The sequence below is a fragment of the Schistocerca americana genome, chromosome 1, assembly GCF_021461395.2.
Source record: "Schistocerca americana isolate TAMUIC-IGC-003095 chromosome 1, iqSchAmer2.1, whole genome shotgun sequence".
NCBI classification, from domain to species: Eukaryota; Metazoa; Arthropoda; class Insecta; order Orthoptera; family Acrididae; genus Schistocerca; species Schistocerca americana.
In genome coordinates, this window is record NC_060119.1 from 596,364,929 (window position 1) to 596,653,286 (window position 288,358).

The following is a 288,358-nucleotide window of genomic DNA, read 5'->3' on the forward strand; positions in this document are numbered from 1 at the left end:
GACAGAGCACTTCATCACTGGCCTCCAAGAAGCCCTGATCTTACCCCTGAGATTTTTTCTTATGGGGGTATGTTAAGGATATGGTGTTTCAGACACCTCTCCCAGCCACCATTGATGATTTGAAATGAGAAATAACAGCAGCTATCCAAACTGTTACACCTGATATGCTACAGAGAGTGTGGAACGAGTTGGAGTATCGGGTTGATATTGCTCGAGTGTCTGGAGGGGGCCATATTGAACATCTTTGAACATGTTTTTGAGTGAAAAAAAAACCTTTTAAATACTCTTTGTAATGATGTATAACAGAAGGTTATAGTATGTTTCTTTCACTAAATACACATTTTTAAAGTTGTAGTATTCTTTTTGAATCACACTGTATTATTACCTGTCCATGGAACACTTTAGTCATGAGGCTCTGCTGTGGCTACCAGTGGCCAAACAGTGTCAGATGTGCAGTTCTGCTGTGGCCGCATGTGGCTTCTTGGCAATCACTGTGTTAAACTAGTAGACATCATAGAATGGGCTTACAAGCCAATGGAGCAAGGTACTGGTACATGTAGTGGAGTGTGAATTCTCCGATCAAGTCAGGTTGCTGTTAATATATGAATGTACCCATATCAGTATGAAACAGTAAGAAAACTGACAAGTGGAGATACAGTGATAAACAGTAACATAGATAACACAGTCACTACAGTGTTAGGGCTCAGTGAGAGTCCGGACTGCCCATGTGGGTAGATTGCCTTATGCACACCACGGTCGGCTATGGACACAGCCCAGGCAGAACACAGCAATCCAGGTGTCAACTGGCACTCGTTGCGAGTGAGTGAGCTGGTGTGCAGTAAACATTGTAGTGTTTCGAGAATTTTGGAGTAAATTCTAGAACCAATCGGCCTTCCACCATTTTGAACACTGATATTTTAGAGGTGAGTGGGAGAAACGAATGTGCCCTACTGCGCGTCACCTATTTGCATGTGCAGGTCAAAAAACAGTTACGAGAAAAAGATGGACATGGCGGCAGATAAGTACATGCTGTATGATCCACAGAGTTTCCGTGTACAGGTAGAGAAGAACAAGAAAAGTTTATGTAGTATTCTGTGCTCTTTATTGTCTGTGCTGATTGTAAAAAGACTAATGAACAATTGAATATAGATTTCTGTGTACATTCACATATTGGACTCGCTTGAGACTAGAGACTTTTAACTTACTTCATGTCTAGGCTGTGAACGAAGCAAGACACATGTATGATGTTCATAAATTATTTGGCTATCAAACCAGTGATATTTGAATACGTGTACATGAGTCTAATGTTTAAGGACTAAGTTAGCTTGCAGAAATTGTTGTCTGTGGAAGTTGAAAATATAAAGTGATTGAACTGAAAAGTATTCTACGAGTACCCAAATTATTTCAAGGATAGAGAAATAGTTTAATAAATTCCTTTCACTAGCTATAGTCTTCGGAGAAGAAGCTTTTGTGAGATCTACATAGTTGATTACCCAGAGAAGAGTATCGGCTACACACAACGGGCAAGTTAACTGACTTCAGAGACATGTGGGCCTTGCAACCCAATACCACACTGTCCCTTGTCATCCGAAAAACATTTGAACGTGGCGACCCAAGTGACAGGACCCGAAGAAAACGGGAATTTTAAGACAAAAATGGGGAGAAGATATTATGAGTTTCCATAGCAACCAGGCCTAACAGGATACAAGAACTGTTTCCAGTAATTGTATTTAGTCCAATAAACCAATGGAAGAAAGTCTTCGTCATCTGTGGAGCTAGTTGGCATATAAACTTCTACTACTGTGGTAGGCATGGGCTTCGTGTCTATCTTGGCCACAATAATGCGTTAACTATGCTGTTTGTAGTAGCTTACCCGCACTCCTGTTTTTTTATACATTATTAAACGAATGGCGGCAGATAAGTACCTGCTGTACGGTCCACCTAGTTTCCGTGTACAGGTAGAGAAGAACAAGAAAAGTTTATGTAGTATTCTGTGCTCTTTAGTATCTGTGCTGATTGTAAAAAGACTAATGAACAATTGAATATAGTTTTCTATGTACATTCACATATTGCACTCGCTTGAGACTAGAGACTTTTAACTTACTTCATGTCTAGGCTGTAAACGTGTCTATCTTGGCCACAATAATGCGTTCACTATGCTGTTTGTAGTAGCTTACCTGCACTCCTGTTTTTTTATTCATTATTAAACCTACTCCTGCATTACCCCTATTTGATTTTGTATTTATAACCCTGTATTCACCTGACCAGAAGTCTTGTTCCTCCTGCCACCGAACATCACTAATTCCCACTATATCTAACTTCAACCTATCTGTTTCCCTTTTTAAATTTTCTAACCTACCTGCCCGATTAAGGGATCTGGCATTCCATGCTCTGACCTGTAGAACACCAGTTTTCTTTCTCCTGATAACACCATCCTCCTGAGTAGTCCCCCCCGGAGATCCGAATGGGGGATATTTTACCTCCTGAATATTTTACCCAAGAGGTTGCCATCATCATTTAACCATACAGTAAAAGCTGCATGCCCTCGGGAAAAATTATGGCTGTAGTTTCCCCTTGCTTTCAGCCGTTCGCAGTACCAGCACAGCAAGGCTGTTTTGGTTAGTGTTACAAGGCCAGATCAGTCAATCATCCAGACTGTTGCCCCAGCAACTACTGAAAAGGCTGCTGCCCCTCTTCAGGAACCACATGTTTGCTGGCCTCTCAACAGATACCCCTCTGTTGTGGTTGCGCCTACAGTACGGCTATCTGTATTGCTGAAGTATGCAAGCCTCCCACCAACGGCAAGGTCCATGGTTCATGAGGAGGCACATATAGTTAGGTCTTATTTTTGTCTAGCCAGCCAGTCTCTCATGCCATTCATGTATAGTTAGGTCTATTTTTGCCTAAGCTACTCTTTGAAAGTAATCTCTTATCCTGTTAGTCTACGCAAACCTGGGTGCAGATTAATAAACTGCAAAGAATGTTAGATTAATAGAAAATATGATTTTGTATGAATCATTACATAATTGTGATAATATGATACATAATTTTACACATAATGCAGAACGTTTTTTTACCCTTTTATGAGATGTGATGTATAGGGGAGAGTTTATATTTGTTTTGGAAGGGGTGGGTAGTGTAAGTACAAGCATGACTAATACTAAACACACACCACACCTTTCAGACAACCCTTGCAGACAAGTGTGACTGGTTCTTCACCATTTGCTGTTCCACAGGGGTTGCTAAGATTTTTCATCATGACTTCAAAGGTGTAGGTGAGAATGTCTGTTCTGTAGGAGATGTTTAACATCATACCTCCTCCAGCTTCTCACTCAAGTACCGGTGAAGTAGGGATCCTGGGGAATGGGGATGGGATGGTTTTCCTGTCGTTGGGGCTATCTTCTTTCTCTTCTTCAATCTTAGCAACCATTTCTACTTTTTCCTTTCTTACTGCCCATCTGAGTACCGGTCTATCTTTCCCTCTTTCCATATGCATATACTTCTATCGCTGAAGTCCTTCTTATTTTCCATGGTCTCCAATAACCTGCAATTTATTTCATATAAGTAGGTAGAAGAATCAGGCTACACAAACACACTTCTGCATACACACACCATAACATGAAGACACAAACAACGAAAGTCCAGATTAAAAGGATGTGAGAACCGTCAAGTGTTGTAGGGGGAAAGAACGTGCACATAAAGAAATTGCACTTATGGTTGTTCAATCGCCTAGGTACTTGAAAAAAAGCTATCATGTTGATAAGGAGCATAACTAATGAGTATAAGTCAGGGAGGAACTAATTGTGATAATTATCCAGGAATGTCAGTCTAACAAATATCCTGATGACTTGTAGGATAGTGGTACTCTTATAACCCAAGTAAGCGTATTATATATTGAACAGTGTATGTATGCATGAAATAGATGCTGGAAACGTAGAACTTGATAAGTAAAGGAGGACTCTAGGGTATAAAAGAGAAGTATGAAAAAGCGAGCATGAGGGGTGAAGTAGGTTTTAGTTTTACCAGATGGAAATGAGCGTTTGGCGTCATTGGCCGGGAGGCCCCTCGCGGGGCAGGTCCGGCCGCCATATCGCAGGTCTTATTACATTCGGCGCCACATTGGGCGACCTGCACGCCGGATGGGGATGAAATGATGATGAACACAACACAACACCCAGTCCCTGAGCGGAGAAAATCTCCGACCCAGCCGGGAATCGAACCCGGGCCCAGAGGACGGCAATCCGTCACGCTGACCACTCAGCTACTGGGGCGGACATAGTTTTACCAGATAATATTTAGTTATAGTGTACATAAAGATGTTTACTAGGGCAGTGAACCGAGGCCTATTCAAGAAGGATAAGAGGGACGCACCCAGTGTGGTGTCACCGCCAGACACCACACTAGCTAGGTGGTAGCCTTTAAATCGGCCGCGGTCCGTTAGTATACGTCGGACCTGCGTGTCGCCACTGTCAATGATTGCAGACCGAGCGCCGCCACACGGCAGGTCTAGAGAGACTTCCTAGCACTCGCCCCAGTTGTACAGCCGACTTTGCTAGCGATGGTTCACTGACAAATTACGCTCTCATTTGCCGAGACAATAGTTAGCATAGCCTTCAGCTACGTCATTTGCTATGACTTAGCAATGCGCCATTATCATTTGCTATTTATCTTGTGATGCATGTACCGTCAGACCGATGTTCACCAATTATGGATTAAAGTTAAGTATTCAAGCAGCTACGTACTTTTCTTGCTAGTATAACTCCTTTAACTGTTCCAGACCTCACGCCAGCCTGCGTGAGCTTAAACGCATGCCTTTCGGCTACCCGTCACTGTGGATTGGCTGCCTTGCCAGTCCAAAACACCCAGCATGTATTGGATGAAAAGGACAGATAGGCAGACCTAAGAAAGGCTGACCTATACTGTGTGGACAGGGGCACCAAGAAGGGGATTGACCTGTACCATAGGAATACAGGAATTAAAAAAGGGGCGCACTTACCAAAACAGGAGAAAGGGTACTCATAGGATCAACTCGTATGTGAGGTATTGGTACTGTTTCTAGAGGAGAATGGACAGTATCGTGACAAAAGTCACAAAATTCTGTACATATTATTCTGGTAGCATTATTATGTTTCATGAGTGTCAATAGGAACACTTTTATTTTGCCCAGAGTTCCTCCGGACTACAAAAAGTTTATAAATGATAAGACCATTGCGTACTAAAGAAGTAGTGCAAAGAATTGGAATAAAGAATAAAGTACTCAAATGTCATGAACACCTGGAGTTTGCGATTGGAAATTGAGACAGAGTCCTAACGAATCCTAACTAATGGGAAAACTTACCAGATCACGATGGAATATTGGGGGTTGATGTCAAAATAGAGTGAGAGTAGAATAAATTAAAGATTAACTAAAATTTATTCTAAATGAGTACAAAGATCTATGTTGGAATGTATATTGTTAGAATTGTATATGATATAAATTTACATAATGATTGTACAAAATATCGCGTGTTCAATTTAAGGGGGAGAATATGTAGTGCTTCAAGAATTTCAGAGTAAATTCTGGAACCACTCGGCCTTCCACTGTTTTGAACACCCAATATTTTAGAGGTGAATGGGAGAAACAAATATGCCCTACTGCACATCACCTATTTGTATGTGCAGGTCAAAAAACAGTCACGAGAAAAAGATGGACCTGGCAGTCGAACGGCAGCAGACAAGTACCTGCTGTATGGTCCACAAAGTTTCCGTGTACAGATAGAGAAGAACAAGAAAAGTTTATGTAGTATGCTCTTTAGTGTCTGCGTTGATTTTAAAAAGACTAATGAACAATTGAATATAGATTTCTATGTATATTCACGTATTGGACTCGCTTGAGACTAGAGACTTTTAACTTACTTCATGTCTAGGTTGTGAATGAAGCAAGACACAAGTATGATGTTCATAAATTATTTGGTTAGCAAACTAATGATATTTGAATATGTGTAAATGAGTCTAATGTTTAAGGACTAAGTTAGCTTGCAGAAGTTGTTGTGTGTGGAAGTTGAAAATATAAGCCGGCCGGAGTGGCCAAGCGGTTCTAGGTGCTACAGTCTGGAACCACGCGACCGCTACGGTCGCAGGTTCGAATCCTGCCTCGGGCATGGATGTGTGTGATGTCCTTAGGTTAGTTAGGTTTAAGTAGTTCTAAGTTCTACGGGACTGATGACCTCAGAAGTTAAGTCCCATAGTGCTCAGAGCCATTTGAACTATTTTTTGAAAATATAAAGTGATTGAACTGAAAAGTATTCTACAAGTATCCAAATTATTTCAAGGATAGAGAAGAAGCTTTTGGGAGATCGACATAGCTGATTACCCAAAGAAGAGTATTGGCTACACACAACGGTCAAGTTAACTGACTTGAGAGCCGGCCGCCGTGGCCAAGCAGTTCTAGGCACTACAGTCTGGAACTGCACGACCTTGCAGGTTGAAATCTTGCCTCGGGCATGAATGTGTGTGATGTCCTTAGGTTAGTTAGGTTTAAGTAGTTCTAAGTTCTAGGGGGCTGATGACCTCAGAAGTTAAGTCCCATAGTGCTCAGAGCCATTTGAACCATTTAAATGACTTGAGAGATGCGTGAGCCTTGCAACCCAACACCGCACCGTCTCTTGTCGTCCGAAAAACATTAGAACATGAGTAACAGCTCTGATGACCATCAACGGTTACTTTTATTAGCACTCACTTCCAGGAAGCGAAGAAAGTGTGTGTATGAAAGTAACACTAAACAACAAGATTATGGTCAATTTCACTTTCTTTGCAAGGAACTATGATCTTGTGAAGACTGTTTCTTCAGTTATTTTTGAATGTCTCATGATCAATATGAAATGTTACACAAGCTCATTCAACCAAAAATTTTCAAAATTGAAATGATCTGGAGGAAGCCAGTAATGTCATAGGCTAGTTAGTAAGTCAGTTAGTTTCATGTTCTATGTATCATGTAGCATGGTAAATCATAATGATATGGAATGGGTCATTTTACATTCATAGCGCAAATTAATTTCTAAACATGACTACATGTTGAACATATGAAAGTGAAAAAAATGCAAATATGTGTTAGGAATTCCTACCCATCTCCATTTACACATTACAATAACAGAAATTACTCTATGGAATAGAAGGAGTTGTCAAGGAGGGATTTTATCAGTTTGTTTTCAAATTTTACATTGCTGTCTGTCAGACAGTTTATATCACTAGATAAGTGATCAAAAATTTTTGTTGCAGCACTGTGCACCCTATTTTGTGCTAAAGACAATGTCATTTTTTTCCTTCTGGTATTGTAATTATGTACATTATTGTTTCTTTTGAACTGTAGTGGATTATTTACAACAAACTTCATGAGTGAATAAATATACTTTGAAATAGTAGTCATAACGCCCAATGCCTTAAACAGATGTCTACAAGAAGATCATGGGTGTGCACCACATATTATTCTTACAGTACTTCTTTCAGTAATAAAGACTTCCTGTCTTAAAGATGAGTTAACCCACAACATCATTCTACATGCGTTATTGAATGAAAATATATCAACTTACTGATTTGTCTCTTCCCCACATTTGCAGTGATTTTAAGTGCAAATGTGGCTGAACTAATTGTTTTAGGAGTTCCAAAATGTGCTTTTTGCAGTTTAAATTCTCATCAATTTGGATACTTAAGGATTTTGAAATTCTACCCTATTTATTATTTCCTTGTCATGTGTTTCACTTATCATTGAGTTATTACCACTAGATGTGGAGAACTGAATACGTTGTCTCTTTTTAAAATGGAGGGTGAGACCATTCGCAGAAAACAAGTCAGTGATACTTTTGAGAACATTGTTTACCACTTCTTCTGTATTTAAGTTTGGATTGATCACAATACTAATGTCATCCGCAAAGAGAACTAATTCTGTTTGTTGTATGTTAGAAGGAAGGTCATTTACACATACGAAGAATAATAGTGGACCTAAGATTGAGTCTTGAGGAGCCCCCTACCTGATATCTCCTCAGACAGAATTATGTCCCTAAACTGTAATGATTGAATTACTAAGTACAACTTGCTGCATTCTGTTGATTAGCTATGGCATTATCCATTGGTTGGTTATACCATTAACCCTAGAAAAGTTCAGTTTATTTAGGAGAATACTGTGATTCACACAGTTAAATGCCTTAGATAGGTCGCAGGAAACATCAACTGGTGCTGTTTTATTCTTTATTGCTTGCAAAATTTGTTGAGTGAACATGTAAATGGCATTCGTAGTAGAGCAACTCCTCCGATACCCAAACTGCAATTTGCTGAGAATGTTATTGTTACTAAGGTGAGATACTATTCTAGAATACATCACCTCCTCTAAGAATTTGGAAAATGATGTCAACATGAAACAGGTCAGTAGTTATTGATGTCTCTCTTATAACTTTTCTTAAAGAGTTTAATAATATCATATTTCAGTCTCTGTAGAAAAATGCCTTGGGTAGTGATGCACTATATTTCATATTATTATATCGGATGGATTGTCGGTTTGTTTGAGGTATGCACATTATTTATGGTGTTAATAGATTTTTCCTTCGCTGCTTGATAGAACATTATTTATGATAGACATCATTTACTTTATTCTACTATTTACCATGACTATATATTGTCAGTGTTGTGTACAAACAAATGTGAGCATAATTTCTGCCTTCTCGTACATATCTTTTACAGAAGAAAAGTCACTGGAAGATTCCCTTAGTTCCAGAATAGTAATGGTGATTTCATTTGATGATTCATTATCAGCACCACTTTGTGGCATCACCAAGATGTGTGATGTAGGGACCGCAGGGGATAGTTGCAGTGGTGTTTCATCATTTAATACCGCAAGTTCAGCCTTTCCAAACAAGTGTGCAAGTTTTATTTTAGTTTATGTTCAAGCAAGGAATGTCTTGAATGAGTGTGCATAACGCAAAAATAAATTTTCTATAGTGTCGAACTCACAGTTCTCTCTCCTTTACAACAGATGTCATGAAGATAATTTATGACTGCAGATACATCATCATTTTTTTTCATTTTGGCTTTTTCAGTGGAGGAGCTGATATTGCAGATTCATTTAAAGCTGCTTCTTCTCAGTCCCCATCATCAGCCATTCATTCCACTGACTCTTCAACATTTAATAATGTAAGATGGGATGACAGTGTGTCTGAAAGAAACCCCAAATGACCTGCCCATGGGCAGTTCTGATACTTCTTGGCTGAATCCATGCCTTTCATAATGAATTTTAGGTAGTCGCAGTAGGAGTCTCTAGGTTCTTCCATTTTGATTGTACAGCCTCACCTGTCAATTGGACAACACACAAATCACTTATTTCATTTATTACTAAGATGTCGTATAGTACATTTTGTTCCATATATTTGACTACTGGTAACTCACAGCACACCATTGCTTTTTCATCCTGCATGGAAAGAATAACTGTTTTCATCATAAACAAATGTGTGTGGCAAGAACTGTTCAACATTTTACAATCATCATATTTACCTGAATCGTTGGAAATGTGTACAAAATTGAGATGGGCTTTGTGGAATGATGGCCATTTCATAAGTGCATTGGCAGCATAGATGGGAAGCATTTGAGAATAAAGTGCCCTAAAAATTGTGGGTAAAAATATTTTTGGTCACAGGAACTTTTTCAATTGTCCTGCTTGCAACTGTTGATCATGATTACAATTTCATGTTTGTTGACATGGGTAGCTATGGCAGACACTCTGACTGCATGGTTTTTTAAAATAGTGTTTTTCCAAGAATTCATACAAGGCAAATGTATTATGCCTTTCAAACCATTGCCAGCAACAAACATGCTCATCCCTCGTGTGGGTTAAATCGTGTTCAGGGCAATCGATGTCTCCTCTGCTCCGATTCTCTTAGTGCCTTACAATCATTTCAGAATCTGTACCCAACTGAGGAGATGGTCCAGCTAATATATGACCAACTGTACTTGCTCCAACGGTGGGGTAAGGAGGTGTCCTTCTGCTGGGTGCCTGGTCATGTAAGAATATGGGGCAATGAACAGGCCGATCGAGCTGCCAAGGAAGCCTGCAGAGAGCAGGATGTGATCCAGTGTCCTATTCCCTTACAGTCTGTGATTTCTGCACTCCACAAGAAGCGCATGGAGTTGTGGGAGGAAGAATGGCTGGCAGTGATGGCCAATAAACTGCGTTTGGTGAAGTCAACAACTCGACCGTGACGTTCCTCCTGCCGGTTGCTCAGGCGGAAAGAAGTGCCCCTCATGCGTCTTCGGATTGGGCAATGTCCTCTCACACATAGCTTTCTATTACGGCAGGAGGATCCACCGTTTTGTGATGCTTGTGGTGTGCACATCTCTATCCGTCACATACATAGCGGGGTGTATACGACCCGGGACAACTGGGAGATCCGAGAAAAACCTGGGAATTTTTCCATCCAGGAGAAAACCGGGAAAAACCCGGGAATTTTTTAGAATTCCGGGAATTTTTCATTGTTTTAGTTTTCCGTTAAATTTTTTTTACTTTGGGTGGTAAGAACCAATACTCTGAGAAAGAATATTACTGTATCTCACTACTGCAGAATAATACTGCAGCAATAAAACATGAATGAGAGAAAAAAAGACGAAAATAAAACTTAAGTTGCAAGGCTGGTTCAAATGGCTCTGAGCACTAAGGTTGCAAGGGAAATGCACCACATACAAGAACAAAACACAGTGCTCATACATGCGTCTGCCAACAGCAAAATGTGTCAGAGGCTTTAGGAAGACTGCAATGTTTTATAACAACAAATTGCCTCCACTGAGCGTGATGTCACAACTGTTTACATTAAATTCGTATGAGTGGTTGCAAGCGAGCTTATGCGCGTGTGGAGTTGAGTCGTGTATGAGTAGTACCTTCTCCGCTTCTGGCTACAGAAGGGTGGCAGTTAGCTGTATAAGCAATAGCAACAAGCAGCCAGATGCCATCTGGCAAAATTTTACTGATGCACCTAAGCTGCCAGATCCACGTATGCGTAACAAGCCCGGAACTAGGGGGCGGGGACAAACCAGGGTATCTGTGCAGGTGGCAGTTTCGGGTTTGGTGGGGGGGCAAACTCATATTTTTCTTCAGAAGCTAGAGAGTGTGAATGAAATGTGAAATTATTTTCTAACATCAAACTTTTTGCATGTAGTAGGCCTAATAGGCATTTGATATTGGCACTACGTTCATTAAATTCTGTCGTGTCGTTATAAAAATGACCATTTGTGCCAAAACAGTCCCGTTTATTTGGTGTGTGTAACAATTGCTGCAATATTAGGCCGGCCTATTTCGTTTTATCTAGCAGACAGTGGCAAAATACACACAAACAGATCGAGAAACCACACCAGTCTTGGGTACTACTTGTATTAACAGCTTTTCTAGTAGTAGAAAATGACATTTCGTTTTTTCATGTAGCAAAATGTTGACGAACTTTGATGAGGTAATAGATTCTTTTCCAGAAAGGAAAGTACGCCTGTGGCAAGATTAGAGAGAGAAAAAAAAAGCAAGAACTTGAGGATTCAAGAAATGTGTACCATCTTGCTTGTCTCATGTCTTTACTTGTTTTGTGTATCCTATATTTAATTTTATGTCACACAAAACAGCAAGTTATTAGCTAATAGGCAGTAAAGACTGCAAATTTTCTTAAAGAGTTCTTGTTCTGCCGGTTACAGATAATCCTATCCAGTGTTAATTGCGAGATTTTTTTAAAGTGGGGCAGGATGTCAAACCGGCTGGCTAGTAGCAGGAGAGGCACCACAGGACATTTTAATTTTCACTAGCCTGAATATAGTTTGATGGCACCCATTACAAAATATCATACATATGAATTCCACAGAGAGACGTGCAAAGGAAGAATGCTATGTGAAGAGGCGTGGCACTGATCTTCGGCAAACAGACCAAATAACATGTCTTACATTCCCTCAAACATATATGTTTTATCTATCGTACTCTTCAGAGAGATGTGCGCTACAAAATGAAGATATTTTTGAAAAGTCGATTTTTAAAATTTGTGGCATCCTACCTCAAACGCTTGAGGGAGGGGGAGCGCCACTATCAAATATTGCCCTGGTTCAGAAACATCGTAGATCTGGACTTGACGCACAGAGCAGTCTGAGTTGTAGTGGAGAGGTGGTAGTCTCCACGTGACTTGTTTTTATGTTTAAGTGATTTTGCTGTTTCCTCTTCGTTAATTGCTCTCACATCAAATGGAAACAAAATGGATTTCTGTGGCCGGGAGCTATCAAGTGAATTAAAATACGCTCACATAATTACAGAAGGCTAAAATATGTTATTAGTTTCAGATTGTATTTTGTTTCCGCCTTTCTGATAGTCAAGCATTAATCGCCGTGCAGAAAAAATGATTCAAATGGCTCTGAGCACTATGGGACTTAACTTCAGAGGTCATCAGTCCCCGAGAACTTAAAACTACTTAAACCTAACTAACTCAAGAACATCACACACATCCATGCCCAAGGCAGGATTCAAACCTGCGACCATAGCTGTTGCGCAGTTCTAGACTGTAGCGCCTAGAACCGCTCGGCCATCCCGGCCGGCCCTTTCAGAACAATGAAGTTATTTTTGTCAGAAAGAAACATACGGTGTTTGGTGGAATTCGAATTATACTTTCCTAATATGAAAATATGCGGTGTACATGTTGCTGCACATCAGACATCTTTCCAAAATGTCTTTTTTCCCCTGAGTTTCGTTTTCTAGAGTGCCGGGAAATTCTACACCGGTGTATAAAACCACAACCATTGAAAGGACTGATAAGTTTTACAGTTCCGAGGAAAAGTATACTGTTACTTAACATGGAAAAGTGTATTTTCATCCGGGAGAAAGTGTATTTTTAACCGGGAAACCCGGGAAAAATCCGGGAATTTTTTTCCTCGTCCACGTATACACTCTGAACAAACTGCGTTTTATACCATGATGCAAGGGCAGAAGCACAAGTTGATGGGGATCTGCCCTGTGTCTTAGCTAATGGTGAGACATGTGAGTCTAGGGTTTTAAAGTTTTGTGATGTGTCTAGACTCTGGCCTAAACTTTTAGGCTGGAGGTTTTAGTGTATTGCAGAGTGGCTGGCTCCTCCCTTTTTTCCTTTCAGTCAGCCAGCCATTTCCATCTGCTATATTGTTTTAGTTCCCTCTACCACTTTCTTCCTGGGTTGTCCATGTTTTACTTCTGGCGGCATGCTTCGTCCCACGCTTTGGTGTGGGTAGGCACATATTTTTCCAAGCTTTTTTCCTGTGTCTTACGTTCTGTTTTATCTTATTGTTCTGAGTCTTTTCTTGACACCCGTCTCAATCTGTTACTGAACGGGCGCTGAAGACCTTGCTGTCGTGTGCCCTTAAAAACCTCTCCATCCATCATGCGTGGGTGGTGATGAAGGTTTTGTGGCGATCTAGCAGTGATCATGTGATACAGCATGAGGAAACTCTTTGACCAGGGCTATGGCTCTGCTACAGGACAGTCTTTGAGTTAGTGTATTCCGGTCTTCTGTGGTGTACACTAAGTGTATTCCGGTCTTCTGTGGTGTACACATGTTCTTTGATGTATCTCACCTAGCAATGAAGTGTAGATCCACAGTATTCATGAGCACTATTATTTAACTTTGAGCATCCTCAGCTATGTCTACTCTACATTGGCGACCCCACATTAGATGTCTTTATTAGCTGCGGATTATTCTATGTTCTGTGACTCATCTTGCTTGCAATAACTATGGAGCCACCTCACAACCTTTGTGCTGGAGACAAGAAAATTCAAGACAGTGATTTATATGGTGTTCAGTCCAGTTCTTTGCATCAGCAGTCAGAACCCTTGCCTTGGGTTTAACATGTAAGTGACATTTTCTAGGACAGTTCCTGTGTTGTCAACAATGAACCATATGAACCTGAACAATGTGTACCAATTACTGATCTTCTGCTTGAGTTTAGTGATGATGCAACTCATTGGCATACCAGCAAGACGCTTTTCAGCAAACTGACATGGACAGACATGGAATAATGTTGATCGACTGTGTCAAGCCTACCACATCACATACAATTATGCCACATTCACTAGCATCACCAAGTGGATTCCACTCGGTCAAGCCATGCACGAATACTTTACCAGGATTTCCTTCCACATCCTGGCAAACACAAGAAATTTCACCTGCCATCTGTCCAGATATGGCGCCACAGGCATACCAAAATTTTGACTCATTACACAAGCTGTCACCTTCCCAGCCAAAAAAATCTGCTATGTCGTTCACTATTTCAAGTGCATTCTCCATAATAATGGATTCGTGATGCCGGCCGAAGTGGCCGAGCGGTTAAAGGCGCTACAGTCTGGAACCGCACGACCGCGACGGTCGCAAGTTCGAATCCTGCCTCGGGCATGGATGTGTGTGATGTCCTTAGGTTAGTTAGGTTTAAGTAGTTCTAAGTTCTAGGGGACTTATGACCACAGCAGTTGAGTCCCATAGTGCTCAGAGCCATTTGAACCATTTTTTTGGATTCGTGATGACAGCTCTGTGTTCATCACATTACTGTGCCACATTGTCGAGAATGATGACCTAGTTAGTGACATTATTTTGTCACCCCCAGCTACGAACAAATATGATATGGCAAAGACAACCATTATCCAGCATCTCGCCTGAATGCTGGAACAATTGTTGCATCAGGTTGTTTGTAATGAAGGCTTAGACACGAAGACACCTTTGCAACTCTGGAGGCAACTGTGAGCACTCATCAACTCAACACTCATTTCAGATCACACCCAATGGACACTGAAGACCATAAAGTTACCTGCCCAGTTGCAGTTAACAATTACCTTGCATGAAAATGAGCCATTAAAGATGAAATTAATTATGCAGGACAGACTTGTAGCTCTGTTACAACAGCAACAATGTGTTAATTCAACAGCCAACAATTACCAGCCCTGCCTTATTCAGGAATCATGCCACAATGTGTGGCAGCAGGCAGCTGAATTATTCTGAGCACACACAGATGCTGTGGAGGATGACGTCACCTGCACCTGTTCTGGCTGTAATCACAACCAGCAAATAAATACATGGCTGGCTAACAATGACACACCACCCATCGACAAGAAGACACGACTACACCTATGTCGGTTCCGTGGCCATTTCGGCGATCAAGCACGTAATCATGTGGTGACTTGCGAGCACCCACATGAGATAAATGATCAATATCACTGCACAAATTCAAGCTGCCTACTGCTTCGTCAAGTGAGGCAATCTCATTGCACACGATCCTCCTATGGTAGGACTCTACATCTTGTATCAGGCATGTATCCACTATTTCCTCATTTTCACTGGGTCTGAGGTGAGCATCACCCCACACAGACTACCAGAAAAACTGTACCTCGATTTCAATTCCATGCAGTGAATGATTCACACATTGCAGTTGATGTTAACACATCTTGAACCTTGGACTTTCGCGTAGATGACATATTCTCTTGGTAGTTTTTCATCCGTGACATCAGTGACTCAGTATTTTGGGCTGACTGAGAAATTTCCATCTCTCCCCCCAAAGTGCCAGTGGAACTCTTCTATATCACAGCAGCGGACGTTCTGTGACTGGAATCACTGGTGCCCCACCATTTCTCATACAAGCACTGACATTGACCCCAGCACACAGACTATAAACACTATCAACAGATTCTGTGAGACTGCATGTCGTCAACATTGGGATTGCAACAAATTGCTCAGCAATACTTCAACATACAGGAGAAAATGCTTTGTCTTTGCAAAAAGAATCACACTATATACGACAAAGTTGTGTATCTACAGACAAGCTCACCGCCACAAGTCTGTACTCAGAACAGCTCGCTCAAGAGCAGCCACAAAGCAATTAGGCTTCCCATCGTTAAGTTGGTTATAGAGGAGTTATTGCAAGCTGGTAATTGTTAGATACAATAGATCTTAGGCCTTGCCCATTTGACTCATATCAAAGGATGGCACCTATAGACTGAGTGGTGACTATCAGGCTCTTAACTCCTGTATGATACTGGATGGTTATTCTGTTCTGAATATCCAGGACTTTGCACATTATTTTATTTCCTCAGCATTCAGTGTGTCAAATTGTAAGAAAGCATATTTTTAGATCCCTGTAAACACAGATTACATTCTGACGAGAGCTATTATCACCCCTTTTGGACTTTATCGACCCCTGTATATGCTATACAGAGATAAAATCCAGCACAGACTTGGCAAAGATTCGTAGACAAATGCTCTTTTCAAATTTCCCTTCAACTATGCTTACTTCGATGATATTTTAGTCTTCTGTGCTTCCCAAAGGTAATATGATGAGCATCACAAACTAGTTTTTGATGCTTCACGCAAACATGGGGTCATGATCAGTGATCATAAAAGTCATCTGAGACAATCTCAGGTACCTTCCTCAGCCATTTGCTTTCCCATGGTGGAATACAGCCTACACAACAGTGTGTCAAACTGATTCTTTAACTACTGTGGCCACATACCTTTCATGAATTACACTGATTTCTCAGCATGATAAATTATTATTGTACACACACCAATTTCTCAACATGATAAACTTTTATTTTAAACATCTGCCTTATGCACTGTCATCCAGGTACTTCTTAGGAATGTGTTAACAGGCAAGCACAAATGGTTCAAATGGCTCTGAGCACTATGGGACTTAACATCTGAGGTCATCAGTCCCCTAGAACTTAGAACTACTTAAACCTAGCTAACCTAAGGACATCACACACATCCATACTTGAGGCAGGATTCAAACCTGTGACCGTAGCGGTCGCATGGTTCCAGACTGAAGCGCCTAGAACCGCTCGGCCACAACGGCCAGCCAGGCAAGCACACCTCAGGCAAAAAGTGTATTAACTGGACCCTGCAGATGCAAAAATCATTTAAAAATTGAAGACTGCTGTTTTCAGGCTACAGAGCTGGCATACTCACCTGGCGATCAACTCTGATGTGAGCAATTTTGCAGTGGGTGGTGTTCTCCAACAGTCGGTAGCCGGCATGCGACAGCCACTGCATACCTTTTCCAAAAAGCTGACAGACTCCCAGTGTAAGTATTTGGTCTTTGACAAGGAACTGGTGATAGTATACAAAGCAGTATGATTTTTAAAGATGACTTTGAGGGCAGATCTTTGACATTGTATACGAATCATTGCCACCTATTGGATTCTATTCGCAGCCCAGTAAAAAGATTGTTGCCCATGGTGCTTCCACCATTTGGACTGCATCACACAAGGTAACAACAGATGGTGAACATCTTCATGGTGTGAACAATGTTGTCACTGATTTCCTTTCATGGATCAATGATCTCTTAGTACGTATTGATATCAACAAATTTGCAACTGTGCAACTAAAGGATTCACAGTTACACAAACTCCTACATGAAAAGGTAACAATATTGTGCATTGAACACTGCATTGTACCTGGCTCTTCAAGACAAGTACTGTGTGATGTCTCACAAAGCTGCCTTCATCCGCTAGTACCAGTCGCTATGAGGCGAACCATTTTCGATAACTTACTCTCACTGTGGGAGCTGACATACAGCAAAGCTTCTCACAGACCACTTCATATGACCAAATGTCAAGGAAGACCAGAAATCTCAGCTCAAGCGTGTACTGCTTGCCAAGGCTCTAAAACAGGATGGCATGCACAATCACAACATGACTGTTGTTCTATCCCTAAGGACTGTTTTCAGTGAATCTGCTTAGACTTTGTTGGACCCTTCCTTGATTCAAATGGTTACTGACATATTTCTCAGTGATCGACAGAGTGACATTCTGGGTCAAGGCTATACAAATTTCTAACATCACTACCAAACTACTACTTAAGTTTTTTCAGTCTGTGGATTTCTCATTTTGGCTGACCCACTGCAGTAACAATAGATCAAGGTAGACAATTCAAGTCAGTACATTTTACCGAACTCTCACTTATGTCGTGTTCAGTTCTTCTGAACAACAGCTTACGGTCCACAAATTAATGGACTGGTAGACTGCTAGTTCTGCAGACTTAAAACAGCTCTCTTGCTTCATGGAAAGGAATTGATAGGTGCCCTGTGTTGGGCTCTTTTGGGTGTACATTTGGCTTGTAAAGAGGATCACCGCTTGTCTTGGGAGAAACTCTTGTATAGAGAATCACTTACACTTTGTGTAGACTTCACAGTGTCCTCCCAACTGCCTACCGACAAAGAACTGCTGCATTTTGTTTGCAGAGTCATGTAACAGATTGCACATCTAAAGATGCCACACGCACAGTTGAAAGATTCTCAGAAAATCTTCTTCCATAAATCTGTGCAGCACTTTCATCACATTATACTGAGAGATAGTACTATCTGACCAGCATTACACCTGTTCTACTAGGGCTCACATAAGGTGATAAGATGGGGCAACAACACCTTTGCCATTTTTCTGCATGAGAAATTGACTACTATTACAGTTAACAGACTTGGAGTCTGTTGGGTTGCCTGGGAATAGCATAAACCACATAGATGACACTCTGCGCAAAGACCTGGATGACAACAAAATTATAGCCCGAGTTGACTTGAACCAGTTCCAACCTGAAGATATCTCAGTCAAACTAATCTACAACATCCTTGTCATGGAAACACAACAATGTGAGCAATGTGTCCGTGATAACACACTTCCAGGGATAGTCTCTTAACAATACAGACTCTCATTGGATGTTGATCTGGATTCCATTATTTCCACATTTTCAGCAGATGGAGGTTCTCATGGTCACAGCTGCTGAAAAACATGGTCAGCTCCAGCTTTCACCACCGGAACTAGAAACATGCACTTTTTTGGCATCATCGCCTTCCTTACTTCAGCCTCCACCACTCAGCTACCGTGACCTCCAGTCCCATTCTGGACAACCTCACTGGCTACCATGTCACCTTGCATAATACTGTCTGTTTTGACAGCTACCAGTTGTGCACACTCCACTTACTCAACACAGCAAGAAAGAGTCCAACCAAGTCCCTGTATAAGCAATGGTCATGTGCACATGCACAAAGACAAGGTCTACAGCAGCAAGCCCCCCAAGCCATGCTCCACACTCCCAGGATAGGGGGCTATGTGGCAACACAGCGGTGATTTGCATGATGCAGCATGAGGAAACTCTTCCGCCAATGCTGCAGCTCCACCTCGGGACAATCCTTGAACTAGTCTATTTTAGTCTTTTGTGGTATATCCACATTTTCTGATGTATCTCACCCAGCAGTAAAGTGCTGCTTCACAGTATTCAGGATCTCCATTATTTAACATGGACCACCCTCACATAGGTTTACTCTACAGGTTTAAATTACAAACATTGCAGAAGTGCTTTTTCCCCAAATCAGCATCCGTGGAGGGTCTTTCAAAGGCAGTTTTAAATAAATGAATATGCAGGGCCCATCATGTGTTGGAAAATGTTCAAGAGTGGCGAGTCTTTTTAAGGCCTGTACACTTACAAGTCCATACAGCAGAAGTTGTCATCTACTGATTGAGAGGAATAGCCTGACAACAGACCAGCTGAAACTTCACAAACATGCAAAGGTTACAGGAAAGATTCTGCGGTTCTGCTTACGCTGTATGAGACAAATTTTTGACATGTTTTGTTAACATATGCTCATTTATTGTAAATCGTCTGTGTGCAGCTTAAATCATATTACATTGCTACCACTAGTTTGTACAAGCATATTATTACTTCAACTGAACTGTATTTTTTAAACTGCATAGTCATCTGGCACTATATAGATGGCAACTATGCATTTTTTTATAAATAAAGAAAATATCTGTTTGATTTAGAGCTGCACCTGTATCCTTCCATGTTGTAGCCCTTTTTTATCACATTTTTATAATCAGTGTGTTGTGTATTGTACAAAAATTCATTTTCATGCAACAAGTCAGTCAGTTTTTCTGTTTCTTCTGCCATCTTGCCAGCACTAGTACACTTTGGTCTCTGTAGAAAATCACAACATGCCAGTTACCCGCTGTGGGCAAGGTTGGACTAGCATGGGCACCTGCATCCTGTTTGACTAAGCGTGTATGGTTAGAAAAAATGTGCTTGTCCGGCGAGTAATTACCCTGGAAATCTCAGTGAGGTAGATAGTGAAAGTAGTGTGATAGGTAAGCTTTATCTAAAATCAGTGACTACATGAATTAAAAAAGTGAATTAGGAACCAAAATTCAAGGTTATAGTGAATATTGAAACAAACTTGAAGATCCATAAGGTGGGGCATAGTGCGTGTAACATACAATACAATAAGTTGCTACTCACCATATAGCAGAGATGCTGAGCCGCAATAGGCACAATAAAAAGATTCACACAATCATAGCTTTCGGCCATTAAGGCCTTTGTCAGCAGGAGACATACATACACACACGCACACACACACACACTCATGCAAGCGCAACTTACACACACATCTCCAGTCTCAGAGAGCTGAAACTACACCCTGCTCTCTGAGACTGGAGATGTGTGTGTAAGTTGCACTTGTGTGAGTGTGTGTGTGTATGTGTGTCTACTGCTGACGAAGGCCTTAATCACCAAAAGCTATGATTATGTGAATCTTTTTATTGTGCCTATCGTGGCTCAGCATCTCCGCTATATGGTGAGTAGCAAATTTCCTTCTCTCATATTGTTACATTCCATCCTGGATTTTCCATTGTTTGATTTAACATACAACACCATAAGATACAGAAGAAAGTAATTTTATTGTTCAACAGTTCATAATAGCAAAGCACATTTACACAATTGAAGACCACAGAGCATACTGACTATACGCACAGAGCGCGATCGATTGTGAGCGGTATTACAGAATGTGGTATCACCACAGAGAGAGCCCTCCCTTCCCCCCTCCCCCCCCCACCTACCCCCCATTGAGGAGCACTAGGGGAGGGTGATCACCATGGGCCAATGATGGTGTGGTAAGGTGGCACCTGTGCAACAGTGCAATGGGGGGCGATATCTGGTGGGTATTGAGCAGGACGGCATCCAAGCTAGATGTGTCAGAGATACTGTGGTCACCCTCCCATTTCAGAGCATCAGCATGGTAAACTTGTAATCTTGTGGATATATGGATGGGCACCAAGTCTGGCTGTAATGAAACTGTTGTGGAATACTGGTTTTTGGGGGCAATTCAACATGGTCAGTCGGCTGAGAGGTGACCTCATTATCCTCAATTGCGGTGGCGGAGGGGTGTGATGTTTTGGAGACAGTGATTGTGATCAAACCTTTGGGGAATGCTCATAATGTCATGGCTGCAGTGTCCACATTGCTGGGCAGTTCATAGAAATGTGTGAACGCCAGTTAATGAAACCAGTCCCAGCACTGTGTTCGGAGTGGTGACCTTCAACAACCAGGAATTGGTTGAGCAGTTTGATGCTAAGGTCATTGAGTCAAGTTGTATTATAAAGTTGTTGATGGTCACGGTATGCAGTTGAGCTGCCGTGATGTGTGGTGGAGGTCCATGTGTCATTGGTCAATGGATCTTCGTGAAGTGTCCACGTGGATTTTACTCAGTTGATAGATACTTTGCTGGGTCTTCCTTTCAACAGTATTTTGAATGTATATGTGCCATGTTTTAAAACTTTGTGTGGCTCTGGATAAAGAGGCCACTAATGTCAGTTCATCCACCTGTCCTTATATATTTTGGGTATGATCAGATTCCAGTGCTCGTCTTCTACCGTACAGTATATAAATTTGGACAAAGTGAAGAATGTGTCGCTGAATTGATTTCTGCTGAGCTTTTTGGTGTTGTTGAACTTTTGGGTGATTTCTCCCAGGCTGATGCTGCTGCTGCTGCTGCATCTTGTGCAAGTTTATAAAAATAGGCTCTGGTAAGACATTTAACATTTGTCTAGAAAAAAGATCTTGGACATGATTTAATTTTCCACCAGATGATTTACTTCCAAATTCTGATTAAATTTTCGCCACTGGTTACAATATTCACATGTTTTAATGATGACAACGGTTTCTAGAGTGGCCCTCAAAACACATCCTACTCCTACCATCATTGACAACCAAGCACGTCATATGCCTCAAGATGTCAAAGACCTCGTAAAACCTCCAGGTTCAGGCTGTAGTAGTTATTCTGGATTTTGTTCACAGTTTTCTGACACAGGTTAATGCTACCACAAAAACTAGAAAAACATGAAACTTACAGGTTGACAATAATGCTTACAGTAACTATTGGTAATTATTTACAAGAATATGATGTTTATATTCTGTTGTAATGGTATACTCAATTTGGCTTCGGTGTGTTTTCCACTCTGATTGTCAGAGAGGTGCTTTGCAGTTTTCTGTTTTTCTACGAATAGGTTACATCTGTTTTATGTTCCACTTCAGGATTTACAAACAATAAAAGTAATTTTGGTGTGAACAGTTTTCCAAATCAATAACACTTTTTAATTCAAAATTATGATGCAATTTTCATATTTCAAATTTAGCTATTTCTATTTGGTTAGAACTGACAAAAACTAGGAAGCATTTCAGTGTCTTTGTCTCCTAAGTTTTTGGGTGAGACATAAAGTTCCAAAAGGAGATTTCATTAATAATTTAACAGTATAGCACACTTTGTAATTTTTGTCTTTTGGTTTGTTATTGAAATTAACATGACTATCTCTATGATGTCAGTGCTCAGAGGTTTGTTAGTATGTAATATGCATTTTCTTGATAACTGTGTGGTTGCAAATTTGGTTCTAAGTCTACATTGTACATAATTTTCAATAAGCTATAAAATCCATCCTATATTTCTTCTCAACTGAACTAATAGGGTGTCTACAAATGTTATCTGTTGAAATATTGTGTGAACAGTTTGAACAGATTGTAAAGATCAAACAGAAAGTTCTGCTGTATCTACTGGTAACATGTCCATAATGTTACAGGCTGTATGGTGGGCCAAATCATTTCACGAAGCATGACATGGCTGCAGTCCACAATTGCTTTATGAATGAAAACTTAAATGGTACTGTGAGATTGTGGAGGTGGTATCTTGAGACTTACAATACGTTCTTTCACCCTGTTGATGGGGTGGAATGTTTAGTGGTTTCTGCCGACGGCACCTGTAGCACAAAGTTGGTGGCAACGATGTGCATCTTGCCATAGAGAATTTCAATGAGGGAGCTATGTGGGCTGTGTTTGCGAGTGGTGCATATGCCTAATAGCACCCATAGTAAAGCTCCTGTCCAGTGACTGCTGCAGCACACCAGGGGGCATTTAGTGTGTAATCTCTTCACTCCACAATGCTGTTGCTTTGAGGGTGGTAAGCTGCAGTTTGATAGAAATGAGTACCACAGAGGTTACATAGTTTACTGGAAAGGGCAGATTCAAATTTTCAACCTTGGTCATTGGTTATGGACACCTCCAGTGTCAATAAAAGCTGTGGCTGTTGACTTTGCCGACATGTGTCAGAGAGGGATGGCCCCTACCAACCATGATATATAGTCAATGATTAAAAGGATGTTTTGATAATCCTTGGATTCAGGGAGGGACCCCACCAGCTCAAGGTGCATATGTTGTAACAGACCTTTCAGTATTGTAAACTCTCCAAAGGGTGTTTGTGCTTGGTGTCCTGCTTTGTATTCTTGATAAGCTATACACCTGCATGTCCTCTCCTTGCACCCTTTCTTGGTGTTTGGCCATATGAAATGATCTGTAGTGAAGCATTTCATCAGTCAATTGCTGGGATGTGACAACTTGTGCAGCTGGTTGAAGATGAACTTCCGAAATGGTTGAGACACAAAGGAGGAGTTGAGTTCCATGACATATCAAACAAGATCAGTCTTGTTGAGCCCAATATTGGACAATGTTCGAGTTTAAGATAAGTATTTGTATCACTGAGGATGTTTTGGAGCTGTTTGTTCTCTTGTTGAATCTCTGTAAAATTTATCATAGCCGATCGGTGCAGGGATGATATTGATCTGATGGCTTAGCAATGAGATATTGAACAATGACATTGTCGACACCTTCAAGTGACTATGTCAGCTATAAATTGTGCAATGTAATCTAGGTGTTGGAAACGTATGGGGCACAAGTCTTTTGACGGGTTATGAAATCGCTTGCATTCGATGCTATGGTTAAATGATTAAGTGGGTGTGTCAGGGTCATCGCACGAGAGAGAGACAGTCTCTGAGCTCACCAATGGCTTTCTGCATATTGGAGTTCCACATTATCTTCCATTTACTTTTAGTGTGTTTTTCCTTTGAAGGCTTCTGTGAGTGGATCTTGAATAGTGACTGCCTGCAGGAGATGGCGCTAGTAGAAGTTGAGCATCCCTAGAAACTTACATAATTTGTGGTAGCCTTGTCGGGCGGTAGTTAGTGGATGGGTACCATTTATTATATTGTAGGGTGGATGCCTGTAGCACTGACAACATGATAGAGGAAAATAACCTCTGGCTGTTGGAGGTGGCTTTTTTCATCATTAATTATTAAACAAGATACTGCCCAAAAACCGTTGCCAGATTTGGACAGCACTTTTGAGGCCATATGGTGTAAAAAGGTACTTGAATAGTTCAAAAGGTGTGATGATAGCTATCTTCTGCATTTCTTTCACACTCATTGGCATCTGATGATAAGCTCGTTTGCAGTCCAGGATGCTGAAGAATACTTTCAAGGTAGTGAGTAACATCCTCTATATTCAAAATCGAGTAACTGAGAGATAGGGCATGTGCATTAAGAGATCTGTAGTAACCATATTAACATAAAGTACCACCATGCTTTGGTGCTAGTTTAATAGGCAGTTCCCATGAACTGACCAAAAGTCTGATCATTTCAGCTTTTAAAAGATCATTGACCACTACCTTGGCCATGCAAAGTTTGTTTGGCAGAAGACAGCACAGTCTGTGTAAGACAACAGGGTGGGGATCTTGTGTCCCATTTCATTTGTGAAGTCACACTGAGTGAACAATGCTCAAGAAGAATTCATGGGTGCAGGATAAGAGCAGGGACCACTTGTGCAGGAGATGCATTACTAACGTTGTTGTTATGTGAAGGCTGTGTAGATGATGGTGCATCCTCTGAGGCTTTTATAGGCACATCGGAAGTGTTTCTCACCTGAACAACAGAATCATTAACATGTAAGATTGGTCAAAAGTTTCTTAAGCAATGTTGTAGTGTGGTGAGCTCTTCATGTTTTTTGAATTGCCAGTTGTACTGTTTCATCCTCCTGTTGGAGGTGTAGACACTCCAGGTGGGTTTCGAAGTAAAGAAACTGATTTTGTTGAGTTTTAGCGAATGAATTGACTCAGTAAAATAGATGACAATAATGGCTATCTGTTTGGGTGTGGTGCTGCTTGTCTGTGGAGGAGATGAAGTAAGGATCTCCCAGAGGGTGTGGAGAGTACTGGTTCGCTGACATCTGCTATTAGAAAGTTCTGTGTGACCATCATGATAAACACCCAGTCTAATATGCTGGGTCCAGAAGCATAAACAGTGATTGTCGAGTTTTTCGCTGTTGTCATGTGCTGTAGCAGGAAAGCTCAGAGTGCTACACTTACGTCAGAACTGGGATCAACTAAACAGTCTTGCTGTCTGAGATGAGACAGGATGCAGAGCCTGCATTATCCCACATCTGAGAAATGTCTGGCTTGAGATGAGGCACCTTGAATGATAATTGCAGTCCAGAGCATCTATTGTGCGCCATGCAGCATTTTTAGGTGGTTGAAGGGCAGACACTGTTATGTGTGATGTCGCCGAATTATGTGTCACACCAACAGACATGCAGGGTGGCAGTTCCCCCTCATTGGTGATCATGATGACTGCGCTGAGATGGGAGTTTAGCTATGCACAATGTCCACAGCATGTGATCAGGCATCAATTTAAAGTTGATTAATGTTTGTAATTGTCACCTTAGTTGTGATGGAGTCTTGATTGTTAATTATTCATTGTGCATCACTTGTTGCAGTTGCTCTTCTGGTGTCTGGGAAATGTGTTGCAGAAGAGCTGATTTGACTGCAGAATATTTGTCGTCCACCGGTAGTGCAAGGATGATGTTGCTTATCATGTCTGCATGTTCATCTGAGTGGCTCATTAGTGTGACAAATTTTGTAGCATCACTTGTGACATCATGGGTAATGAGCATGCTGTCCACTATGGTGAATCATACGGAGGGCTCAGTGTACGAAATGGTGGTAGCTTGGGGTGAACACTAAGTCAGTTGGTGGTGGCCTCTGTGGATGATTGTTCCAATTGCCACAGAAGAATTGGAGCAGTAACATAGGCAAATGTCCCATTTCCAAACATGGCACTGTTGAAAGGATGGGCAGGCAATGCGTCTGCCTTGGTGGCTGAGTCAGCACTAGGTCAAAAATTAGCTTACACTATGCAGAAGAGTCATCATTCACTACTGACAACCTTGGGTACAATCAGCCGGCTACTAGTGATTCAGACTGAGCCACTTGCAAAGTTTGAGCAGTGGCAAAGTCACACAATAAGTCAGTTATATGACATCATTGTTCAACATTATTGACAATTGTTGATGCACTGCACTGGTGAGTGTTACTGTCGCTTTGGAAAAAGACACTTTGTCAGAGAGTTCGTTGCAAGGCACTATGTCTTCTAGCACTGCAAATGTTTGCATAATTCATGAATTACAATGCCATGCAATGGCAAGATTGCGGATGCATAGAATCCAGTTTGGTGTGTATTTGCTGTAACTCAGTTGTTGTGAGTAACAGTGTAGGTCCGTAAAGTGGGTTATGGCGTGGATAACATATGACATGATATGATGCAGAGGAATGTCGAGCTAGATCATTTAGCAGCAGTATTACACAATGTTGTGTCCTATCAAACATTACTGGGCACTGTGTGCTGATTATAGTGCATCAAAGCCCCTATCAAATACAAAGTAGGTGATTCAGAATATGTACTACAATTTTTGAATAAAAATTTCAGCAGTGTTATCTTTGTTCAGATAATCTTTCCCTCAGTTTCAATTCTGAGAATTTTTGGAAGTTTGTGAGTGTTGTGAATAATGTATTTCATAGTAAGTTGTGAGATTCAGTTTTACATTATCCTAACGTAGGCAGAAATATATTTTCAGAAAATTGCTTTCCGCTATTGCAGTGTAGGTAGAAAAAACTGATACTTATAATAAAATTTTCCACTTTGTTCTGCTCATTAATTTCTTTCTTCTAAATTAGTGTGGAATTATATGATTGTGATGAAAGTTCGAGAAACAAAGTTGTCTTCAAGGAATCTGAAATTTTATCTCACACATTTCAACCATTATTGATAGACGCTTGCTTCAAAAGACTAAAATGAACATAAGGAAAATCCAGAATGGAATTTAGCTTTTGGCCAATATGGCTATGTCAAACATAGACAATACACACACACACACACACACACACACACACACACACACACACACACACACACACACACACACACACATGCAAACACAACTTACACACACACATCATTGCAGTCTCTGGAAACTGAAGCCACACTGCCACGACAACAAAACTCATATACAAAGCGAGTTTATAGATTGTCTTGCACATATGTAGCTTGTGCAAGATCAAGATGAGAAGTATATTTTCCATAAGCTAATTCAACTGTCATTTTTCAGTGTCCATTGTAGCCATGACCTTTCCTCCTTCTCTCCTTGTCTTCTAAACACCTTCAAAGCCAGCTGCCAAGGAAAAAGCAGCCCTACACAGCAGGTGGAGACGCTCACTCGATGTCTCGCATTGTAGAATGATGGTTCAAGCCATTCACCCATCAATAAATATCATAATAATATCTTCTGCAGTGGGATGTCCCAGCACTTGCTTATTTTTAAATGTCAAGAACATCTTTCGTCACCACGGAAACTTCGAAGTGCGACACACGATACTGAAAATGTCATGTCACGCTTCACATGGTACTACACAAGCTACTGTCAGGAGTTTTGCAGCTCCAGATCTTAAAGGGAACTTGCAATCCTAGTAGCGTAATAGTCCCTGAAATGAAAACAATCTGAGAGATTAATTTAAATTTATTTGTTTAGTGTTCAAATAAAAGTTGCATCCATCAGAAGACCGTTGCTCTCAGGTACAGGATGAGTTATCTGCTGTTCATAAGCAGTTGGAACTCGCTCTGACTGCCATCAAGCAATTGGAAGCTACTGTGAATGGATGTATTGGACAAACTACCTATAGTCATGCACCAGAGATACCACAGGTACCTCAAGTACGTTCTTCTCTTGAGGATACTATCTCCTCTCCCTGATATGCAAGATCTATCACTTCTCAATAACCAGACCCAATATTTATTGTGGGGAAGTGGTGGGGCAAAAGAATCCCAGGCTCGCTTGTTTTAGGCCTGTGTGCTGGAGGACCTTTGCAAACCTACAGGATTGTTTTAAAAAATGTATATGCATATGCAACTAGTAGTTAAATTAATGCAAGACACTGCAGAGAATAAAATATTATTATTACATATGTGCAAGTGTTGTAATACTTATGAACACATTTTAATTTCCATCAGTTGATACCAGATTTTAATGGAAGTATAATTTTTTTAAAAAAAATCAAAGTAAGGATAATGCTTTAATTACCAAATAAGTACAGGGCTATTACAAATGATTGAAGCGATTTCATAAATTCACTGTAGCTCCATTCATTGACATATGGTCACGACACGCTACAGATACGTAGAAAAACTCATAAAGTTTTGTTCGGCTGAAGCCGCACTTCAGGATTCTGCCGCCAGAGCACTCGAGAGCGCAGTGAGACAAAATGGCGACAGGAGCCGAGAAAGCGTATGTCGTGCTTGAAATGCACTCACATCAGTCAGTCATAACAGTGCAACGACACTTCAGGACGAAGTTCAACAAAGATCCACCAACTGCTAACTCCATTCGGCGATGGTATGCGCAGTTTAAAGCTTCTGGATGCCTCTGTAAGGGGAAATCAACGGGTCGGCCTGCAGTGAGCGAAGAAACGGTTGAATGCGTGCGGGCAAGTTTCACGCGTAGCCGCGGAAGTCGACGAATAAAGCAAGCAGGGAGCTAAACGTACCACAGCTGACGGTTTGGAAAATCTTACGGAAAAGGCTAAAGCAGAAGCATTTCTTAAACAGGAGATTGGAAAACCGATGGATCGGTCGTGGTGGAGATCATGATCAACAATTCATGTCATGGCCTCCACACTCTCCTGACTTAACCCCATGCGATTTCTTTCTGTGGGGTTATGTGAAAGATTCAGTGTTTAAACCTCCTCTACCAAGAAACGTGCCAGAACTGCGAGCTCGCATCAACGATGCTTTCGAACTCATTGACGGGGACATGCTGTGCCGAGTGTGGGAGGAACTTGATTATCGGCTTGATGTCTGCCGAATCACTAAAGGGGCACATATCGAACATTTGTGAATGCCTAAAAAAACTTTTTGAGTTTTTGTATGTGTGTGCAAAGCATTGTGAAAATATCTCAAATAATAAAGTTATTGTAGAGCTGTGAAATTGCTTCAATCATTTGTAATAACCCTGTATATTCCTAACCATATGGAACATGTAGGTTAAGTAATATGTATGAGTATGCATATACAAATTTTAAGCTTCACACCCTTCATCAAGTTCTGGTTTTGCATACTGGCTCACCTGTGGTATTTGTTCTGACAAGCTTACACCATTTTTACTAGTTTCTGAGCCATGTCGGCTCGTATTGATTTCTCTTCTGGGCGACTTCCTTTGCTAGGTTTCTCCTCTGGTCATCCAGTGGCGCTGCCACCACGCCATAGCCAGTGGGTGGAATTTTCATGGTGGATGAGTCTCGTTTGGAGAGTGCTAGGAGGAAGCTGGGGCTCCAAGCTGAAGCAGTTGGGATGATGGTTGGCTGATTGTGTGGGAAATGACCAAAGGCTCCATTTTTCAAGAGGCTGATGGCTATAGGTTTTCCATTGAAAGTATGTTGCCACAGCTGTCCATTGTGTTTCCATCTGTTGAAGTGACCTCTTGGTAACAACCTGTCAGTTGGCGATTTACTTGCAACCTTTTTCCCTTGCCTGCGATTTAATCAGGAATGTCCATTGGTTGCTAGGTTAGTCGCATTGGTTTCTGTGGGCTCCTGATTACTTGCAATGCATCTCTATTGCTGCACAGTGATGGGTCTTAGTATTGTTTGAGTACCTTGTGGTATTGTTTTTTTGTGAAGGGCTCCAACTAATGGGAGTCGTGCTGGGATAGACAGGACAATTATTGAGCCTAGTTGTTAAACTCCTTTTTTTGGTGGTGTTTTACATGCACATTGGCCATCCAGTTGGATGTCCTTGAGCCCTAACTGCACAGGGAGACACCTGTCATGTAGCAGATACTGTGGACTGTTGATAATGTGCTATATTGGTAAGGTACAATACTTGTATCTAGTGAAATTTTTGAATGAGCAGTCAGTCTTAAAGTATTACTCTCTTGTTTAAATGTTTTCAGTGTATATGAACATATTTTTTGAGTTCTGGGGACAAATAATAGTTTCACTGCATTTACCTTGGATTATTATATATACAGGGTGAAGCGAAATTCGCACACTTGGGCTTCGCAGCGCGACTCCTCACATGCCAGCAATAAAAAAATGTCTGTCGCAAAATTTTGGCTGGCGAGTACATCCGGCAGAAAAAGGACATTAAAGAGTGGCAATCTGGCATCACTGTAACCACATGTATGGTGACTACCTCTGTCAGCACACATTAGTTGTATTTTGCAGTTGGTGCAGTGTATAAAGTTTTGGGTTAGCATGCAGGAGGTCGAGGGTTCAATCCTGGGTTGGGATGCATTTTTTTTATTTGCTAATTTCATTCCGACATATTATTCTGTAACATACACCATTTCTTAGGTCACGCATATCATAAATTTACAACATTTTGTAATGCTGAACATAACAAATATGTGGTTAGACAAATAAGAAATAGACAGTTGAAACAAATGACCTGTCATAGGATAGAATAACTACAAAAACAATATCAGTTTCAAAATGCTAAAGATGACAGCACAGTACAATAACACAACATCTACTTGTCATTTACGAGGGCTGGAACTTAAATAGTGGCAACTATTTATTCACAACCGATACAAAAAGAGTTACATGTTTGCACCTGTTACTGTCCTTCAAAGTAGCCACTGACATTGTGTAGAACCCATTGCCGGTGATGTGGAAGGCGTATTATACCATTAGCAGAGCCTGTTCTGTTGATGGTGCGAATGGAGCTGTCTAAGGTTATGGTGATTCTCGTGTATGACTGTGATGGTGTTATCCTAACGCGTTACATTCCTCCACAGCAGACCATTAATGCACAGTATTACTGTTCATTTTTGGAGCATCAGCTGCGACCAGCTTTGCAAAATAAGTGGCGACACTTTCTGTGCAGCCCACCTATCATTTTGCTCGACAATGCGCAGGTGCACTCAGTGCAAGCAGTGGTTGCTCTGATCGCTCGATGGGACTGGGAAGTACTGTGTCATCCACCATACTCCACAGACTTAAGTCCTTGTGACTGATTTGATTGTGAAGATGAAGGAACCATTTCATGGCATGCGCTTCAGAACTGTTCTAGAGATTCGACTGGCAGTAGACTGCTTCATTCGCACCATCAACAGAACAAGCTCTGCTAACGGTATACTACACCTTCCACATCACTGGCAACAGGTTTTATACAACGCTGGTGACTACTTTGAAGGAAAGTAACAGCTACAAACATGTAACTCTTTTGTATTGGTTGTGAATAAATAGCTGCCACTATTTAAATTCCAACCCTTGTAAAATACATGTAATATGATCGTTCAGACGTCGCATACTACCAACCAGTGACAATAATAATGTCCATATTAATAACCGTATGACCTTGACACTCTGCAGCAGAGCGTGTGCTCATATCAAACTTCCTGGTAGATTAAAACTGTGTGCCGGACCAAGACTCGAACTTGGGACATTTGACTTTCACAGGCACTTGCCTCCGCAATATCCTTTCTTCCAGGAGTGCTAGTTCTGAAAGGTTCGCACAAGAGCTTCTGTGAAGATTGGAACGTAGGAGATGAGCTACTGGCAGAATTGAAGCTGTGACGAAGGGTTGTGAGTCTTGCTTGGGTAGCTCAGATGGTAGAACACTTGCCTGCGAAAGGCAAAGGTCCCGAGTTCGAGTCTTGGTCCGGCACACAGTTTTAAGTTTCATATCTGCGCACACTCCACTGCAGAGTGAAAATCTCATTCTGGATATATAATCTTATTTAAGTGTTATTTCTATTTCTTTTTTAAAAAAGAAAAGGAAAAGAAAAAAAAGGAAAAAGAAAGAAAGAAGGAAGGAAAAGAGAGAGAGGAGGAACAAATTTGCAGAAGGTTCAAGTGGTGAATTATTCTTGTGTTTTATGTGGTTACTGTCTAGGTTTATCTAACACTAATATCAGTTGTCAGTTTTGCAGGCTGGGCTAGTTAGCCACATTCTATGCTGACCCAGCTCCTGGTTGTCTGAATGGCCAACCAACTTTTCCGATGTGCCTCACTAGCTGGTTGACTTGATGGCAGGAGATAAAGCAGGCATTTTCCTGGGCGGAGACCGGTACTAGGACCTCATTAGGACTGCTATTCTGTGTTGAGTTGTGGTTATGGGTCGTCTGTCACTTAAGTTGAGTTCTTATGCTCACTGCAATGCTCTGTCCCGCGGATCTTTTTAATTTTCCATTCCTCATTATATGTGCCCTCGCCTGCCTTCCCCTCCCAGAATCAAGCTTCAGAATTGTGCAAACAGGAAGATTAGCCCTAGGACAATTACTAAATTTCACCAAGTTAATCTCTATTGCAAGTTTAGTTAACTGCAGATATATATATGTATTTCACACACTGGAAAATCCAGGATGGAATGTAACAGTGTTATGAAAAGGAAAGTTGCTACTCACCATATAGCAGAGATGCTGAGTCGCAGATAGGCACAACAAAAAGACTCACAAATTAGCTTCGGACAGCATGGCCTTGATCAAAAAATGACAACATACACATACACACAAACAAATGCAACTCACACACACACACACACACACACACACACACAACTACATTCTCTGGCAACTGAAGCCACACTGTGAGTAGCAGTACCAGTGCATGATGGGAGTGATGACTGGATGGGGGTGAGGAGGAGGCTGCAGCGGGGAGTGGAGGGATAGTAGGGTGGTGGTGTGGGACGCTGAAGAGCTGCTGGGGAGTGTGCAGGGACAAGGTGGAGAGAGGGTGGGGCAGCTATGTGCAGTCGGGAGGTTGAAAGGAGGGCAGGGAGGATAGATTAGGAGAGAAGTAAAAACACTGGGTGTGATGATTGAATGAGGGCTGTGCAGCACTGGAATGGGAACAGGAAAGGGGTTGGATGGGTGACAAAAATGACTAATGAAGGTTGAGGCCAGGAGGGTTATGGGAACATAGGATATTTGCAGCGAAAGTTCCCACCTGCGCAGTTCAGAAAATCTGATGTTGGTGGGAAGGATCCATAAGGCACAGGCTGTGAAGCAGTCACTGAAATGAAGGATTTCATGTTGGACAGCATGCTCAGGAACAGAGCGGTCCACTTGTTTATTGACCATAGTTTGTCAGTGGCCATTCATGCAGGCACACAGCTTGTTGGTTGTCATGTCCACAAAGAATGCAGCACAGTGGTTGCAGCTGAGCTTGTAGATCACATGACTCGTTTCACAGGTAGCCTTGTCTTTGATGGGGTAGATGAAGTTTGTGACCGGACTGGAGTAGGTGATAGTGGGGGGATGTATGAGACAGGTCGTGCATATTTAACTTTCCAGAATTTCTTAACCTTGAACCTTGCCTCACCATCGTTCCCCAAATCCCTCAACATGCAAACTAACATTACATCCACAGAAAGAACCGCAGTCCTCCATCAAAACTGATCCTAACCTTATAATCCTACCTGCAGACAGAGGCTCTACCACAATTGTTTTGAACTAAAAGGATTACTTGGCAGAAAGACTCCACCAGCTGTCAGATACATCCACTTACAAACCTTGCCACAGTGACCCCATTCCAGGAATCCAGTAGACTCTCCAGTCACTTCTCAAATCCTTAAGTCCATTTGAGAACCTCTCCCTTCGAGTCCATCTGTCTGCTCAACCCTACCCCTCCCCGCACTTCTACCATCTACATGCTTCCTAAAGTCCACATAAAGTCCACCCAGGACACCCCATTGTGGCCAGTTACTGTGCTCCCAATGTAAGATCTTTGCTCTCATAGACCAACACCTTCAATCTATTACCCGGAACCTACCCTCTATATGAAGGTACCAACCATTTCCTCCACTGACTCTCCACAGTTCCTGCCTGTTTAGCACACAATGCCCTGTTAGTCACTGGTGATGCCACCTCCCTTTACACTAACATCACTAATGCCCATGGCCTTACTGCTATTGAACACTACCTTTCTCAATACCCTATGGATTCCAAACCAACAATCTCCTTCCTAATCGCCATGAGTAATTATACCCTGTCCCACAATTACTTCTCCTTTGAAGGCATTACCTACAAAAAGACAAGGGTATGGTTATGGCCATCCACATGGCACCATCCTATGCCAACCTATTCAATGGGCCATCTAGGGGAATCCTTCCTAACACCGAGAATCCTAAACCCCTCACTTGGTTCAGATTCATTGATGACATTTTTGCAATCTGGATCAAGGGCGAGCGCATCCTATCCACATTCCTCCAGAATCTCAACAGCTTCTCCCCATTTGCTTCACCTGGTCCTACTCAACAGATTTTGACCTCCACCTCAAAGATGGCTACATCAGTACCGCTGTCCTTATCAAACAAACTAACCACCGACAGTAGCTCCACTTCGACAGCTGCCACTCATCTCATACAAAGAAGTTCCTTCCATGCAGCCTAGCCATGCATGGTCGTCTCACCGGCAGTGACGAGCGGTCCCTCTCAAAATATACAATGGGTCACACTGAAGCCTTCACAGACCGTAATTATCCCCCACCCTTGTACAAAACCAAATCTACTGTGTCTTATCTTTCCACTATCCCACCATCTCCCAAACCCTCATCATTGGCTGCAGAGCAGCATTCCCCTTGTAACTCAGTACCACCCAGGAATGGGGCAACTGAATTACATTCTCCGCCAGGATTTCAGCTACCTCTCGTCGTGCTCTGAATGAGAAATGTCCAACCCACTATCCTACCCACCCCTTCCATAGTTGTATTCTGCCATCCACCCAACCTAAACAATATACTCGTCCATGCCTACACAAACCCTGCTCCCAACCCCTTACCTCATGGGTCATACCGCTGTAATAGACCAAAAAGCAAGACCTGTCCCATGCATCCTCTCACCGCCATCTACTCCAGTCCGGCCAGAAATATCATCTGTCCCATCAAAGGTAAGGCTACCTGTGAAATGACTTATGTGATCTGCAAGCGTAACTGCAACTATTGTGCTGCATTCTATGTTGGCATGACAGCCAACAAGCTGGTTGTCTACATGAATGGCCACTTACAAACTGTGGCCAAGAAGCAAGTGGACAACCATGTTGCTGAGCATGCCGCCCAACATGACATCCTACATTTCAGTGACTGCTTCACAGCCTGTGCCATATGGATCCTACTCACCAACACCAGCTTTTCTGAACTGCGCAGATGGGAACTTTCCCAGCAATATATCCTACGTTCCCGTAACCCTCCTAGCCCCAACCTTCATTAGTCATTGTTGTCACCCATCCACCCCTTTCCTGTTCCCATTCCAGCACTACACAGCCTTCATTCCACCATCACACCCAGTGTTTTACTTCTCTTCTAATCTACCCTCCCTGACCTCCGTTTAACCTCCCGACTGCACATAGCTGCCCCACCCTCTCTGACCTTGTCCCTGCATGCTCCCCAGCAGCACTTCATTGTCCCACATCCCCACCCTACTATCCCTCCCCATCGCAGCCTTCTCCGTACCCATACCCAGCCACCACTCCCATCATGCACTGGTGCTGCCAATCGCAGTGTGGCTCCAGTTGCCAGAGACTGCAGTTGTGTGTGTGTGTGTGTGTGTGTGTGTTTGTGTGTGTGTGTGTGTGTGTGTGTGTGTGTGTGTGTGTGTGAGTTGTGTTTGCTTGAGTGTGTTTGTGTTTGTGTGTGTCTGTTGTCTATATATATATTTAGAATTGTTGTCAATTTATAAAACTTTTAATCCCCTACAGGTCTGCTTGCTGTTTTTTTGTTTTCACATTTGTTGTATTTCTCGTAGCCACCACTGTGACCTAGTTGTTTTGAAGTGGGCATTTACGCAGCTAAACGTTTTTTGGAATAATTGTAAAATATCTTGATCCATTTCTCTTGAAGTGTTTTTTTTTTTTTTTTTTTAATTTTTTGAAGGGAGTATTTTTAAGCCATCTAGGGCTCTGTATTGATCTTGACCTTGTTGTAATAGTTAAAAATTTGAACACAATTTCTAAGCCTTCTGGCACTTGATGATTATTGATTTTGATCTTGTTGTAAATTTTTTAAGAGATCATTTTAAAGAAAATTCTATGCTTTCTGACACCCTGTGATTATTGATGTTGATCTAGTTGTAATTTTTTCAAAAAATAGATAGGATTCATTTCAAAGCAAATTTTTAAGTCCTTCTGGCGCTCTGTGATTATTGGTTATTGTTAACAGGCTTTTCTCTTTATTCCAGTGTAAAGGAAAATTTCAAATGTTTTCACCAAATAAATGTAGATTTTGTCAACCACAAATGATGTTGAACCTGGGGTTTGGCCCATCCATGAATTCCTGCCTAGACCTTTTGAACGGTAGCTGCAGAGCAGGGCTGTTCCATTGTGTGAAAGGGGGGCAGTGAGGGAGGAGTTCGTCTTCCCCTTGTTTGACATCACTTGTGTTTTCATAATTGAATTGTATTCCTGATTAAGATTCTTGTGTAATATTTGTTGTGGTTTTGTAGGGACGTATTACAAGAAATGGAGCCCAGAAGCTGCCTTGGCCTGCCCTATTTTAAAAGGGACCAGCTAGAATATGAGCTTAAGTTACAGTCGCGACCAATATATGGTGGCATCGCTGAATTAGCAGCAAGGCTGCACATGATCTTGTACAGCCTGATTCATATTTCTTCTGACCTGATTGGCAAGGTAGGTGCACTGCTTTCGACTTGTTCTAGTGTTCTCAGTGAGCTTAGTCGCAATATTCAATTTCTTGAAGGGGATCAGCTAAGTCACAAGCAGTTAATGAGAGTTCAGGCTCAACTTTTCATTGGAGGGGGACCATATCTCTGACTGAGGCACCCCCCTCTTACTAAAGAGCTAGATGACATAGTTAGTCAATCGTTTACTGACATGTGTGATGACATTAGAAGGAGAGGCTAGTGGCACAGAGAGGGGTGGCGCCACCCAAGACTTGTCAGGTGAGCCAGTCCAGGATACTAACGCTTATCTTCCTGGTAGTTCGAGTGTAGAATCACTTGCTAAGTTGCCTAACCCAATTATGCATTTGTTTCGGGGTGTTTCCAATATAGCCACTGACCAACTGCACCAGGTTGAAGAGTTGTTATGACTGATTGTCCATTTTGAGATTTGTGCTGATTCCTTGCAGGTTCCCCACTCAGTTACATTATGTTTATTATAGCCTTTGACCTGAGGTTCACTGAGTAGTGTACTTTCGGAAATACTAAAGGGGCACTCTAAGAGATCTGAGGAGTCACATAATACAGTTAAAGTTATCACCCCATGTCTGTAATGAATTAGATCATGACCATTATTGCTCAAATACACAGAGAGTGTGTGCACGACAGTTGCCACTTTAAATATGATGGTCACGGAACACGACAGGATGCTCAACATTCTCCAGAGCATGAGTCCAGCAGATTGGTCATAGGTTGCATTTGCCCAGAAGCCCACTAAGTTTTCTAAATTAAATGAATTGGTGCCTTCCATGGAGGCTTTGAGTTTCATAGGTGAGCAGCACAACCTGCAAAAGGGGTTGGAATCGTATTCCAAGTGCAAGGCAGCAAGCCCATCAGTTACCACTTAAACCTTCTGGTCATAAAGCATGTTTCCTGTGTGGAAAAGAGTGTCATCTGGTGTGTGACTGTCCAATCCAGTGTGTGTTGAGACCCAATAGGTGACACCATACACACCAAACGGAGACTAGTCAACGCTAACCTCATAGCCGAAGCGCTCATGTCTGCGACATCAATCATTGTTCCTTGCCATATAATTCTGCTCAACTTAACCAGGAACTAGTTTATGGCAGATCAGTTTCTTTGCTAGATTACCATTTGTATTTGGAATGTGGTGGGTTATGTTGAATGTCTCCTTTGTTTAGCACTCTTCAGAGATGTTGAGCAGTTAATGGTCAATTATTGTCTCTCATAGGTGGGTGCGGGGGAAACTATCGATTTGTTATTTTTCATGGCCATTTAAATAGGCCATAATTAAGAATTAGACCATTCCCTTACTGCTTTTGACTTTATTCATCAAACTGGGTTGGTGCTTGATTTCACCAGTAAGACCTTTTCATTTAAGTTTTTTCCTTTGAAAAAAATAGCCCTTTGTTATTGTCATTGCAGTTGCACACTCAGACTACTTAACTCATTTCAATCTGAGTTTATCATTAAACATCTTGATCAAGGTCAGGCTCACCAGCTGTTGAAGATCTGGGGAGACTATCCCGAAGTCCCCACTAACCGTTTAGGCATAATGGACAAAAATCAAAATTTGTTTATCAGATGATGTCCCTTTGGGGCAAGCTCCAGTTGTTTGTCACCCGCCAAAATGTGGATATTGCAACAGAAAGTGAACCAAATGTTGAAGGATGTGGTTAACAGGCCTTCCACACCACTTTATGCATCGCCCTTTTTTCTCATTCCCAAGGGACAAGCCAAGGATTTTAGGCTGGCACTCAATTATAGGGCCCTTAACCAAAAGGTCATCCTTGAATCTGTGCCGTTGCCTGATGTACACAATTGTTTCACGTGGTTCTCTGAGGCCAGCTGTTTTATGCGCTTGATCTTAATCGAGCCTATTATGAGATACCACTTACTGAGGATTCTACACAGGTGACCACATTTTGTACTGACTGGAACATGTATGAGTTTAGTTGAGTTGTTTTTGGCTAATCTATGTGGGCAGTGGTCTTCTCTCATGTGTCGGACCATGTGTTGGGCGATCTCCAGTTTAGCTGTATATATAACTATCTTGACGACACTCACATCTGTAGCAGTTCTTTTGACCAGCATCTGTGTCATATTCAGGTGGTGTTATTGCAGCTTTGGGTAGCTGGTTTAATGGTTAAACCATCTAAAGTCAGCCTACCTAGATTTCAGATATCCTTCGTGGGGCATCTTTTTCAGAGGGCAGGATAAAGATTTACCAAGAGTGCATCTCCGCCTTGTGATGGTTTATTGGCATGGCTAATTATTTCCATAAATTTGTTTCAGATTTCGCCTTGCTTGCCACCCCTCTTAATAGTTTATGTGAAAAAGGGGAGGCCTTCATTTGGGAAGAGATACAGCAGAGACCTTTGAGGCCATAAAAACTACCTTGAGTAATCCTTCAGTCTCGGCTTTCGCAAACTTTCAAAAGGCCTTTCTCATCTAGACCAATGGATCCAATGCTGGTATTGTCAGTGTTCTGGGGAGGGCCGACCTGTCACCTACACTTATAGGAGCTCGACACCGGCTGAATTAAAATACTCTGTTTATGAGTGTGAGTCTTTGGCCACGCTCTTTGCACTCAAAAAATTTAAATTCTACCTCAAGCATAGAGAGTTTGATGTCAAAACTGACAAACAGGCATTACTCTGGGTCCTTCCGCATCCCAGGAAAACTGGCAGAATTGCTAGGTGGGCAGTGTTCATAATCACGTTCCGCTCTCAGGTGTGGCGTATAAAAGGGGCTGACAACCAGGAGGCTGACGCATTTACCCGGACTAATAAGGAGGTAACTGAGTGTGACAAAGTGTCTGAGGAATTGGCTGGTGCCATCTTAATCAAGATGCTGGAGCTCTTTGCTGATCGTGGTGTTAAGCAGGACCAGGACCCCAAGCTGGGGACAATTAGAAAGCATCTGCTTGCTGGGAAGCAGGTCCCGGGATATCTTTTGATTAAGGGAATTTTGTGTAGTGAGGTTGAATTGTCCCGTTCATTTTTTGCTTGGGGGCCATTTGGGGGTTAACAAGACCATCACTAACGTGAAACAATATGTAATTTGGCCATCATTGAGTATGCATGTCTGACAGTTAGTGAGGCAGTGCGAGCTATGTAATCTGGGAAAGCCTCACAACTCACCCAGGGGCCTCTTTCAATCAGAGAGAGAACAACACTCTATGGACAAATTATTCATTGATTACGTGGGCCCCCTTCCCCAAAGTAAGGCAGTATATCATTACATCAATGTTGTCACGGATGGCTTTTTGCGGTTCGGCTGACTTATTCCAATTAGGAGAGTTACAGCTGCAATTACTACCTACCGTATTTCTAAGGTGTTTTCTATATTTGATCCACCTGGGGCCTTAGTGACAATACCCCAGCCTTTGTTTCAAAAGAATTTAAACAATTTTGTTTTTCAGAATGCCATTACACATATTACAATGACACCCTTCTATCCCCAGGCCTCATTAGCCGAGGGTGTACATAGGAACCTTATGGCTGCTCTCATCATCTGTCATACTGAGACCCATACAAAGTGGGATGTCTTGCTCCCACAGATCAACCTTGCCTTTAATTCCGCCCAACATGAGGCTTTGAAAGCCACTTCTGCTCTGGTAATCTTTGCTTACTCGCACTCAATTCTCCCTTGTCCTATTTGTGGAATATTATGACCTTTCGCCACAAAAAGGTCACCGCAGAGGCTATTCTGCTGAATCGGCACAGGGATAGGCAAAATATCCATCTGGATTATGACTGACAAGCCAAGCGTTATAATCAGGAGAGGCAGCCTGCTCATGTGAAAGTTGGGGATTGAACTTTTGATTGTAATTTCAGCTCTGGGGCCAGTAGCGAAGTCTGTATTTCTAGAAAGCTAGGGCCACATTTTCTAGAACCTTATCGGGTTCTCTGAGTGCTTGGTCCTGTTAACAGTTTAATCCATAATCTAGCTAGCAGTAGGACCTCCTAAGTACACATCAGTCAGCTTAAACAAGCTCTGTGGAGCCCCTCTGTTCTGTCACTCTTCTGTCAGGAATAAACTGTGGGACCGGGGTTATCGTCTCAGTGGAGGTAGAGCAGCATTGTCTCATACTGATTTTCTTCCAGACAACTTCCTCTGCTTGCCTTCCCCGTCCAGCAACAATGCAGCTGCATTGCTGCCAGTGGGCTTAACTTTTGCAGCGGATGAGTCTCATTTGGACAGTGCTGGGTGGAAATTGGGCCTCCGAGTTGAAGCAGTTAGTTGGCTGATTGTGCGGGAAGTGACTAAAGGCTCCATTCTGCGAGAGGCTGATGGCTATCAGTTTTCTATCAAGAGTTTGTTGCCGCAGCCATCCATTGTGTTTCCGTCTGTTGAAGTGACCTTTTGGTAACAAGCTGTCAGTTGGCAATTCACTTGCGTCCTTTTCTCATGCCTGTGATTTAATCAAGAATGACCGTTGGTTGGTCGGTCAGTCCTCTCAGAAAATTATGTGTATTGGGTCTTTGGGGCTGCTTCTGGGCTCTGTGTGCCCCTGATTACTTGCAGTTTGTCCCTGTTGCTGCACAGTGACTGGTTTTGGTAATGCTTGAGTTGCTTGTGGTATGGTTTTTTGGTGGATCTGTGAAGGGATCCAATTAATAGGAGTCCTGCTGGTATAGACAGGGAAATTATTGTACCTAGTTGTTAAACTCCTTTTTTTATTGTGTTTTAGAATTACTTTGACCATCCAGTAGGGTGTCCATTAGCAGAAGCCGCACAGGGATACGACTGTCATGTAGAGAATACTGTGGACTGTTTTGTATCTAGTCAAATTTTTAAATGTGCACTGAGTCTTAAGGCTGTCTGAGTACTGGATCTGAAGAGACAACTTGTTGTAATTACCTGTAATTACATTGGATTAATCTTGTGTTTAAATGTTACCCTGTTGTTTAAATGTTTGTCAGTATATTTGTATATATTTTCAGAGTTCTGGGGACAGATAATAGTTTCATTGCAGTTATCTTTGATTATTTTGCGGGCTTAAGTGTTATAATCTTATTTAAGTGTTTGTCATTTTGTTTCTAAAGAAAGGGGAACAAATTTGCAGAAGATCCAAGGGTGAATTGTCCTTGTGTTTTATGTGTTTACTGTCTAGGACAATCTAACGCAAATGTCAGGTTGTCAGTTTTGCAGGCTGGACTATTTAGCCACGTTGTATGCCGACCCAGCTCCTGGTTGTCCGAATGGCCAACGAACTGTTTTGATGTACTCCATCAGCTGGCCGACTTGATGATGGGAGAGGACGTGGGCATGGTTCTGGGTAGAGGCCAGTACTAGGACCTCATTAGGACTGCTATTCTGTGCCAAGTTGTGGTTGTGGAGCATGTGTCACTTAAGTTTAGGTTTTATGCTTGGTGCAATGCTCTGTCCCAGGGATCTTCTTAATTTTCTGTTCCTCATTAAATGTGCCCTTGCCTGCCTTCCTCTCCCAGAAAATATGTATATGGAATCGCTGCCAATTATGAACTTTTAAGTCCCTACAGGCCTGCTTGCTGTCATTGCTTTTTGCATTTGCTGTATCCCTGGTAGCCACCACTGTACTTAGTTGTCTTGAAGTGGAGCATTTACTCTCTTAAATTGTTTTGGAAGAATTGTGAAATACCTTGATCTATTTCTGTTAAAGGTTTTTTTTTTAAATTTTTTAAGGGAGTATTTCTAAGTCTTTTGGGGCTCTGTATTGATCTTGACCTTGTTGTAATATTTAAAAATGTCAAGGCAATTTGTAAGCCTTCTGGCACTTGGTGATTATTTATTTTGATCTTGTTGTAAATTTTTTTTTAAAGAGAGAATTTTAAACGAAATTCTGTACCTTCTGGCACTGTGATTATTGATGCTGATCTTGTAATTTTTTTATTTTTATTTACTTATTTTTTACACTCTGTGATTATTGGTTGTTGTTAACTGGCTTTTCTCTACATTTCATTGTAAAGGAAAGTTTTAAATGTTTTCACAAAATAAATCTAGATGTTGTCAACCACAAGTTTTGTTGAACATGGGGCTTGATCCTGCTGTGAAAGACCATTTCAGTTTCATATGATAATAATAGAATTATTTAAAGCATATTCATTATTGAAAGAATTAAATGTCTTTAAACGATTTTTTTGTTGGGTAGCTTTTCATTTACCCTCCAGATAAAAGATTAAATACAAAAAATTTTATTAACTAATGTCTACAACTTTTGTATTTGATACTTGCTTCTTTTCATTTCTCACCTTTTAGTGCACTAGACCAAAATTGTAGACAAAAATGTTTACATTTCAGTCATTTTAAAACAGTTTACACTTTCAGCTCCATTTACTGGAAAAGGCATCTTGTCAGCTGAACTACTCCATCAGCCTCTACTGTAAGCTGTTGTAAGGCCCAACAATCAAAAGTAATTTTGACAGACTGAGATCACACCAATTAGTTTCCCAAATCAGTGCAAATGTCAACATGTAGGTGTTTGCATTGTTGTTTATTTTGTATTGTTGCTTGGCATTGCAGTATTTAGAAGTACTGTATCATTTCATTACACGGTTCTAAGAATTTTGTTCTAACGGAAAGGAATTATCTGAGTGGAAAAAAGTGTTACGATACTTTATCAGGTTATCAAAAATGAAAGTATAATGGTGAAAAAGGAAATTCTGCAAGAAGGGGAACAAGAGACATTGTTACCTTTTGGGCCACTCACTAAATCAACAATGGTCAGGGAGTAATAAGGATGTGGAGATGAAGTTGAGGATTTCTTAAATGATAGTGAGCAGGATCAGGATTCTTAGAGACAAGGTAAGTCATTAGTAAGACAGTTCCACGTGTAACTGATTAAGGGTGTTGTGGTACAGGTGCTTAAGAATGACCATCTTGAACAAACATTATGGCAATTTTTCAACATTTTGTATATGTTGATATGCAAGAAAGACATTGTTTAAAAGCAAGTGGTACTGGCGGCGCAGAAATGGGAACACTTCAATCAAGAGAGAGGTGACAGTATAGGAGGCATTTGTGTTGAGGTGGTGTGCACATAAAGAAGTTACTATGGTAGCGTTAGAGCAAGCAGCAGTGACAGTGACAAAATCATTCCATAAACTGAATATATTAACTGCTGGATTAATAGGGAATGAGAAGCTTTTATATTTCAGGGGGGAAAAAAATGCTTCAGCAATTTAGAGGTAGAAGACACTTTCAGGTGAGGACCTGAGCAAACTCTGAAAAGGCTGGCATGGGCCCAAAAAAGTACTCAACCTTTTCCTTCAAATGTGTGGGCACATTTTCAAAAATGGAGACTTTTCAGAACGGGTCGAGCTTATTCTAAGCAAAACAAAAGCAAAGATTGTGTTGCCTTGCTTGCCGCTTGTTTTTGCCAACACAGCTCTCTAAGTCTGATTTGGCTGTAGGCCATGGTCAAGGATTATCAAAAGTCTGGAAAAAGCTAAAACAAAAAGAGAGTGAAAATGAAAGCAGCACTGACCACAGAATGTTGTACTTCGAATGGAGCAAATTAGAAAATGCATTAAATAGTAGTTCAGCCATAGAAAATCTTTTAGATCGAAACATAAGAAGTATTTCAGTGCATAATCAAAGCAACTCTTTTCCTCGCTGAGAGAGGTTTAGCTTTGAGGGCTAATTTAGTCAGAGATTGTCAAAATAGTAAATTTTTTGAGAGTCTTAGAGTTTTTGGTGAAGTTTGATCCAGTTATGAAAGAGCATTTAAGAAAAGTTGGAGCATCACAACAAGGAGGAAAACACATGATTCATTATTTTCACAGGGTGTTCAGAACAAGTTTATTAAAATAGCTGGAGACTTAGTTTGCCCCACTATTTTAACAGAGGTAAAATGTAGTAAATACTTTTCTGTTATGGTAGGGCAACTCCCAATGAAGCCCAGACACAGTAAAATGTTTTTATGCTGCAATACATTGCCCTCAAAGAAGAAAATTAATACAGAATTAGAGAGCATTTTCTAGACTTTATTGACTGTGACCAGAAGACACGTCAGTCAGTCACTAAAATAATATGCGATGAAATGAATTGAGAAAGTAATTGATCTTTTGCCACAACGTGTTTGTGCATATCTTAAAAAAATGGGACAATTTCAGAAAGCAATTGGCCCATTGGCAGCAAACAAAAGCAAACATTGCACTGTTTTGCCTGCCGATTGTTTTTGAGATGCACAGATGTCTCTAAGTCCGATTTGGTTCTAGGCTATGGCTGGGGAGTATCGAAAGGCCAGAAAAAGCTAAAACAAAAAGTAAACAAACGTAAAAGCAGCTGTTATGGGCAGGATTGAGACAACAGGAATTATATGTGTGGCCTCTATCATTAGCTGAAGCACATATGTTAAAAAAGTCCATTGTCAGTTTTTTTTCTCGTTGCAGTGCTCATTCATTAAATCTTTGTGGTATCCATGCTGTGGGGAGTTGCTTAGATGTTGTCACTGTTTTGGAATTTTTTTGAATCCTTTTTTTCATTTTAATCCCCAAAGATGAATAGTTTTAAGAGAAAGTATTGGGCTATTCCTTCAAACACCATCAGAAATGAGACAGCCTGCACGGATAGATGACTGGCAACCATTTGATAAGCACTTTGCCAGAATCACAAAGGCACTGAACTTGCTTTTAATTTTAATTTGACTGGTAACACACATAGATCTTAGGGGCATTCAAAATGATAACTTGATAAGAAACGCATCTAACAAAATGAGATCCACATGGAGAGTAATAAAGAAAGAAACTTGTAGTTCAGCTCTAAAGAAAAAGAATGTATCATTAACACTAGAAGGCTCAAAAGTCACAGACCAAAATTCAGTTGTGGAAAAATTCAATTAATACTTTACTTCACTAGCTGAAGACCTCATTATACTTTACTTCACTAGCTGAAGACCTCATTCAAGTACATTGTCAAGGACCAGTCCCAAGTTTTTCCAGCAAGTCAGTGATCTCGACTGCTTCTGTGTCTGTTTATGAAACAAACCCCAATGAAATTATAAGTAAAATTAAATCATTAAGCAATAAAATGTCACGTGGTCTTGATGAAGTACCTGATTTCATATTAAAAGCATGTGCTCACCACATAGCCAACCCCTTGGCAAAAATTTTCAACCTCTCTTTAAAAACTGGTGTATTTCCAGATATTTTTAAAATAGCAAAAGTTTCACCACTGCTAAAAAAATAGTTCTTCTGAAAAAAATATCAAACTACCGACCTGTGTCACAGTTAAGTTCCTTCTCAAAAACTCCATAAAAACTCTTCTATGACAGGCTTTTAAGTTTCATAAATAAATATGCACCCCTTACAGTACAACAACATGGTTTTAGAAAGTCTAAATCAAAATAGAAAGCAATTTTCGAATTCTTAGACTGCATTTTAAAATCCCTTGATCAACATAAATTAGCTGCAGGTATTTTTCTAGATCTATCAAAAGTCTTTGATGCCCTGGACCATAACATTCTGCTCGAAAAATTAGAAAGATGAGGAGTAAGAGGTGTAGCACATAGCTGGTTGTGTTCAGACCTAAAAAACCGCAGGCAGAAAGTATCACTTCAGTATGAGTTCAACAAAATGAATAAAACAAGAAAGAACTCCTTTCTTTCTAGCAAATTACCAACAAAAATATGGTGTACCGCAGGGCTCAATCTTAGGTCCACTACTCTTCTTGATTTATGTGGACGACTTAGTTGAATATATGAGTCCCACAAAACTATCCTGTTTACCAATGACACCAGCATATTGCTCGCTGGATCCAGTCCAGAAACTTTGCAGTCCACAGTAGAAAGTTCTATGAAAAGACTTTCTGAGTGGTTCACAAAAAACAAGCTCATTATAAATACTGAAAAAACTGTGTGTGTTTATTTTCATTTAATTGCTCCAACTAATCAAATGTCTATTCAAGCACAATTAAAAAATGATCCCCTAGAAAATGTAAGCGTCACAAAATTTTTGGGTCTATGGGTTCAGCAAGACTTAAAGTGGGACACACATATAAATAACTTGTCTAGAAAACTATCATCTGTGTGCTATGGCCTAAGAATTTGAAAGGCTACAACAAGCAAAACAACAGTACTGCAGTTCCACTCACTAATCCGATATGGGATTGTTTTCTGGGGATACTCAACTCACAGTGTGAAGGTTTTTAGAATGCAGAAAAGAGCTCTAAGAATAATTTGTGACCTTAAAAAGATGGAGTCCTGTAAATCCCATTTTACTGAGCTTGGTGTTCTAAATGTTCCAAGGTTATTCATTTATGAAACTATCTTGTTCAATAGGGACTACCTCCTGCAAACAGGCAAACTGCTACAGAACAAAAATGTACACAACTATAGTACCAGAGGGAAATCAAATATACAATAAAAATATCACAGAACAACCACCTATCAGAGGAGCATAATTAACATTGGTGTAATACTACACAATAAGATACCAGAGGAAATAAAAAATGCTACTCATCCAATATTTACAGCTAAACTAAAGGCATTTCTAATAAAGCACTGTTGCTATTCTGTCGGAGAATTTCTGAATACGTAACAAAATTAATTGTAATAGGTACCTATTTTTAATTTGCCTACTATTTTGCTAATACTATGTATTATTGTAACTTATCTTTGACCTGTTCAGTATCAATTGTACAGTTTGTGCTGTATGATAAAACTGGACCAATAAAAAATCAAATCAAATATAATCAAAAAATTTGAATCATTTTTCTGTGTCTTGATTTTTTCAATATGGTACAAATGTGGGGATACTGCTGGTGGTGCTCACCACACAGCGCACATTGCCACACACTCTACAGTCTCAGCATCTGTAGCCACACTGCGAGCACCAGCACCTTTGCATGATGGGAGTGGCTACTGGGAGGTGGTAAGGAGGAGGCTAGGGTGGGGAGGGGGAGGGATAGTAGGGTAGGGGTGGCAGACAGTGCAGTGCTTCTGTGGAGCACGCAAGGACAAGACAGCGAGGATGGGGCAGCTATGTGCAGTCAGGAGGCTAGATGGTGGGCACGGGGTAGGTGGGGAGTGGGAAGGGGGTGGCAGGAAACAACAGAAGTAAAAAGACTGAGTGTGATAATGGAATGAGGGCTGTATAGTGCTGGAATGGGAACAGGTAGGCTGGGTGGGTGAGCACAACAACTAACGAAGGTTGAGGCCAGGAGGGTTATCTGAACATAGGATATACTGCAGGGAAAGTTGCCACCTGCTCAGTTCGGAAAAGCTGGTGTTGGTGGAAAGGATCCATATGGTACAAGCTGTGAAGCAGTCATTAAAATGAAGGATGTCCTGTTTGGCAGCGTGCTCAGCAACCGGGTGGTCCACTTCATTGTTGGCCACAGTTTGTCGGTGGCCATTGATGCGGACAGACAGCTTGTTGATTGTCATACCCAGTCGTTGCACCTTAGCTCGTAGATCACGTGACTGGTTTCACAGCTAGCTCTGCCTTTGATGGGAGAGGCGATGTTTGTACCGGACTGGTGTAGCTGGTGGTGGGTGCATGTATGGGACAGGTCTTGCATCTAGGTCTCTTACACAGGTATGAGCCATGAGGAAAGGGGTTGGGAGCAGGGTTTCTGTAGCGATGGAAGAGTATATTGTGTAGGTTGGGTGGACGGCGGAATACCACTGTGGGAGGCATGGGAAGGATAGTAGACAGGACATTTCTCATTTAAGTGCACGATGAGAGGTAGTCAAAACTGCGGCAGAGAATGTGATTCAGTTGCTCCAGTCCTGGTTGGTACTTAGTTACGAGGGGAATGCTCTTCTGTCGCCAAATGGTGGGGCTTTGGGAGGTGGTGGGAGACTGGAAAGATAAAGCACGAGAGATTTGTTTTTCTAGAAGGTTGGGAGGATAATCACAGTATGTGAATGTTTCAGTGGCCCCCTCAATATATTTTGAGAGGGACTGCTCGTCACTGCAACTGTGATGACTACGGGTGGCTAGGATGTACGGAAGTGACTTCTGGGTATGGAAGGGGTGGCAGCCGTCGAAGTGGAGGTATTGCTTGGTGGTTAGTGGGTTTGATATGGATGGAGGAACTGATGGAGCCATCTTTGAGGTGGAGATCAACATCTAGGAAGGAGGCTTTTTGGGTTGAGTAGGACCAGGTGAAGCAAGTGGGGGAGAAATTGTTGAGGTTCTGGAGGTATGTGGATAGCATGTTCTCACCCTCGATACAGTTCGCAAAGATGTCGCCAATGAAACTGAACCACATGAGGGGTTTAGGACTCTAGGAGTATAGAAAGGATTCCTGTAGATGGCCCATGAATAGGTTGGCATAGGATGGTGCCATGAGCATGCTCATAGCCGAACACTGGATTTGTTTTAGGTGATGCCTTCAAAGGAGAAGTAATTGTGGGTGAGGATATAGTTTGTCATGGTGACTAGGAAAGAGGTTGTTGGTTTGGAATCCGTCAGATGTTGAGAAAGGTAGTATTCAATAGTGGTAAGGCCCTGGGCATTAGGGATGTTAGTGTAAAGGGAGTTGGCATCAACAGTTATGAGCAGGGCACCATGTGGTACAGGGGCAACAACTGTGGAGAGTCGCTGGAGGAAATGGTTGGTACCTTTTATATGGGAGAATAGGTTCTGGGCAATAGGTTGAAGGTATTGGTTTTCTGAGAGCAAAGATTTTCTCAGAAGGGGCACAGTAACCAGCCACAATGGAGTGTCATGGGTGGTTGGCTTTATGGGCTTTAGGAAGCATGTAGATGGTAGGACTGCGGGGAGTTGTAGGGGTGAGCAGAGAGATGGACTCTGGGTAGAGGTTCTGGGATGAGTCTAAGGATTTGAATGGTGACTGGGGATCCTGCTGGATTTCTGGAATGGAGTCACTGTTCCTGCATTGTTGCTTGGCTCTTGGAGTCCCCCAAATGGCTTTACCATCAAATTACCCATCCTCGGCTGCCACTCCCCCTTCCACAATGACCTCCACCTTTTCAGACTCCACCAGCCCTTAGCCCTCACCAACATAGTCCTGCACAACCATATCAACTAATCAAAACCTCCTTGCAGTACTTTTTCTCCATCCGCGAAATTCTCCTGCAATGCATATACGCATAGACCAACACCATCAATCTATTACCCAGAACCTACCCTCCCATACAAAAGATACCAAACGTATCCTCCACCGACTCTCCACAATTCCTGTCCCTTTACCATACAGTGCCCTGCTCATCACTATTGATGACTATTGATGCCACATTCCTTTACACTAACATCCCTAATGCCCATGTCCTTACCGCTATTGAACACTACCTTTCCAAATGCCCGAGGATTCCAAACCAACAATCTCCTTCCTTGTTGCCATGACAAACTATCCCATCACCCACAATTACTTCTCCTTTGAAGGCACTACCTATGAAAGAATGTGAGGTATAGCTATGGCACCTGCATGGCACCAACCTATGCCAACCTATTCATGGGCCATCTAGAGGAATCCTTTCTATACACCCAGTGTCCTAAACCCTTCACCTGGTTCAGGTTCATTGATGACATCTTTGCAATCTGTGTTGAGGGTGAGGACATCGTATCTACATGCCTCCAGAACCTCAACAACCTCTCCCCCATTTTCTTCACCTGGTCCTACTCAACCAAAGAAGTCACCTTCCTAGATGTTGACCTCCACCTCAAAGATGACTACATCAGGACCTCCATCCATATCAAACCTGTTAACCAGCAGCAATACCTCCACTTTGACAGCTGCCAGCCATTCCACACCATGAAGTCCCTTCCATACAGCCTAGCCACCCATGCTCATTGCATCTGCAGTGAAGAGCAGTCCCTCTCAAAATATACTGAGGGTCTCATGGAAGCCTTCACAGACCTTAATTATCCTCCCAACCATGTACAAAAACAAATTTCCTGTGCCTTATCTTTCCAGTCTCCCACCACCTCCCAAAGTACCACCATCCAGCCACAGAGGAGCATACCACTCGTAACTCAGTACCACCCAGGACTGGAGCAACTGAATTACATTCTCCGCCAGGGTTGCGACTACCTCTTGTCATGCCTTGAAATGGGAAATGTCCTGCCCACTATACTTCCCATGCCTCCCACAGTGGTATTCCACTGTCCACCAAACTTACAAAATATATTTGTCCATCCCTACACAACCCCTGCTCCAAACCCTCAACTCATGGCTCATACCCGTGTAAGAGACCTAGGTAGAAGACCTGTCCCATACATCCACCCACCACCAGCTACACCAGTCCGGTCACAAACATCACCTCTCCCATCAAAGGCAGGTCTACCTATGAAACCAGTCATGTGATCTACAAGCTAAGGTGCAACCACTGTGCCCCATTCTATGTGGGCAGGACAACCAATCAGCTGTCTGTCCGCATGAATGGCCACTGACAAACTGTGGCCAAGAAACAACTGGACCATACTGTTGCTGAGCATGCTAGCAAACATGACATCCTTCATTTCAATAACTGCTTCACAGCTTGTGTCACATGGATCCTTTCCACCAACATCAACTTTTCTGAATTGCACAAGTGGGAGCTTTCCCTAAAGTGTATCCTGCATTCCCGTATCCCTCCTGACCTCAACTGTTGTTAGTCATTGTCATCACCCATCCAGCCTCCCTGTTCCCATTTGAACACTGTACAGTCCTCATTCCACCATTGCACTCAGTCTTTTTACTTCTCTTCTTTTCCGCCACCCCCCACACCCCAATCTGCACCTCTCCCCTTTCCTCCATCTAACCTCCCAACTACACATAGCTGCCCTATCCTCTCTCTACCTCATCCCTGCATGCTCCCCAGCAGCTCTACACTGTCTGCCACCCCTACTCAACTATCCCTCCCTCCTTCCCCAGCCTTCTCCTTACCACCTTCCATCATGCAAAGGTACTGGTGCTCGCATTGTGGCTACAGTTGCTGAGATTGCAGTCATGTGTGTGCACATTGTGTGGGTGAGAGAGAGAGAGAGAGAGAGAGAGAGAGAGAGAGTTGTCTATTTTTGACGAAGGCCTTACAGGCTGAAAGCTTTATATGTGACAATCTTTTTGTTGTGCCTACCTGTGCCTTTGCATCTCTGCTATATGTGAAGGTATCTTTTCACATAAAGTTACATTAATGGTTAAATCATCTTATTAACCATAGTTTTATATAAATGAAAAAGTATAAACCAAATTTGACATATCTCCTGTACTCTAATCAAATGATCAGCTTATGTATGTTATGAAATGAATAAATCACATTTCCCAATTATTGCATACCAGATGGATGATGTTTGTCACGGCTGGGTCTCCCAAGGCTATCAGTAGTGCTGACGGAATATCATCTACTTCCATGGCCTTTTTCAACTTAGATATTACAGAACTCTGTCAAATTCTTTTCAGTATCATATCTCCCATCTCATCTTCAATCTAATTGACTTCCCTTCCTAAAATATTGCCTTCAAGTTTATGTCCCCTGTATAGGCCCTCCTTCCACCTTCTACCTTCAGCTTTCCCTTCTTTGCTTAGGACTTTTTTTGTATTTGAGCTCTTGATATTAATATAGCTGCTTCTCTTTTTCCCAAATACCTCTTTAATTTTCCCGTAGGTGGTACCTATCTTTCCGCTAGTAAAATATGCTTCTAAGTCCTTACATTTGTCCTCTAGCCATTCCTGCTTAGTTATTTTGCACTTTCTGTCAATTAAATTTTTTAAACGTTTGTGTTCCCCTTCACCTGCTTCATTTTAATATCAGCAACTAAAACCATTAAGGAGCAAATATGTTGTGAAGTGCGTGTAACAGTTCCGAGATCCTTAAAAGGTGGATGGTTATCTACTTCATAAAATATTTTTATTGCTCACTTGAGCAGAACAAATGCTTTATTTACAGCCCTAGAAGATTATTTCACAAGACAAAAGGGAGTGAAAATATTGAAAATCTGCCAACAGTCTTGTCTTTAAGTCAACACAATTAAGAGATGTTTTTAAAGGAACAAACATTGAACTGAACTCCGTGATCAGTTTATTCATATGTTGCCTCCATTTTAACCGTTATCTGTCTGGAGCCCAAGACAATTTACACACTGTAGTCAGTTCTGTGTATCATAATTAATGTCTCCTTCTGGTGTTAGAACGTAGTTTGAAATCGCATAATACACTGCTGGCCACCGTAAATGCAACATCCTGAAGGAAGCATCCGAATCTAGTGAAATTTACACCATGGGTTTGCAGCGACGAGATATGCAACTGATTAGAATTTCAGCGCAGACACACATCACTCGCGCCTGTGGCGCCACCTCATAGCGCCATTTAAGGCTTGACGATTTCGACGAGTGTACGTTCGGCACGTGTGTTTACCTTGTGGTTGTTTCACAAGACGATCAGTTATGCCTCGTAGACAACAGCGAACAACTTTTGATCAAGTATCCGAGTTCGACAGAGGAAGGATAGTGGCTTACCGAGATTGTGGATTATCATACAGAGAAATCGCTAGTCGTGTTGGACGAAACCAAACAACTGTAATGCGGATACGTGACTGCTGGATGCAGGAGGGTACGATGGACCGACGTGGTCGATCGCATTCACCTCGGTGCACCACTGCACATGCTGATAGGCAAATTGTGCGCATGGCAGTGACGGATCGCTCAGTGACATCCCGAACCATAGCACAGCACATTGCGTCTGTAACGCATCATCCAGTGTCTGCGCGTACCATTCGACGCCGTTTACAGCAGAGTGGTCTGTCCGCAAGACGTCCATTGCTTCGTCTACCATTGACGCAGAACCACAGACGTCTCCGTCGCCAATGGTGTGATGACAGACGGATGTGGACGGCAGAATGGAATGACGTTGTCTTTACTGACGAGGCACGCTTCTGTCTGCAGCACCACGATGGTCGGATTCGAGTGTGGAGACACCGTGGAGAGAGGATGCTGGACAGCTGCATTATGCACCGCCACACTGGTCTTGCAACGGGTATTATGGTATGGGGCGGTATTGGATATTACTCTCGCACGCCTCTAGTACGCATTGCCGGTACTTTAAATAGCCGGCGCTACATATCCGAGGTGCTGGAGCCAGTTGTCCTTCCTTACCTTCAGGGCTCGGCCACAGCCATATTTCAACAGGATAATGCGCGACCACACGTGGCACGCATTGTCCAAAGGTTCTTCGTCAGTAACCAGATTGAATTGCTTCCCTGGCCGGCTCGCTCTCCGGATCTTTCGCCGATAGAAAACATGTGGTCCATGGTTGCTCAACGAGTGACCCAGATTACATCCCCAGCTGCCACACCAGATGATCGATCTTTGGCAACTTGTGGGAGTTGCTTGGGCTGCTGTACCCCAGGAACAGATCCAACGTCTCTTTGACTCAATGCCGAGACGTGTGGCAGCGGTGATCTCCAACAATGGCGGCTACTCTGGCTACTGATTCTGGCAGGAACCATATGTCACAGACGTCTGTAAACGTAATCATTTGATACTTGGTCAACATGTTATCTACAAAATAAATCTTGTTGTGCTACCTCCTGTCTTTCTTGGTGTTGCATTTACGGTGGCCAGCAGTGTATGATGCTTTGTGAAGTTATGACGTGAACTGTTAGTAGTGAACCACTTGTAGGCCTGCTATGCTTTCAGCAGAGCTGTGTCTACTATGGTTCAGTTTTACCCCTCTTTAGTATACTTGTGTCATCAGCAAACATATCAGTTTTTGAACTGCCCTTTTAAAGTGACTGGAAACTCATTTATGTAATTTAGAAACAAGAGCGAGCTCTCTCTGTGAAGAATCTTTTACAAAGGCCAAACTATGATGAGGTCAACACATTCTGTTCAGTTAAATGAGTTAATACTCTATCATTATCCATTTTCTAGAACACTTTTGGAAACACTGAAAGGTGTGATGTTCTTGTGGTCTTCAGTCCAGAGATTGGTTTGATGCAGCTCTCTATGCTACTCCATCCTGTGCAAGCTTCTTCATCACCAGGTACCTACTGCAACCTACATCCTTCTGAGTCTGCTTAGTGTATTCATCTCTTGGTCTCCCTCTACAATTACTACACTCCACACTGGCCTCCAATACTAAATTGGTGATCCCTTGATGCCTCATAACATGTCCTATCACCCAATCCCTTCTTCTAGTCAAGTTGTACCACAAATTTCTCTTCTCCTCAGTTTTATTCAGTACTTCCTCATTAGTTAAGTGATCTACCCATCTAATCTTCAGCATTCTTCTGTAACACCACATTTTTAAAGCTTCTATTCTCTTCTTGTCTAAAATATTTATTGTCCATGTTTCACTTCCATACAGGGCTACACTCCACACAAATACTTTCAGAAAGGACTTTGTGACACATAAATCTACACTCGATGTTAACACATTTCCGTTCTTCCGAAATGCTTTCCTTGCCATTGCCAGTCTACATTTTAAATCATCAGTTATTTTGCTCCCCATATAGCAAAAGTCATCTACTATTTTAAGTGTCTCATTTCCTATCTAATTCCCATGGAATTACCTGATTTAATTCAACTACATTCCATTATCCTCATTTTGCTTTTGTTGATGTTCGTATTATGTCCTTCTTTCAAGACACTGTTCATCCCATTCAGCTGTTCCTCCTGGTCCTTTGCTGTCTCTGACAGCATTACAATGTTATCAGCAAACCACAAAGTTTTTATTTTTTCTCCTTGGATTTTAATTCCTACTTCAAATTTTTCTTTTGTTTCCCTTACTGCTTGCTCAGTATACAGATTGAATAACATCAGGGATAGGCTACAACCCTGTCGCACTCCCTTCCCAACTACTGCTTCTCTTTCATGCCCCTCGACTCATAACTGCCGTCTGGTTTCCGTACAAACTGTAAATAGCCTTTTGCTCCCTGTATTTCACCCCTGCCACCTTCAGAATTTGAAAGAGAGTATTCCAGTCTACATTGTCAAAAGCTTTCTCTGAGTCTACAAATGCTAGAAACAGAGGTTTGCCATTCTTTAATCTATCTTCTAAGAGAAGTCATAGGGCCAGTATTGCCTCACGTGTTCCAACATTTCTATGGAATCCAAACTGATCTTACCCGAGGTCGGCTTCTACCAGTTTTTCTATTCATCTGTACAGAATTCATGTTAGTATATTGCAGCCGTGACTTATTAAACTGACAGTTTGGTAATTTTCCCACCTATCAACACCTGCTTTCGTTGGGATTGGAATTATTATAACCTTCTTGAAGTCGGAAGGTATTTCGCCTGTCTCATACATCTTGCTCACCAGATGGTAGAGTTTTGTCAGGACTGGCTCTCCCAAGGCTATCAGAAGCTCTAACGGAATGTTGTCTACTCCTGGGGACTTGTTTCCACTTAGGTCTTTCAGTGCTCTGTCAATCTCTTCACACAATATCATATCTCCCATTTCATCTTCATCTACGTCCTCCACCATTTCAATGATATTGCTCTCAAGTACATCGCCCTTCTATAAACTCTCTATATACTCCTTCCACCTTTCTGCTTTCCCTTCTTTGCTTAGAACTGGTTTTCCATCTGAGCTCTTGATATTCATACAAGTGGTTCTCTTTTCTTCTAAAGGTCTCTTTAATTTTCCTGTAAGCAGTATCTATCTTATCCCTAGTGATATAGGCCTCAACATCCTTACATTTGTCCTCTAGCCATCCCTGCTTAGTCATTTTGCACTACCTGTCAATCTCATTTTTGAGACATTTGTACTCCTTTCTGCCTGTTTCATTTACTTGCATTTTTATATTTTCTCCTTTCATCATTTGAATTCAATATCTCTTCTGTTACCCAAGGGCTTCTACTAGCCATCATCTTTTACCTACTGGATCCTCTGCTGCCTTCATTATTTCATCTCTCAAAGCTACCCATTCTTCTTCTACTGTATTACTTTCCCCCATATTTGTCCACTGTTCCCTAATTCTCTCTCTTAAACTCACCACAATCTCTGGTTCTTTCAGTTTATCTAGGTTCCATCTCCTTAAATTCACACCTTTTTCAGTTTCTTCAGTTTTAATCTACAGCTCATAACCAACAGTCCACATCTGCCCCTGTAAATGACTTACAATTTAAAACTTGGTTCCTAAATCTCTGTCTTATATGTGATATAGGTCTGAAATTAGAGGTACTTTGCTGATATCCAGTTTTGTAATTGGACATCAATTCACTTTACCACCTAGTACCTGGTCAACTATCATTAAATCACTTTGTAAACAATATTCAAGTTAGTGAGGAGGAATAAAAAATATTGTATGCTGATGACATGCCATTACTAAATGATGGGAAAAAAAATCTGGGTACACTTGAAAGAAGCACATCTACTTCTGCAAGTGACACAGTGATCTACTTCTGCTAGTGACACAGTGGAGTGAGCCAGGTATCAAATAGACATAATAAAACAATAGAGTAAACACTCTTGAGCAGCACTACAAGATAATTCTCTGCCACTGATGTTGCAGTTTGTTCTGAGAGTCTTGTAGAAATTGCTCAGTAAGGAGTGGCCAATGATTTCCAACTCCAGTGTCTGCTTCGCTGTACTGATATTTTTACTGGACAGAGTATTACCCAAATAATGTCTGGCACTCAGCAAAGCAAAATGGATACATCACAGTGAACTGCCTTTGTATGAAAATTGGCACAGTATCCAGGAATAGGTGGATCTCATTATAAACATAAGTAACCATAATACTGATGATTTTGGTTAGAATTCTCCAGAACAGCTACAAACACCCTGTGTTCACTGATTGAGTGAGGAGTGTCACTCTGCAATTAGAGACCAGCAAACAGCTCTGTAACATTTTTCATGCTGGCCAGTTGCAGGGAATTTTCTGCCATTTCAGGTTGAAAAGGTAGTATTGATACGTGCAAGTGGAGATTGTGGTGAAATTTCCTGAGCACAATAAACCATTCCAGCAGGCCCACGTGGAGTGAGAAACCATAATAAGTATTTTTGAACCAAAAGTGAGGAGGTTAATTACAGTTTTAATGTAAAATGGGAGTCTCCATATTAGCATGAGACACACAGATCACATACTGATGGAGTGTTTCACCACAGCTACAATCGCTGTGACAAGTTCAATTCACTTAATACCACATATTTATAAGTTATAGTTGCCACTGAGAAAGAAGTTACGATTTATATTCCAGCAAAGATTAAACTTGCGACAGGTCATTCTCTATGTAGGCATTCCTGATAATCTTCTTTCAGCTATGGAGCATGATAGTCACATCATGGTTTCTAGTTGGTCCCATAGTCACACTGAAATAAAAGTAACTGATATAATTTTGAAACAATTTTCAATGAGTGAAATGGCATCATAGTTAAGTTGTTGGACTCCCTTTCAGGACGAACAGCAATCAAACTCCTGTCCAGGCATCAAGATTGAGATTTTCCATGGTTTTCCTAAATTGTTTAAGGAAAATACCAGGATGGTTCCTTTGCAAAGGACACTGTTACTTTCCTTTGCAAAGGACACTGTTACTTTCCTTCCCCAACCATATTTAGTTTCATCCCGTGCTCTTTCTCTAAAGATCTGATCCACAATGAGATATTAGATATGAACCTTCCTTTGTATTTAAAAGTATTTTGGATAACAATGTCCAGTCACTGATGCAGGCATTTTTACTGGCAGTGAATAGCAGTTCTAAGACAATTACAACACTGTAGCTCTCTTGCATGACAGTTATGTAGCAGTTAAGCAGTCACACTCCTACTCTACAGTGACTTTTATTCTCTCTAATAAATAAATTAAAACTGTAAATAGTAACAAACAAAGAGTAGCCAATAACTGGTCTGATGATTTTCCTGAATGCACAGAACTCATATGATCTGACAACAGTTTTCTTTAGTTTGCCATTAAAAGCTGCCGTTTCTCCCAAACTGTTATATAAGACAGTGTTTGATGCACCAACATCAAACAAGTTTGGTGCATTACAGATACCAAACAAATATGATTAACATGTTTTGACCATTGAATTATTTCATGAATGTTGTACTCAAGTTATTGTATCAAAGATTATAACTATTTTACATTAAATGAGGTAGCATTGTGTAAGGCTTATCACTGTAGCTGAAGAGTTTCTCCTGCTTCTGTTCTACATCTACATCGATACTCTGCAAATCACATTTAAGTGCCTGGCAGAGGGTTCATCGAACCACGTTCACAATTCTCTATTATTCCAATCTCATATAGCCCGTGGAAAGAATGAACACCTATATCTTTTCGTATGAGCTCTGATTTCCCTTATATTATCGTGGTGATCATTCCTCCCTATGTAGGTCGGTGTCAACAAAATATTTCCGCATTCGGAAGAGAAAGTTGGTGATTGGAATTTCGTGAGAAGATTCCGTCGCAACGAAAAACGCCTTTCTTTTAATGATTTCCAGCCCAAATCCTGTATCATTTCTGTGACACTCTCTCCCGTATGTCGCGGTAATACAAAACGTGTTGCCTTTCTTTGAACTTTTTCGATACACTCCATCAGTCCTATCTGGTAAGGATCCCACACTGTGCAGCAGTATTCTAAAAGAGGATGGACAAGTGTATTGTAGGCAGTCTCCTTAGTAATCTGTTACATTTTCTAAGTGTCCTGCCAATAAAACGCAGTCTTTGGTTAGCCTCCCCCACAACATTTTCTATAAGTTCCTTCCAATTTAAGTTGTTCGTAATTGTAATACCTAGGTATTTATTTGAATTTACGGCTTTTACATGCCTGTTCAATGGATCCCAGTTATGGACTATGTTAAAGAACAAGAATATGTTGTTTCGCAGAATGTTCTAGCTCTTACACCTAGTGGCAGTTTTCCAATATGGCTTGTCAGAGAAACAATTCATTGCGCACTCTGACCACAGTGAATGCAGCCAGGAAATATCTCCAAGAAATGAAATAATCTACCGTAACATCATTTTTGGCAATAGTCCTTCATGAATAAGAAAAATACTTAACAGACACATCAGGAATATCTGTCATATAACTGCTAAATTGAAGAATCCCCTAGCTCTGGTAAAAAGACAGTCTTAGCTAGGAAATTATTCTGTGTCAATATGGACTAGGATACATTAGCTACATGTGTCACACAAACAAGACCAATGCGATGGATGTAAACAACATACATAGCCAAACATTGTCAAAGTGCAGAACATCAAATGATTTACAAGATGACAAAAATTATTTTCTCTGTTTCCTCCTCCTGGGACTTCAGTGTAACAGACATGATACATACTGCCCTGTCAGACAACCTCATCAACAGGGACTCAAGATTCCACATCTTGGAAATCCACCCTTTGACCTAAAAGGTCACACTGAGCAACATCAAAATTTCCAACAGAAGCCCCATTGCAGCATAACAAAGGGCCCAAAAACCTACCAAGTGTCTAATTTTTGCTGGACATCTGGCTGCAGCAATGCACAGCTGCAGGATTAGTATTCTTGTGCACATTTAGTAGTTCAAATTTCAATCCCTGAACGGAGACTCTTAACCTGGTGTGGTCACCAGCAGTTGCTACTTAGTAGTAATCAATTTTTGAAATATTGCTTTCCTTTAGCAGATGTGAGAGTCCTATATGCAACAGATTCACCAGTAAAGCCTGATATTTTACTTTTTTGCTACACTAATAAATAAGAAGTGACTATTCCATTTGCTGTTTTATAAAATGTTACACTTACATTACGGATTAAAAATATCTGTCTGTCCCTTCAAAAATAAGGGAGATAATCCATACTGAAATTTAAATAAAATTTCTCAGTAGGTGTTATTTTCTTCAGTCCCTATGTGAAATGTGGGAAAATCAACAGACGTGGGGTGGGTTCTCACGTCAGAAAATGTTGACTTGTAATAAATTAAATAAGGTTTCTGACAGAGCTGCATGTAACATTTTTATTAGTTACCAGTTTCCAACATTTTCACTCATTCTCAAACCATGCATTTGCAATATTTGACTGTACATAACAGATTTGTTTCTACACCATGTGAATAAAACAAATGTTATTTGACCATATACTCATTGCCTTGGTAAAATGCAAATTTGATAGGCATCTTTAATTGTTTGTACATTAAAATTTGACATGTGCCTCCAGCTGTTTGTGTGTTTATGTACTCTCTCTCCAGAGAGAGAGACATCACATGAACACACAATAAACTGAAAGAGCCTGTCAAATTTTAATGTACAAACAGCTGAAGATGTATATCAAGTTTTGATTGTACAAAGAGAATTATAAAACATTCAAATAACATTTGTTATATTGATCTGATGTAAACACAAATCTATCACGTATAGTCAAACTTCACAAATGCAAGTAATAGTGTGACAATGAACAAAAATGTTTGGAACTAGTCACTTATAACAGTATGATATGCAATCCTGATGCAAACTTCAATTAATAAATTACAAGCACACTGAGTTGCTGATCTTCATACCAACACAATGTTGGAATTACAAAAAATGTTGATTTAATATTTGCTTCAGTTTGTGTACCTATGGATATATAAGCGATCCTGTTGTAATTACGCGCAACTACCTACACAGTATTCTTCCAGCACTAGCTGTTTTTGTGGTGGAATATTAAACGTGAATTTTAATGGATCTGTTTGTAACAAGATGATAAACTAAATGAAGTTGATATTTACATATATACAGCATATGTCTCCTTATTAAAAACTATAAATGAAATACACAATTTGTCCAAGAAATAACTCCAGATAGTTAACATTCTTTTATTTACATATAAAACTTACATATAAATCCTTTTACTTACAATCCTCAGTCACTTTCAACATATTGTAAATAAATTCATTTTGTAACTTAAAAAATATAGTAACAATAGAATCTTTAGTCTTTTCAACAAAAAATATTTTTCTCTTCCATTCAATCACATCTCAATTAGTTACACAGTCACTATTTCATCACAGCCTCAAATGATCAGTTTTATATTTACCATTACACAGCAGTGTGTATCATGTCCACACCACATTTTTTTAAAAAAAGTCATGCAGACATAATAAATAACACACATCAGACCTTGCAGTGTGCAATGTTGTTATAATTTGGTACAGTAATGTATGTTGACAGAAATTTAATGGACACTGTTTGAAAGTCTGGTTAGCCCTGAGTAATGCATGTTACCTTCGAATGTCTGGATATGCTATTTATGCACATTATATATTCAGAAAGAAGTTAAATAAAGTGCTAATTCTGTTGAGAAATTATCAGAAATTGAACTGACTGACACTGTTAGCTGCCAATATATAAAATCCATTAACATATTTGTAAGATGTTGTATGTCAGTAATCTGTCATTAGGTGCAATGTTAATTTTTTTCAGTAAGCTACATGAGAAGAAATCAGAAGATGGACAAAATCATAAAGTGTTATGGAAGGCTGTCACAAATTGTTATAAAAGTCTGAAGATTACCCACAAGAAGTTACATCAGTCTCACCCTATGTAAAACATATACACTGCTGACATACAATCCACGTTGTGAAAGGAATGTCGGTCACTGACTATGTTATTTAATAATTCTAAATATCAGTAACAATATTATATAAAATTTCTTTTCACATCAACACAATAAACAGTTTAAATTGCAATATGGAGGCTGAATTTCCTCTCTTAATTTATTGTGTTAAGTTTCAAATCTGCTCACAAAACCAAAGCTATTGCTGCTTCACATTTATTGTTATTTAGCATAATTTTTGAAATACTGAGAGAAAACAACCAAGACATCAAGCTCTGTCTCGTACTTCAGGTTTCCTACTTCCCAGCTAGGCAGAAATGAACAGATGCTGGGCACACAAGAGCAGTGAGGTAAATCTCCCACAACTAATGACCAGTAAACATTTTGCAATGGTGTGGACCAATCCAAAGCATGCAAAACTATGATTTATTGTCCCAAGTATGAATTCAGGTACCAATACACATAGAATAGCAATTTGTTCATACCAAATTTTCATGGAAATGCCTTTCATTTTCTACAACTACCACTTTTTTCTGAGCTAAACCCAAAAAGAATGTGATTCCACAAACATGAGACTGCCAGCAATAGTTATGTGAGATTCAAAAGACCTTGGACTGCAGGTACCAGAATCTCTTTTTCATCATAAATACATTTGGAAAAGACCATGTTTCTATAGCCTTAATTAGCGTGAAAAATTTAGAAGGTGTTGCAATTTGTGAACTAAATAAAATAAAGCTATTTAGCACCCACCAAACAAATCGGCTTTATCAGAATTGCATAGAAAACGAAATGGACATTTTTCAGTGGAGTAAGTATATGTCTAAAAAATTACTTTCATCGTAATTACTATACAAACTAATCTTTACTGATGATAAAATAGATACCACATTTAACTGGGATTCCTTGTACTGGATTATCCGTTTGAGATGAGAGATTTCAGTACCGGCTGAAGACCATAGAACCACTCATCCAATTTGTCTCTTCCTTTTTTTTAAACTTGTTCTATGAAACTGAATTGAACCCACTGGAATATGTTAATTATCCAAAGACTGGCAGCCATTAATGGGTCACTTACTCTTGTATAGTGTACACATTTACACATGAACAACATGTGTATCAACATAAAAATTTGGTTATACATATTATAAAAAAATCTATGCAGTCAATATAGTTTACAAGAGTGAAGCAGCAGGCACTAAGCTGGTCAAATATAGTTAAACATAAACTTATATTGTGGAGTTTTCAAACTGTCATTGTGTCAGCTACATTCTATGTCAAACAGAAGAAAGAGTTACCTTCTTGCAGAATTGAAAATAGTTTATGTAAAGTTTCTACCACTAATAAATGAAAGATTTTATCTAAAAAACTGTAAAATGTGCAAACTGAATAGTATAAATATTACACTACAACAGTTTGCCTGATGTAACATAACAACTTCCTTTGTAAAAAAAACATTTGTAGGTGTGAAACAAACCATTTACCATTTAAATTACTGTGTGGAGAGTTAATTGAATTATCGACTTCAACCTTCATGTAAATCAGGTAGTGACTGGATCCTGACAAAAACTTGTCATGTGACAACTCCAAACCATTCATCAGTACACGAAAATTTTATTCTATTACTCACTCCTTACTAATACCTGACACATAGTGCAAATTCATTTCATAAAGTACACAGAAATACTTTGTATTAAGGCATATCACTGGTATACTCACTTTAGTTCAACTAGAAATATCAGTCTGTAGAAATCTTGAGGTGTCTGAGACCGTAAGAATTAATACAAGTTTATACTTTATATTTCCTACCAAATTAGTCCCTCCAACTGCAGTGAGGCATATACCAACATGCTCTGATAAATATTGTAAAAAACATTTCACACACAACACAGAATTCAGTCGCCACATTGTTCTGGCTTAATAAATTATGAGAGCATCCATTCTGAAACTTTTCACTGCACCGTTTTCAATAGTCTAACCTCTGTCTTGAACACAAACAGGCCACTTGGACACAGTACTGGAAAATCCGTTAGAATCAATCTTCCAAGGTATGGAAGAGGAACAAGAGTTCATGTGATGCATTTTTATATTGTTCTGTGCCTGCTGGAAATTGACTGATATAGTTACAGGATGAAGCACAACAGACTTCAAAGGTATGTCATGACTGTTCTCCATATCAGTGTCAACACCTATTGCAGCTAAATATGGTGCCAAAACCTCTGCTTCCAAAGTCAGAGGTATATAGAAAGAACCTTTCGAATGTAGGGCAAATATAGGAATTCCCCGACTGTGTGGAATGTGAGACTTGTGCCGAGGTTGTGAAGGCTGAGGTGGCGAAGGAGGTGTAACACGAGATGCCAAGTCTGTCACTGGAGACATCGGAGGGTTGTATTTCGGTGACGGAGGAGAAGACGGAACTGAACACGTTTCACTATCACGACGTTTCGCATCTACTGTCAAAATAGGCAGTCCTAGGATGTTACTTGCACTTCCACCTGTTTCTTCACTCATCTCTGACATGTACCGTGCTCTCTTGGCACTGCTGCCATTACACACTTCTGACAGAGGTATCACTGATGAAGCATCGTGTTCTGCTGTGAAGCGTTGCTTGATATTGTTCTTGAACTTATAAAGTGGGGGAGCTGAACTCTGATCAACTGATGGCATACTTGCTGAAGAGGAGACAGTGGCAGATGGATGTTGCTGCAGCATGTCCCGTAACTGACTGCATCGGACTGCTTCTCTGTCTTCCACAGTGATCCCGGGAACTGGAGCAACTGTCTGCCTCTGTGTAAGCATTTCTGATGGAGTATCCTTGTTGCCTGAATCAGAGCTGCAACCAGATCCTGAACCTGGTGAAGAGCTCGATCCGAGGCCGGAACTTGCACCGATGGGTCGCGAATGGTGCCCGTAACCACCAGAACTGCCAGAAGAAGTGCTTGTTGTCTCTGCCACATTTGTTCGTGGGAAGTTGATCCTGTCACCTGGAGAGCGTGGAAAATAAAAGTAAATAGGTGATCTGGTCAATTGAATACTAAATTGTACACATTGTCAATGGCAGCTCAGTATATACAATGAAACGTTTCAAACGAGTTTTTGATATGTTGCTTCAAAATGATTCAGTACATGGTTTGTAGTTATTAACAATGTAACTAGTGGGCTTATAATATTAAAAGGACTGAGTTGGCCTTACCTTTGAGTATTTTGTCACAGTGCTTCTGTAAGTGGTTAATAAGTTGGACACACAAAGGATCCCCAGCAAAGTATCCTTCTACTTCAACCATGAAATGCATAGTTTCAGACAGACATTCCTGATAACCAAGCCGATAATGTTCCAGTACAATTGGACCTGGCTGAGTATGTTCCGGCACTAGGTCACAGTTCTCTGCAATGGTAAATCTGATATAAGACAACAGAATCAGAAAAACTAAACTTTTTACTTTTATGACATTTCCCTTTCCATTTATTTTCCTACAAGACAATCCAAAGTGAGCATCTTGCAATGCAAGCAAAGTTAATAAGAAATGACAAGAGATTTATTGTGATTGTAACAGTTACACTCTTGTTAACATTGTGTTTGTTATAGTCCTTATTGTAGGGCTTGGTGCCTCAGTGGTCACATTCAGACTATAAATCATCACTGAAACACAGCAGTGTCTCTTGGACCATTGTTATTCCACCTGTTGCCATGGCACTACCACAGCCAAAAATAAATACTGCAAGTCTGATCACTTGATTTGCAACTTTCTTCAGGTATTCCTGCACTTTATTTTATTTTAATTAATATATTGCAGACAACTTTATATGCAACTAGGCATTATTCACGGTGTTATGAAAGGTCTGTAATGATAATAATTTTTAAATAGCTTGGCAATTGTAACTTAATGCATATGTACATGTATGATTACAAGACTATTGACATGACTGCATTTTCCAAGTGTTTTGAGAATACCTTTCATACATACTACTGTTAATAATTCTGTACTTTACTGTTGTAGACTGCCATTGAGGGTAAAATATCTATGTGAAATTTATGTTAAATACTGTACATAAGGTAACACTGATCAATGAGATAGAAATGCTGATTTACACATCTAGATTACTATCCACAGTGAAGATTCCTCTGAGAATAGGACATAGTGCAACAGTCACTGACAGTTTGTGTTTAGATCCAATTGTCTTTACCGATTTAGATGCAAAAGCAATAATCAGTCATATCTAACCATGATGGTAAAATATTATGCTGCTTACTTTTTAAAGAACATCATATTTGTCTTTTAAAAAATTTTACATGACTATGAACCCTGACCATGAGAAGTTAATCATACGCTCAGAATCATGAACAGTGACTTTATCGTAGAATATAGAGAAAAATTATGTGAAGAATTATGAGAAAATATTTGTGAAGCAGAGAGTGTAGATGGAAAACTTAACTCTTTCTTAACCTTATTCATACAGCACTTAAAAGCTTTTTTTCTCTTAACACAAACAAGGCTAAAATTTTGAGATTCATTGTGTCTCGCACCTTGTGTGAAATTAAAGAAAGACATTTTACGTATATGCTTAGACAACGCTGCTTGTTTGTGGATTATTTTTATTTTGGCCAGACTAGTATTGGGCTGTATGCTCATTTTCAATGGTTGTGTAATATACTATCATGGCCTCATAGTTTCTGGGATTTTTTTCCTCAGAAATTTTAGTTTAACTTTTAATTGATTTTTAGGACATTTTCATCGTGCAATAGATTGGGCAGCATGCTTTAGAGTATGGTGCTTCTAGAAGAGTATTAAATTCTTGTGCTGGTTTCACAGGACTCCCCTTAAGCAATCTCCATAATATGCATATGCATAAAATGCCATTCATCAAGAGAGAAATTGTGCTCACAAAAAATAAATGGCAAAAATGATGACACACTGAAATCATTAGCTTCCAGATTTGGTGATTATATGCTAATAGTGGCACCAAATAAATAATGAATTACAGATACATTATATTTGCTTCAGCAGACAGTTTCAAAAATACAATCCCTAAAGAGATTACTAAATACACCGTGTCACTAAAAAGTAGAAACTGCACATTATTATGCGCTAGGAAATACTACAACTAGTCACAAGTTTCTTTGAAATGATTTTATTGTACTATTACAAGTTTTAGGCATTACCCATCGTTAGATGGTAGCATTGACTTCTTTGCAAGTTTTACATTTGTGTCCTACAATATAAAAAAAATTGTGATTACACAGTTTTACACTTATTTAGGCTATACACATTGCACTTACTTCCTGAAAAGCCCTCCTTTAAGTGTTATAAGACAAAGGATTGATTTTCTATTTATAATCCATACTGCTGCTGTTGTTTCTAGTTCAGTCCATTGATTAGTATGGCTTGTACGAGAAAATTAAACCTCTGTCTTAATATGCAGGAAGTAAATGCAATGTATAGAGCTTATATAATTGTAAGGGTCTTAGAATCTTACACTGATTCCCCAGTCCATTAACTTCTTGTTTTTGTTGCTGAAAATTATTATCAATTCCAGCTAAACTATGATTTCCATTATCATAAAACAATAAATGGTATAATTTTCATGAAGTCTTTGTATCTTTGTCTAGAATTCAGAGTAGTGTTATGTGCTCCTGTACAAAGGCATTCAACAAACTCTCGTTAAACATAAAACAAGAAACTGACATTCCTAATTTCTTCATTGATACTTATATTTATATTCATATCTCCCTACTGCTGTCTACTGTTAATTTACTGAAATTTGTGGTATAGGAGAAAAATGTGTATTATGAACCAAAAGAATTTATGGAATAGGGTGACTATTTAACTAATTAACAACAAATTTCTTACCATAAATGAAATGGAAAATTACTATTATTTTATTACACATGTTACACTTGATACATATTCTAGAAGAAGATAATCATGTCTTCGAGGGGCCTGAAACCTGTATCATCATCAACACAACCACCACCACCACCACCACCACCACTAAAGCATGATATTAGAAGCTACAATGATAAGTAACACAGAGGATTGTTTTATTAAGCACATGAATCACAAGATAGAGGAAAGAAAATTTCAACATAAGCAGCAAAGAATCACCATAAGCCATTCGGAAACATTCCTCCAGTCCATAAATGAAGCCAGTTATTTGTAGATAACAAAATAATTTTATAAATTTATAAAATAAATAGACTCCCAATGAACAGCAGATTGTTACATATTTAAAATTATGTACCAAATAAGGACTTAAGTTCCAACTTCAAGGCTTTCTATGGCAAGTGAGCTCTCTGAATGCTCCTCATGGGTTAACGAATCTTAATCTGCCATTGTCTCACAAAAGTTCTAAACGATAACAACTAAAAAGTAACAGCAATCATGTTAATTCTCCATAAGAAGTATGGGGAGAGGGGCAGGGGTGATGGCTTAGGCAAAATAATTATTTCTTCAGTGTTCCCAATCACTCCAGAGGTTTATTAGGGAGAATTGTGTCATTGGCCAGCCACATCACTCTTGAATGCTCAAGTACCGTGGTAACGAGATTTTTTTCTTACCTAGCTGAGGACACGCCAGAGACTGAAGATGCTTCATATGTTTGATAGCCATCTCAATTATCTCTGTCTTTTCAATGCGACCACGGCCCTTCTTCAGGTAATCCGCTGGTATTAATCGTGATAAGTCAGCCAGGCAATTGTTCATACGATCCCGTCGCCGCTTCTCTATTATGCGATGTGACATTGGATCCTGCAACAGAACATAACACTTTACAATTGAAAATTAATATAGAATTTATTGCTGTCACAGTAAAAATGCCGCGAAAAACTGTGACGAAATTGGTAGATAATATAGTACCACCACCCATACACAAACTAGACTTCTTGCTTCAGTAAGGGAATTGTTCCCATGCGTTCCTGAAGTACTGTACAGTATTTCACTGGATCCTTACAACCGTAGAATAATAAGCTATACTTCTGCAATATAATTATATTACAATGAAAAGTCTTTCGTAGCTCAAATCCAAAAGTGTTTTAAATGTTGGGATACAAATGTATAATAATTTACCCAATGAAATCAAAACAACAAAGAACCCAAGAGCCTTCACACATAAGTTAAAAAAATATCTCTTGGACCATTGCTTTTATGCAGTTGATCATTTTTTTGAAAGGGGTTAAAAATGTAAAAAATATGATAAATGTTCAATTAGGTCTGAAAATTATATACTGTGCATGTCTATGAAATACACTGGACTACTTTACTATTACATTTGTATTGGCTGTTTGTATTTTACCATACAACATTTGTATTTACTGTTTTGTTAAAGATAGCTAACTTCCTCATTGCAAAACAATGTAAAATCAATTTATTAAATATTACCTGCAAATATGTTCCCTTGACCTATCCAATATCGTATGAACAACCTTACATTTCTATGATTTGTATTAACGGTTTTGTTTAAGATAGATAATTTCCTTGCTACAAAATAATGTAAAAATCAATTTGTAAAAATTACTTGTAAATAGCTCCCTTGACCTATCCAATATCATATGTACAGCTGTACAATACTATGATTGCCTGGATCAATAAAAATACAATACAATACAATTCCTCACAACGTGTTGCACCCATCTCCTTCATCTCATGTGCGCTCTAATGATCACTACTGTCCAATATTACAAATAATGAACACGGCTTATCAAAACATAAATATTCCGTATACACATGACACTGTTGTAAAACCGGCACTTTTTGGTCCTCAGACCTTTCCCCGTACAATAATATCGTCACTCATATTAACATTTCATCACACTGCCACCCTGATAACTATCTTACTCGCACATGCTCAGAATATTTTTGTTCTGTGACGATGTAATGTTTCGCTTTACTCTATTCTTTCGCTTCCGTTACAAGTTTTTACGAAAATTCAGACAGGTAAATCACCATATTCGACGACGATAGAGCGAAACTCTTGCGCTGTTGCTACGAAGTAATGGGAACACGCACTCATCACCAGGCATTCCGCCGAAGGCTTCCGTCACGTGCACGTGCACGTGAGCAGAACGCAGTACAGTGCAAATCGAAACAACACCTTAGGTGCACTCCACATGAGCTTTTACCTCTTTATTGAGAAAACGCCGTCTATTTCGCTGAATCGCATTCAGAGGAGATTCTCCAGCTACAAGTAAATGCTGCTCCAGCATCGTGGCATTGTGCGTAACCATTATCCAAGATTTCCGCGACTGACACCACAAGTTCTCATCAGAGTCTGGTTGCAACTGTAGCACTGGCCCCCTGGTAGTCATGTTTTATGTGGCGGTGGTGGGGGCAGGCAACGTCACGTTGCAGGTTACGCCTCTCGCTCGCGCTCACGGGTTCGCTCACGTTGTGGCAGCGAGGAAGGGAGCGGCGATCGCAAACATCGCCGGTGCGAGGCTGAAACGCGCTACAGCTATTTTTGGCCTCCTGATGGCAGTACACGAAAATTGCAAACAGGAGCAAAAAATAACTTACAAATGCTACAGTTCGGCTTTGTATTACCCAATGGTGGGTTCTTCGAATACTGGCACTCGTGCGTGAGCTGAAAAGGTACGACAATTGAAGGTGTGGGAGTCGCCGGAAGAACACCTCTGAATGCACAAGAAACGCAGCATTATCCTGCGGCGACGAGCGTACGGACGATCTGCTTTACTCTTTGATTTTTATTAGTATTCTTCATATTGACTTGTGTTTTGGGTTGATTGATGTTCGACCTTGAGAAAAAATAGAAGTTATTGCTTGACTACTACATTGCATCCGGCCGGTTCTAGGCGCTACAGTCTGGAACCGCCGAGCGGTTCTAGGCGCTACAGTCTGGAGCCGCGCGACCGCTACGGTCGCAAGTTCGAATCCTGCCTCGGGCATGGATGTGTGTGATGCCCTTGGTTTAGTTAGGTTTAAGTAGTTCTAAGTTATAGGGGACTAATGACCTTAGTTCTAAGTCCCATAGTGCTCAGAGCCATTTGAAGCCACTACATTGCATCTCTGCAGCAGACGGAGATAAGCTGTAATTGATCAAAAAGGGAAGACTACAAGTGTTACGGACAAAAACTAATATAAAATAAAAATACATTGAAAACAGAATATTTCACTGCACCTGAGACTGTGCGATATTGAGAGTTAACTGTTGAAGACATTCGATTCAGTGGGCCTTTGCGGTGCTAGAGTCGTGTAGAGCCCTAGCCGTAAAATAAAATCATATGAGACTTAGAGCTCACGTTGCCCCCGATGTAAACTTGCGTCATACCTAGTCCAGTCCTTCTCCCACAAAAATCAGTCGGACGGAAAGACTGGCAACTAGTTCGGAAAGTACAAAAACGGAAAGTTGCAGTTTTAAGGAAACCTGAAGCCTGTGACTACACAACGAAAGACAGAAATCTAACAATACGGTAGGAAACAAAGTCTATTCGATACGCTTTACAATCATTATGAGGGTCACCTTTTAAGCTTTAACAAACGACCATGCTATTCAGATGGATTTATTTGGTACTGTTTTAAAATTTGTCTTATATTAATGTTAAAACAATGGCAGTTCAGAAACAAGTCGTGTAGTTTGTTTACAGTAAGCACTTAAGGAAGGAGTGTTACGCAAAAATGGAAATTCTGCACAAAAGTTTTTGTGAGAGGACTTTTTTTTCTTTTTTCATAATGGCCCGACTCTATTACAACTCCTCGATCGCTTCGTTTAACTTTGGTAATCAATTACCCACAGAAAAGGTTCGTTAGAATTGGTTGTCAGAATTTCGTCAGGGTCTTTTACACCCGTTAACGACGAATTTTGTGAATCAAATCACCCATGTTGTTCCAAAACATATCCGTATCGTGCCCAAGGGAAATTAATTCATGTCGCAGTACGTTCGATTTTGCATGAACACTTTGTTAGCTATGAAGAAGTTATGTTCCCTACTGACTCTGCACAATTTGACCAAAGCTCATTAGCAAGCTCTTATCAATTGGCGTAAGGTAATGCTCCAAAAACGGGACGGGGGAAATGCAAAATCCGAAATTATGCAGGTGTTCCAAGACGAACTGAAACCAATATAAGAGAGCTGTTCGCAAAGTACTTTCCGTGGAAAAAAAAAAATCGCTTGCTTCTTTGGTTACATTTGATGCATTGCAATCACTGTTTTATAGGACCGAAGAACAGGAGGGTCTGAATCGTATACAACAATTTGTTTGCCCCAAGTCTTTGACGAAACTGGGACAATCGCAAACCAAGGCACACAGTCTATAGAAACCTTATGCACCGATTCAACTGCCGTTTCCCAGCGCATCAACATGGCTGCAGCAGGCCTATATGGGCCAGTCTTCCGCCTGGGGTTGGGTAGCATTCATCTCACGCTAGGTGAGGAGAGCCCTACGTCATAGTGACGTAGGCACGCGTCATCATGAGTTTCACGAGTTGTCCTATCGACTGTTGTGTGCATTCTGTGAATATCGACTGTTGTGTGTGTCTTGAATCTGCATTGTTATTTGTTTATGTGCTTTCATTGTCCTATGCCCGGTGTTGCTAGGGTGTACGTCGTTTTGAACATGGGCCCTAACGGAGATGAGAGAACTTTCGAGCAGATCCATGAAGATAGTCTGAAAGATTTCACTATCTTTCTTAGCTGATTTACAACACTAAGGCAAAATTAAATGGAACTAGATGGTTTAATGTTTCTAGCAACATTCGGAATTATCTTCAGAACCACTTCAATTTCTCAGTTTAACGTTTCTGCCCACATGAATTATGTACAATTCATTGGATTTTATAAAAATACGAAACACTTTAATTTCTTCCTATTTCACGTTTCTATCCACATGATTTATTCAATATTAATCGGACTGAAAACATGACTAGACACTTTCTAAACTTTCGTTATGGTTATGATTCCTTCATTCAGATATTCGTTACGTTCACGAAACACACAATAACATCCCACATTCTTTGGATTGCAGCTTAATAATTAATTACTTCACTTTTCTGTCCACACGATTTATGCACGATTCATCGGATTTAAAAAGAATGACAAGCTTTTTTTTATTTCGTTGTGGCTCCTTCGCTCAGACATTAATTATGTTCATGAAATACACAATAACATCGCAAATTGTTGGGATTACATTTAACAATTCATTCAGCTGGGATGAGCATATCACACAACTCCTGCCACTTCGTTTGTACACATGTATTTACATTTAGCTTTGACGTTATCGATACAACTGCAAAGATCGATATACGTACTCATTTAGCCGATTTAGGTTATTTACGTCACGATGACGTAGCGTTACATCATTATGACGTAGGGTTCTCCTCACCTATGAATGCTAGCCCCTCCTGTTACCACCAGGGCACCTCCTCCAATCGGCACACAACGTAATCACAACAGTTTGTCATTTTTCCGCGAAAAAGAAAACCTGTGATGTCTTACTGATGCTGCATTCAGTTTTACACTCGGAAGAACACTGCCGTGCTGTTATAGATGTGTATCTCTATGCTTAATCTCAAATCGGTAGAAAGGGAAAAGAAATGCATAGTGCTGCGGAACATCGAAAAATTAGTCAGAAATTATCAGCGTCTAACACAGAAAAACAACGATGTGCTAGCAGACGGCATTTCCCGATGTAAGTGAGAAATCAGACGAAAAATCACCATAAGTACAAATCAACCTATTCTTAATGAAATGTTTTTCGATCTAAAAGCAAATCAAAAGGTAAATAACTTAATTACAGGCCACTGATGATTCTTTGCCCCAATAAAGCGAAACGCGTCTGGTGAAAAAAAAATCACGAATTTTTGTAGTTGCAACGACAGAACAAAAATACCCTCAAGAATTATAATGCAACTACGGACACTACGGCCACACAAATGAAGAATTTAAACGGAAAAAGGTATGACATTTCGTGGATGAAAAGATGTGCTCTCCAGAAATGGTTCTTTCTTAATGTCTATGGGAGCAAATGCAGTCACAGAGATACGAATTCTGCATTCCAGTCGTCATACTAATAATATGACAATCTGGAGACACAAGAATTATTTTGTTGCAGTCTGATGCTGCTAAAAGTTGTTTCTATTGGCCAATTTAAGGATTGTTTCGGGAGATTTCCCACATTCATCTAGTCGTATACTGGCCCTACGCTACACTTTACCTAACCAACTCCAAAAAAATGTAGCTTTGAAACACATTTCATTCCACTTCAATTATGCCAGTTGACGCTAAAAAAAAGAAATCATGTAAGTAATACAATAAATCCATTAATGTGAACAGTTGTGAAGTTTTACATACAACTTGTTGTAGATAAGCCTTTTTAAATGATTATTCCCTGTTTCTTAATTTCGAGGGGTATTAATATGGTATTTTTTGTTGATATCCAGCAGCATTTTCTACAGTCATTCCACTTTTTTCCCCTATTCCAGATTTTTAATTTTCAGTTTCAACTTAACATTAGGAAGCGCGAATAAATCAGTCAAAAATGTGGCCCCCATGTTCATGTTGATAACATAAAAATATACTTTGCACGTACTAATGAAAAGGGCTTGTCGTTTGGCTGCCAGAGTAATCTTCCTTAAAATACTAAGTAGGTAAGTACCTGTCTTTTGGGGTACAATAAGTTTTGGTGTACTTCGTATCAGATGTAGTTCTTGGGGCCTACACGTTTCCATAGTCACCGAATCAGTTATATAAAATCTGGTAAGTTTTGAATCTTTCCCCATTTGGCGAAAAATTTTTCGGCCGCCCGTGTATACGAAGGGAAACATGGGCTATCAAGAGCTTGAAATTGTCTATCGCGAATATTACCAGTCTTTCTACTTATCCATGAGCGTACACGAATGCTTCAAAACTGTTGTTCTTTGACGTCTAATTAGTAATCAAGTAATCCTGAAAAGCTGTGAAATAGCCTACATTACAATTTTCGAAGATCAGATAATCCAGCCGACCACACGCACGGAGAATATAGTTTCGTAAGTTGTCAAGAAGACCTGAAGGGCAGTATTTGTTTGGACCGACTCTAGTTACACACTGCAAAAACGAAATTGCAAATTGCTGCAGAAACTCCAGATAAAATGTGCCTGACGAGTCTTAGGAGAGACACAATAGACTGTAAGTAAAGCACTTCACCACAGAATTTATGAGGCACCTCAGGTAATAGCTGCATCTTAGAAGAATTGAGAAGCAATAGTAAAATCGCCGGCCGAAGTGGCCGCGCGGTTCTGGCGCTGCAGTCTGGAACCGCGAGACCGCTACGGTCGCAGGTTCGAATCCTGCCTCGGGCATGGATGTGTGTGATGTCCTTAGGTTAGTTAGGTTTAACTAGTTCTAAGTTCTAGGGGACTAATGACCTCAGCAGTTGAGTCCTATAGTGCTCAGAGCCAATAGTAAAATCGATATTAACCTTAATGATAGTTCTGCGCAAATATAAATGGAAAACGACCCTTTTAAGAAAGTTATGAAATCTAATATCGATGGTCGGTTGGTTGATTGGCTTGTGTTTAGGACGCCAAACTTGGAGGTTACGAGCGCTTAACAACAATTTAACATCTGGATCTGTGGTAAGAGAGACACTTGAAGCTCAACAGTTTGGCCAGTTTATGAATTTGATGAACAATTTTAGTCGGCAAAGTTCTAAAATCTAATACACTGCCGACAGAACCTGTCCAATGGAGGAGTATGAAAATTCTCGTTAATCATTATCACGCTACTCGAGAGTATCCGGCGTAAAAACTTTAACTTCCACATGCAATCATTACTTCGTCAGGTTGCAGAGGATCGACATTTCATGCAAGGATTTGCCGTTGGCCCTCACCATGACAAATGCAACGCAATAAACGGAATGACATATTATGTAATTTGAGTACACGACTGGCGATCAGTCGCAGGAATAAGTGATAACCCTTACATATCTAGAAGTCCGCGACCAGTATATTACCCTCATTCGACTGCTATTTGAGAATTCTCACAACAGCTGAAGGCTGAAGTATTAGATACATCACAAGAAAGGATACGGAACATTCTGTATGAATAATTAACTATGAGAAACCTTAATGCAACGTCAGCATTACATCAGCTGAAAGACAACCAAAAAGCAGACGAAAAATCAATTTTTATGGCATGCCGAGACTTGAATGGTTTCTGCTACACGTAGAACACCATATTTGTTACGAAAATTCCCAAATACTGTTAGATAATTTTAGTGTACTACAAAATAATGGGTATATAATTTCAGTGTACTATAAAATAATGGGTATATATTCCTAGTTGTGAGCAAGGAACCAGTTACATGATATAATCTGCTGTAAGCTGAAAGCGGATATTTTTAAGAAAATATGTACTTCTTCTCTATGAGTTTAAACTTTACTACACGGCACACACACATTGTACAGATACAGCATTTCAGCTTTACATAGTAAATTAATAAACCACGGTGTGCGTAGTGTTGTGACCGTAGAAAATTTTAATTTTTATTCTTGCTTTTGTGACCATAATAAAGAGTCCAGGCTCCATAGGCAAACAGCCAGCCGACATTAAGAAATAGTCCACCAGGACGTAGGGACAAGATAAGCGGCGGAGGCAGCCAAGTATGGCTTGTTGATCAAATAACTTAGTGTTTGAATCCCTGCCAGAGGAAGCAGCATGAATGAAACTTGCGCAAACACCAGGGCGATAATACAGCAAGAGAGAGTGTCAGTCACGTGCGGAAAAGACTCGTGTGGAACCAAATTAAGTTGTGTGCAGCTAGAAACGAAAGTGTCGTGTGGAACCGAAGGCATTCTTGCGCAAGCCGACCAATTAGAAACGAGAGTGTCATGTGGAACCATAGGCATTCTTGTGCAATCAAGGGTCGTGTGAAACAAATTAACTCGCTTGCACCCAAGTACATGAGAAACGAAATAAAAGGCCAGGCAGTGGAATAGCTAGAGGCAGAGATTCAGATGCAGATTCAGAGCCAGTGCCGGCAGTTTGGAGATTCCGCAGCGAGACGCCAGCGGGGCCGAGTAGGCCCGTAGCAGCCGACACAGCTGATAAAGACTTCAACTACGAGAAGACGGTGATAGACTCTGGTGGACACTCAGGAACTGCAGGTCAAGTAGGACTTTTAGAGTTTCATTGGAATAGTGTCGAACAGAGGCTGTCAGTCTTTGTCTCAATTACTTAGAGAGATTTCAGTGCTAACCAAGAACAAGTGATTGCTTTGTACTTGTTTCTTATATGTACCAGCAATTAGCTTTGAAGTAGCAAGTCCGAATAAATAAACTGAATCTTACTAAGGGGTTTATGGTCCAACAGCTCACATAAGTATATGTGAGAATAAAATTGATAGAAACTAATCAGTATTTTGTGCCTATTGCAATTCTGTAACCAATTTTCAAGAAACTTATTTGCTTCAAACCAAGGAGATTCTCTCCCTCTCATCTGCGATATAAAGGTTGACAGCAATTTATAACTAACCCATTGTCGTTAACGTCCCGATTGCACTACGCAGTTCGCACTTACTTCATTCTGGTATAGTGAGGCTGTGCCGGGACGCGACATTAAATGATGAATACTGTTGCGTAACCCAGAACCTACCATTTAGAAAGCTTCAATGCGGATAAAACGAACACCACGAATCTATGATTTCAAGGGAACTCGCGACGGAGTTTCGCCATTCTGATAGCTCCGAGTAAACATTCCAAGAGGTGCAGCAGAGAATGGGGATCGGAATGAATAACACAGCACGCGGAGATTTCTGGAACGATGTCTGGGGAAGAGTGTAAAATATGTTGTGATTTGTTGGGGTACCTAGCATCTCGGGTTGAACGACAGAACCGAGGAAAGCAGCGCTGCTCAAATGTGAGATTAACCGCGAGAAAAACGCAATAATGGTTAGTAATTCGAAGGAAACACAGCTACAAAACGGTGACATATCTTGCACAAAAAGTATCTAAAGGCAATGACAAGGGCTTTACGTTTCTTTCGCGTAGAAAAAAGTAAAAAAAAAATATTACGGATAATTAAGCTATTGAGTACGGCGACAACGTTTCCTATCAGACGGAAAGGCAAAACAAGTGTCAATGTTTTTGGGTGGAAAATGGTTGCTTTCAGTTAAACACTTACAAATCTTTCATGAAACTTTAAATATGGCAAGTAAGTTTATTTATAACTTACTTGCCATATAGATAAACACGTAAAGCAATATAAAAATTAGCGGTTTTAACTGCTCGTCGTCTACTAAAAAGAAACAAGGAAGAACGTAACAAATGCTAATTTTTCGGTAACTGGAGAATACAGTTCAGCACTATGTATTACACCTGCTTCACGATGCGCAAATAATATATTCTTCGTGAACACAGGAAAGGTGCGGAAGCGACATCTGATTTATGCCAGTATTGGGGTTTTGTGGGACGTGAGAGTGACGCTACCGTATCAGCCGCTTCATGCCGTAAAAAAGAGATTACTGTCTGCAGTTTCGCAAAAGAAGCATCTCCCTTCAAGGCACCAATTGTTCCACTTCTCCCACAGTGGTTGTGCTTGTTCTAATGTTCTTCCTAGGAAGCAGATTTTCATTATCACTTCGGTGAAATCAATTGACACCAGTAAAGAGTCAGTTTAACCATGCAATTCTAGGCCCAAGTTTATTTTTACAGCAAGATTGCTGATTTCTTTGCATCACAGCATTTTTATTGTAATTTCACATCGTTAGAATGTGACTACATACATCATTCGCCTTTGATAAGAAAACAGTGCACAAAGATGCAAAGGAACAGTTAATCTTCACGGAAATGAACTTTCGTGCATAGTCTGATGCGCAATAAACTGCTTGCAATAATACAGGGTGGAGCAGAGGAAACATGTTTTTTGAACCGCTAGTACGCGGCGACGAGAGGGGGTATTTACCTTGAATGAATGTTGGCAGACTGCCCATACAATGCAGTTTCAGTCGGTATGGAGCGTTGGAGCGTAGAGCATCGTACTTTAGAAACAATGATTCCGTAGTCACAGTGCAACGTCTTTTCCGTCAAAATTTTAGAGTTTGACGTCGAGGTGCAGCGCCTTATCGAAATACTGTACTCCGATGGGTTGCAGCATTTAGAAGTATAGGATCTGTGATTAAAAAGAAACCACCTGGTCTTCCCCGTTCAGTTCGTACTCTGGAAAATAGGAAAATATAGACCGAGTGAGAACGGCAGCACTTGGTAGACCGAAACGATCGGCTCGACGACAAGCCGTAGCGCTGGGTAAGTTTCACCCGTACAAAATAATGATCGTCCAGCAGCTTAGTGAAGGGGATTTTGTGCAGCGCAGAGAGTTTTGTCGCGTAATGAACGACATTTTTACGGAAGATGCAGATTCTACAGTCTTCATGAGTGAGATGCTACAGTCTTCATGTGTGATAAAGCACATTTTCATGTTGGTGGTTACGTCAATGTTCAAAATTGTCGGTACTGGGCGACGGAGAACCCACATGAATTACACCGGAGACCTCTCCACAGTTTAAAAGTAACAGTGTGGTGATAAATTTCAAAGATGAGGATTGTTGGACCCTATTTTTTGAAGAGGAAGGAACTGCAGTTACTGTGACATCAGTGAGCTATGTTGAAATGTTAAACAACTTTCTTCGTCCAGAATTTGAAACGCGTCAAGTGAACATGAGAGAAATATGGTTTCAGCAAGACGGTGCCACAGCTCACACGACGAGAGCATCCATGGAAGTGGTTCGACAAATGTTTCCAGGACATGCTATTTCGAGATATGGTAATGTTTATTGGCCCCCTCGCTCACCCGATTTGTCGATAAGCGACTTCTTTTTGTGGGGATGTTTAAAATCAAAAGTGTACATGAACAAACCTCGCACAATCGATGACCTTAAGAATTCCATTCGTCAGGAAATTGAAGCCATGCTGAATGAAATGTTGGAGAGAGCCATGCATAACTTTCGGGAGAGGATCCAAATTTGTATCCAGCAAGGACGTCATCAAATGGTTCAAATGTCTCTGAGCACTATGGGACTTAACTTCTGAGGTCATCAGTCCCCTAGAACTTAGAACTACTTAAACCTAACTAATCTAAGGCCATCACACACATCCATGCCCGAGGCAGGATTCGAACCTGCGACCGTAGCAGTAGCGCGGTTCCGGACTGAAGCGCCTAGAACCGCTCGACCACCGCGGCCGGCAGGACGTCATCTCCAAGACATTATTTTTCGAACCTAATTCAAGTATGTCTATTTCAAAACTGCATTAAAAAATCTATCACTTAATGGTTGTTTTTACTGTTTTTATCAAACCGTGTCCCAGTCATTCAATAGTGAAAACTATGCGTTTCCTCTGCTCCACCCTGTATAAACGTCTTGTTTCAGCGTATAAATGAGAATATTCAGGTCGTTAGATTTCTCGTGGTTGTAGGTTAAATTTGACTGCTTTAATATTAGTCTCAATGCTTTTTGTGGTCAAACGGAAGGTTCCTGGTATGTCGTTCTGTTATTCGTGTTAATAATGTGGCAAACGCTGTCTCAGTGGCTAGACGCAAAAATTGTATCTTCTACATGGTATATTTTTCTGATATTGTTTATTAAGAACTGAAGTTTGTTCTTCTATCACAAACCAAAAAGCGCATGAGCCATGTGAGCCACGACCCTTCCTGCTCTCTTGCTTGGTGCACGGACGTGGTTGGAATTTCGGTGCTATCACTGTGCTGTTATCTATTCTGCTCTGTACAGTTCTTTTATCAGACTGAGCACTGATTTTGCAGTCTCCGCCCCCGCTACATACCCTTGGCACCTAATTCAGTATTCCAGTGTCACTCTAGTGTGACGTAAGAGATATAAAACATTGAATTTGTCAATAGTTCGTATCCTGCGAGTAATCAATTATATAAAGGAAAAATATTCAGGCACATTCACTGACATCATCGCCCAGCCCACACCGCTAGGATAGAAAACTGAAATTTGCAGAGGGTGTTGATCTTATACTGTAGGTTTCGTTTAAAAGGGGATTTTTCGAAATTTCACCCTTAACTGAGTGGAATAGGTGATGAAATTTTTTTTTAATGTCACAACTAAAGCAATTTGGAAGTTAAAACTACGAAAATTGGTGTTTGGTTTTTCGGTCAGAAATAAAGAAATACGTCTCTGAATGTCCATCTTTTTAGAGATGGTTGCGAGACTCAGCTGTTCGATACAGGATTTCAAATTAAACACCTTTCAGTCTTCTAGTTTCCAAACTTATTTTATTTGGCTACCAGTTTCAGCATTTTTCTACACCATCTTCAGGCCTCGGTTCTGATCAAAACAGGGGCAGCAATACTGGTATTAGTAGACTTCTACTTGCTATAGCGATCACTTCAACCATCACTGCCGACAGATGATAGGAGGAAATGCAATGTAATACACGTCGCGGTGATTTTCCATTTAAAATACGAGTATTTCGCTTCGAACCTGTTTGTTGCTGAACGTCGTCTCCATTAATAAGATAATCTCTTCTCTGTTCTGGTTTGTAAGTGATTTTTTCTTTAGGAACATAACTCTGCGTGAGAAACCACACTGATCACTGGATCAGGTAGAGATCATGGGTGGGATTTCAGATTGTGACTGTACTTTTGTAGTAGTGATAGCTAGGACAAAATTTATTATGTCCTGTTGTGGAAAATTTTCAGTGAAAGAGTAGCGCTGCACATTTTGAAAATACATCAGTTATCCCAAGTTCTCATTCCTGTGAACTGAATGTGTACGCAGCATAAATTAACTGTAACATTTCGTCGGCACGCTAGCTAACACATCAGTTGTGTAATCATTCCATCTTTCTCCTTCGTGACGATAAAAAACTGTGCCCCGCACCACGCTTTTGATAGCAAACATTTATATGTCAATTTGACTTCTATATTCGTGTTAAATTACTTATGGCATGTATGTTTTCCGTTATCCCAATCGAGCTTAATGTTAAATACAGTTTTCACGGTTTCACAAGCAGATACATTCTAGTTATTCTATACTGATATTCTATTCTGTGCTGTTTTTTTTCCTTTTTTTTCGTAGCGAGTTTCTGTGATAGTGGATCTAAGACAATTACAAAGAGTTTGGCCAATCTATTTATCTTGTGATGGGTTGCCTATGTTACTCGTTTAACCACACACGACTGAGAACTCATAACAGATTATTTACTGTGTTGGTGAATTTAACAAATCGTTCAAATGGCTCTGAGCACTATGGGACTTAACTGCTGAGGTCATCAGGCCCCTAGAACTTAGAACTACTTAAACCTAACTAACCTAAGGACATCACACACATCCATGCCCGAGGCAGGATTCGAACCTGCGACCGTAGCGGTCGCGCGGTTCCAGACTGTAGCGCTTAGAACCGCTCGGCCACCGGCCGGCTTGAATTTAACACCAACTATGAATTTTGTCATCATCCATTTCAAACACTCATAGTCCAGTCTGACGGACGCTCTCTTTGAAGCTAATGAAAGGACATCTAGTAGAGTTTATGCACAAGCTATGCAGTTACAATAAACAAGCACAACATAAAAAATGGATGTACCAAAAAAGGTACAAAATTGATTCTAGCTAATTACTTCGTCCATCATCTTTTTCTTAAGTTGTGACAATACAATGAACTTACAGTCTATATTCCGAAAAAAAACAGGCATGAAATATACACTGACGAGCCAAAACATTGCGACCACTGGCCACCACCACGTTGGAGGCTGTCTGGTGACGGTGAGAGAACGTGACGCGGTAACAAAAGTACCTAAGCGGAGCAGACACGGACGGGGGATCACCCGAGCGAAGATATGGGCTGCAAATTGGGAAATGCATTGAGATAAGCGACTTTGACAAAGGCCAGATTATTATCAAGTAGAGCCTGTGAACGAGTATCTCGGAAACGGCGAAGCTGGTCGAATATTCACCTGCTACTGTCGTGAGCATCTGCGGAAAGAGGTAGGACAGTGAAACTACCACTAGGCGCTAAGTGGTTCGAAGTCCACGACTCTTCGCAGAACGTGGAGTTCAGAGGCTTGCCTGCTCTGTAAAACAGGATAGATGGTGATATATGGCACCTCTGCCGAAAGAGCACAATACTAGTGCACAGAGAAGTATTTCAGAGCATACCGTTCATCGTACATTGTCGAACATGGAGCTCCACAGCAGACCACCCCTACGTATTCACATGTTGACCCAACGACATCGTCAATTACGATTGCCGTGGGTACGGGACCGTCGGGATTCGACCGTCGATCTATGGAAACGTGTCAACTCTTCGGATGAAGCACATTTTTGTTACACTAGGCCGATGGTCGTTTCCACAAAAGCCGTCATCGAAGTGAACGGCGGCTCGAAACGTGCAGCGCGTCAAGGACTCAGGCTGATCGGAGCAGTATTAAGCTATGGGAGACATTCTCCTGCGCTTGTATGGGATCCGTGGTACTAATCGAAGACACGCTGACAGCTGCGAACAACTGTATCTATTTATGCTTGACTTCTTCCACGATGGTGATGCCGCCATCCTTCTGCAGAATAACTGTTCGTGTCTCGGAACCAGAACCGTGACACAATGGTTTGAGGGGCATTATAGTGTCTCGGCGCCCAAATTCGCTTGACGTAAATCCTATGGAACCCATCTGTTTCGCTATCGTGTGCCATTACCGCGTACGCGAGTCAGCGGCCCGTTATTTACGGGAGTTTCATGACCTATGCGTAGACATCTAATGCTACATACCTCCACAAATTTATCAACAAACTGTCGGATTCCTGATATGCAGAATCATTGATGTATTTCGTCCCAAAGACGGACAAACAAGCTATTAAGTAGGTGGTCATACTGTTTGGATTCATCAGTGTATATTATATACGTTACATTTTTTGGTATCGTGAGAGTTGTTGGCATTTTAATACCCTTCATCGCTTCACACTAAAGCTCTGCAAGCACCTGTGTTAGAGTACCTAAAGATCTTGTGTCCTGGTAGTCGCCGCTACCAGGTTCGAATCCTGCCTCGGGCATGGGTGTGTGTGATGTCCTTAGGTTAGGTTTAAGTAGTTCTAAGTTCTAGGGGACTGGTGACCTCAGATGTTAGGTCCCATAGTGCTCAGTGCCATTTGAACCATTTTCGCTAGTCGCTTTTCTATATTATCCGGGTCAGCGAAAAGTTTATTATTCGAGTGACTTCGATGATCAGGGCAGAAATGAGGCTTTAGTCCAATGATGAAAGCCAATTCCATGACTTTCAGAGGCCTGGCGCAATGTCTGAATCTTAATGCAAACCTGAGCCGATGTGACACATGATTAACATTTCTTTATGATTCGAGGAGTAAGACGGAGGGTAACCGTTAATCGTTGAGAGGTCCAAGATCAGATACAAGAGCTGCCCCATACTCAGGGCGTGTCAAGGCCTGGAAACACCCAATACCTTAGTGTGTCTACATACCTGGGTATCATATCGCCAAATACGGTAACCACTGAAATATCAGGTGCTGCCAGTTGTAGAACCTGTGTAATGCCATATTTTTTGCCTCCTTGGTTAATCATTCCGTCAACTACGAGAACCGACAACGTGAACTGGGCTAGAAGCGTCCGACACTCTAAGGCAGAGATATAACTTACTTGATTTGACATAGCTGGTTATAATTTTATCAGATGCGCAACGGCATGGCGACAGTGCAGGTTCTTCGCTAATAAAACGCACACTCGAGTTCCATATCTCTGCTGTATTCCCGAGCATATTAAGTCAGCTGTGGCAATGAAGCATTTGCAGCTTTCTTCGTATAGAAAAACAAAATGTAGACAAGAATATCAAGATACTATTAGCCAGAGCATTAGTACATGGATATTATAAATTGTGTCATTCCCCCATAGCAGACCAGATATTTTGTATTGAAAAATTTCGATGCACACCTGTAACACTCATTCGAAAGCTGGATGGGAATTTCAATTCCGATCCTAAAAACTATCTGTGCATTTGTATTAGATGAGGGAAAAACTGGCAAATCGAACAGACTACTGATCCTTAGATAAGATTGCATAACCTTACAATAACATTATCACTGGGTTTACTTCATGTTACGTGGCATTTATCCCCCTTCTAAATTGTCTTCCCACTTTAAGCTTATCTGTAGCTACAAGGAAGCGAGGTCGCGATTTTAATTTAACAAGATATTTGGGTTACTCGCCTTAAAATCTGATCGGAACAACACTAACATATTTCGGAAAAGCGAGTTTCCATCTTCACACACCAAAGCAAGAATCAGACAAAAAAAACACTAATCAATTCATAAATAAGAAATAAAAATGAAATTCGTTTATTGTATACATTTAGGACCTGACCTGTAGTTTCTTTACGATGAATTATTCTGATTCTTTTCATAACGAATGTAGGTGGGAGCTATCTCTTTCGAAACCAGTCAATTTTAATTTTAAGATGGTTAAGCGTGGTTGGACAGAAATATTTTCTTAAATTGTTTTGATTCTTGTTTATGGAACCGGACTGGTAATTCTGGCTCTGAAAAGTAATATTTATTTCCCCATAACGCATGACTGAGAAGTTCAAAAAGCAGCGAGGGATTGGAGGGGAAAAACAGGGACTAGGCGGTAGGCGCGGGCGGAGGAGGGGGGGGGGGGGGCACGACACACAGGCGGGAGGGCGGGGGCCGAGGCACGTGGTCGCCTCGCGTGAGTCCACCGGCCGCACGTGCCGGCCCGCACGTCGCACAGCCGTCCGTTCGGCCGCGAGCCGAATCGCGACGGAACTGACCGACAAGCGTCATACGTATTTAGCGCGGTCAACAATGGGCGGGGGCCAATGGCCAAGAATAATGTCGTCTTCCAAGTTCTGGGCCACGTTTACACTGCGCGGGCGCGGCAGACGTCGGGAGCTGGTCACGGCCCACACCCTCCTGGTACAGACGCGTCTTCTAAATTATGCTTCGACTGCCGGAGAACACTATACAGGACGATTCCGTAATGATGTAACACACTTTCAGTGATGTCGAAGACGGATAAATAACGAATTTTTGTTACGGGACCACATCCGGAGACAGCCGAGCCGAAAGTTCTAAGCGAAAACTGTTCTGATACCTACAATCTCTTTGCTTTCCTTTCTTCGGAAGGGCGTAGCATGGACCAAAACAGGAAAGAAATTCCGGTAAACAAATACTCTAAAATGCTTACCTGAAGAGCTATGACCTCGTCTTCAGTAGAAGAGATGTGTTTCATGCTAGTACAGCTGAAAGACTTTCGCTTGTAACTTTCGCCCCGGTCGGTCACCACAAACTGACACATTTACCCTTCTCCGTCATCCCTGAAACTGTAACATTATCATGGAATCACTCAGTACAGCGTAAGAAATATTTTACCTCGCCTTTACACTTGTTGTAGTCTGAATTCTAGTTTGAAGCAACTCTCCACTCTTGCTTATCCTGTGCAAGACTCTCCATCTTCCCCTAACTGCGTACTTCAACCTGCTCACCCAGCCCCCCCCCCCTCCTTCCCCTCCAAATCAACAAACATAAACACTTCCATCCGTTACGAAACTATGACTCGATGCCTCGTCCTATCACCCAGTTCTTCTTTTAGTTATTTTTTCCCCTACTAGTATCAGTACCTCTTCATTAATTACCCACCTGCCCACCTAATCTTCAGCAGCAGCACATTTCAAAAGCTTGTATTCTCGGTTCTTCTTTGTACTCTTAATCGTCCATGTTTCAAGCTCATATAAGGCTACAGTCAGACAAATATTTCCAGAAAACCCTTTCGAAAGCTTAAACTTATCTACATGACACGATTTTCGCCATTTCACTATAATTATTTTTATTATGTTACTACCCTAACTTTCTCAGCATCACCCCACTTATCATACCAACTATCCTTTGCGCCTCTAGCAGAATTGAAGACCTTAAAGTTTTTATTTCTTCTCCCTAAACTTCAATTTATTTTCCACATTACTGCTTGCTCTAAGTAGTACATCATATCTCTCGATTCCAGTCCCATTCGGATAATTCCTTCGTGGTGCGTCGTTTTTATGTCTTAAGAGTGTAAATCGTAATGTCAGTATCGTCTTGCGTGGATAGTCATGGTAGTTATTCCGACGTATCTTAATACTCCTGAGGGAATATCGTCTACTGAAGGTGTCCTGCTCTATCAGTACTCTGTCCAGTTTTCTCGCTGTTCCCAATCTTCCACTTCATCTTCACCCACCTTCTTTCCCAGTTCCATATACACAGACAAAATGAAAAGGCAAGATCACTTTTAACACTAAGCAGTGACCCACGCAGAATACAACCGAATTCCGCTCGTTAAGCGTCATATTCACACACTTCTTGACAAAAACTGCCGAGAAATGGTTCTCTTTTACATTTCCATAATTTCGTATGATAGAACAGTATAGAAATACACGATCGATGACTGAATGAATCGAGCTGCATTCGAACTCTCGTATTTACATCTCGGGCGTCATGCTGCAACGGGCGTGGTATTGGCAGCCTAAATGTCGTGGCATGTCATGAGGACGTTACTCAAGAAGATAAACGCGTCACACATTGACCAGCGAACTTATTTAACGACCGATTCGGCACATGACTCAATGGTTATTTTCAAATTGATTTGTTCGCAATTTCAACCTCAGTCAAATAAGTGCAGTACACCGCATCTGAGCGCTTACTTGGTTTTTAACTAGCCACCAAGGATGACATCATAGTCTCCAAGTTGATTGTACCAGTGATCAAGATTAACGTTCATATTGTTACCCTGATTGTATCCCACAATTAATCTCAAAGTCATATTTTTACAAATATATATTTTTTTTTCCTGGTGCTTGCCCGCATCTCGTGGTCGTGCGGTAGCGTTCTCGCTTCCCACGCCCGGGTTCCCGGGTTCGATTCCCGGCGGGGTCAGGGATTTTCTCTGCCTCGTGATGGCTGGGTGTTGTGTGCTGTCCTTAGGTTAGTTAGGTTTAAGTAGTTCTAAGTTCTAGGGGACTTATGACCACAGCAGTTGAGTCCCATAGTGCTCAGAGCCATTTTTTTTTCCTGGTGCTTCCTCAGACGTAGAAAATCTACGTCAGTACTTATGACTGCTGTATCACATTCCTTCAACTTGTTTCATGCAATTTGTGGAGCTTACTTTAAAGTATTGCTTAGTGCCCCTATGCACATTCGACTCCAGCTCAAAATCAATTGTCGCAAAGGAAAAGCACTTTGATATGTCTCTATAATCGCTGTCCATTAAAACGGATAACTGCAGTCAAGTAATACAGGGACTTGTTCATTCTGCGACACACTTCTCTACGAACTCTGCCACTGAAAGTAAACAAATGAATACTGAAAACCATATTTGGTACCTATGGTTGATGCGGGCTTGCAAAAAGACAGCGCACGGAAAAAAATTCGAACAGTTAACAGCGTGGACATCAGCAGCAAGAAGTATTACAAGTCGAATCATGATAGTGAAAATTATGCAACTGAATTTACGAAATAACAAGCGCAAGCATATTTAGCTATTAGTATCATCCGTCTCAAAATTTTTGGAAATTTGTGGCAAGTTCCTATGGGACCAAACTGCTTAGGTCATCGGTCCCTAGGCTTACACACTACTTAATCTATCTTTAACTTACGCTAAGGACAACACACATACCCATGCCCAAGGGAGGACTCAACCTCCGACGGGGGGAGTCGCGCGAATCGTGGCAAGGCGCCCCCTAGACCTGCGCGGCTACCTCGCGTGGGTCCGTCTCAAAGAAAAATATAAAATTTCTCAATGTATAGTTGGCATACGTGCATTGTTAATTTGATCTGATATTTCAGCTATGCTTCATTTGTAAGTGGAACTTGTTACTGTGTGGACGTCATCGTTTCATTTCCGTGATAGTTTTTTTTACTCGCGCACACACGTCACCCACATTGACTCACAGGCGGATTTTACCGTACAGGTAAGATTTTTCTTCCGTCTGATACAATTTGCAAATGATCCTTCGCGTTCTAGGATCATCATTATTTGGTTTTCGGTATGGCATGTTCTGGTTGAGTTTTTTAACTGAAAGAAAAATGCCGTAATTCTCTTGCCTACTCCGCACGATACTGCTGAAATCAACTCGCAATCACCTAAGCCTCTACTAGTACTTCGTAATATGACAAAAGGGGGCGTGGACACGGCGGATCAGATGTGTTTCACATTGAGCGCAGCTAGGAAAACAAGAAGCTGGCCTATGGCGGTTTTCTTCAGAAAACTCGATTTGTTACAGTTAACTCGTACGAAATTTATACAGCCGAAGTCGCTAGAGAAAATAATTACAAAAGAAGGCTTTATCTCAAAGGATTTGCTCAAATGTTGTTGGAACGTAAGCTCAGCAATCGAGTATCGAACAGGAGGCTTCCGAAGGAAATACAGCTTAGGTTGTTAAAAGAACACCCTAAGATATATGTTCTGGGAACGAGCTAAATGAGAAACTTTTCTCTAGTCGCCAAACTATTAATTTTCTCAGTCTCAGTTCTAGTTTTCGTGTGTGTTTAATGAGATTCTTCTCAATTCTTATTTAGATTGCTAGAGATATATATACTATCTCATTTATTTCCTTATGAGATACTTCCTTAATTTGTATGCTAAACACAATGTTGAACGAGACTCGAACTGGGGCCTTTGCCTTTCGCGGGCAAGTGCTCTACCACTGAGCTACCCAAGCACGACTCCGACGCCACCCCACAGCTCGTCTCCTACCTTCCAAACTTCACAGAGGCTCTCCTGCATACTTTGCAGAACTAGCACTACTGGAAGAAAGGATATTGCAGAGACATTTTCCCTACACGCTGAACAGAATGGCGGCATACAAGTGCGCGAAATGTGATAAACCCAACTGCTTACAGAGCTCGATGAAAATGTTAAAATTAGTGTAGAAAATCTGTTAATTTTTTTTCCTTTGTTTGCATACAAATCAAGTTATCTGAGAAAACACATGTCAACTTTTAGAAACTATTTCCTTCGAAACGCTAATATTTGTTTTTGTGCATAAGAATAATCAAATTTATAAACTATTTCATTTGAAAACCTAGTACATAATTTTGTAATTTTTGCATATTTGATGCCAAATTTTGATTTAAACACAATAAACATACTAATTTTCATATTTCATCAACCTTTTAAATTGTCATTTATTTTCGATAGTCACTAAAGTGGACATAAAATGCAAAATTTGGTCATGTTGGTCTCCCAGACGAATGTTACCGTTAGCACTAATTTTCACATATTACCAACTATGGTTAGACCTCAGTCAAATGGGGCCCTGATGATGTGTGCGACTTGGTACTGAATTCTGGGCAACATTAGCGTTCCAATTCCGAATAATTTATTGGTTTTACGAGCACGATGAAGAGATCACAAATTTACAGCCAAACGTTGGTGCTTTCGTTGCCGTGCCGCGCGGGATTAGCCGAGCGGTCTTGGGCGCTGGAGTCATGGGCTGTGCGGCTGGTCCCGGCAGAGGTTGGAGTCCTCCCTCGGGCATGAGTGTGTGTGTTTGTCCTTAGGATAATTTAGGTTAAGTAGTGTGTAAGCTTAGGGACTGACGACCTGAGCAGGTAAGTCCCATAAGACTTCACACACATCTGAATATTTTTTTCGTTGCCGTGACCGATGAAGCCCATAAATTATTACTACCATGAGAAGGACGAATAATATTAAAAGTTGCAATTTTAACTTTGTCTGTCGGCAGATAACGTATACGATGTGTATCAAGCCTAGGGTGCCTAGGGGGAGGTAGGGGGTGTTCCTTCAACTCACAACAGGTTATGTTCTGCTCTGCTCATGTAAATGTCATACAATATTTTCCCTTCAAGTTATTGTTTTTTCGATATTGTATAAAGTTAACTGTCAATAAACTTTGTAGATAATTTCTCTGGAAAAAAAATGAAATTTTCAATGTAATTTCAACAAGCCCGCCTCCCATTATGTTTCCATACTACAGAAAATTTTTCTACGTAATATTTTTTTTATTTCTCGTCTCTACAACTATGCATGCCTGTGTGTCTTGTTGGTTGGCATTCTTGATATCCTCAACAATCAGTTTATTTTTAGCGGATGTGGTTGTTGATAACATTCAGTTGCTATTTATCTTGTGTACTTCCAGCGAGTTAGTTCAGTCAGTTCCCTGTTGTTCATGTTGAGATTCAGGAATGTTTAAAAGAATTCGTGAATCATCTTTAGAAAGAATTATGAATGTTATTTTAAATGACTATTCTAATCGAGAGAGAAGAAAGTGAACATGAGGATGGTGTTGTAGAGTATGGTTCAAATGGGTCTGAGCACTATGGGACTCAACTGCTGTGGTCATAAGTCCCCTAGAACTTAGAACTACTTAAACCTAACTAACCTAAGGACATCACACACATCCATGCCCGAGGCAGGATTCGATCCTGCGACCGTAGCGGTCGTGTGGTTCCAGACTGTAGCGCCTTTAACCGCTCGGCCACACCGGCCGGCTGTAGAGTATGATCCAGACTGGGAAAGTGACGTGGACATTAGAGACGATGAAGATAATGTAGCGTCAGGTAGTGACCATCACGATGTGAGTGCGGCCAAGTCTGGAAGAAGATATGTAATCACACAGCCCGGAATACCTATAGTGCGCTTAAAATTAGTTGCGGCTTTTGACGTTTGGCTCACTGGACGGGTATGACGCCATTACTCAGGTAACACCAATGGCGAGCCGGCTTTCCTTACCACGCCGCCAGCAGCTCCGTTAGGCCGGTATTACACTATCAAATTTCTTCGTCAAATATCTTTGGCCAATATCTTTGTCAAAGAAATTTGATGGTGTAATAGGTAACTTTGTCAAATGTCGTCCAATATTTGATCAAATTTAGGGCCTCGCTGTAGATTTGATCAAAGAAGTCGTTTGTCTTCTGTTCACTGCAATTTGACATGTTACCACATGGAGCGCTAGCATCGCTGCATTCTGTCGTCTGTAATGTTTTTATAAACATTGTCGGTAAATACAATTGGTGTGTGCCGACAACTACAAAATTAATAGAGATGTATGAAGCTGATGAGGCGCTTTACAACGTGAGGCACGCCGAATACAAAAATAGCTTACGAAGATCGGGACCTAACATAACCTAACCCTCTCCTGTAGCAAGGAATCGGAGTGTTATAGTGAGCCTGCCTTCTGCAGATGTAGCAGTTCTTAAGTGAGTATTGTGCTTTGTGATATGAGGATACACTTCATTGAGCACATACAAAAATGTATCCTCATCCATTCTTAAGTAATTGGTGTACGACTTGACGTCCTCCACTATAAGCTCACTTAACAAGTTCTGTTGAATGCTTTTATCGTGCCGTCGTAAAACCCACGGCTTCACCCAGGTATGTTTCCTTTTTTTCCCCCGCTTCTCTTCTGCATGTGCACACAGTGCAATTGTGGTACATGCAACTGCTGCGGTTAATAACAAGTTGTTGTCAGCCATCTTGAACTTTGACAAAAAATATTATGACAGTGTTATACCCCTTCTAGCGCTGCGTCAAAGGTCTTTGTCAAATATATTTGACGGAATATTTGATCACATCTTTGATCAAATCTTTGACAAAGAAGTTCGATAGTGTAATACCGGCCTTAGTGAAGCGTCCCAGTAGCCATGACGTGGATAAACAGTATGACAGTTTCGCGCACCCATGCATCTGCGTTCATTACCTCTCGTTATAAAGTGGTGTTTTCCAGCTTTCAAGTTTTCTACAGTCGTCAGGTATTGTAAACAAGTGTTTTGTGTTGGCATTGCATTAATAACAATGCAGCACGTCTGAACAAGGGATTTGCAAGAAAAGTGGTCATCGAAGAACACGTCCCGGCTATGAAGATAAAGTTATGCTGTAAAATATTCCTCCAAATTCAGATAATTTTAACGTACAACCCTCCACACCATTCCATTGCAATGGATAAAGCTACAACAATGCAGTGGAAAAAAGGTGATGTTTTGCCCTGGGTACAAGGAAGTGTTCCATTGGATAAAGTTGAGCCTAGTATGTATAACGGGAAGTTAATGGAACTTGTAGCGCTGCACAAGCCAAAAACTCCACGCCACCAGGTCGACTCGACGTTCAAGTCTCCCAAGTGGCGTCAAATCGAGACTTGCACCCGGCGAACGGTCTACCCGACGGGAGGCCCTAGTCACACGGCATTTACATTTTTTACCAGGTCGACGAACTGGCTAACGCTAAAGGTTAAAGTTTAATCAGTCTTTCTCCGTATCATGCTAATTTAAGTCCGACTGAGAATGTACGGGCATTGGTGAAAAGTAATGTGGCAATAAACAAGACATTTACGCTCAATAAGGTTGAAATGCTGACAGAAGAAGCGAATGCAAATGTTACACCACAGGACTAGCCTCGAGTTGTCAGCCATACCAAAAAAGTAGTTGAGGAGACATGTATAAATGAAGGACTGAAGATTTCATACAAAACTCTCTTGTTACCGTGTTAAAATCTGTTTCTTTTGCCAAAAACACAGCAGAGTTTACAAATATCCGTATCAATAACAATCTAATGCTGTTGAAATTGTGACATAGTCCTGTAACAGTGTATTGTTAAAATAGCAACTGAGGACACAACAGGTCAACAGTTAAGAAAAAGCCCATTATCAGTATAAAAATAAATGTGTAACTTCATCACATGTATTGCTGCAAAATCCATAGCAATTCTCATTTCACCAGCCATTGAAGTCCTTAAAAATTACACTATTTCTCACCAGCCATTGAAGTCCTTAAAAATTACACTATTTCATTTAAAAAAACTGTAGTTGCCTGAATATAGTGTGGGAGATATGGAAGTTCCACATATTAATCATACGGAAAAATACTCTCCTCTTCGCGTTCTGTCATTTGCCAAAATCTTGTACCAATATATCACACTGTTCACGACATACGAGGGACTTCATTCTGGCTTGTTCACTGGCGCATGCGTTCGTTATGGAGCGGTTTACATACATTCCATTTTCTCGACATGGGAGGCAAATAGCGATATCCATCCAAGTTTAGAGAATAATTCAATGTGTTATCTAAATTTCATTTACAGCAACATATGACCTAACGCACACCATACGCTAATTCATAACGACTCCTATTTTTCACTGCAATCTTTAAAAGTTTTTCTTGCAGTAGTTTATCTAGTATCGAAATATTACAATAGCTATGACGATTAATGAGATGATAGACAGTTCATCATGAAGCTGACGAATTAAGCTATATGTGCGAGAACCAGGAATTTATTACCGAATAGTTTCTTGAAGATAGTGTGAGAAAGATTGTAGATGGGCCGGCTTTCGTGGCTTGCTGTTTACCCAGTCAAGCAGCTTGGCAGCTTCCTAGCCGAGTAGTCTCGCATTATCGTAACCAGCCGACGCGTTCAGCACAGCTAGGCAAATACGCTTCCCTCGACCCACACCGTACCGAACTGTAGAAAGTCGCAACTAATTTTAAACAGACTGTGGGAGGTCTCTTGCAAATATAGTAAGAGAGCAGGCAGGAGGAACTCCAGCCAGTGTTTGCCATTCTCCTGGAGACGCCTTAATGTTACTTTTTACACCTGACAGCATGGACACTATAGAAAAACCTTTAAATGAAGAGACAATTATGCTAAATGTTACTTCTACCAATGAGAAAATCATCCCAATCTTTCTCCCAGTATTTTTGTTTTACTTTAGCATATATCAGCCGACGCGATTTCTTCATGTTGTGCTGTTCCTGCTGACTACGCTGTAATTTTTCTGGTAAGATTCTTTTCATTTTTGTTGGTTCCTTCGTTTGCAAATTCTAAGCATTTCCTTGTAATTCAGATTTTTAATGGGCCAGTGGACAGTGTGTGTTTCATAGCATTGCTACGTAATTGTTTTGGACAGTGCACAGTTGGATTTTCGTAGTGGTTTCCGAGTAACAGTTTTGATTTAATTTTCTGCACAGTCTACGGCAGTTAGTTCCGTTTTTATGTAAATTTGTGCACTGACAAGCTGTTCGCAATAGTTATTTCAGTTCAGCCTTTTTACAACAGAGGACAGCACATTCAGGGTTCAATAAAAAACAGACAAACCTTCTAATACTCCTGAACGAACGAAAGCTCGAGTCAGAGCGAAAACTTTCAATTGGAATTATTAGGTTTGATGACGAAACTAGCTGCCAGCAAAGGAATGAAGCAACAAGTTCACAAAAAAGTGAACGACAGGTTTCCACTACTTTATAAACTATGAGTGCACCTCACCATTGATGAGATGCTCAAGCTTGTTTAGAGGACGCTGCTCCTTCAAAGTAGGAGGAATTGGGCAAGTATGGCATCCTTGTATGAATGATGTCAGGCGCAAGATCAGATATTTCATGAATATGGAACACTACGCAGGTAAAGTATGGAGACTATCCAAGGAAGAACGAGGTTCAGCAGCTGTCGTTAAACGCTTGGCAGTGCATCTGAAAAATATTGGTCGAAATATTACGAGGGTAATCCCAAAAGTAAGGTCTCCTATTTTTTTCTAGGTACATAGACCTGTTTATTTCTACAATGGTTTACATCAGTTTACAGCTTGAAGATTTAGCTATTTTTTGACATGATCGCCATTTCTGTCGATGCATTTTTGTAGACGCTGTGGCAGTTTTTGTATGCCCATGTCATACCAGCTCGTCGCCATGCTGTTCAGAAAGTTGCGAACCTCTTCTTTCACCTCGTCGTCGGAGCTGAATCGCTGGGACCACAATTAACGCTGACAGGTACTGGGAGACTTTGCAAAAACTAAAACGGGAATTCAGAACCGTAGAAGAGGAATGTTCAGCAAGGGCGTACACATTCTCCATGACAACGTTCGCCCACACATTGCTCGGCAAACCGTTGCTCTCCTGCAACAGTTTCAGTGGAACATAATCACCCACCCACTCTATAGTCCTGACTTGGCGCCCAGTGACTATCACCTGTTCCCTGGGTTAAAAGAAGCGATTCAGCTCGGACGACGAGGTGAGAGAAGAGATTCATAAGGTTCATAACTTTCTGAACAGCATGGCGGAGAGCTGGTATGACATGGGCATACAGAAACCGCCATAGCGTCTACAAAAATGCACCGACAGAAATGGTGATTATGTCGAAAAATAGCTAAATGTTCAAGCTGTAAACTGATGTAAACCATTGTAGAAATAAACAGGTCTATGTACTTATAAAAAAATCGTAGACCTTACTTTTGGGATTACCCTCGTACTATAAAGCGACACTACAGATCAGTGCATTTGACAGGAGAGTTATACCAAGACTAGAAAGTTCCTACAATAGAAACTTTCCAGTCACTCAGGAAGCACATTCCAGAGATAACGAAGAATACATCAAATCGAAAGTTATATTCGTCAATGTTCATGTTCACAGATCCAACGACAGGTAAGCCACAAGTTATTTTGGTATTTTACACAGTAAAAACAAAACCAAGTTAAAACTTACTAATATTATTAACTTCCTACCAACATAAAGGCACTGAAGAAAGAAAGAAGATTAAGAGTCTATATTACAATTCCACTAAAGGTGGAATTGATACCACTGATCAAATGGTTCATACACCTGAAAGAAGGGAACAAAGAGATGGCCTCTCACAATATTTTACTATCCCAACGATATCAGTGCAACCATCAGTATCTATGTAACCACCATATTCATCAAGCAACATCCAAGATCGAATGAGAAGAAACACAACGAATTGAAACTTTTCCTTCTGCAACCTGAGTTCCAACTAGTGAACCTGCAAACAGCAGTAATAGGTACTAATGTAAAAGGGTTTTCTAACTAAACTGTTGAGTCAATGGAAAGTATTCTACAAAAGAAAATCAAAGAAGTGACAACACATAAAGATCAACTTCCTGTATGAAAAGGTCGGTGCCATTTTTGCGTAAAAGAAGCAGAAGTACAACAATCAAAACCAAAACATTACTGTAGACAGCCGGCCCGGGTGGCCTAGCGGTTCTACGCGCTACAGTCTGAACCCGCGCGACCGCTCCGGTCGCAGGTTCGAGTCCTGCCTCGGGCATGGATGTGTGTGGTGTCCTTAGGTTAGTTAGGTTTAAGTAGTCCTAAGTTCTAGGGGGCTGATGACCTCAGAAGTTAAGTCCCACAGTGCTCAGAGCCATTTGAGCCATTTTTAGTACTGTGGACAGTGTCATAATCGTGTGTGTAACATGCATTCAGAAAGAATTGTGTAGTGTATCTCCTGCTTGAAGTTGAGTATCAGAGTAGTATGTGTAATATATCAAAACATTTTTATTTTGTGTTGCTATATGCCAATTCTTTACTGATTCAATCTAGTATTTGAAAGTATTAACAACATTTATAAGTTACAGTCTTCTAAAATATGTAATCCTTTTTGAAACCTGTAATTTTTTTACCTGCAGATTATTTTAACACCAGTGGCTCCACTGAACTCAGCCTCCTCTTTCGGCTCTCCTACAAAAAAAAAAAGCTTAGGCGTCCGAGGGTTAAGACCGAACTTGGGTAGATGGGGAAGGAATTAAAACGGAAACTCATTTAGTGCATCGGATTTATCTGATGCAAAAGTACACAATTTATGCTAAACAGAATGTGTTAACAAGAACACAACTACGATAATGTTGGTAGCTGAAGATCACAACTCACCCTTGACACTTTCTTCTTATGAAAGTTAAATTCGTCGTCTTCTGATGTAGCTGCTGCAGTTGTAAAGTTGAGATTCCTGAAACAAACTCGCTTCGGTAAGCATTCAGACACAGTAATAACGTCAACATTTTAAATAGTTCAAAAAATTATGTAAGAAAATTAAGTCTGATACTGCAAAACAACACTAAACATATGCTTGCCAGCTTGGCACATTACATCGACTTACAACAAACATTTAGTATAACAAAGTGCACAAGCAATTGAGAAATGTAACAACTGGAAGAGCAGCTGTAGTTTGCACTGACGAACTGATTTGGAAGGAAGAGCATCACATGCTCAACAGCCGCTAAATTGGAAACAGAGTGGGAAGAGAGACACAAACACGTCATTTGAAACAAATGAACTATAATGTATCCTGTCTCTTATTGTGCGTAATATTACACAATGACTACACCGTTAGTTCCCTTGACTTTAACATCGTCTTGATGCTCGTAATATCGCCAGCAGAAGTTGAGAGTTGAGAAGGAAAGACAGCACATACCACGAACGTACCCCAAATGAACATTTCAAGCAGCATGCCCGTTGGAATGATAACAACATTGCTGATACTAAACATCATGGGAGAGGCAAGAACTGATGGAGCATGTAACTAATAAGAACTTCGTCAAACAACTAATCTTTTCTTCAGAATGACTGATTCTTTGGGAGGTTTATAGGAAAGTGCACCACAGCTACAAAATAGACCTCAATTGACATTTGTTACTTCTTCTTGTGCGTTGCTCGTCTGTTTGGGGACCATGTCAAGGAGGATTACAGTAGATGACTACAGTAGTTCAGAGGGCTGCTCACAGATTTTTAAAGACCGATCAGTTCAGTATGAGAATGGAATGAACAAACCCAGAGATTTCAAATCATGGAAGTTTTGGAAGAAAGACGTTCTTTGTGTGGAAGTTTAATTGGAAAGTTTAAAGTACGAGATCTATTCAAAAAATTCCGAAACATTCGTAATTTCGCGCCAATGGTGTGTTGAAGCCAAATGCAGTTGGCATCCCTGCACACCCTTATGTTTAATGTGTAACAGCCGGAAGTATTATGTTGCATGTCTGTTAGTCATTGTTCGGCGCTGTGTGTCGCACGATTTGCGGATTTCGAAATAACAGTCAGAGAAGCACTCGTCTCCAAAGGATGCAAGAAGCCTACGGTGGTGAGTACTTAAGCTGTACTCTGTGTTACAAATGGTTCACACGGTTTAAAAAAGGCCTGGACGGAAGTTAAAGATGACCCTCGTTCAGGATGCCCCTCGATGTCTACCGATGACGTTCATGTCAGGAATGTCAATGAAATTGAGCGTGTCAATCATAGACTGACTGTCTGAGAGATTGCATAAAAATGTAACATTTCAATTGGATCATGTCGTGAAATCCTGACACAACATTTTGGAGCCCATCGTGTTGCCGCCAAGTTCATCCCATGGAGTCAAGACCAGAAAGATCTTTGTCTCGCAGTCTGTGAAGAGCTTTTGGATTGCGCAAATGAGAACGAGATGTCCCTGAGAGAATCATAACTTGTGATGAGACATGGGTCTACGATTATGATGTTGAGACCAAGGTATAAGCTTCACAATGGGTTGGGAAAGATTCTCTAAGACCAAAAAAAAGCTATCAAGTCAGGTCAAACGTCAAAGCCATACTGGTAGTTTTCTTTGAGTTTAATGGATTAGTTCAGTATGAATTCGTGCCACAGGGACAAACTGTTAAATCTTAAATCAATAGTAGTGTCGGGACGTGTTGCGACGCCTGCGAGAAAATGTGAGAAGGAAACGGCCTGAAATGTGGCGAACCAATCCATGTCTCTTGCATCACGATAACGCACCCGCTCATTCATTCCCACTGATGCATGACTACTGCACAAAAAACATAATCGTTGTGCTGCCTCATCCTCTGTGCTCTCCAGACCTGGCCCCTGCGGACTTTTTTAAATTTCAGTAGTTGAAAATCCCCGTTGAAAGGACGAAGATTTGCAACGACATATGAAATATAAGAAAATTCGTAGACGGCGCTTCGCGCTATTCAGCAAGACGTGTACCAAGACTGCTTCCAGGAGCAGATGCGGCGTTAGGAGTGGTACATCAATTGAGGAGGAGATTATTTCGAACACATTGCACGACACACAAAAAGTAAGCGTAAAAAAATTTGTGGACAAGGTCCCAGAAGTTTTTGAACAGACCTCGTACAAGCATTCGGGATGAACTGTAAACGGATTCTAGTACATTCATAGTTTATCTCGCAGGAGGGCCATAAAAACAAAGCAAGCAAAAATAGGATGTGCGCGAACGAACTCTTTAAATTATTATTGTATGAGGAATTAAGGTTCTCCGCTGAGGAGTGAACACTATTGAATCACTTTCCTCTGTCATCGCAAGTAATTTTCCAGTCTCCACACAATCTTAATTTTTCCAAGCCAGTTTGATATTTGTCAAAATCTCTTTTATGTGTATTTCCAAGAGGTCGTCCTCCGATGGGAAACTCTTCTTTAACTCTCTTGAAGGTCTTATTTGGTAGTGCCTTAGTGCCAAGCCCTATGCATTGCAATCATAAGGTTTTCATTCTTGCTACTGTATCTGGTTCTCTGTGTAAATCATAATCTTCGTCATTACGTAGTATTGGCGTTGCTAACTCTTATAGGCCAAAATATCCTTAATTTACTTTCTTTTTGTGAAAGTATACGTTTCAGGGATGTCGGTTCAAACTGATACAGTTAATGATTTGATGTGAGAGATTTAGATTTTCTAGAGTGAACTCGCTTTTGAAAACTGTCATACGGCCATATTAACAAAAGTTATCCTTTTGCACGAAGTATTCGGTTTCGGCTTTTGTGCAGTATCAGAGGCTAGCAGTCGCCAAGTTAACGAAATTCATTGGTCAGGTGTATATCTATATTCTGCAAACCACGTGAGGGGCATGGCAGAGGATACATCCACTGAACCAGTTATTAGGGTTTTTTCTCGTTCCATTCACGTATGGAGCGCGGGATGGATGATTGTTTGAATGCCTCGTGTGTGCAGTAATTATTCTACTCCTATCCTCACTATTCCTATGCGAGTAATACGTAGGGGATTATGGTATATTCCTAGAATCATCATTTAAAGCTGGTTCTAGAAACTTTGTTAAAAGTCTTTCTCAGGACAGTTAATGCCAGTCTTCGGGAGTTTGGTAGTTCAATTTCTTCAGTATCTCTGCGACACTCTCCCAGGGATCTGAGAAGCTTGTGACCATTCGTGCTGCCCTCCTCTGTATACGTTCAATATCCCCTATTAGTCCCATATAGTATGGATCCCACATACTTATGGAATATTCTAGAAATGATCGCACGACCTATTTGTAGCCAATTTTCTTTGTAGAGTGAGTGCACTGCTCCAGTATTCTACCAATAAACCGAAGTCTATCACCTGCTTTAGCCGCGACTAAACCTATGTGATCATTCCATTTCACATACCTACGAAATGTTACACCCAGGTATTTGTACGAGTTGTCGGATTCCAACAGCGACTGACTGATATTACAGACATGGTATACTACGTTTTTTCGTTTTGTTAAGCGCACAATTTTACATGTATGTACATGTAAAATAATTTGCCATGATTAGCACCACTTTGAAATCTTATCAAGACCTGACTGAATATTTATGCAGCTTTTTTCGGATAATACTTAATTACAGAGAAGTGCATCATCTGCAAAAAGTCTGAGGTTACTATTAACATTGTCTACAATGTCACTGATGTACAACATGAGCAGCAAGGATCCCAACAACGCCGGCCGCGGTGGTCTAGCGGTTCTAGGCGCGCAGTCCGGAACCGCGCGACTGCTACGGTCGCAGGTTCGAATCCTGCCTCGGGCATAGATGTGTGTGATGTCCTTGGGTTAGTTAGGTTTAAGTAGTTCTAAGTTCTAGGGGACTGATGACCTCAGATGTTAAGTCCCATAGTGCTCAGAGCCATTTGAAGGATCCCAACACACTTCCCTGGGGCACCGAAGTTACTTCTACATCTGATGATGACTCTTCGCAAAGGTTGTGTTATTAATTTGCAGTGCATTATCATATTTTGGCAGGTGGGTTAAGGTGAAGTATACCGGTTTACCTGTATTCATTCGAATACTTGTCACTTTCTTAGCATTTGTTATTTGTTTTGGTACAGCCTAATTCATTTTAATGTGACAAAGCAACGTCGTCAGCTCACGCGCAACATACATCGTAATGCAGCGAGGTCGATGCGCAGTATTTAACACTAAAGCTCGTCACTGTCCGTAACACTTGTTTTATGCTTTCGAGGATTCCTTCGAGATGTTGCAGTTTGTTTTGCTTGCGTGACTCCCGCCTCGTGTGACGTCAACTCAACCGTTCCGCTGTTACGACTAGCGCCACGGGCGCAAGCAGCAGCCCCGTGATGTGCTAGTCCTGCAGTCGTCTCCAGGCGCTAACAGACGCATTTACGTAGGCATTCACTGGCCGCGGATGCATCAAAGCCATTGGCGTTACGTCAGCCTATTATGCTTCAATCATTTTCGTTTCAGATTTCTGCTAGATTCCAGGATACCTGCTTGGCAGAGGCAGGTAAACTTATTCGGAAAACATACCAACTCATAATTCAGTAAGACTTCAGAGTAAAAAGGTAAAGTACAGATTTCTCGTACTTTCTGAAAAAGATAATGTTTCCTCGGGCATAAAAGACGGAATTATTTTTCCACATAGCCCCTTTCTTGTAGTGCACTGATTCTGTCTCTGACGTGTGATTCTGGTTGTCCTGCAAAACATTCGTCAACAGGTCTCATGGATTCCTCACTCCACTCAATACGGTTTTCAAGCACAAATTTCATTACACACAGGAATAGGTTGAAGGCAGTCCCTGCCGAATTCGGTGCGTAAGGACGATATTCCAACTAGCTATAGTTCAAAAACTTAAGTTTTCCCAGTTTTCAAAGCACCTTTGCAAGCAGATGCATTGGTCTGACAACTGACGACTGGAACACATTCCATAGATAATGTAACAGTCATTCTGTACTGAAGTGTACACGAAATAGCCTTACAGGTGACATGTGATCAGAAACAATCCGAAAAGCTTGTAAGGGCATCGCAGGGAAGGTTCCTGAGAAATTATTGTTACGAAAAAAAAGTCGATATGTTGCGTTGTTTCAGAGTTGTTTAGAATTGAAATTAGCCAATCAAGTCGTCGCGCTGGAGCCTGCTACAGACAGTGCCCCTAAACTTGTTCTTCCTTTCGTTTAATCAGACCGAGCAAACGCCGCTTTTGCTCACCTAACTTAAATTTATCACTTCCTGAAATGGCACGTTTTAACTGATACTGAGCACTTTTACAAGTGGCAACTCACAGATGTCTGTCCGTTACCGCATTTTAGGGCGTGCAAGTGCTTGAATCTGCGCGCGCAACGACCTGATTAGCTATCCTCAGTGCTAAATATCTCTGAAACGGCGCAACGTATCGATTTTTTTTCTTAACAATTACTTCTCTTCAAGGCCTTCCCTGTTACACCCTAACAAGCTTTTCGGACTGTTCCTGAGACCCCGTAAAACCACATAATTAGAAGGAAAAAACTTAATGTAAAAGTACCAGACGAGTCAAGTATACACCTATTTTGTCGAGTATAGACGTACTTTGGGGCGAAAAATAAATTTTCAAAGTAGCTTAATTTCACTCTTCAGGATTTCTTTCCTCTCAAAAAGCTATTCACGTGCACGTTTGTTTCAATAATAAATGTATGGTTAGGGAACCAGTTTTAAACAAAATACAGTTCCTTCTTGACCACTATTTAAAAATACAATTTCATCTGAGGAGCTCCATCGCGGTCAGGTGAAGCAGTAGTACGGTAAGGACGGCTATAGCGTCAAGTGCCCACTTCGTTTTATTCTTCTGGAGATTGCTGCAGTCCAGTAGCGGACATTTAAAACTATTGAGAAACACTTCTTTGGTTCTGTCAGCGAGTTTCGAAGCGAAAATTACCTGCGCTTTACTGCTATGAAACATTTTGTGTCCTCTCTAAGCCCGATGTAAGGCAAGTGACAAATTCATTTGTATCCTAAATTGCCGGCCGGAGTGGCCGTGCGGTTCTAGGCGCTACAGTCTGGAGCCGAGCGACCTCTACGGTCGCAGGTTCGAATCCTGCCTCGGGCATGGATGTGTGTGATGTCCTTAGGTTAGTTAGGTTTAATTAGTTCTAAGTTCTAGGCGACTGATGACCACAGAAGTTAAGTCTCATAGTGCTCAGAGCCATTTTGTATCCTAAACTAAAGCAACAAACGGAACAGTGCTGCAACAGTGCTGCCAGGTACTCCATATCAGCAATCTCAGTAGTCATTAGACATCGTGAGAGAACAGAAAGGGGCGCTCCGCGGAACTCGCGGATTTCGACCGTGGTCAGGTAATCTGAGTATCACTTGTGTCATACGTCTGTACGCGAGATTTACACACTCCTAAACATCTGTTTCCGATGTGACAGTCAGGTGGAAACGTGAAGGGACACGTACAGCACAAAAGCGTAGAGGCCGACCTCTTCTGTTGACTGACAGAGACCGCCGACAGTTGCAGAGGGTCGCAATGTATAATAAGCAGACATCTATCCAGACCATCACACAGGAATTCCAAACTACACCAGGATCCACTGCAAATACTATGACAGTTAAGCGGTAGGTTGAGAAAACTTGGATCCCATGGCCGAGCGGCTGCTCATAAGCCATACATCACGCCGGTAAATGCCAAACGACGCCTCGCTTGGTGTAAGGACGGAAACATTGGACGACTGAACAGTGGAAAAGCGTTGTGTGGAGTGACGAATCACGGTAGACAATGTGGCGATCCGATGGCAGGGTCTGGTTATGACGAATACCCGCTGAACGTTATCTGACAGTGTGCGTTGTGCCAACAGTAAAATTCGGAGGCAGTGGTGTTATTGCGTGGTCGTGTTTTTCATGGAGGGGGCTTGCACCCCTTGTGTTGCGTGGCACTATCACAGCACAGGCCTACATTGATGTTTTAAGCACCTTCTTCCTTCCCACTGTTGAAGAGCAACTGGGGGATGGCGATTGCATCTTTCAACACGATCGAGAACCTGTTCATAGTGCACGGGTTGTGCCGGAGTGGTTACACGACAATAACAATGCCGTAATGGAATGGCCTGCACAGAGTTCTGACCTGAATGCTATAGAACACCTTCGGGATGTTTTGGAACGCCGACTTCGTGCTAGGCCTCACCGACCGACATCGATAATTTTCCTCAGTGCAGCACTCCGTGAAGAATGGGCTGCAATTCCCCAAGTAACCTTCCAGCACCTGATTGAACGCATGCCTGCGAAAGTGGAAGCTGTCATCAAGGCTAAGGGTGGGTCAACACCATACTTAATTCCAGCATTCCCGATGGAGGACGTCACGAAGTCATTTTCAGCCCGGTGTCCAGATACTTTTGATCACATAATGTATAACTCGCGTAATGACCACGCCGAGAAAATTCGAGAAATTACAGCCAATCCGGAGGCTTACCGACAATCATTCCTCTCGCGTGTGATTCGTAAGTGCATCTAGGTTGGGGGGGGGGGGGGGGGGGGGGGGGAGTTAAGTGGTGCCAGCCGCTCCCTCAGCCACACACAATTGGGCGGCTTGCGGAGTATGGTGTAGAAGTAGAGCTGCAATTATTATTTTCGGCAACATGCCAGCAGTGTACACCTCGATGGAGCGTTGCGACTTCCGACGACATCTCAGCAAATTCAGCGCCCAAGCCCACGGTTTAATTCAACTAAAGTGTCCGCCCTTACCAACTAATTTATCCGAGACACTCATCTCCACGGCCGCCTTTATTACAGCGGCCCTAAAGTTCCCCGCCTGCTCATGATCTTCGTATTTAATTTCATATTCACGAAGTCAATTTCAACAAAATTCTTCGGAGTCAGAGACTGCGTCCTGTCGTGAAACGGTGCACCATTTTTCGGCCAGTACTGCCAGTGATGGTCATCAGAGTATGTAATATCTGCCTTCCCCTCCACTCACGACATCCAGTCTTACGTTTAACTTATTTTAACGTGAATCGTAGGAGCTCATTAATGAGTTGCCTCAGCAATTGTCGGCCGTATGGGGCGGACATATCTCGCACTGCTCCACTGGCCTCCAATATTGTCTAACCTCAGGGAATGTGACCCTTTCTTTTATTGTGGCGGTTTGTAAAAGACTCTGTCTGTATGGCTCCTCTTTCAACAACTTTGAGTAAATTGCAACGCCGCCTAACAACAGCAGTGAATGCAGACCTGTTCGCAAAAGTACAGGACAAGTTTTACTATAGTTTTGATGTTTGTTGTGCGTCCCTTGGAGGACACATTGAACATTTATGCAAGGTACATGAAAACTGTGATTATAAATGTAGTTGTACAATTCACCCCAAGACTGTATGTACGTGCGTGTAAAACATATACCTTTGTAAAACAGGGGTTATTTTTAATAAAATATTTTTAGTCCTATATGTAACTTAAAATCCACCCAAAGTATCTACTTTCATTCACGAAAACGATAAAGTATTCTCAAATCATTAATATCTTTCTGAAACTTTCTGTACTGTGATAAGAGTTGCATTGTCCCAACAGTATTACTCTGATGGAGGACACTTGAGGCAAAGACTGAAACGTTGGTAAATCATTTGAAAGCATGAGACGTCCTACAAGCCAGGAGATTTTTATAAAACTCTTATCTAACTGAAATATTTTGTGAACGCAGTCTCGGGCGACTTTCGTAAAATTTAGGAAATGCATCATGTAACACACAGATCTACTTATTTTTATTTTGACTGTCGATTTCGGTCAAATTTTGACTGTATTCGGACCATCTGGACCAAAGGAGAACAGCTACACTATCTGATCAAAAAGCATCTGGAAGTAGTGGGACTAGGATATTTATCTTCTGTACTATCTAGGTTTCAGCTTTATGCCATTATCGAGTACAATCCTAAAAGTGCTTAGTTCATTAACATGTCATACCTGGTAAAGTCAGTCCAAAGCAGTCTTGTTTACCTGCTTTGGACGACCTTTACCACATGTTATGTGTTAATGGCCTAAGAACTTTTAGCACTGTACTAGATAATAGCACAAAACCCTAAATCTAGAAAGTACAGAAGATAAATACATTAATATACAGTCAAAGGGCGGCGTATTCTTTCCAAAAATAACTATACGACTGTGGCTCGGCGCCACTGAAAACTTTTTACAGTCTACATTGTTGCCAGACTTCCCACTCCATACCCCACTGATATTGGCCAATATTTCGCTATGTATAAAAATAGGGGAAAATTCCAAAAAATCATAGGAAATTCAATAACCAAATTGTGCTACAAGTTTTCCTCCTGCTACTACGACATCCTAGCCCAGAACCTAGTAATTCTAAGTGTAAATTGGTTGGAAATCCAAGATGGGCAATTATCCGACTGGTTGGATACGAGCACAGCCTCTATGACATCACAATCCAAGAAGACTGACCTGGAAATATGAGCGCACCCTGCACGAATGTCTGGTCACTTGCATTTTAAGTTTAGAATCCAAAGTGGCCAGTGGGTTTCGCCTGAATTCATACAGAACTTGTCCCAGTTTTAAAATGATGAGAAATTTAAAAAAAATACAACATGGGCTCTTCTGTTAAGTACAGAATCCGGTCTTGCGTTTAAAACACCGGGAAATTAAAAATCGTTGGTTTTCCCCATTCCTATGACTTGCCCTAAATTTGAAACGTTGCTAGCACTTGTGTAGTAAGTTAAATCAATTTCCCCTCACCTCTCTGACATCAAAGCTTGTATGTTTAAACAAATTCCTCCACCTCAGTTACCTCTAATTTAAAATGGTGGGATATTAAAAAACCTCTTGTTCTAAGTTTAAAATGGCGATTTTTTTTTCAAAAGAATTCACTCATCCTGAGTTTAAAATGGCGAGAAATCCAATAATACACTTACCCTAAGTTTAAAATTGCGGGAAAGACCACTGGCTGTCGATATAGAGTACTTGTTCATAGCTGTAAAACTCACTGATGTAGCATGCATGGTTGTTAAACAATTGCGGTGTGAGTGAGTGTGTGTGTGTGTGTGTGTGTGTGTGTGGGTGGGTGTGTGTGTGTGCGCTCGTGTCGCAGGATAGGAAAGGTGTAGGTATGTACTTGTATTTTATTTGTTTGAGCATTTCCGTTCATGCCATGCTCATCTGCTTGTATTCTTACATTGTTTTTGGCGATGCACTTGTAAGTGCCACTGTCGCATCGTATTCCATGCCATCAAGAGCAGGATTCCACTGCCAAAAGCCTCAGACAGTTACAGTGCACGTGCTGAGATCCTGACTCTTAGGCACCGCATTTGCAACTGAGGGCTAGACATTCCAGTAAGCCGCTTGGTCCTATGTAGCCAGCTTCACAATACGTGTACAAATCAGTTGGCAACAAGTCATGTGGCTTGAATGTGGGTAGGTGTTTGTCACCTACTGTAAGCTACAGGCATTCCCCAACACATGTGGTACAACAATCAAGTAACATTGCAAGTATTTGAGCATTAAATACTGCAGTTATTTGTGTTGAATTATGTCATAATTAATACCATGCATAGCGTGAAAGCACTAATTTTAAGTCACTAAACTGTGGATTTTCAGAAATTAGGACTGCACTGAACACTTGATCTGTGGACAAGCCAACAAAAACATTTTTACTGTCAATCGCATTTAGACTGCACTTCTTGCGGGAATAACACCACATTCATAGGCGCTCTGTGTAAAGCTAATGGCACAACAAGTGGTGCAGATGTTGGTGATAATGGAAACTCATAGTCTGGAAATAATTCTACGTGTTGACTTGATTTCTGCTCCAACGTATCAGGCTGGTGGCTTGATGATCAGTGCAGCTACGGGAGGTACAGGAAACTCCAAGTCTGCAAGCAATTCTGTGTCCTGCTTCAATACATGAAGTCCTGCATGAGGGAGTCTGTCTGCATGGTGAGCTGATTGCCACTGCTGCTTAAACGTATCAGGCACTGAGCAGTCAATATCAGGGGACAGTAACTCTGAGGGAGAGATAATAAATAAAAACCATAGAATCATAAACATATATATATTGGATATTATTAATAATCATAATAAGTTGTCCGCACTTTTAGCAATCACTTTGTAAATACAGCAGCAAAAATAGGATTAAATGGATCAGTTGAAAAAGCAAGGAAATATAAAAATGTGATTTCATAAAACTTTAAGCAACCAGATGTAGCACCAACATCCTTCAGTGAAATTAACAGAACTATGAAAATTCTAAAAAACAAAAGCTCATATCGTGTTGATGGAATTCAAACAGGAATCTGAAAAGTTCTTCTAACTTACGAGACAAGTAATATCTTTAGTGATGTATGTAATGCATCACTGACACAAGGAATTTTTGTAGGCAGATTAAAATATGCAATTGCTAAACCTCTTCGTAAGAAAGGTGAACAGAAAGATTTAAATAAATATCATACAAGTTCTTTACTGAAATCTTTTTTCTAAATATTCAAAACAGTAATGTACTCAAGAGCGGCCTCCCACCTGAGTAGAAACAAATTCCTTAGCATACCAGAGTTGAGTTTCCAGAATGGTTGCTCAGATGAAAATGTTATTTTTATATTCACTCATCAAATATTGTAAGACTTAAGTAATAAAATATCGCCAGTTGGTAGTTTTGTGATCTTTCCAATGCATTTGATTGTGTGGATAATGTTACACTCTTAAAAGAACTCAAGTTTTATGGAATCGATGGCTTTGCACACAGCTGATTTCAATCATACTTAATAAACATAATGCAGAAAATTGTGACAACTAATTCAAACAATGTTGGAAGGGTATAAAAGTTTAATGACTGGAGAGAAATCACGAAAGTAGTCCCATAGTTTTCAATTTTAGGTCAACTCCTATTCCTTGTAAATGTGAATCACCTTTCACTTGAAATTCAACAAGCAGAATTGGTGCCTTTTGCAGACAATACTAGTGTTATAATAAATCCCATTACAGAGAAAGACAGAGAAGAGATTGTTAACAATGTTTTCCAAAGAATTATTAATTGGTTCTCTGAAAATGGACTCTCCCTAAATTTTGAGAAATTCTGTTCTGTACAGCAAACAGAGTCATGCCGACAATCGATGTAGCACAGGAACAAGAGTCAATAAATAGGGTAGAATTTTTTGTGTGTAAATATTGATGTAAACCTGAACTGAAGAAGCATATAACTGCGCTTCTCAAACTTAAATTCAACTACTTTCGCTCGTATGTAATTGCTAGTCTTGGGAACACACGAATCAACCTCCATATATATTTTGCAAATTTTCACTCGATAATGTTTTACGGAGTAATTTTCTGGGGTTGTCTCACCACTTACAAACAAAGAACTGATTGAATAAAAGCGAACAGTAAGAATAATATGTGGTGTTCACCTGCAGTCATCATGTAGGTACCCCTTCAGGAAGTTAGGCATTTTAACTGTACAAAACATATACTCACCAATTAAAATATTACATCACAATCTGAGTAGGGAAGCAATGTCTAGAATCTATAACGGTAGAGGAAGCAATGACCCTTATTACCCAGTATTAAAGATGTCAGTGGCTCAAAAAGGAGTTCAATATGCAGAACAAAAATGTTTGATCATTTGCCCAATAACATATAACTGTCTGGCATGTAGCCAAATCAAATTCCCAGATTTACACAGAAAATTGATTGATAACATTACTGCAGTCACTGATTTCAACGGAAAACTTAGTGATGTCAGTACAATATTCATTCATTTACTCATTTCAGTTATATTCCAGTCGTAAACGGATGGAAGGAACGATGACGATATGATTCAATCTGGTCTCTGATTTTGTCTTACCTCCGCTGTCCTTACGCGAGACGTAAGTTGACAGAAGTGCACCATTCTGCTGTTCCTCGAGGTGCGTTACAGCACCTAGCAGCAGTGCAGTCTGGAGCAGTGAATGCAACAGTGTTGGTTCCTGCTTCTGCACTCAGCTTGGATGTATGTTAGCATAATAAGTGCCTGTCAGGTTATAAAACTAATTATGGCCTTGGTAATGTGTCTGAAAATGATGCATTCCAGACGTATAAGAGGCCAGAAACAATTCATCTCTAATATTACAGCAGGCTAACTGTGAAATTGTGTAGCCCTGATAAGGATGCCTCCCAGTAGCGCACAACAGGTGACAAAAACCTACCCGCATTCCAGCTGCGAGATATGTCACCGGCCGATTCAGACACAAGCTGTGTAGGCGAAAGTGGCTGAATACACAGGATCCAGTGGCCCACTGGAGCGCCTAGCATTCAGTTACGAATATTGTGTCTGAGATTCAGGGTCTCAGCATGTATACCGTAACTGCCTGAGGTTTACAACATTGAACTCCGTCTCTCGAGGACTTGTGGGCTGCACTGGCAAGTCAGTGGTCCTTATAAATACACCACCAAACACTTTGCATGAATGTGAGTGGGTCGGTGCGACACAACTGGCAACACTTAAACAAATAAAAAGCAAGTGCATATCTACTCCTTTTCTTTCCTGCTACGCTTACACGTGGCAGTTATTTAATGACCATACAGGTTACACCAAGGAGCTACAGAAATTAAACTTCGGGAAAGTGCTCCAGTTCCATCAACCAGTGGGCTTCCCACCATGTCAAACTTAGGGGAAGTGGATTTTTTAATTTCCCATCACTTTAAACTTGGGGTACTTGGTGTGGAGGAATATGTTTAAATATGCAAGCTGTGGCAATTACATGGATGAGGGGAAATTATTTAATGTATGAAAGTCACGTTAGCAACATTTTAAAATGTGTGCTAGTGAACTGCAAGTGTGGAAAACGAATGACTTTGAACTCCTACCATTCTATAATTAACATAAGCGACCTCTGGCATTTTTTAATTCTTCACCATTTTAAAATTAGGATAAGTGGTCCGCGACTTGAGGGGAAAACCGACTGGTCATGTTGGATTCCAAACTCAGGACACAATTAACCTAGCAACTATGCAGACTGTAGTCATGTTCGCAGGTCAGCAGACCGATGATCTCAGCAGTTTGCTCCCATAGGAACTTACCACCACCTCCACCACCACCACCCAGGTCTGCCTTCTTCGATTGTTACATCATACAGGCTCTGCTCATAATTACAGGTCCAACAGGATACCTGCCCATCATGGATTTCCAGCCAATTTACACTCTAACAACTGGGCTCTGACCTGTGATGTCATAAGGATGGACGAAAATCTCTAGAACAATTGAGCTATTGAATTTACAACCACTATAAACATATGTAAATTGTTCTATATCAATGAGGAGGGGACGGGGAACCAGGCAATGGTACGGGCTGTGGCCATTCTCTCTTAGCCCCACTACACCTGGATATCCCTATGTAATGAGTGATGGACCACTAGATGTCAGGAGAGGCGGAGGAAGCGGGGAATGTTGTGTTGTTAGTAGAAAAGTTAACAGCAGAATGGGCAGTCAAGCGATCTCCGTGGCTTGGCACGTGGCCTAGTCACTGACTGTCACCTGAGTAAAAAATCCATCAGAGAAATTACAGTCCTTCTAAAGCTTCCCAGCAGGCTGCTGGTGATGTCACTGTGAAGGAACAATCACAACTAAACCAAGACCAGGCAGGTCTAACGCTTCGTTTGACAGGTACTGTCTAACACTGCAGAGGGTGGTTATTTAAATTTGCATGAATCACTTGTGACTTCCAGCAGTTCGTCTAGCACAATGACTGTGTAGAAGAAAAAGAAGGGGCACAATAGTCGAGCAGCTCATCACAAGCCACACATTTCTGTAGTCAACGCTGAAAGCCAACTGTGAAGTAAGGAGGGGTCGGTATTACAGTGCGGGGGTGTTTCTTGTGGTTAGGGTGTTGCTCTCTTACTGCTCTTAATAAAAACGTAAATGCACGATATGAACATATTTTACAGTACTGTGTACTGCGTACTGTAGAGGCGATTCGAAGACGATGACTGTGTCAGAAAGCAGCACCCACGAGGCAATGATCTGTAGATCATAACATTCCCAAAATGGACTGGCCTGCTCAGAGTCCCGACCTAAATCCAACTGAACACCTCAGGTATGAGTTACAACATCTTCCCAGCAGAGTTGAATCCGTTATAATGGCAAAGAGATTCCACCAATAGGTGTCCAGATGTTTCTGACCAGATATTGTTCATAAAAAGTGCATACAATGACTGTGCATAGTGCCTCGAGAAACAGTGTTCATCGAGTATTACATGCGCTAATACAGTCTCAATTACTAAAGAAGTATTTAACTGTGCATTCCTCAGCTGCAACACTGCAACCTCTTCCATGTGATATAACAAATATACACTCTGTCTTGCTATATAAACATTAATATGCCTGGAACATGTCTAGTGGCTAGTCTACTGCTACAACGGTCCACAAGGTCTTTGGATGGTCAGAATGTGATCGAAATTGATAGTAAATATAAAAGTAATCACTGCTGTGTTTTGCAAGACGCATTTCGTAACTCTTATCCAACTCAATGTCCAATATCCATTGTAGAGACCTGGAACGGCTAGAAAATTTCCTAACGCGTAAAGACAAACTCATAATCCTGTGTATAGAATTAGTGAATGTTCTGTCACCAGCTACTGTTTGTGACTGCTACCAAGTAGTTCGACTATACAAAGTATCAGTTTTTACGTATTACTTTGCACCTTATAAAAATAAGAAGGTACTTATTATCAATTAAATAAAAGAAATGAATAACTTGTTGGTCAGTCCAACACTACTATTTTCCCTTCACTCAACGTAAAATCACTTCGTTCACATAAACCAACATCGTATAAGGAAGCAGCAACCTGACAACACAATGACGACTCAACTGCAGCAGAGTGTTTACATGAAGCGAAAGTGGGTAGCGACACAAATCCGGCACCGAAGTCTGCATCACCGGAATAGATAAATATGAAGTTTGTATAACAGCTTCTTACATCATGATAATTTAAATAAATGTGTAAAATATTCACATTACGAGTTTCAACAAGTAGTTGCTACCATCAGATATGACAAATACTCTAATAAAGTTTTGTACTCGTGTATAACAAATACAGTTTTTGGCCACGTGGTGATGTGATATAAATTTAAATATTTTATTTGGCTTCGTGATGTCTCAAGAGCCTAACTATATTAGTTTTATATCTGTGCGAACCTACTTAGTGGATTTATCACTCCTGAAGATGGCAACTACTTGCTGAAACTAATAGTGTGAATAGTTTACATATATTCAAGCTATTGTGACTTAATAAATAACATTTACAAATATCTCAGACTTCTAGTTGGCACTATGTCAATTGTAAAAGAAGATAATGGTGTGTTTACACAACCAATCAGAGGCGGTTTTGGGAAATCGGTTCACAGAAGGCGGATTTGGGAGCCCGTGCATACATCTCCAGCATCGCTTCTGTGAGTGGCATAAAAACATGCCTCAGGAATGCGGTTAACCATTCGAGTGTCGGGCTGGTGCACACTTTAACCCACAAGACGGCCGTGAGAGCTCGGAAGTTGCCAGAACTGAGGCCGTGGTGGTTCGGATCGAGATGAGGGAAAGCGGAGACGTGTGGCGTCAGCTACGGCGCTGTAACGTGCAGGCGAGCACGCAGCGGCTGCTGCCTGTCGTCATTCGGTTCCTGCGTGATGGAACTGCAACCACGCACGCGCGGTCGCGGCCAAAGTCGATAAGAGCGGTCGACTCCGTCACTGTGGGGAACTCCCACATGAAGTATGTGGGCCAATGGAGACAGCCCCTATGTCCTGTCGTACCATCGGCTTGCGCCTAATAAAAACGAATACCAACTCGAGAAACCGCCAGAGGAATTTTTCAAATCATCCTTATAGTGTCCTTTAATGTGTGTTTACAGAATAAGCAATGCCGCGGAAAGAGACCGTTTGTATCTCCTGAGGAGACCACTGACACTTGTGACGGATTTGACCATAAAAATCAATATTTTGACCACATGGTACTTTATTAAAATTGACTACGTGCCTACGTGACGTTGCTGAATTTTTAGATTTGTTGATGGCTGCAAACCCGAAACCGACAATCAATTTTAATAAAATACTGTCAGACCAAGATACTGATTTTTGTAATCGAGTAAGCAGTGACATGTACGAATCTACTGTTCGTTACGTTCCCAAAGACTCACAGGAAATTTATTTTCTTTGAAAACTATTTCTTTGGCACTCATCTACATTTAGATACATTTACAAGCCCCAATACGGTGCGTGTTCCATTCACAAATGGAGAGAAGGAAAAGCGACTATCTATAAGGTTCCGTAGGAGCATTGATTTGTCTCGTCTTGACGGCCCTTGCTGTTGCTGGCAACAGGGTAGTTCTGTCGCAAATGGCGATTCTCTAAATATTCTCAATCGTGTTTCGCGAATAGCACTTTTTCCCTACAGCTTTCCCGCTGCGTTCATGCAACATTTCCGCAATACTCGCATACTGATCGAACCTACCGATAACAAATCTACCAGCACACCTCTGAATTGTTTCGGTGAAAAACTAAAAACACTCGAACAGTAATCAAGAATAGATCGTGCAAGTGTGCTATACGCGGTCTCCTTTGTTGACGAGCCACACTTTCCTAGAGCCCTCTCAATAAACCGAAGTCGACCACTGGCCTTCCCTACAACCGAATTTCATGTCACTCTGCAACGTTACGCCTAGATATTTAATCGACGTGACTGTTTCAAGCAGGTTGCCACTAATACTGTATTTGTACATTGGAAGATTGTTTCTCCTACTCAGCTGCGTTAACTTATATTTTTCTACGTTTAGAACAAGTTGCTATTCATCACACCAAATAGAAATTCTAGGTAAGTCATCCCGTATCCTCCTGCAATAACCCAGCGACGACACTATCCCGTACATCACAACGTCATCAGCAAGCAATCGCAGATTGCTGCTCATCCTATCAGTCAGATCGTTTATGTAAAAGAATGATCGCATCACTCCGGACGATACCCTTGTCCCTGTTGAACAGTTGTCGTCCCAAACAAAGCAGGGCGTTCTATTACTTAAAAAAAAAGTCTTAGGTTCACTCAAATAACTGAGAACCTTTCCCGTATATTCGGATCTTCGTTAACAGTCTGTAGCGTGGCAATATGTCAAAAGCTTTGAGAAATATGATTCGCTATAAATGGAAGCTACACTATGTGATCAAAAGTATCCGGACACGCCCAAAAACGTACGTTTTTCATATTAGGTGCATTGTGCTGCAACCTACTGCACGGTACTCCATATCAGCGACCTCAGTGGTCATTAGACATCGTGAGAGACCACAATGGGGCGCTCCGTGGAACTCACGGACTTCGAACCTGGTCAGGTGATTTGGGTGTCACTTGTGTCATACGTCTGTACGCCAGATTTCCACACTCCTAAACATCCCTAGGTCCACTGTTTCCGATGTGATAGTCAAGTGGAATCGTGAAGGGACACGTACAGCACAAAAGACTACAGGACGACCTCTTCTGTTGACTGACAGAGACCGCCAACAGTTGAAGAGGGTCGTCATATGCAAAGCACCTTCTCGCTTCCCACTGTTCAAGAGCAATTCGGGGATGGCGAGTGCATCTTTCAACACGATAGAGCACCTGTTCATAATGCACGGCCTGTGGCGGAGTGGTTACACAATAACATCCCTGTAATTAACTGGCCTGCACAGAGTCCTGACCTGAATCCTATACAACACCTTTGAGATGTTTTGGAATGTCGACTTCGTGCCAGGCCTCACCGACTGACATCAATACCTCTTTCAGTGCAGTCCGCAGCTCGTGATCTTGCGGTCGCGTTCTCGCTTCCCGAGCACGGGGTCCTGGGTTCGATTTCCGGCGGGGTCAGGGATTTTCACTACCTCGAGATGACTGGATGTTTGTATTGTCTTCATCATTTCATCCTCATTCATGACAGTGGGGAGACTGGACTGACCAAAGGCTGGGAATTTGTACGGCCACTGATAACCGCGCAGTTGAGCGCCCCACAAATCAATCATCATCATCTTCTTCTTCTTCTTCTTCTCAGTGCAGCACTCCGTGAAGAATCGGCTGCCATTCACCAAGAAACTTTCCAGCACCTGACTGAATGTATGCCTGCGAGAGTGGAAGCTGTCATCAAGGCTAAGGGTGGTCCAACACCATATTGAATTCCAGCATAACCGATGGAGGGCGGGAATTCCAACATAACCGATGGAGGGCGCCATGAATTTGTAAGTCATTTTCAGCCAGGTGTCCGGATACTTTTGATAACACAGTGTAAGTATGAGGCCAATGCCCAAGACTGTTCTCTGTGAAGCTCAACTGGCATCCTATCTGGACCTGGCGACGTATTTCTTTTCAGCCTTTTAGTTGCTTCTCAACACCAAAGATGCCCATGTTTGTCCTCCGTATAGGATTCGGTGTGGCGATCAAGCGATGTTAGATATGTTCGAGCCTTTTGCGTGAATCATATTTGAAACGCGAAAGTTAAAACTTTTGGTTTCTTTTTGCAGTCTTGTACTGCCACACCATATTGTTGTACGAGTGACTGACTAGAAGCCAATTACGTTGGGCTAGAATTTTCTAGGATTGTCGGTAAGTTCTTTCGCTAACTTATGACGTTGGAAGTAGTTGCATACTTGACGTATCCGTCCTAGACGCACAAGTTTCAACTAACCTTTGTCTCTCGACAAATCTGCGACCTTTCTTGAACCGAGAGTGTAACAATCTGTTTTCTCAGCATTGCCCGAATTTTTTCATTAAGATACGGTGGGTCTTTTTTATCCTTTAATCACTTATTCCGCGTATACTTCTGCAGACTGCGATTCCGGTTATTTTAAACTTTGCGAGAACCTCATCTACCCTCATTATACTGGAACTAAATGATATCCATTCATAGTCTAAGTAGGATGTTAACAATTGCTTATCTGCTCTTTCGAACATAAAAACCTTCCTAGCCTTTTTTGATGGATTTATTAACTTTAGAAACCATCATGGCTAGGATGACATCGTGATCGCTAATCCTTATCTCTATACTGGTTTGATTTGATTTGATTTTAACAGGAGAGCTAAAACAGCTTAGGTCTAACCCGCCAATGCCCGCACCGAAACTAGATTTATTGTGCGGTATCGCTCCCTGTATATCTAGTAAAGCCAACCAGTGCCCTTAAATAGTGCAAGGAGTCCCTCTACCAGTTTTTTGTTAGACACAGTTTCTTCAGGTCTAGTTGTCCTGAAGATTCTGTATCTTTTACTCTCCAATGCCGTGCATTCGAAGATTAAGTGTGAGGTGCAGTTTCTTCACCCTCATCACAGATCCTACATTTAGGGTCCTCTTCCATTATACCCATTGTGTGTAGGTGTTTTTTGAAGTTCCCATGGCCGGTCATCAGTTCAGTCATGACTCTGATCTCTTTCCTGTTCAATCCCAGGATTACAGAACTTCTTTTAAAACATGGCTTGGGCATCATTACCTTACCATGTTTTTGTTTATGGACCTTGGTCCAATATCCTACGTGCTGTTTCCTAAGCCTGCTCCGTAGTTCTAATTTGATCATAGCCTTGGTGATTGCGAAGACAGGTTCCGGTCCAATAAATGGAGTTGTTGCCCCCATCCTAGCCAATCTATCGGCTTGTTCATTGCCACAGATCCCTGAGTGGCCAGGGTCTCTATATTGGTACTGTCGATGACGTCAAGGCTGTCTGCAGCTAGGTGGTCTAAAATACACGGTCCAGTCACATTAATGTTATCACATCCTATGTTCGACGTCAACGTGCAATAACTACTCACAGACGGCAGGTGGCAGCGCTAGCAGGGGAGGGTATATAAAGCGTGTTGCGAGGGATGCGGAAAACAGTGCAGTTGTTGTTGTGATGCAGAAAGAAAACGATTTATGTTTCGCGGTAAGGATGGAACCATTTCCGAAACGGCTACAGTTTGTAAACAGCGTGCGTGCCGCCGCGGTTAGGGCACACCGTGCATGACAACATGGCGTTATCCAAAACCGGCGCCGGCAACTGTGATGCGCCATGGGCCATAGATGACAGGGGTGAACAACGGCTGCGGAGATACGTACGGGGCAAAAGAGTTGCAACAGCTGAACAACTGACCACGAGATGAACCAAGCGACTACCAACAGACTCTCCTCAACGACCGTTCAGCGAACGTTGTTGCATATGGTCCTCCACAGCAGGCGCCAGTTTCATGCACCCGTGAAGACTGCTGTTCATCAGCGACGAAGGCTGGAATTTGTACCCGTATAGCACAACTGGACGTCCACTGACGACAAGTAATCTGTTCAGACGAATCACGTTTTATGCTCCATCGAACTGAGACCGTTGGTGTGCGCGGCGTGAAACGTCTGAAAGCAAACACCCAGCAACAATCGTAGGAAGGGTCCAGGCCGGAGAAGGATGGGGAATCTTTTCGTAGCATTCCGTGGGAGGCACAATGAATCAACACAATTATGCATCTATTCTTGGTGACCATATCCACAGTTTATTTTCTCCTCGGCACTTTGGCATCTACCAGCAGGACAAGGAAAGTGCCACAGACCTCCCAGTGTATGTGCGTGGTTCGAAGAGTACCAGGATGAATTTATCGTACTCCCCTTGCCACCAGACTCCCCGAATTTTAACTCAATCGGGAATTTGTAGGACCACCTTGATCGGGCTGTTCCCCGCAATGGATCCTCAAATGAGAAACCTAAACACTAGAGCAGCTGGTCACAGCACTGGAATTGGCACGGCTCCACATCCCTGTCGGTATCTTCCATCTCACTGATTCTCTTCACGCACGTCCGCGCTACAAATGGTGGTTATACCGGCTTTTGTCAGGTGATCACATTTATGTGCCTGGACAGTATATTTCCAAAGTGTGTAGGGTTCAAATGGTTCAAATGGCTCTGAGCACTATGGGACTTAACATCTGAGGTCATCAGTCCCCTAGACTTAGAATTACTTAAACCTAACTAACCAAAGGACATCACACACATTCATGCCCGAGACAGGATTCGAACCTGCGACCGTAGCGGCCGCGCGGTTCCAGATTGACGCGCCTAGAACCGCTCGGCCACACCGGCCAGCCCAAAGTGTGTAGGGTGTCGGACTAATTGTTCAGGACAGCTTTCGGAGAGCGGTGAACTTCCAACTATGGATCATATTTTAAACTGTGTAATCTGTAATTTGAAAAGAGGAGACATTAAAGAAATCTACAATGTTTCCGGAGAAAGCGTTCGGAAGTACTTCGCAAGACTGCTCGTTCGACCTGTAACGAATCCTTAGACCTCTCAGTCTGTACTCGCTAGACTAAAGTCACCTCCAACTATTGCATGAACGTGATACTTCTGCGCAACTGAGCCTATGTAGTTGTTCTTTGAATCATTCATTGCTAACCTTTTCTCAATAATAACATTACTATTGCCATTATTACAAAAAACTTCATTGTTATCCTTGTTTTCAGTAATAAGGACAACATTAGTATTACTCTATCAGTGTTTACTAATGTGTCCTCGGTGTCTTTCGCAGTGGCGTTAATGTGAAAAATGTGTAGGGTTACTGGGGTCCGGAATCTAGGTTAAACTAGTTTCCGCCCCTCACCCCCCCGCCCCCTCTCCCCCCCCCCCCCTCTCTCTCTCTCTCTCTCTCTCTCTCTCTCTTTCTTTCTTTCTTTCTTTGGCTGCGTAAATCAGTTCAAAGGTCGGAGGATGGCAAATGGGAGACTGTCAATGGCTTACCGCTTTCGAAAGGGCAATGCCACCATTCTCGACGAGGTGACTGATGGAAGTAGTGAAACGAAAGAATCCAACATACGTTAATAGACGTTGAATGCTTTAGGATAGCTACCCACTTTAGATAGCAGGCGACATAATGTTTAATGTATGTAACATTATATAAGTGATTTCAAACTCAAGTACGTTCAACGTTTCAGCGATTGTAAACTCCGCGTGTAGCTTAGGTTGGGTAGTTTTAGATGCCTTAAACACAATAATGTCTGCTAGTTAACGTAGGCAACTATCAGAAAGCAATCAAAAACTTTTGATGTAATTTAATTTCTATCGATTCAGCTACTTCTAAGAGCCCGTGAGCCACGAGTCGTCTTGGTGTGCACGAATGATATAAAACACAGTTGTATTCAAACCAATCTTTGGTTTGTGGACAGCTTTCTCTTACTTTATACAAATATGATCATTAATATTATTATTATTTAAAAACAGGAGCTACGCCAAAGATATCGTTTTCATAGAATAAACTTCTGAAGATCTTTGGGTAAGCAGCCACGAAAAGGATTAGTTGAATGTTTCGTTTGGAGTGTGAACTTTTGCGGTGCTGAACCGTAAACAATTCGGAGAGCAAAATTATGGAGGAGGAGATGAGTAAAGGAAGGCAGTTTCTGAGGACAATCAAAGGTAATAAATGTAATGAATAAGGACATTCGATGAAAAAACCTTGCGTAATAAGGGATGGTTTAGAGGTAACTGCGACTGGGCAAAAGCTCAAAGAGCAAGAAAATGCAAACTAACAGACGACACCAGGATAAATTCGATACTGTAAAATTAAAAGAATGGTGAAAAAGAGCCTTAACCAGAGAATGCCAAACTTGGCGAATGAGATAATAAAAAAAAAAAAAAACACCGGATGGTAGTCTACAGTTTAATGCTCTGTCGACACCGAAGTTATTTAAGACGGTGCTAGGAGAGATTGAGTAGTGGGAAGAATATCGGCTGGCTCATTCCGACATTTGCATTCGTCGATTTAGGACACACTTAAATGTGAACAGCCGGAAGGGGATTAGAACCCCACTCCTGCCGAAAGCGGGTCCAGTGTCCTAACCACTGCGACACCTCACTCCGTCTCCATTATGCAATGTGCTGTGACGATAATGCTGATGACGACACCGGATGATGCTGTAATGACTTACGTTACTCTAGCCTTAGGCGTGGAGGAATTAAGGTGAAACTCGCTATTGGCAGAGTGTTCTTCGTGTTCTGTTGTCCATGTTCCTCCTCATGTTCGCGTTGTTCTTCTGACTTGACAAGTTTAGAAAGGGTCACCCTTTTTCAGTTTCATCAATTTCGACCTAAGGAACTCTTTCAGATGTTTGTTTTTGGTTTAGGGCTTTTTCCTTTGGAGTCAAGCATTCTAACCCCCATATGTTCAACACTTGTAAAATTTCATTATGAAACATTCTTGCTATAATGTCATAAGACGTCCCATGTCCAGCAAGTGTTCGTCCTGTGGCTTATCAGGACTATAGTATAACTAATGTCTGACCCAACATACTGGAAATGTGAATGTTCTCCCATCAATAGTGATCTTTCATTAAGCTAGGCCATTTCCCCCAAAACTATATTACTATACTTTTCACTCCTGTAAACATGATTTCCTCTCCAAATAAACCAGGAACCTTGCTGCTGGTGGGGAGGCTTGTGTGTCTCAGCGATACAGATAGCTGTATCGTATCTGCAACCACAACGGAGGGGTATCTGTTGAGAGGCCAGGCAAACGTGTGGTTCCTGAAAAGGGGCAGCAGCCTTTTCAGTATTTGCAGGGGCAACAGTCTGGATGATTGACTGATCTGGCCTTGTAGCATAAACCAAAACGGCCTTGCTGTACTGGTACTGCGAACGGCTGAAAGCAAGGGGAAACTACAGCCGTAATTTTGCCCGAGGGCATGCAGCTTTACAGTACGATTAAATGATTATGGTGTCCTCTTGGGTAAAATATTCCGGAGGTAAAATAGTCCCCCATTCGGATATCCGGGCGGGGCCTACTCCGGATGACGTCGTTATCAGGAGAAAGAAAACTGGCGTTCGGCGGATAGGAGCGTGGAATGTCAGAACCCTTAATCGGGTAGGTAGGTTAGAAAATTTAAAAAGGGAAATGGATAGGTTAAATTTAGAAATACTAGGAATGAGTGAAGTTCATATGAAAGAAAGAACAGATACCATCTTCAAATAGAAAGGCTTACTGGCCAATGATCTTCCTGAGTGCGGATGCACTCACATTGCCCTAACTCGTACGGGATTCGGTAGACTGACTGCCGCGAGTAATGAGTATAGTGGGCAGGGGCACTACAAATGTAGTGTGTGGACAGTAAGGTGGAACTGTGGGTCTCACGTGGAGCGTGTCACAGATCCCTGCAGTCGCGCTATCCGCTGTGTCCTCGATGGCTTAGACGGATAGAGCGTCCGCCAAGTAAACAGGGAGTCCCGGTCGGTGCACACATTTTCAACTGCCTGCGTTTATATTTATCAACGCCGGTAAGCAGCTAAAGATCAGGATGTCATTGTAATTTCATGAGTGAAGTTCGGTGGCAGGAGGCACAAGACTTCTGGTCAGGTGAATACAGGGTTATAAATACAAAATCAAATAGGGGTAATGCAAGAGTAGGTTTAATAATGAATAAAAAAAATAGGAGCGCGGGTCAGCTACTACGAACAGCATAGTGAACGCATTATTGTAGCCAATGTAGACACGAAGCCCAGGCCTACCACAGTAGTACAAGTTTATTTGCCAAGTAGATCTGCAGATGACGAAGAGATTGAAGAAATGTATGATGAGATAAAAGAAATCAATCAGATAGTGAAGGGAGATGAAAATTTAAAAGTAATGGGGGACTGCAATTCGATAGTAGGAGAACGAAAAGTAGTAGGTGATAATGGAATGGGGATAAGGAATGAAAGAGGAAGAAGCCAGGGAGTATTTAGCATAGAGCACAACTTAATCATAGCTAATATTTGGTTTAAGAATCATGAAAGAAGGTTGTATACGTGGAAGAGGCCTGGAGACACTGGAAGGTTTGAGATATATTATACTACAATGGTAAGGCAGAGATTTTGAAACCAGGTTTTAAATTGTAAGACATTTCTAGTGGCAGATGTGGACTCCGACCACAATCTATTGGTTATGAACTGTAGATTACAACTGAAGAATCTGCAAAAAGATGGGAATTTAAGGAGATGGGGCCTGGATAAACTGAAAGAACCAGAGGTTGTAGAGAGTTTCAGAAAGAGCATTAGGGAACAATTGACAAGAACAGAGGAAAGAAATACAGTAAAAGAAGAACAGGTAGCTTTGAGAGATGAAATAGTGAAGGCAGCAAAGGATCAAGTAGGTAGAAAGACGAGAGCTAGCGGAAATCCTTGGGTAACAGAAGAGATATTGAATTTAATTGATGAAAGGAGAAAATATAAAAATGTAGTAAATGAAACATGCAAAAAGGAATACAAACGTCTCAAAAATGAGATCGACAGGTAGTGCAAAATGACTAAGCAGGGATGGCTAGAGGACAAATGTAAGGATGTAGAGGCATATGTCACTAGGGGTAAGATAGATACTGCTTACAGGAGACCTTTGGAGAAAAGAGAGCCATTTGTTCTAAGCAAAGAAGTGAAGGCAGAAAGGTGAAAGGAGTATATAGAGGGCCTCTACAAGGGCGATATTCTTGAAGACAATATAATGGAAATGGAAGAGGATGCAGATGAAGATGAAATGGGAGATACGATATTGCGTGAAGAGTTTGACAGAGCACTGAAAGACCTGAGTCGAAACAAGCCCCCGGGAGTAGACAACATTCCATTAGAACTACTGACGGTATTGGGAGAGCCAGTCCTGACAAAACTCTACCATCTGGTGAGCAGATGTATGAGACAGGCGAAATACCCTCAGACTTCAAGAAGAATATAATAATTCCAATCCCAAAGAAAGCAGGTGTTGACAGATGTGAAAATTACCGAACTATCAGTTTAATAAGTCACAGCTGCAAAATACTAACGCGAATTCTTTACAGACGAATGGAAAAACTGGTAGAAGCCGACCTTGGGGAAGATCAGTTTGGATTCCGTAGAAATGTTGGAACACGTGAGGCAATAATGACCTTACGACTTACCCTAGAAGAAAGATTAAGGAAAGGGCAAACCTACGATACTAGCATTTGTAGACTTAGAGAAAGCTTTTGACAATGTTGACTGGAATACTCTCTTTCAAATTCTAAAGGTGGTAGGGGTAAAATATAGGGAGCAAAAGGCTATTTACAATTTGTACAGAAACCAGATGGCAGTTATAAGAGTCGAGGGGCTTGAAAGGGAAGCAGTGGTTGGGAAGGGAGTAAGACAGGGTTGTAGCCTCTCCCCGATGTTATTCAATCTGTATATTGAGCAAGCAGTAAAGGAAACAAAAGAAAAATTCGGAGAAGAAAAAAAAAACTTTGAGGTTCGCCGATGACATTGTAATTCTATCAGAGACAGCAAAGGAGTTGGAAGAGCAATTGAACGGAATGGACAGTGTCTTGAAAGGAGGATATAAGATGAACATCAACAAAAGCAAAACGAGGATAATGGAATGTAGTCGAATTAAGTTGGGTGATGCTGAAGGAATTAGATTAGGAAATGAGACACTTAAAGGGTGATGTATTTGTGGGCAATATTATGGAAGTAGAAGAGGACGTAGACGAAAAGAGGGATATGATACTGCGTGAAGAATTTGACAGAACACACTGTAAGACCTAAGTCTAAACAAGACCCCGGGGTAGACAACATTCCATTAGAGCTAGTGAAAACCTTGGGAGAGCCAGCCCTGACAAAACTCTATCATCTGGTGAGCAAGATGTATGAGACAGGAGAAACAACTTCAGACTTCAAGAAAAACATAATAATTCCAACCCCAAAGAAAGCAGGTTTTGAGAGGTGTGAGATTTACCGAACTATCAGTTTAATAAGTCACGGCTGTAAAATACAAACACGAATGGAAAAACTGGTAGAAGCCGACCTCGGGGAAGATCAGTTTGGATTCCGTAGAAATGTTGGCACACGTGAGGCAATACTGACCGTACGACTTATCTTAGAAGACAGATTTAGGAAAGGCAAAACTAAGTTTCTAGCATTTGTCGTCTTAGAGAAAGCTTTTGACAATGTTGATTGAAATACTCTCTTTCAAAGTCTGAAGGTGGCAGGGGTGAAAAACAAGGAGCGAAAGGCTATTTACAATCTGTACAGAAACCAGATGGCATGAAAGGGAAGCAGGGGTTGGGAAGGGAGTGAGACAGGGTTGCAGCCTATCTCCGATGTTATTCAACCTGTATATTGCGCAAGCAGTAAAGAAAACAAAAGAAAAATTTGGAGTACGAATTAAAATCCATGGAGAAGAAATAAAAACTTTGAGGTGTGCCGACGGCATTGTAATTCTGTCAGAGACAGCAAAGGACCTGGAAGAGCAGTTGAACGGAATGGACAGTGTCTTGAAAGGAGGATATAACATGAACATCAACCAAAGCAAAACGAGGATAATGAAATATAGTCGAATTAAATCAGGCGATGCTGAGGGAATTAGATTAGGAAATGAGACACTTAAAGTAGTAGACAAGTTTTGCTATTTTGGGAACAAAATAACTGATGATGGTTGAAGTAGAGAAGATATAAAATACAGACCGGCAATGGCAAGGAGAGCGTTTCTGAAGAAGAGAAATTTGTTGACATCGAGTGTAGATTTATGTGTCAGGAAGTCCTTTCTGAAAATATTTGTGTGGAGTGTAGGCCTGTATGGAAGTGAAACATAGACAATAAATATTTTAGACAAGAAGAGAATAGAAGCTTTCGAAATGTGGTGCTACAGAAGAATGCTGAAGATTAGATGGGTAGATCACATAACTAATGAGGAGGTACTGAATCGAATTGGGGAGAAGAGGAATTTGTGGCACTTGACTATAAGAAGGGATCGGTTAGTAGGACATGTTCTGAGGCATCAAGTGATCACCAATTTAGTACTGGAGAGCAGCATGGAGGGTAAAAATCGTAGAGGGAGATCAAGAGATGAATATTCTAAGTACATTCAGAAGGATGTCGATTGCAGTAGTTACTTGGAGATGATGAAGCTTGCACAGTTCAGAATAGCATGGAGAGCTGCATCAAACAAGTCTCTGGACTGAAGACAACAACAACAACAAACATGATTAGCAGTTCGTTTGGTGCGTCACGTTTTGTCAAGCACTACTTGGCCAAACGATTTAACTCATCTTTTTTACGGTATCTTAATAAGTAATACCTGAAAACATCTTCATTACCGCTGCTTGTGAACTTACTTTTTCTCTTCTATCATTAAATTTTTCTTAAATGCTTTCTCTCCCTGCTTTGTTTTTTCCCTTATATCATCGAGAAAATGCAGGCAACGGTATTAAGACCCACTAGATTGGTTACTGTGTGGTAATGCACCATTCTGTTATTGATATTATAAATAACTTAAATTATCTCGGACATAACTACTAGTTTTGGCATTCTTACTTTATTATCTTCTTTGTGTAATCCAAAGTCTTTACCTAGTACTTCCCCTGGTATTTATGTTTACAAGCATTATCAACTTTTCTCAATAAATGTTGGTCTGCAAATGAATTTCGTCTGGTTTCTACACTGACCATAAATATGGTTTTCTGAAAAGAAATACGAAGCAATAATTAACATTTTTCCCCAAGAGGTTCAGCAGTTCAAATACTGTCAACGAACTTCATAAATGGTTGCAAAGACTGACCAGAGTGCAAACAGAAGACATCGCTATAAACAACTACGAAATGAGTCCCGTTGACCACAGAAGTAGTTAAAGACGCCATTAACAGTACCAAGAAGAAAAAAGCTGTAGGCCCTGACAAACTGTATAGGGAATCCAGAATGAAATTTTTACTCTGCAGCGGAGTGTGCGCTGATGTGAACTTCATGGCGGATTAAAACTGTGTGCCGGACCGAACATTTAAAAGACACAGCCCAAATGCTAACACAGCCTCCATTCCAGAACAGTGGAGACAACCAATAAGAAAAGTGCTATATAAAGAGAAAGGGGACGCCGACGACCCTACAAAATACAGAAGCACAGCACTAGAAAACATACCTTTCAAAACACTCACAAAAATAATAACGGAAAGAATGAAGCAAACAATCGACGAGAAAAATCGAAAGCCAAATGGAATTTGGGGAAGGAAGGTAAACTCTGATCGCAATAGAACTCCTGTGAAACAGCGTATGGGAAGCCCTTGAAGCGAGAGAGGAGCTTTATATAGTATTATAGACTTCGCAAAAGCCTTTGACTTTATAAACCGAAAGTTGGTGACAAAAAAAAAATCTAAAGGAAACCCTAGGTGAAAACAACATTTGGTCACGAACAATAAGTGCAATACTGAGGTGGAACGAAATAAGTATCGCGGATAACCTCTCCCTATCAGAGCCGATACTCAAAACAAACTGAGTACTTCAGGAAGACCCACCGAGTGCTCCGTTATTTATCCTTGCAGAGCAAGAAACTAAGAATACCTCAATGAGAGGATGTAATCTCATACGCATATGCAGACGATATTGTAATAGGCTCAAAGGACATTGTAAAGCTGCAAGAAACGACAAATGATATGGAAGATTGGTGCGTCGAACACGGTTTCGAAATACCGAGCGAGGTGGCGCAGTGGTTAACACACGGAACTCGCATTCGGAAGGAAGACGGTTCAAACCGGCGCCCGGCCATACTGATTTAGGTTTTCCGTGATTTCCTTAAATCGCTTCATGCAAATGCCAGGAAGATTTCTTTGAAACGGGGTACAGTCGACTTCCTTCCCCGCTCTTCCGCAATCCGATGGAACCGATGACCTCGCATTTGGTCCCCTCCCCCAAAGAAACCAACCAACCAACGGTTTCGAAATAAATGTGGCAAAACAGAAATGATTGAACTCAAAAATGGAGGAAGAGCACGTACATCGGCTGAAATCTTCACACGGGAGAAAATACTGAAAAACGTACCAGACTTCGAGTATCTAGGGGTTACGATACAAACAAGTGCAAAATGTATCACAAAACATATAACAGAGAAAGCAAAGCAAACAATAAGGGCTATCCATGAAATAGAACACATCAGATCGCTCAGCCTAGAAACAGCAATGACACTTCAGAGCTAAAATCTCGCAAATACTGCCGTACGGAACAGAAATCGTTGGATTACATCTCACAGTGAAAAATCTAACGACACTAGAAGGTTCGTTGGCATCCCTCATAAAAAAAAGGCCATCGGAGTGTCCAAAACGGCACGATCCAGACTTGTGTACCTGCTGGCGAGAGAACACTTCCTCATTGAAGACCTACGTACAAACCTGGTGCTACCCAACACCAGCACTTCGGAAAGCCTATTAAACACATTGGAGGAGAAAAGGGAAGACATACTTCCAGAGTTTTACAGCACAGGCGCCATGACCGACCTAAGAAAGACAAAGGAAAACTTTGAAATGAGACTCGTGACCATCAGAATGGCAGTCCATGGTTTCTACCACCTTATTTGCAATAACACTTCATATCATTAAACAAACGTAATGTGTCAGTGTCAACTGTGTCATCGAATATGCAAACATTCCCATATAGAAATCTGTACTAAAAGGACACGTCAATAAGTGATTATGTAAACAACAATATGTAAAATTTATAATTTTGTGTGTGATTATAATTGTACTTTGAACTTGTATGGCTATTTGGCCACAATGAACATATTATTATAAAAAGTGGGAATATCATCATCGAACTTAAGTTCTTCAACTTTAACAATGTTAAACTAAATAAAAAGCGAGCTTTCGTATCAGCAAGATGATCTTAAAAGAAGAAGCTGGAGGTACAATGGCCTGGAATAAAAAAGACGCAGCTGACTATGCCCTTCACGTATTCAACTAGGGACGCCCATCTGCGTTAGCTGCCGCATACACAACGAGGCGAGGCGATTATAAACGCCAGCGGTGGCACAAGTGCGAAGTCCAGCACGCGCGGCCGCGTGCCGCTCGTTGGGCGGTGCCAGGAAGACCCAAGTATGCATTGGTGCGGGGGTGGGGGGGGGGGGGGGGCGCAGGAGTCACGTGAGAGCCTAAAGCCACGTGACCGCTCGCGTCGCAGGTGCAGGCGCGCCGAATCTCATGCATAGCTCCGCTCGCGCATAATGCACCTGCTGCTCGCACGCCGCGACGTCCCTATTTTTATAACGTCCGTACCCACACCACACAAGGTCATGCTGTTAACAAACGATGCGCGTCGGGCATCTCCATATTTCACCACGTCATCTCTTATTATTGCCGTCATCGTCAGTAACCAATATAAAGCGAGGCATTGCTGCACCGAGAATAAATACCACTCTGAGAAAAGTATCAGCTATCTTCAGAGATTCTTCTTCTCTCTTTCTGCACTTGGCACAAACGATGGCATTTTCAGTTCTGCAGTCTTTCTTTTTTAATTCGTTCTGTGAAATAATTCTGGATCAACCTACTAAGTCAAACGTTAAAATTATCCTTCATTTTCCACGTCTCAGTTGCACAGAAATCAAAATATATTTGTAAGCTGTATTAAAATACATACTATTAGGCGACATGAGAAAAACTGTCAAAATTATGAATTGCATACTGCTAAATTTTAGCGTTTATACTCAGATTATTTTAATGCTTAATGACTCATGGAATATGGCGATGGATAGCCTTAATTTGTCACATGACTTCACTAAGTTCGACTAATAATACCCTGACTTAGATCTGTGAATAAAGTAATGCAATGCCGAAGCTTCCCGGCAGCCACGCATCCTTTCTCATAGAGAGAGAGAGAGAGAGAGAGAGAGAGAGAGAGAGAGAGAGAGAGCAGTAAAGGAAACAAAAGAAAAATTGGGAGTAGGTATTAAAATCCATGGAGAAGAAACCGCCATCAGTACATCTACTGTTTCCCAGGCAGCATAACCCATCTGCCGTCATCGGATCACAATCGAAGTCCTCATCCCAGGTGTGATCTATGTTGTTGTTGTGGTCTTCAGTCCTGAGACTGGTTTGATGCAGCTCTATCCTGTGCAAGCTTCTTCATCTCCCAGTGCCTACTGCAACCTACATCCTTCTGAATCTGTTTAGTGTATTCATCTTTTGGTATCCCTCTACGATTTTTACCCTCCACGCTGCCCTCCAGTACTAAATTGGTGATCCCTTGGTGCCTCAGAACATGTCCTATCACCCAATCCCTTCTTCTAGTCAAGTTGTACCACAAATTTCTCTTCTCCTCAGTTTTATTCAGTACTTCCTCATTAGTAATGAGATCTACCCATCTAATCTTCAGCATTCTTCTGTAACACCACATTTTTAAAGCTTCTATTCTCTTCTTGTCTAAACTATTTATCGTCCATGTTTCACTTCCATACATGGCTACACTCCATACAAATACTTTCAGAAACGACTTCCTGACACTTAAATCAATACTCGATGTTAACAAATTTCTCTTCTTCAGAAACGCTTTCCTTGCCATTGCCAGTCTACATTTTATACCCTCTCTATTTCGACCATCATCAGTTATTTTGCTCCCCAAATAGCAAAACTCCTTTACTACTTTAAGTGTCTCATTTCCTAATCTAATTCCCTCAGCATCACCCGATTTAATTCGACTACATTCCATTATCCTCGTTTTGCTTTTGTTGATATTATTTTAAATGATACATTATCAATTAAAGGAAATCGTGAACTGAGAACAGCTTTAACGTTGACTTATACTATTGAATTTATCGTCGTATAGTAATTCGCAGTGACGCACATTCATTCTATACCAAACAATTCTTTCTACGTAAGTCATCCAGTCGAGTTACTGTCAGTTTTTTTAGCCCTCCCACATTTAATTTAGCGTGTGCTCAGTTTGCTGCTCCTATCACACGCGGTCGTATAACTACACAGTCTTTACAATCAAAGTAAGTTAAAAAATAACTCTTCTCAAGTATGAAATCGAAAAGTAGTAGTACGTAATTTTTAGATAAATTTGGAATAGTCATATTCTTCCATATAATTTGTGTGATGTTGCCATTTCTTCTCCTTCCTCATTCTTACACACAATCATGTCATTACTAATTCCGTAACTATTCCTGGCATAGTCAAAAACTTATTCTCTGGGTAACTTCACTAACCGTGCCAGAATCACCAGTTTAGTTATCCAGCGTTTATTCTCCGGTTAGGCGTTGTTACGTGTTCATACAAAGCGCTTTTCCGCGTTATTCCGAGAATAGAACTTTTAAGAGGCTGCTATCTGTGGACTGTACAACTGGCCCTCGGTAGCCTAGCCATCTGGCAAAAATTTTCTGTCAAAATTTCATTTTCTTGGATACACTAAGAAGATTAGTATGTAATCGTTCTTACCTGTTATTCCGTTTAGTCGTTTATTTTCACTCTGGTAGTCTGAATCTATTCGCTAATAATTAAAACAACGCTGATCATTAGCACACCTAGTCAACCACATAAACAGCGATTGGCATTCACCCGTTCTGTTTATTCGGCTGAACTCGTGTAGCCCCGTCCCCTTTTGCCCACGGGAAAGTTATTTTTTATTTATTTATTTATTTTATTTGTAGATGCGACGGGGATTCCGCTGGCATAGACACCGCGTACGCCTAGGTATGCATTCAAAAATCAACTTACGCTTGGTTCAGAAATCAATTACAATGTTCAAAAACCAACAGCGATGCGTCTCAAAATCATGTGGATAATCGATAGACCAACGTGCGCTGGATGCAAGGCGCGTTGTGAAACAAGGTTTTTTCCTTCAAGAATATGAATTTGGCCGTGATCCCCCTGAAATTGCCTCCCGGGACAGGTACCCCAGTTTGTGCTGGTCTGGAACTTCCTGTCGGATTAAAACTATGTGCCGGACTGATATTCGAAATCGGAATCTTGTTTTTCACAGGCAACGCTCTTACCGAGTGAACTACTAGGCAAGGCTCACGATCCGCCCCCACAGCTTCCGTGCTGCCCACCATCCAAACGTCTCCTGCATACTTCGCTCGACTAGCACTCCCAGAAGGAAGGATATTGCAGGAAAATGGCTCAGCCACAGCCTATGGGATTGCTTATCCGCAATATCCTTTCTTCCAGGTGAGGTAATCCAGTAATGTACGCAGGAGAACTTAGGTGGGATTTATAACGTAGGAGTTGAGGTACTGGCGGAAGTGAAGCTGTGAGGGAGAGCTGCGAGTTGTATCTGGAGCACTCAGACGGTATGAGCACTGCGCGTGAAAGGCAAGGCTCCGGGTTAGAGTCCCGACCTGGCACAAAGATCTAAGCTGCCAGCAAGTTTCAGACATGTACTGATTATCTGCAAGATTGGCTCCTTAGAGCAGCAGTTTATCTTTGGTACCTCACGTGACTACGAAGTTTGGAGCTTTGCAACACTGCCAAAGATACGCGCTTATATCGCTCGTTAGTGATATAAAACTTTCACCTCAGCGCAAAAGGGCTCTACCTTCATACATCACTAGCTTGGACGGTCAAAATCCCGTGCTGTCACATTTTCGAAACAAAGATGGGCCGAGTTTGACAGAAGTTGAATGCGACAGAGGACGTATAGCACGACAGTGTCATCAAAGTGTTGAAGAGGACAGAGGAGAATCTGCATTGCCTTTACAGAACCCTCGCGAGGTGGATGTAAAAGCTGTCAACGAGGCACGGTAAAGTGTGGCAGGCATTCATTGGCCGGCTCGCCCCTTTGCCGATGAAGAAAAAATTTCTGCTCTTCCCACAGTACTGGACAAGGGCCGACGCCAAACGATTCGTTAGATGGCCCGAGATACAGAACTAGCGGATACGACTGTGCTTTTCATTCTGAGGCAACACCAGAGCATGAGAAAAATTCCACGACGATTGATTCCTCATGATTTGATGGAAACATGGAAATGGTTATGACACGACGCTGCTGGCGTCCATCTGCAACGCTATGAACGCGAGGAGAGGCTTTCTTACGCCGCATCAAGCGCTGGATAAAGCACTAGTCAAACCGAACCAGTCACAATTGAAATGCAAATCAAAGAAATGACGTCACTACGTGTCATGACGACGACCGAAAATTTCATCTGAACCTCAGCAATCTGAAAGTTATGTTTTTTTTCTGGTGTGCGATTGCGATGGTGTTATCGCAACGCATACTGTTTCGCAACGGATGACCGTTAATTCGGCGTATTTCTGTCGATTTTTGGGGTATAATCTGCGACCAGGTTTGGAGAAGAACCGGCGACACTTTCTGTGCAGAGCCCGTCAGCCACTTTGCAGGAAAATGGATGGGCGCATACAGTTCAAGCTGAAACTGATTTTCTAGATCGATGGAGCTGTAAATGCTGTATTATCCATCATGCTCCCCGTTCATACACCACAGTGACTTTGACTTTATTTCTAAGATTAAGGAAGCAGTTCGTGGCATTCGCTTCATAACTGTTACAGTGATTCGTCGAGCAAAAGAACGCTCCATACGAACTATCGAAACAACTGGTGCTGCTAAAGGTATTCTGCGGCTTCCGCATCAGTGGCCACTGGTTACACGCAATTCTGGCAGCTACTTTGAAGGACAGTAAAGCTGTGAACCATATATCTATTTTGTATGAATTGTAAATAAATAGTTGCCACTAATAAAGGCCGGCCGGTGTGGCCGTGCGGTTCTAGGCGCTTCAGTCTGGAACCGCGTGACCGCTACGATCGCAGGTTCGAATCCTGCCTCGGGCATGGATGTGTGTGATGTCCTTAGGTTACTTAGGTTTAAGTAGTTCTAAGTTCTAGGGGACTGACGACCACAGATGTTAAGTCCCATAGTGCTCAGAGCCATTTGAACCACTAATAAAGTTCCAACGCTCTTAGGACTATGCTAATGCCGTTCCAAAACCGAAAAGAGGGGACTGGAATGATGCTTAGGTCTACGGACTTGTTGTTGTAGAATCACGAAATTCTTTTCGAAGACTGATAATCCATTCGCAAGAACCAACAAAGATTATATTATCTAACAATATAGAACCGTAATACGCAGATTACTAAGGAACTATTGTCGTAGCGTATTTGTGCACGACCGTTTTGTGGCGTTAAATTGAAGTTGTTAAGTTATCAGGGACAAAATAATGGGAGCGAAAGGTTATCTACAACTTCTACAGGAACTAGACTACAGTTATATGAATCGATCGTATTAGGATGACCATTAGCAAAAGTAATACCTGGATAACGGAGTGTGGTGGATTTAAATCAGGTGATGGCAAGGGAATTAAATTACGAAACAAGACATAAAAATTAATGACAAGTTTTCCGATTTGTGCAGCAAAGTAACTGGAGACGCTAGAAGTAAAGACGATATAAAATGCAGACAGGTAATGGCTAGAAAAAAATTTCTGAAAGAGAGAAGTATGTTAATATCTAATATAAATTTGTGGCCGGTAAACAGCAGAGACAGGAAGATAATAGAGCTTTTTAAATACGGCGCTACAGAAAAACGATGCAGAATGTACGAGTAGATCAGGTAACTAACGAAGGAGTACAGGATCGAATCGGAAGAGAAGGAGTAGAGGATCGAAACGGAAGAGAAAAAAAATTTCAACTTGACTAAAGGAAGAGATAGACTGATAGACACATAGTGTTAGTTAATTTGGCTATTGTGTGTGCGTGTGTGTGTGTGTGTGTGTGTGTGTGTGTGTGTGTGTGTGTGTGTGTGTGTGAGACCGGAAGGGGGATTTGTAGAGGGAGATAGTAGCATCAAAACAATAAGATTGTTGACGTTGGGTGCTGTAATTACGCAGATACGAAGAAAATGGTGGATGATAGAATAGGTTGGAGAACTGTATCAAATCAGTATTCAAACTGAAAACAATAACAACAAAAACAACCGAGTTCAACACGGTGACAAGTTTCAACAAAATCGATAGTTTCTGTGGTAGAGAATGAGCAGCTTACTAAATACAGCATCTTGCGTTGCGACAGGAAATATTATGTTACGAGGTCTCACATTAAAAAAATTAAATTATCCCCGAATATTTGTTTCCTTAACAAATAAGTTCAACTATTAACGGCCGCCTGCAAAGTAGGTGCCGTTTGAGTCTATAGCAGTGTGTATATTGGTTCCTTCCACGCCTGAAAACATTTCTAGCTGTTGTTTTCCGTGAGCTGAGTATGAACCCCGATGTGTTGTTAGCCTTCCTGAGGAGCGAATTGACGCATCGCTAAATGTGTCGCTCGTCCGTGCCACTGAGCTGATCTATTTTCGAAATTTGTTTCGCATAAGGACACAGTTATATGGCGAAAGTCAGTCGCGCACTAACAGGCCATGTTGGAATGCAAGCACTCACGTTTCCTTTACCACGAGGCGCCAGGGTAGCCGAGAGCGCAGCCGGCACGGTAGCTCAGCGTGCTCGGTCAGTGGTTAGCTACCCTGTGTAATAAAAAACTGAGTGAACGTATCAACACAGAACCTGAACGGGTGTCGTCGGACGTCCGCCCCGAACAAATTCAACGAACAATATAGAAAAAAACGAGATCTAAAAAAAAAGAAAGAAAAAAAAAGCGCTAACGCGCTGCTTCCTGGACTCGGCTAGGCGCGCCGTCCCCGGATCGAATACGCCCGGCGGATTAACGACGAGGGCCGGAGTGCCGGGCAGCCTGGATGTGATTTTTAGGCGGTTTTCCACATCCCGCTAGGTGAATACCGGGCTGGTCCCCACGTTCTGCCTCAGTTACACGCGTCGCAGACATTTGAAACACGTCTGCACTATTTCACGATTTACACTAGACGCAGACAGTTGGGGTACATTGATTCCATCCTGGGGGGTATGGGGTGGTGGCAGGAGGGGCATCTGGCCATCCCTAACACTAACATTGCCAAATCCGTTGTAACCACGCCGACCCTGCGATCGCTGCGGGGCTACGGCGTAAGCGAAAGCAAGCAAGCAAGCGATTTCAAACCAAATTCACTTTGTTCCAGAAGACCGTAGATGGGGCACACCAAATGAATTTCGTATTCTTTGATTCCGGAAATGTCTTACTAACTGTTCTGCACTGCCATCAAGTAAATAAAATACGTAATTACGAATTAAGGAAAAATTTATGTGACTGTCTTGACAACATGTTAGAAGACAAATGGCTCTAAGCACTATGCGACTTAACATCTGAGGTCATCAGTCGCCTAGAACTTAGAACTAGTTAAACCTAACTAACCTAAGGATACACACACATCCATGCCCGAGGCAGGATTCGAACCTGCGACCGTAGTGGTCACGCGGTTCCAGACTGAAGCGCCTAGAACCGCACGGCCACACCGGCCGGCCATGTTAGAAGACAATTCAGTATGTCGTTCTCCAGTGCGAGTTGTCGGAAGCGAAAGTAATATCGGGTGTGCCTCAGGTCAGTGTAATAGGACCGTTGCTACACACGATGATTTGATAAGCTATCGTCTGTGACTTTCTGAAAAGCATGGCGGATGACTTAGCTGAATACTCTTAATATTGCATTTAAACACCAAAGGAACATTACATTGGGGAGGCGCAGTCATTATTTGATATACAATGAGATGACAAAAGTCATGGCATAGCGATAAGCACACATACAGACGGCGGTAGTATCGCGTACACAAAGTATAAAATGGCAGGGCATTGGCGGAGCTGTCATTTTTGCTCAGGTGATACACGTGAAAAGGTTCCCGACGTGTTTACGGCCGCAGACTGGAATTAACACTTTAAACGCGTAATGGTAAACGAAGTTCCGCGCATGGAACATTCAATTTCGGAAATCGCTAGGGAATTCAATGTTCCGAGATCCACGGTGTCAAGAGTGTGCCGAGAATACCAAAATTTCAGGCATTACCTTTCACCACGGACAACTTAATGGCAGACCGCCTTCAGTTTACGACCGAGAGCAGCGGCGTTTGCTTAGAATTTCCAGTGCTGACAGACACACAACACTGCGCCAAACAACCGCAGAAATCAATGTGGGAAGTACGACCGTCGTATCTGTTAGGACAGTGCGGCGAAATCTGGCGTTAATGGGCTATGGCTTTTCCTTTGTTAACAGCACGACATCCCCTGCAGCGCCTCTCCTGGGCTCGTAACAATATTAGTTGGACCTTAGACTACTGGGAAACCGTGGCCTGGTCAGATGAGCTCCGATTTCAGTTGGAAAGAGCTGGTTGGAGGATTCGAATGTGGCGCACATCCCACGAATCCATGGACATAAGTTGTCAAAAGTACTGTACAAGCTGAGGGGGGGGGGGGTTGTTTGGGGAAGGAGACCAGACAGCCAGGTCATCGGTGTCATCGGATTAGGGAAGGAAGTCTCGGCCGTGCCATTTCAAAGGAACGATCCCGGCATTTGCCTGGAGCGATTTAGGGAAATCACGGAAAACCTAAATCAGGATGGCCGGACGCGGGATTGAACCGTCGTCCTCCCGAATGCGAGTCCAGTACAAGCTGGTGGTGACTCCATAATGGCGTGGGCTGTGTTTACATGGAATGGAGTAGGTCCTCAGTTATGTTCGGATACTTGGAGACCATTTGCAACCATTCATGGAGTTCATGTTACCAAGCAACGATGGAATTTTTTATGGATAACAATGCGCCATGTCACCAGATCACAATTGTTCGGGATTGGCTTGAAGAACATTCTGGACAGTTCGTGCTAATGATTTAGCCACTCACATCACCCGACATAAATGCTATCGAATATTTATGGGACATAATCCTGCATCGGCAACACCTCCGCAATCATGGATAACTATAGAGGCAACATGACTCAATATTTCTGCTGGAGACTTCCAAAGACTTGTTGATTCCGTCCCACGTCGAGCTGTTGCACTATGCCTGGAAAAAGCAAGACTGAAAGAATATTAGCAAGTATACCGTGACTTTTGTCACGCTAATGTATTATCAAAACGACAGTGGCACTGAAAATGCAACTCTTGGTCAGAAATTTGTTACAACCAGCAGGAATTATCAACGCTTGGCGCAAAGACAGGTATATGCCGCCCAAAATTTTAAAAAAATATGTTAATGGAATGCGTATATAGAAACATGGGCCGGTATTTTTAGGTTAAACCATAGTGGAGCAATCACTGAAATCGGTCATAACTCTCAACTCCCACATATATCCAAGGGGTTTCCCCTATGTTGGGCTATCTTCCACTTCGGACAGTAACTAAGAGTAGTCCTTACACCAAGAAAGTCATTTAGCGAACTCTCGTCGGTGTGGCACCGTCATCAAAAGTTTAATAACAAGACAGACAGAGAAAGCGCAAAGAGATGGTTGATTTGTTACTGGTTCGTTTATTTAAGGCGATAGCGTCAGAAATTGCCTCCAACCATCTCTACTGGCAGGAAAGACTCTATACATCGCATAAAGGCTTAACCTCGAAATTTAGAAAGCGGCTTTCCTAGAAGAATAAAGAAATGTAATATTACTTACCCTGTCCTCCTGAACCATCACCCATCCGCATTATGACCATGAACATTAAAATTACAAGAAAGGGTAGGCTGCAATAATGTGCGTCCAATGTCATGTTTGTTAACAGAGTGAACGCGAACTTCGCCGACAAAATGTCGTAGCTTTTGATTGTTTTAATATAAAAGACCTGTGGTCTCCAGTGGCTCGTCAAGGATTTAGGGTATTTCGTTTAATTTCCTCACCCCTATTATCTTAGTATCTGTATTCCACTAAAAATAGCAACAGAATAGCGATAGATTGTATGCGCTGCGTGTCTTGTTTAGAAACGAACTTGTACACCTCACTCACCGTTCGTGCTGCTGACGACAATAATGCTCTTCGGCCTCAAGCGTATATACTCGTATACTATTTTCCCCGGTTCTGTCTCGGATTTATTTTACCAATAACGTTGGTTGCACGTTAACAGTGATACGCAGTGGTATGGATAAATTCACAGATGTTGTGCTTACTGAAATGCACCTCGTGTACAAGGTTCACTGAATGCTCTGCCAAAGCGGCATAACGACTACGCTGAGTTGTTTCCGCGGCGACGGCAGTCGTATCGCAGTACTTTTACCACTGAGTACTCTCGTATTACCTTGTGTTTCGCGTTGGGCGTTTTGCGATTGCACATTAGGCTTCTTCAATGTTGTAAAGGCAATTTTAGAACAACATAGGTGAGTGATGTAAGAAACAGAATACATCATAATTATATTTTCACTCTGTAACGAACCACCACCGGACACCAATGGTCCTTTACACTAAAACAGATGTCCCTGAACAATCGCTGACACTTTGTGAATGGAGTTTGGGATCACCCTGCATGAGAAAGCACTAGAATAGAATGGCCTGATCGAAGCGGTTTGAACGACATATCTGACGCAGAATTCTTTGCGAATGTATCGTGCCTAATGAAAATTTGTAGCAAACCGTGATTTGAACTGGGATTCTCTGCTTTTTTTAAGTAGTCGCCTTTACCGTTAGTCTATCCGAACACGCCACCAGGCCTCTCACAAACTTCACAGACACCGTCTTTCTTACCAGTTTCGAGACCGGATTAACAACAAACAGAGAAACGTTAAGATGGTGGCTTTAATACTCACCAAGTCTCGCCACCAGTAATTGTTTATTCAAATGGTTCAAATGGCTCTGAGCACTATGGGACTTAACATCTATGGTCATCAGTCCCCTAGAACTTAGAACTACTTAAACCTAACTAACCTAAGGACATCACACAACACCCAGTCATCACGAGGCAGCGAAAATCCCTGACCCCGCCGGGAATCGAACCCGGGAACCCGGGCGCGGGAAGCGAGAACGCTACCGCACGACCACGAACTGCGGACCAATTGTTTATTCCAGAAAAGAACGGTCCCCGTTTTGCATTTCAGTCAAGCAGCGGGCGTCCAAGCGTTTTTGTACAACAGTCAAGGTGTGCGCGACAAACTCTGCGCAGTATTTTATCTTCTGCAAAATAGCCTGCAGAATGTTTTGAACACTTCATTTAGAGATGTTGCTCCACTGCGCTTTGTGACACAACAACGCTAGGGTCGGCGTCCACAACTTACCTGCGCACAAACGACTGGTCGAATGCATATCTGTTGTTTACAGTTGCTGCCAGCGTAGTTACTGCGCGGACGCCAGGAATAAGTTTTTCGACGGACGGTGTAAATGGAAACATCAGTGACAACGGAAGTTTGAGTGAGGCGTGATGGCGTGGTGTTCAGTGTCAGCCTAATGGTTAAGGCGGCTGCTTACAAAAAACAGAAAAGCCCAGTTCGAGTTCCGGTCTGGAACAAATTTTCATTAGTCACAACACATTCATTACACAGAACAGTTTTCCTCTTCTCACTTCATGCCACTATATCTTTCCTATTTTCATGCCCTCTGAAATCCACTGTAGTGAGTCTAACGGCGTTCGCCTGTAAGTTTTGTTGGTTCGGTCGGGAGTGTGGAAGCGCTGCTGCAGAGACGTCTGCCCGCTGAGCTACTTGGCGTGGATATCTGCTGCCTCCGGGGCGGAGCTCGTCAACTCGCAAACAGTAGCCGGCAGCCGCAACGCCGCGCAGAACAGAAAAAGAGTGTCTCACTTACCTGCAGGTTCTACGCCGCCATGGCGACGCCACGGCCGCTCCCGACGGTGGGCATCTTCGGAAACACCAAGAACTGACTCATACTGAACTCCTAAAATTACGTACAATATTATCAAACAACAACGGCTCGACTCCAAGAGAAGCCGCAGTAAAAGTTAGTTACATGAATCAAATATGCGTTATCTCGTGACGGGGGACGCGGATGGAACTGCTGTGTTATTCTTCCTACGAATTTACTTCCCGCACAGCTACAATCAGTCCATGTGTGGATGCGACATTTGCTTCGGTAGTTCACGTGAGGGGCGTTCTATAGCGTTACTCAAAATCGTGACTTTCGTGAGTGAGACGAAACTGTTGGCTGCATCCAGCGTTCGATACCTCCTTATTACAGAGAGACGAGCCGTGGCGACGAGCACTGAATTCTTTTCTCCGTAGCGCAGTGCTTTCTCCGCCCGGAAACTGTTTTCACTGGTACGTCAATCTTCGGACAGCTACATAAATTACACGCTACTCTGTCTCGTATTCACGATTATCTCTATCTGTTCCTGTTTTCCTTCCGCAGAGCTTCTTACGTACCCATCGGCAACTCCACAGAGTGGAATAAAAATTATCGCTGCTGGCAACTGAAATATAGTCTCATTTCTCAATATGAGATACTGTTACACTTTACAGCTGCAAGCAGGGGATGGCACTTCTCCGCAATTTAGAAAAGGTGGAGCAAGTGTCTAGTAGTTCCGAATTCTGCAATTTGCTCTTCACGTAGGTGCTCGGCCGTTTGGAGAACTTTTCATTCTGATTTTAACTGTTTGTTTCAAGTAGCTCACCATAACGTGTACATTTTTGTGTGTACCTCGAGAAGAGGAGGCTACGGAAACTTACATTCAGCTCTGGTTCCATACAAAAAAAACTCACAATAAAACCAAAGCAAGGCAATTATTCATCAAGAATAAGCTCGTGCAACGGTGAAATCGACCGCTTCAGAGTAGTAACAAACTACTGAAGGGCGCTTCCTACGAAGCTGAAACGTTAAGTTTTAGCTTAAAGATATCTTAGGAATTAGATTAACTGCAATTGAAGCTATTTATTACATCATTTCAGTTCTTTAAATACTTCGTCATCCTTCTGTCAGGGTACTTAGCATAATATTTTCCTCCTTTAAAAATTTGTAATATAAATGCTGTCGTTAACTTAGCTATACTCCTACAATATGACTTACTGACGTGTTTCGGGGCGGCACCGTGAGATAATCAGAGACATATTGCCAGTTGTCGAGTACGGGTGTGTGGCAACGACAGTAGTTCCGGCCAAGTTGAGTTCAGACAATGAGCAGGCAAGGATATACGAGGGGCGTTCAGAAAGTAAGCTCCGATCGGTCGCGAAATGGAAACGACTATGAAAATCCGATAAAGCTTTGCACAGATGTGTTGGGTAGTGTCTCTAGTATAACCCCAGTTAGCATCACGTCGCTCTTCTCATTTCTGAGCTCGCAGTGAGTGCGTAAAGATGTCTAGAAAATAGTGTCTGCCGCCAAGTACGAGGGCCTGGTGAGAAATTTCGCCTGAAGCTATGCAGCTAACATTACATAACTGTCGTGCTGTTTCTTCTTCAAGACAATTCTCAGCCGCATTCTGCAGGGACAATGAAGATGCTCCTGCATCGTTTTCAAATGGAAATGTGAGATTACCCACAATACAGTCCGCAATTGTCTCCCCCTGAGTTTCATCTCTGGTCACATGAACCGCTGTCTTTGAAGACAACATTTTGACACAGACAACGAGGTGTAGGCCAGCGTGGAGAATTGGCGGAAAGCACTGGCGGCTGCCTTCTATGATGAGGCTATTGAAAAGTTGGTACAACGCTATGACAAAAGTCTAAGTCAGAACGGCGACTACGTAGAGAAGTAGCTGAAAGGTGTAGCTAATTGTTACAAGTAAAACATTTCTGATGTTCACTGTGGTTTCAATTTGGCAATCAATCGGAGCTTACTTTCTGAACAGGCCTCGTAGTTCAGTGCAGCAGGAACTTCGAAGTTAAGCTGCAGATCCAAACCTCAGTCGAAGCAGGGATGACACAGCACAGTTTCGATGACCGGACTTGTAAAAGCCTGTGCGCGTGCCGTTAGCCTTACAGTTAGGTCTTGCGTCACGCCTTATGCGGCGGTCAGGAGCTCCAGTCTGTCCTCTGCTTCTGCAGCCTCTTCTGTGAATGCTAGAGGGCAAATGAAGCAGTAGCGGAGTTCACCGTCGGCGACGTGGATCCATATTTATTGCTTTCTGAGCCTAGGAGCTGGTGCCGGAGTCGGAGTCTAAGCCTGCTGTAGCAACTGTGTACAGTTTTCCGTTTTTCTGTGGTGACGTCTGAATACTGAGCCTGAGACGCGGCCACAGGGAGAAACGCCGGGTCGCCAGTTTGAAACCGACACGTAGCCGCGACCGTTCAGCTGCCAAAAGCTCCGACGCAGGCTTCCAATACCTGGCGGACGGTGGAATTACGACGCACAAACGTTATCTATGAAAGTGCATTCACTTAACAAATAAATTATTTATTTATTTATTAAAAGTTCTGGTGCCACAGGCATCTCATTCATCACTTGTCGGAGTGTCACAGTGTGTCATGATATACAGGGTGTTTCAAAAATGAGCGGTATATTTGAAACGGCAATAAAAACTAAACGAGCAGCGATAGAAATACACCGTTTGTTGCAATATGCTTGGGACAACAGTACATTTTCAGGCAGACAAACTTTCGAAATTACAGTAGTTACAATTTTCAACAACAGATGGCGCTGCGGTCTGGGAAACTCTATAGTACGATATTTTCCACATATCCACCATGCGTAGCAATAATATGGCGTAGTCTCTGAATGAAATTACCCGAAACCTTTGACAACGTGTCTGGCGGAATGGCTTCACATGCAGATGAGATGTACTGCTTCAGCTGTTCAATTGTTTCTGGATTCTGGCGGTACACCTGGTCTTTCAAGTGTCCCCACAGAAAAAAGTCACAGAGGTTCATGTCTGACGAATAGGGAGGCCAATCCACGCCGCCTCCTGTATGTTTCGGATAGCCCAAAGCAATCACACGATCATCGAAATATTCATCCAGGAAATTAAAGACGTCGGCTGTGCGATGTGGCTGGGCACCATCTTGCATAAACCACGAGGTGTTCGCAGTGTCGTCTAAGGCAGTTTGTACCGCCACAAATTCACGAAGAATGTCCAGATAGCGTGATGCAGTAATCGTTTCGGATCTGAAAAATGGGCCAATGATTCCTTTGGAAGAAATGGCGGCCCAGACCAGTACTTTTTGAGGATGCAGGGACGATGGGACTGCAACATGGGGCTTTTCGGTTCCCCATATGCGCCAGTTCTGTTTATTGACGAAGCCGTCCAGGTAAAAATAAGCTTCGTCAGTAAACCAAATGCTGCCCACATGCATATCGCCGTCATCAATCCTGTGCACTATATCGTTAGCGAATGTCTCTCGTGCAGCAATGGTAGCGGCGCTGAGGGGTTGCCGCGTTTAAATTTTGTATGGATAGAGGTGTAAACTCTGGCGCATGAGACGATACGTGGACGTTGGCGTAATTTGGACCGCAGCTGCAACACGGCGAACGGAAACCCGAGGCCGCTGTTGGATCACCTGCTGCACCAGCTGCGCGTTGCCCTCTGTGGTTGCCGTACGCGGTCGCCCTACCTTTCCAGCACGTTCATCCGTCACGTTCCCAGTCCGTTGAAATTTTTCAAACAGATCCTCTATTGTATCGCTTTTCGGTCCTTTGGTTACATTAAACCTCCGTTGAAAACTTCGTCTTGTTGCAACAACACTGTGTTCTAGGCGGTGGAATTCCAACACCAGAAAAATCCTCTGTTCTAAGGAATAAACCATGTTGTCTACAGCACACTTGCACGTTGTGAACAGCACACGCTTACAGCAGAAAGACGACGTACAGAATGGCGCACCCACAGACTGTGTTGTCTTCTATATCTTTCACATCACTTGCAGCGTCATCTGTTGTTGAAAATTGTAACTACTGTAATTTCGAAAGTTTGTCCGCCTGAAAATGTACTGTTGTCCCAAGCATATTGGAACAAACGGTGTATTTCTATCGCTGCTCGTTTAGTTTTTATTGCCGTTTCAAATATACCGGTCATTTTTGAAACATCCTGTAGGTACAAACTCAGTGGGACGATGGATCTCGTGTAGGATAGCATATTTATTGGCCAAGCAATCTGTATCCGGAATAATATCTCTGTTACATCTGCAGCCGCAGAAAGTCTCTACAAGGTAATATTATTTCGGTGTGTAAAGATCGTAATTACGGAAAGCAACGCAAAAATTGGGTTTCTGCTTCTTCGCCCGAGTATTTTATCAAAGGTACCTCATAAGGACTCGGACCTGCAAAAGAAGTCATTAGTAAACCGATAATCGCAAGACATTAGACTGTATCGACAATATTTAACTCTAATCAAACTGTGGGTAGTTTAGTAGTCGCGCGCCAGCCGGAGTGGCCGTGCAGTTCTAGGCGCTACAGTCTGGAACCGAGTGACCGCTACGGTCGCAGGTTCGAATCCTGCCTCGGGCATGGATTTGTGTGATGCCCTTAGGTTAGTTAGGTTTAATTAGTTCTAAGTTCTAGGCGACTGATGACCTCAGAAGTTAAGTCGCATAGTGCTCAGAGCCATTTGAACCAAGTAGTCGCGCGACTAAAACGAGGATTTGGGTGATGCGGGCTGATATTCTTTGTACTCTGATACGGATCTCACATGATTGGCCAATATACGGCTTGCAAGGGCCTTGTGAGCGATATCTTTAGCAAAAATACCGCAGGTTCCCTGTATCCAACCGCCAGACTGCCCGTGGTCGCAGCATTTCATACCGCCACGCATTGTTACTTCCAGACATTCCTGTGATATGATTGACTCCAGTTGCATCTCCCTGAATACGTAGTGAAAGGAGATTATATTTTTTACATATTGCGAAGCGCAGAGCTTAACATTTTCTCCCCACTGAAAGCGACTAACAAGTTTTACACGAGGCTGATGTTTTGTCAAAATCTGACAACATACCAAAATAATTTTTAATGGCTAAAACTTCCTCGAATAACTACAATGCCTGACAAAATAAAGTGAAGCGTTCAGAATACAATTTGAGTGCAATTTTGTGCACGTATGCACCACAGAGTGTGGGGGGGGGGGGGGGGGTCGTGCGCGGAAGTGATTAGAATTGCCGTTCTCTGTCACTGCTATTCGGACACCTCAGTGGACTAGTGATTTTCGCGTTCAGTGTTCTTGCCAGGCCTGGTAGGGTGAACAAGGGGCTCGAACAGCGTCGACTGTCCAGCGCTCACTGTGCACAACACGAAGATGCTGCGTACTCATTTGAGGCAGCGGTATCAGCACCAGTCAGAGTTTGGAAGGAGTCTCAACGTCGGTGGATGGTCGAATCGAGCAAGATCCAGATATGTGGGGGATTTGGATGTAACAGTGACCCTATGCAGGACAACACGCGAACGTGAGGACAGGCACACTCGCCGTCAAGGTTCCGGCCGGCCACGTCTGACTACTACGAGGAAGCATCGCCGTGCTGTGCACCAGGCACACCGTAACCCCTCCACATCTGCACCTGCCACCCGAGCTCGGTGCTAGACCCTGTGTCACCCCGCGCTACTGGTCTCAGAGTAGCAGCAGCTGGCCTACGGATTTGCCATCCCAAGCGTAGCCTGCCCCTGCCGGTAACACCGCAACACCAACGGCTGCGTTTGTGGTGTTACCGTGACCAGGAAGCATAGACCGCCGATCAATGGTGTCGCCTTGTGTTCAGCGACGGATCGTGGTTCTTCACTACCCCGAATGACCATCGTCGGCGAGTATGGTGGCTTCGTGGGTAGATGTTCCGTTCTTTCAATTTTTCAGAGAGCCGCAGCGGTGTGGCTTTATGGCGTGGGAAGCCATCGGGTGTGGCCTCAGATACCAATTGCTACTAACTGAGGGAAACCTGACGGCACATCGGTATGTCACGGACATCTGCGTCTTCGTGTGTTACTTCTCATGCGACAATATCTTGGTGCCACGTTTCAGCAGGACAATACTCGTCGACGCGTGGAGCACATCTCTATGAACTGTCAGCGTTATGTTGAGGAAACTACCGTTGCCTGCAAGGTCCCCAGATCTGCCCCAACAGAACACACTTGGGACCAGCTCGGACGTGAACTTCTGCCTAGTGTCAGCGCCCAGGGTACCCAAGTCCAGTTACAACAGCTCGCCTCAGGAGAGGACACAACGGCTTTATGACATTTCTCCCAACCGTATCAGTGCCCGCACCCAGGCCACAGGGGGTGCAACGCCACACTGATAAGTGGACTCACAGCGCCAGTCTTGCTAAATTTGCCTCGGTATTGCAATCATTGAAACAACATCACAACCCCTCTCCAAACGTGAATTTTTGGTTTGTTTCCTCCTCCCCTCGTGGGTTCTTCACTTTTTCTGTCAGACAGTATATCACACGAACAGTAGTGGGCCTCTAATTTTTTCTTGATGGACAACCCCTCTCCTCCGTTCCCTCTCACACGAGCACAAAAATGCTGTCTCTGCTTGTATCTTTGCTAGAATAACGAACTGCTTACCGCCCGTCAAAGAGGTTCAAACTAACAGTGAGCGCAACTAGAAACGCGGACGAATGCCCGTAACTCTCCTCGGCATGGGGACTCATCGGGATACTAACGGTTGCTGGACAAGAAACGGTTCTCCTTGCAAGATCTGTCTTTTCTCTGAGTTTGTGGCACAGATCATTTGTGTTGAGAATTTAGAGCGTGTGGAAGCGGAAGCTCCAGCGAGTAATGTCGTTTTATCTGAGTGGTCGCCTGGAGCGAGAACTCACCCGTCACAGTACTGGAAGATGGTCTGATCATCCCTGCGCGACGACCCGTCGGCTGAGCTGCAGCTGAAACAGCAAACCGTCCCTTTGTGACAGCTACTTCCTCTCACTGGTAATCGTGCCTCCGAGACATTCATTATCCTACACTGTACATCTATAATAAGCTAGTTTCATCTCAACAAATCATTTCGTATCCACTCGCAAGAGGTACAAATACAAAAAAATACTGGTTCCTCAGACTTAATGAAAAAATTATATTTTTTACCCAGTGATTGCTGAAAGTTGATTCTTTTACACAGTTCAGTTCCATGCGTGGTATATGAACAAGTGAAACCCGTCACTATTTACAAAATCAAACTCAACGTGATCACGTAATTCTACTGCACTCAGAGGAGGCAATCTCCTCACATTCAAGAGATTACCACGGAGAATATTTATACAATCATGCGTTTTAGACAGGTACGTGTCGAGTAAAACTGTGAGGGACAGGAAAAACCCACCGTGGTTCAACAACAAAGTTAGGAAACTACTGCGAAAGCAAAGAGAGCTCCACTCTAAGTTTAAACGCAGCCAAAACCTATCAGACAAACAGAAGCTAAACGATGTCAAAGTTAGCGTAAGGAGGGCTATGCGTGAAGCGTTCAGTGAATTCGAAAGTAAAATTCCATGTACAGACTTGACAGAAAATCCTAGGAAGTTCTGGTCCTTCGTTAAATCAGTAAGTGGCTCGAAACAGCATATCCAGGCACTCCGGGATGATGATGGCATTGAAACAGAAGATGACACGCGTAAAGCTGAAATACTAAACACCTTTTCCCAAAGCTGTTTCACAGAGGAAGACCGCACTGCAGTTCCTTCTCTAAATCCTCGCACAAACGAAAAAATGGCTGACATCGAAATAAGTGTCCAAGGAACAGAAAAGCAACTGGAATCAACAGAAGAAAGTCCACTGGACCTGACGGGATACCAATTCGACTCTACACAGAGTACGCGAAAGAACTTGCCCCCTTCTAACAGCCGTGTACCGCAAGTCTCTAGAGGAACGGAAGGTTCCAAATGATTGGAAAAGAGCACAGGTAGTCCCAGTCTTCAAGAAGGGTCGTCGAGCTGATGCGCAAAACTATAGACCTATATCTCTGACGTCGATCTGTTGTAGAATTTTAGAACATGTTTTTTGCTCGCGTATCATGTCGTTTTTGGAAACCCAGAATCTACTCTGTAGGAATCAACATGGATTCCGGAAACAGCGATCGTGTGAGACCCAACTCGCCTTATTTGTTCATGAGACCCAGAAAATATTAGATACAGGCTCCCAGGTAGATGCTATTTTCCTTGACTTCCCGAAGGCGTTTCAGTTCCGCACTGTCGCCTGATAAAGTAAGAGCCTACGGAATATCAGACCAGCTGTGTAGCTGGATTGAAGAGTTTTTTGCAAACAGAACACAGCATGTTGCTATCAATGGAGAGACATCTACAGACGTTAAGGTAACCTCTGGCGTGCCACAGGGGAGTGTTATGGGACCATTGCTTTTCACAATATATATAAATGACCTAGTAGATAATGTCGGAAGTTCCATGCGGCTTTTCGCGGATGATGCTGTAGTATACAGAGAAGTTGCAGAATTAGAGAATTGTAGCGAAATGCAGGAAGATCTGCAGCGGATAGGCACTTGGTGCAGGGAGTGGTAACTGACCCTTAACATAGATAAATGTAATGTATTGCGAATACATAGAAAGAAGGATCCTTTATTGTATGATTATATAATAGCGGAACAAACACTGATAGCAGTTACTTCTGTAAATATCTGGGAGTATGCGTGCGGAAAGATTTGAAGTGGAATGATCACATAAAATTAATTGTTGGTAAGGCGGGTACCAGGTTGAGATTCATTGGGAGAGTCCTTAGAAAATGTAGTCCATCAACAAAGGAGGTGGCTTACAAAACACTCGTTCGACCTATACTTGAGTATTGCTCATCAGTGTGGGATCCGTACCAGATCAGGTTGACGGAGGAGATAGAGAAGATCCAAAGAAGAGCGGCGCGTTTCGTCACAGGGTTATTTGGTAACCGTGATAGCGTTACGGAGATGTTTAGCAAACTCAAGTGGCAGACTCTGCAAGAGAGGCGCTCTGCATCGCGGTGTAGCTTGCTCGCCAGGTTTCGAGAGGGTGCTTTTCTGGATGAGGTATCGAATATATTGCTTCCCACTACTTATACCTCCCGAGGAGATCACGAATATAAATTTAGAGAGATTCGAGCGCGTACGGAGGCTTTCAGACAGTCGTTCTTCCCGCGAACCATACGCGACTGGAACAGAAAACGGAGGTAATGACAGTGGCACACACCGTTGGGTGGCTTGCGGAGTATAAATGTAGATGTAGATGTAGAATCATAAAAATGGATGTACCTATGTATGTGTGAGTGTATGTATGTATGTATGTATCTTCCTCCCAAATCTCCTCTTAAACCACTGGATCGATTTCAACCAAACTTGGTACACGTATCACTTATTGTCTAAAAAGAACCGCTGTGGGGCAGGAACCACCTACGTACCACACGGGAAGGAGTGGAGGTGAAAAAGGAGTGTAGCCCACGACGTAAGCATACCCATACTTTAGTCATCTAGTATTTGAGGATGAGAGCGCGTAGAAACTTGTAACAAAATTAACACCTAATTTCCAATTTTTATGAAACTTTTTCTCGCTGACTACCCTCACAGAATAATGAAAGGAAAATAGTTTACGATTACTACATTTTCGCTGTTCATGCTGTAGAACTGCCATATGAAGCATTACGTTTTAATTTATTACTTCTTTACTACTAACTCTATTCGCAAAACATTTCGCAGACAGTAGACACACAGCACTAGAGGCACGTGCAAAGTTATATCACTGTACAGCACACAGTTCAGGGGATACGATGTCATAAACATTGAGCTGAGTGAAAATGAAACGGCTCGCCCAAATTCACTAGACGTACAGGTGAAATATGTACACAATACGCACGAACTTCGTTAAATATATGTAAAATACCTCTGACGTGAGCGTATGCGAGAAAAGTCGTGGATAAAAAAAAAGGAAGATTTCAATCAAATTCGGAACACATTTTGGTCACAATACGGAAAGAAATACTATAGCGGTAACGACCACCCTCCTATTGGGGTGAGCGTGATAACGTGGAGAGAGAAGGGAGAAAGGAGATGGACAGACTACAAGGGGGAACGAGGAAAAGACACAGACAAGAGGAGAAGGAGATGGACAGAGACGAGTGGAGGAAAAGATAGACGGAGATATGGGGGATTAGGAGATGGACAGGGAAAGGAAAGGAAAGGATATGAACAGGGAGAGGGGGGGGGGGAGGAGGAGACTTACAAAAGGCGGGTGGACGGGGATATGGAATCAGAGAGAAGACATGGGTGTATGGACAGAGAGAGGGACAGAAAGTGACTGACTAATAAAAGATTTGAGTAAATATGTACCCGGGCAACGCCGGGCACTCGGCTAGGTCGATATAAAACTAAAAGGAAATATTGTCTTCCATTCTGAGTACTCTTACGGCAGCTCTATTGTAAGTCAACGACTACGTTTATCATGTTTACAAGAGTTTTCCAGTTAGTACTTCAGTTTTCTTAATTCAGAATTGACTGTTGTGAACGGACATCAGTTTCGATCTACTCAGATGGCTATCGCTCCTACTATCTCAGCAAGTATGCTAAAGTGCTAAATGCACCGTTTGATAACTTCAAAAAAATGTTCAAATGTGAGTGAAATCTTATGGGCCTTAACTGCTAAGTTCATCAGTCCCTAAGCTTACACACTACTTAACCTAAATTATCCTAAGGACAAACACACACATCCATGCCCGAGGGAGGACTCGAACCTCCGCCGGGACTACCCGCACAGTCCATGACTGCAGCGCCCATAGACCGCTCGGCTAATCCCGCGCGGCATTGGTAACTTAAAACATCCATTAATAATTTGCCAACACTACAAAAGGTTTTTATTAAAACCGTCGTCGTTGTCCACAATGAAGGAGGAAGCGAAATGCAGCTTTATTATCGTTGTACAAAGGGCATTCAAAAAGTTTTGCACAGTCGTCTCTAACTTTTTTATTTTTTGCAGGAGGAAATTGAAATTTTTTGTGAACATACTTGGAACATTTAGCTATAAGTTGGTATATAAAAGTATTTTCTTTTATTTACAGGTGAGCCATAACGAACCGTGAAGTAGATGTCAGGTTGCAACAACTGTCGGTGATGGAGTTCTTCTTCAAGATCGGCTGTGATTCTGCCACATCGATCACAGGAAGTTGCTCCCTGTTTGTGGGGAGGACACAGTGGATGGCAGCAGTATCCAGCGGTGGTTGCAGAAGTTTAAAGAAGGTGATTTCTCTCTACTGGACAATCCACGATGAGGCAGACCATCGACGACAGTGAGTGATGTGAATAAGAAGACCATTGATCAAATCATCCAAAATGACAGATGTGTGACAACACGACAGCTTGCTGAAATGACTCGTTTGTCATTGGGTAGTGTGGCATCACTGGTACTGTCACTAGGGTACAGAAAAATCTGTGCACGTTGGGTGCCTAGATTATTGGCAAGAGAAATTAAAACGATGAGGAAGAATGTGTGCGAGGGTCTCATGAAGACCTTTACTGTAGAGTGGAAACAGTGTTTTGACGGCATCATTACCCAGGATGAAACATGGTTGTTTTTGTCCGAACCTGAGAGCAAAACCCAATCCACAGAGTGGGGTCACCCGGGTTCCCCTCGGAAGAAGAAACCAAGACTTTCACGAACAGCAGAAAGGTGATGGCCTCCTTCTTCTGGGATCAGTGTGGTGTCATTTTCATTGGCTTTTTCGAACCTGGCTCCACAATTATCCGGGACCGTTACTGTTTCTCATTGGACAAGTTGCGACGTACAATCAAGATCCACAGATCACAGCTTCAGTTTCAGCTCATCAGACTACACCATGGCAATGCCAAACCCCATACAGCCGTTATGATGCAGTAGAAAATCAGGAAAATGGGTTGGAAAATTTTTCCTCATCCTCCCTACCGTCCGGACTTGGCTCCGTCTGATTTTTACCTCTTTGGTCGTCTGAAGGCCTACCTGCGTGGTAAAACATTTGATGGTGATAAAGATCTTATTTCCTGTGTCAAGCGATGGTGTAAAAGTCAATTCCCAGAATTTTACCACAGCGCATTTACATCGTGGAGTGAACGTTAGGCCAGATGCGTCACAGCTGATGCAAGCTACACTGAGTAGGCTCAATGTATAGGTAAATGTTCCATGTATGTTGACAAAAAATTTTATTCTCCTCCTGCAAAAAATAAAAAAAATAAGAGACGACTGTACAAAACTTTTTGAATGCCCTGTGTATTGTTTTCGTTTAAGCTTTCAGATTCTTGTGCTGATTTTTTGCTCCTGATATTCATTTCACCTCACAATATAAGCACACCGAGCATTAAAGTAATCCCCCCCCCTCCTCCAGAAACATCATGCTAACACCAAGCAACACTATCTCTAGTTTTGGTAAACGCCTAAATTCCGTGTCGAAGGGTGTGGGAAAGTTCTTCCGATATACTGAACAATGCCCCCCCCCCCCCCCCCCCCCCATGACGCAGAAGCGTGGAATTTGGCTCAAAGGTTACTACAACCTTTCTCTGCAACTGTGCATCCTACCCCTTCTCTTGACGCCTTTGCATTGGAGGTCAGAACCGCGACGCCCAGCATTGAAGTCACAATTTTTTTGTCGGTAGTTGAGGGAAACATTTCAGACACACCGTCGCTCAAAATCGACACGAGGAAATCTCAGGAGGTGGCACAAAGAGCATCAATGAAACAACCGGTATCTTTGGGGCGATCACTTATACACATATTTCGCGGTCGAAAACTAAAGTTCGCATGATGTGTGCAACAGAACGACGTTCTTGACAATCTTCAACACTGCCGATATCCCCCAGATGGTTCAACCTTTATCGAATGACATCATTGGACTGTAACCCCACAGAACGTCATCTGACCCCTTTGGAATGCAGCGCAACGGTATTTTTTGCTCTGGTATATAAAAACCATTCGACTAAATGTGAACGTAATCCGAAGCAGCAAAAGCACTCCGTCTTCGGGCCACAAGTGGCCCATCGGGACCATCCGACCGCCGTGTCATCCTCATGTGAGGATGCGGATAGGAGGGTCGTGTGGTCAGCTCACCGCTCTCCCGGTCGTTATGATGGTTTTCTTTGACCGGAGCCGCTACTATTCGGTCGAGTAACGAAGCAGCAAAGGTATGCTGTTTCAGTCCACCTGTTTCGTGCCATATCGTGGCGTGATCACAATCCCCGTTCGGACACACTTTCAGTGCCACGCGTGCGATTTTGTTGAGCACTTTAAAAATGTACCTGTACAGAAGTAATCCTTGACCGATTCCTGAGCACCTGTGGGCAGGCCAACCCTTTGACACCCATTACATTCCTCATGCCCGCAAGCTGGCACCTGCCCAAAAGAGCCTAGGAATTGGTCAAGTGTTGTCCGTGTACAGGAACATTTTTCAGGTACTAATAATGAAGCGCGTGTGGCGCCGAGGATGTTGCCGAACTCGGTGGTTTTAGAGGGCCCCTTTGCCGTTTCATTCATGTATGTGTGTGTCGCATCCCCGCATCCCCCTCCTCCATTCCCATCCCTACTTCCCGCCGTGATCTTGACACAAAACAGTTTTGCTGCTTTGGACTACGTTCAAATTTTATCGAATGGATTTGAACGGTCCCTAGCGGTTCCGCCCTGCATACCAGAGCAAAAGTTGCCGTTGTGTTACAGTCCAACGGGGTCGGATCAGGTTCAGTGGGGTTGCAGCACCACGACGTCGTTAGAGAAGGGTTAAATCGTCCGAGAGGTTACCGGCAGTGTCAATGATTGTCAAGAACGTCGTTCTGTTGCACATGGCATTGTAAACTGTCGTTTTTGACCGCGAATGTTGGAAACACACTGACCCGGAAAAGTTTGAGACCCAGTCCAGCCAACACTCTTAACCTGTCGCATAAAATCATTTGATGTTCGGTTACTTACATCTGATTAAATGCGTGAAAGCCGGCCGAAGTGGCCGCGCGGTTCTGGCGCTGCCGTCTGGAACCGCGAGACCGCTACGGTCGCAGGTTCGAATCCTGCCTCGGGCATGGATGTGTGTGATGTCCTTAGGTTAGTTAGGTTTAACTAGTTCTAAGTTCTAGGGGACTAATGACCTCAGCAGTTGAGTCCCATAGTGCTCAGAGCCATTTGAGCCAAATGCGTGAAAACATAACTTGTTACAAGATGGAAATAATAGCTTCTCCGAAAATTATCTGTCTGCTTCGTGTTGTACAGCCACACGATATTTTTTTTCTTTTTATAGAATAAAGTGGCCAGTGAATAACACATAAGCGCTTGCTGTGATAATGTCTACTTTAGCTACTTTTCGTTTTGTGTACAAGACTTTTATTTCTGTCCCACCTACTCAATGTGACAAAAATAGCACTAACTAGGCAATAATAATTACAGTTTCAAAAGCCTCTTGACAGTAACAATTTTTTTTCAAAACAAATGGTGCCACCAGTTAAATGTTGTCGTCAAAGTAATGTGTCTCTTTACACTCGTGTCTGCTTTTCACGTACAGCACAGTTCGCAGGGCGCCAAGGAGGAGAGCCCAAGCCGAAACAGTCAACGCCCAGACTTATAATATTTAACTTTGTGGCTGGATGCTCTTGCAGACGCTTTGCCCTGTATGTTAACAGTATGGAAACCAGCCTAGTATTTGCATAAATGAGCGTGACAATCGCCTAAAACCACATTCAGGTTGAATCAACAGCAGTTACCCCGTCACACGGATTTGATCCGGGTGCCGGCTCACCTCCAAGTCTCGCAGTATAGCGCGATGGGCGTTACGCTATACGTGCAAGCCAGGACGTTTCCCACAAACAATTCGGAGAACGGTTGGCTGGTTTTGCTCATTTCATCCTTGAAATTTGACGTACACGAGTTAAAACACGAAACTGAGCTAATGCAATTGGCACAAAGGGAAAGTGTCGCACACAACGAGCAGAAACTCATCCCTTTCGTCTGTGTAGTCTAAAAAGTGTGTTAGTGCAAAAAAAGCGAAAATCATTAATACTGTTTAATATATTTTTGTAGATACGGAAATTTTTGTTGCTCGCTTCCCAGAAAAACCAGACAGAGATTTTTTGAACTGCATGCGGTTCCATTTGAGATATTTTACAACGATTTCGATATGTATTGAGTGAGGGACACATTCCTAATCTTTGACCTTATCGATTAAATACGTGCTAAACTTTGCCTATTCTGAAGTAGTGGGCATTTGACACTCCGAAAATGTCTTTATAATCTCAAAGCAAATTCTCCTCCGATGTTACAATCAACGTCTGATTGGAAAATCTACACTTCCATTTTGGTATCAAACAAAAACTGCACATTTCTTGCAGTTTGTCAATCTATTGAATATGCGATTCCGCAATGGCAACCTTCTTATTTCGCCAGATTTTTTTTTTTTTTTTTTTTTTTTTTTTTTTTTTTTTTTTTTTTTTTTGGTAATGTAATGATATTTACGTAGCTTGGAACGCTGATTACATGACGATGATAATGAATTAATAATTAGTTGATCTTACAGCCCAAAACAGCTATATTAAAATAGGACACAGCGTTTGCTCTAAATTTTGTAAACCTCTTCGGAACAGTAATATGCATTTGCAAGGACTAAAGAACAAGGCGCATGGTACTACGACGCATGATTCCCTAGTATAAGTTTACCGTTTATTCAGATGTTGTATAGCTTTCCCTGTATATGCAAACCAAAAACGATAAAAGAGATTTTCAGATAGTTAAGCGAGACAAAAATTTAAAATGTGATACGGTAGCAGGTACACGAAAACAGTAAGAACACAAAGGCTAGGTGGAAGGGATGAAAGTGGAAGCCACCTGATAGAATTTCCCACAGAGCATAATGTAATCATCGCCAGCACCTTGCTTAAGAATCACGAAAGAATAATATATATTTGGAACAGAGTTTTCGAAACCAGATTTTAAATTCTAAGGCATTTCCTGGTGCAGACGTAAACCTGACTGAAGACTGTCAAAAGCGTTCTGAAAAAGAAAATTTGTTCACACCGAATATAAATTCTAATGGTTGGATACTATCTTACAAAGGTATTTGTGTGGAGTGCAGTGTTGTATGTAAGTGAAACGTGGACGAAGAACAGTTCTGTCAAGAATACAATGGACGCTTTCAAAACGTGGTGATCAATAAGAATGCTGAAGATTAGATACGAGGATCGTGTGACTAAAGAAGAGGTACGGAATTAAATAGAGGAGGAAGAGGAAATTACGGCACAACTTTGACAACAATAGGGGTTAATTGACAGGACGTATTATGGGGCGTCAAAGAGTGAGGACAAAGGGGTTGGGTGATAGTATTCTGATAACAATCATCTGTTGAAATACTATCCTACTATTTTATCTATTAATGTAAGGAGTGAATTTACTCTTCCATGCACGCCTCCACAAAACATTTAAACCAAAACTGAAATCAGCTGAACACCAAATCTTTCAACCACTGTCTGACAACTACTGGATTCACTTTAAACCTTCTATAACTATCACTGGCTAGCCACACACACATACAGATATAAGGAGAACAAAAATAAACAAACATTAGTTTTCAGCATATAATTCTGCAGGTTGGCAACATGTACAGAAACAAATCAGACAGGAAGGGACATGTGGTGAACACACTGTAGTTACGACTTCAAATCACAGTTTTCGGTAAAACGTCTACTGCTAGTGACAGAAGAAAAGAGAGCAAACATGAGAATGTGATGATGTTCCATAATCTAAGTTTTAGTTCAACCTCCAGCATGTGACCAGGTGAGGGGAAACGTATATGTCCGCCAAAAACTCGATTCACTGTAAGCAATCAGTCATTCACGTAAAAACAGATGTGTACTGTTTTATAATCCGCAAGTATCACATATCAAAACAAAACTGAATCATTCTAGATTCCACCGAAGATGCCTTAAAGTAAAAGGCGAAACGCGTCTTGAATCAGTAAAGTACACTGGATAAAGAAAAAAAAGTTTGTTACTTACCAAAGGAAATAATCAATAGCTGTAGATATTTAGTAAATTACATCTTATGACATACCAACAAATTAGTTTCGGTTTAACTTCTCATTCAACATTCTATTAAATGCTGTTTAAAAAAAAATTTATCTATCCCTTCTGAAAAACTGTAGTTACTTTCATATCTCGGTAGATAAACAGATTTAGGATATTTATCATGCGATGAAATACATGACGTTTCACAAGTTATCGTTTGCAAAAAAATACGTTTCGATTTCTTGAACCGTTTACGAAATTTGCGGTTGATACAACCACATGGTTTACGACGAGCAGGACGAAGATTCGGTCGCGTCGCGAGCAACCCGCGCGCGCTCACGGCACAGCCCGTCCGCCGACATATCATTCAATATCTCGAGAACGGTGATAGCTATCGATCTGCTCTCAGCTTTAAAAACAATGTCGATATGTTGACTAAATTTCATACGCAATACTGTATTACCTAAAATGAACTGTACGCAAAGTCCACGCAATGCGTTTTTACCTCTGCACACTCATTAAAATTTCGTGTAAAGGTTTACGCAAATGCGATACGGCAAGTAACCACGACGAATAACGAAAAGAAATTCGGTCCTTTATCGAGAGAAGATATCAGGCTGTAACATGCCCTAGAATCAAATTTTTCTGCCGAATAGTTTCCTTGGAATCGGATGATAAGTATTTCATAGCTGCCGCCGCGTCCGCGCCAGCGGTTCGGCGAAAGTTCGTGTGGCCCGGGGTTCCGTACCTGACGTCACGCTCAGCGCGTTCTGTGATTGGCGGGGCGGACCTGGAGCGCGGCACGCGGCAGCGGAAGCGGTTCGACATGGTCAAACCGCGACGCAGAGCCCGCCGCCCCGTGCCGCTGACGCCGTTTCCATGGCAACCACGCCGCTGACGCGCGGCAGCCCTAGTGGGAACCGGCCTTACGGCGTTCAGCCTCAACTGGTTGCTTCCAAACACTTCTCCGACGATTGTTTGGTTGAAGGCATATGCGACACTCATCGATGAAGAGAACGTGACGCCAATCCTGAGTGGTCCATTCGGCATGTTGTTGGGCCCATCTGTACCGCGGACGACGGTTCAATCCCGCGTCCGGCCATCCTGATTTAGGTTTTCCGTGATTTCCCTAAATCGCTCCAGGCAAATGCCGGGATGGTTCCTTTCAAAGGGCACGGCCGACTTCCTTCCCCGTCCTTCCCTAATCCGATGAGACCGATGACCTCGCTGTCTGGTCTCCTTCCTCAAACCAACCAACCAACCATCTGTACCGCGCTGCATTGTGTCGTGGTTGCAACGATGGTTGTAGATCATGCAGCCTACTGCGCACAGTTTGAGTCGTAACATGACGTCCTGTGGCTGCACGAAAAGCATTAGTCAACATGGTGGCGTTGCTGTAAGGGTTCCTCCGAGCCATAATTCGTAGGTAGCGGTCATCCACTGCAGTAGTAGCCCTTGGGCGGCCTGAGCGAGGCATGTCATCGACAATTCCTGTCTCTCTGTATCTCCTTCATGTCCGAACAACATCGCTTTGGTTCACTCCGAGACGCCTGGACGCTTCCCTTGTTGAGAGCCCTTCGTGGCACAAAGTATACAGTCTGGTACCGCGCGACCGCTACGGTCGCAGGTTCGAATCCTGCCTCGGGCATGGATGTGTGTGATGTCCTTAGGTTAGTTAGGTTTAAGTAGTTCTAAGTTCCAGGGGACTGATGACCTCAGAAGTTAAGTCCCATAGTGATCAGACCCATTTGAACCTCTTTTTTTTTTCACAAAGTAACAACGCGGACGCGATCGAACCGTGGTATTGACCGTCTAGGCATAGTTAAACTACAGACAACACGAACCGTGTACCTCCTAGTGGAATGACTGGAACTGATGGGCTGACCCCCTCCGTCTAATAGGCGCTGCTCATGCCTGGTTGTTTACATCTTTGGGCGGGTTTAGTGACATCTCTGAACAGTCAAAGGGACTGTGTCTGTGACACAATATCCACACTCAACGCCTATCTTCAGGCGTTCTGGGGACCTGGGTGATGAAAAACTATTTTTGATGTGTGTATATCAGCGATTAAGCTCACGCAAACTTGTTGAGCTGCAATATGTACTTTACACTACCTGACTGTAGTTTCGCCATAGTAATATTGATTACAGCAGCGCTCGTACGTCACTGAATGCCGTAGTCAGAACTGTCTGAGATACGTGTGATCTTGGTTCATAAGTTTTAACGATGCAATGACGAAGGACGTAGCCAATCGCGAGGACACATAACTTACAATTTTTATGCCATTCAACAGTAAACTTGCATAAGCCTCTCATCAGTGAAAAGAAAGCATTAACTGACTGTGTTTTCGAGGATATACTTCCGTCTCTATATATCATCATCGATTTTATTTCAGTATTCTCTTGTGTCTGCAACAAAAATTGTTGCATATTTTTCATGAAGAGATCTATTGCACTTCCTTAAGAGAACAAAGCTCCAGAAAATAACGAAAATTTCGTTTCTGTATCTTTTGTATACTAAAATAACAGAGCCCTTCCTCATTAAAGTAACACATTTTATTGTGTTTAGCATTATACTAAGTATTTTAATTTATTGTCTAAAAATATGCTGACACAGGTTTGTCGCAACATTTACTCCAAAAAATTCATTTAAAACATTTTTGGAAGAATTTCCATAGTTAGCTAACAAGGTACTGCAAGCTAGTGTTCCTGTCTCCGACAGCAAGTCTCAAGAATAACATAATAAATTTGTTGTTACTTTGTGACTTGAATTTTTAGTTTAGTGCTAACATGACGCGATTCAGTAGTCGCGTTTGTAAAAAGATGAAACCTCCACGAAGCTGCATAAGTAAAATAATAATGACAGTTTCTAATGGGGACAACTTTACTAGCAGTAATCCAATGCATGGAAGTGCCTTGGGTTGAAGAACGAGAATTCTGGTCAAAATTACATTGTTCACACTCTCATCCTGAGTTTGTGTAGATCATGAAGAAATTTTTTAAATTCAATATCAGGCAGATCTGTGGATATTAACTTTATAACGTTCATGACACCTTTTTTAGACTGTGGCTACGTGTATGAACGTGTTGCGCTATCTACTGTTTTTGCACCAAGTTTTTGGTCCCGCCGGACATAGTTCATGCAAAGGTTCAATATCTGTAGACAGACAATATTACACTCAACGTTTTGAAACATATGATGCTACTGCCACATACAAAACAAGGCATATTACTTTCATGTGCTCTGAAAAAGACCATAGTTCAGTGTCATTCATAGACAACGGGATAAAGAAGAATGCTAAAAGGAAACAATGATTTCGAGGGGCATGCCAGATGAAGAGCGAAAGCTGCTAAAAGAACAGATGAAAAGTTGTTTAACGACACGGAAAATTCTTCCTGCGGTTTGTTGTTGTACATTCAACAGAGTTTCTCACAAATAAGATTTCTGCCATGTAAGAAACATTTTCAAGTAAACTGCTAACGATAAAGGCTCAAAATTTTCAAAGTGTGCGCAGCATATAAATTTACATTTTTATCATAGCCTTTTTGTAATATGTCAAAAATAAAAGTTCACTAGCAACAGAATTCGGTGAGAAGGTTGTTTTTTTTCAGTTATAAAAGAATAATTACCAATGCACAAAAACCCCTTGGTAAAAAGTGCCAGACACACCCAAAATGCTACTACAAAAATCTTCGTTCCACAGTGCATGCGGTGTAAGATAAAATGTTCTTTAAATGTAACATGGCAGGTATTGGAAGGTCCGCGTCCTCCTCAAAAAGGATTCCCTCTTTCATTTACTTTTGTCACTCTGAGCAACTACGACACTGTGAAACACGGGGCAGTTTTCCTTATAACGAGACGACCTATTTATCAAAGCTAACTGCAGCGTACGAAAATTATTTGAAGCTCCACGTAATTATTGGACCAGGGTAACTCATAAACTTGACAGTTGTGTTGCTAGATAAGAACACTCATTCCTCAGTTATTAAGACGTATTATTTTGAACATCTTGTTCGAAATGTGTGTTGGGTGCATAACATAGTGCTATGGCAATAAGTAATACATTTGTGGTGAACACCAGAATTGCGTTATACGCACAGTATGAGCATACTTTTGCATGAATTCGGTAATCCAAAGATAAAACTTGCGCAAGGGATTCCCCGCTGCGTGACTAGCGCCCAGAGCAATTGCAAGGTGCTCGCTTATCCGGAGAAGCAAGATAACGGGGCGCTCCGCGTAATATCGATGTCTGCGCTTATCACCTTAAAATCAGGGGGACTCACTCAGTTCTGTGATAACTCTCTTCGTTGCGCAAAGAACACCATTACGTCGTGGTAAGTTTTCTCGGCTTAAAAGGACTCTACACTGGAAAGAACGTGAGTCAGTCTTATGTCATAGTAATGCGTAAATCAACTACGCACCGATAACTGCTTCCGGTAAACTAGCAAGGCGATAAACTGCGCAACTGAAAAGGAATGATGGGCTGTTGGTGAAAAGAACAGGGAAGATCAGAGACGGAGGAAAAGGTATAGAAGAAATAGGTCGTGGGCTTTTTCTACGTACCCATCGCACCCTTCATCCTAAGTAGAACACAAAAAAACACACAAACACGGAAAACTCTACTCCAGAGTGCATGTGCAGCGGCTTGAGCATCGCGCGACTTCTCTCATTCAGAGTTGGTGTCGACGTTTGTCTAGTGCTTGTAACTGGCTATACGCTGAGCCGCTATCATGTTTTTGGTCTGGACTGTATTTATTCACTTATGTTGTACTCACCACAGTCTCGAAGACGTACGAGATTAAGAGCAGGTGTATGTGTGCTACAGCAAGAACAAAAGAGAGGAGGCTCGGTAGCGTTAGGTTTCTTTTTAAAAGACGATATACCAATGGCCTGGATTATGATCGAAACCTCACAGCAGTTGTTCATGAGATACAGCTACTCAACGCTGCCGTAGATGATTTATCCGTCGCCTAGGTTACGGCCAGTAACTGCTTAGTGCTTTTCGACAGAAATAGGCCGTATACAGACTCCGGCTTCGAACCCTCTTTTCTCTCTCCAACATCATCACCAGCGAAACAAGCACGGCACTACACGTATACAAGTCATTGACATATGAGAAACAAATGCACTTCAATAATTTCTTCTCTGCTGCGACCGCAGAAAAAAAGGAGGTCAATATATGACATTTTTACATAACTTGATTCCCAGTTAGCTGCAAAATACTTTATTTACCATTCTCTGGTTTTATTTCTTCACTACAAGCTGGTTTCGGCTAGTATGTCACCGTCACGTGTAGCTTTTGATGTTAAAATTAATAAAGCTTACTTACGTCTATGTATGCTTCATGCAAAGTTGTTTTTCTGTTTTACTTACGTCTAGATGGAGTGACTTTCATAACGCCTCTTGGAGGAGATATTTGCCTGATGACGTATGAATCACATGATTTCTTCCGTATAGAATATTATTTTTGACAGATAAAATGACAGTTATCGCTCCTATGATGTTTTATGTATCTCTGAAGGAAAGCATAAAAGTGACAGCAAAATCTAATTTTGTGCAACGCATCAAGAGCTTCGTGCAAAATTTTGGAGGAAGGGGGAACTCACAAACAAAATTCATTAACGATAATTAAACGAAAAAGATCCCTGAACGTCAGAGATGCGTTTCTCTTTGTAAACATAAAGCATCACAGGAGCGAGAACTGTCATTTTATCTGTCAAAAATAGTATTCTATACAGACGAAATTACGTGATTCATACAAATTGTCACAAGAGAGATATACGCTTCAAGATGCATTATGAACGTTACTTCACCAAGGTGCAAGTAAAATTATAAAACAGTTTTATGTGAAACACCCATAGACGTAAGTAAGCTTTAGTAATTGTGACATTAACAGGTACACATGACAATGGCGCAATAGCCGAAACAATATTTTAGTGAAGAAACACGTCCTGTATAAGCCAAATAAATTATTTTCCAGCTAACTCTGAAACAATTTATATAAAAACTGCACGTCATGTACAAAGTCACACTTCGCAAGGAAAGATCACCAGTGGGCGCGATTTTGGACGTTGAATCCCTCTGGGTTTCCACACCAAAAGCACTTATGAGATTTACATGTGCAATAAGAACATAGCAATGATAGTATATTCAGTCCTCATCTACAAAAGAAAGATTTTAGCTACGAGCCGAAAAGCTGCTCCTGAAGCAGTACCACTACACTGGTGTTTAAAATCGGGTGATCCACTGCACGGTACCGTACCGGTACCGGTACCGTACCTGTTGTATATTACACGACTATAAGCAGCTTACAGCCAATCGTGCGAAATGTAATATAGCAAATATTTGTTAATCAAGCAATAACCGAGATGGAACCATGGCACTGTTCATTGTCAAGTTCACGGCTGTGGTACCCCACATGAAAAAAAAAAAAAAGATAATGATAAGTCTAATTCCTTGGTTGAACCAATTGCCTATTAACTAGGAGACTGCCCTCCACGGATATGATTTACACAATTTCTCACTTTAATACCTGCAGATTCAAGGTTGCTTGTCCATTTCTGTTGTAGTACACAGAGCAATAATTTAACACTGTGCCCTTCTTTTCTATTCAGACTCTCGAATGTAGATCAAGATAGGACTGACATTCTGGTAAAACCAGTCTGAATGATTAATGACTGCAACCTCGCTAGCAACAGTCACGTAAAAAGTGATAGACTGAGGTTAAGATAAGAAACATATAAATTCCGTTTCTGAAACTCAGAGCTCGAGCAGTCCGTCCTCATTCGTATACAGTAGAGAGAAACCATTATAAAAATAACCAAGTAAAATTTAAAATATAATAATTTCTTACACTTTTCGTAGCACAATACTTCATAGAAGAACTGAAGAGGAGGTACAGAGCCTCGAAACGGGTTGTATGGAATTAACATATCATGTTGTGATTGCGTAAGGCAGTAGAAGAAAATTAACAAACTGTACACAGTAACCAATCAGACAGTAAAAGATCTCTGCTCTCAGTACAACGAATACGCTTAAGCGGAAACGTGTTACGCAAAAGGTTAGGCCGGCCAACTGAATGAGGCACGCGAAAGTTGAGAGAGTAATGGCAGCTTCAGATACTTTTATACTGGAATATAATAATCGTCTGTTGAAATCAAATTTTTGTAGTTTCAGCAAACTTAAGTCAGGGAGGAAATATTTGTAGTTAAAAGAATGTTACTATGCACAGAACACAGCACGCGTCTCTCGGGTTGCGGGGAGGGGATGTTACGTGAAATAAGTGGTTAGCTGCTACGATTGCGACATCAGCTACATAACGCAGAAGCCAGATTTCGATAGTAGACTGAGTAAGGAATTTTTGCCGTCTAGCCGGGCACGTGGCCACAAAGTAATCCGCTGTGCGGACAGTGGCCTATGTTAATAAAGGATGGAACACGTGAGGAGGCGCGGTTGCGTGGGCGGGCCGCTGAGCCCCGCAGGCAAGGGCAGAGTGGGCCGGGGGCGGCAGAGATAAAGGTCAAGGCCGCGGCTGCAATCGGCGCGTCGCCAGGTCGATGTGGGCGGCGGTGCGTGCGCAAGCGGCGTGGGCCGCGCGAGTATTGATCGCGGGCAGCCAGCTTCACGTTGCGCCGGCCACGTGTTGAGCGCGTACCGCGCACCTGCGTCCGCGCCGCCCACAAGCGTGCGCCACACGAGACCGCCGGCCGTGACGTCGCGCCGTTACGTGACGTCACTCAGCGCAGGCCGCGGGACGGAATTAGACACGACTTTTTCCGTAAATGGTACTTTACTCCGCAGTACCCCCGTAACACCAATGCCAGACACGTTGACCTAAGCGACTGCGGCTGGCGATTCCTATTTTCAGAATAGCGGCAATGCAAGCACGGATCCGAGGTAGAAGGGGCGGGGGATGTATCACGACACCCCCCCCCAAAAAGAGTGCATTTTAGTAACAGTGTTTACATATGTTAATTTCCAAATTTCTCAACCAGCTTACGCAGAATAAAGAAAAAAAATTTAATGTGCGTATGACATATTTGACCTCGAGTCCCTTTCTGGGCAGTTCGGCTTGCACGTCGAGGACGAAGAAATGATGAGAATAACAAACACACCCAGTTCCGAGCGGAGAACACCCGGCCGGAGATCGAGCCCAGGGCTCCTTGATGGAGAGTCAGCAACGCTAACCCCAAAACCGCGAGGACAGTAATATGAAGAGTGAACGTCTCGCCGGCCGCGGTGGTCGTGCGGTTCTAGGCGCTGCAGTCCGGAACCGCGGGACTGCTACGGTCGCAGGTTCGAATCCTGCCTCGGGCATGGATGTGTGTGATGTCCTTAGGTTAGTTAGGTTTAATTAGTTCTAAGTTCTAGGGGACTGATGACCTAAGATGTTAAGTCCCATAGTGCTCAGAACCATTTGAAGTAAACGTCTCAAGAATGGCAAGGGACTGTAGAACATTACAAGCTATGTTTAACGCAGGACTTATTTCAGTCAGTTCCTCATCTGGAAGGGCTTGACTGCAAAGAATCTTCTAAGCACTCACTGTCTGACAATACCTGCTGACATCAGCAGATTCGCAGAATCTGTCAAACCACTGGTAATATAGTAAACCTATGCAGAAAGGGAAAGACAACCTCCACCAAAGAATAACAGCAAGACTGACTTCTCGCGTGAAGCCGGAAATGGCTCCGTCTTCTCATTTACACGTTCGCATAGCCGTAGTCTGAAGATCTGTTTCCACAATCGTAGTGCTAAGTGAAATACCGATATGTTGAATACGTACTTCGATTTTACATTGTACAAATTCTGATTGTCATTTTGTTGCTATTACAGCACTTAAATAAACTGATTTACTATTTCTCAAATTTTTCGACTAAAGCTTTTCAAATGCTGTATTTCTCTTATACACCAAACACTGATGTAAAAATATTACTATCATCGTTACTAGTGTATTAATACATTTGACATATCTTATTGTTATTTTTATTGTATTTATTTAGCCGCTAGCTGCCTAGACATTTTGCCAGTTGCACTGTTGCTTAATACGGTACATCACAGTTACATAATCTGTTACGTTAATAGGGGATTATCGCTACACCTCACCATTTTTAATTATCGCTACAAATAACATAACAACTGGTAATCATTTTTCACTGGAATAAATTTTGTAGGGTTCGTCATTGGAATTAAGAGTAAATAGCTTATCGGGGAACAGATGAGCACTGTACACAAATACAAATTATTACATGACTAAATGACTTTTAGTATTTCTTCTGCTGCTAACAGTTGCTGATAACAGTTGTCACACATGCAGAACATTAAAAAAAGCGTTGATGGTACGGATACGCACCTGAGCCAGATTGTGTCGCCAGGAGACCTTGTTTCACAATTTTGTAATCAAAGCACAGGGTAGATCATGTACTTTCATTACCATGGCCGGCTTCGGGTAGAATCATAGTTATCACAGGCATCACCATGTAGTGCGGGGCGGCAAAATATCTGACGACGGTCTAATTCAGCCGAAACAAATTCTAGCAATAAAAGTAGTGATCTACGCTCTGCATGTTCATTTCCAAATGACTGTGTGATATCTCGAAGACTGGCCTCTCAGTCTCGGTCAGGTTCTGTGAGACATGATCTTGTGCTCTAACCAGATTAATTGTAAGTGGTTTGTATCAGTCAAGCTCGGGTCACGTAACAAATCAATCACTCGTTGTCGCTTAGCCAGACCACTTCTTTCTTTGAAACCTTAATCTGCATGAGCATATTATCACTTCCTAATGAAATGGTAGCGCGCAAACAGCTTTAAAATATCGTGCTAATTTCTTTTGACTATGAAAGAGAGATTCAGATTTGACTGCCGGAAGGTGTCGATAGAGTGAGTCACTGTCAAACTGGGCGCGGAATCTATTAGCTTCGGCGGCACGAATTTACTGTCTTGTGAAATAGTGGAGAGATTCGTCTGGGTCACATGTTACCAGCCAAGACGCCACTAATGCCAATAATCATTCAGTGACCAACATAAGTAAAACCTACGCAGAAGTTACAATCTCAAGTGGTTTCATGATTTTTCCGCAAAATCTTTTCGTTTTCTTTTTGTGGCAACGTCACTCCTTTTGGGGACTATTCTCTGTTGTCGTAACTCATGTCCTACAATTCTGTCATTTCCTCTTGTCTGCGTTTTCCGTTGGTTCCTTTCTTCGCTGATTCCGCGGACAACCTCCTCATTCCTAATCTTACCAGTCCATCTAGTTTTCATAATCCTTCCATAGCAGTACATCTCAAAAGCTTCGATTTTATTTACCATTTCCCAGAGTCTATTATTCACTTCCATACAATGCTGTATTCCAGACGTGCATTCTCAGAAAAATGGAAATGAGCGAACAGCATTGTGGACGCCACATGGGGCGACTTGCGCATCGGAGATGGGGATGAAATGATGATGAGGACAACACAACACCCAGTCCCTAAGAGGAGAAAATCTCCTGCCTCAGCCGGGAATCGAACCTGGGCCCCTTGGCGTGGCATTCCGCCGCGCTGACCACTCAGCTAATGGGGGCGGACACATTCTCAGAAATTTTGTATCAAATTAAGGCCGATGTTTGATACTAGTAGACCTCTTTTGGCCAGGAAAGCATTTTATGTCTGTGGCAATCTCTTTCCTATATCGTTCTTGTTTTGTCTCTCGCGTGTTATTTTTTCGATGTAGTAGATTTCCTTCGCCTACTTCACAGCCCACAATTTTGACGTTCTAATCTCATTTCTGCTACTCCTCATTACCTTCATCTTTCTTATGTTTACTCCCAGTCCACATTCTGTACTCATTCCATTCAGAAGATCCTGTAATTTTTCGCTTCCACGGAGGATAGCAACGTTATCAGTGAATCTTATCATGCTATCTCTTCACAGTGAATTTTATTTTCATTCTTCGCCATTTCTTTATTTTGCGTCATTTCTTCTTCGGTGTGTAGACTGAACAGTAGGGGCGAAAGCCTGCATCTCTGTCTTTACACCCTTTCAAATCCAAGCACTTCTTTCGTGATATCACATTTTTATTCTGTCCTCCTAGTTCCTGTACATATTGTGCATTACCCGTCTTTCCCTATAGCCTATTCCTAGTTTTCTTAGAATTACGAAATTTTTGCACCATTTTACCTTATCGAACGCTTTTTCTGCGTCGACAAACCCAATGAATGTGTTCTTAATTTTTCGTAAGTCTTGTTTCCATTATCAAGCGCAACTTCATCAGAACTGCCTCTCTGGTGCCTTTACATTTCCTAAATCCAAATTTGTCGTCCTCTTACAGCTCCTCGATTTTCTTTCCCACTCTTTTGATATTATTCTTGTCAGCAACTTGGACGCATCAGCCTGTTAAGATCACCGTGGCTAAGTACACTCCTGGAAATGGAAAAAAGAACACATTGACACCGGTGTGTCAGACCCACCATACTTGCTCCAGACACTGCGAGAGGGCTGTACAAGCAATGATCACACGCACGGCACAGCGGACACACCAGGAACCACGATGTTGGCCGTCGAATGGCGCTAGCTGCGCAGCATTTGTCCACCGCCGCCGTCAGTGTCAGCAGTTTGCCGTGGTATACGGAGCTCCATCGCAGTCTTTAACACTGGTAGCATGCCGCGACAGCGTGGACGTGAACCGTATGTGCAGTTGACGGACTTTGAGCGAGGGCGTATAGTGGGCATGCGGGAGGCCGGGTGGACATACCGCTGAATTGCTCAACACGTGGGGCGTGAGGTCTCCACAGTACATCGATGTTGTCGCCAGTGGTCGGCGGAAGGTGCACGTGCCCGTCGACCTGGGACCGGACCGCAGCGACGCACGGATGCACGCCAAGACCGTAGGATCCTACGCAGTGCCGTAGGGGACCGCACCGCCACTTCCCAGCAAATTAGGGACACTGTTGCTCCTGGGGTATCGGCGAGGACCATTCGCAACCGTCTCCATGAAGCTGGGCTACGGTCCCGCACACCGTTAGGCCGTCTTCCGCTCACGCCCCAACATCGTGCAGCCCGCCTCCAGTGGTGTCGCGACAGGCGTGAATGGAGGGACGAATGGAGACGTGTCGTCTTCAGCGATGAGAGTCGCTTCTGCCTTGGTGCCAATGATGGTCGTATGCGTGTTTGGCGCCGTGCAGGTGAGCGCCACAATCAGGACTGCATACGACCGAGGCACACAGGGCCAACACCCGGCATCATGGTGTGGGGAGCGATCTCCTACACTGGCCGTACACCACTGGTGATCGTCGAGGGGACACTGAATAGCGCACGGTACATCCAAACCGTCATCGAACCCATCGTTCTACCATTCCTAGACCGGCAAGGGAACTTGCTGTTCCAACAGGACAATGCACGTCCGCATGTATCCCGTGCCACCCAACGTGCTCTAGAAGGTGTAAGTCAACTACCCTGGCCAGCAAGATCTCCGGATCTATCCCCCATTGAGCATGTTTGGGACTGGATGAAGCGTCGTCTCACGCGGTCTGCACGTCCAGCACGACCGCTGGTCCAACTGAGGCGCCAGGTGGAAATGGCATGGCAAGCCGTTCCACAGGACTACATCCAGCATCTCTACGATCGTCTCCATGGGAGAATAGCAGCCTGCATTGCTGCGAAAGGTGGATATACACTGTACTAGTGCCGACATTGTGCATGCTCTGTTGCCTGTGTCTATGTGCCTGTGGTTCTGTCAGTGTGATCATGTGATGTATCTGACCCCAGGAATGTGTCAATAAAGTTTCCCCTTCCTGGGACAATGAATTCACGGTGTTCTTATTTCAATTTCCAGGAGTGTATTTTCGCACTAGTATGCACTTGTTATCTCCGGGACTGCGTGGATATATTTTTCCAAAAGTTCCATGGTATGTCTCCAGATTCATAGATTCTACATACCGACTTGAAGAGTCGTTTGGTTGGCACTTCCCCCAATGATTTCATAAATTCCGAAGGAATGTTATCCATCCCTTCTGCCTTATTTGAACGCAGGTCTTGCAAAGCTCTTTTAAATTCTGTCTTTAATACTGGATCCTGTACGTGTGTGTCTTCCACATCGATTCCTACTTATTTTTCTATCACGTCGCCAGACACATCCTCCCCCTCACAGAGACTTACAATATACCCTTTCGACCTAATCGCTCCTTCCTATGCATTTAACAATGGAATTCCCATTGCATTCTTAATGATAACGCCCTTGCTTTTAATTTCGCCGAACGCTGCTTTCACTTTCTTACATGCTGAATCTATGCTTCCAATGACCATTTTTTTTCGATTTCTTCACTTTTCCTGCAGCCATTTCGTCTTGGCTTCCTATTTAATTCATTCCTGAGTGCCTTACATTGCTGTGTTCCTGTCTTTTTCTGAACATTTTTGTATTTCTTTCTTTCGCCGATTAATTTAAGTATCTTGGGAGTTGCATTCGTTGTACCTATGTTTTTCTATTCACTTTCTGTGCTCTAATTAGAGATGTCCTTTGCTCTTCACATGAACTGCCTACTTTGGTATTCATTATGGCAGTATATACGTCTTTAGAGAACCTCAAACACCTGTCCGTATTCTTCAGTAATTCACTATCCCATTTCTTTCAGTATTGAATCTTCCGGGAGAATCTCTTAAACTTCTGTCTTCTATATCTGCACCTGGTTACATCTCAGAATTCAGTATCTGATTTCGCAATGTCTGTCTGAGCATGACGTAATCCGGCTGCAATTTTACGTGTCTCTAAGTATACCTCCTCCTCTTGCGATTTTTGGTCAGTGCACTCCTCAAACTAAAAGTTCACTGCAGGACTCACATAGTCTTTCTCCTCTCTCATACCTACTACCAAGCCCATATTCTCACATAACTCTATCTTTTATCCCTTTTACTATTACAGCGTTTCAATTGCTCATGATTAATACACTGGTGTCCAAAATTAAAGCAACAAACCACTATTTCCCCGTCCTGTGCTTAATCCTCGATATAATCATACTAACTGTCAACCAGATGTCCGAACGGTAGTGTTCTGCACGGAAGGTGGCATTCCGGACAACGGATAACCACCCCAACGATGACGACAGGGCAGTATGAAATGATGTAGTGCTTGCCTGGTAGCCCCAACTCCACAATAGCTGTGCACACATGTTTCGAAAAATCGGAGAAAGTGCAGTGTCAAGCGACCACAGGTCACGAAATCAGCCTATTCACACTTCGCCAACATATGAGAAAGCACTACAACATGAAAACCATGAGAAGTTGTAGATTGCGTGGCAGACTAGCTACCACCATAAATGTCCAACAGCATCATGTAAGTAAGAAAACAGAAAATAACCCACTGAAGATAGCACAAAAGGGCTGAAACATGTCTGGGTAAAACAAAACAGAAAAGGTGTCTTGCATAAGGCAGACTTCCTCGTCCTATTTTCATAGCAAGCACGACAGTATCGCCTTAGTACAGCACGACAATTGGCATGTGAGCTCGCAGCATCCGCTGGGCGTGTTGCATCGAGTCCAACTGTGTGCAGAAGGTCAACAGAGAGGCCTTTATTGTCGGAGACATGCTGTATGTCTACCTCTGACTCGTCTTCACAGACGAGAACGTCTAGAGTGGCGTCATCAACATGCCACCTGAACAGTCGAACAGTGGTCCAATGTTCTTTTCACAGATGAGTCTCGATTTATTCCGGAGAGTGATTCTCGATAGATTCACATCTGGAGGGAACGTGAGAAACAATTCCGGGACCCAAGATACCGACATGAGGATTCCTAAATGGTGAGGGTAGGGATTATGTTTACCACACGAACCCTTCTTCATGAAATTATGCTGGTGACTCGGCAAGGTTTAACTGCTGTCAGGTATTCTGACGAGATCTTGGGACCTCACCTGCGGTTGTTGCGAAGTGCTGTGTGCCCAGACGTTGTATTAATGGGCGATAACGTTCGACGTCATGGAGCACTGGTGGTTGATGTTTTCTTGGAAACGGAAGACATTGCACGCATGGCATGGCCTGCTCGCTCTGCCGATTTGAACCCCATAGATCATGTCTGGGATCCACTAGGGAGGCGGCTTGCATCACAATAGCATCCACAAACCACTCTCCAAGACTGCGAGCAGCTCTGCAGGAAGAATGGGCGTTACTGCCTCCAACATGAGACTGACGACATCATTCACAGCATGCCCCGTCGTTGTCAGGCCTGTATTGCAGTTAGAGGTGGTCACATCCCACACTCAGCACATTAACCAGTAGTTGGAGTGTGTATGCAAACCCGCTAAGTTAGAAAAAAGGAAGAACATATTTGTCTACCATTATGCATGTTGCAGTTGTTTCCATTGTGTATTCATTACATTGTTTTTACTTTACTGTCACCTGTTTACACTATCTTATGTCAAAATAAACGCAACGTTCCAAAATTTCCTTTTGTTGCTTTAATTTTGGGCATCAGTGTAGATTATCACCCTTCTTTATATACTTAATTACTCGTTCAATATCCTCATATACTTTTTCTATTTCCTCGTCCTCTGCTTGTGACGTCGTATACTTGGAGGTCTGAAAAATCAAGTTAAATATTTAAGGTACTGACAGGATCGTTAGAAACTGCCAAGTTACAAAAATGATTTACAAGATACTCTAACGACGTCCAACGGGTTAGTTCACAAGCAGCCGTACTTGATTAATTACTCTACATAAACACGTGCTGTGCTGGTCTCCTTTCTGTGCCTAGGTTTGCTTTTCCTCGAACTGGAATTGATTTCAGCATCATTACAACACCTTAAGTTCTTACTAATATGGGACTTTTATGATTGCTTGGATTCCAACCCAAAGTTTCTCTGGGTTTCAGAATCGCTACTTCTCTGTCAAATTCGCATTGAGTATCTCACAAGATCTTAACCCTTCTCAGTCCTTCCAGAGGAAAATTCTTTTGTAGTATCAGGTATCGACCGTACGGCACTCTCACTCCTCAGTCACTGAAGCGATCAACTGCACTGTGCGCCAAACTAAAAATAAACCAGTCTGTTTTCCTGCACATTCTTCGACGCACGGCGAAACCGCTTACTGCAAAACCTTGTGAAAGTGAAGGTGCTCTTACCAGAAATTACTACGGGTTTTTTGTTGTCATGAAGATATTCAAATATAAAAAGCACTTCGATTTTATATGAGTTGTAGCGTGTGTTTAGAAATTTGATGTACTTTCCTTGTCTATAGTTGGTATCACACCAAGAGTCTTTAACTGTAATTATTACGCCTGTGTGTACACTGTAAAATACTCTGAAACCATCTAATTCTTTTTACTCTGATTCCTCTGTATTGCTGTTGGAAGAATGGTTCAACAAACTCGAGCCAAATAAACAACAGAAATAAAATAAAACCAAAGTTACGTTCGCACTTGGTGTTTTATTTTCTTCACGAGTTAATCCCATTCGGAATCTTAGAACCATGTGTCGGTCCATATTAACAGGAGGAACTGATTGCCTCCCTGGATGCGGGAGAAGCAACATTAAGTTTTTACTAATGGAATACAGGAAGAAGCTTACTTTGGATTCACAATTTGGTCTACTTAGCACCCTAAGGGAACACAACAATTACTTACCAATGATTTGCCCTGATCGAATTCACTACCGCATCTACGAACTAAGGTAACCTACTTGTGATTACTGAGGGCGAAGTCCCTTTGTGCTCGCAGTCCAAGAGTGCACTGCACAAACGCAGAGCTTGCAAGCAGCTGATTAAGCAGCCCACAAGAACTCGAATGACATCTAAGTAGAAACGTGTAAAACCCAAAGAGAAAACAGGTAATGCCTCACTAAACAGTATGAGGTAGGGAACGTGTCGGCTTCCACGACTACACATGCAGGTTGCTGTCTAACTGCTTTCTGGGGCAACAAATGGTAGGTTTTCAGTATTTCATATAATTATTGACTGAATTTAAAATGCTGTCATGATCTGCTCATTAAGAGCTACAGAGTCATCAATCTTCAAAGGTATTCAGGTACGACTTACACGTGTGTACAGATCAGAGGAATTTCCTGATGTTCAAGTTCGTAATCCGAGTATGATTCATCGATTCGTAAATAAACCTCCTGAAACAGGAAGTGTTCTTGACATGAAATATAGACAATAGCGTACAGTACTCACAGAAGAAACTCTGGGTAACACTGAGCATTCTCTGGAAAGATATAAAAAAGGCAGTTCGGCGTCTTTCTCAGCAAATGGGACTTTCGTATGGGTCTGTCCAAACGGCTACAAAGGTACTGAAGTTACAGCCCTATCAATTAACTGCAGTGCAAGAACTTAATCTGGATGACCCTGTAAAAAGTCAACAGAGCTTGAACAGCGTGCATGATGAATACATTGACCCTCACCTAAGTTCCTTTTCGGGCGAGTAATCGTTCCTCCTAAGTGCATATTTTAATTCACAGAACAACAGTTATTGAAGTTCTGAAACACACGAGGCATCCCTGCATGATGAAAAAATTGGACTGCAGTGCCCTATTAGCAATGAGAGAATAATAGGCCCTATTTTTTTTAGGAAACAGTTAAGAGTGAGAGATATGTGCAAAACATTTTGTGGTATTTTTCGGCCAATTAACTGAGAGAGAACGTTCTTTCTCGACCTTTCAGCACGACTCTGCGACGACATATACAGCCAACTTCTCATTACAGGAAATTCGTGTCGTGTTCCACGACAGGGTCGTCACCAAGAACATATGGTTTCCTACTTCCCCCGATTTAACCCCCTGCGATTAATATCTCTGGAGGTCATTAAAAGAGAAAGTGTGCACATCAAATCCACAGACTTTAGACGAACATAAAACTAACATTTGTCAGAAACTGCTGCCATTTCTCAGAGAGAACAGCAGAGTGTAACGAGCAATTTACTAAGCAGGTGTTACAAATGCCTGAATAACGAAAGGAGGCATTTCCAGCATCTCCATGCATAATATAAGTGAGTAATTTACTTTTCAAGTGTTTATGTTGCGTATGTTACAAATAGCTGAAGCGACAAACCGTACTATATTTATTGCGGACATCTTACCGCTCGCGTCGCGGGCACAGCAGCCGGCCGTCACCAGGCCGTTACGTTAACGATTGATTACCCTGTACAATCTTATGGTAAAGGTGTAACACACTAAGACAAGTATTACGATTAGAAACTGGGTACATGTCTTGAGACTGCATGACTAATGACGCGCAATTAACTGGACTTATTCATCTAGTATTTGAGATCGTGAGCACTTGCTGACTTCCGACAAACTTTAGGATTAATATCAAACCTTTTTCGAAAGCTTTTCTTGCTGGTACATCCCCCCCCCCCCCCCCCACACACACACACACACACATACACAAGACGTTAAAGGGAAAAAGTTTGTCGCTTACTACATTTCAGCTTCAGGCGTGGCGTTGTAATTTATTACTTCTTTACTACTAACTTTATTCAAAACACATTTTGCAGACAGTATCCGCGTATATTGCTGTACGTACCTGCAAAATTGTCACTGTTCGACACACAGTTCAGGAGATATGACTTGGTAAACACCGAGATGTGCGAAAAACTAGCTTTTGCGTAAAACGGAGTGCAAATTACCTGGACTAGAGTTTAATGATGAGAGCATTTAGTGACTTCCAACAAACTTTACACTGAATTTCAAATCTTCTTTGGACTTTTTTCTCGCTCGTATGCTTAACGTCAAATATTTACTACGTTTGAAGCTGCTTTATACATGAGACTTCGATCTGTTAAAGAATCGGGGTTTACTGGTGGGCACCTAAAGGCCTGCCAGCATTGCTAACTGTTCGCCATATTGGTCTGAGTCAGACGGATGAGTGTGCGCAAGCTCCGCTAAGGCTGTCACGTGAAGCGTGTAAGCAGAGGGCTCTTGTGTAACCAGACAAGTAGTGCGTGGTCCCATCAACTATGCGATACATTTAGGCGATAAAGCGCTCCCGTTAAGGGAAGTACAACACTTTGAACCTCTATGAGTCATCCGCCTATTCGATGGCACGTTTCGTGTAGCCACACTCGCGCTCTTCTTGGTTGAACGCCATGATGCGGACGCGGTGCTTACGTATACATACATTCACTGTGAAGTGCATACCAGGGAGCAATTCCCGTTCCAAGACTTATTTCCCGTTCGATTCGTAAATGGTTACTTAAATGACACTGTGCGTCCTTTAAATAGTCTGCCCGCATCTCGTGGTCGTGCGGTAGCGTTCTCGCTTCCCACGCCCGGGTTCCCGGGTTCGATTCCCGGCGGGGTCAGGGATTTTCTCTGCCTCGTGATGGCTGGGTGTTGCGTGTTGTCCTTAGGTTAGTTAGGTTTAAGTAGTTCTAAGTTCCAGGGGACTGATGACCATCGATGTTAAGTCCCATAGTGCTCAGAGCCATTTCATTTCTTTAAATAGTCTAGTTGTCTTCGCGGTCCGTCTGTGTTGGGGCTGTAGTATATTCCTAGATTTCTCAGTGATTACTGCTTCTTGAAACTTTATAAGCAGGCTTTCGCTTGACTTCAATTTTTTGGAGTGTCTTTTAGTTCAAGTCTTTCAGCGTTTGCGCGATGCTGTGGCGTTACGTGCTGCCTTCCATTCTGTACGTTCAATACCCCTGTCGGCCCTATTTGATATAGGTACCATACAGCCGTATTCTATGATTGTCGCATTGAGTGTTTTGTGAGCTATCTCCTTTGTAGCTTGACTGCATTTTCACAATATCCTGTGAGTGAACCAAAGTCTGACACGGTAGTAACATACAACTGAGCCTCTGTCATCATTCAACCTCAAATCCTCGCAAACTGTTACAACCAGATAGCTGTAGAAATTGAAACAACTGTAACTCAATAATGTTGTAGTCATAGGATATTACTTTTTTGCTTTTTGTGAATGTTATTGAATGGACATAATACTTCCTAAATAACACGGTTGAAAGACAAACAAAGGAAAGACTGAAGTGGTAAGGAATGGAAGGAAAGAGAACAGAGAACTGTTTAGCAAAGGTATTAAGAATAGCCCCAAATAATTTTTACAATCCACCGTCCTCTTCATAACGAAGCTTTACAGGTTTCCCCCTCACCTGCTCTTGCGTCTCCGAAGTTCTTATCACGCCTATTCTCTTTAGTCTCTCTCCAATTAGTATTTTACCCCCTCTAAATAATTTTTATATCCTTCTATAGCACCAAATTTTCAATGCTCCAATTTTCTTCTCTGCATATTTTACCACTTTACACGTTTAACTCACTCACTTCCAGAGGAATTTTCACGCAGGAATCTATTTTTTACTTCTTTCTTTATTCGGCCATCTGTGTGAGCCTACATTGTAGAGAATTCGTTCACTCCTTGCACTATCGTTCTGTTATTAATATTATTATTACTATTATTATAATTATGGAGATAGAAGAAATGAAGGAATTCTGTTGACTACAACGCAAGGTCACATACATGGCTGAATAAAGGAAAATATCAAAAACACTCATAGTTCACTACTGGAAGATTCCCTTGGAAGTGTCTTGGTGTAACCTACACAGTGGCGAAATACAAGAAGAAGAAAGTGCAAGTATTTAAAATTTGGTGCTGTACAAGGATATTAAAAATTGTGTAGAGAGATGAAGAACGAAATGGACAGGAACTAAAAGTACACTGTACGGCAAAAAATAAAGAAAAATAAAAAACCTCACCACGAAAAAATTACCCCAATGGATCGGAAATTGGCAGATGTAATGTACATATATAGAAAAACAAAAGACTACAGCATTTGAAAAATTGGATGATTTGTTCACCAGAGAAAGATCTTCGCAAATTGAGCAAGTCAATAACGCGTTGGTCCAGCTATGGCCCTGATGTAAGCAGTTATTCGACGTGGCACTGATCGATACAGTTGTTGGATGTCCTCCTGAGGGCTATCGTGCCACATTCTGTCCAACTGGGGCGCCAAATTGTCAAAATCCCAAGGTGGTCCAAGGACCCTTACCCATAATGCTTCTAACATTTTCAATTGGTGAGAGATCTGGGGACCCTGCTGCCCAAGGCAGGGTTTAGCAAATATGAAGACAAGCAGTAGAAACTCTCGCCTAGTGTGGGCGTGCATTATCTTGCTGAAATGTAAGCCGAGGATGCCGGCCGAAATGGCCGTGCGGTTATAGGCGCTGCAGTCTGGAACCGCGAGGCCGCTACGGTCGCAGGTTTGAATCCTGCCTCGGGCATGGATGTGTGTGATGTCCTTAGGTTAGTTAGGTTTAAGTAGTTCTAAGTTCTAGGGGACTAATGACCTCAGAAGTTGAGTCCCATAGTGTTCAGAGCCATTTGAACCATTTTAAGCCGAGGATGGCTTGTCATGAAGGGCAACAAAACAGAGCGTACAATATCGTCGACGTAGCGCTGCGCTGTAAAGATGACGCGGATAAAAAGCAAAGGGGTCCTGCTATGGAAAGAAATATCACCCCGGAAAATCACTCCTGGTTGTTGAGCCGTATGACGAGTGACATGCAAGTTGGTGTCCCCCAACGACATAACTGGACATAATTAGGCACGATATCCCTCAGGACATCCAACAACCGTGTCAGTCAATCCCAAGTCGTGGAACTGCTTGCGTAAGAGGTGGACCAAAGCGTTATAGACTTGCTCAATTTCTGAAGCTCTTTTTCTCATCCAGTGTTCCTGAAACTGTTACCATTTCTCTGTCTGTAAATGTACATCACATCTACCGATTTCTGACCACTTCGCGGTGCATAGTTCTGTCTTAAGAGTGTAATAGGCGTGGTACTAAGCTTACGGAACTGCTTTATCAAATGCAAAAACAGGTAAGTGGGGAATCTGCTACAGCTTCGCGCTGAAGGATGTGGTGTAGAGGAAAAGATGTTTGGGGCTGACAAAGATTACAATAGAGCTGAGAGTAGCATGTACGCAGAAATGCAATAAATAATCGCGGGATACGAAAGTGGCATCAACCCAGCCGAACTACCAACAATAAAAACAATGCTGCTGTCACTCAATACATCGAGGTACACTCTAACGCATTTGTTAGAAAGTATACAAATCCGTGTAACAGAAGTAGCTCAGTTGGAACTGGCTGGCATTCTTTCTTAATAAAAACACAGTCGGTACATTGACACAAGTGCAGAGAACGCGCCCGTCGGCAGCTGTCTAGGACTAGGAGGAGGCTGTTGCATAGTCCCGGCCAGTGGTGGGGTTTGGAGGGGCGGGAGGGGAGGGGCACGTCAGGTGACGCACACGTGACCGGCGCCAAACTTTCCACTGGCCGAGGCCGACGCCTTCTCGCGTCCGCAGGCGTCCCCAACACGCAGTCGCTCCACGCTCTCCCCCATACAGCCCATGTAAATCCAACTTCCCGTCGTTACGTAAACGGCACGCTACTCACGGAATAGGATCCAAAAGCGTCTCTCGCCGTCTCTCTTTTTATTCGCCCGCCCGCACCACTTCGCGTTGAATCACATTTGTTTATAATTACCTCATATGCTTGCCACCGTCTCTCACACGTGAATGTTGTCGCAAAGGTTTTTGCATACAGTTTCTCAGGGTAATTCGCTAGTGGATATGTAATAGTATAAAAATAAACCGAAATGCATAACCAAACACAATTTTTTAAATGTGCGCTAACGCTCTACTATGCGTGTCTAGGTTTAATCTCTTAACTTCTGGCACATGATGTCATCCACATTTGCGTTGGTGTCCGTCTGGGTGGCGTTCTTAAAGCTTTACGGCACGATACATTAAAATTACTAAATATAAGTTCTTTTCACAAATGAACATACGATAAAAAAATCAAGGATATTTCTAACTCAACAAGAAAGTGGACATGTAAACTTTCCTTTATGCCTAACTAAGTTAAGAGAACAATCAGAAAGTATATCTTGCGAAGTACACGAGGATTCAATCGGATTCATGTTCTATTTATGACTGTTGCCTGCCATTCGAATGTGGAAAGCCAGGAAGATCAAAATAATGTAGTTACCAGACCAAATTTGAACAGTTTATTACCTTGGGAGGGCGGTGAAGTGACACTCGAATTCAAAAGTAGCGCGGATTGAAACGCTGTGCAGACATCTTGACACGTCTTCCGTGGTTTGCTCAAATCATTTCACACGAATGCCGCGATAGTTTGTTTAAGGAGCCCGTGAGATACTTCCTACCCTACCGTTACCTAAAGAGGGCAAGACACGTTACTGGAAGCTTGACGAGCTCGGATGACAGCCATTCGGTGACCCGCCTGGATAGCTGAGGCGTTAACGCGCCTCTTCCGGCATACGGGGAGCGAGCCCACCCCCTGATCGAATCCGCCTTGCGGACTGACGAGGTGGTCACGTGGGCCAGGCAGCGAGCCAGTCTGGATGTGGTTTCTGCGCGGTTTTCCACATACAATTAGATAAACACATGGCCTCAGAGACAGACGGTACGCAAACATATGGCAGGTGTTCCCACCCTGGACTCACGAGCTTGCTCTGGCGCAGATTGCTGAAATACATAAAGTCCGTCAACCGGCAGACGGGGGGCGGGGGGGGAGGCTGGTGACGTCAGGAAGCAGGAAGGGCATCTGGCCACCAATTAACATGGCCAAAATCCATACAACAATGGAGATCCAACATCATAAACGGGAAAAGGCAAAAGAAGAAGAAGAACGACGATTTGGACGTCCTCGCCGGGATTTACAGGTGTGAAACAAAAAAGGGAGACGTGATATACTACGTAAGCATTCTTTAATGAAATGAAAAACTTTTTCGCACAGTAATTCACTCTGCCAGTCACGGATATGCCCACATGATTGGTACAATTATTCCAGGATCAATGGAAAAACATAATGACCTCCTATCACCCGTAAAACCTCGGATTAAAAAGCAGAATGCAATGATGAGAGATGTTATAACACTAGTTGAAAGAATAAGAGTAATATTGGCGCTTCTTGCTAAATGTAGCAGATATGAAGCCACAAGTACGCATCTATACACAACTGTAAAGCGCAAATGTTGATTTACGTACATCCTTTCCTGCCACAGATAAATAAATACCTTCGATTTTTTCATTGTCCTTTTGTACATGCTTCTGGAATACTCCGTATTTTTAATAACGACGTGTTTGTCTATAACGAGGCAATTGCTTTGTATTGGTTAAATGTATAACGCATGCAACATCCCTCTTTGCCTTACTGTGATTTTCGATGTACTGTTCCTGAGAAAATGGCCAAGTATCCACATACTCGAACAAACTTTTCGAGCAATTTACTACTGATCTGCTGGATTTATCTCGAAGTATAGTTACAAAGTTTGCTCCACAACTGAGGTTTGCTTACATAAGCCTGCTCTTTGTCAGTACATAAGCTCAAGCATGTTCATGTTGGTATGCTCAGCAGCCACTATTCAACAGAGTGCTTTGCCTAAAACGGAAAATAGGGTACGTTCGTTAAAAAAGGGGCAAACCGTATCTAAATGCAACTAAAACAGAGTAAAAGGGGGTGATGGAAGCAGATGTCAAAGGAGGAAGTGTCGAGGGTCCCCAGACTCAGTGTGCGGCAGATGAGAAGGGTAATATCACCATGAAAAAGCACGATATCAAGGTAAAAATTCAGTTTCAGCAGTAGGGAGGAACGACGGATGAGATAACTGTAACGTGTGCTGTATGTGATGCAATCGCAGAAATAATGGTAACTCACAGAGCTACGTGTTGAAGGTGACGAAACTTACAGAGAAGGCCTTGCAACCATGGATTTCTCCGAGATGGCTCACCAGTGCTCCGTGTTTGCAGCCTGCGTACATTCACTCAATGAGACTAAGATTGAGCGGCCGAGCTGACCACTGCATTCGATAAATTGTTTGCTGTTGAAAGGTATTCGTCCACGGGGTTATGGCTATTCAAATGGTTCAAATGGCTCTGAGCAAAAAATGGTTCAAATGGCTCTGAGCACTATGGGACTTAACATCTATGGTCATCAGTCCCCTAGAACTTAGAACTACTTAAACCTAACTAACCTAAGGACAACACACAACACCCAGCCATCACGAGGCAGAGAAAATCCCTGACCCCGCCGGGAATCGAACCCGGGAACCCGGGCGTGGGAAGCGAGAACGCTACCGCACGACCACGAGATGCGGGCCGGCGGCTCTGAGCCCTATGGGACTTAACATCTTAGGTCATCAGTCCCCTAGAACTTAGAACTACTTAAACCTAACCAACCTAAGGACATCACACACATCCATGCCCGAGGCAGGATTCGAACCAGCGACCGTAGCAGCCCCGCGGTCCCGGACTGCAGCGCTAGAACCGCACGGCCACCGCGGCCGGCTGTGGCTATTCGATTGTCGCCGACTTGTAAAATGAAATCGCAGTTACTGTGCCGATGTAAGAGTTACATACACCTCAATGCGGTCATCTCTACTGAACTCCTCCATCCCACCCGCCCTCTCCACCAGTCATGGCATTATTTTAGTACATTGGCACGAAAATGGTGGTTTAGTGTGACGGTAATGTGTTCACAACGTGCTCACCTTTCGTGTCAATTTCTGAACTTGCGTTCGTAAGAGTCTGGTTAAAATCCCCGTTGAGGCATCCAAATTTAGGTTTTCCGTAGTTTCCCCAAAATCGATGAACACGAATCCTGGAATTGTCCCCGCGTAAATGGTTCGACCGATTTCTAACCCTCGCCCCTGTCTTACGGCAGTGCTCCTTGTTTAACTCGTTGTCGAAAAGGCGCTTAACCTTTATATTCCTTCCTTGTTTCTCTCTTTCTCTAAGGTGCTGTTCTTCTTGGCCGTGTCAGGTGCGTGAGTACATTTAGTCGGAGTGAAGAGCAAGGCAGGGAAAATCCCACTAAATTTACTGAATCCGGTTCTGGATTTGAACACACTTATGTTAAGGAGATGAAATGCTCCGATTGCTCTACAGTTGCATGCGCCATATAAAGCTCGGATAAACGCATATAGTTACCCCAGTGAAACACACACACACACACACACACACACACACACACACACGCGCGCGCGCGCGCGCGCGCGCGCGGTCTCCAGCACAGATCTCGATTCGAGCCTCATCGAAAGTGGTTCTTCTTTCCAGAGCTGATCACATGTTCATTGGTCTGCTTTCCGTTACATTTTCAGCTCAGTCCTCCTTCGCCGAACAAGATAGTTGAATACTAGAAGGATGACATATTGTTCCTTATCCTGCTTCAAACGTTAACTGTTTTCCCTTTGCTTATACACTGCAGAGAGCACAGCGATAACAAACGCAAATTACAATCAAATGTTCGGCTGCTGCTAATTCAAAGCGTGAATGTGTGCAACTGCAACATCATTAGAGTTTAGATTCGAAGCTTCCTGTTGCGTTTGACATGAATATGGGAATGCCATAACGGGAGGTAACGGCGTAGTAATGCACAATACGGACGACAAAATGATGATAAGAAATTAGAGGACGGGAACGGTAGCGAAGAGGAGTTGATACGGCGACACGTGCGGCCGCTTACGTCACAACACATTGCTCTGCGCTGTCTCGTAGTTAGCCCTGAACTCGTGGCAGGGATCTATGCATAGCATTTCCCTCTTCACAGGACGATTCTTATTCTTGTGGATGTGGATGAGATACGTATTTCTTCAAGTATTCCCACACACATCTGCACACCTACTCTGCAACCCACTGAGAAGTGGATGGCAACTTCCAATTGTTCCACATGTTAGGGATTCTTCGAGTTCCATTTGCATATGGGTCGCAGAAAGACTACTTAAATGCCACTGCGGGCATTGATATTTGTCAAATTCTGCCGTCCCAATCATCATTACGGGAGCAATACGTAGAGGACTGTAGTTTATTACTAGGTTCCTCCAGGCTGGTTCTAGGAGCTTATGTAGTTTTCATGAGATATTTGACTTCTATCTTCAGGCGTCCTCCAGTTCAGGATTTTCAGCATTTCAATGACGCTCTCGTGAGTTGAACAAACCTGTGACCACACATGCTACCCTTGTTTGTATACTTTCAAAAACCCTATTAGTCGTTTTTGGTATGGGTTCCATACACCCAAATTATACTCCAGGATGACTAGGACAAATATTGTGTACGCATTACCCTTTGTAGACTGACTGCATGTTCCAATTATCCACGATGCACCCAAATCTACCAATTGTTTTACCTGCGACTGTGTCTATGTGATCATTCCATTTCATACCACTTCCTGACCCCTTCCTTTCACACCCGATTCTCACAACCAATTGTTCAGGTAGTTTTATGACTTGCATTGTAGTCACAGGATATACGTTTTTTACGTTTTGTGAAGTGCACAGTTTTACATCTATTAACGCTTAAGGGAACTTGGCAATGTATGCACCAGTTTAAATCTTATCAAGATCTGGCTGAATATTTATGGATTTTTTTTGCAGATAGTACTTTATTATAGGTAACTGCATCTCTGCGAAACGTTTGTGGTTGCTACTAACATTGTCTATCAGATCAAGAATACTTATCATGAACAGCAAGAAATGTCTGGGACACGCCTGCAGTTACTTCTAAATCGCCGCATATTATCTTCTATGTCGTCGACAGCTAAGATAGTATGCTGCGTCCTTCTTACTAAGAAATCCTCAAACCAGTCAAAAATTGTATTCGAAGAGCTACAAGGTCGCACAGATTGACAGAGCGCTGAAAGCCCTAAGTCGAAACATGGTCCCACGAGTAGACGACATTCCACCAGAATTATTGATAGCCTCATCAGGAGACTAATAGAAAAATCGTGGAATAGTAAGTGCAACATTAAGTGGATTACAGAAATCAAGGAAGATATGAATGAGCTACAGATTACATTGGAAGATCCAAGAAACAAAACAGACAAAATCAGGAATCATACAGACAAACAAACCAGACTGCAAACGAGAATCAACAGACAATCGGAAGTGTGATTTCCGATGAAGAAAGAAGGATGAGATCCGAGAGAATGAAAAAGTACTGGGCTGACAGGGAATTGAAAAATTCTTTGTATAAAGTTGGCTGGCTAGAATGGGAAAAAAAAGGAACATACATTTCGTCTGACAGCTCTGACTGAAAAATATTTGTGGAAATGGTGTTAAAGTGACCGTTGTGAGGCAGTACTGACAGTTGAGTGATACACGCTTTTTTATGTAGAAAAATCTTTAAAAGAAACGTCTTACGTACACCAGCAGGAAAACTATTTACCTCTAGAAAATTTTGCCCAGTGGTTACATAATTCTATAGTTAATCCGTTGTCCAGAGTTCGACAGTTTTCAGTAGCTATAGCGATATTAACGATATTCTTATAAGGTTCACACTCCCAAGACTATGGGTTACTTGATTATTGAAGCCGTTTCATACTGTCAGTATCAACCGCAAGCACCAACCCGGATTGTCCGCAGCTCGTGGTCGTGCGGTAGCGTTCTCGCTTCCCGCACCCGGGTTCCCGGGTTCGATTCCCGGCGGGGTCAGGGATTTTCTCTACCTCGTGATGACTGGGTGTCGTGTGATGTCCTTAGGTTAGTTAGGTTTAAGTAGTTCTAAGTTCTAGGGGACTGATGACCATAGATGTTAAGTCCCATAATGCTCAGAGCCCTTTTTTGAACCAACCCGGATTATTAATGGTTTTCAGTTCTACAGCCACTTCTTGCTGTGTTTCCTGCCGCCCTAATCTCACTTCGTGTGTACACGTGGCGAGGCCGCTTCGAATACCTCTTTCACTGTTACGCGATTCGCGTCAAACGGAAACTGCAGAGTTGATTTTAGCAGGAACGACGCGCAGCGCATCACGTGTGAAGGAGCACGGCGGCAGCAGAGCCAGCCGGAACACGAGACGAAGCCACAGCACAGCACTGCGAGGCGAGGCGAGGCGCAGTGCAGCGAGCACGTGCCCGTGCGCACCTGGTTGTGTCACGTGGCCTCAAGCGTGGGGCAACCTGCTGGCCAGACTCGCCAAACGAGAGCTTTTTTTATGAAGGGTAAACAGAAAAAGACCGGTATTTACATCAGGAATCTAGCCATCGCCCAAAAGAGAACATAAAGGTGTGTGTGTGTGTGTGTGTGTGTGTGTGTGTGTGTGTGTGTGTGTGCGCGCGCGCGCGCGTGTGTGTGTGTGTGTGTGTTTGTCACAGTGGGTGGACTGCCACAAGCAAGTCTACTGACGAAATTTTATAATCGATCATATTAATTAAATACCACCAATAAAACAACGGTACGGGTTATCCAATAACAGTATAGTTATTAATAAAAATAGTAACTATAATAAGAAGGGTCGTGCACTAGAAAAACAAGAAAACGTTCCGACATTAACAAGAACAACAACCTGCTACAGAGAAAAGTTTGCTACCATTTACAAACAAGATTACTCGTCGCATTGGGAAAATTTTGGCAAAGTATGGGATTAGATTTTTTAACCTACCAGGATAACAGACGAAGTCCTGAAATCTGAAAACGAGAGCATTTATCCAACAGGAATGGGATGTTGAGACTTCTTTCCAGCACAATAATCGCTCCACTACGCACAAAAGTTTCACGCAGTAGCTTGCAAGAGCACATTGTTTCAAACAAACGCAGCAAAGCACTTACAGATAAAAATACAGGCGAAACCGACAGTGTTTTAATAAATAATTATCTTAACCCTTGGATAGTAGCATGAACTACAAGCGTAACTCTTGCGAACACTAAGGACTGCCTTCCCGCTTCTATCAGGCACAGACATGTCTCGGAACTAGTAGCTTCCTGTAGGGCAGTGAGCTTTGAGCCAGTGAAAGTCCAACCTTCAGTGAGTTAACCTGCGCCTTTTGAAAATAAAATAGCTACAACTGTAGTCCGCGCTTCTAACCTTGCCCCTCTTTGGGGCGCGCCTGACGGAGAGTGCCACATCAGAAAAGAGATGGAAAATGGACATTTGGATGAGGTCAAAAATTAAATCCTGAATGAAACATCTGATTTAGAGAATTCTTAGTTTTGCACCAACTTTAACTCAGTACCGTTGAATCAAAATATCTGGAATGATTTGTAATATGTATATATCTTCAACTCCAACCTTTGTATTTTTTAAAATAGATATATGTTGCGATTATTGGTATTAAGCAGTTTATATTCTCTCTTACTGTAACACACTTTATTTACTAACATCTGTGTGCAGGTGACATTAAAAGGTGATAGAGAAGACCACGATCGGCACATCAATAGTCAAGTCGAACCAATCTTTTTTTACCGCCAACGTGTTTCTACTGCGCATGTTGTTGATTGTAATTAACAACGAGTTCGTAAACAGTGCACAATTATGTACAGACAGCTACAGCAATAGATGTAGGTGAATACGCCACAGGAAGGCAACCACTCAAACAGACTGAGTATTTATTTAGGTTTTTTGTATTAGCAGCAGACCAACAAAAGGCGTTAACACTCTCCATATGAGGTGTAGCCTACTTCTCTTTCTTCATTGGCAGGTAAGCAAAAGGCAAAGTAGAACACTACTACTTCATGGCATACTCGTGTTTATGTGAAATGTTTTTGTATTATCATTTTGCCTGATAATGAGGTTACACTTCAAAATATGTTCAAATGTCGGATTAGTTAAGCGAACGAAAAACGTATAGACCGAATTTGCGTCAGTCGCGAAAACGTATTTTATCTTCTGCTCGTTTCGATAGTTGACCACCATTATCAGGTGAAAGGCGTCCAACATATTCGCTGCGTAACAACATAGTGTGACTCATGTACAATGAATACTTCTGGACTTGCTCTGCAAGCACTTTTAATATCTTTAATCTACAGCTATATTACAGCTGAAGTTCTGGGGTTAATCACCTCGATTATCAACAGTGCAGATCACCATGTAACCTCTTGGCTGCCTCACTTGATGCTGCACGACATCAATAGTTTTTGGCATTAAAATGACCCATGTCGAAGACACCTTCCACTTGGTATGGTTAACCATCGAAACGCACAGTTGATAAAATAAAGCCGGCCGTTGTGTCCGAGCGGTTCTAGACAGTTCAGTCCGGAACAGCGCTGCTGCTACGGTCGCAGGTTCTAATCCTGCCTCGGGCGTGGATGTGTGTGCTGTCCTAGGGTTAGTTAGGCTTAAGTAGTTCTCAGTCTAGGGGACTACTGACCTCAGATGTTAAGCCCCATAGTGCTCAGAGCCATTTGAACCATTTTTTTGATAAAATAAAATTTTGTGACTGATACAGACTAATACGTTTCTTTCATCATTTAAGTTCAAAATGGTTCAAATGGCTCTGAGCACTATGCGACGTAACTTCTCAGGTCATCAGTCGCCTAGAACTTAGAACTACTTAATCCTAACTAACCTAAGGACATCACACACATCCATGCCCGTGGCAGATTTCGAACCTGCGACCGTAGTGGTCGCTCGGTTCCAGACTGTAGCGCCTAGAACCGCACGGCCACTCCGGCCAGCATCATTTAAGTGGTAGTCGCAGTTCTCAAAAACATAATACATGATGGAGTAATTCATAATTTAAACAAGTTAAAGGAAAACATGTGTCCAGTCTCTAACCAACAGTCAGTGCTGAATAACAGCCAATATGGCTTTAAATCTTAAGTTTCGATAAAATCCATGTGACTACACAGAGTGATTCAGCTGCCCCTACCTATGGGTTTTATGCAACCCGCCGCGCCTTCAAAAACGACTCGCGAGATTTTCGTATTCTCTCGCTGGCTACACGTAAGCTATTTGCGGTACAGAAAAAGTGAACAGACTCATTTTGCAGGAAATTTAATATAGTTAAATTTTGCACTGGGACACATTTTCGCTAGAGGCGACAGTTCTCGACTTATTTGACAAAAAAATACAAGTGACCCTGAAAGGGGTTTTTCTTGAATAATTCGAAAACTGTGGCCTCCAGCGAAAAGGTATTCTGGTGCAAAATTTAGCTACATTAAATCTCCTACAAAGAGATCCTCTTCATTTTTTCTGTAGGGCTAATAGTTTGTGCATAGCGCGCGAGAGCATGAATATCTTGCGTGTGGTTTCTGAAGGCGTTGTGTGTTGCATGAAATTCATAGGTAGGGGCAGCTGAATCACCCTGTACCTTTTCCTTTCTTTCTTTTGCTACTGCCTGTATCCCGCACTGTGCACAGGGTCGGCAGAGTTAAGTACGGATATGGCAAGGTGAATTTTAAGGGATGGCCGGATGCCCTTCCTGCCGCCACCCCATACCCCCCAGGATGGAATTAGTGTACTCCAGCTGTCTGCATCTAGTGTAAATAGCGAAATAGTGTGAATGTGTTTCAAATGTCTGCGAGTCGTGTAACGGAGGCAGGACGTGGGGACCAGCCCAGTAGTCACCTAGTAGGATGTGGAAAACCGCCTAAATACCACATCCAGGTTGGCCGTCACCGTTAATCCGCCGGGGGGATTCGATCCGGAGTCGGCGCGCCTATCCGAGTCCAGGAGGCAGTGCGTTAGCGTTCTCAGCTATCCTGGTGGGTCTGAATCACTCTGTATACGGGTAAGAGAAAACTTTGTATTTCAGGTGTAAGAGCTGCTTATAAAAGATTCTTAATTCATAACCGGTTCTGACCATCTCGCTACCTTCAGGTGTCTTAAGCTATAAAAACTTACTTTGCAAAATTAAAACTTTGGCGTCACACCAAAAAAAATCATCCTACATCAATTCCGTCGATAGTAAAATACATTACATAGTTAATAGTGAAATGTAAAATAGTGAAGTTCTACGTTGTGGGATCCGATGCACCAGTCGGGTCCGACCGACAGCCGTGTCATCCACTGCCAATGGAGTCATCAGATGCGGTATGAAGAAGCATGTCGTCAGCATACCACTCTCCCAGTCTTTTGACCTTTGAACTGCTACCAATCGGTCGAGCAACCCCTCAGTTGGTCTCATGAGGCAGAGTGCACCCCTTACCATCCTTTCACCAAGGAAAAATCCTTGGCCGTACCGGGAACCAAATCCGGGCCCACTGCATGGCGGCCAGCCACGACGACCTCTCAGCTATACCAACACTTAATTTTACTAATGACGGCAGTGCCTTATATGTTATTTGACGCCTTAGTTTTAATAATGCTATTGTAAATTGTTACAAATTATTGTAATATACTTCAAACTGCTTTGAAGATCGAAACTGTTTGTGAATAAAGAATTGTTTATCAGCAGCACTAGGTGGTTGAAATACGATGTATATACTTTGTTTTGCGTACTTACGAGCTATCAGACACCACATTCCCAAATTATATCACTGTATATATAGGATATAAAAATTCGAGTATACTGACAAACTTCGACTGGTTGCTCCTCTCCTCTCCCATCCCCGCCCCCTGCCACGTCTTCACCGTTGTGTCCCCCCTACCCTCCATCTCTACACCCTCCATCTCCTTTCCCAAGGTGGCTTCCGTCAACTCCCCCTCCCGGATGATGCCCTCTCTCCCTCCATTTATCCTTCCTATCAACTCTGATCCTCAATCCCCCTCGTTTCCTCTGTCCTTTCCCTGGGCTCCCTCTTCCCCCCCCCCCTTCCGTCCTGTTTTCTCCCCACTAAACCTCTCCCTACCTCCCTTCTCCCTCCCAGTCCTTTTGTATTCCCCTCCTCTGCCTACCCCACTCCCTGTCGCGTCTGCCCCCCACCCCTCTTATGGGTCCTCATCCTCCTTCCGCTCCTTTCCCGGCTCCCCCCCTTCGCTTTCACTCTCCTTTCCCCCCTTTTTTGTTTTCCCATCTTCTGTCCAGTTTCCCCCCACCTGCTCTCGACTGTGGTGTCACATTTGCCAACTTTTTAGTGCAGTGTTCCAGTGACTATTCAGTGTTGTTTGTCTTTCTCGTGTTGCGAACAGAAACCAGGCTGTCGCTAGGTGTGAATTTTATGTCCTTTGCGAACAGAATCCAGACTGTCGCCGTGTTTTTTTTTTTTTTTTTTTAATTGTCTATTGTTTTCCCTGTCTGCTTCGTATGTATTTTTATTAGCGTCATCATCCCTGTGTTGTTGTTTTAAGTTCCACGATTTCTTTTCGCCTTGTTACTCTCTAAGTCTCCGATTTTATCGCCTGTTTTTTATTATTTGTTCTCTTGATCTTTGTCACAAAATCTGTCGGCTGAAGAGCGGCATACTAAGCTGCTGCCAGCACGCCCCCTTCGGGGGGAATTGAAATTCAATAAATGAAAAAAAAAAAAAAAGACAAACTTCGAGTGATTGTGGAGGTATGTTGAGGACAGGAACCCATCCAACAGCTCTACAGAGCTTAGGAGGTCAGGAGAAATCTCTTGCCGCTAGGCCACCCTTCGGCAGCAAATATCAATTGTAGTGCTGACGTCTTTGGTGTCATTGAGCTTAGCGATCTCAATAGTGTTGCGACAGGCATGGACGCATCAGACGGCATTTAAAGCCCTGGCTCACTGCGAGGAGTTTGGCATACGGTCCGTCAGCGTTGCAAATGATACTTGCTGCCCAAGGGGCGGCCTAGCGGCTAGCGCTTTTCGCTGTAAATTCGAGTGGATAGTGCGAAGTAGGACTGTGTCCTATAAGTGAATGGAAGGCCTTTCAGTACCTACTGAAGTTTTTTGGTAGCGTTGTACTGGGGGTTGTTCATGTGTGATACCAGTCTCAATGTTTTTCTGCTTTCAACAGTTTTGTACGGTCGCATGCCAGCGTATCCCTGTCTTTTGTGTGCGGAAGAACGAATGACAGAGTCTGCGGGATTCACGGAATAGTTACAGTGCTCGTGGGGGTTAATTGAGGTCGGTTCGGATAGGCAGGATGAGTGATGTCGTTGGACAGAATAGGAGCGAACAAAATATTATACAAAATCTCAAAAAGTGACGAGAAGTGACAATAAACACCACACTTTCCAGGAAGGAAAAAATATATAAAATTAATCCGCCCGCGTAGCCGAGATCGCTAACGCACGCCTATGCAGTGGCGCTCGACTCGAGGTACGCCGGTTCGAATCCTTGTGAAGGAAAGTTTTCACAGACAGTATTTAGCCGGCAAGAGAATGGGAGGTGGTGGCGTAAAGTTCCTGATCACCGGTATTTGCACCAATGTACTGAATTAAATTCCAAACCTGCCCGACGTGTATGTGGCACTGTTGATGGTGATCTGTCCGTCGGATGGGGGCGTTAAATTCGGGGGTTCCCTCGGTGTCGATCCTGAGGAACAAGCTACGTGTGGGCACCGAGTTTCACCCTTACCCTTCCTTTCGTCCACAACAACACAAACACGACACTTCCATGAACAAGCACTCATCACAACACACAACCTGACACTTCATAACAGATCGGAGAAAGGCGACGAAAAGCCGCCTCCACTAGAATCTCGCCATGAGACGCGATGCAGGATTCCTGCATCTGCTTCCCTGCGCTCATTTCTTGAGTGCGGAACTACTTTGACTTTTCTACGAAGGCCTGCTGGAAAGTAAGGCCTCCCAATTTTTTATGTGAAAACTCTTAAGCCTTATTAAATAAAACATACATTATTAATTGCAGCCCTCTGCCGCTAGATGGCTCCGAATCGTAGTATATAACATGGTGGCGCGTAACGTTTCGAATTCGAAGAGATGTTGACAGATGGAGCACCCTCTCCTTCAGCATGGTAATGCTACATACACACGAGCGCTGCGATATCCGTATAATCCTCCACACAGTCCCGACTTGACGCAATACGATGTTCATTAGTTTACCAAAACTTACAGAACACCATCGAGCAGCCGGCCGCGGTGGTCTAGCGGTTCTAGGCGCTCAGTCCGGAACCGCGCGACTGCTACGGTCGCAGGTTCGAATCTTGCCTCGGGCATGGATGTGTGTGATGTCCTTAGGTTAGTTAGGTTTAAGTAGTTCTAAGTTCTAGGGGACTGATGACCACAGATGTTAAGTCCCATAGTGCTCAGAGCCATTTTGAACCAACCACCATCGAGCACTTCACTGATAGTGACGAAGCAGAGCAAGCAGGTGTGAGACTGTCGCTGCGTCAACAAAGTCAAACATTCTACAGTGACGGTATCAACAAACTGCTCTGTCGCCAGGGTGACTATGTTAGAAACAAATAAGTAGACATGAAGAATAAAGATGTAGAATGTTCTTAATGTTTGTTTTATTTAAAATGCTTTAAGGGCTTTCACGTAAAAATGCGGAGGTTTTACTTTTCAGCACGTCCTCGTATATAAAATTACAGAGATACTTCAAAACTATAAATACTTTAAGTTAAATTGTACAATACGACTTCAATGGGCACGATTCCACAGTTATAAAATTGACATTTCAAATGACATTGGAGTTTACATAAATAAACCAAGTACTCAGTATACTGTACCTCTCATAATCATGTACGAGTCGCCGGCGATCGGCAACGACGTATGTATACTTGACGGCCGGCCGGGGTGGCCGAGCGGTTCTAGGCGCTACAGTCTGCAACCGCACCGCTGCGGTCGCAGGTTCGAATCCTGCCTCGGGCATGGATGTCTGTGATATCCTTAGGTCAGTTAGGTTTAAGTAGTTCTAAGTTCTAGGGGACTGCTGACCTCAGAAGTTAAGTCCCATACTGCTCAGAGCCATCTGAACCATTTTTTTTTATACTTGACGTAGCAGCAAGTTATCGACTTTACTCCTTATATACGTAGAAAATACTAGGTCCTATACATCAGGCTTTCGAATTTGTGTCTGTTACATATTATACCAAGAGTTAAAAACGGATCCCATGATCGGGTTATATCCAAGGTTTCCGGTTCCATGGCTGTAAGACAAAAGCCGGAACTGGACATCCCATCCCCAATATTCTTAGTTGAGACTCCCTCTGACACACTATCAGGTCGCCAGGTATTTGGCTGAAGATTTCCTAACTTTACAATGGTTAAAAAGAATACCTCGGTAAAACCTAAGTTTCATACAAGGCTTCCCTGGAGAAATTGTGAATTTTCAGGTATATGACAGGTACGAAGATCCAAAGCAGGGAGTATAGTAAACATGGGATTTTAAATGCATTCCTCAAGAGTTATGAGCACTTCATCATCTTCGATACCGCGAAACAAACCTCTTCTAATGCAAGTTCTTTGCTTTGCACATTTCGGAAGGAAGTAATGTGCACCAAAACATGAAAAAAGAGATCCAAACACATACCTTAAGGGCTATAAGCACTTGTTCAGTAGAAAAGATGTGTTTCACATTAGCGAAGATGAACAAGTACTCATAACTCTTAAGGCATGTGTTTTAGTGCCCATGTTTACTAAGTCTTTTCGCTTTGAAAGATCGTTCCTGTCATATAGCTGAATACTGATGATTCCTCCTGGGATAACCTGTATGTTGTTACCTTAGCATCCTGCTGCGTTCTTCCAGTTATATCAAGACGTGCTAGACACAAAAGCTGTGCCTTTGATGTGTAAGTTCACTGAAAAAATATACGTAAATTCGTGCACTTCTAAAACTCAAGTTTCTTCTTTTTCCTGGTCTTATCCCCTATCTTCTCGGGGTCGTCATGTTATTCGGAATTTGGCTACGTTAGAGGTAAAGGAATGCAGGGTGTCCTCCATGTCACCAACCCTTCCCTCCAGAGCGGAATTTGTGCACCCCATCTGTCTGCGTCCTGTGTTATCCCATGTGAAAGCGTGAGAATGAGTTAGAAATATTTGCGCCGGCCGGAGTGGCCGTGCGGTTATAGGCGCTACAGTCTGGAACCGCGTGACCGCTACGGTCGCAGGTTCGAATCCTGCCTCGGGCATGGATGTGTGTGATGTCCTTAGGTTAGTTAGGTTTAAGTAGTTCTAAGTTCTGGGGGACTGATGACCACAGTAGTTAAGTCCCATAGTGCTCAGAGCCATTTGAACCATTTTAGAAATATTTGCGACTCGTGTAACTGAGGCGGGACGTGGGTACCACCCCGAAAATCACCTAGATGGATGTGGGGAACCGCCTAAAAACCACATCCAGGCTAGGCGGCCTACCGACCCTCCTCGTTCATCCACCGGACGGTTTCGTTCTCCCCGGGCCGGCGCGCATCCGCGAATCGCGGAAGCCCAGTGCCTAAATGCGCACGGCTATCCTGGCGCGTCACTTGTAAAACTGATTAAAAGGCACAAAAGTAATTTTAATAGCGACTTATCACGTTTCGAAGAGGAAGTAATCTAAACTTGCTGGCAGATTACAACTGTATGCAGGACAATCTGCCCTCTCGCTGGCAGTGCTCTTACCGACTGCGCTATCCAGCCCCCACAGCTTCGCTCCTGCCTGTAGCTCTCTCTAGTTTTACAGACTTGACAGGTTCTGCTGCATTATTCACGGCACAGAACTCCTTAATGAAAGGGAGGGGGTTAAAGGCGCTGCAGTCTGGAACCGCAAGACCGCTACGGTCGCAGGTTCGAATCCTGCCTCGGGCATGGATGTTTGTGATGTCCTTAGGTTAGTTAGGTTTAACTAGTTCTAAGTTCTAGGGGACTAATGACCTCAGCAGTTTGAGTCCCATAGTGCTCAGAGCCATTTGAACCATTTTTTTGAAAGGGAGGGGGAGAATGAGACGGAGAGGGGGAGGGAGAGAGAGGGGGGAGGAGGATAGTGAGAGACAGCGCTACTGGCGGAAGTGAAGCTATTTGGCCGAGTCGTGCGCCTTGACTGGATAGCTCAGCCGATAAGAGCATTGTCCGCGAAAGGAAGGTCACACAGCAGGAGTACACCATTAACCCTCCTCCCCTCTGCCTCACCAACATCGATTCCCATGTATAAAACAGCTTCAACAGTCAGATTACTTTCTAATTGAGTTAATGTGCTAAAATTTGACGTTAAGTATGTAAAACCTTTTGAGCTGAAGACGCAAAATTGTGTTGGTTTTATTAGTTTCGGATTACTGACCTACAGACTAATATGAAGTTTTTGAAAGGTGTGAAGTTAAATTTAAAATTTTATTGTTAAGTCGCTAAATGTTTTCATTATCAAACCCTGGCAAGTATAGTCCTAGTATTTTGCGCTCCGTAAAACGAGCAAGCTAGCTTCTCACGCGTTTCAATGTTTGTGACGTCATTTCTCCTGAACTATGCGTTGTACAATGATATCATTTTGCAAGTACATTCACTGATACATGTGGATACCATCTGCAAAATGTGCTGCGAATAGAGTTAATAATAAAGAAGAAATAAATGAAGACGTCGTGCGTGAACAGCGAAAATAAACTAACGATAAACGTTTTTCCCTTTCATTAACATGTGTGAGGGAGGAGGTGATAGGAGTCAGCAAGAAAAAGTTTCAAAAAGGTTTAAAATTATTTGTAGAGTATGCTGGAAGTTACTAAGTGCTCTCACTCTCCAATACCGGATACATAGGGTCTGGGTAGTTTCTGCGCTAAGAGTTACACCGCCTCATGACATATAGTCAGCGTCTAACTTTAATACTTGACTTGTAAACGTTTAACGTAAGATAATACCTCTTCATGAGAAGATCTTGACAGCATTTTACATTTTTATATTCAATATACAATCATACACTATGTGATAAAAATATCCGGACACCCCCAAAATCATACGGTTTCATATTAGGTGCACTGTGCTGCCACCAACTGCCAGGTACTCCATATCAGTGACCTCAGTCGTCATTAGACATCGTAAGAGAGCAGAATGGGGCGCTCCGCGGAACTCACGGACTTCGAACGTGGTCAAGTGACTTGTGTCATACGTCTGTATGCGAGATTTCCACACTCCTAAACATCACTAGGTCAATTGTTTCCGATGTGATAGGCAAGTGGAAACGTGAAGACACACGTACAGCACAAAAGTGTACAGGCCGATCTCGTCTGTTGACTGACAGAGACCGCCGACAGTTGAATAGGGTCGTAATGTGTAATAGGCATACTTCACCTATTCAGACCATCACACAGGAATTCCCAACTGCATCAGGATCCACTGCAAGTACTATGACAGTTAGGCAGGGGGTGATAAAACTTGGTTACATGGTCGAGTGGCTGCTATAAGCCACACATCACAATTGAACAACGGAAAAACGTTGTGTGGAGTGAAGAATCACGGTACATAATGTGGCGATCCGATGACAGGGTGTGGGTATGGCGAATGCCCGGTGAACGTCATCTGCCAGCGTGTGTAGTGCCAACAGTAAAATTCGGAGGCGGTGGTGTTATGGTGTGGTCGTTTTTTTCATGAAGGGGGCTTGGATCCCTAGTTATTTTGCGTGGCACTATCACATCACAGGCCCACATTGATGATTTAAGCACCTTCTTGCTTCCCGCTATTGAAGAGCAATTCAGGGATGGCGACTGCATCTTTCAACACAATCCAGCAACTGTTCATAATGCACGGCCTGCGGCTTAGTGGTTACATGACTGTAATGGAATGGCCTGCACAGAGTCCTGACCTGAATCCTATATAACACCTTTCGGATGTTTAGTAAGGCCGACTTCGTGCCAGGCATCACCGACCGACATCGATACCTCTCCTCAGTGCAGCACACCATGAAAAATGGGCTGCCATTCCCCAAGAAACCTTCCAGCACCTGATTGAATGTATGCCCTCGAGATACAAGCTGTCATCATGGGCAATACCATATTGAATTCCAGCATTACCGATGGAGGGCGTCACGAACTTTTAAGTCATTTTCAGCCAGGTGTCCGGATACTTTTGATCACATAGTGTATGACATACTGAAAATAAGGTTTTCACTGTCCCTGGAAGCGTTAGGTAGGCTACCTGGTATGTGCATGGAGCACCGTTTTAGCCGATAAGTAGTATACGAGTACATTCTACTGTCAACACACGTCTCTCCCTCCCTCACTCTCTGTTTTTTGTTTCTTTTCTTTTTTTAAGAAAACCAATTAGGACTAAATTCACTCTTGTCTACCAACGTACACCCCACCGCTTTGAGTGCTGTTTCTTTCCCAGCACAAGGTGGATCACCTTCATTTACGCACAGGAAAATCTAAAAATGGTTTCCGAAGTCGCTTTTGGTCAGAATTAATCACAATAAGGCATCCTCCCTGTAGAGAACTTTCTCACGATCAGTCATTAGTGTAAACTGTTCTATACTCTTCCTTCAAATCTTCCTGTGGAGTCATCATTTCACACACTGTTCACTAACATACTGTTCACTTTCTAAAAGTTATCATCCACGGTTGCGGATTTGGTTCCTCCTTAACGTTGATTACGTTCATGACTAATTCGCTGACGTTTGACTCGAGCCACCCTTTTCTTTACTCACAGGTCATGAACCAGATTTCTTGCCTTGGATGACCTTCGGTGGTGATAAACCGCACATAAGCTAAAAGTTCCCCCGACTCAACATAATTAAAAAAACAAAACATAACACTATTTCGCATAAAAGTGAAACCGGGCGAATTTTATACATAAGGCCAACTGACACAGTTACAGGCCCATTTTCTAAGACGCCACCCAAAGTATCCAAAGTGAGAATTCGTACGTTTCGAAAGAATCTACTCACAAACTGTTTTGCTGAATAATGAAAAGCATGCTTTTGAAGATACACCAATACCCAAAGATATATGACTTCAACGGTGAGATAGATTAAAAAAAGATGAAGCGCACACGGCTTCAACCAGTTTTACAGAAACCCATAACAAAATTATTTCTTATTCTCTTATTCACATAAGGTTGTTGGGTATTAATTATTTCTCAGATTGCTATGAGTGGAAGTTTGGATTGAATGGTCCAGCCAAAAAGGTTGTGATCGATTTTAAAACACAAACGAAATATAAACCATCTTGAAAGGAGGCACATTAGACAAGATGCCAACTTTCACACAGCTTGTTGGCCAAGTGCCGTGTAACGGTTCTTGAGCATGCAGCGTGCTCTCCTGATCTGGTGCCCGCAGATTTCTTGGTGTTGCCTCACACCGAGGGAATAACGAAAAGCTTGCTTTTGAAGATATACCAATACCGAAAGATATATGACTTCAACGGTGAGATAGATTAAAAAAGATGAAGCGCACACTGCTTCCATCAGTTTTGTAAACGTCAAAAGAGTATAGTTGCCAAAGATGATTTGGAGGCAAATGAAAGTATTAAGTTCGTTTCTTCTGATTTTTCTTTCATAATACCATTCAGCATGCGTCACAAAATTATATCTGCGGGATTCAGGAAGAAGGCAATCTATAAGAGGCAGTCAAATGAAAACGAGACAAACAGATAAAAGTAAGTAAATCATTTATTATTTCTAAAGTAATCGCCATTACTGTTAATACACTTATCCTACTGTCAGACAAGACGGCCAGTGCCTTCATTGGAAGAATGTTTGCAGTTGCATACGGAACCATGATTTTATTTAGGCGTACACCTCTTCGTCCGAACCAAATCGACGTAGACAAATGTCTTTCTTCAGGGCTCCAAAAATATGGAAATCGCATGAGGAGACATTGGATCCGCATGATGGCAAGGGTGTTTCGATTAGACTGCAGGAGTTTCACTGAAATCCCTTACATATCCTCCTTACAGTCCCGATCTCTCCCCCTGTGATTTGCGTATTTTTGGAACCCTTCGGAGAAAGAGGTGCACGGCTGGGTACAATCTTGGTTCCGTAGGCAACTGCAAACATTTTTCCATTAAGCCACTGATTGGCTTGCCTCACAGTGGGATAAATGTATTAACAATTGTGGCGATTACTCTTGAAATAATAAACAGTTTACTTACTTTTTCCATCTCTTTCGTTTTCTACGATAATGATCGAAGCAGATGAAATGAATTAAAATTTGTACCGCGGTCGGGACTCGAACCCGGGTCTTCTTGCTTGCTAGGCATAAATGTTCACCATTACACCACCACATCTTCGATCATTATCGTAGATAATAAAAAGAGACTTAAATGTCTCAGGGAAACATTTAATTAATGATCTATAAGATCATCAATGGTACAAGGACGTCCCTTTACGTCCAGTGCTGGGGTGCTTGCCAATATCGGAAAGCCCTGGCAGTAGTGACAATATGTGAGGGAAAAATGAATTGAAGTTTTTTTTGAGGAGGGCACTACGCTTAGGTACTTTGTGCAGCAATGTTGACCATCGTGCCTGTGGTGGTGTAAGGGAGCCGGCACGGTAGCTCAGCGTGTTCGGTCAGAGAGCTGATTGGCCTCTGTAATAAAAAAAACAGAGTGGAAGGATTAAAAAAAAACGAACTTGTGCTGATGTCATGTGACGTCCGCAAGGACAAAAAAAAATTAATTCATTCGTCTACTTCGATCATTATCTTAGATAATAAAAAGAGACTTAAATGTCTCAAGGAAACAATGAATTATAAGATCTTTCGTTTTCATTTGACTGCCCCTTATGCTTGCGTCATTAGGCTAGATATTACAGGCTGCAAGCCACGACAAACAGACCCGATTGGTGAATGCCCAGCGTGTAGTTCTACGCTACTTCTGAGTGTGTACAGTATCGCCACTAATTCTGTCGGATGACGAAAGCTTCTGCTAGTACCAATCACACACGTCTGACGGAGTGTACGATACAGTCTCATCAGAGATAATTTTGTGTGAGCCGTACCGTGAAACGCTCTTGTTTTCGAGCCCGCCTTGACGTATCCTTCTCAAGATTACTTGCGGTACTTCTTGCATTCACTTCCGGAACAGTCAAAAATATGCAGCGTAATTATGTTCGCATGAAACTTCGAGTTACAATGAGGCCACTGAGCACGTGGCTACAATAATTAATAAACTGGCTGAAACAAGATAACCTAATAAGCTGTGAGTACACGGCTGACCAGTAAGATTACAATACGAAGGGCAACATATAACAAAATTGCACTTATTCCGCATATACAGTTACAGTAGGAAGAATACATGATTATATTTGGGTATAAAGGGTGCAAAATGTAGTACAGTAAACTCTACTTACCTGTGTTGTGTACCACTGTCACTCTCCCGTCCTCTGCTTTCCTGTTCCAGACGCGAACAGTTCGCGGGAAGAAAGATTGCCAGTAAGCCTCCGTGCGGGCTCGAGCCTCTCTAAATTTATCTTCGCGGCCTTTTCGCGAGTTATACGTAGGAGGAAGCAATATTATGTCTGTTGACTCATCTTGGAACGTACGCTCTCGGAACTTTAAACAACATCGTGATGTAGAACGCCTCCCTCGCAGCGTCTGCTGCTGGAGTTGGTTGATCATCTCTGTGACGCCATCGTGCTTACTAACTAAATGAAGCTGTAACGAAACGCGCTACTCTTCTTTGTATTTTCTCTATTTCCTCTGTAAGTACTGTATGGTGCGGATGCCACACTGACGAGCAATATTCAACGAGTAGAACTAAGCTTGATGACATATGGACACGACATTTCATGCTGCTTCAGCTCTATGGTAGAGTTAAACAATCGTAGTGACTGGCGAGTAGTGGCATTTCAGTATCTCGGCAACCCATGGCCAGATGTTTCCAATGGCTGAGATATCTGGGGTAAGTGTTGACCATGGCAGCAGTCCAACGACCTCTGTTACGAAGTAGGTCATACTAGCATCGTCAGGTCCAAAAACACAAAGCCGGCCTTGGCGTTATATTTAGCCACTCGTTCTGTTCTAAAAGCTGGGCTACCTATTTTAGATGGAGTCAGTTGGCTGTTTTCAGTCGTTTGTTAATAATCAGTTACTGCAGGTTTTTTTGAGATCAAACTTAAATGTGCTCAAACTAAAGAAAAAAATAAAGAAATCTGCAAACAGCCTTTCCCAGCGAAGATGCAGCGCAGACTAACTGTCTTGCGCATTCGTGTCCCTCAACATCGGTAGAAACGACGCGCGAGTGTGGCGTGTGGGGGAAATTACCATTGGCTGACCGGTACATTCTACGAGGGCGTACTGAAAGTATCGCATCCGATTTTTATCTGACAACTCTTTAAGCTTTTTAAATAAAACGAGCCTTATTATAATTTTACATCTTTATTCTTCGTGTTCACAAGAGCTCCGAATTGTAGAGTGACATAGCGGTGAGTAAGGTAATTTATCGGTTAGTGAGAAAAAGCGTGCTATAATAGAGTTTCGAATCCGAAGAGATCGTCTACACAAGGAGCATCGATTTTCAACTGTTTCCAAAATTTGAAGAACGCCTTCGACGACCTCACTTTGATGGCGATGAAACGGTGCAAGCAGAGTTGAGGTTGCCGCGTGGTCTGCGGCGCCTTGACACGGTTCGCGCGGCTCCCCCCATCGGAGGCTCGAGTCCTCCCTCGGGCGTGGGCGAGTGTGTTGTCCTTAGCGTAAGTTAAAGTTAGATCAAATACTGTGTAAGCCTAGGGAACGATGACCTCAGCAGTTTGGTCCCATAGGAACTTATCACCACCACCACCAGAGCTGAGGTTGTGGCTTCGTCAACAATGTCCAACATTCTACTGTGACGGTATCAACAAATTGGTCTCTAGTTGGCACAAATGTGTTCGTCGCCAGGAGGACTATGTCGAGAAATAAATATGTAGACATGAAGAAAAAAGGATGTAGAATGTTACTCGTAATAACGTTTATTTTGTTTAAAAAGCTTAAAGAGTTTTCACACAAATATTCGGAGGCGTTACTTTTCAGCACGCCCTTGTACTTTGTCTCGCTCGCTCTGCCCCTAGTGTGATTGTGACATTCTGTGTGAGGCTCGTTCGGCCTACGAAGAAAAACTTAGAACACAGACAAAAGTGGTACTGGTTAGTATATGCATACAGGGCGTCCCAGGAAGGATGGTCAGTATTCAGGGATATGACAGGAACGACCATTCGAAGCAAAAGATTCTAGTAAACAAGCGCTCTAAAATGCATACCGGTATCTTAAAAGCTATGAGCACTTCTTCATCTTAAATACTGTGAAACAAATCTCTTCTACCGCAACTTTCTGCTTTCCTTATTTGGGAGGAGGAAGTATGGACCAAAACAAGAAAACATTGACTAGCAAACATGGGCTCTAAAGTGCGTACCTTAAGAACACATGCTCAGTAGCAGAGATGAGTTCGACAGGGAGGATGAAAAAGGCTCATAGTTCTTAACATATACACTTTAGAGACCGTGTTAAGTGAAGGTTTCGTTTCTGTTTTCGGTCCATCCTGTCACTCTTAAAGTAAGAAAGTCAGTGGGCGTGCAGTAGAAGAGATTTGCTTAACAGTATGGAAGATGAAGAGGTGCTCATAGCTCTTCAGATATGCCTTTTAAAGTCCATGTTTACTAGACCTTTTGCTTCGAACGATCGTTCCTGTCGTATCACTCAATATTAACCATTCCTCCTGGGTCGCCCTGTGTATTCTTACGGTGTACCTCCTTTATTCCTCCTTACACTTATCACTCGTGCTTACGTCATTAGTTTGGAACAGACCTTAGTTACGCGTTCTCTACTTCTGCGTTAAAAAGGCTAACAAAAGCCGGACTCGTATATACTTGTCTGGACAAAACCGTTAAGGCCGGACATGCCCTGCGACAGCCGGACACCTGGCAACCCCTGCCAAGACAGCACCGACAACATGCCGTCTTGCGATATCTTGCTGAAAAGTAAAGTAATGGAGACCTCGAAAACAGGACAACGACCTTACCATGTGATAAATACAACATCCGCTGTCCAAATTACCGGCTTCATGAACCAGAGCTGACCGTGTTGTGTACCCAATGGGCCCACATATCATCAGGCTAGGTAACAGACCCGTCCATCGGTGACGAATGCAATATGGCAACGTCCGTTCTTCATGGAGCGTCCATTCATGGATACGTCCCTGGTGATACTGGACTCAGAACCGGGACGTCTGCAAAGACGACGACGTGGTGCCACTTCTGTGCCCGAAGCTGTCGTTGAAAGCACCACTGCCTGCTGCCGCAGCCTCGGAAGTCGCCAGCCCTGACGTCGAAATCCGTCAGGTGCTGGCAGATGTTTGCCTTTTTACACGAGGCATAACACGACCTTTTACAAACAACCAACATTCAAAGGCGTATCGTAAATGAGAAATTAGCTGCATAGTCTTTTCTTATATGTACACAGAATGTAGATGGGGTAACTCATTCTATTTTGCGCGGGATTCGTTGACATATTAATCATTTGCTTATCCCAACATGTAATACATTTCATTCCAGTTTGACGTTTGCTGCATACCGACTTCATAGTGTTGCTGTTTTAAAGGCCAACAGCGCAAAATAGCAGGACACCCAGTGTACGTCATAATTCAAGTGAAAACTTTCGTTCAATCCCCGGGTGAGGATTGTAGTGTATGGTATTACACTGATTTCGATAAACGAAGGAACAATAAAGGTTGAGAATGCGATGACGTTTGGCCGAAGAGTAGAACATACGACACTGAGCAAGTAAAACAAGACAACAGAGCAACAGACAAAGAATCTACGTTTTCAAATGTACAAAATTGATGTGTCAGTTTGTTGTAGCCCAAGTAGCGTCTATAAGAGGGGTCGTCTTTACCTCGAGCAGCAAAACAGCACATTCTGAGGTGTGTGAAGTAATTAACGATGGTGTCTATGAGATCCTTTGGAAGCGAACGCCATCTTTCTTGCAAAGCTGCTCTCAGAGCGGCATGGGACTTGGTAGAAGAACTGCTAGCAGCACCACCACCCAAACATGTTCTATGCCATCCCCATCCGGAAATCAAGCTGACCCTTCCGGGCGACGAGTTGTTTGCTCTTGGAAGTATTCGTCCACGAGACCCTTTGTTGTCTAGTGTTGTCGTCTTGTAGTCTGAAGTCGAACCTATTGCACGGGCACAAAAGCGGACATAGGAGTCAATGATGTCATTCCTACAGACCTGCGCTGCTACACTTCCAAATGGAGATCTCTGCAACCACCTATGGAAATAGCACCGTATACATAAACACAGCTACGAAGGGATGTATTTTACCGCTTGAAATGGTTTCTAAGTACTCGCCAATTTGCAATACATTTTCTCCCACTTTGGAAGCTGAACTAAGGCTCATTCGTGAAGAGAACGACCCTGCTTTAATCCGAAATCCACTGAACACAGCTACAGACAAACTGCAAACACTATTTCCTAGGGTAAAAGCAGAGCACTGCACATGTGGCCTGGTCGCCTAACGCGCGTCCTGTGTTTATGAAGCATGCTGACCGCAGTACTCGCTGTATCACTCCTGGGATGGCTGCAACGAGTTGGAATGGAGGTCGCCACCTATTCCTGCAAGTGCATAGCAACAATCATCGGTCACATGGCCCCTTGGTAGCCACTGACCATCTTAGACAGTAACTTTCTGGGTGCGAAAGCCGGCCGCGGTGGCCGTGCAGTTCTAGGCGCTGCAGTCCGGAACCGCGTGATTGCTACGGTCGCAGGTTCGAATCCTGCCTCGGGCATGGATGTGTGTGGTGTCCTTAGGTTAGTTAAGTTTAAGTAGTTCTAAGTTCTAGGGGACTGATGACCTAAGATGTTAAGTCCCATAGTGCTCAGAGCCATTTGAACCATTTGGGTGCGAAACTTGCAATTAGTAATTGTGAATACAGTTTACGAACTACAGATAGCCTTAAATTTAACCATCTGGATATCTCCTTTCAGAATGAATCTTACCCATCAATGGACCTTCACCTCATTTCATCCAGTAACTGACGTCTCAAGGCCGTTCTATTACGTCTATTTTCCGAGCAGTATACTCTCAGCACCAACAGCCGTCCTACAGTCAAATAGCCATTTTTCTGTTGAGAAGACGTGAGCGAACTGCGAGTATCTAATGACCTCGGCGGCAGCGGGATGTTTATTCCGAATGTTAACGTTAATTTCCTTTCTTACGAATAGGCAAACCGAGGAAGAAAAGCGCTTTCTGTCAAGCTGCGTAACAAGACTGAAAATTCTCAGTACGAAGCGATTCTTTTTTTAGAGGAAACGAATTGCCAAGAACGTAGGGTTTCTAGTGTAAAATAAAGACGCTTGGGAGTCTTAGCTGGGAAGTTTTCTAGGAATGAAAAATATAAAGCCGTCTTCCAGCCACTGATTAGTATGAGCACCGCTGAGCTTTTCTGGGCACGATCGTATTGAAGACGTTGTTCCTTTGGGCACATATGCCAGTTGCAGGATGATTCCGGGCCTTGGTGCAAATTGACATTTTTCCAGTTAACATATGTTTTCCAGGGGTGAAGAGGCGGTACGTAACATAAAAATCCTGGAGCCAATTGGGGTTTCAATTCCACATCTTTGGACTATTAGTCTCACATTTAAGCACTGAGCAACCAAGGTTCAATTACTAAGTTACGTCAATCTCTACCTTTTTCGTGATTCAAACTTCGCTGGCTCAGAGGTAAAGTGCCAGACTACAAAGCGGATTCGAACCCCAGTCCAGTCTGTCACTCATGAATCCTTCAGCTCTGGCAGTATTCGTTAATGTGTAAAATGTCATGTTGCGCCGCAGTTCGGAGCCCGCCTTAAAACCGCAGGTCCCTCTATAACTGACTGCGGAAGTAAGTTGAAATGTCGGAGGAAGGCGAACCCTGCATAACACAGCACTGTGTATTCAAACCACACAACGCCAATTTTACTTTTTACCTTACCTTTCCTTTGTGGCACGTTGATCATGAAAGTGAGAAGGATGTGTACAGTGAGGGGGCAAAAGCCATGGGATGGCGGTATGCACATATACAAGTGGCTGTAGTATCGCGCATACTAAAAGAGCTGAGCATTCGGGGAGCTATCATTTGTAATCAGGTGATTCATGTGAAAAGGTTTCCTATGTTATTACGGCCGCGCGAAGGGAATAAACACAATCTGAATGCAGAATGGTAATTGGAACCAGACGCATGGGACATTCCATTTCGAAAATCGTGAGGGAATTCAGTATTCCGAGATTGACAGAGTGTGACGATAATATCAGATTTCAGGCGTTACCTCTCACCACCGACGACGTAGTGACCGACGGCCTTCACTTAATGACAGAGCAGCGGCGTTTGCTTAGAGCTGTCAACGCTAAGAGACAAGCAACACTGCGTGAAATACACGCGTAAATCAATGTGGGACGTACCGTGAGCATATCAATTAGGACAATGCGACGAAATTTGGCGTTAATGAGCTATGGTAGCAGAAGATCGACGCGAGTGCCTTTGATAACAGCACAACAATTGCCTGCAGGGCCTGTCCTGGGTTCGTGACCATATCGGTTGGACCCTAGACGGCTGATCAGTTGAGTCCAGATTTCAGTTGGTAAAAGCTGATAGTAGGGTTCCAGTGTGGCGCAGACCCCACGAAAAGATGGACCCAGGTTCTCAACAATGCACTGAGCAAACTGGAGATGCTCCATAATGATTTGGACTGTCTTAACATGGAATGGACTGGATCCTCTGGTACAACTGAACCGATCATGACTGGAATGTTTATGTTCGCCTACTCGCAGCCATTCACGTTTCCAAACAACGATGGAATTTTTATGATTGAGCGAATGGTTTGGCTCTCCAGATCGCCCGACATGAATGCCATCGAGCATTTAAATGCGATATAATCGAGAGGTCAGTTCGTGCACAAAATCCTGCACCGGCAACATCTTTGCAATTATGGGCGGCTATTGAGGCAGCATGACTCAATATACCTGCAGGGGATTTCCAACGACTTGTTGAGTCCATACCACGTCGAGTTGCTGCACTGCGTCGGGTAAAAGCAGGTGAGACACAATTTTGGGTGGTGTCCGATGACTTGTCACCTCAGTGTGTAGTTTCCCACTGCTTAGGGTTCATTTCCATGTGCCCCCAATTTCCAGCTGCAGAAACTACTTCTTAATTTCAAAGCCAATATATGATACCTGGACCAAATAAAGAAAAACTTTTTGGTCTCCGCTAAGTTAATTTGTGTCTCTTCCTTTCTGCATCTTGAGTATTCTTGGTTTATACAGACAAATAATCTTACACGTCTTCTAAAGTGTTTTTATTTCTACCTCTTTTCGTCGCTCCCGACTTTGTCTTTTTTGGACGTAGCCGTAATTCTGACATTCGAAATCTGTGCACAACACTCAACACTTCTTAAACCTTTCACACCCTCGGCCAGAGGGGGGGGGGGGGGGGGGGGGGCTGTTTGCAAAGCTTAGCATCTGCATCTGTTCTCCTAGCACTCGTATTGCCGCTGTGCCCACACAGCGAGGGCGGCATTAGCGAACAGTTCGCTTTGCGAAGCACGCCCATGAGACTGCAGCTGACACGTGTAGCCCCTCCTCCTGTCCTGTGTGCCAGCCGAGGCCCGCTGGCCGCGTGTCGCCGCCGTACCGACCGCCCTACTGACACATTTTCTCCCGGGCGCGAGCGCCGCCAAGGACAGCTCGTGCACTTCTACCATCTCCGCCGATTTCTAGACGCATTTCTCACTCGAATGTCGCAAAGAAGCGACACAATGTTTACTCTTTCCGCGCGGCACCCGCAGTGAATAAAACAATGCCACATCAGGACTACAGCACCTGGACTGAAAAGCGGTTGAGCTGCGCAATAACAGCCTCACGCTCTCCATCCCACAGACGTACAAAAAAGCTGCAGCAACGCACCCATCGTATCACTATAATTGCCGTAAAGCATCTTGCATGCTTACGTCTCAAAAAGGGCTTTCCCCGAGAGTGGCCTGGGAAGAGGAAACAAACGCCCCCTTCCCCCAAGGAAAAAAATAAATAAATAAATAAAATTAAATAAAACCGATCTCGTTCCCTGCCCCGCCATGTACACAAAAGTATCAACTGAGCATCAGTCCAAAGAAAGCCAGAACACGAGACTGACTAGCAGCATGGATCCCCAGAGTAGTTTGTCGCGAAATATGACAACTAGGCTGTCGATTATTCGCTATTCACCTCGCGACGGAAAATGCCACATGGCTCTGGGTTCTAAAGGACTGCAATAGCGCTGTCTTTTCAGTTCGCGTCATTTCTCTCGAGTCACATTTGCGCATCAAAAACCGGTAAAAATGTGAATACAGAAAGCATTCGCATACATCTGGACGTTACCTGCTTGACAGCAAAATAACAGGTACAAATCTCGTACAAAGTATGCTCCCTCAATAAAGTACATTGTGTGTAGTAGGTACATATTACAAAGTGGTAGTATTAGTTTGATTTTCTTTGAACCTGGGTCCACCGTTCCTAAGTATTTTAAAATTATTCCTTTTCGTCCACAATTGTTAATATGCAGATGTCAAATATTATAACATACACTGACGGAAAGAATCGCAACACCAAAAAGATTGACATTGCAAGGTCACAGGTTAATGTGTGTAAGAGATAAGTCATTGCAAATGTGAAATGCGGTGTAACCGCCAGAATGTTGAACGCAAGCATGCAAACGTGTATGCATTATGTCGTACAGGTGCTGAATGTCAGTTTGTGGGATGGAGTTCCGTATCTCTAGCAGCTGGTCGGTCAACACGGCGAACGTTAAAGCAATTAGTGGATGCCGCTAGAGTTGTCCGTTGATGTCGCATATATGCCCGATGGTGAGCCAGCAGGCCAAGGCAACATGTCGACAATCTGTATAGCATGTGGATTACAACAGCGATATGCGGGCAAGCGTTATCCTGTTGGAGAACACCCCCTGGAATGCTATTCATCAATGGCAGCACAACAGACCGAATCAACAGACTTGCAGTCAGGGATAACCACTAGAGTGCTCCTGCTGTCGTAAGAAATTGCACCACAGTCCAAAACAACAGGTGTAGGTTCAGTGTATCTAGAACACAGACAGGTTGGTTGCAGGCCCTTAGCTGGCCTCCTTCCAACCAACTCGCGGCCGTCACTGGCACCAAGGCAGAACCAGCTTTCATCAGAAAATACAACAGGCCTCCTCCCTGCCCTCCAATGACTCTCGTTTGACAGCCCTGAAGTCACAAATGGCGGTAACTTGGGGACCGTGGAATGCACGCTACAAGGCACCTCCCTCCAAGCTGTCCTTGAAGTAACCGATTTTTAACAGTTCGTTGTGTCACTACGGTCAGCTGCTGCTCAAATTGCTACTAGAGATGCATTACGATGCGCCAGAGCCATGCACCGAACAAGATATTCTTTCCTCTCGGGCCGGCCGATGTGGCCGAGTGGTTCTAGGCGCTTCAGTCTGGAACCGCGCCACCGCTACGGTCGCAGGTTTGAATCCTGCCTCGGGCATGGATGTGTATGATGTCCTTAGGTTAGTCAGGTTTAAGTAGTTCTAATTTCTAGGGGACTGATGACCCCATGTGTTAAGTCCCATAGTGCTCAGAGCCATTTGAACCATTAAAAAAAAAAAAAAATTCTCTCGGTAGTGCCATATGGTCCAAGGGAGCACAGTCTTCTTGTGACCGCGCATTCTCGCGAACACCGCTGAAAGCAATCGTGTACAGTGGCTACATTCCTGCCAAGACTTTCTGCATTATCGCAGAAGGAACATCCAGCTTCTCGTAGCCCTATTACACGACCTCATTCAAACTCAGTAAGACGTTGCCAATGGCATATTTGCTGACTAATATCAACACCACTCTCAACCGTAACTAACGCTCACGACCATTACAGAGCGTATTTAAAGCAAAACTAATTGACTTATGCGACTGGCACGAAATTTTAACAGATACCATCTTTCAGATTTAGAAACACACCTACCAACTTCCGTTTATGTCGTACAACTCCTTCTTCGTGTTCCGATTTTATTTCTGTCAGTGTATTTTATTGCAAGTGGTAGAGCTGCAATGCGATTAAAGTTGCTACTTGCCCTGTATCCACGCTATTAGATGTATATGAAGTACCCGCAATGCGTGTGTGTGTCATTATTATAAATATGTCCGCAGCTCGTGGTCTAGCGGTTGCTGCCTCTGGATCACGGTGTCCCGGGTTCGATTCCCGGCCGGGATAGGGATTTTCTCTTTCCGGGGACTGGGTGTGTGTGTTGTCCTCATCATTTCATCACCATCATCATCATTCGTGACAGTAGCTAGATCGGACTGTGTATAAAATTGGACTGTGAAAAAATTGCACAGTTGAGCGCCCCACAAACCAAACATCATCATCACTGTAAATATGTTGTGTACATGGGGCTAAGTTCCCTGTAACAACACCTCCGACTGAATTGACAATATATGTCATTGCAGATTTTGGATAATCACACAGCTAACAAATTTATCTAGAAAATTAGTTCATCTAGTGTAATTTATATTGTTTAGTCATTACTTTAGCTTAAAGATCAGTGTACTGAAGATATATATTCTTTTTATAATGAAAAGGGTATATGGCCGAAATTGTTTAACAATACTAAAAGTAAAAATTAACAGTTGGAGGCAGCATGGAATGATTAGAAAAATAAGTATGTTTGATGGTTAATAAACTCTTGTTTTTCAACGTCTTTCAGCATTATTTTGTAAAAAAATGTGCATCGTTTTCTCACCCTCTCTATCTATGAGTTTCCTGTGACCTGTGACGTCCCCCCCCCCCCCCCCCCCCCCGTCCTTCGCCTAGCACAGGGGTGATCATTGAAAATAAATTTGAAAGCGGAGGGGTAAGTGGCGGGAGAGGCACAAGAAGCGAAAGAGGGAGGGTAGATTATAGGGCGATACACCGAGCACTGCTGGCGGAAAGAAGACAGGTAATCTTTCGTTCGCTTGTGCTCTGAAAAGTAATGACATTTGGAGAATGTGAATGACTTAAAGGCAAAATAGTCACAGAAATAAAGTAAGCTGAACTACTTTTTGGATCCTATATTACATACACATCAAACGATGAAGTGAGTACAAAGCTACAAAAATGCTATGTGCCACAATCAAACGGCATTTTAAAAATAGGGTAAGAGATACATTACTGATAAAGTAGTGGCGCTAAAAATGTTGATGTTGGGTGTGAATGTAGGACATTCACTGAACGACAGATCAAAATGATACAGAGCGTAGAATTAAGATTGCTAACGGCAGTTGCTAGTTGCACTCTACTTGACAGGATGAGATTCAAAAATATCAGGAACGACTTCAACGTATTTAATCTCAGTTAGCAAATAATGATGTAAAGTAACAAATGGAAAGAGCGTTCTAGTATCGAAATGGTTCATTTAGATAGTATTTCAGTTTTCATGATCATATCACAGGAAGACTGAACACAACTTTTATTTCTTTTTTCCGAACGTCGGAAGTCTGGGTTTCTAGCGGCGCCAGTGGACCCAGTCGTTATTGGTGGTCAGTGCTCACTGCTGGCGTCAGGTAATGCTTGAGAAGCGTCAGTGACATTATTACTGTATTATTATTATTGTCATCATCATCACTTTAAGAAGCGACTTCTTTGATCCCTTGAGTTATACGAGAGGTGTTCAACAAGTAAAGCAACACACTTTTTTTCTGAAAGCAAGCTAGCTTTTTTCAGGATTCCAATACACCATATCATTCCCCACTCTTTGACTACAAAACCCTATTTTTCAACATAATCTCCGTTAAAAGCGACGGCCTTGCATCACCTTACCGGGAGGGCCAACGTTTTGCTACATCATTAACTTCCCCGTCATCCAAGTAGTGCTTCCCGCGAAGTGCATCCTTCATTGGGCCAAACAGATGGAAATCGGAATGTGCAAGATCCGAGCTGTAGGGTGGATGAGGGAGAACAGTTCAGTGAAGTTTTGTCAGCTCCACTCGAGTGCGCTGACTTGTGTGAGGCCTTGCGTTGTCATGAGGAAGTTCGTTCGCATTTTTGTGACGACGAACATTCCGGAATCGTTTCTTCAGTTTTCTAAGGGTAGCGCAATACAATTCACAGAGTTGATCATTGCAACATGAGGGAAGGACAACAAACAGAATAACCCCTTCAGAGTCCCAGGAGACCGTTGCCATGACATTACCGTCTGAGGGTGCGGCTTTGAACTTTTTCTTCGGAAGAGAAGAGGTGCGGCACCAATCAATGGATTGCAGTTATTTTTCCAGCTCGTTTCATCGCCTGTGATGATGTTAGACAAAAAATTGTCGCGATCAGCCTCGTAACGCGCAAGCAATTCCGCACAGATAATCCTTCGTTGCTCTTTATGGTCTTCTGTTGGGAAGCGAGGAACCCAGCGGGCAAACGCCTTTGAGTATTCCAAGTGCTGCATGAGTGTGTCAGTACCACCAACAGAGACGCCTAGTTGAGCAGCGAGGTGTTTGACTATGATCCGTCCATCACCTCGAATGAGAGTGTCCGCACGTTCCAATACTGCAGTACCCACCGCTATGTGTAACCATCCGGCACGCGGGAGATCGGACAGGTTTCCGCTAGCTTGCTGCGAGGCCAGACAAATGGCTCCAATCACTATGGGACTTAACATCTGAGGTCATCAGTCCCCTGGACAAAGAACTACACTACTGGCCATTAAAATTGCTACACCACGAAGATGACGTGCTACAGACGCGAAATTTAACCGACAGGAAGATGCTGTGATATGCAGCTTTTCAGAGCAATCACAAAAGGTTGACGCCGGTGGGGACACCTACAACGTGCTGACATGTGGAAAGTTTCCAACCGATTTCTCATACACAAACCGCAGTTGACCGGAGTTGCCTGGTGAAACGTTGTTGTGATGCCTCGTGTACGGAGGAGAAATGCTTACCATCACGTTTCCGACTTTGATAAAGGTCGGATTGTAGCCTATCGCGATTGCGGTTTATCGTACATTGTTGTTCGCGTTGGTCGAGATCCAATGACTGTTAGCAGAATATAGAATCGGTGGGTTCAGGAGGGTAATACGGAACGCCGCGCTGGATCCCGACGGCCTCGTATCACTAGCAGTCGAGATGACAGGCATCTTATCCACATGGCTGTAACGGATCGTGCGGCCAAGTCTCGATCCCTGAGTCAACAGATGGGGACGTTTGAGAGACAACAACCATCTGCACGAACAGTTCGACGACGTTTGCAGCAGCATGGACTTATCAGCTCGGAGACCATGGCTGCGGTTACCCTTGACGCTGCATCACAGACAGGAGCGCCTGCGATGGTGTACTCAACGACGAACCTGGGTGCACGAATGGCAAAACATCATTTTTTCGGACGAATCAAGGTTCTGTTTACAGCATCATGATGGTCACATCCGTGTTTGGAGACATCGCGATGAACGCACATTGGAAGCGTGTATTCGTCATCGCCATACTAGCGTATCACCCGACGTGATGGTATGGGGTGCCATTGGTTACACGTCTCGGTCACCTCTTGCTCGCATTGACAGCACTTCGAACAGTGGACGTTACATTTCCGATGTGTTACGACCCGTGGCTCTACCCTTCATTCGATCCCTGCGAAACCCTACATTTCAGCAGGATAATGCACGACCGCATGTTGCACGTCCTGTACGGGCCTTTCTGGATACAGAAAATGTTCGACTGCTGCCTGGCCAGAACATTCACCAGATCTCTCACCAATTGAAAACGTCTGGTCAATGGTGGCCGAGCAACTGGCTCGTCACAATACGCCAGCCACTACTCTTGATGAACTGTGGTATCGTGTTGAAGCTGCATGGGCAGCTGTACCTGTACACGCCATCCAAGCTCTGGTTGACTCAATGATCAGGCGTATCAAGGCCGTTATTACGGCCAGATGTGGTTTTTCTGGGTACTGATTTTTCAGGGTCTATGCACCAAATTGCGTGAAAATGTAATCACATGTCTGTTCTAGTACAATATATTTGTCCAATGAATACTTTTTATCATCTGCATTTCTTCTTGGTGCAGCAATTTTAATGGCCAGTAGTGCATTTTGCAGTTGCTAAGACGGGATGCGGAGAAAGTAACACAACCGATCGAGGTATGACGCGAAAAACTTCAACTGTGATGTTTACAGGTAAAATCACCACTTCAAAGGGGCGTGCAGATGTTACAGCAATGACAGCACATTTGTGAAGAGCTAGACTCAATTGCTCGCCAAGGCACAAGATTTGCCTTCCTGTGACTTCGGAGAATATCAGGTGAAGGCCGAACTGAATTACCAACAGATTGCGGCCTCACTCTTGGACACCAGAGGTAAAAGTGTCCCCAACGATCATCATGTTAATAGAATGTTAAATAAAGAAAACAAAAAGGACAGTATAATCACATGATGATAACATAAACATCAGTTGACTGCAGAATTTCCTGGGAAAATTATCCTTGACGATTTTTATATAAGCAAGTTGACTGAGACATTTTACTATTCTTCACATATTTTCAGTAGGGGGAAGAAGCTACGAGTTCATTTACATCTTTGGACAGGTACTGAGATAACCAGTGCTTCTTCGTCTGTTCAACCAGAAAAAACGAAATGCGATCACATTAAATGACTCAGACAAACTCAAGATGAATGCAAGCACCATGAGTAACGCAGCTGAAACCGGTACGTTACAAGATTACTTAGCGAAGAATGCAGAGACTAGGAAACGTATAAAAATGAGAGGCGTTTTACATCAGTCATATGTGGAATACTCAATTTAAGCTCCTCGGTTTGTCCATATACAAGTGCAGCTCTGTGAAAATAAAGTCCATGCTCAGTATTGTAACTTCCGGTATCTGCCTCGAGTCTGTTATACGGAATAAAGTAATGCTGTCGTTACAACACTAGACTCGGATTTGGGAAGGCAGTGGTACAGGCCATCAATAGTCTGGCCATACAGATTTTGATATTCCATGCTTCCCCTTAATCACATTCGGCACACGTCGTTACGCTGCCTTACAGCAACAAGCAATGTCCTTCCTCACCCTTCCCCACTTCCACTCTAAATCTGCATCCATCCTCTAAGAACCACTGCGATACTTATGGCCGAGGGAATTTGCCATTGTACTACAAATTAGGGTTTGCTCTAATCTAATCCGCTTACGGAGTGCAAGAAGAATGACTGTGCTTTTACCTCTGTGCATGCTATAATTAGTCTAATCTTGCTCCATGATCCCTATGGAAACGATACGTTGGATGCTGATTCCTTAAGACTGGTTCTTGCAATTTTGTGTAGGTTTGTAATGGGTAGTTTATGTCTGACTTCAAGCGTCTTCCAGTTCCCGTTTTTCATCGGCTGAGTCACACAAATCTGTGATCACTCTTGTCGCTCTTCTTTGTATAGGTTCAAAGTACCCAGTTAATTTTGTTTCTTATGGAATCCATAGTGTTGAGTGATGGTGTAGACTCGCCTGCACGATTGTTTTGTAAGTTGTCTCCATTTTTATGACGGACAACTGTTTTCCTGCCAATGAACCGAAGTCTGCCAACTGATTTACCTACGATTAAGCCAATTTTATTTCATATCCCCATTAACTGACCCACGGATATTGTGTTCACAGGGTACTACATTTTCGAGTTTTGCGAAGTGCTTCATTCTAGTGAAGTATGTCATCAGATTACTGGATAATCTGCAAAAAGGTTCAGATTACTATTAACGTAGTCCACTATGACAGTAATATACAACATGTACATAGGCCTACTTCTTTAACGACAAAAACGTCGATGGGACGCTGAACTCCTATTTTCCTTCTAACCAATTACGAAATTTCTAAGTCGCAGGAGACAAAAGCGTCGCAGGAGACGAAATGCTGGTTCCCAGTCAAATAAAAAAGTCTGCAAGTCTCCACAGATAATAGCCGGTGAAGTGTCGTATCTGTATGGAGAAATAATAACAATAATAATAGTTATTTGTGTAGTTTCTCTCAGTTTTTGAAGCAGAGTCTGAAGAGGAGTTAGTGAATGGCCCTTTTTGGCCTATCATCTGTCGTCTAAACAACTACAGGCTAGTTTTGCAGCCAGAAACACACCCACACTTCTTAGCTCGCGTTTCATCTGACGTCAGTTTTGATGGATGCTGCGCAGTCCTGAAGGCGTCACATAACGCTGGTGGAGCACTATGACGTCACTACTACACAAGGGCCGGTCGCTGTGGCCGAGCGGTTCTAGGCGCTTCAGTCTGGAACCACGCGACCACTACAGTCGCAGGTTCGAATCCTGCCTCGGGCATGGATGTATGTGATGTCCTTAGGTTAGTTAGCTTTAAGTAGTTCTAAGTTCTAGGGTAACTGATGGCCTCAGATGTTAAGTCCCATAGTGCTCAGAGCCATTTGAACCATTTACTACACAAGGAGAATGTGTGCACATGTGGCTGCCCCTGGGAAATCCCTTAGAATGAGTGCCCACATTATTTTCAAACGCCGACACTATCGCGCAGGCTTATCCAGAACTGCAAAGGAAATGCAACAAACAGAGGAAGCACGTCATAATCCATAGCTAGGCAGCAGCAGCCGGCTGAGGCACAGCAGCGACAGGGAAGTAACCCATTTTGGGACATTTTATGCGTTCCTTAACAGGAACGAATTGTGTAGTCTCAGCTGTATACTTTGGTAGTTTAGTTTCTTGAGTTTCTGCGTGTTAACTTAATGTTTAAGAGATACAGCTCTCACGTTTTTGTTTGCGTCGGAAAGTAACCTGATTTTCTGATATATTACAAGTACCTAATCAGGTGCCAATTATTTAACCTCAGCTGAGAGCTTTGATAGTTCAGTTTCTGAATCTCTGAGCGTTAATCTGATTTATTAGACACAGTTGTGCATTTTCCTCCATGTCCACAGTAGAGTTCCGTAGCACATGTCGATTGTTCCTGTTTGTGTAGTGTAGTTTTCCATGGTCTGGGACTGTTATTGCAGTGTGCTGAGACGAGCCGAGTTGGTGACACTCCATTCTTAGCTCCAGGCTGTGATGGCTTCAGTTACGCAGCTTGAGGCTGCAGTGGGTGGGCATCACTCTTGTGGGCCGGCAGTGGAGACACAACGGATGTCCAGCACATATGTGTCTGCCGATCAGCCCGCACTGGTGGCAAGTCCAGTTACTTCTTGCACTGAAGTTGACCCCTACTCGTGGTCAAGTGGGAAGTCACCTCGGGTCATGGCAGGCAGCGAAATACTTCCCAGGGGGCCATACGTTACTGCCTCCACAGTTAGTCGACAAACAGGTTTCAGGGCGCTGCCTGTGGCTGACACTGTGTCTCAGCCAGATGCAGTCACTTGTCATGTTTCAGAGGGAAGCTCTCAGCCTGCAAGGTCGAGGCAATCACAGAGTGTGGGATTATTGGTAGGTGGAGTTCCAATGTTAGACGCGTTATGGGGCCACTTAGGGACATAGCTGCCAAGGAGTGTTGGTTGATTCCAGGGAGGGGACCACACAGCGAGGTCATAGGTCCCATCGGATTAGGGAAGGATGGGAAAGGAAGCCAGTTGTGCCCTTTCAAAGGAACCATGCCAGCATTTGCCTGAAGCAATTTTGGGAAATCACGGAAAATCTAAATCAGCATGGCCGTACGTGGGCTTGAACTGTCATCGCCCCAAATGCGCGTCCAGTGTGCCACGGAGGGGAAGAAAGCCAATGTGCACTCTGTGTGCATACTGGGTGGACCCATTCCAGATATAGAACGGGTCCTTCCACATGCAACAAAGAGCCAGGGTGCAGCCAGCTGCAGCTGATTGCTCACATCAGTACCAATAATGTGTGTCGCTTTGGATCGGAAGAGATCCTCTCCGGTTTCGAGTGGCTAACAGAAGTAGTAAATGCTGCCAGTCTTGCTTGCAAGATGCCTGCAGAGCTCACCATTTGCAGCATAATTGACAGGACCGATAACCTAACGGTGTTCAGAAAAAATAGGTTAAACACAGTTGGCGGCGGCGTGTTTGTTGCTGTTAGAAGTAATTTGTCCTCTAACGAAACTGAAGTAGTTCCTGTGAGTTAGTATGTGTAGAGGTCTTTCTTGGCGACCTGAATACAATAATAAACTGGATCCTTTTGACGAACCCCCAACTCAGATGATACAATTGCTGAAAGGTTCAAAGAAAACTTTAAACATGCATCTGACTCATACAACTGCAGCTGATGGTGACTTTAATTTACACTCGATATGTTGGCGATAATGCATGTTTAAACCCGAGGGTACACAAAATATCATCCGAAATTGTGTTAAACACATTCTTTGAAAATTATTTGTAGCAGTTAGTTCATGAGCCCACGCAAATAGTAAACGGCTGTGAAAACACACTTGATCTCTTAGCAACAAATAATCCTGAGGAGCACCAAAACGGATACAGGGATTAGTGAACACGGTGTTGTCGTAGCGAGGCTGAATACTCTAACCCCCAATCCTCCAAAAATTAATGAAAAATATACATATTCAAAAACGCAGCTAAGAAGTCACTTGAGGCCTTTCTGTGAGAGAATCTCCACTTCTTCCAAATTAAAGTGTAAGTGTACACCAGATGTGGCTTGAATTCAAAGAGCCCGCATCTCGTGGTCGTGCGGTAGCGTTCTCGCTTCCCACGCCCGGGTTCCCGGGTTCGATTCCCGGCGGGGTCAGGGATTTTCTCTGCCTCGTGATGGCTGGGTGTTGTGTGCTGTCCTTAGGTTAGTTCGGTTTAAGTAGTTCTAAGTTCTAGGGGACTTATGACCACAGCAGTTGAGTCCCATAGTGCTCAGAGCCATTTGAACCATTTTTTGAATTCAAAGAAATAGTATCGGCAGTAATTGACAGATTTAAAACCGAATAAATTAACAACCGGCAGAGCTCATCCCTCTTGGTACACAAAACGAGGCAGAACACTGTCGCAGAAGCAAGGAACAAAGCATACCATATTTTAACGAGCACAAAACCTAAAAGATTGGCGATCTTTTACAGAAGCTCGAAATTTAGTGAGGACTTCACTACGATATGCTTATAACAGTTTCCACAACGAAACTTTGTCTCGAAACCTGGCAGGATATTTACAACAGATTCTGGTAGTATGCTAGGTACCCTAGCAGCAAGACACAATCATGCCTTCTCTGCACGATGGCAATGAAAATACTTTCGACGACAGTGCTGCCAAACAGTTACTAAAAACAGCCTTCTGACATTCCTTCACCAAAGACGACGAAGTAAATATTGCAGAATTCGAATCAAGAACACCTGCCAACATAAGTAACTTAGAAGGAGACATCCTCGGACTAGTGAAGCAACTTTAATCACTTCATAAAAGCAAGTCTTCCGGTCCAGATTTTATACCAATTAGGTTCCTTTCAGAGTATGCTCAAGTAATAGCTCCATACTTAACAATCGTACACAACCGCTCGCTCGGCGAAAGATCAGTGTCCACAGAATGGGACGTTGCACAGGTCACACCAATATTCAAGAAAGACAGTAGGAGTAATCCACTAAATTACAGGCCTATATCGTTAACGTCGATATGAAGCAGGATTTACTAACATATATTGTGTTCGAACATTATTAATTACCTTCAAGAGAACGGTCTATTGGCACACAGTCAACACGGATTTAGAAAACATCGTTCTTGTGAAACACAACTAGCTCTTTACTCACACAAAGTGTTGAGTGCTACTGAAAATAGATTTCAAATTGATTCCGTATTTCTTGATTTCCAGGAGGTTTTTGACACAGTACCACACAAGCGGCTTGTTGTCAAAACGTGCTTATGGAATATCGTCTCAGTTACGTGACTGGATTCGTGATTTCCTGTCAGGGAAGTCACAGTATTACATTAATTGACGAACAGTAATCGAGTGAAGCAGAAGTGATTTCTGGCGTTCCCCAAGGTAATGTTTTAGGCCCTCTGCTGATTTAGGAGACAATCTGAGCAGCCGTCTTAGGTTGTTTGCAGACGATGCTGTCGTTTATCGTCTAGTAAAGTCATCAGAAGATCAAAACAAACTACAAAACGATTTAGAAAAGATATCTGTTTGATGCGAAAATTGGCAATGTACCCCTAAAAGGAATCCGTTGAACTTCCTTTACACTAAAAAACAATCAAACCTAAAGGCCGCAAATTGAACTAAATACCTTGGAATTAAATTTACGAACAACTTCGACTGACTGGGAAGAACACACAGAAAATGTTGTGGGTAAGGTAAACCAAAGACTGCGTTTTACTGGCATAACACTTAGAAAATGCAACATATCTACTGAAGAGACTGCCTACACTACGCTTGACAGTCCTCTTTTGGAGTACTGCTGCTCGGTCGAGGATCCTTACCAGATAGGATTAACAGAGTACATCGAGAAAGCTCAAAGAAGACCAGCGCGTTTTGTATTATCCCCAAATAGGGATGAGACTATTACTGACATGATACAGGGTTTGGGGTGGACACCATTTTTCGTTGCGACAGAATCTTCTCACGAAATTTCAATCACCACTTCCGCCTCCGACAGCGAAAATATTTTGTTGACGTCGATTTACATAGGGAGAAACGATCATCACAATAAAATAAGGGAAATCAGAGCTAGCACGGAAAGCTGTGAGTGTTCGTTTCTCCGCGCGCTGTTCGAGATTGGAATAGTAGAGAATTATTGTGAAGGTGGTTCGATGAATTCTCTGCCAGGCACGTAAGTGTGATTTCAGAGTATTCATGTTGATGTAGATTCCTTAATACATTTTACCAGCAGTTCAACTCATAAAACAAATCGATCGTGATAAAAAAATTTGACCTTCCACAAGCGAAATTCATGTCTTCAAGTCTCGGTTTGGCTGTTGTGGAGATAAATGATTCCTCCGGAGGAAGATCCAGACAACGCAGGCAGATTTACAGCTAGTTTATAAGGTTCCCCTTGTGTGTTATCGGTGAAAGATTGCTTTTTATGCAACACGTGACCAGTGCGCCTACCACTCGTAGCTAGTTGTTTGCTTCTTTGCCTTTGATGTGGAACACGTCAGTCAGTAAATCAACAGATGTAAAGCACTTACTCAGTAAAAAATATGATAATATCTGATCACGTACATGGCTATCTTTTAGATCGATCTCAAGACATGTTTATTTTTTTCACACATACACACACTTTACAGTGCTACATATTCAGGAATTCTTATATGGAATAACATGGGTTGTCAAGCAGATACGATTTCAGTTTGTGTTTCAAATTAGTCTTATCATCTATTACATTTTTCACATCACTGGGCACGTAGTCCGAATACAGGATAAATCACCACCACTTAAATGGTACCTAGATCCCTGGCTTCAAAGCAAATTACGTACCACATTTGTCAGTAAGAAATGAGCTCTTTGACATCTCAAAGATGCAGCTCATTTCAAAAGTTAAAATCACCGTAAGCCAGAAATTATATGAACAGGAACGAAAATGAGCTTTACTAACACCTTTGACATGGTTGTTTTCATACATAAGGATCCACATAAATATTCACTCAACCGTGCAAAGGATTTTTTTGCGAATGTCGTGTTTACCATTCGTTTCTGACAGTAACATTGTGCCAATGAAGTAACTAGCTTGAAAGAGATATGATTTACAAGAAGTACGGTACAAGTTTGAAATATATAGCCTTACTGAAGTGGCAGTTAATCAATATCGAGCAAGTTTTCTCTGGGAACAAAATTTTCCCCTGTGATCTGCAACAAACTCACAGCTGAAGTCACGTCCAGTAAATGACCCATAATTTTTGCGAAATATACAATTTTGTGTACATTCTCTCGCATGAAAATATAAACTATAGCATTTCGGCTAACTTGATGAATGACGTACTACAGGAAGGAAAAAAAAAACCGTAGGGGAAACATAGGCAAGAAGTAAAGATCCGTAAAGCAAATGCCAAGCCAATTAGAAATACAGAAAGTATGACTTTACAGTTTTGAAATGTTTTCGCAGCACACTTTCTTGCACGCAAGAACTACCGATGTTTGTTTAGAATGTAGAACGCACAACCGAGAAGCAATGTTGTAACAGCACTTAACATTACCAAAATCGGCTAAAATTTTCCGAGCAAGCTGTGGGCGATACGATACAACATTTAATTTGTATTCATAATATGAAGATTTGTGAGCGATAATAAAAAAATGGTGAAACCCCTGTTACCATCAGATTTTGAAGTGACGAAAAATGGTCGACAGAACTGAAAGCAAATGTGGGTAACAAAGTTACGGGGCGGGGGGGGGGGGGGGGGGGGTCTGCTCTAGTTTCAGCAGTTCCCTCACGCACTAGTCAAGGTCTCGGCACGTGACCAGTATCAACAGTAAAGGTCAAGCTTCATTAGGATTAACTAACAAACACCAGCTTCAAATTGCGAGAACTATAACAATGGAAAAACATATCAATGAAGTGCGTTTACCAATAGGGCTAACTGTTTCTGCAGAATTTCAACGAAATGTACATAAAAACGAGTAAACCTTGGCATCAGTCTATGATTTCTCGACGTCGGAAAAACAAATGTAGTTTTAAAAAGCCAAGTAACAGTTATTATACTGTTTTGCTTCAGTTTTCATTTTTTTTAACAGTACGAGAGAGTTCGCAATCATATCGTGTCAGAAATTGCAAATTCCAGTTTTTCTACAAACATATTCTATTCACAGCTGAAAAAGGAGCACGCCTCTGACATCTGTCGGTCACAAACGCTTCAAAAATTCGTTCGCTATTGGCATGCGACCTTCCTACAACCTTGTACCATTCCCCTATCACGTGAACGATGCGGCGAAACCCTCACGTGATGATAAAAACCGAATCGGGGCGTGAGTCTGACGTCACGTTCTACATGTACTAATCAAATCAATAACTGTTGCGTTGCAAATATACCCGAATACAAAAGTATATAATCGAAACAACTGTCATAATTTTTCTCGCGTAAACGTTACCACATAACCTTCTTCCTCCCCTTCCTCTTATTCGCCAAGAATCGAATCCATCCGCTGCACGTCAGACAAGATTTACATGATGAACAACACAATATCCTCTATTTTAACTGAAATAAGGTACCCGATGTCAATCTTATGTAATTAGGGGACGTACACAATACAGCAAAAAAAAAAAGAGAAATAAACTAACAATTTAGTACAATAGATTATATGCAGAATACGGTAGCTTAACTAATCTTTTGGCTTTACAGTTGAATGTTCATGTATTCAGCACTTTTTTCTATTCACAGGTGGCACACCTGACACTGACTTCGCACTTACTTCCCACAAAATAAACCAAACTTGACCTTCCTCATAAGCATTCATATCATTCAGGCAAATAATTTAATAAAACTACTACAATTTTAGCTTAGCACTATGCAAAAGAACTGCTTGCAATGCGCAGAAACATTGTTGCACCGACACGACTTTCAGCCGTTGCGTAGCACGTTGCGGAAAACGTGACTAGGTACAGTGCGACCGAAAGATGTGACACACATGCACGAACAAGGATTCGTCGCGCGTGTCACTGATAGAGCTACTCGCAAGAGCTTTGTCAATGCGCTGAATGTTAACTGCGCAATAAATAAACATAGGAAGTTGGCACTCACGTTTCAAATTTCAGATGTTGAGAAGACGCTGATGTTTCATCCCAGTAACCGTGCGTCTCCATAGTGGATCAAATGATTTCCTTGACATGGGACTAGTAGCAGATGTAGGCAACTGATGCTGTGGCAAGAAATATGCTGCTGTTTACGACGAACAAACTGCTGAAACCTTCTTTTGACAGGTACAATTGCATAACGCCAACCACCAAGAAGGAACACTGCTGAGCTGCGCGAGCTACTGAACAGTCACTTGTTTCCACGCCTTGGCACACGTGCCGGTGGCAGTGACGTCACCGAGTCACACGATCGCCATGTGCCCGGCCCCCAGCGGTCACGTGGCAGCCAACGCGACCGCGCCGCCAGTGTCTGCAGCACGTTGCCAAGAACGCCGCAGCGCCGCGCAGGCAAGGACTTTTCTAGACGCTCTCCGCGATAGGTGCAGAAGTTGCAGTCACAAGCGCTGACTGCAGCCGCACTGCGTGTAACTGATTTGCAAAAATTCGCTGAAGAATTAGTCCAGTGAAAGTCAACGGAAAACTCTACGCTTCTTATAATTACAGAACTCTCTGCAAACAAGATGGATTGTACCGCTCTGAAAGTAAAAGATACTATAGCGGCAAAACAATTTATTAGGCGCAGGCCGTGCTAATCTTGCCATAAAATCTATAAATAAATATACAAGTAAATCTATAAATAAATAAGTATATAAATCACCATCAGCGAGGCTTTCAGAGATCGCTTTCTTGCCAAGATCGCTCAATAGTTAGTGAAGGGTTGACTGCTCCTGATCTCGCAACACGAAACATCAGCCAGCCATAAAATTAAAGCTGTATTACAATGGGTGGGGATAGGTACTTGGCCCACGTTCTTGGCACATAGAGCTCAGTAGCTTCTATGCCTATACATGATGGTAATATGTGTATTCGAAAGCCATACATGTGCTTCGGTCATTATCAACATTCAGTAGCAGAAGTTGAAAAAAAAAAGGTATGGTTTGTTTCAACACGTGGCCTATCTATTAGCTTAACAGGGCCACAAGCTGATTTTGCCTTCCGTCGCCAATGTTCCATTCTTAGCGTTTATTCTAACGCCTCATGGTGAATTTTATGATAGTCCCGAAGCGTACAACTCTTTTAGTGAACATTTGAATCCCCTGCCCTGCGCTTCACAGCGGTTTGCAAAGTATGGATGTAGAAAATTACGGACGTTTTAAGACAGAGCGTAAAAATAACTTTTTACTATTCAGAAAGTACGAAATTGAAATGTCGGTTCTGCAGTTTCGATATCGATTTTCTATAGTTTTCTTGAAACCACTCGTAATAATTAATTCAGTAAGGAACTGAAATACTGCTTCGATTCGATGATATTGTCGACGAGACGTTGCATAAAAAAGGTAATTGGCCCAAGGAAAGAGTTAGGGCTAAATATGGATATGTTAAAAAGAGACACGAGAAAGTGCTGTTATCACTGATATCGGCCTCGGGATTTTCCTTGTTGAGTATGACAGACGAGTCGAACTTAGATAAACGGAATTAGACACTGTATCCATCTGGGATTCGACTCCGGAACTACACGAAGTGGACGGAGGCGAGTGGCCGGCAGCATGTAGGCACACGTGAGGCGGCCAGTGGGCGGGGTCCAGGAGCCTTCTGCGCATGCGCTGCCTGCGCCGGTCACGTTTGTGTCAGCATGCTCCGCTGATTTTCCCCCTCCCCCAATGCCCCGCCCCCTCTTCGACCCTAGCTCCTCCGGCAAGCCACACCACCTTTCCGCTGTCTCCGTGTTTTCCCCTGCCGCGAGAGGCTGAAACGAGCGTTTAGAAGACGTAATGTAACTGCTGACACCTCCGTTTTTCTTTTATCATCCTGTAACTATTGAGCTGTGTATTGCGTGCAACACTCGTCTACACACTCCTTTACACTGTCGCACTTAATCAGAAGAGGCATTGTTTCCAATGTGATTTATTGAAGATGCTTCCCGACTTGAAGATCACAAGCAAAAATCCCTGCGACGGAAGTAATTTTTGTCACTAGAATTCCGCCAATAGTAGGAGGAAGGAGACTTTCAGGGGCACATTATCATAGCCATCTTGTACGTCAGTGTCTTTGTTAGATCCCATAGCTTACTGTAGCTTTCTACGGGACCAGCGTATAAGATACAGCTAACGTACATTCGTCAATGTAAAGTCCGGTTTTTTGGGAAATCATGCTTTATAAGCTGGTACACTGTTCTCACTTATATTTGCGGGTCCAGATATAAATATTCCCTACTAAATGTGCACTCCCCCCTGTCAGATTAAGCAAGAGTGTGCTAACAGGAGTAAGTAAGAGACATATTATGCTTATTTCTTGTTATCTACATATAATAACAGTTTGTGTTGCAGAGCGAGGGGGTAATATGAATTGCCGGCCGGTGTGGCCGAGCGGTTCTAGGCGCTACAGTCTGGAACCGCGCGACCGCTACGTCACAGGTTCGAATCCTGCCTTGGGCAGGATGTTTGTGATGTCCTTAGGTTGGTTAGGTTTAAGTAGTTCTAAGTTCTAGGGGCAGTTAAGTCCCATAGTGCTCAGAGCCATTTTTAATATGAATTATAATACTGGAGTCTGGAGGATAGGGTTCAAATCCGCATCCGCCAATTCTGATTTAGATTTTCATGGCATCTCTAAACCACTTGAGGCGAATGTAGAGATTGCTTAACAAGCCTTTCTCTTGTCATGACGTTAATGGATTTCTATCTTGCTGCTGCAGAAGTGAAATGCTGCGGATGTCTAATATGAATACCGCATCTGCCTCCATTAGTATAACGTCGCCTTTATCCCTGACCATCTCGTGAATAAGTGGAAAGACGCATCTTCATAGCTGGTTACATTGCCAGATATCTGCTCTTCCGGCGCCTAATAAATGGGTTAGTCAGACGCTGTGTTCCATTTCCATGAGCGCTGCCGAGCTCACGTGGCGCTTTATGTAGGCGGCATACTTTGAAATGAAGACGTGGAGTTTTTCTTATCAGCACGTGACGAGCGTTCCTGCAAGGTGTTCCGTTCACTCCCTCGAAATATTCGACGGATCAAGGTGGGGCAGACACTGGATTCGCTTTCCGAAGGACAGTGGTTCATATCCTGGCTTGACGGTTTTCCACAGTTTCTCTACATCGCTTTCGTCATATTCTGGGATAGTTCCTTTGGAAAGAACACGGCCGATTACCTTCCCCAAACGCTGCTCATGCTCCGTCTCATCTTTTCGTCGACGGAATGTTACACCCTAATATTTCTAACTTTTCTTCCACATATTCACTCCTCCACTTCTGATCACGTGTACATGTCCCCAAGCCTGAGCCGAAAAATATTCTAGTTTAAATTTCCTTTAATTTACGTCTATGGTCACAAACTTTAGGTTCACAGATTACCAGTTTCGGTCTGTAATGACTGTCTTCAGATCTGTATTTTATAACACAGACGACCGCCTTCAGATCTGTGTTTTATAGCACAGATCTGAAGATGGTCATTATTGACCGAAACCGGTAATCTGTGAACAAAAAGTTTGCGACCGTAGACGCAAATTAAAGGAAATTTAAACTAGAATATTTTTCTGCGTTAGGCTTGTGGTCATGTACGCGTGATTAGAAGTGGAGGTCTATAATAACCATTTTCAGATCTGTGTTTTATAAAAACACGGATCTGGAGATGGTCATTATAGACCTAAACCGGTAATCTGTGAACAAAAAGTTTGTGACCATAGACGTAAATTAAAGTAAATTTATTCGATATGTGGGTCACTGTTTTATTCGCGACAATGTTGCAGCTTGTGAATGTTCTAGTTTGGTGGTGCGAAGCCGGACACGGTGGCCGAGCGGTTCTAGGCGCTTCAGTCCGGAACCGAGCGACTGCTACGGTCGCAGGTTCGAATCCTGCCTCGGGCATGGATGTGTGTGATGTCCTTAGATTAGTTAGGTTTAAGTAGTTCTAAGTTCTGGGGGACTGATGACCTGAGATGTTAAGTCCCATAGTGCTCAGAGCCATTTGAACCATTTTGGTGGTGTGACTGTCAGTTTATGCAATAAGAAAACCGTATCACAGGTAAGGATTGAAAAATTTAAAAGAGAATCCCCTCTGCCTCGGGGTGTGAAATAGGGTCATGTGATTTTCGTCAAGCTGACGATATAATCTGCTGATCTAGCGCCAGGTCAGGTGTGCACCACAGTACAGTACCGTATGAGAGGCGTTTACTAAGTAATGCAACACATTTCTTTCTGAAAGTAGGTTCGTTTATTCAGGATTCCAGTACATCATATTATTCCCCATTATTCTGGGTGCGATACTCTATTTTTCAACATAATCTTCGTTCAATGCGACGGTATTACGCTGCTTTATTGGGAGGGTATATATGCTGCATGATACCACTCTATTGATTGACGCCAGAGACAACTGCTTACTGCAGCAACAACTTCCCATCATACACGTATTGCTCCCCGTTGAGGGCATCATTCGTTGAACCAAAAACTCTTTGCTCTTAACGTTTTTCTATTAGACGGCGAGAAATCTAGCGGGCACACCAATTGGTGGACGATGTGTCAGCACTAACAACAGGGACGTCCAGTTGTGCAGTGAGGTGTCTGATTGTGATCCGCCCATCATCTCGAATGAGAATGTCCACACATTCCATCATAGCAGGAATCACAACTGTGTGCCGCCTGCCCGCACACAGGACAGGTTTCGTGATTTTGCGATGATAACAGATGCCTCACCCAACGACTTACCGTGCTTTTGTTTGCAGTCAGGTCTCCATAGGGATTCTGCAAGCGCCTATGAGTACCTGCGATGCTCTGGTTTACTGCCAAAAGAAACTCAATGACAGCTCTCTGCTTGGAACGCATCTCCGTTACACACGTCACTTTGAAGGCATCGTATAGCTCAGGCATCTATCGGAACTTCATGAAACTATAGAAGATGACGCGTAAATATTGCTCGATGTTCCACGACAAATCCATCATTTTTTCAGTCGAAATTGCTTGGGAAAACAAAGCGTTATATTACTTATTGAATGCCCCTCGTATATTCGTATCCATCTACAGCTGCAGTAATCTCTTCACTGGATTCAGATGACTGGGTACCAAATTCGGCGAACAGATTGGTTGCACGAACCGGTTACACTTGAAATTTCTCAGTTTTCCCATTGTCCAAATACGCTTATGAGCAAATTACTTTTTTTAATTTTTCAATTCAGGTCTTTCCTCGCGTATTGTCACCATTAGATTTGTTTGGACGAGATTCTTAGCATTCATTTTTTTTACCCATTACAAGGCAATGAATACCAGGATTCACCGTGCGTAACCTTTCCGGCAGATGAAATCGATTAAATATTTTTTGTGCAGCTTTTCATGTAGCATTTCTTTAAAAGATGTTTATATCTGTGATGAATTCTGACTTACTCTTGCAATGGTTCTTTAAATATTTATTTCTGTGGTGAATTCTACATTTTCAGCTAAAATGCAATTGTCTGAGAACTTCTAGCCGTGCTGCATCTCTTGACAACTAGGCTAGTGAGGTAGGATGCGAGGCCGTCACCTATAAAATGAGCTCAAGCTTCTGAACGCTCCATCTTTATAAAGACATTAGATTATAATGCCTAATTCCAGAGATATTTTGTGGCTCCTCAGTTACTGAGTGAGTAGGTGTCACGCCTTAAATTTAGAGGTCTGAATTTCAATTCTTGGTCGGTCCTAGGACTTTTTTCTGTCACTTACACCTCCTGTAACGTGTCACACCCCCAATTTTAATGGGATAAAGTCAAATAACACAGTGGCTCCGAGTCCACCTAAAATGGTAAGTCGCACGATATGTGGTTGGTTAAGTCATTTCAAAGGTCGGTGGAAGGCAAGGACAGTTTTATTTTATTCTTTCTTTAAACAAAAGTCGCCTTGGTTTCGTAGCACATATATCTGTATCTGTCGTCTATACTTCGTCGATACAGTAGATGTGGACCATGGCCCTTTAGTATCATGTATTTTGTCGGCATCGGGTAATCAGTTATGATGTAATCTTGTTTTTTTTCGTTCTTTCCAGAAATCGAGTATTATTTGAGATGGAGTTGGTCAGCAACTAGAAGACGTACTGCAGCTGTAAATGATATGCAATGGCCGGCCGGAGTGACCGAGCGGTTCTATGCGCTACAGTTTGGAACCGCGCGACCGCTGCGGTCGCAGGTTCGAATCCTGCCACGGGCATGGATGTGTGTGATGTCCTTAGGTTAGTTAGGTTTAAGTAGTTCTAAGTTCTAGGGGACTGATGACCTGAGAAGTTAAGTCCCATATTGCTCAGAGCCATTTTGATATGCGGTGCCCTTACGGCGATTTTGTTTTTATATTTATTGCTTCTGTGCTTCGGAGGTAAGCCGTTTCGAATCATGGTGATGAATGAAAGTTTCTCTTCAGTGTTTAGCCCACAAGGCGAGGAGATAGGATGGCGTGGAGCTCCTGATCACCAACCTCTGCGCCAGTGTCCTGGATTAAATCCCAAACATCTCTGCTCTTTGGTGCTGTTCGATAGGAGTGTGCTATGTTCCGGCACCAGGCTTCTCCCTCTCCTTTTTCTCATCATCATCATACAACACATACCTAAAACTACACTTTACTCACATCCATTACACTCGCCTGCACTGTACAATCAGACCTACGATACCACTCACACTTATTCGCAACGAAAGAGGCCAGTATTTTCCATAGGCGGATGACCATATCTTGTTGTCAGGTTATCTTCTATTCCGAAGGCTGTTGCACGCAGCGACTGTTATATTGACTAGTAAATAATAGATTTCAGCTATCAGTCGTCCTTTTGAAATTTTATTGGCAGATCTAGATTTTAGCTAGAAACTAGCCATTCTCAATGCACTATCATTTTTGATCAATGAATGTAATGCCTGTTGGTCGGGCTTCATCCACAGTTCTTTGAATACTATGAACTGTGGATGAAGCCCGACCAACAGGCATTACATGCATTGATCAAAAATGATAGTGCATTGAGAACGGCTAGTTTCTAGCTGAAATCTAGATCTGCCAATAAAATTTCAAAAGGACGACTGATAGCTGAAATCTGTTATTTACAACATCTTGTTGTGTTATGATAGCTAACAGTGCCATACGAAATTTACATTTTTATTTTTCTATTTTTACATGTTTCATTTCCTGCTTACGAGAGCTGGGCAGGCTGCTGTAGATTATGACATTGCAGTCACATATCACTATGTGATGTTTATCTTTCTATTTGCTCATTTTTGCTTATGTTTGAGGAAAGCACAAGGCTGTCTAGCTACGGAGGAAGGTTTCAGTTTGCACTGATGGAAAGCGAGCGGGCTGAGTGACAGCGTAGCGTTTCTGGCGTGAACACAGGTCTGTCACCGAGGCTCTGCTGGAAGGAAGCCGGACTCCAGGTGTCGTAGTAAACAGCCGACCCTACATTTCGGCTACATATGCGGTTTTCTCCTTTGAAAAGAGTTCACGACTAGCCCCCAGGGGATTGTCATGTGTGACGATTTCACCTTTCGAATGGGAAATTTGTGCAAGAAAAGAAAGCGAAGTTCTCCCTGGTCACTATGGCAAGGTCTAGATATCCTTCCCTTGGGTTGCTTGATTACTTCTCTTATTTTGCAAGTCTTGCAAGTTGGACAGATTACGAAAGTTTACTACACTTCCCAAGTAGTCTTCCAGTTAAATTAGAGATATTGTCCAATGTGTTAGGAGTGCATTTAGATACAATTAAGCTTCTATTGAGCCACTGTTTGCCGTTACTTTTGGGAGAACTGATGTTCGTTCGCTTACTAGTAATTTTCTTTGGTTCATGTAGAACTTTTATCACGATACTGTCCATTGCACTCTTACTTTACTATTATAAACCCGATCGTCGTACAACTAATACGAACTAGGTGACACTTTAAATAATAAATATAGTTAGATATTTGGATTAATTTGCTGTCTCATTGTGATGGTATTTCCGTTGCAATAGCGGTGCCCGCACATAGAGATTTTGATCAGTTTACGCAAATTAATCTACAACGAGCATTGCACACGCTCGTCTAGCATTTCAATGTTTAAGTCGTAAGTGTCGTAGACAGACAGCACCCACAACTGGCGAGCCCCAGCACGATTCTGACGCAGAATTCGTCTGATAACGAAGGGAAACATTCCGAAAACGCTGGTCGGCGCGGTGAGGGGAGCGGTGGTGCATGGATTGGAAGTATTACATTTATTTATGGGACAATATTGTCCATTGTTCTGGACAAAAGTATTGTTTTTTGTTTATTTATGTGTAGTGCGTGCTGCGATACAATTTTTTAAATACTGTTCAATCCGTATTCCTAAAGGTAAAGCAAGCTCTTCAAGTAACGAGCCATCACTCAGTTACCTCTCAGCCCAGCTGACGAGTTGTTAGTAGTGTAAGGGGAATCCTAAATGGGAATATATGGGAGGGGATTTCCAGTTCCAGCAGCCGAAACCTACCGAAAACCTTGGTCAGAACCTAATATGTGAATGTGTATAACTGGTCATGTGTATACACAGTAAAGTCGATGACTTGCTCAACATACGCAGTATGACGATCACGCATGATACGCGATTGTACGAGCAGCTCATTAAATACCAGCAGTTCCAGATCGGCCTCACTGAAGTGACTTCCGGGTAAAAATGTCATACAAGGCCATGTGAAAAACTAGACCTCCTTGGTTTAAGTAAAAGGGAACATTTTTTACAGCAAAATTATTTCGGCAGTCGTCTATGAGAGAGAAGTTTTTTTGGAATGAAACTGGTTTAAATGGCTCTAAGCACTATGAGACTTAACATCTGAGGTCATCAGTTCCCTAGACTTAGAACTACTTAAATCAAACTAACCTAAGGACATCACACACAGCCATATCCTAGGCAGGATTCGAACCTACGACCGTAGCAGCAGCGCGGTTCCGGGTTGAAGCGCCTAGAACCGCTCGGCCACAGCGGCCGGCGGAATGAAACTAAAATGAGATGAAAAGAAGATGGAAAGGCTATGTGAAGACTGGAATAAAAGTGAATATGGGGCGGGACTTCAGCAAAAGTTTGTAATGTGGAAGAGCCCTATAGTGAGGTAGGAGATAACAAAGATGTTGACGTGGGGAAAGAGGTCCTTCAGGTTTTCTCTTACGTTGGACCAAACACCTTATAGTTTATGGTACCGACAGGCCTATTTTTATGTGACAAAAAAACAGGAGGGCTGTAAACAGTTTATATTTCAGCAGCTATTTTACATTACTCGCACAATTCACTAGTTTCCATAGCAGTTAACAGTGGTATTAGACACAGTGATTGTTTGAGCCAGCTACTTTGTAATGTTATCATGGACAAAGTGATAAAAAGATATTGGCTGGAAGTGGTTATAGAATGGGGTACTAAAAAATAAAGATTATTTTTTATACTAACGATGCAGTTCAGCTAACAGACAGTGAAGATAACTTGCAGAAACTTTTACATATATTTAATGTGGCAGCCAAAAATCTAAGTATGGTCATATCCATTGAAAAAGCCAAATATGTGACCACATCTGTGGAACCAATTAGATGAAAACTGGAAGTGGATGGAAACGTTATTTAACAACTAATGGCAATTAAATATCTTGGTACTGAACTGTACAGCAGTGTTGCCAAAAACTAAGTTAAGAAAACAAGTAGCAAAAGCAAACAAAGTGGTAGGGTGTTAAAGTGATACTACTTGGAAACACAGACATATAAGAAAAGATGCAAAGGTAAGAGTATACAAGACAATAGTGAGACCAATTATGACATACAAAGCTGAGACAAGAAAATAAACATCAACAACTAGAAGACTTTTGGAAACCACAGAAATAGAAATTCTATGAAGGATTTCAGATAAGACATCGAGAGATCGATAGAAAAGTGAAAGCATTAGAAAAGATTGTCAAGTGGACTCCATTAATTAATGGCTACATAAGAGAAAGTGTGAACAGAAGGTACACAGAGAGGATGGATGAACAGAAGATTGGAAAATCATAAGAAATAAATCATCAGGTGATACAACAAATATTGGCCGTCCAAAGAAAAGATGGAATGACAACCTCAGGGCAGATAGAGGAGCACTGAAGGAAACAGGCTTTAGCCTAAGAAGAAAGGAAGAAGAAGAAATGGTAAATTTATGGAAGGGATAGGAACTGAGATATCGTTTTATCTGGTATTAAAGGCTCATGAAGTGGAAGCCATTGCCATCAAGTTTACAGAAAAGCATTATCGTCACACTACTGAAGAGCGCAGGAAGCAGAAAGAACAGCTGAAGTGACATTGTACAAGGGTCACATCGCTTTTGTGAAAGGAAAAGCTACCAAGGTAGTAGTTCTCATTTTGCGTAGAGTAAGTAAGGCTCAACAAAATCAGGATAGCATAGAATTTTGGTTAAGAATAAATAACACAAATGTGAAACTACGGAGAAATTGTGAAGGAGAATTTTACTTCGCTAAACGTATGAACAGAGGAAGACGCTGTATAAAAGAGGCAATTCCGTTCTCTAAGAGACAGAATTACACAAAATGTCGAAATGAAAGGAAAGCCACAGAATAATGTGACTGATGGATGTGCAATCAGCAGGGCACCCATTGGCAGAGGGATAGTAGTGGGGGTTGTGGGCAGGTGCTGTAGATGAAATGCCGAGCGCTAGAGGGGAAATGCCGTTCTAAAGTGAACCCTACACTCACATCTTTTGTAAATGTTAAGTGGAACCACTCCACGCTCACACTTGCATGGTAACTGTTCAAAAAGATTTACTGTCACCTCTACTTTGCTTAGCGCCTAGAAAAAATTCCGCTGAAAATGCGACAAAAGCAACGATTTATTTTCGTCTGGCTTACATTTGTAACTTTCAGAGAAGCGTCATGAGCGGCGAATTTTGAGCAAACCCTACATTTCTCTTGTAACCACGTTAAAATTTGCTTCTTTTGCCAAAACAGCGAGTTTATACAATGTCCCTCATACCTAGTTGTGCAGACGCAGTTACGAGTGACTTCTGAAATCGTGGTTTATTAAGTTTACTACGTGAGGAACAGAGGGAAAGTGAGGTTAATACTGTAGCTTATGAACAGACACATCCTCAGTACAAAAATAAACGTGCAATGTCTTCACTTATGCTCATCCAGGACCTGCAGCATTTATTGTTTCACCAGCTATCGATGGTCCTTAAAAGTTCTACTGATGTCAAATATTAGTACATAAAAAATAACGAAAAAGGAATGCAAAAACTATATGCCTGGCACTTTGGACTGTAGGAAAGTGACACATGGACTGTGGGAGCAAAAAAAAAAAGTGTTTGTGAGAGGTGATTGAGACCTGGTTGGGTAGGTGCTCGAAGAGCGCACAGGATATGGTTATGGTTGTGGATGGGGCCGTAAACAGTTACTGTGAGTTGCACAATCAAACACACAACTTTATTTTTCTAAGAACCAGTGATTTAGACACTGCTTTAAAAGATCACAACTAAACAACGCGGCTGAAGGTCTAGTTAAAGAACTTGAGATGATTTCTGGGCTGAAGGCCCAAAACCACACCAAAAACAAGAACTGCTGAAGGCCTGGCTTAGAAATCAAAAGTAATTAAAAATAGAAGATAAAAATTTATTTTTTCTTTAAAAAAAACATGCAATTGAAAACAATTAGTGGATGAAGGCCTACACTACACGTCTGAAGGACGACTATAATTAAAACACATTAATAAGCAATTTTTCCAACCAAGAAATTTCTTTTTAAACTTACAACAGAATGGCAGAAGGCGTAACTATAGAAATATTAACTTATTGCACGGCTGAAGGCCACTACCAAATTTGATACAGCGGCTGAAGGTCAAAAAAATGGCTCTGAGCACTAAGCGACTTAACATCTCAGGTCATCAGAGTCCCGGAACTTAGAACTACTTAAACCTAACTAACGTAAGGACATCACACACATCCATGCCCGAGGTGGGATTCGAACCTGCGACCGTAGAGGTCGCGCGGTTCCAGGCTGAAGCGCCTAGAACCGCTCGGCCACCCCGGCCGGCCGCTGAAGATCAGACAAGCAATTTAAAATAAGGCCCTCTCTTCTTATAAAAAATTTTCCTTTAAAGAATAGACATGGCTGAAGGCCTTATTAAAAGGGGTTCACGTAAATCCTCTGCTGAAGGCCACACATACACATAACCAATTTTAAGGAAGAATTTTTTTTCTTTTTAAAAATAAAATCAATCTTCAAAATTTTGATTTAACACAGCTGAAGGCCTTTATGTAAAATTTAAAAAGAACTGAATTAATACGCAGCCGAAGTCCTCACACAGTACTTCAAACTGTAATGAAAATCACAATCTTAAACAAACAGAGTAAGTGGTACTCAGAAGTGTTCTAACGGTCGGCCTGAGAAGGTAGCTCAAACGTAAGGTGAGGTGAGACAGGCAGCCAAGAGTTGAAGTTAAATAATCAGGTGGCAACCCAAACTAGGGACTGCCCAAGGACCGACCAACAATTTAACCAATTCCCTTCCGTACGACCAACGGCACAACGATGGAAAATATCGAACGAGGACGAGGATACGAACAGCACTACGTCTTCAGAAATTGATGTTTTAAAGCCGGCCGAAGTGGCCGTGCGGTTAAAGGCGCTGCAGTCTGGAACCGCAAGACCGCTACGGTCGCAGGTTCGAATCCTGCCTCGGGCATGGATGTTTGTGATGTCCTTAGGTTAGTTAGGTTTAACTAGTTCTAAGTTCTAGGGGACTAATGACCTCAGCAGTTGAGTCCCATAGTGCTCAGAGCCATTTGAACCATTGATGTTTTAAAACAGCCAAGAGAACAATAACCACTCTAAGCAAATATGAACCAAATAACTTAAAAGGCTGTCGAACTACACGCCGTGCCGGACAGCATCAACACGGCGAGGAAAGGCACACTGCCGGAAAGTACGCTATCGACCAGGGCAGGTAACTGGGGCGTTAACGGACACAGGGCATAAAATACCGCTGGTGCACTTCACTGGCAAGTAATAATCAATTTAATAATTAATCACAATATAGGAAGACAGTTGCAAGATTTCGCCGACTCCAACACATCATACGTTGCTGCTAGCCCGAATGGCCCAGGGAGCAACAAGACGCAAATGAAAGAAGAGATGCAACAATAATTGAGGTTTCATAACAGGTTAAATGATCACTCAACTACAGCGCCCAGGTTCGGTGGGCAACGAACTTTGTTGCTCTGGCAGCTAGCACGTCACGATCCGACAGCGCCTGCACGCCGCCAGCGGTTCCAGCCTGGCCCCGCGCTGCGGAGAGTTCCTCGCTGCTCCGTCCCAACCAACTGACTGCCTGCAGCACGCAGATAGCATTAAAATAGCTTCTCAGTCAAAACCACACAAGCTACACACGGTTCCACGAAACACTTCCACAAACAACTCAAACAATACTAAAACCAGTGGCTATGGAACAACAAGGACGAATCGCAAGTCGACACACACGAAGAACCCAGAAGCAGTCGGCGACCAAATACACATTATCCGATGAGGCGACTGACCGAACGACCAACCAAGGTCGAACCCACTCAAGTCACGTGTGTCGGCAACGGTCTAGCGAGTCATAGCTGTCCGGACCTCACTGCTTCTCCGTCCCAACTCAACTCACGACACACGACGACCCGGAAATACTAGCAGTCTCTCCAAAGATTGTTCTACAGTGCTCTTATCGATGAGCGCTGCTGCTGCCACTCAGGGGCAGGCAAGCCAGCAACGTATTGACGCCAGTAAATCGAATAAGAAACGGAACGGCAGTACCTCAAAGACAAGATGTCAAGCAATAAACGGGACGAACACGAGCCACGCACGGGTTAGTGATGCTACAGAAGGACGTTAGAAATGAATGAACAAGTTAAGAACAAGAATAGCAGGGAAAGGAAGGAGATAGAAAGACCATGTCAGATAATCTGTCTGTTGCCTTTTTTTTTTATAGGGCCTGTTGATTACCACACCCCCTCCATCAAAATCGTGCAGGTAGGCATTGAGTTTTTTGCTGGTCAATGTGCCAAGCTGGACGCTCGATCTTGTCAGAATTGGAACACCCGGCCTCTGGATCTGCAGTCTGTCACCTATCCGCTGAACTAGCGACACTTTCTATTATTAATAATAAGTCTGAATGAATCTTTCATGAGGCAGCAGAGTATGCGCTGTTCTGGGACTACCTGAAAGATACGCCAGAACAGAACTCAGACTGGAACCCTTGTCTTTCTTACCAATTGAGCTCGCCGAGTATGTTTCACAGTCTGTCTTCTTGGCCTCAATTTCCCAGTAGATTCCTCCAACTTTCCAAACTTTGCAGGAGTTTTCCTGCTTATAATACCACCAGTCACAGTTAAATGGGCTATATTTGTTTCTGAAGGTAAGAGAAATAGTTTACGAAGCAAACTCTAGACTCCAACTTATAAAAAATAGATCCTGATCTCTCGAAGAAACACTGCATCTCCAAACTTACAAACTGTTTCTCTGTCCTCAGCTCCCTGAATGAGGTGAAGCTGTTCGATTCTGAAAGTTCATGTTCTCGACAGCAAATAAGACGAGAGGGACTTTCAAGAGGCATTCGTCACAGCTTTGTGCTGTTGTCTGCTGCACAAAACAGGGTACGGAATACTGGCCAAGTTTTATGATTTCATTAAAGTTTTCGTAACAAAGTTCAGCTCATTATTATTAACAAGGATGAATGCTCAGATGTGGAATTAATTTGATGTGTGCGATGGGAGAGTGTTACATGTCTGTTACTGTTGAAATCTCGGAATATCACCTCAGTACGAGTGTAGTCTTGAAGCAAGGTTTCAGCAGGTTTCCTGCCAGTCATCATAAAGCGAAGAGAATAGCAAACTCGTTGAAACGTTGCTAAAAGACGTTACTGCCATTCGACTGATATCCCCAGAAGATTTCGCCAATGAGAACACTTGCATTTCTATATGGCTGCTAATATTCACAGCATTGCAACCAATTTTATGGAAAGTGTCGGACGCTCTATGAATCTGCTGGCGGATGATAATGGCCTGTACAGGAAAGTCACAACGGCAGGAAGTTGTGCCGAAACGCAGGAAGGTCTGCAGAGAATGAACGTTTGCTGCAAGGTCAAGACGTAAGCTGGCGCGGATCCCCAAGCATGCAGCTTGCATTTGACTAACTTGAAGACTGTCATGCACATGAAATGACTTTGGCACACCCACTTGCAGTCAGCTTTGTTATGTCTGATGCAACTGGCCTCACTAATGGGGCGGTTCTCTATGCGGAAATGACAGGTGTAGAGCAACCATTTTGATTTTTCTCACGTACACTGACAGTTTCACAGCCTAAGTGGTCGACAGTTGCCCAAGGCAGATCCGGCTCCTGGACTATATTGCACAGCTTATGACCGAGCTCCATCACCTTATGAGCACAGACAATGTTGATGCAGTCTGTCTCTTATGGATAAATCCCATCTGTACACAAATCTATTATGATACGTTAGCGGAGACACAGCTGCAGAACTAGCAACTGCAAGACCTTCTCCATGACCCCACTGCTAACCTCAAGCTTGAATATCACATGATACTGGGCATGATTAGGCGCACCATGACGGAATTATCCGAATGGGATGGAAATCGGGAGATTTGGTGTACAAAAGTAGACAAATAAATTGTTATAATTTTAAAAAAATTGGATGATTTATTTAAGAGAAAGAGTTTCACAAATTGAGCAAGTCAATAACGTGTTCGTCTACCTTTGGCTCTTATGCAAGCAGTTAGGCGACTTGGCATTAGTTGACAGAGTTGTTGGATGTATTTTTGAGGGATATCGTGCCAAATTCTGTCAAATTGACGCGTTAGATCGTCAAATTCCCGAGCTGGTTGGAGGGCGCTGCCCACAATGCTCCAAACGTTAGCAACTGGGGAGGTATCTGGCGACCTTGCTGGCCAAGCTGGGGTCTGGCATGCACGAAAAAAGCTGTAGAATCTCTCACCATGTGCAGACAGACATTATGTTGCTGAAATGTAAGCCCAGGATTGCTTGCCATGAAGGGCAATAAAATAGGGCATAGAATATCTTTGACATACATCTTTGACAATTGCATGTGCTGTAAGGGTGCCGTGGATGACAACCAAAGGGATGAAAACAAGTATCACCCCAGAACATTACTCCTCGTTGTAGGACCATATGGCAGGCGACATTCAGGTCGCTATTCCACCATTGTCCAGGCGTCCCCAGACACGTCTTCGGCCTGGAATCTTATTGAATGGAGTAGAATTATCTTCAATGATGAGTATCGTTTTGAACTGATACCTGATTACCAGAAAAAAGATGTCTGGAGAGGCTCCGGACAGCATTGGGATACCAGCCTGAGTATTGGCTGTCATATGGCCTGACAACCGGGAGTGATGGATTGAGTTGTGTTTTCATTTATAGCATGGCCACTCTGGTTTTCATCTGCGGCACCCTTACAGTACAACCGTACGTCGACGATATTCTATGCTCCGTTTTGTTGGCCTTCATGACAAGCCATCCTGGGCTTACATTTCAGCAAGATAATGCTCTCCCGCACACGGCGAGAGGTTGTACTGTTTGCCTTCGCGCTTGCCAAACCCTACCTTGGTATGCAAGGTTGCCGGATCTCTCCCCAATGGTTAACATTTGGAGCATTGTCAGCAGAGTCATCCAACCAGATCGGAATTCTGACAATCTGACGTGCCAATTGGACAGAAGTCGGCACTATATCCCTCAGGTGGACATCCAACAACTCTGTCAATCATTGCCAAGACATAATGTCTAGAGGTGGACTAACACATTACTGACTTGTTCAATTTGCGAAGCTTTTTTTCTTGAACAAATCATCCATTTTTTCTGAAACTGCAATCAGTTGCTTGTCTGTACATGCACATCACATCTACTGATTTCCGTCCCATTCGGATAATTTCTTCCTGGTACGGTTTTTTTTTTTGTCTTAGAATGTATGTTCGACTATAGTGAAATATACTGCGCAAAAAAAGAAAGGATAATTTCTCCAAAATCCCGAAATTGTCGCCTATTGTGATTCATAAGTTTTAAATTTGGCTCAAAGCTGCCTACAATATTCCTATGTAATGATGCAGAAACGTATCGCCCTGCGAAATCTCTGTCGGGCTCGGCGATGCTCCAAACGGGAAGGTGTCGACACATGGGTAAAAAAGGCCTGAGCTTAGAAATTCATGTGAGGTGTAAGGTGGGTTAATGAGTCACGCTGGCATCAAATTTTACCACAATGCTTCCGAACATCACAGTGGACGTGTCACACGATAGGACGGTCGTCACATCCACTCTTACGTTTCACAACATCTTTTGATGTCTTTGCAATGGAGGACAGAATCGCTATGCCCTGATTAATATTAAGCGGTTTTCTTATGGGTGGCCGTAGAAAACATTTCAGACACACCGCAGCTCTGAATCGACACAAAAAGACCTCAGCGGGTGATATACAGGGTGTCAACGAAACCACCCCTTCCTTTGGGGCGTTGATTCCCACCCAGTTTCCGGATGAAAACGACACTTCACAGTGTGATCAGCCACAGGACGACGTTTTTGACAATGTCCAACACTGCAGACACCCCTGGACCATTCAACGCTTCTCTAAAGACATCGTGGGGTCGCAATCCCATGAACGTGATCTGACCACTTTGGAGTTTATTTTGCTTTGGTGCACTGGGTGGAACCTCTAGGGACCATTCGACGAAATTCGAACGTAATTGGAGCATAAAAGGATGTTCATGCTTTTCGTGCCCTTCTGTGGCGTAATCACTGGGGGTGAAACATTGATCAGTGCATGAATATAATAGCGAAGGTTCCCTCTAAGATCCCGCAAGTCGGCAACACCCTCGTTGCAATCTGCGCACCTTTGTTGATCACATTAAAAATGTGCCAGTACATTCAGCTGAGTGGCTGTCCACTGCTGCTCAAGTGCCTTGCTTGCTGGTATATGGAATATAAAGGGGTGTCGACTGGGTTGCCTGCCTCAGGCGATAGGGTGACAGTGGAGCGTCACTTAGCTGTAGGGGCGTCAAAGTCTCTGTATAGATACCTTTTTTATACGGTCAACAAAGGTGCGCTGATTGCAGCTAGTGTGTTGCTGAGCTGGTGGGTATTAGCTGGAGTTTTCGCCATTTTATTCACGTACTAGTCAATGTTCCAACCCCCTCCCTCTGTGTTTGCGCGACAGATGGGTGAGAAACAGGTGGAGTGGTTTCGAATGGTCCCCAGTGGTTCCACCATGTATATAACTGCAAAAATTGCGATCGCGCTACGCTCCAAAGGGATCAGATCACGTTCGGCGGTGTTGCAACCAAATTATGTCCTTAGAGAAGGGTTGAATTGTAGGGGGGCATGTCAGCAGTGTCGTCGAGAACCTCGTCCTGTTGATCATCACACTGCGAAATGTCGTTTTCAATCGCAAAGTGGACAGGAATCAACACCCCAAGGGAAGTGCTGGTTTCATTTACACACCTTTATGCCATCCCGTGAAGCCTTTAATGTCAGTTATTTGCGGGAGTGTGTTTGAAATGTTTTCCTCGGCCACCCATAAGAAAACTACGTGATTTCAATGCGATTCTGACCTCCACTGCAGAGGCATCAAAGGAGCGCTTGAATGTTAATAAGAGGGGGGAGTGATGACCTTCCCATCGTGTGACACACCCATTATGACGTTGAGAAGAGTTGTGAAATTTGGTGCCAATGTGGCATCATTAACTTACGTTACACCTCACCTGAACTTCTGAGCTCTGGCCATTTTTGTATGTCAGCACCTTGCTGTTTGAAGCGCTGCCGAGCCTGGGAGCGACGTCGCAGCGTGCAACCCTTTTGCACCATAACAGAGGAACGTCGTAGGCAGCTTTGAACCAAGTTTCAAACTTATGCGTCCCAACGAGAGACAGTTAGAGGGTTTCGAAAAAGTGATCCTTTTTTGTGCAGTTTTTTGTGACAGTCGTAAAACTTAGAGCTATTCATGGTTGTGCGGTGTTAGATTTTGTGAAGGTTACTATGAAGTTTTTTGGACGAAGTTTGAACTTTTAATATGAAGCAGGAATATGACACGGAAACTGAACAATTCCTGCACTGAACAGTGGAGATTACATAACACGTCACCCCATACTTCTGCATGCTAAATCAAAATTGTGACAAATTGCATCTGAAACCTTAACAAATAACTAAAAAACTATAAGAAATTACCCCAAAATGGTAACAAATTGCTCCAAAACTGTAACAACCTGCCTCAGACCTGTGACAACTTACCTCAAAACTGGAGCAAATTGCCCCCAAAACTATGACAAATTGCCTGAAAATTGTGAGAAATTACTGCAGTTCAGCAAGAATTTGTAACAAATTGCCCCAAAACTGTAACAAATTGCCCAAAAACTGTAACCAACTGCACCAAAACTAACAAATTGTACCAAAGTCAAAATTTATCCTATGTTATAGAAAAAATACTTACAAAATACTCCATGTTACATTGAATTTGTAACAAATCACCTTCCAGTATACATAAATATTATATAGTTTTACACAGAGAAATCTCAAAACTGACTATTATCAACATGTATAAATGCAATGTGCAACTCTCAAATGGTCACAGTGTTAGTGGGTTACTATACAATGTGTATGGAAAACTACTCAAGAATAGGAGAAGTATACAAAACAAGAAACCAGGCGTGTGCTAGTGATGTAATCTTAGATGTGTCCACTCCTGTCTGCTGTTTTGTGCTTTTCTTTGTTCTGACTCCAGCCACCACATACACATTGCCTCCCTGACAGGCTGAAGCCTGTAGCACATTCCACCTTGAGAATGCACTTAGACACGCTATTTATAGGAACCCACTTAGGGCACACAAACATGTTATTCACTCACTAGGAATGCGACACAGTAAAAAACTTGTCATGGTAACGATATTCTATACAGCCACCCTTCTGTTAGTAACCCACAAGGATATGGGTAAACCAGAATAATTTCTTTCTCACTTACTATTCCTTTGTTCACACGTGGTTAATATATCTTTGTGGATGTCGTCACTAATAGAAAGAAAAGTTATTGAGCTCACTTAATTTGTTTATTTTGTGAAGACAAACGGAATAAATATGTTTACACATCTTCCATTGGGTACTAGAATCTATGCGTGAGCATGTGTATTGATGGATGTATGCTTGACATACAATTTGCAGTTACAGTTGTCCAAATATCGTTGAAGAAAGTAAACGATATTCATCTTGGAAGCAGATGGTACAAATCAACCTTTTCCTTTTTCAGCTATGTGTACACATTTCACTTCTCGATACGTGCTTCCTGTGAGTATTCTATAGTTTGATTATGAGTTTCCCCTTTGTCTGAGTAATTACCTTGTCAAATAATTTGCCAAGATCATCAAAGTACAGAGATCTACCTATTATTTTTTGAAATTGCATTAATATAAGCCACCACTAATTATGTAAAAACCCCAAACCACAACACCTGTGAATAAAGTTATCTTGTGGTCTTTAGCTTCCCATGATTGCAGGTTCAAAGCTCTATTTTATGTTTGAAATGATACTTGAAGCTGCGTGTAATAAACTAAAGCTCATAAACCCCATGACCCATCGACTTGGCTGAGATGGGGTGACCTGTATGCCACAATGACACAGACAACCCTGACATAGGTGCAACCACAATGGAGGGGTGTCTGTGGAGAGGACACACTAACCTGTAGCTGTTGAAGAGGGGCAGCACCCTTTTCAGTAAATGCAAGGGCAACAATCTGGGTGACTGACTGATCTGGCCTCGTAACATTAGCCAACATGACCTTGCTGCGCTGGCACTGAGAAAAGGTGTAAGCAAACTACAGCCATTCTTTTTCCCTAGTGCATGCAGCTCTACTGCACAGCTTAATGATAATGCTCCCGGATAGGAAAACTGCCCCCATTTGATTCTCCGAGAGGCGGCTACTCAGGAAGGTTTCGTCATGAGGAGAAACAAAAAAAGGCATTCCATGGGTCGGAGCATGGAATGCTAGAGCCTTTAATCAGGCACGCATTTTAGAGAATTTAAAAAGCGAAATAGACAGATTGGAGTTAGATATAATGGGAATTAGTGAAGTATGGGACAGGATGAACGGGACATCCGGTTAGGTCAGTACAGGATTATCCATGTAAGATCAAACAGAGTTAATGCAGGAGAAGGCCTGGTAATGAATAAGAACACAGAAATTGAGGTAAGCTACTATGAACAGCATAGTGAACACGAAGCCAACACCTACCTCAGTAATTAAAATTTATGTGATAATTATCTCTGCAGATGATTAAGATATTGAAGTGATGTATGATGAGATAAAAGAAATTATTCAGATAGCAAAAGGAGAGGAAAATTGTAATTCTAGCTAGGATCTGAAAGTCGATAGAAGGAATAGGAAGCGCAGGGGAAATAGTATGAGAATATGGCTTAGATGAAAGGAATGGAAGAGAAAGCCGCCTTGCAGAATTTTACACACAGCATAATTTAATCATCGCTAACACTTGTTTTAAGAATTGTGGAAGAAGGCTGTGTTAGTGAAAGAAACCTGGGAACACTACAAGCATTCAGACTGATTATGTAATGGTAAGGGACCTTGCCGTTGGTGGGGAGGCTTGCGTGCCTCAACGATACAGATAGCCGTACCGTAGGTGCAACCACAACGGAGAGGTATCTATTGAGAGGCCAGACAGATGTGTGGTTCCTGAAGAGGGGTAGCAGCCTTTTCAGTAGTTGCAGGGGCAACAGTCTGGATGATTGACTGATCTGGCCTTGTTATACTAACCAAAACGGTGTTGCTGTTTCAGTACTGCAAACGGATGAAAGCAAGGGGAAACTATAGCCGTAATTTTTCCCGAGGGCATGCAGCTTTACTGTATGACGTAGATCACATAACTAACGAGGAGGTATTGAATAGGACTGGGGAGAAGAGGAGTTTGTGGCACAACTTGATTAGAAGAAGGGATCGGTTGGTAGGACATGTTCTGAGGCATCAAGGGATCACCAATTTAGTACTGGAGGGCAGCGTGGAGGGTAAAAATCGTAGAGGGAGACCAAGAGATGAATACACTAAGCAGATTCAGAAGGATGTAGGCTGCAGTAGGTACTGGGAGATGAAAAGGCTTGCACAGGATAGAGTAGCATGGAGAGCTGCATCAAACCAGTCTCTGGACTGAAGAACACAACAACAAGGGACAGGTTTTGAAACCCGGTTTTAAACTTTAAGACGCTTCTAGGGACAAATGTGGACTCTATAACCATAATTTATTGTCATGGACTTATGATTAAAACTGAAGAAATTACGGAAAGGTAGGAAATGAAGTTTATGAGGTTAGGAGAAACTGAAGGAACCAGAGTTTGCTGAGAGTTCCAGAGTGAGCATTAAGTAACATTGGCGTGAAACAGGTGAAAGGAATTCAATTGAATACGAATGGGTATCTTTGACAGATTTAATAGGGAAGCTAGTAGAATATCACAACATTAACCGATAAAAGTGTCTGCACGCCCCCATGTAATGTGTAATTGACTACTAGATGTTATGAGAGGTGGACCTTGCAGTATAAAAAGGAGCAGGTAGTGTTGCATTGTCAGTAGCAAAACTGTAACAGCAGAATGGGTTAGTCAGAGCAGCTCAGTGACTTCGAACATGGACTTGTCACTGGATGTCACTTGAGTAACAGGTTCATTAGAGACATTTCATCCTTAATAAAGGTGACCAATTCGACTATCAGTGATGATACTGTTAAGTGCAAACGTGAAGAAACAACCACAGATTAACTCCAAGACTAGAAAGTCCTCGGATTGGGATCATCGAGTGTAGTGGAGGATGGTTGCAAAAACATGCATGAAATCAGCAGAAGGAATCACTTGTGAGTTCCCAAGGGCGACCAGTAGATTAACTAGTACAATCATAGTAGTAGGACAAAGCGGGAATTAGATCAATATATATGAAATTTATATCAAAATGATTATACAAATTAATTAAATTGATCAATTAATTACCCCATCCTTATGATGAAGTCATGCGTTTTCCCCAGTCGGCATGTGGGTCCCTCTGAGAAGCGTCCCCCTGACTCTCCTTTCCCCTCCTCCCCCAACCCTCTCAGGAAACCTCCACCTCTCCCCCTCCTCCTTGCTGATACAAGTACACATTCAGGCCTGAGTTATTCGAGTATTCCCCATTCACTCCTTCAATTTGATTGACTACTTAATTAAATTTATCAATTAATTTAACTCTCCCCCTCTGATAAACCCCCAACCCTCCCCTCCCCTTTGCCCCTTCCCTACCTGGAAATGTTCGGCTCTTTACTGGAGAGGAAGGATCTCACAACAGGAAATTCAATTACATAGCGGAAGGTATATTGTTTATTTATAAAAAATAAAGTTTACAGGGATTGGATCTATCTTGCATTTGGGAAGATGCAGGTCTTTCGTAAAATACATTGAAAAGAGGTAATTAAATCAATCAATTTTCTTTTTATTCCAATTGCACAAGGAATACCATCATGAAACAGTCATCAAGCACAATTAACTGTTAAAAATCTTTCATTCGTGAAGCATGCACTATCTGCTAGCCCACACCCAGTGCCAGTTAACGCCACCTGTGCAGGCTGCCCAGAGTTGAGGTGTACGGGGGCCCTGAGAAGCGACACGTCTGTCAGTGGTGACACCACATGCCCCGTGACTGACAGACTGGAAGCCACGCTAATCTCCAGATGAAAGAATTCCTGTTGATACATTTGCTCTCCCTCTTTCTCCTCCTGTAGCGTCCTACACACAGTCCTGTACACACTGTCAGTCATGGTTGGACTGAATTTCAAAGAAAGCAGCATTTATCCAGTAAACACCTGTGAAATACTGATGCATGTGAGAATTCCTTTTAAGGCAAATGCCTCAATGTGAATGGATTCCGCCATGGGCTCTGAGCAGCCGTCTGTGCTGCATAGGAAAAATCTCACGACAGGAAATTCAGTTTTATAGCATAGAATATGCTGTTTATTTACGAAATTCATTTCGCAAGGGCTTGGTCTCACTTTTATTTGGTGGGAAAAGCTCAAGTTCAGTAACTACTTATCCTAATTACATACACTCCTGGAAATTGAAATAAGAACACCGTGAATTCATTGTCCCAGGAAGGGGAAACTTTATTGACACATTCCTGGGGTCAGATACATCACATGATCACACTGACAGAACCACAGGCACATAGACACAGGCAACAGAGCATGCACAATGTCGGCACTAGTACAGTGTATATCCACCTTTCGCAGCAATGCAGGCTGCTATTCTCCCATGGAGACGATCGTAGAGATGCTGGATGTAGTCCTGTGGAACGGCTTGCCATGCCATTTCCACCTAGCGCCTCAGTTGGACCAGCGTTCGTGCTGGACGTGCAGACCGCGTGAGACGACGCTTCATCCAGTCCCAAACATGCTCAATGGGGGACAGATCCGGAGATCTTGTTGGCCAGGGTAGTTGACTTACACCTTCTAGAGCGCGATGGGTGGCACGGGATACATGCAGACGTGCATTGTCCTGTTGGAACAGCAAGTTCCCTTGCCGGTCTAGGAATGGTAGAACGATGGGTTCGATGACGGTTTGGATGTACCGTGCACTATTCAGTGTCCCCTCGACGATCACCAGTGGTGTACGGCCAGTGTAGGAGATCGCTCCCCACACCATGATGCCGGGTGTTGGCCCTGTGTGCCTCGGTCGTATGCAGTCCTGATTGTGGCGCTCACCTGCACGGCGCCAAACACGCATACGACCATCATTGGCACCAAGGCAGAAGCGACTCTCATCGCTGAAGACGACACGTCTTCATTCGTCCCTCCATTCACGCCTATCGCGACACCACTGGAGGCGGGCTGCACGATGTTGGGGCGTGAGCGGAAGACGGCCTAACGGTGTGCGGGACCGTAGCCCAACTTCATGGAGACGGTTGCGAATGGTCCTCGCCGATAGCCCAGGAGCAACAGTGTCCCTAATTTGCTGGGAAGTGGCGGTGCGGTCCCCTACGGCAGTGCGTAGGATCCTACGGTCTTGGCGTGCATCCGTGCGTCGCTGCGGTCCGGTCCCAGGTCGACGGGCACGTGCACCATCCCCCGACCACTGGCGACAACATCGATGTACTATGGAGACCTCACGCCCCACGTGTTGAGCAATTCGGCGGTACGTCCACCCGGCCTCCCGCATGCCCACTATACGCCCTCGCTCAAAGTCCGTCAACTGCACATACGGTTCACGTCCACGCTGTCGCGGCATGCTACCAGTGTTAAAGACTGCGATGGAGCTCCGTATGCCATGGCAAACTGGCTGACACTGACGGCGGCGGTGCACAAATGCTGCGCAGCTAGCGCCATTCGACGGCCAACACCGCGGTTCCTGGTGTGTCCGCTGTGCCGTGCGTGTGATCATTGCTTGTACAGCCCTCTCGCAGTGTCCGGAGCAAGTACTGTGGGTCTGACACACCGGTGTCAATGTGTTCTTTTTTCCATTTCCAGGAGTGTAATTACACTATTGCAGATTGGAGGAGTTGTCTTATTGGAAAGTTTTCACGTGTGCACTCACCTTGACATGCAGGGATCGACTGAGCTAGCGCAGAGTGCAAACACCAGAGGACATCCCCCCTCGCTCATCCCTCGCCACGTGCCGTCCGTTGTGGCCGTGCGGTTCTAGGCGCTTCCGTCTGGAGCCACGTGACCGCTACGGTCGCAGGTTCGAATCCTGGCTCGGGAATGGATGTGTGTGATGTCCTTAGGTTAGTTAGGTTTAAGTAGTTCTAAGTTCTAGGGGACTGATGACCACAGATGTTAAGTCCCATAGTGCTCAGAGCCATTTGAACCATTTGAACCTCCCCATGTATCCCAGAAAAAATTGATAGAGGAAGGATCTCACGACACTGAAGTCAAATCAAAGACAATAATATATTGATACATATTCTTTATTTAATCAGTTTATGGGAGACAGGGTCCCCCCACTTGGGTAGACATCATGACTGCAACTCTCCCACGCTTGCTCCCCATGACATAATAACTGTAATCATCAAAAAATGGAATGAAGTGCAGTATAGTAGCCACTATCTGAGGGTGTCCCATGTGTGTGTCTATCGTCAGGGTGCCACCACAAAGGTCAAAACAGACCAATGTCCTAATTACGGATCACGTTCCTAAATACCACCAACCAAGGACCGGATATTTGCCTCCTTTGATTTCACAGCCCCCAAACAAAGCATAAAGTGGCGGCATTCTGTTGATCAGAAAATTCCAGACTCTGTTCCTGTCTCTGTCTCTCTAAAGAGGCCACTCCCTGTTTAACATTTTTAAAATGTTCGGATAATAAGTTGCCGTCTCTTCATCTAAGAATAGATGATGAATGCAGCTAGCCGCTATCTCTGTGTAATGTCTTGTCTGTATAGACGTGTATCTGTTGCCTTTAAGATCACTTCACCTTCACACATAAATCTATACAGTAAAGTAAGGCCCTCCCCGTTTTTGGCTGATCCGTGATAAGACAGGCGAAAAATTAGACTAATCGAGGATTATTAGTATTATCTCTGTTTTCATTCGCTCTCTCTCTTTCTCTCCTTTACCTATGTACAGTTTTTAATATAATATTTCATTACGTGAAATCAGCCAAACAGGATCTTTGGTGGAGTCCTTCGTCTTGGTAATCAGCGGCTGGCTTGCTGTAAGAGATCTTTACATTTATTATTACTGTTAAACACTGCAGTCAGTCGAGAGAATCAATCGTTTGGACAATTTGTTCCTTTTACGAAAGATTGCGAATTCCAGATGTGTACGGAGCCTTTTTGGACGATTTAACACAGACTCAGTGATTGCAGGCTCTCTTCGACACAACTGAAACTTCCCCACTAATTACAGGGCCTACGTGATCATCAAATGATTCAGAAAAAACTCATTCGTTCATTCACTCCAGAACAAAAGTCACAATCCTTATTTATGGAGGAAATTGTGTATTAAATCCATCTCCATTACATGTCCAGATCTCCGGTGATTCCACGCCTTAATTATTTTCCGTTTACAGTCTCTTTCTCTTCAAACAAACCGCTAGCGGCACAAATGTTAATTGGCTCGCTTTAGCGAGAAGAAAAGCAGAATATGTATCTCTCAGAAACACGTCAATACCTCAACAGATACTCCAGAAGCTGTCCTAGTTACCACTCTAACAACCATGGAGAATGCATATATGCATCTCTGTTACTTCAAAGAATAAACGCACTAGAAAATACTTTGGCGTCGACGAGCTGTCGCCGCATATATTACGAGAAAATCAGATCAGTTAACTTTTGGATGGTTTGATTGAAAATGATTATTTGGTGCGTGGTAGACGGTATTTTCTGTGGGGACATTACACCTGCTTGCCTGTATGAACCAACGTCTCCCAACACGAAGATGGAGGTTTTCAGCTCTCCTCATAATACTGTATTCCTATTGGCTAATGCTGGAAACAAAGGGAAAGCTGACGCAATTTCGGCATTAAAAATAAAGTGAAATAAATCATTTGCACTAAGGTGTCAAATTAATTGTTTAACAATTTAGAGGAGTTAAATAGATTGCTTAAAACACTCACTTCCATCTTACTAAGATCCTTTTCCATAATAGAACTTATTTTCAATGTTTGAGTATCACACACAAATATTACCCAAATCAAGCAAATTATCTGCGATCCATTGCTTCCTTCTTAAGGCTGCTGTATGTTGTACCATCCATCATGTCATCCAGTATCTGGAATCTCTTCCTTCCTCGCTTCCTTTTCCCTTCTACATAACCTTCTAAAACTGTTTTTATCAGTCTGTCATTCTTTCTTAATATATGCCCAATCCAATTTATTTTTCTTCTCTTTATTACATCTAGTAACTGTCTTTTTTCTCCCACTCTTCTCAGTACCTCTTCATTTTTTACTCTGTCCATCCAACTTATTCTTTCCATCCTCCGCCATGTCCAGATCTCAAAAGCCTTTCTCTGTCTTTCTTCCTCATAGTCCATGTTTGAACACCATATAGAAGAATACTCCATACTTATGAGTCTCTTCCTGAGTTCTCTGTCCAGAGCGCTGCAGAAAATTCTCCTATTCTTATAAAACTCCTCTTTTGCCATTGCTATCCTTGTTTTAATTTCTGTGGTGCACTTCCAGTCAGTGTCTATCCTGCTTCCAAGATACTTAAAATTTTGCACCTGTTCTAGTATTTCTCCATTCAGCATAATTTATTATTTCCTTATTTCCTTCTAGTGCCAATACTTTTGTTTTATTTGTGTTAATTTTCATTCCATATTTTTTTCCGTTAGTTTCAATGGTGTCCACCAAATCCAAATAGATTATAGCACTAAACATATCCGAGGTCCTGTATGCACCAACGTTTGAGAGCATAAACACCCTCCTCCACCATGACGTTTCCACTAAACATGTCTGGTGGAAAAAGAAATCCTGATGATTACACAAACCCACAAACATGAAGGGTGCTGTCCGCTGACTGGAGGGTAGCCCCATCCCGCGCCGGCTGGGAGAGAGAGATCCACTCCCATGCTGGCCATACCTACCCATACTGAACGCATGTGTGCATGTAATACAACTATCGGAAACAATAAATTGATCAATCAGAAATTTGACATCGCGCTTGGGTTTATAAAAGTACTATACACTTCCTAAATTGATTCTCTCCGCTACACTCGGAAGAAGGAAAGCTCTACTGCGTGACAGGACAGAGACAACAGCAAACACCACTGCAAGGCAGAGTCTATTGCTATGTATTGAGAATCGCTAAAGACGTGACACTTAAACTGCGACCCAGTCTGTAGCAGCAGCTGCCGTGGGTAGATGTCAGAGATCACTGGAACACTCACATGTCCCATGCACTAACCCCCAGATGTCCACACACAGTATGCCCGTTCTCTTGTACATCATCAGCGCCAACATTCAGGGACTGGAGGAAAGTATAGCTATGGCTGCAGCCACAGTTGTGGACGTGTGTGTATACCAGAATGCACCACCCCCAGCCATAGAGGGCATGCGGGGATGATAGGAGTGGTAGAGTTTCAGGTGTTATCAATACGTCCTGCACAAACATCCATCTTTTTGAATCTTTTCTCATTCAACACACACACACACACATATCTCTCTGTCGTGGTAACCCAGCACACTGGTCACGTCGCCAGCCCTTGCTGCCGTGGGCAAGATCGGACAGGTCGGCGCATTCCTTGTACCCGGCCCAGGCTGAGTTAGTCCGTTACTTCCGGTCCCCGACTCCTCGTGAACGCCGTACAGCCAGCCGTGGTGCACTGTGAAACAAGCAGGTACAGCTTGGAAGTATACAGTGGTTCTAAACAATACCAACCTGACAAAGGCACACTAGTTTTAAAAAATCTACTTTACCCAATCCGAGGCAGCGATGTTGTAGGCCATACAACTCGAATTTCTCTGCGAAATGCAGATATCTCCCTTTTATACTAGTTATTTTCGAAGATGGAAGAAATCTGACCATACGCGCGTTTTCACATCGTTAAAGTATCGTTGCTTGTTGTGAAAATCCTGTACACTTCCATGGTATAGGCTATAGACCTTTTATGTGTTCTCCCATCAGGTAGAAAAATATCTTTTCTTATCTGTCATGTCCTGCTACATCACAGAACTGCTCATGATAGAGTGCTAAGATCTACCACTGTTGCAGGATGCCTCCTCACTTTCAGACTCTCATTTAAAGTAACAGCACAGAGAGGTTGTAAATATGAGGTTTATACTACATATCACTTTATAAATTCGGTAATATATCTGATTTTATTACGATGGTAGTCTCTCCCTTTGTAGGGGAGAGATTCAAATATTGTTAAAAGATATCATCCCAAGAAAAAAAACGCCAAGTGGTTTCCATGGTGCCCTAGCCATCACCTCCACCCACCAGGTGGCAGGTCGCTGATATCAAATTGATAGGCCTATGAATTACATTGATCATGAGAGTCACTTCGCATGGCGCAAAATTTTTCTTTTTCAGTAATCGTATTAGACTCACCAGGTAGTTGAAATGGAAATCTGCGGAGGGGAGACGATGTTCTTTTTGAGGAACACTATTGAGAACCGACATTTGAAATTGACCAGAGAAGGATTCTACCGCCAGCAACATACATTTCGCGTAAGGACCGCGCTATTAAAAACACGATCACTACGACTATGTTACGGTCACCCTGCATAAAAAGCGGTCTTGGTTCTACAAGCACACACAAGAGTCGCTGAAAGCGTTACGCTTTCTGGTAGAAATGCTTCATTCAAGAACTTACCTACATTGAATCCTACGGAGATGTCTTTTAATGATTACAGCCACTAATGAACCACATTCGTGCAACTCTCATATCTTGAAAACGAGTCACCTTTTTCGAACCCATCTGCTACAGTAAAACTCCACTGTGGTTTTCTAGGCAATCCCTATGCATCTTGTAACTGTTCCTCAGTCACAGCCCTACTCCCTGCAGCTCTGTGTATGTGATCATTCCATAAGTCGGAACTGAGCAGAAGTCGTAGAGCGCTATATCTACCACCTCCTGCATTCCACGTAGAAACAGGATGAGCTGAGTTAATGCAACAGGACCTCGTTTTCACTGTTCGGTGATAATAAGATGATGTTGTTGTAGCTCCGTCGACAGTGTACGATGTGTAACGCCAACGCCAACAAAGCTTTCTCCTGCAACGCGAGGTAGCAGTAGAAAAATACAGCATGGGAACTGGAAGAAGGATGACGAGTTGGCTACCACATTGTGGTTAATCTCCAAACTACGTAGAGGTACTGCAGCCCGAAGGAGATCTGGATCCATCAGGGTGCTTTCCTGTCTGTCACCCAAACATTCTCTCTATCATTGTTATTTTGCACCATCTAACAGAGAATATAAAACTACAAACTATATAAACTCCACTAACGTCATCCAGTAGAGAACTTGATAAGTTTTTACCGTGTCCCAGTCTGCATGCTGGCATCGAGCATATGTGCTGACCCCCCATTAAATATACAGCTATCGATCCACTCAGTGATCGAAGTCGCCTTCACAGACCAGCGTAAAGTGTCATTGCCTGTACTGTAGGAGGACCATATCCCATAGACTATCAGTGACGAGAGAGGGTCCCTGTTTTGTTGCTTGATGCATTGTTTTTTTCTGCCGTAACACGTCCAAGGGGCGTATGACACACTTTTGTACATCGCCAAGCATTTCGTTTTCTCCACCATGACTTTGAGATCAGCATCATGTTCCAAACTGCATTGCCAGCCGGAGTGGTCGAGCGGTTCTAGGCGCTGCAGTCTGGAACCGCGTGACCGCTACTGTCGCAGGTTCGAATCCTGCCTCGGACATGGATGTGTGTGTTGTCCTTAGGTTAGTTAGGTTTAAGTAGTTCTAAGTTCTGGGGAACTGATGACCTGAGAAGTTAAGTCCCATAGTGCTCAGAGCCATTTGAACCATTTGAGCTAAACTGCATTATCTCATTTCGATTCATTGGCTCTGACTGAAAGCTGGACATGCACAGTGTGAATTATGCTGCTGCTCCCAGAACACACACACACACACACACACACACACACAGGATGATTTTAAGTAAAAGACAGTCGCAACATATGGAAACTAGAAGAGTTTTGCGGCATTGTGGTGCACTTCCAAACAACTGTCCAAAGGTAATTGACAGTCTGCTCATTTAAAGTCATCTTTCACAGTTTCGATTGATTTCTCGTACTGCAGTCGTGTATCTTATCACTGTTTCGGTGCTAGGGCCCCTTGTAAAGTGTTGCCCCCCTGCCAAGACTCTTCTCCATCTCAAACAGGCGATGTCAGTCTGTCGTTATGTGGTAATCAACAGCGTACCAATGGGCAGATGGGATGAAAAAGACACTGTTGATGCACTGTTATAAACGTCATAGTTGATAGTGCGACCAAATGGTTCAAATGGCTCTGAGTACTATGGGACTTAACATCTATGGTCATCAGTCCCCTAGAACTTAGAACTACTTAAACCTAACTAACCTAAGGACATCACACACATCCATGCCCGAGGTAGGATTCGAACCTGCGACCGTAGCAGTCGCGCGGTTCCGGGCTGAGCGCCTAGAGCCGCTCGGTCACCGCGGCCGGCAGTGCGACCAATTTGAGCAATTTTACCAGTTTTTCTATAATTTTAACACCGACCAATAATGCTGCAGCATGCTCCCAAATTTTTGTATTATTGCTAAATCACCCTTCAACTACTTTGCGAGTACTATGTACTAGATTGCAAATGTAGATAGATGACTGTTCAGTACGTCCATTCATTGTTAATTCTTTAACATATACACCAAAGTATACCAGACAGTGATCTACATATTTTCTAGCACATCAATCATAGTGCGTAATTTACGATTACGATTGCCCATCTTTCCCTATATGGATGAGAATCACAGAGAATTCTCGCATTCTTAGGATAATCGATGATTTAGTTTGCAGCTAACCAAGTAGACCCCTGAGATGTGGGACGTTTTGTCGGCTGAACTGGAGCAACGTGGGACTTGGGGAAAGCAGGAAAAGGTCTGGACGGGGCCTAATCAGTTACCGTTGGTTGCACAGTAAGCACATACACTTTATTTAAGGAAATAATTTTTTCAACACAATCTTTTTTTAAAAAAAATTAACTGGAACACAAGCTACACTGACAGCTGAAGACCTTATGAAGAAAGAATTCAATATTATTTGTCGGCTGAAGGCCACAAACAATACTTCAGAACAATTAACGGCTGAAGGCCTGAATTACAAGTGAGGAAGACAACTACATGCTGAAAATACCAAAATAATTTTTAAAACAATCATTAAAAGATGACTGCAACACAAGCAACCGTAACAGCTTAAGGCCTTATTAAGAAAGAGTGCAAATTATTTGTCGGCTGAAGGCCATGAGCAATACTTCAGAACAATTAATGGCTGAAGGCCTGAATTACAAATGAGGAAGACAATTACAAATTAAAAAAATACCAAAATAATTTTTTAAATAATCATTAAAAATTGACTGTAACACAAGCTACACTGATGGCCGAAGGCCTTATTAAGAGGAATTCAAATTATTTGTCGGCCGAAGGCCACAAGCAATAGGAATAATTTAAACAAATGTTATTTTTAAACAATTGACACAATAAGATCAAATAAAGAAGGGAGTGCTCCACAGACAGTACTCCAAGTATCGATCTGAGAAAGTCCCTACAGCTGCGTAAGCGGTGAGACAGGCAGCCCAGTGTTAGGCCTATACTCACTTAACAGGATGGCAACTAAAAGCAGTCACAGTTAAACACAAGACCAACACTCTCGCAAAATCGATGACCAATACATGACAGAATAACCCATGTCGTAAAACGACAAAAATTATACAAGCGAACGTGTTCAAACGCAAGAATAATCCGAGGTAATCACAAGTTGCCTCCACGAATCCAGTATGCAGACAGCGGTAAAATGACTTCTCATTCAAAACCACACTAGATACACGCCGATACGCGAAAACAATTCTACAAATAACTCAAACAGTACTAAAACAGTTAAATAACAATTAGTCCAAACACTAGTCTTGCCTAATCTTTACTACTGTGATGTAGTTCAACACGGCACAAATAGTGAAAATTCGAGATGCCTCGAGCTAGTGATGAATGCTTGCGTTAGATACGTATGCAATATACGGTTGTATGATCATATCAGTCCTTCATACTCCCAGCTAGGTTGGATACGCCCACATAAGGCACGCGATCTCCACACTATGTGCTTACTTCATCGATTTCTTAGCCACTGGTGCCCCCAATACTTATCTTCTCACATTAAACACCTATCATCGTTCCACAACCGCAATACCAGGTCGGATACGTCTAGCATCTTGGCTGTACCTTTACATAACACAAAATCTTTCTCCGTGTCATTCTCCATCTCAGCTATACGACTATGGAACGCGCTCCCCTGTGATCTGCATCTTATCCAGAACCACTCAACATTCAAGAGGGAACTCAAGACTTACATATTAGGGACGGTATAGCCACCATTGTTGTGCCCCTCTCATCTCTTTCTTTCTCCTCTCCATCATAGCTTCGAATTTTACCATTCTATTTCTCTTCCTCTAACCTATCTACCTCTTCTATATCTCTTTCACCCCATTCTATCGTCTTATGTCTCTGCTTGATGAGAATAACTCACAAGCTGCAAGAATATAACGAGAAAATTCCCAACTAGCAATAGGACTGACATTCATATAAGAAAAATATGTTTACTTTCATATACATAGTCATTACTATTATTATTATAATAATTATTATTATTATTCTTGATTGTTATAATTATTTTTTGATTGTTATAATTATCATTGTACTACTTTTATAATCTCTATTTTTTTCTTTAACATTAATACTGTATAACATGTTATATGTCCTTAATGTTCTGTAGAAACTGAAATTCGTTGAATCGGAGTATGCCAGGTTAGGTGTAAGAGAGGGCCTGAAGGCCCTAATCTTGCCAGGTAAAATAAATGCATAAATAAATAAATAAATAAATAAAACCAGTCACTGTGGAGCAACAGGGACGAATTACAAGGCGACACAAGCACAGAGAACCCAGAAGACGTCAGAAGACCAAATACACGTCGTACGTTGAGACGACCGACTGAACGACCAACCACCAGTCGCTCTGGATCAAGTCAGGCAAGGCAAAAGTCCCAGTATGAATCGCCAACTAACAGCTTGTTACCATGAGGTCACTTCAATGGACGGACACATACAATGGTGGCGGTTTCACTACTCGGATTAACGATCCATTCAAATTAAACTAGCTGAATACGGTCCTTAGCATGGTCGTGCACTCTCGCGACCACATCTTTCCATTGGGTAGACCGGTATTACACTATCAAATTTCTTTGTCAAATATCTTTGTCCAATATCTTTATCAAAGAAATTTGATGGTGTAATAGGGAACACTGCCAAATGTCGTCCAATATTTGATCAAATCTAGGTCCTCGCTGTAGATTTGATCAAAGAAGTCACTTGTGTTCTGTTCACTGCAATGTGATATGTTACCACATGGAGCGCTAGCATCGCTGCAGCATTCTGTCGTCTGTAGTGTTTATATGAACTTTGCCTGTAAATACAATTGGTGTGTGCCGACAACTACAAAATTAATAGAGATGCATGAAGCTGATGAGGCGCTTTACAATGTGAGGCACGCTGAACACAAAAATAGATTAAGAAGATTGGAGACCTGACCTGACCTGACCTAACCTAACCTAACCTTACCCTCTCCTGTAGCAAGGAATCGAAGTGTTACAGTGAGCCTGTCTTCTGCAGATGTAGCAGTTCTTAACTGAATAATGTGCTTTGTGATATGAGAATACACTTCATTGAGTACATACAGAAATGTATGCTCATCCATTCTTAAGTAATTGATGTACGACTTGACGTCCTCCACTATAAGCTCATGTAACAAGTTTTGTTGAATGCTTTTATCGTGTCGTCGTAAAACCCACGGCTTCACCCAGGTATGTTTCCTTTTTTTTCCCTCGCTTCTCCTCCGCATGTGCACACAGTGCAATTGTGGTACATGCAACTGCTGCGGTTAATAACAAGTTGTTGTCAGCCATCTTGAACTTTGACAAAAAATATGATGACAGTGTAATACCCCTTCTAGCGCTACATCAAAGATCTTTGTCAAATGTATTTGATGGAATATTTGATCACACGTTTGATAAAATTTTTGACAAAGAAATTTGATAGTGTAATACCGGCCATAGTGCATGTATTGCCAGCTGCCTCGGCGAGTCCTGGGGCTGTGCGGACCTCACTGGTCCTCCAGACCTCACTGGTCCTCCGTCCCAACTGAACTGGCCTGACACACCATGACACGGAAAACTAGAGGTCGCTCCAAATATAGTACCACAGTACTCACTATCGATAAACCCCGCTGCTGCCACTCACGGACAGAGAAAGCGAGCAAACGTAGTGGCGCCAGTGAACAGACTAAGAAAACGAGAGGTGACAATCCCAATACATGACGCCAACCTGTCAATGGCACGAAGGCGAGCCGGAGCATGGCTCAACCCCTACATTACACGTCTCGTGAAGGAGCAGAACAAGCTGAGTCTATAACTGTTGTTCCACACCAATCATACTCACGGCACCCATCCATGTCACAAGATCTCTCCTCATGCGCGCATCTCGAGGAGGTTTACATACCTTATCGCTGTGTAGTAGATATGAAAGTGTTGTGATGATATAATAGATTGTTATGAAGAAGAAACATGTGGTTTATGCATGACGAAGCTACAGACAGATGTTGTTTGAAGTATTTTACGTAAATCTAAAGCGCTATCAATTCAGAAGTATTGTTCTAGTGTCTGAGGTTAGTACCAAGAGGGTATTGGTAAGAGAGAATATAAAACACATACATTCCAAAGGCTACACGGTTCTGCACTTAAAACATGCTATAACTCTAGAGCAGCGCGACTCCCGACCTATTAGTTGTGCAGAATGCAATGCTGTTAATACTCCAATGTAAGAAATATATCTCCAGCGTATGACATACATTCTCCATGCAAGTTTCTCTACGATAAACTATGGTGACAAACTGTAAAGTGAAAAAACTACTATTTTGCACACCAAACAAAACATCGATTCTTTGTAACACAAACATTACATAGGTTTCCAGAGGGTCATGGCTTGCCCTCTCTCCAATGATCTACTTGCATGCATTGAGGATAGAACGAACATGAAAAGTATAGTAAAACTCGTTTTGTACCTATATGAAACTAAAGACTCGATTTACGTCCAAGATGTGGCAGAGATCTGCTCTAAGTGTCACGCAGAACACACAACTGTAAACAAGTCAATCGCAGGTTGAAAGGTCTCTGTTGGATTCCTTTCATGTTTAATTTCTTAAATCTGTTGTCACTTACGGCATAAATTCCTCTTCTAAATTTACTGTAGCGTTTCTGACTATCTGGCAGGAGACTGAGTAGTGGAACATGTTACTTTTACACATAAACAAGAACGATCTGTCACACTACTACACTTTAAAACACAGTTTATATGTAGTTCATGTCACACAGTCTCGTACGGAACCTACATCCGCTTTCTTTTATATACTGTATATGATAAGATACTGTCATCCCCCTTTCCTTCTGTGTGAGAGGATGAATGAGCAAATGTATTTCTAGTTGCATGCTTGAGGGTAGCAGACAAGCCTGTCTGCTAGAGAACAGTAGGACCAACGTCGGAACAGGTAGCTACGCTTTCTAAAAGCAAAGAGGTTTCTATCCTTAATATGGTCCTGTCCGTCTCTTGTCATGTTGGTATAGGAAGCTGCCCCTCTGGCCACTTCCGTTTGTATTTGTGAGCCACCCACAGAAAGGGACCAGTCAGTCGGTCTGTGGCGAGCGTCTCAAGTGGTAAGATCTCTGGCTAAGCGCGTGTCTGCTAAGTCCGTAGGACAATGGATTTCTTAAGTTCAGCCTAACTGAAAATTTAATCACCTTTATTTCAGGTTTAGCTCTAAAATATCTAATGTTATCTTAAATTGCAGCACAGTGTAATTCTCGTGTGAAGTTCAGAATATATTCCGGTAGTTGCTTTGTCACTACTTTGTGAGTAAAGTGGAACCACGTGTTGATCAGTAACTCTAACTAAGTTCATCAATCTTAAATGCGAATGTGCGTGAGATTATAACGTCTCGTCTTGACAGTATTTTTCAATATAGCAACTTTTCTTTATGTTCAACCCACGTGGGGTGTACTTTGTGAGACCACTATCATGTGCTTATATAATTGTTTGACCCATCAGGTTAATAGTAAGACGATAGTAACCAGTTCGAGGTTTTTCTTTTGTAAATTGCTTTTCGATCTAATTTATTTTAATTTTCAAAATTATTGTGGAGCTACACTCTTTGTGTAAACCAAGTTGACCACGTGAAGCATGTGGTGTAATCATCAAAGTAGCCCTCAGCTATTCTTTTCGCGAAGATTTCACAAAGAGTTAATATGAATTTAGTATACCAGTGTGTGGTAATTACATGACGGACAGGATTGTGCTACGAACGTAACTTCTTTGGGCGAAAATTGAATCGGTTGGTAGTGGTTAACTTTCTCTTGGATATGTTTCAACGTTCTTTGTGTGTTGTTTTATGAATGCAGTGTTGTATGCAGTCTCCCAATCTTGGCTCCATATTTGATGTGTTCCGTAAGATTGCAATCTCACATTTTCACAATCCTAAATAAGGCACCAGTTTAGTTAGGAATCAAGTTTAATATGCTGAAATTTCAATGATCAATGTTAAAATAAATTTCCAAATATAAATTGATTTATTTCTTTTTATTTAAATTATCTTTTATATATATATCACCAGTTGTCATATGACTGTTAAAAGATTATAATTAATGTTAGTCTGGTTGGGAATTTGGTAAGCTAGACTGGATACCTGGTGAAACAGTTGGTCAGTAATGCAAGGTTAACTTCCCCAGACAGCTCACAGCTTTTAAACCGCTTTTATTGTCTATCAGTACCGCTTTCATAGCAAAATAAAGTAACAACATTACAAGGTTATACTACATAACTGATGCATCCCAAGAGAACAGCAGAAGAAAGTCGTTAAATGCTTGATAAACCTGCAACAACATCTTCCTCTCTCACTCTCAACCGATCACTCCATCTACTTCCTGTCGTCCTTTAATGCAGATCCATGTAAGTTTAGGAGCAAATGGCTCTCTTTTCCAGAAAATCACCGAAAACAGTAGTCGATTTGCATGTAGCACTATTACCTGAGTAGACATACAGTAGAATGTTGCCACGCAGCAACTGTTTGTTGGCTGACACCGCAAGGTTGCGACTTGCTCAGAGTACAGAGAAGCCCATTATAAATACTCTTTGTTAGGATTTAAAATAGCTAAATATTCCTGTACAGGGGATATAATGAGTTTAACTGACAAAATGATAAAATATAAAAATGCAGCAAATGAAGCACATAAAAGGAAATATAAACTTCTAAAAAATGATATTGACAGAAAAAGCAGATGGCTAAGAAGGAATGGCTAGAGGAAAAATACACGGACATGAAAGATAGATACCAGCTATAGAAAAATTAACGAGATGTGTTGAGAAAAGAAAAGCAGTAGTATGAATATCTATAGCTCAGATAGCAAACCAGTATTAAGCAAAGAAATGGAAAGCAGAAAGATGGAATGAATATGTACAGAGTATGTGTAAAGGAAACAAACTTGAGAATAATGTTGTAGAAGGAGAAAAAGAAGTAGGCGATGATGAAGTGTGAAATATAATACTGCTAGAAGAATTTGATGGAGCATTGAAAGACATAAGTGGAAACAAGGAACCTGAAGTAGACGACATTCCTCCAGAACTATTGAGATCCTTGAGAGAGCCATCCATGTTAAAATTATTCCAGTTTGTGTGCATGATATGTGAGACAGGTGAAATACTCTTAGAGGTACATGAGGCAGACGAAATAGTCTCAGACTTCAAGATGAATGTAATAATTCCAGTTCCAAGGAAGGCAGGTGCTAACAGGTGTAAATGCTACCGAAGCGTCAGTTTGATAAGTCATGGTTGCAAAATACTGACATAAATTATTTACAGAAGAATAGAAAAACTGGTAGAAGTCGATCTCAAGGAAGACTACCTTGGGTTCCTTAGAAAGGTAGAAAGACACAAGGCAATATTGACACTAAATCTTATCTCAGAAGATCGCCTGATGAAGGGCAAACCTTTATTTACCACATTTGTAGATTACGAGGAAGCTGCTGAGAATTTTGACTGAACTAGAATTTTTGAAATTTTGAAGGTATAAGGAACAAAAAAAGGAGCAAAAGATTTTTTTCTAACTTGTATAGAAAATCGAGTGAAATTTAAAAGGCGGAGAACATGAAAGAAAAGCAATAGTTCAGGAAGGAGTGAGTTACAATTGTATCCCCAATGTTTTTCCCTCTATATGATGAGCAAGCTGTGAAGGAAGCCAAGGCGAAACTGGAAAGGGAATCAAAGTTCAGGGAGAAGAAATAAAAACTCTGGCATTTTTCGATGACACTGTATTTTTGTCACAAACGGCAAGTGGCTTGGAAGAGAAACTGAATGGAATGAGAGGCATCTTGAATAGATTATAAGATGAACATCAACAACAGTAAAACACAGGTAATGGAATGTAGTAGAATTTAATCAGATGACGCTGAGATAATTAGATTAGGAAATGAGACATTAAAAGTATTCATTGAGTTTTGCTATTTGGGCAACAAAATAACTGATGACTCTGTAGTAGAGAAGATACAAAATGGCAACAGCAAGAAAAACATTTCTGAAAAAGAAATATTTATTGACATCTGATACAAATTCAAACGTTAACATGTCTTTCTTGAAGGTATTTGTATGGAGTGACACCTTGTGCAGAAATGAAACATGGGCAATAAACAGTTCATACAGGTTTTAGATTAGATTAGATTCAATTTGCGTTCCATAGACCCAAAAAATGAGATGATTCTCGTGTGTGTGGAACTTTTCAGAAAGTATAATACAAGAACATAAAACATTTGAATATAATATTTACTACTCTCATCATTTGTCAGGAGATTGTTTAAATGGGTGAAAACAATGCAGTAAACCGGAACAGCTAATATTTACAGAATTAACATACTGTCAGAGTGAAACACTGTTATGCACTATTAATAAATTTATCATACACAAAATATCTAATCTTGACTGTTGTGACCAAGTGCTGTCAGAACTGAAATCTAACATATATTTTTACTTAAGCTGGCTTAACAGATTCTGTTGAGATATTCATCTATGGAGTAGAAGGAGTTGCCTATCAAAAATCTTTCAATCTCTGTGTAAACCACGCTTTATCTGAAACAAAGTTTTTAATGGTTGCTGGCAATTTATTGAAAATGTGTATTCCTGAATATAGGACAAGAAGAGAATAAAAGCTTTAGAAATGTGGTGCTGTAGAAGAATGAAGGTGTGGTGGGAAGATCGAATAACTGATGAAGAGGTGCTGAATCGAATTAGGAAGAAAAAAATTGCCACAACTTGACTAAAAGATGGGATCAGTTGATTGGACACTTCATGAGCTGTCAAGAAATTGTCAGTTTGGTAATGAAAGCAAGTGTGCGTGAGTGTATGGGGTGGGTGGGTGATGGGGGGGGGGGGGGAGAGGGGTGGGAGGGGGTGTGTAAACCATGACAGCAAGAACAACAAACAAAAACTTTATGGAAAGTATGTTTCTTTGGCTTCCAGGCGGAAATAACAATACAATTGAGATGCACTGAACCTTCTCACTGCATCAGTATTGTCACCTTCACATCAGGCGAAAATAATGCAGTATCAGTTTGAAAATGTATACATCTGTGGCTGTTAAGGCCTGTGCATGCCACGCCTGTCAAAAGCATGCCAAAACTTCCCAACAACAGCTGAGGGTGCTTTTCTTATTCTGTTGCCTTGTGACATAATTTCCAGTTCCTCAGGCAAGCTCTACATTCAAATTACAGCTTGTCTTAAGTTTCATACAATTTTAACTTCTTCCAATCTAAATTATTATTTACTTACAAAACAAATCTGACATCATTTTACATTCAAGATTCTCCCAGAAAACATTTTGTCTAACAAAAATTTCCAAACATCCCCTAATCTTCTGGATATTTAATGTACACAACTGTGTACATCAGGTTTCCAGCATAATCTCGTACCTTAAGGAAATTAATGCTAAGGATCAAGTTAACCAATCTTTATTTCATTTTAAATAAAAATAATTCCAAATTATAGCAATTAATTAAACGAGTATAAGCAGCACATTGAACGTGAGGTTCAGCATGAAACTGCAAAAGAACAGCTCGTGTCCTTCTGGAAAAACAAATGTACTTCTTATTTTTTGCATTTAATTCCAGAACACCCTGTACATTTTGGCAATTTGCAGTGATGTAGATAGTGACTTGCAGTGACTTAGACAGGTAACTGTTGAATGGAATCAAACTGTATTCTTTTCAGGTACTTTTTTGTGGTGTAGTGTCAATTCACTTGGTACGCTGGTATTAAAGGAGGGAAGATACAGTTGTTTTTCTTAGCGATAGACAAGCGTTCTGCATCTTGTCTGTAATCTAATCAGCTTTGCACAATGGCTAAGTCAACAGACCCATTTTCGAGATGTAATAAAACTCTGTAGAACTTACTAATAGATCAAACATATACACACCATCCACTGTGGTGTTACATCTTTTTACTATTTCAGGTCTTTAGACACTCACACATGGCCTTTCTTTATTCCAGTGCTCAACTTCATCCACTGTGCCTATACTAACGAAGTCTGAACACAATTGTCTACCCACTTACACAATGTAATGGCATCAACACTCGTGTTTTCTTCACAGATACCTCAGATTTGTTCATTATTGTGTTATCACCAGAAAATGGCAATTATTTCCAAATCTACTTTGCCAGGCAGTTGCTGCTGGAGTGATACCTTGAGATTTCAGAATTTGAAACAGATGATAAGATGAAAAGAAGTTGTCAAAATATACTTTATGAGCTTTAGCTTCTGAGAGTGGAACAGAAAATCTCAACACAACAACAGGACCTAATCCAAATTTTTATAGCATGCAGAATTTAGTCCAGTTGTAGCACCTTGATACAAAAGAACATCAAGCACTATTCCACTCTTTCCACACAGCATTAAGAATTTGGTTCCCCATGGACTTGGTTTGCCTTTAATGTTTTGCAGAAAACTTCCCAGTGAAAGCAATAATCAAGCAGTATTGCCTTCCCACAGAGACACAACACCACATAGTATAATTCACTACTTAGTTAGTTACTGCTGACAAGAGTGCAGTAGCTACTTGCACATGGCTAAAACAACTGTGCACAGTGGATTTGTATGCACATAATATTTCTTGTAAGATAAATATTAGTCAATAAACTTTATGTACACCATTCTGGCCACCAAGTCTGAAAGGGTTAAGTTAAGTAGAGGACCAGTTACATGGATAAATTACTGTATGTAAATGACATTCAGTGCCCTGCGAAGTGACTGTTCTTTTTTATGCAGTTTCTGTATTGATTGAATAGGACTCAGAAGGAAGTTGAATGGCCAAAAACAAACAAAACCAAAAGTCGCTGGATAAATACAAAAATAAAAAGCAAATTGTAGAGTGTCATTGTGATGTATATAAAACGACTTTGTTTGATCAGAGGATTACAAAATTGAAACTGTGGTTCGTCTACTAAAATATTACAAAAGTTATTGATGTCATAAATAATTAATAATAATTAAGGCATTGTAACTCCACCACTGCCAGTCCCAAGCCCGCTGGCTCATCTTGTAAGTGAGGAGGAAGGAGGAGGGTGAGGAGTGACACCTCGTAAAAGAAACGTGGGTCCATCTAGCTCTGGATGGGAGCACCCTGTGGGGGCCCCCGTCTGTGTTACAGGTAAAGCCCAAAAATCCAGACATGTCTACGTGGTAGCCACCGGTACCCTGGTCGGCGTCTGTTGGTTCTGTGAGCTCGGCTGTGATTGAATATTCTGCAACTTAAAACTCCAGTCGAAATCGTGTGAGATCCTTCGTGATTTCACCACCAAAACGTCAACATAAACCAATAATTATGACAGAACAATGGGAAAGAATCCACTTCCCTGGGCCCTAGTCAGTAGGATGGGTAATAGACCTGATCATTGGATTCCAGGGTACTGGATATGTCATGAAGAGAAAAATCGGAGCTTCTAAAAAAGCCCTCAAGACAAAGAGAATATTTTACATGGGAACAATCAACACAAACACACTACTGAACCACGTAAATTGAAATAATTACCAAACAACATGGATAAATGCAACATCAAAATTATGTCAATACAGGAAATCCCCAAGAATCAAGTAAAATTGTTACTAGCTGATTTCAATGCCCAGCTAGGTAAGAAAAGAAAATTCCGAGACGCGACAGGGAAACACACTGCCCACAAGAGAACAAACAAAAATGGAGAGAACTTGATAAATTTCTGCAGGAAAATTGAGCTGAAGATCAACGCAATTCCAGAAACCACACATAAAACTAATAACTTGGAAATCCCCCAACAATGCCCTAGGAGAATTTCAGGTAGCACACATAGTAATGTATATGAAAAACGCTAGAGAAATAATGAATGTAAGAACTTAGAAAGGAGTTTTTGAGTCTGATCATAACCTTCTCCAAATCAAAGCAAAATTTATACCCAACAGAAAAATCTAGAGAACTAACAGACCTTCAGAACAGATCCAGAGTGACTGCAACTAAACAAGAACAAACTAATAGAAGAAACTACGAAACTGAACAGCAACAACTGGACTGAACTGTCAGAAAAAATTAGAGAACTGATAAAATTGGGGCAACCACCGAGAAAAAGGAAACATCGATGGTGGAACATGACACATGACAGAGCCATAGAAGACAGAATACAAACCTGGAAAAAATTTAACAGCCATAGAACACAAGAAAAATGGAAAGAATTCAACAGGATACAGAAAGAAACTTCAAAAGTAATCCACAAAGAAAAAAAGAGGTTACGAAAACAGCAGGTTGAAGGAGATAGAAGAGGACTTCACCAGAAACAACGCATGGAATTTTTACAGAATATTCCCAAAAATTATGACAGGATATCAACCTCCAAACCTTATGTGTCAAAAGACAATATGGAACACTGGAGACAAATCCGAAGAAAATCTGTGAAATATTAGCTCAATACTTTGACACATTACCCAACTGTGATGAACCGAAACAGAGATTACAATTTACAAAACCAGGTCCTAACCAGGACTCCGAACCTTCACCACACGAAGAAGTAGTGAAAACAATAAAATCATTGAAAAATAACAGAGCACCAGGAGACGATGGACTGATTGCAGAAATATGGAAATTAGACCATGAAAACACTGCAACCAAAATACACAGAATAATCAAAAACATCTGGGAAACAGAAAAGGTGCCAGAAGAATGGAAGTCAGCCCTAATACACTCCCTCGACAAGAAAGAAGACAGAACGGAACCTAATAATTATAAAGGAGTTTCATTACTGAATGTGACATACAAAATTCTATCCAAAGCTCTGTTAAATCGCCTAGAACCTCAGATAGATCCACATATCGGAGAGTACTAAGCAGGGTTCAGGAAGGGAAGATCGTGCAGTGAACAGATCTGGTGTCTGAGAACAATATTAACAATGAGAAAGTCCAGAAAAACCAAAATAATATTTGGTGATTTCAAGAAGGCCTACGATTTCATAGACAGAGAACACTTTTCAGTATACTGGAAGAAACGAAAGTAGACAACAAGACCAGAAAACTAATCCAGGAAACATTAACAAATCGAAAATCCAAAGTGAGGTTCATGAGAGAGATCTCAGAACCGCTCAAAATCAAGACAGGAGTGAGACATGGAGATGGCCTGTCAGCCATTTTATTTAATGCAGTTTTAGAGAAAATAATCAGGACATGGGACAAAGGAGTCAATGGGCTAAAGATGGGGACACACAATAATAGAACCATCAACGGGAAATTTCTGGCCTTTGACGATGATATAGCCATAATAAAATATATCAGAAAAGAAGCCAAAGAAGCCTAGGGACACTACATGAAATTGCAGCCAGGACAGGACTAAAAACTTGGTATGAAAAAAACCAGTACATGGATACAAAATCCACAGACAGAAACCCATTGGTAAGTATGGAAAGATAGCACAAGTAGAAAGTTTCAAATACCTGGGAGATATTATACAGAAAACAGGACTAAATTTGACAGCCAATAAAGAAAAAGTTGCAAAGCTACATAAGGCTTACAGACTTACATGGAATCATTACAACAAAAGAAGTATTTCTGTTAATGCCGAATTAAGACATTACAAAACAATAGTCTTACCAGATGCCTTGTATGCTTCAGAAAGTACAGTAATCAGGAGAAGAACGAAAATCAAGGAAACAGAAAAGCAAGAGAGGAAAATTCTGAGAAAGATCTATGGGCCAGTTCAGAGACAGGGGATCTGAATAAAAAGATCGACAAAAGAACTGTACATACAGAGACAATTACAGACAATATCAGAAAAAGAAGGGCTAAATTCCATGGGCACATTTATAGGTTGTACGAAAATAGGCTGATCGAGAAGACTTTTAACATAGTGATGAGTAATTCGGTGAAAACTAATTAAGCAAAGGAAACCCCGGAAGACCTCAAGAAACTAAATATCTCTACAGAAGAAATAACAAACAGAGAAAAATACAGAGATAAAAATCAGGAAACAGAAATTCGAGGAAACACCAAAAGAGAAGAAACTAGGGAAGAAGTGGACAGAAGAGAGGAAGAAGAAACATAGTGAATATATGAGAGGTTTTTGGGAAGAGAAAAGAAAGAGACAAAAAAAGTGCCATGAAAATTGATTGTGTTTTAACGCTTTTCTAAATGGCGAATTAACGACAGTAATAATAAATTAAGACATTGTCTTCTAAGTAAAACTAGTTATTAGAGTCAAAGTCCACAGCCTGACAACAGAAGTGATACACCTAGAAGGCAAGATAGGATATCAATATAACCTCTTACATGTACATACCATTGATGATTATATGAATTATCGAAGTTGCAATTTTCTGGGATTGGAATAATTCCAACTAAAGAGTATTAGTATTGTTTGTGTTGCTGTTGATACCAGGCATTGTTGGTTGGTCGAATAGTGCAATTTCCAGATTTATGGGTCATTCAGATGTGATAGTGGTACAATGCTGGACATCATGTTAACTTGAGTGCCGGCAAACTCATCAGTTGAGAACATCTTAACAATAAAAAGGATCACTGCACTGTCTATTAAGTATGTTGTTGCCCCCCATATATATATATATATATATATATATATATATATATATGTGTGTGTGTGTGTGTGTTTAGATAGCCTATGACTGCCCAAATGTTTATTAGAGAACCGTCTAAAAATGGGAACTAAACTGGTCAAGAACTTTTTGAGACTTTTGATAATAATATTTCCGATTTATGTAGTACATATATATTTATATACCATATTATAAAGTAAATGTGTAACCTATATCCATTCACTTTTTTAAAAATATCTTGTAAAAAGATGAAGGAAACTGCACAACATCTTTTGAGACTTTTTCTAGAGTCCCACTTTAAACAGTAGATCTATATTTATATACCCGTAAATATTTAAAAAAGTCTTTAGCATATGTCTATCTAAATGTCTGTTTCAGTACCCTGTAAAAATTAGATGTAAATTGGTCAAGATCTCTTTGAGATTTTTGGTAACAAGCCTAAACAATGACTTATGTTTGTGTAGTAGTAAAAAAATGGGATTTATATATATTTATGTTCCAAACATATTTTTCAAAAATATGCAACCTGTGTCTGTCTGAACATTTATTAGAGTATTGTATAAAAATATAAATGAAATTCGTCATTTGGCAACCATGTTAAAGACGACTTTTCTTTATATTGTAGTATAGGTTTGTTTTCAAATTTTCGAATTAATTTATGGATCTTTTTCGTGTGTTTTCTGTAATTTAACTTTTCAGCGAGTTTGCTGAAAGCACTTCTTTTGGATTCATTTGCTATCTTTTTAAATTTCACTTCCATCTTTCTCCATTCTACAACATCCCTTTTTTCTCCTGTTGATTCGGCTTTCTTCCTTACATTCTCTCTATCTATTTTCAGTTTTGTCAGTGTCCAAGTTCAGAATGGTGTATATCTAAATTGTTTGCTTTGATGATATCTCTTTTGGCTGCCTTATATGGTATTACACAGTTTTTTATTGTTTTTCTCTGTTAGATTTTTAATGAAATCACAATTACACAAAATAAATTTTTTTCCTAATTCTTCTAGATATTGATTCCATTTTGCCTCCTTGAAGCTTCAGCTGCTTTGTGTTCATATAGTTAATCTGCTTTTTGCTTTGTTTTGTACTTTAAGTTGAAAATTATTATATAGTATTCACTGCCAGAATCAACTATGTTTTTCTGGTTATGTAACAGCCAGTATGAGAAGATGCCAACGTGAAATCTGGATTTGTTGTATTACCATTATAATGCATGTAAGAGCGTATGTCACTGTACTTATATACAGGTAATATCATATACAAAGATACGAATTCTTCCACAGCTTCACTAGCTGCATTAATACTTCATAACTGATGGAGGAAAATCAGCATTCAAATCACTGATTATCAGTTTTTTGCAAGATATATTGATATCTAAATCAAGTCTGTTTTTGGAGGATTGTACAGAGCATAAATAACGATATTAATAGGCAATCAGTTAGATTTAACAGTATCAAGAAGTGGAGAGTAATTGATATATGTTTGTTCATTGACTACTTTTTCAGGGTGGTTTTTATAGTGCATCTTCATCACCAGTATTACTTTCTCAATAAATTTAAAAACAGATGCCTGTAACAAAATTTGGTATAATTATTTACATTTTTCCTGTCACCTTTCTCATAAAGATAAATAATCCCATACTTTAATCAATGTGGATAAAGAATTTGAATTGCTAGAAATGCATTATTACATGAATGAATAAATTAGAAGAAATATTAATAATTAATTGCAACATTCTATTAGGTCTGTGTAGGCTTTTGTTTTTGTGAAATTGTGTATATTGACTAATTTCGAAAAATGGTAAAGGTAATCCTTGAAGTTGATTATATTTTTGTAGAGTGAATTATTTTGCAAGTAATATCCCATTACCCCTTTAACTGATACATTTGACCCTGCAATGTCAAACAAGTTACTAAAATTGTTGTTAAATGTACTTGCAGCTTGTGTATTGTCACCAGTGAAATAGTTCTTTAGCTTAACATTGATAATTCCTTGTTCTTTGGCTAACGTGTTGTTTCATTTCATTGCATATAACTTGTTATTAATATTACTGATTTATATGATAACTTCGAATAACTTTTCTTCATACACTGCACCATTTATCACAATGCAGGTAATATAGACAATTTACTTATCCACAACGTTATATATAAGATGTTTAAACCAATTTAGCTGGCAACATGTTAGAGTTCTCTTTTTAATGTAGTTTTTATATGTTTATGTTGGAAGGCTGCTTTCTGCTACCAGCCAAAAATTATTGGGAAGTACATTAAATTTCACATCAGATTTTCTGCATCTCAAGATTTAGCAGGAACAATTTTATAGAATTTAACCAGGTGTCAGGCACATAAAGAAAAATTGAAACTCCAAGAATTCCATGACCATATACCTCTTTTGTCCCAAATTATGAGATGAAGATACAGGTTTCCTGAACATTTATTAAAAATCATTAACTTGGATACTAAAGTACACTTCTAATCTATCACATAATATGTGGTCAAAACAAGATTTTAAAGTGTGAATCATTTACAGAGGCAATTATGGTTTTCAGATTAAAATTGAAGTAGTTGTAGCAAAGAAAAGCATTAAGGAGACTCAAAATAGATAAATTGAAAGAACCAGTTTCATTGCTAGCATTAAGCAATGATTGACTGTAACAGGGAAAGGGAATACAGTAGAAGGCAAATGAATGGTATAGTGATTGAAGATGAAAAAAATAGGAAAATACAAGGTCACATAGAAACTTTTGCCTAACACACAAGCTGCTAAATTTAATTGACAAAAGAAGAAAATATAAATACATAGCAAATTATGCATAGAAATGAGATTAAGTAGTCTGAAGCATGAGCCTGACAGAAAGTGAAAAATGGCAAAGCAAAAGTGTCCAGTAAAGCAATTTAAAGCTGTAGAAACAAGCTTGACTTTAGGATAGATAGGCGTCACTTTAAAAAAAATCGAATACTGCTTTGCTGAAAAGAGAAGCATCTGTATGAATATTAAGAGCTTATGTGCAAGCCAGTACTAACACTAAAAGGTGGAAGGAATATATAGAAGAGTTCTACAAAGGAAAAAAACTTAAAGATATTATTAATCAAAAGGAAGAGGTGGTGAGAGGCATCACGAGCAGATGACATTCATTCTGAATTTATAAGAGCCTTGGGAGACTGTATCCTGACAAAACTATCCTTCCTGGCGTACAAGATACACGAGACAGGCTAAACGATGCCAGACTTCAAGATAGCAGGGATACAAAACAGAAAGTGAAAAGTTTTTTACAACTCATACAGAAACCAGACTGCTGTTGTAAGAGGCAAAGGACCTCAGAGGGAGGCGGAAGTTGAGGAGGGGGTGAGATGGGGTTGTCCTCTATTCTCAGTGTTATTTAATCTTTATATGCAACAGGCTGTGAAGAAAATCAATGAGAAATTGGAAAAAACATTGCAAGAACAATTTGCAGCCAAGTGATTCATAGAAAAGTCTGTTTTGTCATTGCAGTAGTTTTGTGAAAAAGGGGAGGAAATAGAACTTGGTTGACATTTTCAATGTGTGAATGCTTATCTTTCTGGCTTCTGCCTCTGGAACATTCACATATTGGAAAGATTCAGCAAATTTTCTGTAATTTGTGTATTCAATAGTTGTCTTGGCAAATAGAGATCCTTGTTACAATTGGGTGTATATTTTGCCCTTAAGCCTTGAAATACCAAAGGGAGGGTGAGGGGTACTTTACAAAGAACTTTTGAGTATATTGTAGTCTACTCATGTACTTTGTGTTTTAAAGTTTTGAAAGAATATTTATTGCTTCTAATGATTTCTTATAACAGATTCTGTAATTGTTTTGAAATTTTCAGTAGAATGTAACAAAAAATTTAATTTTACTAGCGAATGTGATGTTCTGCAACAAATATTTTGTTTATATTTTCAGGTTCAGGACCCATCTTACTCATCTGTATATCTTTAAAAAGTATGTTTCTAATAAAACTCAATGAAAAATACCGAAATGTGCGTTTCTTAACATTTTTTGCGGTTATCAGAAAGTATCCTTCCTCTTGTGTATATGTAATAGAAAATATGTCATTATTGGTAAGATTCTGCTAAAAGATGTTTTCAGGTCCTGGACTTACTTATACATCTGCACCTATTTAAAAAGGATGCTGTTAGTAAAAGTTAACAACAATTAACAAAATTTGTTTTTCTTTAGTTGGTACTTATAGGACTAAAGGATTACTTACTGAGAAGTAGAACTTGAAATATGGAAATTATGGTACAAATCATTGTCAGACATAATAGCATGACTGTCCATTCTTGAGATTTAAAAGTTCAGTTTCACTCACTGTATGGTACAATCTCTATCTTGACGACTATTTACAAAAGTGTTGTTAATTCAAATGCAGCTAAATATTTGTGACAAGCAAGAATATAAATGTCATTGCTGCTCATTTCACTTGTAGTAATTTAAGTTGTGGTTTTAGGTTCTTGTCCATCCACACCCTCAAAAATCGCGACATATTCGGAATAAAAAGCTAAGTATTTCTGACAAGCGAGGCATGAAATATGATTGCTGCTTGTTTCACACACAGCAATTTAAGTTGTCCTCTTGGGACATTACATGCACACCCTTGTAATTTGCGACATATTCGTAATAAACAGCAAGATATTCTAAACAAGCCAGAATTCAAATGTCATTATTGGTCGTTTCACTTGCAGGAGTTTCATTTTTCGCTTTTTAATCAGACTGAAGTTACAAAACGGTAGAAACTAGTTCCACAGAGAGCATGCTCTTATATATAAATTACATAGAATATTGCAGAACATACATTTATTACATGAATAAGAAAGAAACAGAATCTTTTACAACCACGAAAATGAAAAAAAAGTATTTGTGTGCAGCAGAATGTAAACCTACTTCCTCCAACACCATAACCATACCTACATATTTTAAACCATAAGACCATGTCATTCACAAAGGGGTCAGTTTCTTAGTACTGTTTGTCTTAGTATCTCCTTAAGGCTCTTTACAGATGATGTCTCATTGCCTGCCACCTAATTGTAACAAATCTTAGCAAGAGTGATGATGTGATAAGTCTACAGTACGCCTTTGTTTGAAATGGCATACTCTCATAACGTGCAACTTATAATATAGAAACAACAACATATGATGAAATCCAATATGGATTCTCCAAAGTAGCAAGTGAGGACAGCACGTGATCTGACCCCAATACTGTGAAATGCTATTGGTTGTTCCTGTTTCAAGCCGAGCTGTGCCTATTGATAAGCAGAGCAATTGAATGGAATGGATAGTGTACTGAAAAGAGATTATAAGATGAACATCAACAAAAGAAAAAGTTGATAATGGAGTACAGTTGAATTACATCAGACAATGCTGAGAGAATTTGATAGACAATAAGACACTAAAAGTAGTAGATGAAACTTTCCTATACTGTCAGCAAAATAACTGCTGATGACCAACGAAATGAAATGGGTAGAAAAGAAATCTATGACACAGATTAACCAAAAGAAGGGAGCAGTTGATAGGACACATCATGGGGCACCAAGGAATCATCAGTTTAGTTTCAAAATGAAATGTGGGTGGGATTGGAGGTAGAAGTTGTAGAGGCAGACCAAGGCTTGACTCTGCTAAGTAGGTTCAACTGGATTCAGGTTGCAGTAGTTATGCACAGATGAAACAGCTTGGACAAGATAGACTAGTATAGAGAGCACCATCAAATCAGTTTACAGACTGAAAAGCCTCAACAACAACAATTTATTTCAACAGACACTTTGTACTAAAAGTCTGTAATGAATAACATGTATCTCCTTTTGTTTTCCTGAGATTAACGTCTTATGCATTACAAAGAAATACTAACTGACTTTTTTTGTCAAATAGAAGAACTTAAACAATATAATGAAAAGTCAGGTGAATAATTTTGATACTGAAGTGTGTCAAAGCTGTGTGTGTGTGTGTGTATGTGGTTTTTTATGGATACCATTTATGCTGCACCATTAATATAGTGAAGCATAGACCACTTAATCAAACATAGTGATTGAATAATCTGCATAAATTAAAAAACCAAAACACCAGGCGCAATTGAAGTTGAATATTGACAATGTGATACTATATTTTCTAAAACTTATGAGGTTTGTAGAATCATAGGAAAACCATTACAGCTACAACCTGCCCAAAATGTTGGTTTTAGTTAAATGAACAAAATATGGAATGTGCCTTAATATATGTCTACTTATATCTGAAGCACAATGTTTAGCCGTCCAAGTTTGCAGCAGGATAGATCTGGTCTTTTGTCATGACTAATAAGCTTTAGAAGTCATATTCTGGAAACTTTAGGTTGGGTGTTTATTGCAGCCTGCCCACTCAAGCAACACTTTGATTATGATTCCATAGTGACTTGCCATAACCAACATTCGTAAGTTACTGGCCTGCTAGTAGGTGTCACCAGTGTAAAGATGGTTATAGATACTCCAATACAGTGAGAGGTGAATAGCCCCATACATGCACTGTTGTCGGGAAGTAACTGGATTTCTCCATTCTGTGAAATATTGTCTATCAAAACTTTTTTTCTACCACTGTCTCATACCTCATAGAGGCTCTAATAGACTGTCGCATTACAGAGTGTCAAAAATTGCTATCTCTTCCTGTCAGCAGAGCATCTCCAACGCGTGTCTTGGTAATCACACGTCCTGCCTTCAGACTTTTAAATGTCTAGGATGCAATGAATCAAACTAGAATATCTCAATCACACTCAGCAAAAAATGACAAGACTCAGCAGGAAAGTGTGACAAAATACGAGCAGTCTGGTTCCCAAATCTAAAGACGGCTTTCACATATGAGAACTGCAGAGAAATGAGAACTTAACTATGGGAAGAGGCTTTATCGACTGTGTGAACACTTGTGAACATTTAATTTGCAGTGACGTCGTTCAAGTGCTGCAACTATTGTCACGCCACAAAAAGTTGAACTCAGTTGTATGAGGCTTTGAGATACCAGTGGCCTTCCACCACTGTTCTGTGATGGCTATAGTTCGAAACACGAGCATTCTGTTGCACTTACTGTGGAGTAGCTACTGCTGCACTCCATTCGATTTCAGTGTGTTTTCATTTTATTACTGAAACAAGTCAAAACGGTGACTGTCAAGCGCATTTTTGCAGCTTCTGAAACTACAAGAACAACAGTCGAATATTACTATAGTACTGTTAAATGTTCTGTAGTGGCACTTGTACTTGTGTGTATGCACACGTGTGTGTATTTGCAAGCAAATGATGTAGCCCACAATCTTTAAACCATTTTCGATGAATAAAAATGGTAAACTTAATATGTTACCAAAAAAAGTGAGCCATACAAACCTCATTGTTTGTGAGACCAGGCACTGTATGAATTGTGGATTACATGCAGCAAATTGCCTCCAAGTGTGACAACACAATAAGATTCGAAAATCTTGGAAGAGTTGCACATCTGCATATAATATTTATATGCCAGATATCGGTCAGTTTTGCATAGCAGACACCATTTTTGTCTTCAAGTACTATTTCTTCAATAAACATATTTGTGGTCCCTGATCTATCCAACGCAAAATCTACTGTCGGATGCAATATTTGGGTTTTGTCTTCCTTGTATTTAACTTTTGCCACAGCTCTAATGCCATTACCTGCACTATAATATTAATAACTGCAGATATGATTTCATTCCCCCCAAGAACTATGGACCTTGCCGTTGGTGGGGAGGCTTGCGTGCCTCAGCAATACAGATAACCGTGCTGTAGGTGCAACCACAACAGAGGGGTATCTGTTGAGAGTCCAGACAAACGTGTGGTTCTTGAAGAGGGGCAGCAGCTTTTCCAGTAGTTGCGTTTCTTATGTACAGTCCTGGAAATGGAAAAAAGAACACATTGACACTGGCGTGTCAGACCCACCATACTTGCTCCGGACACTGCGAGAGGGCTGTAAAAGCAATGATCACACGCACGGCACAGCGGACACACCAGGAACCGCGGTGTTGGCCGTCGAATGGCGCTAGCTGCGCAGCATTTGTGCACCGCCGCCGTGAGTGTCAGCCAGTTTGCCGTGGCATACGGAGCTCCATTGCAGTCTTTAACACTGGTAGCATGCCGCGACAGCGTGGACGTGAACCGTATGTGCAGTTGACGGACTTGGAGCGAGGGCATATAGTGGGCATGCGGGAGGCCGGGTGGACGTACCGCCGAATTGCTCAACACGTGGGGCGTGAGGTCTCCACAGTACATCGATGTTGTCGCCAGTGGTCGGCGGAAGGTGCACGTGCCCGTCGACCTGGGACCGGACCGCAGCGACGCACGGATGCACGCCAAGACCGTAGGATCCTACGCAGTGCTGTAGGGGACCGCACCGCCACTTCCCAGCAAATTAGGGACACTGTTGCTCCTGGGGTATCGGCGAGGACCATTCGCAACCGTCTCCATGAAGCTGGGCTACGGTCCCGCACACCGTTAGGCCGTCTTCTGCTCACGCGCCAACATCGTGCAGCCCGCCTCCAGTGGTGTCGCGACAGGCGTGAATGGAGGGTCGAATGGAGACGTGTCGTCTTCAGCGATGAGAGTCGCTTCTGCCTTGGTGCCAATGATGGTCGTATGCGTGTTTGGCGCCGTGCAGGTGAGCGCCACAATCAGGACTGCATACGACCGAGGCACACAGGGCCAACACCCGGCATCATGGTGTGGGGAGCGATCTCCTACACTGGCCGTACACCACTGGTGATCGTCGAGGGGACTCTGAATAGTGCACGGTACATCCAAACCGTCATCGAACCCATCGTTCTACCATTCCTAGACCGGCAAGGGAACTTGCTGTTCCAACAGGACAATGCACGTCCGCATGTATCCCGTGCCACCCAACGTGCTCAAGAAGGTGTAAGTCAACTACCCTGGCCAGCAAGATCTCCGGATCTGTCCCCCATTGAGCATGTTTGAGACTGGATGAAGCGTCGTCTCACGCGGTCTGCACGTCCAGCACGAACGCTGGTCCAACTGAGGCGCCAGGTGGAAATGGCACGGCAAGCCGTTCCACAGGACTACATCCAGCATCTCTACGATCGTTTCCATGGGAGAATAGCAGCCTGCATTGCTGCGAAAGGTGGATATACACTGTACTAGTGCCGACATTGTGCATGCTCTGTTGCCTGTGTCTATGTGCCTGTGGTTCTGTCAGTGTGATCATGTGATGTATCTGACCCCAGGAATGTGTCAATAAAGTTTCCCCTTCCTGGGACAATGAATTCACGGTGTTCTTATTTCAATTTCCAGGAGTGTATTACACTAAAAGTCAACAAAATGAAGCAGACTCACACACACTGACAACATCAAAAGAAATGGCTTAACACACATAAAAAAAAAAAAAACGCAATTGAAAATGTGAATTATTTCTCGAAACGCGTCGTGCGAATAGAAAAATAAAGAAAATCGTGACTGGTAGCAGAAGATTTATTTATTTATAAACAAACCTATTGTATCTACAGCCACAGGCTTTCAAAAAACCATTTATAATGGATCAAATCAGATGTCTGTTTTTCTTAGCTCACCATGGAGCCTTTCGATACGACCGTAATTAGGACGTCAGACACAGTGATGATGAGTGTGCATAGCGTGCGTGTTTTATAATCAGTCTTTTTTAATAAACTGTTTAAACTTAGTTCTCTGTGTTCCCGTATTCTGTACCTCAGGGACCCACTGCTTACGAATCCTGACAAATATTTCGTGTAATTATCATCCGGGTGTAACAACACAAACAACCTCCTTATAGCAGTGGTGTCAGCATGGGGATAATTATAGAAAACCTACAGTCCTGAAGAGGTGCAGCACAACATGAACTTCGAGTAGTAGCAGCACGAACATCTTCCGACTATGTGGGGACATCCAACGCTGGAATTCAGGTTGATCTACTACAGTTTGGCTAGAATACGAAAGGTAGTGATGGATTTTTGTTTTACATTTGAGTGACTCATTGGCGTTAAGTTAGACGAAGTGCCGTTATCCAGTCAGAGTAACGCTGTGGATCTACAAACTGTTATTAATGACCTGCAAGAAGAGATTCGGCAGTTAAAAACAGAAAGAAGCGAGCGTAACATTCCTAAACACCTGTCAAATGATAGTTCATGCAGTACAAGTACAACTACAATAAAGAATTTTTGATTACTGCCATCAGTACCAGTGTATAGCAGGAAACCCGTACCAGTATTTAGCGGGAGACCCGAAGATGATGTGGAAGTGTTTTTTCGCAAATTTGAAGGTGCCGCCCTGTTAGGATCATGGACAGATTACAATAAGCTAGCGGTCGCCAAATGAAGAATTTAGAGAGCAGCACAAGATTTCATTAGCGCACAATCTACTTGCGTGAAAACAGAAGATTACAATGAATTTAGAACGGTTGTTGTTCAGAGATTGAAACGTAAAAACGAGATCAGATTTTACAGAGAGCAGCCTTACAGTTTGCGAATGCGACGAGACGAATCTATCGAGCAGTTTGCCGACAGAAATCGTAATATCAACGCTCAAACGTACAAATTAGTAGAAGATGAAAATGAAAATCACACTCATTGTTCGAAGCCGACCAGAGAGCCTTGGACACATTTATTCATGGGTTGTACGAAGAGGAAGTAAGCTAAGCTGTTAGATTGTCAACATGTAAAACGTTTCAGGTAGCAGTAGAATCAGCTGTTGGTTTCGTTGACGCCCTCAGACGACCGAATGAGATGCAGAAACAAGAACGCAGAGTTTTCGACACAACAGTACAAAGCTACAGATGCAATAAGATGGGTCACAAGCGTAAGGATTGTAAAAAGAATCGAATCTGCTATCATTGCGGGATGCAGGGTCATCTTTCGAGAGATTATCGCAACAAGAAGAACGGTAATGTGAACAACAATCTGCCAGATGTTTAAACGAGTACGGGTACGTACGGGCCGCCACTCCGTCCGCTCCCTGCCAGACACAGTGATCTCTGTTAGTTCCAGCAAAAATCAACCCGCAAATGACTTCGTGATAGGTGCTGTATATCGTGGGAGAAACATCAAACTACTTATTGACACAGGAGCACAGACCTCATTAATGTGGTGTTGCATAGATAAACAGGATAAATTGAAACCACTACTATTAAAAGTGCTAAGGTTAAACGGAGGAAAACTACGTAACCTTCGAGAAGTTGACGTAGAATTAATTTGGCCACGGCCAAGATGAAGGTGAAAATAAAGATAAGGATAAACACACAGCATGGGTGCAAATAGTTTCAAATAACGAAACGCGTTATGATGGTGTACTTGGGATTGATTTCTTGTCCGCTAACAAGGCAGAGATATTTGTGGCAGAAAGAAAGATCAGACTAGGCCGTAGCAACTACAACCTAGGAAATCGTTCTTCAGATCGTACTCAAGGGAGTAGCAATACTGACGTCGTGGGAATGGACCGCCCAAACGATGCATCAGTTCAAATCGTCCGACTCGATGTTCAAATTGATCCGCCTCAGCAAATTCCCAAGGGAGCATGAAAGACAATCCACGCTGAAGCTAAGTCACCCCGATGCAAGGAAGGAACTATGTTATTAACTGAGCGATCCGAGAAAAGTGAGTTACTGGATACAATGCATTGTTATGTTGCTAGAAGTGTAGGTGTCCCTACAATGGTGAGACAGAATGTCGCAAAAGTCTCGGTTACAATAACGAATATGAGTAATGAGGATGTTGTTTTGCCACGAGGAACGAAAGTTGCTGAAGTGTCGAGCGTAAGTAAAAGTGACGTAATACTGATTCCAGATGAAGTAACAAACGCTGCAGTTATAAACACAGATTTTGCTAACAGTACCGCAAAATCGCAACGAGGAGACGAAGTTAATACTGAGCTGAAGCGCAAGATTTGGAAGATGATAGAACATTTGACAGCTGTGAATAGAAGATTTTAGCGCCTGTTCCCTTGGAGTAAGCAGATCTATTCCGAGAACGTGCAAATTTACCTATCACACATTTAGTTCAGCATCGTATTCATACAGGGAATGCATCCCCAATCACACAGACAGAAACCTCACCAAACACCATTTAGTCAAAGAGAGTTGGTAGAAGACATGGTTAAAGAACATTTAGAAGCAGGAATTATAAAACTAAGAGATCCTTCAGACCCACCATGGTGTTCGCCTGTTGTACTTGTAAAGAAGAAATCAATTTCTGGATAACCACAGTTCCGTTTTTGTGGTGATTACCAATCTTTGAATGCTGTGACCACATCTGACATTTGTCCCTTATCAAATTTAGTGGAAACCTTGGATTACTTGGGCAGATGTCAATTTTTTTCAGTATGTGATTTAACAAGTGGTTATCACCAGTTAACAGTGCATCCAGATGATCAAACAAAAACTTCATTTGTAACTGCAACAGGAGTATACAAGTACCTTTGTATGCCGTTTAAACTTCTTAATGCTCCAGCTATGTTTCAACGCCTGATGGATCCAGTTTTATGAGGGCTCACCCCAGCACAAGCACTTGTTTACCTTGATGGTCTAATAATTTTTGGTGAAAACATGAAGCAACATACTGAGAGACTACAAGTTACTACAAGTTGTTTTTGAGCGTGAAAGTAGTGCAAACATGTGTTTGACAATAGATAAATGTCATTTTGCACAAAGTAAGGTTAAGTACCTTGGTCAAGTTATAACCAGTGAAGGAATTTGACCTGATCCAAAAATAATTGAAGATGTAAAGAATTTTCCTGAACCACAAAATTTGAAAGAACCACAATCATTCTTGGGATTGTTAAATTTCTACTGACGATTTATAGCCGGCTATGCGAATATAGCACGTCCATTGACACAGCTACTGAAGAGAGGAGCCACATTTAATTGGTCAACAGAATGCAAAAAGGCAATGGAAGAACTTAAAACTGCTCTAACCATGGTCCCAGTGTTAGCCTATCTGGATTTCAGTAAACCTTTTATTCTTTCAACAGATACATCCACTTTTGCCATAGGTGCAACCTTGTCTCAAGAAGTTGAGGGTCATGAACCTCCAATCTCGTTTGCTTCCAGACAATTAAACAAAGCAGAATGTAATTATACTACTATTGAGAAGGAGTGTTCTGCTTTGGGTTTTGGTACAACACATAACAGATGTTTCTTAACAGGAAGAGAATTTACAGTTATTACAGATTATACCACACTTAAATGGTTATTGAGCTTAAAGGATCCAAGTTCCAGATTAACAAGTTGGGCATTAAGACTGGGTAAGTAACAGTTTAAGATTATTCACCGACCTGGTAAACTACATGGGAATGCTGATGCAATGAGACGAAAAGTCAATGTTTGTGTTACAATAAGTCAAGAAAAAGAGTTAAAGGCAGCTGAAGAAGAAGATCCACAATGCAAATTATGGAAAAATGATCAACGTTTTGTCGAAGTAGATGCATTATTGTACAAAATCACTAGTAATGGAAACCGCCAAGTATTCCAGAAGCATGAAGGAGCAGATCGTGAGAGAACAACATGATTATTTACTATCAGGACATTGTGGTAAAAAACCAACAAACATTAAAATAGTGCAAATGTTTTGTTGGCCGAGCCACAAAACTAACGTTATCATATTAAAGACTATGCAAAGAACGATTACGACACACAGTTTTCATGGAATAGATTGTCAAGCAATTTATCTCACGTTTCCACATAATTCATAATGAAATGAACGCAAATATCCCAGAACTATTCCAAGGATTAAATGCTGTGAGTGCACACTTAGATTTAAACACTCTTTTGTTAAGGATTACTGATAGTTTATCAAATACTAGAATTGGTGCCCTTAACTTAAGAACAGCTTTATAAAGTAGTTCAAATGATTGTTTGAGCAGTGTACTAGTATGTCCAGAACAATTTTTACAGATCCTAGTAGCAATTGAACTAAAGCTAGATACAACATGTACTATGATTTACCCTGTTAAACCTTACAATTTATATGCTTACTAAAAATTAACTACCACAAACTTTTTAATGATTAAAGATGAATTAATTGTTATTGTTTCTATACCCCCTGCTAGATCAAAGCATAATTTTGAAATGTATAAGATTTATACTTACCCTGTGAATTGGAGACAGGCAGGTATTCATGTAAAGTGCATACTAAATGTTTATCTACTGATCACCAAGGATCGAAGATAGATCCCTAAATGAACATGATTTGTATATGTGTAAACGTAGTCATAAGTTAATTTGCCCTGAATGAGGCAGTATTCTTAGACAGTAGAATGTACAGCTGTGAGAAAGAATTCTTTATGAATCATCCCCCAAGAGATGATTGTCCCAGAATTTTGATGTATCTTTATCATCCATTTCTTAAACAATGTTCTGAAGGTAAAATTTTCTCATTTAACTCCACCCTTATTGTCACATTTACATGTAAAAATTATGATATGCCTGAGCTACCCTTTATACTCAAATTGAATAACATTGGATTACTATTGAGTGCCACTCTGGACATTTGCCATTAATGAGAAGCTGTTTATTAGAATGATTCATACATATTAACATATGAAAGCATTCCTTATCAAGTTTTTCTGTAGACCATGATTTAATTAAAGATATCCATGAAAATGTAATTTTTTCCAATAATGAGTTAAACTTCATTGAAGCAGCTAATAGAATTAAGTCCCTCGATTCATCCAGTAATGTTAATGCATACTTGATTGTCAGTATTGTGTTTTTATTGCTTTCATTAATTTGTCTTTTGTCAACAGCATTTGTCATGTATGAAATTCTCATCCTGAAAGCTCGCTTCTGTGTACTGAACGTTGCTGTGTCTGCAAATTCAATACATGTTGCAAAGCCTTCTGATGCCATGAATGGCGATATGAAATCATAACGCCCAGGAGGTCGTTTTCAGCCACCTGTGGTTGCTCTTTTTCTCTGGAGAGAGTGATGTAAGAGTCTATGGGTTTGCATGTAGCTCTACAGTATGTAACACGTGCTCGCCAGCCGACCGATCTTGGAATGCTGACAATTTGCTTGTTCAGTAGATGTGCGTCTGGCCACAAGAGAGTATGCCACTGGCCGCCGCCATCCGCAGGGCGCCATAAAACTAGCGCGACCTTGGGCGCGAATATGTCTCTTTTCTTAGTTCACCATGGAGCCTTTCGATATGACCGTAATTAGCCGGTGTTAGGATGTCAGACACAGTGATGATGGGTGCGTGTAGCGTGTGTGTTTTATAATCAGTCTTTTTAATAAACTGTTTAAACTTACTTCTCGGTGTTTGCTTATTCTGTACCTCAGGCACCCACTGCTTACGAATCCTGACAAATATTTCGTGTAATTATCACCCGGGGGTAACAACACAAACAACCTCCTTATATCTTATACGTAAACGGTAATTCACAGTGACTCTATAGAATGCCACAAACCATCGCATCACATTAGTTGCGTGTCTGGATGGACATGGCTTACACTTCCTTAATGACATTCAGAGCAATGAAATAATTATGTGATTGCAAAACAATTTCTAGAGATTGAAAAGCTGGACAAAGTATTCAGATAAAATATGGTTTAAACAGAGTTTGAAAGACTTTTTGATAGGCAACTGCTTCCACTCCATAGATGAATATCTTAACAGAGACTTTTAGACCAGGTTTTGACAACATTTGGTCACAACAGTCAAGACTAGGTGTGGTTCAAATGGCTCTGAGCACTATGGGACTTAACATCTGAGGTCATCAGTCCCCTAGAACTTAGAACTACTTAAACCTAACCAACCTAAGGACATCACACACATCCATGCCGGAGGCAGGATTCGAACCTGCGACTGTAGCGGGTGCGTGATTCCAGACTGAAGAGCCTAGAACCGCTCGGCCACACTGGCCGACCAAGATTAGGAATGTTGTGTATGATAAATTTATTAATAGTGCATAACAGTGTTTCATCCTGACAGTGTGTTAATTCTGTAAATATTAGCTGTTCCAGTT

General features: G+C 42.1%; 1 protein-coding gene across 6 annotated transcripts; it reads right to left on the reverse strand.

Annotated features, from left to right (window-relative positions):
• Nucleotides 1-61,743: 61,743 nt before the first annotated feature.
• On the reverse strand, nt 61,744-225,777 carry LOC124606932 (transcription factor cwo). 6 transcript variants are annotated; one of them, XM_047139058.1, is made up of 6 exons: nt 225,484-225,777; nt 148,337-148,393; nt 98,079-98,154; nt 69,026-69,215; nt 65,663-65,854; nt 61,744-65,453 (listed from the first exon to the last, which is right to left on the reverse strand). In XM_047139058.1, the coding sequence occupies exons 1-6, from the start codon at nt 225,543-225,545 to the stop codon at nt 64,444-64,446; spliced, it is 1,587 nt and encodes a 528-aa protein (XP_046995014.1). In that variant the 5' UTR covers nt 225,546-225,777; the 3' UTR covers nt 61,744-64,443. The 6 variants fall into 6 exon arrangements, with proteins under 6 accessions (XP_046995014.1, XP_046995006.1, XP_046995023.1 ...); XM_047139050.1 differs by having other exon boundaries at nt 148,337-148,399; XM_047139067.1 differs by lacking the exon at nt 148,337-148,393 and having other exon boundaries at nt 225,484-225,776.
• Between the last annotated feature and the right edge of the window lie 62,581 nt (nt 225,778-288,358).

Coding starts and splice junctions, on each gene's coding strand:
- LOC124606932 (XM_047139050.1), bottom strand. CDS start 225,545: ATGGAGACGCACGGTTACTGGGATGAAACATCAGCGTCTTCTCAACAT. Junction 65,855..69,025: donor TCTGGCGTGTCCTCAGCTAG/GTAAGAAAAAAA, acceptor TTACCATTGCAG/AGAACTGTGACCTAGTGCCG. Junction 65,454..65,662: donor CTGTGACAAAATACTCAAAG/GTAAGGCCAACT, acceptor CACGCTCTCCAG/GTGACAGGATCAACTTCCCA.